The following is a 288,358-nucleotide window of genomic DNA, read 5'->3' as shown; positions in this document are numbered from 1 at the left end:
TTCTAAAATTTCTGGTTCTTCATCATACGGTTCCTCCGTGAATGAATCTGTCATCCTGGCATCTCTATTATAGAGTTCTTCAGTGTATTGCTTCCATCTTCCTTTTATTTCATCTCAGTCAGTCAGTGTGTTTCCCTGTTGATTATTCAACATCCCTAGTCGTGGTTTAAATTTCCCTTTCATTTCTCCAATCTTTTGGAACAGGGCTCTTGTTCTACCCTTTTTGTTGTCCTCTTCTATTTCTATACAGTAACTATTGTAATAGTTCTCTTTGTCCCTACGTACTAGTCGCTGTATTGTTGCATTTAGGGTTCTGACTGTGTTTCTATATACTTTTGCTTTTGCTTTCCTTCTCTCTTTAACCATTTGAAGAGTTTCTTCAGTCATCCATTGAGGTCTTTCTCTCTTTTTAACTAGAGGTATTGTCTTTTTGCATTCGTCCCTGATAACGTCTCTGACTTCATTCCATAGTTCTTCTGGTTCTCTGTCAACTAAGTTTAAAGCCTCAAACCTGTTCCTTATTTGATTTTTATATACTTCTGGAATGTTATTTAAATTGTATTTTGGCATTATAATTGCTTTGTTGTTCTTCTTAAGCTTTACTCTGATTTTCAATACGACCAGTTCATGATCTGTACCGCAGTCTGCTCCTAGTCTTGTTTTCGCAGAAAGTATGGAAGTTCTCCATCTTCTGCTACCAATTATATAATCAATTTGATTCCTATATTGACCATTTGGTGATGTCCACATGTACAGTAGTCTTTTCAGTTGTTCAAAAAATGTGTTCGCAAGAAACAAATTGTTGGCTTCACAGAATTCAGTAAGTCTTTCTCCTGCTTCATTTCTGTCTCCTAAGCCCCATTTCCCCACAATTCCTAATTCTTCTCTGTTCCCTACTTTTGCATTCCAATCCCCCATGATTATCAGCATATCTTGTTTTGGTGTGTGATCAATTTCTCCTGTACTTCTGCGTAAAATCTCTCCAATTCCTCTTCTTCTGCATAGGTACATAGGTACATGTCTGAAATTCATTTTAAATTTCTTGTTACCAGGGTCCAAAAAAGGCAACATCTGTCTATTCCATTTGTATTATTTCTATTGGTACAAATATAAAATGATTCCTTGTAGTTCTACTACCCCTTATTTCTAAGTACTTTCATTAATTGGTTCTAAGCATGTGGTACATCATGCAAACATGCAGTGAAAAAGACATTAGCTCACATGTGGATCCTATTTCCAGGCACCAATAGACACAAAATGATCCCATCCTACCTTAAGTACAGTAGTGTAGTGGCAAATTCATAGGTGCAGGTTCCCTTCATGTTAGTCATAGCCACACACCCCTTTTTTTTGCTGCTGGGTTGAGAATGCCATCCTTGTTAATGCCTTCTCCCACAATAACAGATATCCCTAGGAGCCAATCAGCATGAAAGGGGAGAGTGTGAGCTACTGAGAAGAGTCTTCTCAGTGGCTGACTCACCTCTTTTCACTCTGATTGGCTCCAATAAGCAGGAAAGGACAAGGAAACATGTTAGAAGTCTCTTCTTAGTGGCAACACACACCCATTTCATGCTGATTGCCTCATAGGATGCTGGAGACATGGGGACACTCCTGGAACCTGGCTCCCAAAAAAGTAAGGGGTCTAAGTCCCTCTGAGACCCTGGACAACTACACACCTGCTTAAGTACCTCTGCATTTTTATCACCATACATAAGAAAATCATTGTGAGTTGACCCAGTTTTACAGTAAAAATTTCTTTAGATGGGTCCTTATTATGTATTTCAAAAATACATTTACTTATTTAAAATATTTCTACTTCATCTTTCCTCAAAGATGAAGTACAGTTCAAATAGCATTGGCTTGATTATACAGCCATGAGAGTAGCTGTATACTATAGCCAGCATGGATTTTTCACATTCCTCCATGTTAAATTGAAAATACACCCCATGCCATCCTTCTGCTTCCCATAAGCTCATTTCAAAACAAAATCTTACAAAACGTATAGTCCTGAACTCAGAAACACTTACTTAAGACTCTCTAGGTTTTCAAGGTGATACACAAAACACTCAGAGAGAATTTAGAGTGCAATGTGTAAAAAGAGAGAGAGAAAATCCAGATCCCTGCTGGACTTTTTCCTGTCAGTGGTCTCATAATTTGTTGAAATTAATTAAAGTCAGCCATGTTCACAGAGTATCTGTAATCCTATTACTGACCTTGCCCCATACTCTGATCTTTATCTTCTGAAATTTAAAAGTAAAAAAATGGCTGATTTTTAATTAATTTAAGAAATTTAACATTGGAGTCTATGATAGCGGAGCCATGCTCAGCAAGAAACAACTGCCAATGTTCTAAAAGCCGGACTAACAGCTGTTTGGCTTGTCTAATCAGGGACCCCCCTGCCAGACATTTTCCCCACTTTAAACAGTCATGGCTTCCCCCAAAGAATTCTGGGAAATGTAGCTTGTGAAGGATGCTGAGAGTTGTTAGGAGACTCCTATTCCCCATACAGAGCTCTAGTGGCCAGAGTGGTTTAACAGTCAGTCCCTCTCCTGGGGATTGTAGCTCTGTGAGGGGAAAGGGGCTTTCCCTCAGCCCAGTGCCCACCCAATCTCCTCCCTCCTCTTCTGCTCCCCCTCTTTCCTCCCCTTCTCCACTCCATTTTCCTCCCTACCGTTACCCTTCTCCTCTCACTCCCCCTTTTCCCTTCCTTGACCCTCCCCCATGTCAGTTTTAGCTATTCTAAGCATGATTGCCCAGGAGTCCTACTGAACTCAATCAGCATGCAAACTATCAAACCTCCCCTCCCCTCCTCTTTCACTCCTATACCCTCCCTCCTGCCCCACCCCTCCCACTTCCTTTCCCTCTCCCCTTCCTTTCCCCTCCCCCTTCCTTTCCCCTCCACTCTCCCTCTCTCTTGTGTTATGAATGGACTTTGGACTTCCTTATGAGCATGGCTCACTAGAAATGCAAGTTCCCCTACTGCGAGGGCAGCAGGACCTTTTACTGGAATTACCCGCACGTCACCCCTAAAGTGTGTATAAATCTACCCTTAACCCAATGACACGCACAGAAAGTAAAATAAAGAGTGGTTTTATTAAGAGAAGAAACAAGGGAAAATATTGCAGTGTACAATTACAATTAATATGTAAACAGTGTCTATTACTCATTTATGCATTTTGTAGTGCTAAATAGACTAAAGCAAAGAGACTAAACTTATGCACACTTTCACATCGAGCTCACCCATACAGAGAGAAAAAGAAAAGAAAAAACAACCCCAGAAGTTGTATATACCTTTCCTGGAGAGTTGCTGGGAATCTAAGGCTGAGAGGGAGACTTTCATATCTAGCCCAATGAGCCAAGGCTTCACCCTCATGTAACCAGCGCTAGATTTGAAAGATCTCACCCAGATGCTGCACAAGCTAGAGGGAGCCCCCAGCTGACGAAGCGTCAAGGCCCCCGCTGACAAAGCGTCAAGGAGAGTTAAGCAGCAGAGCGAGAAGAGAGTAAGTAGCACCCATTTATTTCATTATTTAATTGAATTAAATCAGCACAGAGGAATAAGTAATACGGGCAGCCTAGGGTCACCCTGAGCTAGGAGCCAAATCCTGAAAGAACCTACATCTTAGGAGACAGATCCTAGGAGAAGGGAGCCTATAGAAAGCTAGTTTTCAACACCACCCTAGCAGGAAAGCTTCAGGGGACACTGTAAACAAGGTTAAATTCCTGTCAGAGAGAAGAGGAGAAAGGGAACTCCACCAATACATACAGGGAGAGAGTCAGCTCAGTCTTTGCTAAAAAGGGCAGCTTTAGCCTTCCTTAAACACAACCACAATCTCTGTTTCCCTAGGTTAAAGAAAGGTCAGGCTGTTCTAGGTGGGAAAACAACAAACAAACAAAAAAGACTTGCCTGGAAGTCGCAGCCCCTTGAGGTCCCTGTGAGAGAGGTGACCCTGGAGACTGGAATAGGGGTCCCTGTGAGAGAGGAGATCCCGGAGATTGGAACCAACGTGGAACAGGAACAAGATTTGGAGTCTATGGACTTTAGAAATAAAATCTATTGTTTGGAACTCAATGTTATCTCTGAAGAAATGAATGAAGATTCTAGAGATAAAGTTATCAATGGCATGGATAATCTTCTGGACTGGAATGATGTGATGGAGCCCAATATAGAGAAAATCTATGGAATTAACTGCAGCCATGTGACAATGGAAAAACTTTTAAGAGATGACCCAGTGTATTTTGAAAAAAAGAACAGAGATATGATTTTACAGCAGTATTTCAGCAACCTATTCAGAATGGATGGCAAGAAAATATTTGGGATAGAGGTAATCCCCATCAGACTCTTACTATATGACTATGGCTTTGACAGCAAGATTATTATGGAATACTGATAATGGAAGATTGGATATTGAAATTACTGGACTTAACAAGACTACTGAAGATGGAAGATGGAAAATGGAACTAATAGAGATAATAGAACAATGGCTACTGAAATTATTGAACCTAACAGATTCTGATGTGATGGATTAATTGAAATGTTTATTTTGACTATGGTTATGACAATAAGACTATCATAATTAGTAATGAGATGGATTAATCGATATGCTTATCTGGAAAAAAAAAATTGATAGATATATTTCTTAAAGAATTGAAACCTCTCTTTGACTTTTTGTGGAAAGAATAAAGTAATGTTTATGAGATTTGATGATTAAGTAAGATAACTACTGGAGGAAAGTGATTTTATAATATGACTTAAGAGACAGGATTGTTATATATTATAGACTTATAACTGATTTGATCTTTGACAAATGGGAAGTCAATATTTTACTCTTTATTTTTTATTTTTTATTTTTGTTTTTTTTTTTTCTTTTTTTCTTTTTGTTTAACTATTTTTGATTTTGTTTTTTGTCTTTGAATGTTTTATGATTTTGTCTTGTATGTTTTATGAAAATCTGAATAAAATTATTGAAAAAAAAAAAAGGAAGTCGCAGCCCCTTGCTTAGATTAAAAGCAGCCAAAAGATAGTCTAGTTAGTCCAGGCCAGAGTGCAAGGCACCACTTAAAACTACAGGGGAACTTGCACTAATAAAAGTGGTTGTTGTCAGCAAATAAAATAAAAATAGAGTAAAAGCTAGTTAACCTTTCTTAGTACCATTAGTCAAAGTCCTTAAACAGCCTCCCCCCCTCGCTAAGGAAGGAAGGAAGCCTGCCTTCAAAGGAAGGAAGCCTGAGATAATCCTAAGGAGTTAAGCCCCAGCTGATAGTTGAGTCATCAGCCTCAATTAACACATCATTGACTGGCAGTAGTAGCTGGGAGGGACCAGCCACACATATAAATTCAGAGCACCTTAGCGAGGGAGCCTGCTCCACGAGCTAGAGGGAGCCCCAGCTGACAAAGCATCAAGGCCCCAGCTGACAAAGCGTCAAGGCAAGTTAAGCAGCAGAGCGAGATCAGCAGCAGGGCGAGGCCAGGGCTCCGCACTCTCCCCGTCTGTTGCCTGACCTTAACTAAACCACAGTCCCCAACCCATTAACGTAATAAACCTTAAACAAAACTATGCAGGTAAGAAGCCAGCAGGGGTGTGGGGGCTTTCCAGTGTTTTGCACTGCCTGCAGCATGTACGATTATCTGCATGTTGGACAGAAGTCGTGGGTGTGCTCTCGGTGCCATGAGCTCCTGGCTCTCTGGGAATGACTTCATTTCCTTGAGGCCTAGGAGGCTGACCTGGAAAAGCTGAGAGAGGCAGAGAGATGTCTGGATGAGACCTTCAGAGACACTATAGCTACCAAGGATGATAGCTCTCCTGCTATCATGGAAAACAATGGTTTCAGGGAAGTAGAGCATCCAGCTGAGGGAGAGGGAAACAATCCCTTAGAAGGGACGCATTCCTTGGGGGATGAGCAGCTATCCTCTGGTGCTGAGGATATATCTCCAGAGGGTGGAGGGATCCTTGTAGTGGGCGATTCGATCATTAGGAATATAGACAGTGGGGTGTGTGATGGGCGTGCAGACCACAAGGTGATTTGCCTCCCTGGTGCGAAGGTTGCAGATATTGCCCATCATTTAGATAGTTTGGTAGACAGTGCTGGGGAGGAGTCAGTGGTCGTGATGCACGTTGGCACCAATGACATGGGGAAATGCAGCTGTGAGGTCCTGGAAGCAAAATTTAGGTTGCTAGGTAGGATGCTGAAAGCCAGGACCTCCAAGGTGGCTTTCTCTGAAATGCTACCGGTTCCACGCGCAGGACCAGCCAGAGCACAGAGCACAGACAGGCACAGCTTTGTAGTCTCAATGCGTGGAGGAGACGATGGTGTCAGCAGGATGGGTTTGGATTTGTTAGGCACTGGGGAACATTTTGGGATAAGCTGGGCCTGTACAAAAGGGACGGGCTCCACTTGAACCAGAATGGAACCAGGCTGCTGGCACTTAAAATTAAAAAGGTGGCAGAGCAGCTTTTAAACTGACTGAGGGGGGAAACCCGACAGGAGCTGAGGAAGGTCCTGTTCAGAATAAACCTCCCCCCTGGGATAAAGACCAAAGAAATGATGAAATTTTAAAAGGGATAGGCCTAGAAGTAGGCATTGTGAGAGCAGGGGCACAGGATATCAATTCAGAAGGGCAAAATTACCACAGGCCAAACCACAAGCGCCAAAGACACTTGAAGAGAGACACTGCTTACAAGTGCCTGTATGCTAATGCTAGGAGCCTCCGAACCAAGATGGGAGAACTGGAGTGCTTGGTCTTAGAGGAGAGCATTGATATAGTGAGCATAACGGAGACCTGGTGGAATGGAGAAAACCAGTGGGATATGGTTATCCCTGGATATAAACTATATCAGAAGGACAGGGAAGGGCGTATTGGTGGCGGTGTCGCTCTATACGTGAAAGGAGGCATTGAATCCAGGAAGCCTGAAACCCCAAAAGAGGTGGACTCCTCCACAGAATTGTTGTGGGTGGTGATACCATGCCCCAGGAGGGATTTAATACTGGGAATGATCTATCGTCCCCCTGATCAAAATGCTCAGGGAGACCTCGAGATGAGATATGAAATTGAGGAAGCATCCAAACTAGGAAATGTGGTAGTAATGGGTGACTTCAACTAGCAGGACATAGACTGGCCGCATATGTGTTCCAGTCACGACAAAGAAGCAAAATTTCTAGATATTCTAAATGACTATTCCCTAGACCAGTTGGTCATGGAACCGACCAGAGGGACGGCAACCCTGGACTTAATCCTCAGTAGGGACCGGGACCTGGTGTGAGATGTAAGTGTTGTCGAACCAATTGGGAGCAGTGACCATAGTGCTATTAAATTAAACATACATGTAAATGGCCAATTGCCAAGAAAATCTAACACGGTCACATTTGACTTCAAAAGAGGAAACTTCACAAAAATGAGGGGATTGGTAAAAAGAAAGCTGAAAAACAAAGTCCAGAGGGTCACATCACTCAAAAATGCTTGGAAGTTGTTTAAAAACACTTTATTAGAAGCTCAACTGGAGTGCATACCGCAGTTCAGAAAAGGTACCACCAGGGCCAAGAAGATGCTAGCATGGTTAATGAGCAAAGTTAAGGAAGCTCTTAGAGGCAAAAAGTCTTCCTTCAGAAAATGGAAGTCTTGTCCGAATGAGGAAAATAAAAAGGAACACAAACTCTGGCAATAGAAATGCAAGAAGACAATAAGTGATGCTAAAAAAGAATTTGAGGAGCACATTGCTAAGAACATAAAAACCAACAACAAAAAATGCTATAAATACATTCAAAGCAGGAGACCATCTAGGGAGGCGATTGGACCCTTGGATGATAAGGGAGTCAAAGGTGTACTAAAGAACGATAAGGAGATTGCAGAGAAGCTAAATGAATTCTTTGCCTCTGTCTTCACAGTGGAAGATATAGGGCAGATCCCTCAACCTGAACTAACATTTGCAGGAAGGGATTCTGAGGAACTGAGACAAATAGTGGTAACGAGAGAGGAAGTTCTAGGCTTAATGGACAATATAAAAACTGACAAATCACCGGTCCCGGATGGCATCCACCCGAGAGTTCTCAAGGAACTCAAATGTGAAATTGCTGATCTGCTAACTAAAATATGTAACTTGTCCCTCAGGTCCTCCTCCGTGCCTGAGGACTGGAAAGTGGCAAATGAGCCTTCCTATTGAAGACATTGTTTCAAAGCAGTCTGGAGACAAGGCTGAGTGGGGAAGCAGCTGTGGAGCTGGTGGAAGATATGCTCCTGGCTGAGAGCTTGCTTTGGGGTTGCTAGATGCCAGCATCGCACCAGGCCTGAGCAAGAGGCTGGGTAGCTGCTTGGCTTGCAAGAGCAGCATCTCCATGGCAACGGGCCCAATGAGGGAGTGGCTACCCTTCTTCCTTCTCTTCTTGGCAACACTGGTTTGAATGACTCAGAGGTCGGCCTTTCTGACTGTGGGGCTAACCAACCAGAATATAACTCTCCCTTGAACTGCTATCAGACATTGGAAATATCAAGCATAGATATAAAACACTACTCAAAGGATATGAATGGTTACATCTCTTTCAATGCCATTCGTAAGATCTGCCCTTGAGTGACTTTTGTTTACAGGACAGATTCATCTTATTTCTTGTCTACCTCTAAAGGATACTAATAAGGTTGTTCCAGAATGGTACAGCTGAAATCATCCCTGATGCACAAGTGCCTCAAAGTGTCTAGTACTAGTAGATTGTTGTGCAAGAGGTAAGAAAGGGAATAATTAGAGCTTAATTCAAATTAACACTAAAGGAACTTGCTTTCTGGGTTTGCTTGGAAATATTGCAATTTGAGGTTTGCTGGACTACCTGGATCAAACAACTGGGGTAATAGACAGCATCATCTCCGAATAGCGCACTAGAAAATGCCTCCACATTATGAAGGGGACAGCTTCTGACTGTATGTGGGCCCACTGTTAGCTTTAAAAAAATTATTTAGGATCAAAGCACTACTATTTCAGATTAGCTTTTCACTCCTCACCAGCAAGACTTATTGATTCTCCTCTGAATAAATGTTTGTGTGGCACGTACTCAAAGTCATCCTTTCATAAAATGAAATCTCCCCCCCCCAAAAAAAGACAACTGGTAGACACTGTGATACCCACTACCTGTGACTGAATGTTCTACACATCCACATCTTGTGGGGGATGGCTAGAGGGAAAGTATGGTCTCCTCCCTGATTTATTTGTGGGATTGTCCTTGGAAACCAAGATGCAACTATGGAGTTGAGATTCCTGATGGTTGCTGTTGTCTGGAAATAAGAGTTCTGAGAAGATAAAGATTAGCAATGTACTTCCACTCCCTCCCCCTTTGTGTTGGGTACATACAAACATGGAAAGCTGTATTATACACTCAGTCTGTTGGTCAAACTAGGGCTTCTGGGGCTTCATACACAAAATGTTTCCCTGGGACATTTTGCATGTGTAGGCAAGAAATTCAATTCAGCTTGCATTTCAAGCTGAATCTATCAAATCCCCACTTTCTGAAACAACATGAGAACTGAAACACGGCCATCTTTCAAGATTCACACTTAATCAAATTTTGCAATGCAGTTACCAACCAAACATTGTTTACAACAATGTATTTGTTAGGGGAACGTGTGCATAAAAATGAATATATGAATGAAAATAACAAATAAAAATGCATTATATGATGAGAAATTGCTTGCAAAAATGTGTACATTAGTCAAAACTGCCTATAAAATGTGTTTATTAGGAGAAATTCACACTAAAATGCTGGAGAATTTTCATGAGGATTTCTTTTTTTAAAAAAAAAATGCAAATTGCTGCAGAAATGTGGAGAACTGAATTTAAGATGGGAAAAATGAGAAACAGAGAGAACTGAAACTGAGCTATGGTGTTTGTGGTTTGGGCAAAGTACCTTATCACCAATATCCTTCATAGTTCTAAAGACCGGTGGCTGAGTGCTATAAGTTTTGATATATAATAGGGACTGGGGATCTGGGGTCCATGGGCTGAATATGGCCCTCCGGACCTCTCTATCTGGCCCTTGGGGCTTACCCCATACCACACTGCTTTTCCCCAGACCACTCTGCTCACCACCAGCCCTGCTTTCTGCCCTCTTCCGTGTCTTTGCCTGACTAGGATGTGTCCATGAACTCTGAAAATGCTTCTTGCTTGCCTGGACGGAGGCTAGAGTGTCTGCAGAAACAAGCCTATTGTACAAAGGTGAAATTAGCACACATTGTTCCATCTGCTTTTGCTTCTGGTCACACTCATCACTGGCATATGGCTCCCAGAAGGGAATATGGTAGCCCTTGGGCTGAAAAATATTCCTCACACCTGACATATAAAATCTACTTTTTCTTGTACGTCCCTGGTGCTGTGTGATTATTGGTTCCTGAATCACTTAGAATAGAGCTGTCTGCAGAAATTTAGTAACAACTAAATGGAATAATTCCACTCCAGTAACACTCTGAAGTAGATCTTGGATGCTGGAATGGCTTCTGCAATTCACTGCAAGTGTACACTGATGCAGTACCTTCTTTACATGTCAATTGGATTTCAGTTGCACTTTAATCAATGTATCTCACACTAAATCTAAAAAGAGGTTAAACGTTTTTATTTTCAATTGTTTCACTACTGCAGGGATGAGGATCCTGTGGCTCTCCATATTTTGCAGAACTACAGTTCCCATCATTCCTGACTGTTCGCCATGCTGGCTGGGGCTGATAGAAATTGAAGTCCAACAGCAGGCTCCAGAAGCCAACTTGAAGCAGGAGGAAGGGCCAAACATCATAATAGTCACGGACACTGAGATCCCAGGGACAGTGGGAGGGAGCCAGTGTTGCTGATAGGATTTACAGGTGTCAGATCATATGTTAGTGAGTTTGGCCTCTTGTCTCTAGAGTGCATAGAAGAACTGACAGTACTTCCCAGGGACAGAGAGCAGCGGGTAAAAGACATTTGGCTCTTGGTTTAGTATGGGGAAACCCAGCCATTTAAAAATGTTTGGGCACTATTCACAATTGCTTGAATGCCTGACAAATTTGATCAATAAGGGAGAAGATATTACTTGTTAGACAATGTGTGCCCCCAAGACAGTTACTGCATGAGAAGCTGCTGTCAAAGGCCTCAAAAAGCCAATTACAAAGCCAGCAGAAGGTTCAATTGCACTACTTCATAGCTTCAGTTTGCCTGAGCAATCTATGGTTGCTTTATGTTAACCATAGATTTCAAATAAAATATTCACATAGTTTTGGGGGGGCATGTATATATTTCATCACTTTTGTTCAGAAACCAACAAAATTCACCCAGACTTTCAACTTGTCTGAAGAGTCCTGTGGCCGTTTCTGGACCGGGATAGCCTGACCACTCTTGCCCTTGCACTGGTACCCTCCAGGCTGCATTATTGTAATGCACACTATGTGGGGCTACCCTTGAGGTTGGTCCAGAAGCTGCAGCTGGTGCAAAATATGGCAGTGACACTGGTCACTGGGGCAGGGTATCACCAACATGTCACCTTGCTGCTGAAAGAATTGCACTGGCTACCTATGAGCTACCAGGCTAAGTTCAAGGTTCTAGTTTTGGTGAACAAAGTCCTATACAGCTTGGGATCAGGATACTTGAAAGACCGTCTTATCCCTTGGGATCAGGATACTTGAAAGACCGTCTTATCCCTTATATACCCAGTCGATCACTGCGCTCTACAGGTGAGGGCCTCCTGCAGATACCATCTTATCAGGAGGTCCGTTCTGCACAACATAGGAAACGGACCTTTAGTGTGGCGGCACCTACCCTGTGGAATTCCCTCCCCTTGAATATTAGGCAGGCGCCATCTCTGTTATCTTTTCGGCACCTACTGAAGACCTTTCTCTTTCAACCAGCCTTTTAAGTTGAGACCTTATCCCAGTCTGCTTCTGTGTTGGAATTGCTTTTTAAACCTTTCTAAAAATGTTTTTAAAGATGCTTTGTTTTAATATATTTTAACGTTGTTTTGTTTTAATATATTTTAAAGTCTGTTTTTATGATGTTTTAAAATGTTTTTAGTGCTTTTGCTTTCTGCCCTGGGCTCCTACCAGGAGGAAGGGTGGGATATAAATCTAATCATCATCATCATCATCCTGCTTTTTCCTGGTTAGGAGAATTGCTCTTGGCATAGTCTCCAGTTATTAAATAGAACATGTATAGGTGAGCCTATAATATTTAATTGGAAGTAAGTCACACAGTGTTCCATATATTCCAATGCTATTTAGTATTGTGAGCAGCCTGCTGTAGATCATAATAAACATGCCTCTTGAAAGCTCTCAGCTCTGCTCTAGCCTCAGTGATAGTGTATACAGCACTGAGTTTCACTTTTAAAGCTCAGGCATAAGGAGTATTTGTTCAAATGACAAAATACACACACGTGGCACTGCCAAATGTGTCCATTGACACTTAACAGTGCTTGTGGGTGGTATTGATGGAGTACTTTAAAAAGTCATTATCAAGCCTAAAAATACAAAGAAAATATAATGCCAACAATTCTATCATGGAAAACCACAGAATGTAGCCACCAAAGCTTTTTTTTTAAGGATGAAATGGTTGCTAAAGAAAAATATTCTACAGAGAAGAAGCAAGGGGAGCTCTTCCCACGCATTCCTTTAAGGTGATGAGTTTTTAACTGTGTATCTGTCCAATGCAAAGGAAGAGGCTGTTCATCATATCCAGGGGAGCAGCCAAGGTTATTACAGCCCCAGGCCTACCAATTTTAATGTGGCCCCATTAAGAAGTGAAGGCTATGTCTGTAGACTCAGTGAAATATACTGTTTGAATCTGCCTTTTTGGATGGATGACATTTTTGGGGGTAGAACTGATGTTACCTAGTGGCAAAGAGGCATGCTATGATCCAAGAGAAGCAAGTAAGTTCCCTGTTTAGATCTTGCCTTAGGAACATAGGAAGCTGACTTATAGCAGTTCAGACTGTTTGTGCAACCCTGTGTAGCCTACTCTTGCCAAAGATGTAATGCAGAGCTCTTTCACATCTGATATTTTTAAGTGGACACAACAGGGACCTGGGATTTTCTGCATACAAAGCAGGTGCTGAACCACTTAGCTATGGTCCCACCCCATTAGCCATGAACTCCTAAGAAAACCACTCTCTGTTTCAGCCCCATCTCCACCAATCAAACGGGCAAATTGTACTGACTACTGTACTGGGTTGTTGTAAGGATGGCAACAAGATGATGTCTTGTGAGCATTTAAATTGACTTTTGCTGTCTCTGCTTCCCTCTCCGCCCACTCATTATGGTAGCTCCAAATGCTATTTTCCTATTTATACACCCACGAGAGTGGCTGTATACTATAGACAGCGTGATTTTTCACATTCTGCAATGTTAAATTGAAAATACCCCCATGCCATTCTGATGCTTCTCATAAGCTCATTTCAAAACAAAACCTTACAAATCCTATAGTCCTGAACCCAGAAACGCTTGCTTAACAACACTCTCAGTTTTCATGGTGATACACAAAACAGACAGAGAGGATAGAGAGTTCAAAGTCTAAAAAGAAAAAACACACACCACAGAGTCCCTTTTTGACTTTTTTCTGTCGGAGTTCTCATAATCTGTTGAAATTCATTAAAAATCAGCCATGTACACAGAGTACCTGTAATCCTATTAATTTAATTAATTTAAGAAATTTTGGCTGGAGCTCAATGATAATGTTGGGCATGCTCAGTAAGAACCAACTGTCAGTGTTCTAAAAGCCAGACTCACAGCTGCTGGGCTTGCCTAATCAGGGGGCCACACCCACACCAGACTTTCATTTCATTTAAGACAGTCATGGCTTCCCCCAAAGAATCCTGGAAAGTGTAGCTTCTGAAGGGTGCTGAGAGGTGACTCCTATTTGCAAAATTTACACTAAAAAAATCGTCCAAAAATAATTGTGGAATAATGGCACTGACTATTCTGCAGAATAGTCTCCAGTGGACATGAGGAGTGTCTCAATTTGCACAAGATAAAGTAGTGGGAGGTGAAAATTCTAGGTGTGCTCTATGTTTTTAATTGACCGTGCCCAGCTTGCCTTAAATAAACTGGTTTAAACATAGCAGGCTGAAAACATGCATCCTCTTTTTTCCAACAGCTAGAGTCATTGCTGAAGTAGCAACATATTGTAATCCGTCTGATTTTACATCAAACGGATGTTTGCAGTTTCAGATTTAACTGTTAATGCACCCAAAATAGAAATAGAGCATAATCTCCAGTTTGAAAGAAAAAAGTCTATCTTCACTATCATATGACATTGACCAATAAAAAGGCTTTGAAATTAATGAAAATAAATTTGACACAGATTTCTAGGATAAATAATGAGGGAAATAAAATTTTCTAGATTAGATTCTCTGTAGAAACATTAGTAACACAGGAAAGAAGCAAAGTAAGAAGAACACCAACAAACATACAAAATATAATTCTCTAACTTTGGAGTGTTGCCACCACTCACCATATGCTCAGAGGCACATGTTACCAAATTCTTCCAAGCTACACAGGAAGTGGATTAGACTGTGAAAGACCAACCCAAATTGTGTTTGCATTTTGCCAAATTTGTAGGGCAGTCCAATATCTCAGAGAGGAGGTCAGGTCTCCTGCTCCTCTGGTGCATTCACTATAGCTGCCCAATTTCCCTGCTTTTTAAACTTTGATAGAAATACCTGTGAGCTATAGGTACGTTCTTAAACTGCAAGGTTTTTTGTCTGTTAGTGAATTCTGCCATGTATGAGTATGACTTCTTGCTTAGAGTATGCTAGTTTTTTTTATAAGCACCATTAGACATGCTTCAGAGGCAATGACCACTTTTGAAAAGTTTGGCTTTCTTCAGTAGACTTGAAATGAGTAAAAGTAAACAAGTGTGCTGTGTCTGGTGAGTTACTCCTGATCTGTCAGCCAAACATTAATTCATTCACAATGGTCTTGAAACAAAGTTATAGATTAGAAGGCTGGAGCGGAGTTTTTAACTTTGTGTGTGAGAGACTAAAGGCTTTTTACTATGCAGGGGAGGTTTAACTTGGTGTTTAAGTAAGATTTTTACCCTGGAATTGGTTATATTTTTACATGTATAAAATACAGTGCAGAGCAACTGTGAATAAACAAGTGGAAAGTGGATTGCTTGGTAATAGTCAAAGATGATCTCTTTATGTCACTTCAATGGTAGTTTATGGATACAAGATATTTTTCCTAAATAGGCAATTTCCTCCCCTGAATGGTGAATTGACAGATATCTTGAATTTCGAACATACAGAGTGCAGAGTTTAGTGCTGTGAATTTAACTGGCCTGGAAGCATCCTGACTGGTCTATGTGGTCCACCCTAGAGATAGGGGAGAAATTTTGCTAAATTGGATTTATTACTGGATTTTGACATAATCTGACAGTCCACAATGTTTTTCGACTGCCATTGATTTCTTGTGGCAGGCAGGTCATGGCTGTCACTAGCATTGTGTTTTGGTTTTTTTTAAAAAAATCCACTGAATTTTATGCTATTATATTTGTAATTAGCTTTCCTCTAAGATGATGCATTCTTAACTCAGTAGAACAAGTGCCTACAGCGTAATCATTTTCACTGGCACTTTCGTTAGCAATTATGTTATTTTTTCACTGAAAAAAAACACACCCACGAATTGGCAGTTGTGCAAACAATTGGGAACAAAACAATGGTGGATCAGTCCTGAAAGTCAGACTGTTGGAATTCAAATGGATAGGAACCAGTTACCAAATCCCATCCCTAGTTTGAGAATTGGATGCAGACTCAGGATCAGCAGTTGTGCTGCCTGCTGAAGGTGCCTGCTTGCTTCCGTTGTACTCTACTTGTGTATTTGTGCATAACATTCATATTACAAAAACACCACAAGACTCCAGTGTTCTCTCTTATGAAAGAAGCTAAATTCTGCAGCATTGCCCCTAGACTTCTTACCACATGGAGGAGAAGGGAGCACATAATGCTATTTATAGGAGTGTCTTGAGATTCTTATACTACAGGCTACTTGGATTTTATTCTGAGTCTACTCAGAGCTTTTGAGTTGCTCACAGGCTAAATGTCCTGATACTTCACAGCTACCCTAATAGCATCTGTAGTTATGTATATGTGCTTATGCACTCTCACACACTCCACCCACAGACACAGAGACAGATTTTTTTTTATTAATGTGCAATAAGTTTCTATGTGTCTGTTGTTTCCATTTTCATTTCTCCAAAACTTTTTATGTGCATTCTTCCAGCACATTTCTCATTATTCTCTGTCTTTCCTCTGCTGGATAGCTACGCTTTCCAGACATATAACCTGAAATGTCCTGGGAGAATTTACATAAAAACAATAAAGCTAAGGAAATGGAAACCACAGAATATATACATCAGCTTTTCAACCTTTGCTACGGAGCTCCTTGGTTCTTGTTTGCTGGGGAATTCAACTTTCCATATTAACATTCATTCACTATGGGGCAAATGTACAGAGCAAGGGATGGCTGAAATCATTTGAGTTGGCAAGTGTTTCATGACTTAAGTGAATACTCTGAATTTGGTGGCAGGGCTTGTATGTTAATCTCATTAACTGTAAAAGGAATATTGTGTGCACAAATCCTCACACATCAAGAAGAGTGCTCTGTGCAAAATCATCCAAATGGTAGGATCTAATGCACAATTTGAAAAAGCTTTCATTTGTTTAAGGAAAGTTGAAAGGTGCTTGTGAAATCTAATGGTGTATTTGATCATTCAGAATTTATAATTTTTGGAAAGCAGATAGATTGTGTGAACCAATATAGCAATACGGTATTGGGATTACCACAAGCATAGTCTGCGTACACATTACTAGTTACTGGAAACCACAGGCGGGAAGAGTGTTCTTGCAATCAGGTCCTGCTTGTAGGCTTCCCATAGGCATCTGGTTGGCCACTGTGTGAACAGGATGCTGGACTAGATGAGCTACTGACCTGATCTAGCAGGCTCTTCTTATGTTATTGTGTTCTTTTTTTTTTTTTTTCAATAATTTTTATTCAAATTTTCATAAAACATACAAGACGAAATCATAAAACATTCAAAGACAAAAAACAAAATCAAAAATAGTTAAACAAAAAAAAAAAATAAAATAAAAATAAAAATAAAAATAAAAAATAAAGAGTAAAATATTGACTTCCCATTTGTCAAAGATCAGATCAGTTATAAGTCTATAATATATAACAATCCTGTCTCTTAAGTCATATTATAAAATCACTTTCCTCCAATAGTTATCTTACTTAATCATCAAATCTCATAAACATTACTTTATTCTTTCCACAAAAAGTCAAAGAGAGGTTTCAATTCTTTAAGAAATATATCTATCAATTTTTTTTTCCAGATAAGCATATCAATTAATCCATCTCATTACTAATTATGATAATCTTATTGTCATAACCATAGTCAAAATAAACATTTCAATTAATCCATCACATCAGAATCTGTTAGGTTCAGTAATTTCAGTAGCCATTGTTCTATTATCCCTATTAGTTCCATTTTCCATCTTCCATCTTCAGTAGTCTTGTTAAGTCCAGTAATTTCAGTATCCAATCTTCCATTATCAGTATTCCATAATAATCTTGCTGTCAAAGCCATAGTCATATAGTAAGAGTCTGATGGGAATTACCTCTATCCCAAATATTTTCTTGCCATCCATTCTGAATAGGTTGCTGAAATACTGCTGTAAAATCATATCTCTGTTCTTTTTTTCAAAATACACTGGGTCATCTCTTGAAAGTTTTTCCATTGTTACATGGCTGCAGTTAATTCCATAAATTTTCTCTATATTGGGCTCCATCACATCATTCCAGTCCAGAAGATTATCCATGCCATTGATAACTTTATCTCTAGAATCTTCATTAATTTCTTCAGAGATAACATTGAGTTCCAAACAATAGATTTTATTTCTAAAGTCCATAGACTCCAAATCTTTTTCCTGTTCCACGTTTGTTCCAATCTCCGGGGTCTCCTCTCTCACAGGGACCCCTGTTCCAGTCTCCAGGGTCTCCTCTCTCACAGGGACCCCTGTTCCAGTCTCCAGGGTCTCCTCTCTCACAAGGACCCCTATGTCTTTAATCTCCTGTGTCTCCAAACAATAGATTTTATTTCTAAAGTCCATAGACTCCAAATCTTTTTCCTGTTCCACGTTTGTTCCAATCTCCGGGGTCTCCTCTCTCACAGGGACCCCTTCCAGGGTCACCTCTCTCACAGGGACCCCTATATCTTTAATCTCCTGCGTCATTTTACTCAATTCAATTTTCAGCTCCTTACAACCCTGTCGCAGGTTTTGTTTCGTTATCTCAATCTCATCCATTATTTTCTGAAACATAGTTATTTCCAGATTCTCAGCCACTTTCTTAATTGCCATTTTAAAAGAAAAATATAGGAAAACCACTTCTTATTTCAGCAACAATTGGGTTAATACTCCAAACTTGGTGACATCACAGTATAAACAGAGCAGACAGCCTTATCTCTGCATAGTTAAGTAAACAAAATGCAGTTCCCAGGATCGAAACAATTAATGGCAGTCGTCAAGAAACAGATTCGTCAAAATAAAATAGACCAAAAAGAGAGTAGTCTCAGACAGTATAATATTCTTCAAAATAAAAATCTGGAATAGAAATCCCTCTTCTGTGTATATCTTTAGAATGCAAATCCAGGACAGCTTTTTGCAACAAAAACAGAGATAAGCTATTAATTAGTGCGTAGCAGAGAGAAGTTATGGCTCCCCAGTGAGATGTCAAAAACCGATCAATCTGGCAAATCTCTTTTAAACAGCAACAATTTAAGTCAAGTAAAAGAAAAATATAGAAAGAAGGGTGCTTGCCTGTTAGTGCGTTCTCTCTTAGAAGATAAGATGAACGTTCGCTTTAACAGATAGAGCTTGCTGTTGAAAATCCGTCCCACCTTCGTCGGCTGGACCTCGTCCCATAAATTAATGAGATCTGGTCGTCCCAACAAAAATAGGCTTTGAGGTTAATCTCTTCGTTTCTCCCTACCCGGGAGAAGTTTAATCAGTCAAAAAAAAAAGAAAAAACTGACTGATATATCTGAATAAGCTTCTTTTGAGGCAGGAGCCCGTCTCAAAAGCAGGCACAGGCTAAGTCACCCTTCCCGGAAGTCCCTTATGTTATTGTGTTCTTATGTTCTTACTGACTTAAAATGCAGCTAGGTAGTTCTTTTTCTCAATTCAGATTGGAACAGGTTTTGGAGAAAATGCATTAAAACACAGTATTTCATAAATGACAGGATAAATACAGGATAGATATGGATTGTGGCTAATGTCATATGTACACTGCTTCTCAAACCAGCAGGTAGTCACTTTACTGTAAAATTTGCATCTTTTGATGCAAGTCACATAATAGTATTTATTTGTTAATGACCATAAACAGGCAAAAAACACCAGTGTTTATGTTTGCAATACAGCAGACACCAACAGTTATGGACTCATCTACTATTCCTTACTCAAAGTACCCCAATGAGCAAAGAAATGCAAATTATTCCACGCACTCCTATACAGTAGATCAGAGCTGATAATCAGTATTTAAATAGAGAGTATACCTTGGAATCCAAAAAAAAGAAAAAAAGAATTCATTGGGTTTGAAGTTTAGCTTTTAAAAGGTGAGTAGCTTTTTCCTGTTTTCTTTTGTAGGGGCTGATGGGAGGCAGGTGCCAATGAAAAGCCAAAATAATGTCAGCTGCTCCAAATGCATGGCTTGAACTGGAGGGTGGAGGTCAAGGAAGAAGCTGAAGAGTGATTTAGAGTGAAGTAAGCCTCTTCAAGGGCATTGAAGTTAAGTTAAAATGCAATGGGGGGTATGAGGTAAGTGAGAAAACTCTGTCCCTGTTGCCATTCTACTCACCCTCCATGAGATGAAGAGCAGGGAGCTTCTTTTATTCATGAAAGCTTCCCACACGCTTTAGAACCCTGATTTCCACACAGCCCCCCATCACATTTTAACTTAATATTGAAGAAAACGTCAGAAGAGATTATATTGTACAATGTCTGCTGTTTACTGAGCATTCAACCTATTTGTTTGCACGGAGGTTATACAGCTTCCTGGCAATCAATTATTATCCCACACTGCCTGGCAGTGCATTTTCTATTACTTTCCTTACTGCAAAAAGTTAAGGTATTTTCCCCAAAAAAAGTGGTTTTGTTGTGCCAGAGCACTTTATTCCCATTTAATTGTACAAACCTAAATTTGCCAGTATGCAACTGAATTTATCCCATAAAATGGTGACAGTCATCCCACAAAATATTGACTCACGGTGTTGAGTAACATTGAAAAGACCCCAGTGTGTTTTGACTGTGCTTCTAACTGTTACTCACCCCAAATCTTTGTGGATAGTACAAGCGGTAAGCTAAAAATCCCAGTAGATAAACCTATCACATGTTCCAACTGAGGCTGAAGTTTAAGTTGTTGTACATTCAGAATCAAGTAGTTAGAGGGTTCCCTGGATTCTACCAATTTAGGCTGTGATGGTATTAGGGTATGTGTGCATGCTTTAATATGCCCCCATGGGAAAAAGACAACTTCCATCATGCTAGCCTGAATATTTCTCCTGACGTAGTAGTTAGGGATTTGCAGGAAACTTATTAGATGGGAACTATTAGAATCTGTAATAACTCCCCCTGCAACCTGAAGCAGAATAGCCTGGAAAAAGTAATACCACTTTATTATGTTGAATTTTAAAATTGATCCTGAATCTTAGCATTCAAAAAAAAAAAGTATGTTGAATCCTGAATTTAAAAGGAAAAAGCCAGCCATGTGGTGCAAGACATTTTCTTTCTTTCTCTATAATGAGCAATACTGAAGAAGACATTCTCTTTTCGGATCTTTCTCCTCCCCAGTACCTCCTTGATTCTATCTCTAATCATTTTTTAAAATAATAATTTTATGTTTTTTACTTCCATCACAGAATTCAGGGCAGCCCACACGGGCTTCCCAAGTAGCTGCCAATCTAGGGATTTACTAGACCCTGCCCTGCATAGCTTCAGCAAGGTGGCTGCATCATGTGCCCTCAAGAGTTAGACCATGCTCTAGGACATAGCCAAGAAAGAAGATAGACCCAAGGACTAGATAAGCACTTTCAAGTCTCATTGACTTTAGTACGAAAAATTTAAGCATGCTGAAGGCTCTAATCCTATATATTCTTTACTTGAGAGTAAGTCCTATTGAATTCAGTGGGGTTTTCTCCCGAGTAGTCACGCCTAGGATTGCACTGGTGCAGCTCAAAAATGCTCAATTTCAGTTGCATTGTGCCCATAATTGTATTGGTTTGTTTGTTTTCTTATACCCTGCCTTGCTTTTGTCATAGACCCCAAGAAGGCACAAGGTAGTCACTCATTCAGGCATTGACTAAAACCCAGACCTGCTTAGCTTTAGTGGCTTCGGGGCACCAGCTTACCTCAGCATGAAGATTTCTTGCTTTGTTGACATTACAAATTTGAAGACACAAAGTCTTAAAAGCAAGTAATAGTTTTCAATTACAGGATTTCCATGAATGTTTTCTAACGTGAGAGCATGATTTCTCATTTCCAAACCTGCCTAACAGATTCAAGTTTTAAATGAGTAGCTTGTTTTCTGTTTTGTCTTCATTACTGGCTTCTTTGGGCATCTGCTTTTAGGGTTGCTTTGAAATTTAAACCTGCTATATTCAGCAGCACATGATGTTAATGAACATTGGGTAAGCAGCATGACCATTGTTTGTAAATCAGCATATGATTAAGAGCAATAAGCAACAAAATCTCAGCCAGCAGCAAATTAGGAAAACATGCGTAAAGTGCAGGCCCTAATGTATAAAAAAACAGTCCCATTTACTAGAAAGGAAGAGAGATGGAGCATTTGGCAAAGATACTTTGCAGTCATCCCAAATAACAGCCACGCAGCCGCATCAGAATGTCTTGGGGACAGTTCATATGATTGTTATTATCTGTTCAGGACACACTATAAAAACACATGTAAACAATCAGAAATGATGGTACAACCCTCCTAGGTCTGTATGTTTCTCCATGTACAACAGAAAAAAAAACCATGGTGGTGGGATGCTAATATGTAAAGGAGAGGACAGTGCTGATATTGCAGTATTGTATCCAATAGAGTTCTTGGCAGATCCTCAATATTGATTAGTCTACTTTCAGCAAGGTACAGAGATGGTCAACATGGTACCAGCTGAATCTGGCTGCTGGTCAATATGTGATTTCAACGTGCGGTTTAGAATTCCCATGGTGGATTTCCCCTGGTTTTATTCTGAAGCAGAGTTCACCACATTAATTGGGATCATCAATACAATGAGTTTCCACACCATTTATGTGGATTGACTTCACATGAATTGGGATCATCAATACAATGAGTTTCCACACCAGCTCATGTGGTTTCTCAATACAATAGGGCTAGTGAATTATAGTGAAAGTGATATAATCACCGGCTGAGTTTCTTCTTATTCAGGATCATAGAAATGTGGTTGCTCAGTTCAGACAGACTAAGCAAGGACCTCGCAGTTCTTCATGCTGCAAATGCATCTCAGAGACCCAAGTAGCCCTTCTTCAAGGGGTAGAATTTCTCTTTGAGAACACAGATGACTCAACATGCCACCAAAGTCTTCAGCAGGGGGTCAGGGCCTAGAGGAGATGGAAATGCCAGCACGTGGTCTTGATCCTGCCAATGTACCTCAGAGACATAAGGTGCCCTTCTTCAAGGTCTGGATTTTCTCTTTGAAATGATAGGTGGCTGAACATGCTACCAAAGCCTTCAGTAGAGGCTTGGGGCCTAAAGGAGGTGGACCCGCCAGCACTCGTTAGGCTTGTAACGTGTAAATGGATGATTATTCCATCTGGTAATGGAAATGGGATCCATACTTGGAATGGGGTCAAAAAGTTGGCTCACACACGTGAGGCTAAAAAACAAAAGGAAACAACCTAAAATTAGAACCTGATGCTATCTCCTATTGAAATTAATGCACTTTTTCACTGACTTCATTAGAAGCAGATTTTTTTCATTTTAAAAGAATACGTTAGAATACTGAAAATACAAGGTCAATTTCACACAAGAGCTAGCAAACATTTGGAATATGTTATCGGGGAAGGAAACTGAAACAAAAATATTAATGAGTATATGAGAAAAATTTGTATCCTGCAAGGAAGAGACTGTATAGCAACATAAAACGCAGAAATGTGGGATTATCAATAAAGGAAGTACAGATGGGCAAGAAAACTGGGCTTTACTTTGGTTTCTCCAAGTCTTAAAAATGTGTATTATTCTGGAATGGTAGGCGTTGCAAGCTTTCTTTTCTTTGTATATCATATGCTTTTAAAGGAGTATTTTATTGCTGTTTAGAAACACAATTGATCTGGGTTTTGGATAGTGTAATGAGATTATTGTGAAACAGAGGCACACTTAGTGTTTACATGCAGCATTCTTCAAATGTTCTAAGCACTTCACATACACCATGCCACTAATTTACAGAAGAACTCTGTAAGGTCAGTAGGACTATTCCCATGTTGTGAGGGGAGAACACCTGAAAAAAGAGCTAAAAGACTGGCAAAGAGGCTGTAAATAGTTTCTCCTTTTACAAAAATGTAGCATAGGTTATAATAAATCATGCAATTGTCTTCCCAGATAGTTCCAGATTAAGAATTACATTGACTGTACTAGAGACTAGATTATCAGGGATATGAGTAGAGCCTTTTCAGTGATGGCAGCTACTCAACTCAACTCCTTTCTTAAAAACATTTACCTCAGCCTTCCCCAACCTTGTGCCCTTGTTGTTTCCAACAAGTCCCATGTTGGCTAGGGATGATGAGCGTTATACTTCAAAACATCTGGAGAGCACCAAGTTGGGGAAGGTGGTATTACCTGAATTCTTCCTCATTGCAAGCCTTTTGCAGCCAGCTGCAAAAAAAATTCCCCATCTGCTTTTGGCATGAGAATAACCTCTCATTCTTTATTCTATGATATTTTATGACTGTTCTGTTTTCTGTTTGTTTTAAAGTACTTTTAAATGAATGTCACCATAATTTGAAGGTGTGGTGTTTTGTTTGTTACTCTTTAATGGAAGCTAATAAAGTACAAATAAATGCAAGTAAAATAACACAATGCTCAGACTTTTTACTGTGTCAGCAAATAGATTCTTGGGAAGTGATTGACTGTCCATTGCATCAGTGCAATGTAACAAACCATGCAGATGTGCCACTGTTCCAGGTATGTTACATGTAAAGGTGAAGTATTTATGGGGACCCTTGTCAGCTGTCTTTGTTTGATTTCAGCTGTTTGGGTCATTACCATTCCCACTTCTTGCTCTTCTGTGTATCTCACACCCTCATAGACCTTCCAAGCATCACCCATAATGAAAATTAAGTTTTATTTAGAAAAAATCAAGATAAGGCTTTTATGAATGGGAAGTGGAAAAAGTAAGCAATTTAGTTGCAAAACAACAATAACACAAAAGAGGAAATGACAGCTATATGCAATCCTACATTGTCCTCTGCCTTAATTCTGCTGGATTTATGATGGCACCCTTCACAATTTTAGTGGCTGAGAAAATTTAAACTTTGCATTTCTTCAACTATTGGCCAGTTTCAGGACAACATCTGAGAGGTAACACAGATGACAATTTAGAACTGCACTCCATAAATTGGTTGGCAATTACCTCAAACCAGATTTTTAAAAATTATTTTAAGTTTTATTGAATTTTTCATAACATTAAAAAATGCCATCTCCATGGCAACTCACAATCTTGTCAAAACAACCAGCTTTAACCTACATGGGGATTACAAAGTCAATTCTCAAATCAATAATAGAGTTAGCTCACCTGCAAATATTCCCTGCATAGCGTGGAGTGGGTTGTTGCAGGCTGATAAAAGGTGTTATTTCCGCAAATAAAGTTGATAAATGGGAACCACATAGTGTCAAACTTGTCATGTTTAGCTGCAACTTTTATTACTCTATTGTGGAGAGTAACCTCCCACACTTTGGCCCACCACCCTTTCTTTGAGGGCTCTTCTGCTGCCTTCCACCATCTGAGCAGCTGACAACAATAGTGACACTAATTCTTTTTTTTTTTTTCAATAATTTTTATTCAGATTTTCATAAAACATACAAAACAAAATCATAAAACATTCAAAGACAAAAAACAAAATCAAAAATAGTTAAACAAAAAGAAAAAAAAAGAAAAAAAAAACAAAAATAAAAAATAAAGAGTAAAATATTGACTTCCCATTTGTCAAAGATCAAATCAGTTATAAGTCTATAATATATAACAATCCTGTCTCTTAAGTCATATTATAAAATCACTTTCCTCCAGTAGTTATCTTACTTAATCATCAAATCTCATAAACATTACTTTATTCTTTCCACAAAAAGTCAAAGAGAGGTTTCAATTCTTTAAGAAATATATCTATCAATTTTTTTTTCCAGATAAGCATATCGATTAATCCATCTCATTACTAATTATGATAATCTTATTGTCATAACCATAGTCAAAATAAACATTTCAATTAATCCATCACATCAGAATCTGTTAGGTTCAGTAATTTCAGTAGCCATTGTTCTATTATCTCTATTAGTTCCATTTTCCATCTTCCATCTTCAGTAGTCTTGTTAAGTCCAGTAATTTCAATATCCAATCTTCCATTATCAGTATTCCATAATAATCTTGCTGTCAAAGCCATAGTCATATAGTAAGAGTCTGATGGGAATTACCTCTATCCCAAATATTTTCTTGCCATCCATTCTGAATAGGTTGCTGAAATACTGCTGTAAAATCATATCTCTGTTCTTTTTTTCAAAATACACTGGGTCATCTCTTAAAAGTTTTTCCATTGTCACATGGCTGCAGTTAATTCCATAGATTTTCTCTATATTGGGCTCCATCACATCATTCCAGTCCAGAAGATAATCCATGCCATTGATAACTTTATCTCTAGAATCTTCATTAATTTCTTCAGAGATAACATTGAGTTCCAAACAATAGATTTTATTTCTAAAGTCCATAGACTCCAAATCTTGTTCCTGTTCCACGTTTGTTCCAATCTCCGGGATCTCCTCTCTCACAGGGACCCCTATTCCAGTCTCCAGGGTCTCCTCTCTCACAGGGACCCCTGTTCCAATCTCCGGGGTCTCCTCTCTCACAGGGACCCCTTCCAGGGTCACCTCTCTCACAGGGACCCTTATATCTTTAATCTCCTGCTTCATTTTACTCAATTCAATTTTCGTTATCTCAATCTCATCCATTATTTTCTGAAACATAGTTATTTCCAGATTCTCAGCCACTTTCTTAATTGCCATTTTAAAAGAAAAATATAGGAAAACCACTTCTTATTTCAGCAACAATTGGGTTAATACTCCAAACTTGGTGACATCACAGTATAAACAGAGCAGACAGCCTTATCTCTCCAATAGTTAAGTAAACAAAATGCAGTTCCCAGGATCGAAACAATTAATGGCAATCGTCAAGAAACAGATTCGTCAAAATAAAATAGACCAAAAAGAGAGTAGTCTCAAAACAGTATAATATTTTTCAAAATAAAAATCTGGAATAGAAATCCCTCTTCTGTGTATATCTTTAGAATGCAAATCCAGGACAGCTTTTTGCAACAAAAACAGAGATAAGCTATTAATTAGTGCGTAGCAGAGAGAAGTTACGGCTCCCCAGTGAGATGTCAAAAACCGATCAATCTGACAAATCTCTTTTAAACAGCAACAATTTAAGTCAAGTAAAAGAAAAATATAGAAAGAAGGGTGCTTGCCTGTTAGTGCGTTCTCTCTTAGAAGATAAGATGAACGTTCGCTTTAACAGATAGAGCTTGCTGTTGAAAATCCGTCCCACCTTCGTCGGCTGGACCTCGTCCCATAAATTAATGAGATCTGGTCGTCCCAACAAAAATAGGCTTTGAGGTTAATCTCTTCGTTTCTCCCTACCCGGGAGAAGTTTAATCAGTCAAAAAAAAAAGAAAAAACTGACTGATATATCTGAATAAGCTTCTTTTGAGGCAGGAGCCCGTCTCAAAAGCAGGCACAGGCTAAGTCACCCTTCCCGGAAGTCAGTGACACTAATTCTTTATGGCACCAAAGGATACTGTTCATTTTCAGTGGAGAGCAATGTCAGCTTGGGGTCTGGGACCAAAAGCTGGCTGGGTATACCAGAAACTAATTCAAACATCTAAACCCAGAATTGGCTTACTCTGGCACAATTCCACCTCATATGAATAAGGGTTCCTTTTCCCCACATCTGTGCCAACATAGTGGGGACAAGGTTCCACTCATACAGGAGAGGCTCACTGGTGTCCAGTGCCACCAGAGGAGCAACTTGAGAGTCAACTATTACATTCCAGTGGCAATGATCCAAACAGGATCATCTAGCTGGACCCCAAGGACCCCCTTCCACATAAGTTTCAAGTCTTCATTGCCACCCATTACTTTACCAATTAACAGTTTGTATATATTAGAGGCCACTTCTTTTAGTTGAGGATTAGCCTGGACACAGTACTGCTAATAACTGGTCTGCAAATGTAGCCCTTTTCCCCTCCTAAACAATTTGCCTGCAAATATTCTGATTTGAGTAATATGGAACCAATTATACCAGAGATAAGAACATAAGAAGAGCCTGCTGGATCAGTCCAGTGGCCCATCTAGTCCAGCATCCTGTTCTCACAGTGGCCAACCAGGTGCCTGGGGGAAGCCCGCAAGCAGGACCCGAGTGCAAGAACAATCTCCCCTCCTGAGGCTTCCAGCAACTGGTTTTCAGAAGCATGCTGCCTCTAAAGGGTTTAGATCCCCAAGTGTAGCCTCTTTCAGTAAGATCCATTAACCTGAAAAGCCCTTTATCTGCCCATCCTCATCATTGGACATATTTGTCCCAATGCCAAAATTTAGAGTGATCTAGAAAGGGAGTGAGGGGGGAGTCCCCTGGCACTAATATTTCTTGCCATCTCTTCCACACTTGCATTGTGGTTCATAAGAAAGGGTTGGAAATTTTGTTTAAAATGGCCCAAGACAAGCACAGAAAAGGCATTGCCTGCACAGATGGCACTGAGGATTGGAGATCCAATTGGACCTAGAGAATGACCTTTGAGCCTCTGACGATGTAAATTCACTGTTTGATTTGGAAGATGTCATAGTAGAATTTTAAATTGGGCATTCCCTGAGTTGGAGAGGCTCATTTAACATTGACACAAAATCAAGCCTTCAGTGGCATCAGCCCATTTCTTGGGAATGCTCTGCCAACTGAGATTCAGCAGGCACCTTCTGTTTTAAACTTCAAATGCCTGCTGAAAACCTTCCTGTTCCACTAGGCTTATGCAGGCAATTAAGGAGATATCTTTTTACAATAGGTGACCTTTTTAAAAATTGTATTTTAATGGTTTTTACTGTATAGTTTTTATTTGTTGCAAACCACTTTGATGTTTTTTGAAATGAAATAGAAATATGTTTATAAATAAATAATTCCCAGACCACCCTTCTCTCAAGGCCTATAGAACACCGGATTGTCTACCCAATTTTTCCTTTATTCGTGAATCCATTGAGAAATCTCTGCCATTTGTTGAACCATTGATCAGAAATGAAGATAGGAAGACTCTGACAGAGATATAAGAACTTAGGCAAAATGGTCATTTTGACAGCTGTGATGCGACCCAACCAACTTAAATTCAAATGCCTCCAGTTTAATAATTTACAAGTCAATGAATGCAGCCAAAGTTTTTTCAACTGGCCCAGGTCCTCGCAAATATTGACCCCACCACTCCCACCACCCCTGGCAGGGCACAAATTCAGTGTTAGAAAACAACCAATTCCACTGTGCTACAGGGAAATTTAGGGCCATAATAACCAATTTAGAGCAATTCACTTCCAACGGTCGGCCGGCAAAGAGGTTGATCTTCTGCTTGACTCCTCCCCACCCCGACACTCATACTTTAAAATGCAGTATAGGCAACAACAGAATTTTTTTCTTGTTACTTATTTCAGCCAAGGACCCAAGATGACTTACATGATTATTTTGTAAATCAACCAGACTAAAATTACTACTTGCCAGAACAAGTGGATTTTGGCTCCTCATTAAAAAAAAAAAAGTAAGGGCCTCCCTCGAAAGAGTGTTCCATAATTTAGGTGTCCAGACTAAAGAGGCCCTATTTTCAGTGCCTCCCACCATGCCAGATAGCCAGGGGAAGGTATTGGACAGAAAGCAAGGCCTCAGGTGTTTATCTAAGTCAGCGATTCCCAACATGGGCAGTAGTGCCCCCCTGGGGGGCGTTACAGCCTTTCAGAGGGGTGCTGGCATGACTACAAACTTTAGGGGGGCATTTGGGTTCATTAGGGGGCGTTGACATTTGGCAGTCTGATGCGACAGTTGAAGCATTTAAGTTTAATTTTATTTAATACACAAATCATTAATTTTTAAACTGTTTTGTCCCCAGTTAGAATGTATTTAATAGTCTCAATTCATGGAAATAACACTATAAATAGTGTGTGCTCTTTAGTAAAGAAATTCTGAATAGTGGCCAGTGTCATATCAAGGAATGGGGATATCAGCCATGCCCCAGCACTAGGTAATGTTCCGATGCTGTCTTGAGGGATGTTGGAACCAATCACGAGAGAGTGTTTGATAAGCTGGGTGTGTTGGTGGAAGGCGCATTCTTCCAATGGATGAGTGCAGTGTGCAAACGAGTGACACAGACAGTCAGTTATTCGCTGGTTTTCTTCAGGAATGGGACACACTCGCTACCCATTGTTTCTGTGATGTTTAAATGAACTTGTTTAACGAAACAATGCTGGTAAACTGAATGAGTTTGTTGTTAACTTTTTTATATTGCCTTTCCATCTTCTTTATCTCGTTGAACGAGGATTTAGTGCAGTGAATCGCATACTAGTGAAGAATCGAAACCGTTTGGATATTGTTAGTCGTGGTGACTTAAGACTATTACTTTCCAAGTATACTCCAGATATTGTGAAGTTAGCCAAAACTCATCAAGCTCAAGGATCACACTAGTATTTTATAATAAATCTCATTTTATTTACTTTTCTATAACTATGTATGTATATTAATAAATCATACTAAGAGGACTTCCGGGAAGGGTGACTTAGCCTGTGCCTGCTTTTGAGACGGGCTCCTGCCTCAAAAGAAGCTTATTCAGATATATCAGTCAGTTTTTTCTTTTTTTTTGACTGATTAAACTTCTCCCGGGTAGGGAGAAACGAAGAGATTAACCTCAAAGCCTATTTTTGTTGGGACGACCAGATCTCATTAATTTATGGGACGAGGTCCAGCCGACGAAGGTGGGACGGATTTTCAACAGCAAGCTCTATCTGATAAAGCGAACGTTCACCTTATCTTCTAAGAGAGAACGCACTAACAGGCAAGCACCCTTCTTTCTATATTTTTCTTTTACTTGACTTAAATTGTTGCTGTTTAAAAGAGATTTGCCAGATTGATCGGTTTTTGACATCTCACTGGGGAGCCATAACTTCTCTCTGCTACGCACTAATTAATAGCTTATCTCTGTTTTTGTTGCAAAAAGCTGTCCTGGATTTGCATTCTAAAGATATACACAGAAGAGGGATTTCTATTCCAGATTTTTATTTTGAAGAATATTATATTGTCTGAGACTACTCTCTTTTTGGTCTATTTTATTTTGACGAATCTGTTTTCTGACGACTGCCATTAATTGTTTCGATCCTGGGAACTGCATTTTGTTTACTTAACTATGGAGAGATAAGGCTGTCTACTCTGTTTATACTGTGATGTCACCAAGTTTGGAGTATTAACCCAATTGTTGCTGAAATAAGAAGTGGTTTTCCTATATTTTTCTTTTAAAATGGCAATTAAGAAAGTGGCTGAGAATCTGGAAATAACTATGTTTCAGAAAATAATGGATGAGATTGAGATAACGAAACAAAACCTGCGACAGGGTTGTAAGGAGCTGAAAATTGAATTGAGTAAAATGACGCAGGAGATTAAAGATATAGGGGTCCCTGTGAGAGAGGTGACCCTGGAAGGGGTCCCTGTGAGAGAGGAGACCCCGGAGATTGGAACAAACGTGGAACAGGAAAAAGATTTGGAGTCTATGGACTTTAGAAATAAAATCTATTGTTTGGAGACACAGGAGATTAAAGACATAGGGGTCCTTGTGAGAGAGGAGACCCTGGAGACTGGAACAGGGGTCCCTGTGAGAGAGGAGACCCTGGAGACTGGAACAGGGGTCCCTGTGAGAGAGGAGACCCCGGAGATTGGAACAAACGTGGAACAGGAAAAAGATTTGGAGTCTATGGACTTTAGAAATAAAATCTATTGTTTGGAACTCAATGTTATCTCTGAAGAAATTAATGAAGATTCTAGAGATAAAGTTATCAATGGCATGGATAATCTTCTGGACTGGAATGATGTGATGGAGCCCAATATAGAGGAAATCTATGGAATTAACTGCAGCCATGTGACAATGGAAAAACTTTCAAGAGATGACCCAGTGTATTTTGAAAAAAAGAACAGAGATATGATTTTACAGCAGTATTTCAGCAACCTATTCAGAATGGATGGCAAGAAAATATTTGGGATAGAGGTAATTCCCATCAGACTCTTACTATATGACTATGGCTTTGACAGCAAGATTATTATGGAATACTGATAATGGAAGATTGGATACTGAAATTACTGGACTTAACAAGACTACTGAAGATGGAAGATGGAAAATGGAACTAATAGGGATAATAGAACAATGGCTACTGAAATTACTGAACCTAACAGATTCTGATGTGATGGATTAATTGAAATGTTTATTTTGACTATGGTTATGACAATAAGATTATCATAATTAGTAATGAGATGGGTTAATCGATATGCTTATCTGGAAAAAAAAAATTGATAGATATATTTCTTAAAGAATTGAAACCTCTCTTTGACTTTTTGTGGAAAGAATAAAGTAATGTTTATGAGATTTGATGATTAAGTAAGATAACTATTGGAGGAAAGTGATTTTATAATATGACTTAAGAGACAGGATTGTTATATATTATAGACTTATAACTGATCTGATCTTTGACAAATGGGAAGTCAATATTTTACTCTTTATTTTTTATTTTTATTTTTATTTTATTTTTATTTTTTGTTTAACTATTTTTGATTTTGTTTTTTGTCTTTGAATGTTTTATGATTTTGTCTTGTATGTTTTATGAAAATTTGAATAAAAATTATTGAAAAAAAAAATAAATAAATCATACTAAGAATTCAATGTGTAATCTAAGTGCAATAAAAAGGCATGATAAAAACGATCAGTAATAATCATTGAAAATACCTTTTATGCATTACTCATATTTTAAAGGAAGAATAGGAAGCATTGGCATATACTTAATCTGAGCGGGGCGTTGGGCACAAAAAGATTTTGCAAAGGGGCGTTGGGTCGAAAAAGGTTGGGTAACGCTGCTCTAAGTGCATAAGTAGAGGGAGCCTTACAGATTGCTTGATCTCAGACTTTTTTAAAAAAGGGAGATTGCTGCATTTTAAACTTTGAAATGAAGAGGCAGCCAGTGAAGCTGATGCAAAATTATTTATTTATTTGTTCATATACCATCATTCTACAAAGGCACCCAAGGTGGTTTACAATTTTAAAATACTGAAATAAAGAAATGAAATAAAATGTAAGGGAATGGGAGAGGAGACAGTCCAACTGGAGCAGGCCCTGATGTTTCTCTTTGCCTGGTTTCCTCATTACTGTAACACACACCTGTTAACAATCTGGCCACTGCATTTTGCCCCAACTGTAGTTTACAGGTAGTCTTCAGAGGAAGCCCAGTAGAGTGCATTATAATAATCTAGTCTGGATATGACTAAGGCATGGATGGCCCTGGGTCATGGGCAATCTCCTTTCCATTCCCAAGTTCCATCTGCTCTTCAGTCTCCCTAGATGCCTCAGAATTTTCATGTCAAAGGGGTTTTTCTTCATATCCCAGCTCTGCTCCTTTATTGGTTTAGCGCAAGAGTAGGGAACAATTAGGTCCTCCAGATGTTCCTGAACTATAAATCCCATCAACCCAGAATATTGGCCTTGTTGACTTGGTTGGAGTCCAACCTCTGGAGGGCCAAAGGTTCCCTACACCTGGTTTACAGGAATGTTAGTCTACCATAGGGATAGCCAACATGGTGTCCTCTAGATGTGGACTGCAACTTCCATCATCCCTGACCATTTTCCATGCTGGCTGGAGCTGATGGGATCTGTAGTCCACAACATCAAAAAGTCACCACATTGGCTGCCCCAGTCTAGCATCTCCTGAAATGGGTTGCATATGCCACCATTGTAATCAGGTTCACTGGGCCAAAATGTTTGACCTGAGCTGCCAGAGAGATAAAGGCTGCAATTGTGCTACTAGGGGTGCATCCATATGGGCTTTCTTTAGGCCATCAGGCACATTGATTAGCCCATCTGATCCCTAAAGTTCACATGGACAAGCTGATTCAACCTTTGCTGCTTGCCTCTCTGTTCAAATGGCTGACTGGAATGAGGCAGAACTAGCCACAGCTGTGTAACATCCATGGCCAGTGAGCTTCTCACTGGAGAGTTAGTACCTGCCTTTTTCTGTGATACTTCATGTGCTCCCTGATTGAATATGACAGTCTTAAACTGAGGTCATAACAAACTTCTTGTTAGTAACATCAGTGATTACTAACCCTCATGGCTATGCTCTACCTCCACTATCGGAAGCAGTATGCTTCTGAATACCAGTTGCTGGAAACCTGAACTGTTGGGCTCAGGTCCTGCTTGCAGGCTTACCATAAGCATCTGGTTGGCCACCGTGAGAACAGGATGCTGGAGCAGATGAGCCACTGGCCTGATCCAGCAGGCTCCTCTTACGTTTGTTATGTCTGCATGGCTCACTGGCCATGGATGCTATACAGTTGTGGCTAGTTCTGCCTCATCCCAGTCAGCCATTTTGACTTATCAGGGAGGCAGCAAAGGTTGAAGCAGCTTGTCCATGTATGTTTTGGGGATCAGATGGGTTAATCAATATGCCTGATGGCCTATAGAAAGAAAAAAACCACTGCCTAAAAAAAGAAAGGAAAACTACATGAAAAGTAGTACATTATCTCAGATGCTAGGCCAATGTTATCAGTTGCTGTCTAGGACCAACCCAGTAACAACAACTTTCCCATTTTAAAAGCTTAAAATTTTGGTGTTGATCTTGAGGGACCCTGAAAATGTGGGGCAAGATGTAAGCATTTTGAGTAACATTTTTATGCTTCCTCTCCAAACCTTATTAAAGGCTGTCCTTTGAAGAGTAAGCCAAACTTGGAGGCAAAATCCCTCCATTATTTGTAACTTATAATGACTGTAGATTTCAGCTGTATGTTTGGCAGTCAGGCTGAACCAGGCCGTCTTCCATAGGGTTTGCTCTGAATTGTACAGATTTACTAGTCTTTGTTAGACTATATTTTGCAGACTGCATTAGCGTTTGATGGCTGCTCAGCAAAAGCAAGAATAAAAATTCAGTAAATGTATCACATGCAAAAAGAAAAAAAGAGTACAGACTGACTAAATATAGACACATTGGCATGTTCTTCTCCCAGCCATATGTCTTGGACCATTCATTGTTTAAGGCACACATTATCCACCATTTGAAGGGGGAGTGTGTATGTGGCTGCACAACCTTTCCAGCTTTTCCTTAAAGTGCTCTAAAGTTAAATACTCATATACATAACTGGCTAGTTTATAGCCTGGAATCTGGAATGGGTTCAGATCTTCATTCCAAATGGAGGGTTTTTCCTGAGCAAAGTATGAAGTCATGCATTTTCTGGAAAGTTCTGGATTTTCTTGATCCTGTCTACTTCAAAGTACACTGAATCAAACTTAAAAGACATTTACCAGCATGGCTGGCCTAAGTTCTTGTCCAAGCATTACCAAAAGCAGTTGCCTCCAGTTTTGCAAAGGTGTTTCTGTCCCTAAGACAGCTGTCAGTTTATCTGTATGTAGATTGTAGAGAAATGGCCTTAATCAGTCTGGTTTCACAGCCATGTCAGAGGTGAGGGGGGAGTATGTGAGCCTGCTGCAGAGGCTAGGCTCAAACTCAGAGGGCTGTTGTCAACATAGCGGCAAGGTGAACGTTCCATCAGCGCAAAGGTTTCTCCTTGTACAATGGAGTGTTCTCCCCCTCTCTTTCCCTTTCATGCCCCCTAAATCTGGCCTGGGCTCCCCCTCCAACCCTCTGGAGCAGATTTGGGGAGATGTGCATGGGCACAGGGAGAGAAGAGAGAGAAATCCCATTGAGTTAGTACTAATCCTTCTTAGCGGAAGAATTTAGTTGAATACTGCCCATAACGTCTGAATACATCCTATATGTTTAAAGCAGTAGGTTGGTTTTTTTTTTTTTTTTTGCATGGAATGTCTGCTATTAAAAACTTTGGAGCCAGCCCAATCAGCTGCAGAGGGGAGACAACTCCAAAGAAGGTAAGTGGTCTGAAGCCTGGAGGTTATGATTTATTATAAGGTGCTTAAAATGCTAAGTGCTGTACAAAGAGCTCCTGCTAAAACAGACTACAACCTAAGAGTCATGACACAAAAGGAAGAAGAAAATATGCAAAGTTATATAAAGATTACATAATGACCAGGTGGAATGGCTACTACAGAACAGCCCAAAGGCAGAAGGGCCCTTGCCTATCCTCTGATGCAGCCAGGTAGAATGGTGTTACTAGCTGGATTAGTGTTAAATTGGTTTGCAGATCAAGCTGCAAAGAGTGCATTATTACACTTAACAGCCCTAGCAGGAGGATCCACACCCAGAAATGAAGCTAAGGTGAAATATATCCAGTAGACAAGTGTTCATTCTGAACATGGAATGGCATACTTGGTGCCATGCTCTTGGTGTTGCAGCTGCATCAATATGGAATCAGCTTCCGATTGACAAGCACCTAGCATCTTTGCTTTTAGATGGCTATTGAAACTGCTCTTTTAAAGAGGGCTTTTCCTGAAGAGTGACTCGGCCATTAAATATTATATACTACACAGAATGTTGTAATTTGATGCTTTAAAAACCTGTCTTTTAGAATGTTATGTGTATCTCATCTTTTTCAATGTATGTTGCTTTTTGAAATTTTGATTGTACACCATTTCAGAAACATTTATTGGGAAGTGATTTAGAAATCAGTCCATCAGTCCACCCATCAATCAAATGCTTTAATTATTGCCAGCATGTCATGCACCTGTCCTGGCTCCCAAACAGAGAAGCAGACTCAGGACTTGCCGACTGGGTTTTTTCTGCATAAAGCTTTATTGCAGAAATCTGAACAGGGATCTACCATCTCATGCTAGGCCTAAACTGGGATTTGATCAGCAGCAGGCACAATAAATGCTGGAAGCAACAGCAGATAAGTTATCGCAATAGCAAATACCAGCAGTGCTGCTACTTATATACTGTACAGAAATACGGAGGGCACTTAACACTGTCAATTCTGGCTCTTTTCAGCAGGAGCTACAAGGCAGGGGCTATGATAGGGGGTGGGGTGGACAAAATCGAGCTACTTGTAACAGTCTCTTCTCTGTCCTCCGTGACCTTGGACACATGCCATTTTCTGACTCTGCTGAGTTGCTTTCATTTTCCTGAGAAGTGTCTATGTTTTTGTTAGCGCTTATCGCTTTTGCCATTTCGTTTGGCCTTGGTGCCTGAAGAGAGTCCTCACCAGCCGACTGAGACAAGGAAAGGTTATCTAAGCGTTCATCAATGACTCCAGCAATCAGCTTCAAGGCTTCTGGGAACACATCTTTTGTAACCCCCTCATCTCCTTCATCGGTGTTGGTAACTCCTCCATTCTCCCAGTCTTGCCAGAGATTCTCCCTGGGGCCCATGACAGCATACTTTTTAGGGGGTATAGAAGTATTTGTACACAGTGTTGCTTTTTGTATAATAAGACACAATATTTTAAGACATTATTCCTGTGATTTCTACCAAAGTGTCCCATAAATTATCTGTGTATTGAGCACCAAACTTGTTATTTGAATGGTAGCAGCTTTATAGCCCAATGAGCCTGGGGTAGTTTCAGTAACTGCAATCTAATGCATACACAACAAAAAGTGTGTAGAACCAAATGGAGGACACCATCATTTTATTGACTGAATTTTTGTTTCTGAAGAAAGAATTGGGTAATGATTGGAGCAATAATCAGATTTGTTTTGGTTACACTGGCACTCTCCTCTGCAACCCCATATGAGATATAGTTGTACCATGCAAACGTCTCTCATTACACCAGTGTCATTTCGTACTTCATTTTTTGAAATGCCTTTTCTCTGGAGAGCATGTGCATCTTAAAAAATGTCCTCAGCATTTCCAGTATTTTTAAATCACTTCATAGCAAGGCAATTCCCTCTGCAGCAAGGCTATCTCAATTTCCATTACATGAACATTGGTTATAGTCTATTGGCACTAGCTAGGCGCAGGGCAACTAAAAGAATGTTCCAGAGAACAACATTGTTTAAAATGTGCTTGGAAAGTCCTGGGTTGTTGTATAGATGCATCTGTTCTAAAGGCAAGTAGTACGTCTCAAGCAAGCTGCCAGTCAAAGCAAAGGCATAAAAAGAGTAACTAAAGGTATTTGAATAACAGTGAGATATAGGGTAATTTGGATCCCACAAATTTGCTGGTACGTACTGCAGGAATTCAGACTGGATAGTTTTAGACATGAGCAGACCTGTAGTCCCGCATTCTGTTCCCCACAGTGGCTAGGCAGATGCCAATGGGAAGCCCACATGCAGTGTGTGAGCACAATAACCCTCTCCTACTATCCTTCTCCAATGACTGGTATTTAGAGTCACTCTGATATTGCCTCTGATCCTGGAGGCAGCCTATAGCCATCATGATTAGTATCCAGTGATAGCTTAATTCTCCATGAAGTTGTCTAATTCTGTTTTAAGCTCTCTAAGTTGGTGCTCATCAGCGCATCTTAGGAAGCAAACATAGTTTAACTATGTGCTGTGTGGAAAAAGTTCTTCCTCTTGTCTATCCTGATTATCCCACCATTCAGCTCCACTGGATGACTCTGGATTTTGTATTATGAAGGAAGGAGAAAAACATCTCTGTATATTGCACTCATGTCCTGCTTCTGGGCTTCCTATAGGCATCTAGTTGGCTACTGTGAGAACAGAATCCTGGACTAGATAGTCTCATCTAGTAGGGCTTACGTACACTTTCTCCACACCATACACCTCTATCATGCCATCCCTTAGTTGCCTTTTTCAAGGCTAAAAAGGCCCAAATGTTGTTGTGATGATACCTGTGTATATATGTTTGTTAATTGCTGTTATGGTAAGTAGTGAGTGATGGGAGGGGGAGTGAGTGAGATGGAATGTGGGTGGATGCTGCATGTGATTGCCTGAGAGAACGAGGGATGGCTGTTTATATTTGGGCTCTTGGCAGTTTGACAGGTAGATAGGCAATACATTTTTGAGAAGTGCGGGTTCTGATTATAGGCTGTGTTTATGAGTGGCAGGATTTGAGGGGGATATAGAACAGGGCTTAGTGTTAGAGATAGTGAGGAACTGGGTTCATAGATAGAATAGTGTAGGAATTAAGGACATATGTTATTGTATTTATCTACTCTATTAATAAACAACTGTTTGTTTTCATCATCCCATGCCTGATGCTCGGGTACTCTACAAAGGGAGTGTATCACAATATAGCAGTAAAGTTCACACACACAGGCTCACATTCCTAAGGTGTATTTGGACTAAAGGTAAAGGTTCTGATGGCAATGAAACTAGTAGTGGTTAGAAGGTGTTGCCTGTTGGGGACAAAGGCCTGGAAAATCAGGATATTGCCTTTTAAAGAGAGCAGGGATGCCTTCAGTCTTCTGATTATTTTGGTTGCCCCCTTTCTGCATCTTTTCCAGCCAACTCTACAATATCCTTTTGGAGATGCAGCAACGCGAACTTGTACACAAGTGTCATTGCAGCACTGATTTTTTGGCAATATTGACAATTTTGTTTTGGGACCTTTCCTAATGTTCCCTAACATGGAATTTTTCACAGCTGTCACACACCATCATTTTCACTGAGTCACAAGAGGGAGAAATCCACATGCTTGGAGAAACTCTGAAATCTGTAAAAGTGTAAACATTTTTAGGATGGCCCTTCCCCCCCCATAACACATCCCAGTGAGGATTGAACATGCTTACCAGTCACAGAATGCTAATTCCCAGGAGGAGTGGAACCCTGTTTTAGTCTGTTACAGCTGACATGCAGCCTTTCCCATACTAGTGCCCTGCAGATGTTTGGAGTACAACTCCCATAAACTCCCATCAGCCCCAGCTAACACTACTGATGTAGTCCAAAGCATCTGGCGGGTGTCAGGCTGAAGAAGGCTTGCCTGTAGCATTTTGGATGGAGGCATGGCTGGCTGGAATCCTGTACAGGAACTCTCCTGTTAGAAGTGGTGGATGATACACTGCAACATTTTATTGTAGGCCCCACTTGTTTAGAATATGCATTGGTTCTCAGTAGGGGAAAAAAGCCCATCTGAAGCGGGACAGGATGATAACTGTTAGGAAACTCAACAGGGCAATGATCTACATCCATGCAAAGCTGAAACAGTCCCCAACATCTGTTTTCCCCAAGTGAAGCAATGAATGGACTTATTTGCACAATGACAAGATGACTGAGCTAACAATCAGCTGTTGGATAACACTGTGACTGGTATCATAATCAGTAAATATATGCAATAGAATTAATGTGGAGATTATATTTTTTCAAATGGATTATCCAAACACATCAATAAATGTATCTGTCAAATAAAGTCTGCCTTTCACATGACCCTAACCTAAAAACATTTCCATGGAAGTAAGTCCACTGATTTGAAGAAAACTTACTGTGAAGTAAAAGCAAATTTACATGTCAGCATTTAGGATTCTTCTTGCATGTGTGAGCTAATTGTGTGAATCAACTTCCATGGTCACAAATTATCTCAGTTCAGTGCTTGAATTACAGAAAGCCAGAGCAAAGCATCCCCCTTCTTTTTTGTTATTGTCTTTTAATCTTAAACCAGTTTATCTCTAACCAAATAAACACCAGATATTGCAGTGTGCTGTTAGTAGCTATTTAATAAAACTATAAGGACATAATCTGGCTAAAATTGAGGAAGATATGGTGGGTCTTGTGGTATTATTTAAGGGTATCCTACCTTTCCTGCTTAATTCAAGCACTGTCTCATATAATGTTAACAAATTCACACAATGGATTTGTCACATATGCATTCCATGTAGGAAAAAAATTAATGGGTGAGATCCAGATAACATTAGCACAAGAAGTAGGGGAATTGGCTTTGGCGCACAAGCTATTTTCACTGTGCACATAGTAGCACAAGTGGCAGCAGCATAACAGTACAAAACAGTATATAATAGTGTTATAGCATTGGAGGGTTGGTTTGGATTATGTCTGTGAGTACCCTCCAAGCCTGTAATTCTGTAGGAGAGAAACCTGCTGAACTGATGAAGCCAGTTTCTTTGTTACGCTGATGGGCCTGATTTACATGTCTGAAGACTCGGTTGAGAACAGATGTGTTGACATAGGAATGAGGGGAGGCCCCCCCCACATTTTAGGGCAAAGGGGTAGTTTTTGTGTGCTTTAATTTGATGTGAACCTGGGAACTGGAAAGACACAGAGATGCTTGACTGCTCTGTGTGCTGAACCTCAAGCCATGGCTCTAGGGAGTCCCCTAGAAGCCAAATGGGGAAGCAAGATGTGTTGAGGTATTACTGCTGTTTGCCCCTTCCATCTTATGCTCAGGTTGTATGTATGTGTAAACAAATGTATATATATATCCTAAATGCACCACAGTCTCCACTAACCTTCATTCTAATGAAACCAAAGCCTGGGGAAGCTCTGGAACCCCTGGAAGTCTCTCACTGCTTGGAGGTTACCGTGCGTGCAACAATAGGTTAAAATTATGCAACCCACCGACCTGTCTAAGCCACCCATTGGATTCGGCCATTGTGCTATGCTAGTAACAGGGCTTCCATTAACAACTTGGCTATTGTACTAGTGGGCTGCCACGGCTGGATCTCACTCAGTATATCTCAATGTATTGAGATTACTGTAGTCTTCAAACTAATGATGTGATTCATTTCTTAGATGAAATAACCTTTTTTAGATGGTGAGATGTGGGCTAGGTGAAGATGCTCTGTGCCCCCACCCCCCTGCTCTGACTGCCACCTCCATACCTACCAACTTTCTCAGGCATTACGATCTGTAGAGGGGGCTCTTTGGTAGTTCCACCACCTTCCAGAATGTGAGGAATGATGGCCCGGGAAAAGGCATACTCTGTGGAAACCCCTAAGCAGTGGAACTCCCTCCCCGCAGAGAGGTGTGTTTAGCACCTTCGTTCTACGGCCTTTGCCATATGCTGATGTTATGCCTCTTTATCCTAATCTTTGTCAGTTAAGGTGTTTTGTTTAGTGGGACCTCTTTTACCTCGTTTGCTGAATGTATATTGTTCAGTTCTGGTTGGAACAGTTTTACCTGTTTTTATAATTTGTAAAACTGTTTTTATACTGTATATTATGTTGTAACCTGTCCTGGGACCTGATGATGAATGGGTAAGAAAACTTATAAATATATGCATACATACATGGTGAAGTGGAATGCTTGCTTTACATCCATTCCTATTTAAGAAAACATTTCGAAGCTTTGGGAAATGATTGTTGATTTTTAAAAAGTTTGGGAAAAGTAGTAATTGTGAAAAGTCAGTTATATGGGTACATGGTGAAACAACTACACGGTCACTTCACCTACCAAAAGAAAACCACCCTGCAACCATTTCATTCATCAAACCCCCTTTTCCTCAGCTAGAAGCTGTCACTAGCATTTATTCACATACATCATCCATTATTTCCTGTTGAATGAAATATCAACTGATGACCTGCATATGCAAAGCAGAGCACATATAAGACTCCACAAACAGCTTTCATATAATCTGCAATCATCTGGAAAGAGATGTTTCAAATATTTAGCTCAGTTGTTGAGCTGCACTATCAAATGATGAGGTTCCCGAATGTGTGTGTGTGTAAATCAGTTTTGCGACTTCTCGCAAGGGAAATGACATCAGCATGAGAAATCTTCCTGGTTTCGCCAATGTAAACTGATCCAAGGGGTGAGTTGTTTATATGTGGTAGCTTGCCACACAAATCAGCCATCGCCACAAAGTTTCCAAGGTACCACAAGACATCTCTGTCAGTTTTTTGTAACAATATGGTGAACACTGTGCGCCGGAAGTCACCTCATGGAGTTGACAAACATAAGCAGATCAGTCACTTTCAGAAGCAGCATAATGATGCGATTTCAAGTGGCATTCATGCTACAGTGAAGGAGCTAGTGACACAGTTTTGTGTGAACCAGGCCATGGTCCGGGCATGAAGGGCTAGTGATACAGTTCTCTGCCTATCAGGCACTTCCATATAAGTCAGAGATGTATTTCAACAAGACCTGCAGAGGTAGCTCTACCATGAAGAAAGCTGAAGTGATGGCCTCACACAGACTGTGGATTTTCAGGGCTGGCAGTCAGACCTGAGTCAAGAAGGGAGCTATTCGCTAGGACAGGCATGAGGAACTTTTAGCCCTCCGGATGTTGTTGAACTCCAGCTTCCATCAGCCCAAGCCAGCATGGCGAATGGTAAGAGATGATGAGAGTTGTAGTCCAACCAGAGGCCCCTCCAGACATCCTTTTTATTGCACATTTGATGATTTGTGCTCATGATGGTACTGGGGCTATCACACGCGATCCAGCTTTTATTTATTTATTTATTTATTTAATTTATATCCCGCCCTTCCTCCCAGCAGCTTTCAACACTGTTTTCACCTGGAAAAGTTTTGGGATGGCCAGTCAGTGCATCTCTCATAACCTCCTGCTGAAATCCCCTAACGTTTTACACCACAAGTGTTCTGATTTACTTTTGTCCCGCTTTTGTTGTGCTACGGCCCCTCCAGACAACGATAAATGTGGCAGCACTGGGGATACATAGCAGGATAAACTAAAGCAGAATATACCTACCACTGATGCACTATTATTGTGTCAAGAACATGTTGCAAAATACACCGGAAATAAAACACCAGTCTGGAGGGGGCCCACATCTGGAGGGCCACATATTCCCCATCCTTGTTCTAGAGAGCTTTCTTGTCCAGGTCTGCTGCTTTTATTGACTCTTACACAGGAGAACTTCCTAGGAGATTGTACCATGTTAATTAGGGGAGGGGGAGTTCATACGGACATTCCATTCAGACACCAACAGGTCTTTGGCCAGCAGGGAGAAAACATATTTATATTTAGAAGTGTAAGTGGATTAATGTGGTATGATGGGGATACATCCAAGTTCGTTTAGTTTGGTAAACAAAGCTGCAAGAATCGGACGCCACCACTGTGAGAAGGTTTGATAAAGATCTGGAGGGATCATATCTTGACCGGGGGCTTTCCCCGGTCTGAGTGTCGCTATTAAATTATCAATTTCCGCACCTGTTACAGGGGGCCAAGATGGACAGTCAGTGGGTAGGGTGGCCCTAGTATAAGTGGGGAATAGGTCTTCGAAAATAGATTGAAAATGAGTTATCCATGTTTCCGGGAGTATTGGAGGGACTGTCAGCAGTGGCCTATTAAATAAATTGCCATGAATTAAATTCCAGAATTCTTTCTGGTTTCCTTGCATGGCCGCCAGGCTGAGCTGTTTCCAGATTGAGGTAATATATAGCGATTTTCTTTGTTTTAATAGATTATTATATTCTCTTTTAAGATTGTATAGCTTGGAGATGGCTACCTCAGAGAAATGGAGTCTAGTAAACCGTGTTTGGAAACATAATTGTTTCTTTTTAGCTAAACAGGTTTTATCAAACCATGGCTTAAAGTTCGGATGGGAACTAGAGTTATTCGATGTTGATTTAGTAACCAACTGTTAGAGTCTAGTGGTGATCTGTTCAAGTACACCTCCTATATCATTGGATAGAAGGGAGGCTTTGTGGCACAAGTCCATCATAACTGAGGACTCCAATAATTGGTTGACTTCCGTCATCACTGAGGCCGACCATCTTCGGCGGGAGGAGTGTTGAAAGGAATCTATATTACAGATCGTGCTATGATGAGTTGTCTGTGTAATTGGGTTGTATAATTTCAAAATCAATGGTAAGTGATCACTTTCTGATCTTTCTCGTATAGAAAGCTCATTAACATGATCTAAAATTTGCAGAGAAACCAGAATGTAATCAACCACGCTGGCCCCTCTTTTAGTAATGCAAGTGAAAAAACCTTTAGATCTATCAAAGTTCGAGCCATTTAGGCAAAAGAGATTTGCCGAGATCATACTCTTGACAAATGCCTGTCCATTTTTATTTGTTAAATTATCTCGAGACTTACGATGGTATAGGGCCAGGTCAGAGTTGAAGAAATTCTGTGGATCATGAACATGAACATATGGGGAGTTGGAGCCTATTCTGGTGTTAAAATCTCCCCCGATTATTAAATTATGGTTGGAGTATTTTTGATAAGTTGATTCAATGAAATCATCAAATTCATGGCAGGCTTGGGCCCTCAGCCCTGGAGCGAGTGGTGGAAAATAAACATTAATACAAATAAAGGGATGTAACGGAGGGCTGGTTGTTATTATTAGCGCATGGCATGTAGTTGAGGGTAAGCAAATTATTTCTGACACGGATATGTGATTCTTGGTAGATATTAAGAAAGCTAGCCCACCACTAGCATGACCTTTTTTGGCTGTGCGGTGGGCGGGTTTTGCCCAGCATTTAAATCCATCCAAGAGGGGCTTGTTTTCATCCATTAACCAAGTCTCTTGAAGACATATAATGTCAAAAGATTGGAGGAAAGAGAGAAACTCTTTATCTAAAGTCTTATTATTCCATCCCGCAATATTCCAGAATACAATACTAAGGGTAGATGGAAAAGACAAAGATGAAGGGTTAGAGTGAATTGTCTGTTCTTGTGAAGGGTTGTCATGAGGCAAGGTCAGCTAGTTCTCAGGATCCGTGAGTAGGCCAATTTGGTCAAGCTCTGGGCGCATCACGCTAACGTTAGAGATATGCAGTTTCCCCTTTTGCTGGCAGGAAGGGGAAGAATGTACGCGCTGCACCGGTGAACCGAGCTCATCTGGATAGAGATATCGTCTTTCCGTCCATGTTGGACTGGTGGTGGTTAATTCAGATCTGTACTGTGGGATTCCAGAGGCCTTAGGGTTTGCAGAAGGTCTAGTAGATGAGGAGGAGAGCAAATGTTGTTGATGCAAAAGGTCCATCTTCAAGCGATCCAATCTCTTGATTATATTAATTTGTTCATCAAGAAGAAGATCAGGAAAGGCTGCAATCAATTGTAGGTCTTCAGATTCACGTGGTCCCCATATTTAAAAAAGGGGGCCCTACAATTCCTACAAACTACAGACCGATCACTTTATTAGATGTTGCTGCTAAATTATATGGACGCTACCTTTTAAATAAACTATTAGATTGGGAAAGAGAAGAATCTATTGTAGTTGAGGCTCAGGCGGGTTTCAGGGAAGGATCTGGTACAATCGACCAAGTATATATCTTGCAACAACTCATTGGGAAAGTCAAAAAGGGGCTGCTCTCGTCGCTTTATCTAGCGTTTATTGACTTTGCGGCCGCTTTTGACTCGATGGATCGTTCCCTTCTGTGGAAGAAACTGGATAAAGCCGGTATAGATAAGAGATTTTTATGGCTTATCCAGTTACTGCATCAGAACACCTTTATAAAAATCCGTACTGGTTTAAATGGCTCACTCTCCCACAAGATCTCTGTATCGAGAGGAGTCAAACAAGGATGCATTTTGGCGCCTTTCCTTTTTAATTTTTTCATTAATGACATTTTCTCTAGTATGGCCTCACCAGCTTTCTTTCCGCCACGGATCAAAGAGAGGAAAATCCCAGTGCTCTTATATGCTGATGACCTTGTTCTGATATCTCAAAATAGGATAGGAATTAAACGCATGCTGCTCTCTCTCCTAGAATTCAGCAACCAGCACAGGTTGCACATTAACTACGCCAAATCGAAAATAATGATATGTGGTAAAAACAGCAGAACCAAATCTACCTGGTACCTTAACGGTCACCACCTAGAACAGGTAAATACTTTTAAATACCTAGGTATCCATATCAACAATAACCTGGCTTGGTCTCATCAATTAGCACATATTAAAACTCTGGCAACTAAGATCTTAGGCCAACTGAAATTTTTTTTCTATACTAGGGGAGGGCAATTAATAAGACCTCTCCTTAAGCTTTATGTTACAAAATTTATTCCGTCAATTCTATATGGTGCCGAAATTTGGGGCCCAGCTTTATGGCACGCCCTAGAACAGATTCAAAACACCTTATTCAAACAAATTCTGGGGCTACCCAAGGCTACTCCAGCAGCTCATGTTAGAGCAGAACTTAGTGTTCCCTCCTTAAAGGCTAGATCAGACTTGGTATTTCTCAGGTACCGTAAGAAACTAATTACATCTAATCCCCGACTTCTGATTAGACTCTGTAGAGAGGAACAGTCACAAAATGGAGCCTGGGAGACAAATTTTTCTAGCGTCACTAAAACTTATGATTTATCAGATAATCTCCTTACTAATCTTGATTCGAAAGCATTGCGTATCCATATCTTTGAACATGAGGCACAAAGAGACAAAGCACTTATCACTGCAGCTCCATTCTCTCTCTGGTTTCCACCCATTAAAACCACCCATGAATGGCCACTTTATTTTGATATCCTAACTAAGGCCGCTCTTCGTAGAGCGTACACGGAACTAAGATTTCAGGTCATGCCCTCTGCGTACTTATACGGCAGATACCTCGGTGCTCCATACGCAGAGCGCCTATGTCCTGCTGGGTGCAAGGCCCCCGAGGATTTAATTCATTATATGTTAGTTTGTCCCTTATTTGATGGCCCTAGAAAAAGATTTCTGGATCCGCTGATTCAAAAGAATAAAGATCTAAATGAAGCTCAGATAGTAGTATTTCTTTTATCCGCAGACCAACCTTACATAATGATGTCTACCGCTAATTTTGCTCTGGTGGCAAAGAATCTTAGAGCCAGGCATATTAAAGCCTCCAATTAACTTAGGCGCTAAGTTTATAGAATTTTTTAAACTAAATATGCATGTATAGTACTACTAAATGTTTTTTGTATTTTATTGATGTTTTTAATGACTGTGTTCCTTCTGTAACAGCCAATGGCTATGCACAGATTTAATAAACTAACATTAATATGGTATGAGCTTTCCCAGACATTTGATAAAGAAAATGAATTGCCTGTGAAAGCTAATGCTACAATAAACCAGCCACAACCCTTTATTTTTCACGTTCAGTTCAATGGGAATTTTGCCACTGACTTCAATGGGGCATGGATCTCACCTTTTAAGAAATAAAGCTAAAATTAAATCTCATCCAAAGACGAAACATTTCACAGCACACAATGCTTTCAATTATATGCCTTCAATAAATCCCAGTTGACTTATTATTATTATTTTTAAAGAATCTCTCTCCCCCCCCCATCGCCCCTCAATCAGAATATTGGAAGCAGCATAAGTAGGAGCTGGACCCTTCTCAGCCCAAAGTCCCTGCCAATAGTTTGTAATTCAATATCTCTGCGCTTCAAGGGTAAACCGGTGTCAGTTGTATTTGCCGTGTCGTCGTTTCAACCCCCCCCGTCCCCTCCCCTCCGCCAAGAAAAAGTAAGCGTTAAACTTCCGTTCAGTCTATGTGGACTGATGAAATGTAGGAAATCTGTTTCTGGCGAGGAGGGGGAAAAAGGTTTCCCAAAGAGAGCACCAAGCAGAGAGAGATCAGAAGTATGAAGAGTGGCAGTAGTGCTGCTGCCGCCGGGCTGCTCAGGCGAGGAAAGCAGGACGGGCTGCAAGAGGAGAAGAGCTGTGGGGCATTGCGCAGAGAAAGTGAGTGAGAATTGTTGCAAAGAGCAAGAGAGGCGGGTGTGAAACGCTGGCTGGCTGGCTACTAATAAATAGCCGTGGAGGGGGAGGGAGGGAGAAGAGGACTCTGGTGGCCGCCGCTGAAAAACAATAACAAACATCTGACTAGGTGGTGTTTTTTTCTTTCTTTCAGCTGATTTAAACAAGGGGAGGGTGTGTGTACGCGCGCGCCACGTTGTTTGTTTCATGGCTGCAGTTCAATTTAAAAGAGTGCGGATGAAAACAGGGGAAGAAGCCGTTCCCAGTTCCAGCCGCATCTTACAAGAGTCTTCTATTGTTGTCCGTCTCTCTCGTGGTACAGCGTGATGGCAAGCAAGCGCCTCACCTTCGCGGGGCTTTTGCAAGACGGAATACTCTCGCTGTTGCCCACGCGGCTGGCTAGGGCTCGCCTCGCCAAAGTTTACAAACAAGCGCGCGGCGAATGTCTGGGTTTCGCTCTTGCAGCCCGCCTCTTTGGGACGGCCGCGTTCGTTTCCGTGCAAAGTTTCAAAGTGCCTGGAAAGGGAGCAACATGACGGGGTGCGTGCGTATGCGCGTAGATTTCTTTGGAGAGTCATTGTTTCCACTTTCAGGAGCGTGGTCGCGTTCTGCGCCACAGCTTTTGCGCATGAACATGGGATTTGAATGCAGATAGGGAAATCCACCTCCGCCCCTATAATGAACGTTGGCATTGTCTTTTCTTAAATGAGTGAGCTAGTGGGCTCAGCATATGTAAAACAAAGCCATCACTTTAGCCTTATATGGTGTGTGGGCGTGTGAGGGGAAAAATGCCCATTTCATATTTTCTATACCTGGGACATCATGTCTGCAGTTCAAGTATTGTTTAAGGAGGTAAGTTCAGACCCTCGATTTCCTTAGGAAACAGCAGAGAGGAAGGAGGGGTGGTGGTGGATCTTGAAGATTGTCAAAAGGGCTCCATCGAAGGTGGATGGACTGCTAAGGATTTCTGCAAATTAGATTTTTGCAGCTGGTCCACAGAGCGGTAAGTAACTATGCACATCGGGTCCCTTCGCACAGCCTTCTGGACCCACTAGGTTCTAGGCCCTCATACGGTTGTAATGGAGGAAAAAGACATTACTGATTCCCTCGTTTAATTTGAGCCTAGAATCAAGATATTCATACTGAGCAAGCGACTCATTGAGGCCAACAGGTAAGTGTGTATAGGATTGCAGCGTAATCCTATGAACTCCTCGGAACTAAGTAACACTGAGTTCAAGAAGACTTGTCGCTTCCAGCCCCAGGTGTGGGTTCAGGATTGCAGCCTGAGAGTATTATCTCTCTACCCTGCTCTCTTGCACCGCTTGGATGCGTCGATTTCAGGCGGTGGTTGTTTTTTTTAGTTGTTTAGATTCATGGCCATCACATCTGGAACATTCGGATTTGGGGGAGCAGACAAGGCAAACAGATAAATACAAATAAACGCCTAATTCATGAAATAGAACTTCCGCATGAAATCTGCCTCTTCCCACAGCACTTTCTTCAGCTACATTCATTACGCTGTGCAAAAAAGAAATAAGGTGTTTTTAAAAAATGCACATTGTGATCTGGACACATCCGCAGCAAGCGTGGAAGCAAGTGTTCATGGGGTCAGCATTTCCCTCGCTTAACCGCGGAGAGGCCGGTTAACCCTGTCCAACCCCCTTGGGACGGAGCTTGAAGGCGCTGCCCTCCTGCTCTCCACTCCCGCCCCCTCCTCCATCTCCCCCGCGGTGGAGGGCGTTACAGACAAGAGAAGAGACAGGCTCGCTATTATTGGTGTTTTGCAAAGGATCGTGTTACTGCCTGGCTGCTTCAGACTGATTTCCCCCACCCCCTCGAAACGATCGAAGCCTGCTCTCCTTCCCGGGGGGAGGGGATCGGAGGAGGAGAGCTTTCCCCAACCTTCCTAGGGTTTGGAAAGTGGCTGAATGGGATGCGCAGAGAACCCGCCCCCTCCTTGCCCGTCGCATTGCAGGTTTTACCCACCTCTGACGCAGCTCCGCATACTACCGAAAGCGTAGCTTGGCTTTTGCCATATTGTCCGTGATCTGAAAGGAGGAAGGGGAGCGGCGGGGGGGAGAGGTTACCATCAGCCCTTCTCCAAACGCATTAAACCTTGGATCAAGACTTCAGCGCCGAGCTGACAGCGCGCCAAATATAATGGGCTTTGAGGCGTGGGCTGTGATTGAATGGGGAATTAGCTGACTTTCTGCAAGGCGCTTCGAGTGGCGCGAGAAGCCGTTGATCAGGGCTGTGGAGCCGCGTTTGTAAGGCAGCCTGCCTTGCCAAATGCCTCCGCCAGCTGACGAAATCCTGATCGGACGGAGAAAGAGCGGGTTGTTTGAAGTAGCGGAGCCCGCCCCCTGCAGAAGTGACTGATATGTCTATAGACTGATTGGGGAGCGACAGAAAAAACAATAGGGTGGTTGTTATTGGTGGAATGGAAACTAAACTTTCTAGCATTCGGGGAGAGGGGAATGAGGGACTCCAGCATGGCTTTTGATCATTGGGATCTATTTTCATGCTAGGGTTCACCTCTAGAACAGGTATTGCTGAACTCAAACTCACCTCTTCTCTGGCCATTGGCCATGCTTGCTGCGACTGATGGGACTTGTAGTTTAGCAACATCTGAGGGCAGGGCAAAGGTTCCCCACCCCTGTTCTAGAACATGCTGCAAAGTAAGAGAGAATGCTTAAAAGCATGTAAGAACACCAGAAGGGCCTGCTGGATCAGGCCAGTGGTCCATCTAGAACAGTATCCTGTTCTCACAGTGACCAACCAGATGCCCACGGGAAGCCCACAAGCAGGACCCGAGTGCAACATTTTTTTTTACAAATTAAACTTTGAGCATTAATGCTTCCCTTTTTATAAATAGATAACTGAATATCTATACTAGGCCCAAAACTTTGGTTTGTTTAAACGTAGTGTGCCAATGTAAAAATAAAACATCTGAACAAATGAACTGCAGGATTCAGACTGCAGATTTGTGTGTTCACTGGTGCCATTGCTGTTCCAGTATCTGTACAGTTGTATTTGCTATAGCAGCGAGGAATGCAGAACTGGTGAGACTTCACACAGTTTGACAATCCTTGGATTTGAGAAGTAGAAGAATTACTTAAGGCAGCCAGAAATATACCTGTGCCTGCAGACTGCAAACTGTATTTCTTCACATGCCATAACTAATAAAAAGCCCCACCAAGACTGAACAGACTCAAATTGCCCAGCTTAACCTGTTCTCTCCACAAGAAAGATCAGAAAAACCTCCCTACCTGAAGAGGCAATGAAAGTTCACAATCCACAGGACTCACTTGCTCTCAAACAGTTCTGGGCTGATTTCAGTGAGGCAACTGAAGAAAAAATGGATTGGAAGTTCTTAGGCTTTTAAAGATAAATATATCTGCTAATTTCATTCTGTGCTTGCTTCCAACCCACAAGACTTACATAAGAATTAGGCATGAGTATGTAGGCATGTGCCAGGTTCCTGTCCCACTGTGCTTTAAGCACACCATGCACTTTGTATCAAATGTATTCATAATACAAAGGACAAAGGCTGCTTGTGAATTAGAGTTTACTTTATCAGAATAGATCACATTTTGATGTAAGCCCTTAAAAATTGTAATTGATTAATGAGTTTCAGATGGTGGTTCCTCGTCTTCCACCCCACTCCTCTTTTCTTTTAACATGTACAGTATGCTTCTAGCTAATCTGGGAGAGTTCCAGAACTCTGGGCTAAATTGGTTGTGGTATGGTTTATATGGATCATAGAATAACGAGAGAAAAAATATTGAATTTCCTTACAAAAATATAATAGTGATTGTATACGAGTGAGCTTATGTTGTATCCAGTTATTGTTGGGGGAGGGGAATAACCATAAAGCATACTTATGATGTAATTAGGGTTAATATGAATTTCCTTTTATTTTATTCTCTGGAATATACCAAGATCGGATAATGGAAGCATTAGAATGTTAATAAGAAGCACAGTATTCTAGTCCTTCAGTGGCTGCACAGATTCACAAATGTCTTTAAACCTCAGTATAAGGTGCTGGTGATGATCTATAAGCAGTTTTTGCCCAGTGTGGAGATGAAAAAATTTGTCAGATCTCTTTAAGTTTCTCGTTTTCTCAGTTTTAAATTCAGTTCTCCACATTTCTACAGCAATTTACTTTTAAAAAAAAAGTTCAGCATTTTAGTGTGAATTTATCCTAACAAACACATTTTGTATGGTGTTTTAACTAATGTGTACATTTTGCTTGGTTGAAGAACTGCACTGCCAAATTCAGAGAAGTGTGAATTTCGAAGGATTGCTGCGTCTCAGTTGATTTGAGAAACTAATCAGGTAGTTTCTCATTAAAATGCAAACAAAATCAAACTTCTCTTCCCTGTGTACCTCCGAGAAGCATAAGCTCAACCTAGAGTACTCTCTGAAATACATCATTTATGTACCGAATAAAGTCCACAAGGGGACACAGAGGATTATTCCCAGAGGTTTCCCCTCAGCTTTAGAATTCTGAACATTTGCCTGAGCCTGAACATCTTCCTGAAGCAGTGCAAGGCACTTTTATTTTGACTATATTTCGATGGACAGGGATAGCTTTTGCCCAGTGTGGAGATGAAAAAATTTGTCAGATCTCTTTAAGTTTCTCGTTTTCTCAGTTTTAAATTCAGTTCTCCACATTTCTACAGCAATTTACTTTAAAAAAAAAAGTTCAGCATTTTAGTGTGAATTTATCCTAACAAACACATTTTGTATGGTGTTTTAACTAATGTGTACATTTTGCTTGGTTGAAGAACTGCACTGCCAAATTCAGAGAAGTGTGAATTTCGAAGGATTGCTGCGTCTCAGTTGGTTTGAGAAACTAATCAGGTAGTTTCTCATTAAAATGCAAACAAAATCAAACTTCTCTTCCCTGTGTACCTCCGAGAAGCATAAGCTCAACCTAGAGTACTCTCTGAAATACATCATTTATGTACCGAATAAAGTCCACAAGGGGACACAGAGGATTATTCCCAGAGGTTTCCCCTCAGCTTTAGAATTCTGAACATTTGCCTGAGCCTGAACATCTTCCTGAAGCAGTGCAAGGCACTTTTATTTTGACTATATTTCGATGGACAGGGATAGAGAGGGACATATGATAGAATAATTAGTATGCTGTTACCCATCCTGCATTGATAGAATGAACTCATATGCTTAGTGGAGCCATATCCCCGACTGTGTTATACCTTACTCTGAAGTACTCCAGAATGCCCACATTTAGGTCATTGCACTAGGCAGATGGAAAACTATTTTTACCCTTAAGGGCCACCTTTTCCCACTGGAATCCTCCAACCTCTCACTGAAGATCTTTAGAGGGGATTTTACTCCACATATGTTCTTGGAAGGAACAATAGCTACTGCCTGACTCTTAAGGACCCTTGCCTAAAAGCAGCCTCTTTAAATATAAGAAAAATGTGAATCTATTTGGAAAATGTGAATCTATATTAGCCGGTTCACAGCGACTGATAGCTGCCTCTGCTGTTTTGTACTTCTAGTATTATTGTTCTAGCATTTCCAGTACTATTTATTATGTCCTATTCTAATCTTATTTATTCTGATTCTGTCCTTTTGTAGTTTTCTATTTTATGGCAATGTCATAGTGTGCTTTTTGGCAGAAAACAATTACAACTGTTAGAAATAAATACATGTCTGGTTTTTATTCTGATCACTAAGAAAGTCTAACAGTTTGAGATTCTTATCTTCTATTCCCCTCTTCCTACTCCATAGGGGCTCTGAGAACTTAATATAGCATAAGGGGCTGGCCTTTACTGAGTCAATCCAATGGCCAATCTAGTCTGGTGCTGTCTTTTCTGTCTGGCAGCATCTTAGCAGGATTTTGTAGAGGGGAAGTAAATCTGTGGCCCTTCAGATGTTGTTAGACTGTAACTTCTGTCATCTCTGACCACTGGCCACTGATGGGAGTTAGTGTCTAACAACATCTGGAGGGCCACAAGTGCCAGACTTTCCAGAATTGCTCAAAACAGTTTACCTCATTGCATCATATACATAAAAGTGCCAATAAAATGGATAAAATATATCAGATCTATAAACTAAAAACATCTACTGCCACTGCTACTATCATTTAAGATTTATTAGACGCCAACTGTATATTGGGTACTGTAAAATATTATGTGTGATACAGTCCCTACTGACAGGGCTCACTGTCCATGCTTGAATCAAAATACTTTTTTTAGAACCGCTGAGGTAAGTGGAGCTAAACTGGTTGAATCCAAATACTTTGATTTACATTTTAAGTGTCGAAATGACAGATGCAACAAAATGTTGCAGTGCAGGGTGCTTCTTTTTATGATTCCGGCATGGCAGTCATGCCCTCTTCCAGGGTCCTGCATTTCATTTTCCCTCCCATTTTCTGTTCCCCCCTCCAACAGATAGAGCAGTGTGTGGCCACTGAGCATGCTCACATTACATTGGGCTGTTGGGCGGAGGGTGGGCTTTCACATCCTTTACAGGTTTTTTCTCCTAAATAATTTTTGTACTCATGCAAACTTTGAGATTCACCCAAACATGTTGATAGCTTTTTTTTAATTCTCAGTAGTCCTATTTTGACTACTATTCTGTTGGCACTCACCAGCTGCATTCACTATTAGAGGGATTGATTGTGAAATCAGGCTTTAAATTTTGAAACAAAATTGCTTTCCCCACCCAAGTCATTCTGCCTTAACAATTGAAGATAATTACCTGTACCAGGATCCTAATTTATTGAGTCAATGTAAAGCTTTGGGATTTTTTTCACACAACCCCATGCAGAAAAGAAGAACAGAGAAATGTTTTTGGTTTCTGTATGTGAAAATCGACCTGGGACTCTGCTGACATAGTTGGTGTAAGGTTCTCCTGGTTTGACCAGACCATAACATCTTCCAGATCAGGCCTGGGTAGTTGCCTGGAAAATAATCCAATTGTTGGCTTGCCTTTCAGACAGGACACATTCCCAGCCCTATCCAGTGATACTAGGGATTGAACCAGGAACCTGCATATAAAGCAGATGCTATACCACTGAGCTGCAATTACACTCTTATCTTGTTCTATATGTCTTTTCTTATCAAACTGTCTGTTCCTCTAGCCTGTCAGCTTCCTTATCTACCTGCTACTTCCCTGCCCCATCATTCCAGCCTCAGTCAGTTGGTTTTCTTGACTCAGAGTTTGGCCTGCAGTGGATTCTGTCTTTGGATCCTCACCAGTGGATATGGCCCTGTTACTCCACCCCTTTCCCCGCTCCTATCCATACTTGTATGTACTGCTTTCTGTGTGCTCAGCTACCTATGGTCAGGCTAACAGTAAGTAAATAAATCAGTCCCCATATGAATAGAAGAGAAAATGTGCACCTGCACTTTAATGCAGATAACCTGAGAAGAGCCCTGATGGATCAGGCCAAAGGCCCATCTGGTCCAACACCCAGGTTCTGCAGGGGCCTACAGAAAGCTTGCAAGCAGGCCTGAGTGCAACAGCGCTCTCCCCACTTGTGATTCCCCAGCAAGTGGTATACAGCGACACACTGCTCTGACAGTGGAGGTGGGACATAGGCATCAACCGCTAAGAGGTTTTGTTTTGTTTTTTACAATCAAAGGGTATATAATTTGTAATGAATAAAAATTCAAAAATCATGGCATGAATGTGTTTGCATCCAAGTACCTCATGCAATTGTAGCAATGAGGGTTGCTTCTCAATCTTTGGATTGAATCCAAGATGTACATATTACGTAGATGTGTAAATTGCTTTTAAAAGTGAAACCTTGGTTCATTCATCGTTAGTCGCTATTGGCAATGTGATCCTGCCTGCATAAGCCTCCATTTGTGTGTAGATTCATATCTGCTTACAACAATAATTATGTTAGCTAATCTATATACTTTGCAATCACAATGTAAGTGCTCATTTATGAATATCGGATCCCCAAGTCTCTCTCATTTCCAGCAACCTTCTTGGCAACTTTCAGTGTTAACTACAAAATGTGCAATTTTTCCTCATTCCTGTTTGAAAAGAAATCCATCAGGGTTGTGAACCAAACCAGAAGGGAGATGAAGCGTCAGTAGAGCTTTGCTCTTTTGAAATGCCTTTTCTGTGTTAATGAGAAATAGCAGGGATCACATAAACTTACGTTAGATCCTGCTGAACTCAGCTTTGGCTCCTGATCCCTCACTACTCGTTTCTTTCCAAAATGGCTGCTCTGCTTTACCGTGAAAGCCAAAGATTCTCAGCAGTTGCAGCTGGTACCCCCCTGTTTCATTAGTTTTGTTGCTGCTGCTTTCTGCCACTTTTAGTCACTTCTTGAAAGGCATCTCTTCTTGTTTTCTTCCAGTGACGTATAACTAAGGCTGGTCAGTCAGGCATCTGCTTGACGTCCAACCTTGGCAGGACTATAAAATGACCTCAAAAAACCCATGTGATATATTTTCACTTATTAAAGCAATGTTAAATCATGTATACTTTCTTCAGTTTAGAGTGATTAGAGACATGTTCAAGGTGGTCAGTGAAAAATAAAGCTCACTTGGAGGCTCATTTAGGGCCAACAGGCCAGGCAGACTTACACTGTTGCAGCTGTTGCTCACTAACATGAGCTGTGTTCATTGTAGGGAATCTCTACAGCAGAACCCTTAAAAGGCACGCAGCCGTTCTTGACTCACTCAATCATAGTCAAAATGGTTTAGAGCAAGAATAATTATGGGAGGTGTCATTGAAAGTGGCTGGAAATCTATTCCAAAAGGAATCCTGCAATCCCAAATATTGTGAATTGCATCCCGAGAATGTTGACTCTGGAAAACTACTACATGTTCACTATTTTGTGATAGACATTCCCTCCCATCACCACTTTCTGGTGCCCTATAACACAGGAAGCTGCCTAATACTAGGCTAGGCAATTTGTTCATTTAGCCCAGTATTGCCTACTGTGGCTCTCCAGAGTCTCAGCCAGAGACCTTTACTTTCACCTGTTACTTGGTCTTTTCCCTTTCAAAAACGGCAACTGGAAATGCCCGATATTGGTCCTGGGACCTGCTGCATGCAGAACATGTGCTCTTCCTCTCAGCTATGGTCCCTCCAGTGATAAAAGCTGGGAAAGGCCTCTGCAATCAACATAGAATTGACTAACCCAGGAATGTTCCACTGCTGCCAGTATATTATTTCAGTTTATGTACAAATAACAACCCAGATTAGTTGTCAGTTAATGCCTATACCATATCCTCCTTTGGTTCAGGAAGTGGATGTTGTCTGTCCCGCACTGATTGAAACTATGTATGCTTTTATGGGTTGACAAAATGGTGGAAGCTAGTGTTGCAGAGTGGTGGACAGAGCCATCCAACTTTTGGGCGGCCAGCAGGAGCAGAGTCGGAGGAGCTGGAGCTGGCAGAAGGGACCTCCACATCCAGCGGCCACTGGGAGATCTCATAGAGGGGAGGATGCTGGCTACAGCAGCAGGGCATGGCAAAAGGAAAGAAAATACATGTTTCTTGCCACCCTTTTTTCTGGCGTACTGGCTGCCACAATGGAGGGCCACAGGACATTGCTGAATGGAACCTGGATATCGCATAAGTCCCCCCTTGGCCCCTCCTATGACATGCCCAAGGAACATCCTTTGCAGGCCTTCCACTGCCTTCCACCAGCTCCCCTTATCCCAGGCTGAGCTTCCTCGGCAGACCCCTGGATGGCTTATGCCAATGTAGCCTTGCTGAGCCAGAATCCAGCTGGCTCAGCTGGAGGTCTACCATACGCAATTCACCTCAGCCTGCTGTAAATAGCAGTTGGATTGCACCCTAAGCATCTGAATGGAGAGCTAGAAAGTCTTTTGCTGAAATCTCGGTCATGAATGACGTAGGTGGCCTTGGAAAATCCATTTCAGTTTCATCTTTCCCCATTCCTGTTTTCCATATAGCGATAACAATACCAGCCTACTTTACCACATTGTTGGAAGAGTGACAATGCATAGGTAAAGCTCTGAACACTCAAGTTTTACCTAAATGCTAAGAGTTCATTGCAGATCAGTTGCTGACACAACATTCAGCTTGCTTTACTTTGTTTATCAGGAGTGATTTTGTAAGCTTGACTTTTGACACCAAAAGAAAGAGCTTGAGCAGGAGGCTTATATTTAGCTTTTGGGGCAATTAATAGTGAAATCCTATCAGTGCTTTTTTGGTAAAAAATGAGATCTCGGCACTTATATATTGATAAAAGTACTGTGGGTGCAAGCACAAAGGGCAGCAAAAAAGAGGTGTCAGTTCTCTGTACCGGTGAGTACTATCACAGAAAAAAGCCTTGAATCCCATATATGGCTATTCAGAAGAAAGTCCCATTGGATGAAAGTCAATTAATTTGCAACCTGAGGTATAGGATCATGCTGTGAGGACCCAAAGCGATGTCTGTGGTCACTGCATACCTGGGACTGAACTGAACTGATAATTTGCAAAACATTACCTGGTTTTATCAAGTCTTTGAACAAACCGGTTTCTTCCACCTTTACACAGCTGATTTTTTTTGGTTGTTGCTGATTAGTGCCAACAAAAAACAACTATCACTCAGCTTGGCTGAATGATAGCAAATGGTCATCTGACCTCCCTTGCTTACCCCTGGCAATCGCTGACAAACATCAGCAGACGGTTTAAATTACTGGGCTGGCAAGCTACTGGGCCGAGCTACAATACACAGAAGACTAAATGCACTACTGTCTAGTAACATAAAAACTTCACTGTTTGGTGGGAGTGAATGGGGTGGAATGAAACCTTCCAGCTTGTTGAAACTGTTACATGCCATTAGGTGTACTGTAAACTATCCTGCACTGAATCCTTTACATGGACAATAAGGCTAAGAATTAGAGATGCCTCATTACTATCAGAGAGGTAGGGCGGAGGGAAAGAGAGCGAGTAAACTGCATAAATAGGAGGCGCAGCTCAACTATGTGTAAATAAAGTCCTGTTCCCAGTAAAAGTACCTTGTAAGGGAAGCATGAAGAGGGCCTGTTACTGAAGTAGGACATTGAAGAGGTAAGTGTTTCAACCCTTTATCTTCCCTTGCTAGACTGAGATAGTTCATCACATGCCACGATTTCTTGAGAAACATACCAATTTCACATAAGTGTGTAATGTATGTATTTTATAGCATGTCATATTCATGTAAAAATCCAAATTCAGAACCACATGAAGGCATTGAGAAGTTTGAAATCCTTAATGCGCCTGTCAATTTCCTGAGGAGTTTCACTGAAAAATATAAGTCTTGGCCATAATAACCCAAATGAAGCATGTAAGAACTGGATGTGGACCAGAAAGTTTTGAACCCCAATCTCTGCTTAAATGACATGAATGACCTTAGGTTGCTGGGAAGATAAAGGTGAGCAAATTCACATGCATGCTATCTTGGACTCTTTTGAGAATTGTGATAATAACACAGGGAGAGCCCCGATGGATCAGATTAAAGGCCTATCTAGTCCAGCATCCCGTTTCCCACAGCGGCCAACCAGATGCCCATGGAAAGCCTGCAAGCAGAGCATGAGCACAACAGCTTTCTCCACTCTCCTGTTCCACAGCAACTGGAATTGGGCGGTATATCATAATATATCAGCGTTGGAGGTGGTAGACTGCCATAATCTCTAGTAGCCATTAATAGCCTTATCCATGAATTTGTCTAATCTTTTAAAGTCATCCAAGTTAGTGGCCATTACTACCTCTTGCAGAAACAAATTCCATAGTTCAATTATGTGTTGTGTGAAGTACTTTTTTTGTCTGTCTTGAATTTTCCACCATTCCTCCCCATTGGATGGCACTGAGTTCTAGTATTAGAGAGGAGGGAAAACCTTTCTCTATCCACTTTCTCCAGAAAGTGGATAGAGAAAGGTTTATTTCCAGAAAGAATCTTACACATCTCTATTATTCCCTCTCTTACCCATCCTTTTTTCTAAACTAAAAAAACAGAAACACAAACAAACCAAATGTTGTAACCTTTCCTCACAGGAGACTTGCTCCAGCCCCTTGATAATTTTCATTGTCCTTTTCTGAATCTTTTTCTGCACTCTAAAATATTTTCTGAGACATGGCAACCAAAAGTGTACACAGGATTTCAAGTGTGGTTGCACCATAGAAACAAAATTTGGACTGATGAACTGTACATAATTCAATAAAATAAACTTTTCTGCTAGGCTAATTGAACTTTAAATTCTCTACCACAAAACATATATTGGTAAGCAGACAATATATGAAGATTTAGATTTTCAGGCTTGAGACCTGAAGATGGAGACAAAACTACAATTAGTTGGCTCTGCCTATCCTTGGCTCTGGCATCACCTGTTGGGTTCCTGCCTTCCTCCCCACCATTCCACCCACCACTATTTGACCATAAAACAGGAAAAATTGTTCTGGTCAGAGTTTGACCACATTAAGCCCACATTTGTCTTACTTCCATTAGTAGTGCTTTCAGTTTCAAAAATGTGTGTTGGTGTGTGAGTCGAAGGCAAGTTTCTGGCAGCAACAAAAGGTTAAACAGCCAGCATATTTTCAAAAAGAAAAGAGAAACAAATAAGGGGATGATATTTGGTGCCAACAAAATTTAATGCATAGTAATTTTGTTTGTCTTACCCAGTCTAGAAATTGAATGTCTCTGAGTGGGATAATACGTCAGAATTAGTGGCCTATTTTTCAACTTATTTTAATTATTTTATTTTTTTAAATTCAGTGTGACACCTGTGATTAAATGGCCACATGATGTCCTACTCAGTTTTCCCCAGTGATGTGGTGAATGGATGAATTGTCCATAATTAACCTAGGGAAAAAAGGTGTAAAACTATACACTTTACTTCAGTGTGTACATGAAGCATTGCTGACAGCTAGTGATTCATGCATGTAACATCCAGCTAAAGCAAATGAGTCCTAGAAGTTCAGTTCTCTGCTAGCTTAAATCCAACTCCCCCAAACTATTCCAAATGAAAAAGGCTTTTGCAACATTGCAGAAAAAATGCTCCAAGGAGAAGAAATGCCACTGTTCCGGGACAGATACTTAGCACACATCTGTATGTCTTCTGCTAGCTCTTCTTATATAAAGGCACCTGGATAGTCTTGGTAAGAGGTTCCACATGATTAATTTTAAAGAGTGCATAGGGTATGATAGGGGAAGGAAACTGGTTTCCAATGTATGTGGGGCTTTATGCACCACAAGCAGCATATTGAAATCAGCAGGGCTCATTGCAGTGCTTTGTAGCTTTGGTTCATAGCAAGTGATGATCATTCAGATTCATAAAAAACTGCAGATTAGAAAAAACAAATCTTATCTTTGCATATTTAGCAATGCCACATTCATGTAGGACTTTAACCTACCAGATGTGACTAGATTAGATGTGCCGTAAAAGTACTATAAATAAGTTCTTTAAGAAAGGGGGGGGGAAACAGCTGCAAGGGTCCTGACTCAGATGATAGTTGTGGTGTTCAGCAAGGATTTTTAAAATCCATTTCCCCATGCCATTTTCCCCAGTTAGAATGAGCCACAGATTATATTTGCTCCAGTTTTGGGGGGTGGAATGGTATTCATGTACAAATATCAGCTTTGGGGGCCATTTTAACTGGGGAAGTGGCACAGGATGAAAGACACTGACTCCCTGAATTTCACACACCCCCTGCAACTTTTTTTGAATTAAAAAAAAGCCCAGCAATCCCCTGGGCTATCCTGTTCATGGATCTCCTGTGTGCCACAGATAGCTTGGCGCTGACCCTGCTACTTCTTATGATCTCTCTGCCTTCTTCCTCTGTTTCCTGGAATTTCCACTACTGTAGACAAAGCTCAAATTCCTGCCTTTTACATAACAGAGACCTTACTCTACGTAGGCATCGCAAGGCCAGCACAGTATTATCTCTGCCTTGCAATAGTTCTTTTCCCCTGGAAAAACATCCATAATCTTACCCCTACTTTTCATTTAGCCTATGAGGCTATGTTTGGGAAACCAAGTCCGTCCACCCTACATCTGATGCCACATGTCAGGACTATGCAAGCCTCCCTGTGGTTCTCACTGATAGTGGAAAAAAGCAGCATGGGGAGGCTTGCAAAGTGTAGAGCTGCTAACACCTCTTGCACTGTGGTTTTCAAGCTTGGGAACCCCACAGAACAGATTTTGACAGGTGGGCAGGACATGCTGCCATCTGTCAAAGTTGGCCGGCAGGGTGGGGCCAGGCAAAGATTTGGCCCCTGGAGCCAAAAGGTTTCCTCACCCCTGCCCTGCCATAATGACTGGCATGTGGTTTGACAAACAGCATGGATTCATATGAGAAATGAGAAAACTGCAGAGGTGTGTGTGTGTGTGTGATTTCTAAGTCTCTTCAAACATCACTTTTCCCCAAAGTGACATACAGTCAGTGTAAAAACATTTTAAAATAACTTCAAAACTGTAAAATACTAAGGGTATCAGAGTGCTTTAAAACACATCACAGCAGCCATCCCTCCAAACAATTTTGAAACAGTTTATACAAAGGACAATAAATTTAAAATCTTGCCTCCCCTTTTCTGTTATAAAATCACACTTAAGGCAGCTTACAAATTAACAATATAAATCACAGCAAATAAATACACACACGTCCTTTTCCTGCCTATTTCTGTTATAGGCAGTGTAGGTTTGCATAATAAATGAAATATGTTGATGTTCTTTAAATAACATAATTATAGACTGCCAGCAAGGAGTTGTAAAAATATCATTTCTTGCAAATGAAAAAAATCAGATCATTGTACTTAGTTAATAAATGGATGGATTTTCAGTTTATCTATATATCCATAAAGCACAGAACACACTCCTTGTTCCAGACATTCAAATTTTATAGTTCCCCTTTGTTTTTTTGTATTAGGATCTGGCTACTTAATCTTTTGGTTCAACCATCAATCCCCCTTGCCAATGAATTCAAGACACAAACACTTAAAAGACCAGCTAATGTAATCCTGTGCACACTTGTTTAGGAATAAGCATTAAACCAGTGGGACTTACTTTTGGGTATACATGAATTATATGAAGGATTTTTACCCGGCTTTTCAGATTTTTTTTTAAAGGCCCTTAGAACAACTTACCATCCCAGTCCTCAAGTTTGCAATCTAGAATACATGACACAAAAGGAAAACTGGAAGGGGGCAGGAAAACAAGTAAACTCAGATGCTACTTCTTAATTACAAAGTTCTTGAAACAACACACTGGGTTGAGAGGAAAAGCCAAAAGTTGCTGGTCTCTCAGGTGGTCCTACTTCATTCCTGGGCAGGGATGGGGAACCTGTTGCTATATGTTGTTGGACGACAACTCCCATCATCCCTGACCATTGGCCTTGCTGGCTGGGACAGATATAAGTTCATAGTGCAACAACATAAAGAGGGGGCCAGGTTTCCTACTCCTATGATAAAGGCTGATGGAATGACTATTAACAAGTGATAGCTGATGGTGATAAGAGCCTGATGGAGCTGGCTTCTCAGCAGAGCTGAGAGTGGTCCTTCTGTTCCTTGTCTGTGGTTTGATGGAATGGTTGCTGCCAGGTTACAGACAGAATTGGGTTGCATATATCAAGGTAGCTTTAGGTCTGGTAAGATGTTTTCCATGAAGGAACTGTTAATCATGCTGAATGAAAGGTGTAAGTTTCATTTTAAGAATGTGCAATTTTTGTTTTGCTGTTGTAAATATAAAAACTCTGTAATTAATAGTGTAGTCCTATGCATGCCTACTGAGAAGTAAGCCCAACTTAATTCAATGGGACTTACTACCAGGTAAGGATAATTAGGATTGCAGCCTGAGACTTTCAAATTCTCAGAAACAGACAGAATGGATGGGTCTGGAACATCAGCATAAAGAATTTTCATGCATTAACCGAACCCTTGCTCTTCACATTGCCATTCTCTTTGAGGCTGTGAAGAGCTGTGTGAGTACTGTATGCGCATCCTGCAGTTATTTGGCAATTGCACTGCCCATGCTGACGCTCACAGAGAAACTTGGAGGTGTAGGCAGAGTCACATCTTATCCTTTAAGAGAGACTGCAGGCGCCCTTTGTAAATCCATCTGCTCAGAGCTGTGTAACTTGCTAGAGTGTTGGGTTCTAAGCCTGATGCAAGCTGACAAGCCGTGCTTCTTTTCGGACCTTACCCATTGACTGGGACAACATCCAGATTCCTTGGCTTGGCTGATTCTTTAGGATTAAGCTAAAATTCTTCCTTAATTCATAATGGCAAATGCTTGTGCTTTTTTTTTTAATTCCCCACCTAGCGCTCCAAGGTGCAGTTACATTTGCCCATCTTTGATAGGATTAGCAGCCATCAGCCATGCTACTGAACTTAGAAAGATTATTTGTGGTATACACAATAGGAATGCACACTGTTTCCCTCGGGGTGTGTGTGTTACTTTTAAGGAAGAAAGGAAATGGATACAACCTTGGAGATAACAAAAGTGCTGTGATAATAGGAGCAATATCCCCCTGCCCTGGCACATGCCATCAGGATACTCCTAGGCTGCTAGGGTTGTTTTTCTGTTTCCTTCTGGCCATTTAGAGAACTTCAACACAATATTTTGACATGTGGTTTGCTATATGCTGCCTTGAGCTCTGACAGGAGGAACGGTGGGGTAAACATGCAACAAATAGTAAAATAAATAATTAGATATACCTGCATATTACGTCTGACATCTGTTTTAATTAGCAGTGGTGTGTTAGACACCATCCAGAACATGGTTGATAAGATATGTTTTCAGACTTCTTGCAATACTTGAGCCAAGTTAGATTGATATTCTTTTATTGTTTTTGTTATGTTACTGGATTCCTTTTGGAAGAAACTGTGCGGTACAACCATTGAACTGTTGGAATATGTGGTTCAACTCACAAGCTGGTGGGTTGAGGCTGCATGGGGTTATAAAGGGTAGCTAGAGAGGAGACCTTCTGGTTGCTAGGCTATACCTGTCCTTTGATCTCCTGCTGTCTCATCCTTCCTGCTAGACTGATATGCATAGGATGTTGACCACATCTCCTTCCCTCCTTCCTTCTTCTTTCTCTTGAGAGGGAGAGCAGACATATTCTCTTTGTCTCTCCCTCTCCTCCAAGCATGAGGGCAAACTCTAGGCTTAGTGTTTGCATCTCGAACTTAGCTAATTAGCTAGATGTAGAACTCTTTCCTATCAAGTATGTATTTCCAGAATAAAGTAGTTATTTCTTATTTTAAAGCTTAAAGTCTCTGTCCGACTAATTTGCAGGGAAGGTATAATCTTTAGCAAAGATTCAAACACACATAAAGGCTCACTCAGTCTCTCCATTCCCAGTTTTGCCACTCTCCAACATGAACTGGAATGAAAATGGTAGCAGTAAAACTAGATGCGAGCCATTTCATTAAACCCATGCCTGTTCCAATCACCTGGGGGAGGTCTCCCAATAATAAGAGCAAAAAAGAAGCACTTGGTTGGTTCTAAAACTGGGATGGGGAATATGTGGACCTCCAGAAGTTATTAGAGTGCCTCCTTCACACCTTTCCTTTCCTGAGGTCTCATCTGAGCTCCAATGCTAGTTGAGAAAAAGGCAGAGCTCTTCTTTTGTTCTAAAAATCAGGCACCCATCCCCTGCTTTAGCAAGCCCAGGTTTAAACAAATGAGCTTTCTGCTATCACATCTAGTTTGACCCTTTGTTAAACAGAAAAGACACAGGATTGGAATGTTGGACAAGATCCGACTCCCATCAATGAATAATGATTGATGGAATGGGGAAGCTCAACCTCCTGAATGAGAAGATAGTTTTTAGTTTTGAATAAATAAATATATAATGATATGTATTATATTCATTATTTTTTATAGTTTGTAACTCACCCTAGGGTCAAGAATGATGGAGATTTGGATACACAATTCCTAAACAAGCACCAGTAGAGATGCAGGCTAGGTTAGGTTACAATGACTCTGCAAAGGCTTTCCTAAAGAGTAAGGTTTTAAGGAAGGACCTAAAAGAGAAGCAGAAGTCATGTTCATAAAGATAAAGTATAATCTTTCATTATTTTAAAAACTAATTAAGTAATTTTTTTTTTTTGGTGGGATTAAGGAGGATTAATTTTATGATGTTTTAATTGGAAATTGGTTTTAAATTGTTTAGGACTGTGGTTTGTTTTTGTATATGTATATTATGTATAGCTTTTTGTTATTGTAAGTCGCCTAGGGTGTCCACTAACCTGGACAGATAGGCGACCAATAAATAAAATATTATTATTATTATTATTATTATTATTATTATTATTAATTAATTAATTAAAATATTTAATGGAGATTAGTACATACCGCTTAACAGAAATACATCACTGAATAGCTCCTTTTGGGCTGTTTCAGGGTCATTTTTATATATGACAATATCCCTTTTCTCCACATGTCAGCAATTAAACCTACTATGGCGAATCCCCCTATATATATATTTTTTGAGGTGAAATTTACTTCTTTGCCTAATCATAATTTTTATATGAATTTTTTAAATCTCTGCTTGCAGAGATTTTTTGTCATGTGTTCTGGGATAAGTACAAACACTCCCACCTAGCCCCTGTTCCTAGATTACCACCAGCAAACACTCCATGTAAAGAAATAAACACACAATTATCATCACGTGCCTTGTTTTCATGGAATTGTCCTCTGTCTGGCATCTTCTACTTTACACTCATATTGAAGCAGACCATTAGCAACTCTATACAATAATAAAAATGCAAGCCTTTCTGTAGCACACTCAGCTATTTTCTTTCTTTTACATCTACAAAACAGGTAGCACCACTGGTTAAAGGATGTGCACCGCCCTGAGCCCAAAGGCCCGAGGCCCTGGCCTCTCCGATATGCACCAGTATAGCCAATGGCTGGCGAGCAGGCATGAGGCTAATTTGCTACCGATGAAGGAGGATTTGGCCCTGTGGCTGACAAACCTGCTGGGTAAGGTGATTTTTTCTACACTGTAATTATTGTCGCAGCTTTCTAAGTAGCAACAGGAATTCTGGGTTTGGTTCCTGAAGTGCAAGTGGAGAGACTTGCTCTAAGTGAATGGTTACCCTACTGGAGTCTATCATTCCCCCCCCCCAAATAGGGCTGCTTAGTGAGATAATTTAAACAACTTCCCAAGCCAGGAACCCATAGCAAAATACACATATGCTTTAACCGTACGTCAGAAATGATGGTGTATTTCCCCTCCTACATGGAGATTTAGGTAGGCAATAGTAGTGTGCATGGAGGGGCAGAATGCAGAGCTTGCTTACCTGCCACTACCATGAAACTTCCCTCATGCTGCATTGCAGTGTCTGCATCAGACATCCTTGGCAATCTTCTGCCATGTCCTGGTAAACATAATAGCACCCCTCCCTCTGTTTCTTCCACATGTAGTGACCACAGCAGTATGAGGGAGAACAGACATCATGACTTTATGAAATAGCTTTCACAAGAGGGACCTGCAACATAATCTGCACCATACATTTAAAGCAGTATCATGCCACTTTTAGTCATGGCTTTCCCCCAAAGAATCCTGGGAATTTCTTAAGGGTGCTGTTAGAAGATCCCTATTCCCCAGTTTCCAGAGTGGTTTAACAGTCAGTCCTTCTTCCCAGAGAACCCTGTGAATTTTATCTCTCTGAGGGGGAATAGGGGTCTCCTATCAATTCTCAGCACCCTTAACAAACCAGTTTCCAGAATTCGTTGGGGGAAGCCATGACTCTTTAAAGTGGTATAATACTGCTTTAAATGTATAGTGCAGATGGGGTCACAATGTTGCAGTGTATCCTCTTCCTGTTCAGAATTCCAGACAGCCATTCTCTCCAAGCACAGCATTCCTTCCCCCCACTTTTCCCAGCAGACACTGAACATTCTCTGGTTACTAAGCACCTTCAGTCATAATGCTATGCTTGGTGTTCTGTTTTGTTTCTTTGCTCCTTCAGCGATTTTTTTTTAAAGTACTTCTGCAAGCTTCAGGCCTTCCTCCCTCTCATCTTTAGCTCCATTTCTGTCAGCACTCACCACCAACGTTTTATCTTAGAGGGAGCAATATTTCAGTCGTCTGTACGACTTCAAAATAGATGAAATTAGACAGTTTAATACTTAGTGTGCTGGAACCTAACAGCACGATCCTAACCATATCTACTCAAAACTAAGTCCTACTTAATTCAGTGGGGCTTACTTCAAGGAAAATGAGGATCGCAGTCTAAGTTAGTTGCTCTTAGTTCCCACTGAAATTAATGGGACTTGACCATGATTAACTTTTTACATTAACTTCAATGAGACCCAAGCGAAACTAATTTAGTATGGATCCAATTTAAGTTCATCACCTTAACTGAAATCAGTTCAGGTCTGATATATAGAATTAAAATGTTTAAAACTCAAGTTAGAACTTTTCGTGTTCTTGCCTAGATGTATCTATATGTCTTTTCATGGTCTTGTCCAGATAGACCTATATGTTTGACTATCTTCAAAGTGGCACATAATTTGAAGGGCTATTAACTGTCCAGCATGCTAAATGCATTTACTATCTCGTGGTCAGAATGTAATTTTAACTGTATGATGGGCTAGTATGAGCTCCTGCTGCTCTGCCACCTGCGAGCAGCACAGGATATTGTCAGCTTGTCCTCCTATTCTGCCTGGCACTTTTTTCTTCTTTTTCTGGTCAGATTGCTCCATCTACATCTGTTTGCTTCCAAACATCTTTCCCCTAATTTATATTCATCAGACAGTGGCTACCTTGGACAGAAAGAATATGCTTAGAACCAGGCATTTCCTGCCCCTTCCCCAAAGATGCACATCAAATGGTTTCATCTGCTATGGATGCCTGATGTAGCATAGTAGCAAGAGAACCAGGAAGGCCCAATGTTGTATTTTCCCTCTGCTATAAACTCATTAAGTGGTCCCGGGCAAGCCACTTTCTCTGAACGTCAGTTTCTCCCCCCCCCGCACTATATAGGGGATAATAATACTGACTTACCTTGCAGGGCTGTTGTAAGGATCACAACTAGAGAATGGATGTGATACACTGTGAACACCTGAAAATACTATACAGACAGATGATGATGATCTGTAAAAACACTTATATTGAAACATGCAGTGAAAACTCGACAGTTACCTTGGCACATTGGTTTTCAAACTTTGTGATGCCCTTTCCATACCAATTTCTTGGCTGAGGAAACCAATATTACAGAGGATCCCAAGGCTTTTCCTCAGCTCATGTGAACACCAGCCAGGTGACCTGAAGGTTGCTTTTGTCCCGTGAAAATGTTTGTGCCCCCTAGAACAGAGGTGGGGAACCTGTGGCGCTCCAGATGTTGCTGGACTCCCATCTTTTCTGACTCTTGGCCATGCTGCCTGGGGCTGATGAGAGTTGGCTTTCTAGTAGTTGTTGGACTCCAGCTCCCATCAGCCTCAGCCAGCATGGTCAATAGTGAGGGATGAGAGGAGCTGTAGTCCAGCAACATCTGGAAGGCCACAGGTTCCCCACCATACATACAGATCACTCAACTGTAACTACAGTGAAGTGAAAAATTTGGGGTTATTATTATTTTAATTCCTTACCTGCTCTTCACCCTGAGGTCCCAGGGTGGGTTGAAACAGTTTAAAATATATCTTTAAAAACAATTTAAAACAACTTACACTCACAAACATAGGATGGATCCTAAAAATACATGGTGTCAAAGGCTAGGGCAAAGAGGTGCATCTTCAGCATTTACTGAAAACTGTATAGTGAAGTTGCCAGGTGCACCTCTGTGGGGAGGGTGTTCTGCTCCCAGAACAGTTCAGTAACTCTTGCAAAGCCTGATCTGTGTGCTCATTGTGACGTAGATCAGGACAAGGAAAACAAAACTACCCTCTGACTTGAGTTGCAAGGGCCATTTCCTTTAAACCAGCGATAGGCGACCTGTGGTTCTCCAGATGTTGTTGGGCTCCAGTTCCCATCAGCCCTAGCCAGCATAGTCAGTGGCCAGGTTTTATGGGAGTTGGGTCCAGCAACATCTGGAGGATCACAGGTTTCCCAGCCCTGCTTTAGACAGTAATGCTTAAAGTAGCTTTGCATCCCCATTTACTAGTATACAATTATCTCTAGCCTTGGAAATAGTGTCAGAACAAGGAATTTGTGGTTTGAACATTAAACACGCAGCTTTAATATTAAATGAGAAAATCCAACTCTGAGTTGCAGAGTTAATTACTGGGTCTGTGATTTGGGGTACTGGAAGTGAGGATGTCCTCATTTGGTACATACTACATAAGCAAGAAATTATAAACTGCAAACAAACCCTTAAGCCCATTTCCCACACGATTCAAGTATATAATAATCACATGGGGGCGGGGGGGTGGCAATCCTGTGCTCTGCTGTCCCTGATGTCACATTGCTCCATCCCTATATTGTCTGTTAAATGGGATATGTGAGAAGACATCCTATGCATGTAGAGTTGTACACATTCAGGTGCTCCATGTGAATAGGATTACTGATTGTGCTGAGGTCCTGTTCAATATGTGTTCAACTGTGTGCAGGTAGACTTCCCTTTTCATATGTTCTATTCAACAGCAGATGTTGGGGAGTGGGATCAGCATGGGAAAGTTGGGGCAGAGTGGTGTCTTGCAGTGGTTAGAGTGTCAGACTAGAACCTGGGGGACCAGGATTCAAATCCCCCCTCAGCCACGACACTCACTGGGCGACCTTGGCTAGTGTCTTAGGCTAACCTACCTCGCAGGATTCTTCCGAGCATAATGTGGAGAGGGGGAGAGCCACCTTGAGCTCCTTGGAGGAAAGGAGGGATATAAACACAATAATAAATACATCAGTCCTGGGCTGCTCCACACACTTATTCTGTGTATGAAGTGTGCCTGAAGAGGACTTGAAGTATAAGGCATTCATGCATAGATATCCATAGATTTCCATGAAGCTTGCTTAGGTTTACAGTCTGATATATTCCAAGGCATCTGCTTTAGCAAAAGAAAGAAATGTTGCCTTCTGGAATCACAAACTACTTCATGAAGGACATTGTGCATAACATATTTTTCATTATATACAGATGTTGAAAGCAAAACCCATTCACTTTGCAATTAGTACTTCATCTTGATCTACAAAATGTAATAATCAAACTGTTAATGTGTGTCAAAATAATGTAAGTGGTTCTTAGAAGATGATGGTAGAAGTATTTCTCACAGCACCAGATTAACTTGTTTTTTTGTTTTTGTTTTTACATTGCTTCTGACCAAATTTATCAAATCAGCCAACAAGGTAGGACAGAACCATAAATCCTGAGATGGGATATTCATGTAGAATATTAACACTTTCACTCATACTTGAAAGTGAAAAAAAAACCCTGTTCTAAAGGAAATGTCATTTGTGACTATTACACTGGCATAAATTTATTAATCTCTATTCAAAGCATTGAGCAGATTGGGATTCTATTAAAATATTAAGTTCTGTGGAAATCAATATAAAATTGCTCTGATAAAACAAAGTGAAGAATATCGAGAATGGTGGCACAGCTACTCAACGAGGATGGCAAAATGATAACAGGTGACAAAGAAAAGGCAGAAGTGCTCAATTCCTACTTTGGCTCAGTCTTCTCCCAAAAAAGGACCTGTGACCCTCCCGGGAAACATGAAGTAGAAGGGTCAGGATTGGACCTTGAGATTGATAGACAAATGGTCAAGGAATACCTAATCACTTTGAATGAGTTCAAATGGGCAGGGCCTGATAAACTGCATCCTAGAGTATTGAAGGAACTGGCTGAAGAACTCTCAGAACTGCTCTCTATTATCTTTGCGAAATCATGGAGGACCGGTGAAGTGCCGGGTGACTGGAGGAGAGCTAATGTTGTCCCTATCTTCAAAAAGGGCAAGAAGGAGGAACCAGGGAACTACAGACCAGTCAGCCTAACATCAATCCCTGGAAAAGTTCTGAAGCAGATTATAAAGCAGTCAATCTGTAAGCAGCTTGAAAGCAATGCAGTGATTACTAGGAGCCAACATGGATTTATGAAGAACAAATTCTACCAAACTAATCTCATCTCATTTTTTGATAGGGTAACCTCCCTTGTAGACTGTGGGAATGCTGTGGACATAATATATCTTGACTTCAGCAAAGCTTTTGACAAACTGCCCCATGATATGCTGATTAGCAAGCTAGCTAAATGTGGGCTGGATGGAACAACTATCAAATGGATCTACAGTTGGCTCCAGAATCGTACTCAAAGAGTGCTTATCAATGATTCCTTCTCAAACTGGGCGGAGGTAACGAGTGGGGTACCGCAGGGCTTGGTCTTGGGCCCAGTGCTCTTTAACATTTTTATTAACGACTTGGATGAGGAGGTACAAAGCATGCTTATCAGATTTGCAGATGATGCAAAATTGGGGGGCATAGCTAATACCATGGAAGACAGAAACAAAATTCAAAGGGACCTTGATAGGCTGGAGCATTGGGCTGAAAACAACAGAATGAAATTCAACAGGGATAAATGCAAACTTCTACACTTAGGAAAAAGAAACCAAATGCGCAGTTATAAGATGGGGGATACTTGGCTCAGCAGTACGACTTGTGAGAAGGATCTTGGAATAGTCATTGATCACAAGCTGAATATGAGCTAACAGTGTGATGTGGGTGCAAAAAAGGCAAATACTATATTAGGCTGCATTAACAGAAGTAAAGTTTCCAAATCGTGTGAAGTACTAGTTCCCCTCTATTCAGCACTGGTTAGGCCTCATCTTGAATACTGCGTCCACTTCTGGACTCCGCACTTCAAGAAGGATGCCAACAAACTGGGACGGGTTCAGAGGAGGGCAACAAAGATGATCAGGGGATTGGAAACCAAGCCCTATGAGGAGAGATTGAAAGAACTGGGCATGTTTAGCCTGGAGAAGAGAAGACTAAGGGGAGATATGATAGCACTCTTCAAGTACATGAAAGGTTGTCACATAGAGGAGGGCTGGGATCTCTTCTCGATCGTCCCAGAGTGCAGGACATAGAATAATGGGCTCAAGTTGCAGGAAGCCAGATTTCGACTGGACATCAGGAAAAACTTCCTAACTGTTAGAGCCATACGACTATGGAACCAATTACCTAGAGAGGTAGTGGCTCTCCGTCACTGGAGGCATTCAAGAGGCATCCGGACAGCCATCTGTCAGGAATGCTTTGATTTGGATTCCTGCATTGAGCAGGGGGTTGGACCTGATGGCCTTGTAGGCCCCTTCGAACCCTACTATTCTATGATTCTGTGAGAAGGTAATTTTCCATGCTCTTGGTTGGTGCCTGCATACTAACCTGGCAGTCTAAGCAGTTGGCTAAGAGGTGACCTTGACAATGCACATTTCTTCCATTGCTGCACTATTCATACTATGTACGGCCCATGTGTGTCCCATGCCAATTTTCATATGTTGGCTATATCACACACTTTCCATTCTGGAAATCTATAGGTTCAATGGTCCATTGGTTATTCATACACCAACTATGTGCATGTTGTAACATGCTATGCAGCATATATGTGTATGCACATGACTAGGTGCATCCACCTGATCTCTTTCCACCTCAAAAAAGGAATGGATGGAATGCAATAATCAGGTGTAAAGACATGCATACATTTGCCCCACATCATACATTGCATTAGACATGTGATAGGGGCTGCCTACATAACCACCTTATTTATTTATTTATATCTTGCACTTCCTACCAAAGGTCCTTGGGTACAGGATTACCAGAATGAACAGTACATACACAACTCTTTAAAATGGGTGGGAGACCAGCAGGTGGTGGCATTGCTGGCATTTCATTGCTGGGGAAGGATGTGTAATAAATAGATCCCACTTCAAAATTGCTTTCTAATCCTAGCATATCTTCCCATTATTTCTGATCTAGAGCTGTACCTTTTCATCTCAGAATGAGCAACAAGGCCATTTGTGACTGCTTGCTAGAAGAAGGCCAACACCTTAACCTATTTTGTTTTGGTAACAGCAGAGACATTGTTATAGTATCTTATGTAGAGTTATGATCCTGGCCACTTTGAGAAAAAAAGTTTTACAGGAAAAAGATACCGAAGAATGATTTAAATATTAACTTTGAGAAAGCTCAGTCATCATTTGTAGAGGATCTCTGCAAAGAGAGAGGGTAAAGGGAAAGGTGGGGGATATTCCTCACCTTACACAACCTCAACCACTTTTTAATTTCTCCCCCAAAAACCTTAATCAGTCTATGGTGTATATTGATGCACATGTTTAATTGTGCATGTTGTAAGTTTTTAATATTGTAAAATGTGTAATCTTGTTTACTTTTATTTATTCCAATTGTATCACACTCTTCCTCCAAGGAGATCAGACCTAGTTATATATTATTCCCAGGTGAAATCCCATCCTGGTTGCCTAAATGGCTAGACCAATTTCACTTCAGAAATAGAACTGTATCATGTGGAACTGTTAAGTTGAGTACTGCCTTCTGTCTTTATGTTGATGGGAATTGGACCACAAGGTTTCATTACAGTTTATCTTTATTCATTTTGTTCCTATTCAGACATAAAGGAAAACTATGGTTTCCTGATATATGAATGATCTGTGTCAGGTCTGTCTTCTACATTCTCCCTCCCCCCTCCTTGCACACCTGAGGAGATCAGGCACATCATTTTCTGGTTTTAAACTAACCACGGTTCCCTTTGGTGTCTGAACTTGGGGAATTGTGGTTTGTTTGAAATATAATTATAGAGGAAGCCAGGATCTGAAACCACATTTGATCCTGGCCTGTGCTCGCTAACCAGAGTTTAAACAAACCAGTTCCCCAAGTTTGGATATCACAAGAGTCTGTGATTTGTTTAAAGTCAGAAGCAAAATTAAACTCCTCCTTGTGGGTGTAAAAGAAGAGAGAGAGTTTCAGACTCATCATGGCTCCTTCATACAGTGGGTAACCATAATTCAAGTAATTTTGTGCCTGCTCCACTTACCTATTGAGCACATGAACAGAGGTTTATTCTAATAATGGCTCCACAGTTTATTTTCAAGAACTGGTGTGTGTGTGCTTTTATAATGTGGCACCAGATTTATCTTCAAGGAGCAGCTACAATGCGATACAAACTAAAATTAAAACACAGTTATGCCTCCTCAGACTGCTGGTATTGGTCAGTGCTGATTGTTATCATTTATTTTTATTCTGTTTCAGGAAAGGAAATAACCGTTGAGACCTTCATGGAGAAATTGGATAATGGTGCTTTGCTCTGTCGGCTAGCAGAGAATTTACAGGAGAAATTTAAAGAAAACTGCATTGAGGTCAACAAGTTTGGAAAGGTAAATGTTGAGACAGCATGAAAAATTATAAGTCTGTTTTTGTTTGCTGATCTAGGTTAGTAGACTTCAATATTGCCAGCCAAAATGACCCACCTTTAATGTTTTATCATTAGTCCTTGTCTTTCTTCTCTCTTGCACCCTCAAAGGTGGTCATGGCAGCATTGGTACAAACCCAGTTTCAAGTCATGGTCTAGTGGTTAAAAATGTCATAGGTTGTTCCCACACAAAATGTTTAGTGTGGAATTGCCATGTTTTGTTCACTTCCTTTAAAGGGGATTCCTCATAACTTAGTAATCAAATCATGGTCATCCTGTGTTTCCCCTATTCTCCTTCCATCTACTTTCAAACTGGAGAAAATCCAGCTTTTTATTATTAAAAACTGGGCCACTAGCAGAATCTCTCCAGATGTGGATCACCAGGGTCCCCAGTGTGGAGCCCCTGGGCACTATGGTTTTCTCAGACAATCCCTTGGTTTCCATCAAGAGCTTCTGCCTGCCTCTCTCTCTCTCTCTCTCTGCTTTTTTGGTTGCAATGGGCAGGGTCACCTTCTTTGTCTGTGTATTTGTGGGTTTTTTTTGGGGGGGGAGGGCAGGTTCTGAGGATTACCTCTTTACCTTTGTACCAGTTGCTGGAAATCACAAGTGAGGAGAGTTGCAAGCTTCCCATAAGCATCTGGTTGGCCACTGTGAGAACAGGATGCTGTACTAGATGGGCCTTTGCTTTAATCCAGCAGGGATTTTCTTTTGTTCTGTGAGATGAGTATTTTGTGGTGCCCTGCATAGTCCAGCCTGAGCCATCCATTGACTGAAAACTGCTCCCTTCCCAAGTTTCAGATATATTTGCTTAAACACCCCAGGAACACACATACTCTGACCATGCTGAGCAGATATATTGTTTCTTGGCTTCAGGAGGGGCGAGGGAGGATGCAGGAAAATGTAAATTAATCATCCAGCAGTTTCCACAATCTTGTAGCTGACTGAAGGATTCAACTAAGAATGGGATTTACCTCTGGCTAAACATACTTAAGCATGCTGTGTTGGCAATCCTAGTTGACTAGTTTACTTTTGTCTTGCTGTGGAGATGTAGTATTGCAAAATTGCCATGAAGGTAAAACTCTTTATTAAGTGGACTCACAGTTATAATCCCACATTTGGCTTATGGTGCAAAAGCAATATCTCAGCAATACTAAAGAAGTCTAGTCTGGAAGTACTATAGAGTTGTGTTGTCCTTCCCCTTCAAAGTGAGAAATTTTTATTACCCAGCAGAGAGAATTATAGAGCTGGGCTAATATTTTCAGCAGTGTCAAAAAGGTTCTCCAAATATAATTTGTTACATAGCAATGCTGCCTTTATAGTGAAGTGGACTATGGATAATCTAGCCCAGTATGTTATACTCTGACAGATAGCAGATCTCTTAAGGATTGAGACAGACACTTTTCCAGCCCTATTGTTGGGATCCTTTTATGTGGAAATGCAAGGTGTTGAGCACAGGACCTTCTACATGCAAAGGATCTGCTCTCCCGCTGAGCGATGGTCTTTCCATAGTGGCCAATTCACTGCATGTTAAGTTATGACAAAGAGCACTTTCAAACTGTTGCCGTTTTGTGGTGGGATTCAATCATATACTGGCAAATTCAGGTTGCACTATTATAGTTGACTGGGAGGCCTTACACAACAAACCCACTTTCTCAAAACACTGGACTTTTTGCGTTAAGGAAAGTGACAGGAAAAGGCACTGGAAAGAGTGGGATAACACTGACTTGCTTGGTGTCTAATCTCCCTGCAAACAAATCAGGAAGAATACTGAATAAACAGGTGATGTGGAAATGACCTAAAACAGGAAGAAGCAACAGACTGGGTGGGGGAAGGTGCTGAGATAGAAGCAACAATGGTGAGGTGAACCAATGGGTGAATATTTCACAGAGCCAAAGGAAAACTTAAATCCCCCCATCCCTGAAATTGCTGGTTTCTACTTCATAACTGAAACTAGAGAATATTTGCTGTCTGCTTGCCCTTATTTAGGGAGGGGCAAAGACATTCAATTCAGTTCACATTTCAAGCTGAATCTATCAAATCTGCACTTTCTGAAACAAGATGAAAACCGAAACAGAGCTACTCTTCAAAATTCACACTTACACAAATTTTGTGGTACAGTTCGTCAACCAAACAATGTTTCAAAATGCATATGTTAGCGGACAGGTGTTTAAAAATGAATATATGTGTCAAAATAACATTCAGAAATGCATTAGATGATGAGAAATGGCTTACAAAAATGTGTACATTGGACAAAACCGCCTCCCAAAATGTGTTTATTTGGAGAAATGTGCACTAAAACGCTGGAGAATATTCATGAGAGATTTTTTTTTAATTGCAAATTGCTGCAGAAATGTAGGCTGCTTTGCCTTTATTTCATTATTCTGACAATTTCTTACCTGGTAATTTGCACATTATATTGGAACTTTCACATGATATACAAGCTAGTTCCGGAAATATCTCTCTCTCTCTGTCTCCACTGCTCTTCCTTCCAGGAGGAGCCCAGGGCAGTTTGAATTCAGCTCTTTTCAGTTTCCATCCCTACTCTATACATCCCTATATCTATACTCTGATGAATCCTTTGATCATAGAAATAAATTGGAATATGAAGTGAGTTGATGGGTTATACATCAAAGCCCTTAGTAGTTTAATGACTTCATCTCACCTTCCTGGGACATGGTATCCCATGCTACAATATGACATATAACAATGCTAGGTTCACATTTCCCTTTTAACTGGAGTTATTTGGGTTTTAGGAAGTCATTTTCTGTAGGAGATGTGAATGAGATTAGAAAACCTCACTCAAAAGCTATGCAGTGTGTGTGTTTGTGTGTGTGTGTGTGATTTCACATTCTGTAGCATAAGAATGCAAAGAAATGGCAACTTAATGGTATTTGTGTTGTTGCCAATTGTTATGGAGGCATTTTTCCTTTCACACTGTAATTCCCTGCTGTAAAAAGTTTCAGGCAGCAGACTCCACAACTGGAAAACGTGGGCCTCGATGCCAAGGAACGTTATATGAGAATATGAGTGCATGAAATTCAGCATAGTAAGGATTCCATAATACTCCCCTGAACCATTACCCTCTACCGCACTCATAATATATGTGCTGTCGTGGAGCCATGAGGGTGCGCAGGGACTGAGAAGCATAGTGTGGCTCTCATCCAGCTGCTACCTTAAAGATGGCTTTTGTGGCAGGCAGCTGGGCCTCTTAGACACTTCAGCTGCTATTAAAATAGATAAAGCACTCTCTCTATTTATATAGGCGCGGGCTGATACAAAAAGTGAAACAGCTGCCAGAAGAACTGTGCTGGAGACAACAGTCAGGCTGCAGCTGAGTGAGTGGGAGGCTGTTAGCATGGGAGCAGGCCAGAAAGTGAGAGGAGGGGAGAGAGAGAGAGGGTTGGGGCAGGCATCACAAGCCAGTACCTTCATAAACTTGAAAGAGGATTGGTCACTTATGCATAGTTTAACAGGGCAGATTTCTTCCTCAGAAACACATTGTCAGCCATTGGCTCATTGTTTCATTTCCCACAGCCAATGAAAGCACTACCATTGTGCCTCCTAAAAGCACTTCTTAAAAACGTAATTGAAGCGCTATGAGTTTGGCATGGTGCAAGTCACCCAACCTAGGATGCAAATGAAGAATTTATTATGCACGCACATTGAGTCTCATTGATGAGAACCCACTCATTGTTGATGACTGGGTCGAGGAATTGATTCATACAGAGATATTTTTAATTATGCAGTGCAAGAAATACAGACCATTTTTATTTAACCAACTGGGGTGAATCAAGATAGTTAGTTCCCATACTGCTGGTTAGCTGAAAGGATGTGAAAACTAGAGCTTGGAAAAAAGAGACACAAAATTGCACATTTTTGTGTGCCACACTCCCTAATTTGGGAATTGGTCACTGTCAGTGTAATAAGTTTGGGTTCAATATCTTGAGACAAGACTTAATATAGAGTTTTTATTAATTAGCTGCCGCAACAACAAAACTAGTTTTCTGCTGGAGCACCTTCAGCCAGTCAGGCTCCACCCTCTCACACCATTCTCCAGAGATCATCTCTAAACTCCCACCCCGATATTTCTTTTAAGATGTCTCCAAATTACTACAATCACTGCAGTCAGTGAACCAAAGAGTTCTCCAATCTGCTGTTTCAACTAGCTGGAATCACAATAGGGAACAGTACAGTTCTCATACATCTAGAGGGAACTGTTATGATGAATCAGGGCACCTAGTGTCCCAAAGCCTTTCCATCTGAAATCAATACAGTGATCATTTAAGTGGCACTTTAGTGCTGTAGTAATCAAGAAAGGTGGTAATGATATACACCTGAAAAATTCTGCATTAGGAAGCAACTCAGTGGTGAGTCAAAGCAGCATGGCTGCTGCAAAATAATTAGCAGGAGACCAATATAGCTGCAGTAACATTTGTTTCTTGCGTTACTTTCTGATGTAGATTGAGTGGATCCTTTGGTAAGTTTGTGGAACGGCTATAGCTCAGTGGAAGAGCATCTGCTTTGCATGCAGAACCTCCCAGCCTGAATCCCCAGCATCTCCAGATAAGACTGGGAGAGACCCTTGTCTGAAATCCTGGAGAGCCTTTGCTAGTCAGTGTAGACAATTTTGCGCTAGATGGACCAATGGTCTGACTCATTGTATTGCCGTTTCCTATGTTCTTTGTTATCTGTGTCACCACTCTCCGGAGACAAGTATTGCCAACAAGGCAAAGAAGACATACTTTGCTGCTTCCATTGCGTCCTCACTGTATCGTCCAGTGGAGCTTTTCTGGTTAGTGCGGGGCCGTTTACAATCTGGCCTGAAGGAGGTGGTGTAACTGATGGTGGCTCACTGTGACTTGTTTGCAAAACACTTTGAGGATAAAATTGCGTGCATCTGCCGGGACCTTTACTCCACTGTTATAGCAGATTAATCCCAAGAAGTGTCCAGAACACTGTCTAGTCCTGTTGTGTTGGATGAGTTTCAGTTAGCAGGACGTGGACAAGGTGCTTGGTTCAGTCCAGCAGATCCTTATCCCCCGTGGTTGATAAAAATTAGCAAAGAGGGGACTGCCGGCTGTGCCAGGGAGGTGATTAATGTCTCCTCGAGATGGGGGGTAGTCCCTGCCTTCTTAAAGGAGTAAGTGGTAAGACCACTCCTTAAGAAACCCTCCCCGGATTCAGAAAATCTAAATAATTACTGACCAGTGGCTAATCTTCCCTTTTGGGGCAAGGTCCTTGACTGTATGGATGCAGGCCAGATCTAGGCTGTCTTGGATGAAACTAATTTTCTAGATCCATTTCAATTGATGTTTAGGCCTGGTTTTGCCACAGAAACTGCCCTGGTCACCCTGTAGGATGATCTCTGTTGGGAGAGAGATAGGGGTAGTGCATCCCTAGTAATCCTCAGTGATCTCTGAGTGGCTTTTGATACCATTCATGGTATTCTTCTGGAACAACTGTCCAAGTTGGGGGTGGGTGGCACTGCTCTGCTGGTTTTGATCTATGAAGAGTTATGTGGCTCTGGATCCCAATACCTCAAGGACTCCCTCTCCCTGCATGAACCAACCTGGACCCGGAGTTCTTCATTTGAGGCCCTTCTCCACGAGCTCTCTCCGAGGGAGGTGTGGAGGATGGCAACATGAGAATGAACCTTTTCAGTGGTGGCTCCCCAATTGTGGAATGGTCTCCTTAGGGAGATACACCTGGCACCATCATTATCTATTTTTAGGCATCAGGCAAAAACCTTCCCTTTTACCCAGGCTTCTGGCCCTTAATTTGAAGGGCTTTAGGTATCAATGACCTCTTTAATGTGGCAGGCCTTGCAAGACCTGTCTTTATTTGTGCTGATTTGTTTTTAGGTTGTTTGTATTTGTTGTTTTATTCCCTTGAAAATAAAGCAAAAAGTATTGTTACAAAAGGAGCCAGGCCTGTATGGAGGCCAGACCGATAAGAGCTCTGAATTCCTTGAGATGCCAATAAGGAATAGAGACGAGACCAGACTACTGCAAATACTTGCCTTTATTAGAACCTTTGCAAAGGGAGGGCCACCATCAAGTGACTCTCCAGAATTGCTGACAGTCATCATATTTATAGGCTATAGATGCGTCACATACATAATATCAGAAATGCATAGCTAATCAAGAATACATCATTGTTTAATTTCTCAGCATCTGTCTATTCTGGTCCACTTCTCTGTTCTCATCCCAAACTTCCTCTATCCTTGACCTTTGGTCCGATAAGCTGGGAATAACATTTTTAATTGCTAAAGAAGCAGATAAGCGGAAAACTCCCATACTTTTCACAAGGGAGGCAAGCATATGTTTCACTTAGCATTGTTTGATTTTATTTCAGTACAACATTTTAATTTTAACTCATTGCAACATTTGCCCCTTAGATACTTTCTTAATTTCAAAAGTAAGAAAGTATCTTCTTAATTGTCAATGGTGGCATAAATATTTCCTTCTCCAGTAACAACTGATTGGGGAGCATAAACAGTATGGTTCCATACCTCTTCATGAGATGGTGCCATTTCAGTATAATCTCCCTGTATCTCATGCAAGGCTAGTTGCTGATACATCATCAGTTGGGCCTTTCTTTTCATGACCCGAATAAGCATGCCAGATACACAGGATATGATACATGGTAATAAAATAAATAAATAAATAAATAAATAATACAGCCAATAACAAAGAGATGTTTCAGCCAGGCCCAGTTTGGCAGCCAGCTTGTAAGCCAGTCCCAATTTAGGCCCTTCTACTGCTGATTGCCCACATACGCTGTTATTTCTGCATGGTCTACTAATTGATTAATTACCTGTGATTCATCTCCAATTTCAACACAGCACTCACCGCTAGTGTTTAAGGTGGCGCAGAGCCCACCTGAGCTGGCGAGGAGTAGGTCAAGACCCTGTTGGTGAATGATCAATCTTTTACGTATTTGCTCAGTTTCCTGCGTTAAGGTGCGTATTTCTTCACCGGTAGCATTAGTAACCACTTCTACTACAGCTTGCAACCTTAACAGGCCATTGGTCATGGACCTAGCTCCAACAATCCCAATAGAGCTCCATGTCAATGGTTTGTATTCATCAATCAAATCTTGGGGAGTCCAAACCTTACTCCCCCAGTTGTGGTTTCCAGCATCTAAAGCATGCCTTTTGTCTCTGGTATTGGTGTATAAGGGTCTGAAGATGTGTTGTCCTTTGGGTTTAATATTAATATTAGGTATTAAGTAGGCCACATAACAGCTTCCTCTCCAGTCGGGGGGCAAGCATGTATATGCAGTGGTTCCACAAACAAACCAATGATGTTTAAGTGCACATTTACCCAAGGGCCATATCTGTGAATGATGGGCTTGCATGGTCCCATTCAAATGAGACTGAAAACCATGCTGTGGGGTAAAGTACCAGCTCATGAATAATGGCTCAGTATATATAGGGCCACTAGCATTGCATCTAGTTACCCCTGGGGTTGTAGGGGTGCAGGTTTCTATCCCTTTTCCCATCCGAGCTCTGGCATACCAAGAGTCGGAAGCTATATACACTTCAGACCAAGCTTGGGGCTGATCCCCTTTGTACCATCTAAGCATAGTGGTTTGGTCTGGAATGTTGGTGGTCCAGCTGTTAGCACGACATAAGGTTAACCCATACCATTGCCAATAGTCATCAAATCCTGTATGGCCACAATGACAAGGGGGATTTTTCCGGAACGTGTACTTCATGCCTTGTGGTGTGCAATTGCATCTGGTCTTATTGATATGGGTATCATTATAGTGTAAATCAAGGCAAGGGATTCCCCCTGGCCACTTTTGCCATGGGCCTCTTTTGTGTGTGTAAAAACAAGAGGAATGCCCCAACAGGGGCCCTGTTCCATCATAGTTTTCCCAACACCACAAGCCTTTCCTTCTCTTGACTTGCACCTGATCCCTTTGTGGCCAAGTCTGGTTGTGTGCAGGACGATCCACAGCCAATTCCAGTATGGTAAGTGGAAGAGGATATAGTGGAATTTGGCCATGTTGTACCTGCAAGGGGGAACACACCCAACAGCTGGTGAGTTTAAACTGGGTAACTACTTCCTGTACCAACTTGAGGAAGGTGTTAGTTTGTGACAAAGACCCATTTCTGTTCAAGGGGCGTGTCCATGCCGGAAATAGAATGCAAGATAAAGCAACATAATAAAAACCATACATGCTATAATTATGGCTATGCATATGTAATATGGATTAACTATATCCTGAGCTGCGGGGCTAATAAGTAAGGCTGGGGCACTTTGCGGAGATGTAGCTTCAGGCTCAGACCGGGGACCGTCTGCGAAAGCCACTTTTCTTCAGGGGTCTTCTTCCGTCCCTCACCTGTTGGGGAATCCTTGGCTATTCCCGTCTCTGGCTCCTGCACCTGGATAGGTGCTGACGCTTTCTTGACTCTGGTGTGGTGGATCCACTTGGCCTTGCCGTCAATCTTTAGCGCTGCGTCCGTTGTTAACAGCACCTGGACCGGTTGGCTCCACTCAGGCTGAAGCGTTTCCTTCTTCCACGTCTTGATCCGGACCCAATCTCCTGGTCTAAAAGGGTGAATGGCGGCGTCCAGTGGCAATCTCTGGAACTCTTGAGAGTATCTATAGAGTTTGGAAAGAACAGACTGCAGGGTAATAACATATTCTTTGATCACAGCATCTCCCACTATTTGATTTATTTCAAGAGGCTGGGTCTTGAGAGCTGCCAGTACTGGCGGTCTCCCAAATAAAACTTCAAATGGGGTCAACTTAGTCTGTCCTCTGGGAGTGCAACGAAAAATTGTCAATGCCATGGGTAGGGCGTTTACCCAATTTTGTCCAGTCTCTTGGCAAAGCTTGGTTAACGTGGCCTTCAAGGACCTGTTAGCCCTCTCTACCTGCCCAGCTGATTGCGGCCTCCACGCCGTATGAAGGCGCCATTTAAATCCGAGGGGCCTTTGGAGCTGTTGAACCACTTCCGAAATAAAGTGTGTTCCCCTGTCAGAGTCTATTGTTTCAGGAAGGGAATATCGGGGGGAAATTTCTTTCATCAGTATCTTAGCCACTACCGCCGCAGTAGCTTGCCTTGTGGGGTAGGCCTCTATCCATCCAGACAGTTGGTCTACTATTACAAGGAGGTATTTGTATCCATTTTTCCTGGGAAGCTCTGAAAAGTCAATCTGGAGTCTCTGGAATGGGTAATACGCCCAAGGGCGGCCTCCCATTGGCGCGGGTGCAGTTGGCACCTTTTGATTAGTGGCTGCACATATGGTACATTGCGCTGCCGCCCATGCAGTTTCAACATAAAGTCCTGGTGCCATTATTTGCCTGACCAATAAATCTCCTAAGGCGCTCCCCCCTAGGTGCGTATTCTGATGTGCTGCCAGTACAACTTGTTTTAGAAGGGGCCGTGGCACTATAATTTGTCCCGTTAGCAACTTCCACCACCCTTCCGGTGTCAGAGATGCTCCTTTGGCGGCAGCATCCTCTGTTTCAGCGGGTGAATAATGAGGCTTTAAAGCATCCAAAGGGATGAGCTGGAGAGCAACTGTGGGGCTTCTTTCAGAGAGAGCTGCTTCCTTTGCCACTTGATCGGCCAAATTATTCCCTTCTCTTAATCTCTTTTCCTTTTCTCTGCCGTGTGCCAAAATGTGTATTACAGCTACTTTTTGAGGGAGGGTAACTGCTTTTAAAAGTCTCTTAATAATGTCCAAGTGTTCAATGGTTTTTCCCACACTATTTATGAAACCCCTCTCTTTCCATATCATCGCGAAAGCGTGAATCACATTGAAACCATATTTACTGTCTGTGTATATATTGACCCTCTGCCCCTCAAACAGAGAGAGAGCTTTCTCGAGTGCAGTCAATTCAGCTTGTTGAGCAGAATAGCTGTCTGGCAATCTTCCACTGGATAATATTTGGCTCCCTTCTATTATGGCAAATCCGGTTCTTCTGCGGCCTTCCACTATCCTGCTACTGCCATCAATAAAAACTTCATGGGCATCGGGAAGTGGCAAATCAGAGAGGTCATCCCGGGGCTTTGTGGCAATTTCAAGGGCATGTTCACAATTGTGCAACAATTGTTCTGGTTGGGGCATCAGGGTTGCAGGGTTTAACGTATTGCAGGTGCTAAGAGTTATTCCCTGTCTTCCGAGAAGTTGTTGTTCAAACATGGTTAATCGGCTAGGGCTTAAAACTCTGGCTGCATCAGCTCCCATTATCTTCCTCAGGTCATGGGGTCCTAGGACTTCAACTGGGCTTCCGACCATAATTTTATCAGCCTTTTTAAGCAAGATGGAAGCGGCTGCCAAGATTCTTAAGCAAGCAGGCCATCCTTGGGCTACAGGATCTAATTTTGAGGAATAATATCCCACAGGTCTCTGTTTGGGCCCCCACTTCTGTGTTAACACTCCAGCCGCCACTCCTTTATTTTCTGAGATATAAAGGCAGTATGGCTTGTTGCCATCTGGCAATGCAAGCACAGGTGCTTGAGTTAACAAAGTCTTAAGTGTTTGGAAAGCATGCTGTTGCTCTTTGGTCCAATGCCAAGTCTCTTTTAATTGTTCAGTTTCCAATGCTTTATAAAGAGGCTGCACTATTCTGGCGTACTCGGGAATCCATGGCCTGCAGAAGCCAAATAGTCCTAATATTGTGCGTAACTCTTTCACATTTCTGGGAGGGTCCAGGCTACAAATTGCTTCTTTTCGCTTGGGAGACAGCATTCTGCCATGGTGGGATATTTTATATCCTAGGTATTTAACTTCATTTTGGCACCACTGTATTTTCTGATGGCTAGCACGATACCCTTTTTTAGCCAAGTGGTTGAGCAAGGAGACGGAGTCTCGCTCACAGGAGGGCCTATCTTGGCTACATATCAAAAGGTCATCAACGTAAACCAAAAGGACAGTCTCCTTTGGCTGCTGGTGCCATTCCTCTAGGTCTTTTCGCAAGGCCTTAGTAAATTCTGAGGGGCTACCCACATATCCTTGGGGCAGAACTTGCCAGGTCATTTGGGAGGTTTGACCTGTTCGGGGGTTTTCCCATGTAAAAGCAAACAAATCTTGGCTCTCAGGGTGTATGGGAATGCTGAAAAAGGCATCTTTTAAGTCTATCACAGTGAATACTGTTGCCTCAGCTGGAACTCCAGAGAGAAGTGTATGTGGATTAGGAACTACAGGGACGTCCTCTTGTACTTGCTTGTTGATAATGCGCAAGTCTTGTAGGAACCTGTATTTGCCTGGCTGGCCTGGCTTCTTAATTCCAAATATTGGAGTGTTATGGGGAGATGTGGCCGGGCGTATCCATTTGTCTTTAAGGAACTGCTGTATGAGCACAGTGAGACCTTCCCACACATCTCTTCTTAATGGAAATTGTTTAACAGGGGTGGGCTTTGCTCCTGGTTTTAGTCGGACCTTCACAGGCTCAGCAAATTTAGCTCTGGCTGGGTTCCCTTCTGCAGCCCACACTGTAGGGTTTATATTCTTATTTCTTTTTACATCCTCATCATAAATGGGGCGCTCATCTCTCCGGTATAAGGTTGCCATCTGGTATGCAGCTTCCATCTCCTTAGGGATGGTAACAACAAGACAATGTTTCTTAAAGGAGATGGTGGCTTGCAACTTTGCCAAGACGTCTCTGCCTAAGATGGGTAGGGGGCATTGTTCCAAAACAAGGAAGCGATGTTTAAAGGCTTGCCTTCCAGCTTGTATTCCTATTGCTTTTGTTAGGGGCAATCTTTGCTTATCCCCCGTTACTCTTAAAATGGTTCTGTAATTGGGGCTCAAGTGGTGGGGTGCCGCCCCGGGAAGCATAGAATAGGTAGCTCCAGTGTCAACAAGGGCTTTTACCTTTTGATTGGCCACTATTATGGGAATAAGTGGCTCTCCCGGATCACTACCTTGTATGCCCGGCCACCTTCATTCAGAATCTTCTTCAGCAAAAGCTGGAAGGAGGGGGGCTATGGGTTTCTGTCTTTCTTCACTTTTGCAATCCTTGGCCCAGTGTCCCTTTTTAAGACACTTGGCGCACTGATCCTTATCCAGCCTTCTCCTGGGGCGTTGTCCTCTACCTTCTTCTCCTCTTCCTCCTCTCTTATTCCCGTCTCCTTGTAAGGCAGCGGCCATTACTGCACACTGTCTTTTAAACGTACGCTGCTCCTCCCTCTTCTCTCTCTCATCTCTATTCACAAACACTTTGTAAGCAATGTCCATTAATTGACTCATGTTCATTCCCATTGCTCCCTCAACCTTCTGCAGTTTCCTTCTAATATCTTGGGCGCTTTGTCCTATGAAGAGTGTGACTAAAAGTCTCTGGTTGTCAGCAGCAGCTGGGTCAAGGGGGGTGTATTTCCGCATGGTGTCCTGCAGTCGCACAAGAAAGGAAGAAGGGTCTTCCTCTTTGCCTTGTCTAACCTCATACAATTTGGCCATGTTGGTAGGCTTGGGTATGGCGTTCCGTAGCCCATAAAGAATGAGGCGGCGGTAATTTTCAAGTTCAGTGCTGCCACCAGGTGCAGCATCCCAACCCAAGTCTCTTTCTGGCATTATGAGAGCCATGGGCTGTGCGGCTACTCCTGCTGCTGCTCTTTCTGTCTCAGCAAGTCTACGGGCCTGCCCCATAACTAAACTTTTTTCCTCAGAAGTTAGCAAAATGTTCATCAGTGTTTGGATATCCGCCCAGCTGGGATGGTGGCTGACAAATATAGATTGCCACAAGTCATACGCTTTCCCCGGGTCTTCTCTCAAAGGGGGTGTTTGGTTTTTCCAATTAAACAGATCAGAGGTTGTGAAAGGGACATAAACGTACGCTGTACCCCCTTGTCCATCAAGGACCTCTCGCATGGGAGCCTGGAGGTAGCTATTGCCACTCCTATGTTCTCTATGGTCTTCTCTCTGGCCAGCAACTTCTTTTGCAACCTCTTCTAGAATTCGGATTCTCTTCTGTTTATGGGCCTTTTCCTCAGGGGTATTTGCTGGACTATTGCGGATTTCATGTACATATTTATGGACAATGGTTGGGCTGTGTCCCGTTAGACACAGAGAACATTCCAGATTATTTTTGAAGGGGGGTGTAGTCGGAGCGGCTGGGCTTGAGATGCACATTTCTTGTGGAAGTAGCAGGGTACTGCAAGCTTCTAGTGGCTGGGGAGGATCTGGTAAGGTCTTTATGGGGGTCTGAGATAGAAAGGGATTGTTTAGGCGTGGTGGGGTTGTCTCTGCAAGGCTGTGTTGTAATGGTGCTGGTAAGCCTGGCAACGTACCGAGAGGCCTATCCAGATCTATAAGTTGTGGAGGTGGGCTGGTGGGCCTTGATCTGTCCTCATCCAGCGGCCGCCTATACGGTGGCGGTTGTCTATACGGTGGGGCACTGGGTGAAAGTTCATCTTCTGTTTGCGGCAGTACTGGTTGGACTGGCTTGGAGATGGGGCCTCTTTGCATCATGATTCTCATTACAATTGGAGAGGGCGGATCTCAGTCCAATTCTTGCCACATTAAGGCATACTGAATGGAATCATGCTGTTTTTGGTCTGTGAGCTCTTTTAGGACTTTAACTGTTGCTTGGAAGTTAAAGGTGCCCTCTGGGGGCCATCCGGTCCCCAAAGTGGGCCACAGTTTCTGGCAATAGAATATTAATTTGTCTCTTTCTAGTGGATATTGAGTCTCTGCCTGTATAATATCGAACCTTTTGAGGACAAGCTGTAGTGGGGTGTCTTGTTGTTGACTCTTCCCTAACCTCTTGTTCCTGGCCTTGGAACCTGCTCCTCCCATCCCGGGGGCTCTAAAGAGGTCTGTTAGGGCACAACAACACTCACGGCTTTCGCTTCGTTCGTTTCCCGGCCTTTTCCCTCGCGGGAGAAAGAAAACGCGGTACTAGAACTCCGCTTTTGCTTCGAGGTAATTACCACTGAGGATACGCCTCGTCTCAGCCACACCCACACACTTAGCACTCCCCTCCAAGGTTCGATTTATCCTCACCTGTCTTCTGGTGTCCTGCCTGATCTGCTTGCGCTGACAATCAGAAGATTCTGGTCTCGATTTACTGGAGGTTCGCTGACGATGCTCTGCTGTCTCGGCTGGCCCGGCGCAGGCCCGGATGCAGGCCAAACAACTTGGACCTGGAGCGCTCTCATCCAACTGTCTGCTGCTCCGTACGAGACAGCAGAGGTCGTCTGAGGGGGAGACTCCTGGCTTGGCTACGCCAGTTTTGTTACAAAAGGAGCCAGGCCTGTATGGAGGCCAGACCGATAAGAGCTCTGAATTCCTTGAGATGCCAATAAGGAATAGAGACGAGACCAGACTACTGCAAATACTTGCCTTTATTAGAACCTTTGCAAAGGGAGGGCCACCATCAAGTGACTCTCCAGAATTGCTGACAGTCATCATATTTATAGGCTATAGATGCGTCACATACATAATATCAGAAACGCATAGCTAATCAAGAATACATCATTGTTTAATTTCTCAGCATCTGTCTATTCTGGTCCACTTCTCTGTTCTCATCCCAAACTTCCTCTATCCTTGACCTTTGGTCTGATAAGCTGGGAATAACATTTTTAATTGCTAAAGAAGCAGATAAGCGGAAAACTCCCATACTTTTCACAAGGGAGGCAAGCATATGTTTCACTTAGCATTGTTTGATTTTATTTCAGTACAACATTTTAATTTTAACTCATTGCAACAGTATTTTAGCAAAATATAGGATTGATTCCTTTTCTTTTCCTCATTTCTTCTTTTGGGTTCCTGTGCTTTTTAACTGCCACAGTAGATTGAGCTTTTCTCATAATTACATCTGGTGAATTTCTGCCCATCCTAGAACTATTTAAAAGTACAGTAATAACTATTAAAAGTGGCAAATCTAGTGAAACAGAGGATTCATTTTGCAAGTGTCAGATCCTTATTGGTGATGCCCCCTAGGGATCAGAGGACCTGGTATTTTGCCACTTGGAACAAAGTGTTATCTTTCAAAGTTGTGGAGGGCTTTAATGACACTCATCTTTCATCTTCACAGTGACTCATTTGGAGTGACTAATGCTATAAGGTACAGTTGATGTTAGTAAGATAAGCACCATCTGGAACTAAGTGTGGTCTTGTGTGGTTCTACCTCTGACTGCAAAATAAGAGAGAGAGAAATAGACTTCCTTTGCATATTTCCTTTCTCACTGACAGACTTTTAGAGGCCACATCAGCAGAGGGGTGCATCATTATCCCCTTCTCAAACTGATGGAATGCAAGAAAGTGAACTGGATCTGTCAAAATCAATTTGAACACTGTTGTCTTCATATTATAAAGCACTGAGAATAGTCTCCATAGAAGCAGGAGTATGCAGAGTCCCTGACAGCAAGACTATAAGAGCCCTATTGTGAACAATCTGGGGCAACAACTGGGGAACTGGGAGTTCACATCAAGGGCATGAAATTTGCATGGGTCATGTGGCATACATTTGGTTTCCCCTGCAGAAATGCCTGGAGCTGCTTCTCTGGATAGGCATTATGGAATATTTTAGAAACACAAGCTACACTGTTAACTATATTCATACAAAGTTGTGTTTCTTTATGTCACTGGTGTCCAAAGTTTTTATTCCGGCCACCACAATGCCTTTTTGTCTTAACTTGGAGTTCTCTTGTTGTTCTGCTTTTGGACTGGGAAGCATCAGTTCCTAATGCCTCACGTAAGGCTTCTGAACATCGAGTTTCCCCCCACTACACTGTTTGGAAATCACTGCCATGTGCCTATGATGTTTTTCTTTGTGGACAATCTACATATTAGAAGTTCCATATAGAATCTTTATGAGAGCCAGTGTGGCGTAGTGGTTAGAGTGTTGGACTATGACCTGGGAGACCAGGGTTTGAATCCCCACACAGCCATGAAGCTCACTGGGTGATCTTGGGCCAGTCACTGCCTCTCAGCCTCAGAGGAAGGCAATGGTAAAAACACCTCTGAATACTGTTTACCATGAAAACCCTATTCATAGGGTCAACATAAGTCGGGATCGACTTAAAGGCAACCCATTTCATTTTTCATAGAATGTTTAATTTGTTGAATGTGGATATTTATTTATTTATTTATTAATCATTTCATCATAATCATCAGTCATATAACATCCACTCTATATATTTAAAGCACTATGATGCCACTTTAACAGTCATGGTTTTCCTCCAGTAATCCTGGGAACTGTAGTCTGTTGAAGGTGCTGAGACTTTTAGCAGACCCCCTATTTCCCTCACAGAGCTACAATTCCCAGAGTCTCCTAGAAAGGGGGATTGATTGTTACACCACTCTGAGAATTGTAGCTCTGTGAGGGGAACAGGGGTCTCCTCACAACTCTCAGCATCCTTAACAAGCTACAGTTTATTTTATTATTTATTTATTTGATTTATATCCCGCCCTTCCTCCCAGTAGGAGCCCAGAGCAGCAAACAAAAGCGCTAAAACCTCTAAAACATCATAAAAACAGACTTTAAAATACGTTGCATCCTTAAAAATTTATTAAAACCATCTTTAAAACCATCTTTTTAAAAACAGCTTTAAAAACAGCTTTAAAAACATATTAAAAAGCAATTCCAACACAAACGCAGAATAGGATCAGGTCTCTACTTAAGGTCTCTACAGTTCCCAACATTCTTTGGCGAAAGGCATGACTGTAAAGTGGCATCATAGCACTTTAAATGTATAGTGCAGATCTGATGTGGATGCAGGGATTCATCATACAGTCTGGCAAATTTCCTGTATACTGTCTTTTCTTTTTTGCTAACTTGCAGTGGTGTGTACAAATTGCCCTAACCACACAGCAAGCTAATGCACACAAGTATAATAATCACTAGGTGGGGTGGTTTAAAGCACCTTCCACATGGGCCATATTTTAGGGGGAAGTATAGCTCTGAGGTAGAGCATATATTTTATAAGTAGAAGGTCCCAGGTTCAATCCTTGGTTTCTCCCATTTCTTTTTTTTAAAAAGAATCAGGTATGAGGTGATGTGGAAGACACAGGAACATAAGAAGAGCCTGCTGGATCAGGCCAGTGGCCCATCTAGTCCAGCATCCTGTTCTCACAGTGGCCAACCAAGTGCCTGGGGGAAGCCCGCAAGCAGGACCCAAGTGCAAGAACACTCTCCTCTCCTGAGGCTTCCGGCAACTGGTTTTCAGAAGCATGCCGCCTCTGACTAGGGTGGCACAGCACAGCCATCACGGCTAGTAGCCATTGATAGCCCTGTCCTCCATGAATTTGTCTAATCTTCTTTTAAAGCCATCCAAGCTGGTGGCCATTACTGCATCCTGTGGGAGCAAATTCCATAGTTTAACTATGTGCTGAGTAAAGAAGTACTTCCATTTGTCTGTCCTGAACCTTCCAACATTCGGCTTCTTTGAATGTCCACGAGTTCTAGTATTATGAGAGAGGGAGAAGAACTTTTCTGTATCCGCTTTCTCAGTGCCATGCATAATTTTATACACTTCTATCATGTCTCCTCGGACCCCCCTTTTCTCTAAACTAAAAAGCCCCAAATGCTGCAACCTTTCCTCGTAAGGGAGTCGCTCCATCCCCTTGATCATTCTGGTTGCCCTCTTCTGAACCTTTTCCAACTCTATCATATCCTTTTTGAGATGAGGCGACCAGAACTGTACACAGTATTCCAAATGCGGCCGCACCATAGATTTATACAACGGCATTATGATATCGGCTGTTTTATTTTCAATACCTTTCCTAATTATCGCTAGCATGGAATTTGCCTTTTTCACAGCTGCCGCACACTGGGTCGACATTTTCATCGTGCTGTCCACTACAACCCTGAGGTCTCTCTCCTGGTCGGTCACCGCCAGTTCAGACCCCATGAGCGTATATGTGAAATTCAGATTTTTTGCTCCAATATGCATAATTTTACACTTGTTTATATTGAATTGCATTTGCCATTTTTCCGCCCATTCACTCAGTTTGGAGAGGTCTTTTTGGAGCTCTTCACAATCCCTTTTTGTTTTAACAACCCTGAACAATTTAGTGTCGTCAGCAAACTTGGCCACTTCACTGCTCACTCCTAATTCTAGGTCATTAATGAACAAGTTGAAAAGTACAGGTCCCAATACGGATCCTTGAGGGACTCCACTTTCTACAGCCCTCCATTGGGAGAACTGTCCGTTTATTCCTACTCTCTGCTTTCTGCTTCTTAACCAATTCCTTATCCACAAGAGGACCTCTCCTCTTATTCCATGCCTGCTAAGCTTCCTCAGAAGTCTTTGGTGAGGTACCTTGTCAAACACTTTTTGAAAGTCTAAGTACACTGTGTCCACTGGATCACCTCTATCTATATGCTTGTTGACACTCTCAAAGAATTCTAATAGGTTACTGAGACATGGCTTTCCCCTGCAGAAGCCATGCTGGCTCTGCTTCAGCAAGGCTTGTTCTTCTATGTGCTTAGTTAATCTAGCTTTAATAATACTTTCTACCAGTTTTCCAGGGACAGAGGTTAAGCTAACTGGCCTGTAATTTCTGGGATCCCCTCTGGATCCCTTTTTGAAGATTGGCATTACATTTGCCACTTTCCAGTCCTCAGGCACAAAGGAGGACCCGAGGGACAAGTTACATATTTTAGTTAGCAGATCAGCAATTTCACATTTGAGTTCTTTGAGAACTCTCGGGTGGATGCCATCCGGGCCCGGTGATTTGTCAGTTTTTATATTGTCCATTAAGCCTAGAACTTCCTCTCTTGTTACCACTATTTGTCTGAGTTCCTCAGAATCCCTTCCTGCAAATGTTAGTTCAGGTTGAGGGATCTGCCCTATATCTTCCACTGTGAAGACAGACGCAAAGAATTCATTTAGCTTCTCTGCAATCTCCTTATCGTTCTTTAGTACACCTTTGACTCCCTTATCATCCAAGGGTCCAATCGTCTCCCTAGATGGTCTCCTGCTTTGAATGTATTTATAGAATTTTTTGTTGTTGGTTTTTATGTTCTTAGCAATGTGCTCCTCAAATTCTTTTTTAGCATCCCTTATTGTCTTCTTGCATTTCTTTTGCCAGAGTTTGTGTTCTTTTTTATTTTCTTCATTCGGACAAGACTTCCATTTTCTGAAGGAAGACTTTTTGCCTCTAAGAGCTTCCTTGACTTTGCTCGTTAACCATGCTGGCATCTTCTTGGCCCTGGTGGTACCTTTTCTGTGCCTGAGCCCCTTTAAAGGCACTATCAGTCAGTGTAGATAGCAATGAGCTAGATAGGCAGATAGTCCGACCTGATAAAAAGCCCTATGGTGGCTGAACCAGTAACCACAGACTGACCCTTAAAGGTTTGATTGTTCACTGTTTCTAAAACCATGATACTTAAGGCAGTCCTAAATATCTCTAAATATCTCAGGAGCAGGCTACTGGGAAGATGTTATCCTTTGTTGAAAGAGCTGCACTGGCCGATGATTTGCTACCAGGCCAGGTTGAAGGTTCTTGTGTTAATTCATAAAGTCTGAAATAACTTGGGCCCAAAGTACAACGCGATTCCATATGCTCCATCTCCATCACTGTGCTCTTCTGATGGGGCACTGTTGGTAGTCTCCAATTCTCCTGAGGTTTGGTTGGCCTTTACCAAGGACTGAGTCTTTAGTGTGGCAAACCTTGCCCTGTGGAACACCTTGCCAACTGAAGTTGCCAGTCAGGGCCGGCTCCAGGAATGTGGGGGCCCTTGGGCATTAGCCTGCCCCGGGCCCCTCTGCTTCCCTTATGCGATCCCACAATCGCAAGATGAGCTTCCGAACTGCCCGCCATCCCCCGCCATCCCCAGCACTTCACCTACCTTTCTCTGCTGTTTGTGCAGGGTTGCCATCAATAAAGATGGCGGCTGAGGTTTCCGTGCGCATTGCTGCCATCAACCAAGATGGCGGCAGAGGCTTCAGTCCCTTACGGAAACCTCAGCCGCCATCTTTATTGATGGCAACCCTGCGCAAACAGCAGAGAAAGGTAGGTGAAGCGTGGGGGATGGCAGGCGGCTTGGAAGCTCGTCTTGCGATCCACGAGATCACGGAAGGGGAGTGGAGGGCCCCTCAGGGGCTCCTAGAGCTGCGGGGCCTTCGGGCCAGTGCCCAACCTGGCCGCCCTTTGGAACTGGCCCTGTTGCCAGTAGTCATCTCTGCCTTCTTTTAGATGGCTTTTACAAATGATACTGTTCAGACATGCTGTTGGAACTTGAATTTTTTTTTACTAACCAGTTTATTAGCATGACGTTTTTATTGATGTTGTTATTGTAGTGCTGTGTTTTTATATTTTACATTGCTTTGTTACATTCCTTATGAAAGTGCGTTAAAAGAAACTCGAGGCTGCCACAGAAAACGGCAGCACTGTGTCTGGTTTCTCTTTTCCCTTCTGGATCATCCAGTCAAACTTATCTAGTGGCCTGAAAACATTATGCTGTGTGTTTTCCCAATCTCCATTCCATGTTATCAGGTGTTGTGGGAAAACACAGTGTAGACATTGGGCACAGTGTAAGTTGTAGTAGTCATTACAGAGAGGGGTAGCAGAGATAGGACTCCTACTTTCAGGAGTGTCCCTAAAAACACTTGTTTGGAGAAAGGCTCCAAACTTTCATGGGACTTGTTACTAACTAAAATGGAGTTGGGATGGAAGACGTGGGATATTTAGGAGGCTGGCTCTTAAAGTTCTTACTGACTTTGAAACTGAAGGAAAACGCACTTTGTTGTTTATCTCTTTCTTTGCTTATTACATTTCAGTCTAGCCTTTCAACTCTTAAAATATTTTCAAAATACAACCAAAGATTTACCTAGTGCTTCTTGACACTATGAAAACAACAGCAACCAAGTAACACCCCTGTGTCTGATTCTTTGTAACCATTAAATAGCATGAAGAAAATGTAATCATTCAAATCTGGGCGAAGGTTTAACAGCAGAGTGGAATATAGGGATCGTTTCTGAAAGGTCTGATTCCATTTTTCGGCCTGTGAGTCTACTTGTGGGACACTGTGTGGTATTTGCATTATGACTAAATTTATATTCCAGCAGATTTAAGAGACAGGGAAATTCAGTGACAGTTATGTTAATAAATGCTGGGGATTTGTATCGTAGTAAATGACTGGAACTATCCATGTTATGGCCAATGACCCGCTGCCCCCAAAACTGCAGGTTTATTATTATAGCAAGTGTGATTCTGTAAAAAAAAAGTGATTCATATTGCAGGAGTCCATTTTGTAATTTTCTCCCAGTGGCTTGGATTTCATCTCCTTGCTCTCCAAGCCATATTTTACTTCTTCTGACAGATAGATAATTTGAGAATTTTGCAGCTGTACAAACAAATTTAAAGCGCTGAGGCATGTGTGGCATGCACAGAGCCCACGTTAGCTTGGGATTATTAAAGAAACTTTTTTTTAGATTTAAAGTAAATGCCAATAACACGTGTGCTAATAATTATCAGGACAATATTCAGGGAATTATTCCAACTCTACCTGAATATGAATTGCCTTTATGCTGTTACTACTAATGGATAGCACTAGCCTCTGAAATAAAAGCATATAAACAGAAGATAGAATGGATTTGTATCTCTCAAAATGGCTATCTAAGAGTGATGTTTGCATGTGGAGATAAGATCATGGTCATGGTGGCAACATGGGAAGGGGAAGCCAAATGTGCTCTGAATGAGGGCAGCAGACTGGGCAGACTGACTACTGGGTGGCCCTGTGTATACAGTCTTAACACAGTAAAGCACATTCAACCAATAAATACTGCTAGGAGAGGAGCAGGGATGGAAATATCTATCAATTTTGGTTCTCACAGTTTCTCATTTTTCCAGTCTTAAACTCAGTTCTCCATGTCTCTGAAGCAATTTGAGATTTTGTTTAAATGCTCATGAAAATTCTTCCACGTTTTAGTGCAGATTTCTCCTACTAAACACATTTTTGTATGTGATTTTGATGAACGTATATGTTTTTGCAAGGAATGTCTCCTAACAGAATTCATTTTTGTATGTTATATACACTCATATATTCATTGTTATGCACATTTCCCCCTAACATATACATTGTTGTACACATTGGTTGGTTGGAGAACTGCATTGCAAAGTTCAGATAACTATGCGTTCTGAAGGATGGCTGTGATTTGGTCCTCATATTGTTTTGGAAAGTTTTGATGAATTTGGCTTTACATGAGAACCAAAACAAATTTCTCCCCCATGCCTAGAGAGGGGGGCTACAATGGAGTCAGGTGACATTGGACTGTGGTTGATATCAGCAATACCTTTAGAGGCCCACAATTATTTTTTTAACTAGTTGTGGCGTCAATTTCCATGGAGAGACAAAAGAGCATAAATTTGCAGGCTGTTCCAGGAATAGAAATTAAGTTACAACCCTTAAGTATGCATTTGTTTTTTAATTTGCCCTCACATCAAAATCTGCCTCCAAATAATAAACTGATGCTATAAAGAACAAGCCAAGCCAGAACCCTTCTAACTTCAGATGGAGGGAGATTTTAATGATGTTATGATTTCAAACAGGTCACCTGCCACATACATTCTGGGCTGGTTTAGTCACTGAAAAGAGCTGCTACCATGTGAATCTCTGCAAGTTTGAATTGGTTCTCTATTGTCAGTTTGAATTCAGTTTAGATTGTACTTAATAATGGGCTGCAACATATGCTGTTGACCAACATACAGATTTTCCATTGGAAAGTTTCAGATACACATTTCATATGTATCATTGAAAGAGGCTGTACCATACTATTTGATATCACCTTTATATAACAGGAACTAAGAAGGCCTCAATGAAGATTCAGTGTGTGGCTCAGATCTGATATATACATAGAGAAAATAGTGCATGTGATCATGTGCACCATGCTTTCTTGCACCACTGAGTAACAATTAGCCCCTTCACAAGGATTTGCTGATGCAGTTGCACATCTGGATATGGATGCACATTATTATTATTTATCAGATTTATATCCCACCCTTCCTCCCAGTAGAAGCCCAGGGCGGCAAACAAAAGCACAAAAAAACCTCTAAAACATCATAAAGACAGACTTTAAAATATATTACAACAAAAGATACTTAAAAACATATTAAAACAAAACATCTTTTTTAAAAAAGCTTTAAAAATACCTTAAAAAGCAATTCCAACACAGACACAGACAAGGATAAGGTCTCTACTTAAAAGGCTTGTGGAAAGAGGAAGGTCTTCAGTAGGTGCCAAAAAGATAACAGAGATGGCGCCTGTCTAATATTTAAGGGGAGGGAATTCCAAAGGGTAGATGCCACTACACTAACAGTTCGCTTCCTATATTGTGCGGAACAGATCTCCTGATAAGATGGTATGTGCAGGAGGCCCTCACTTGCAGAGCATAGTGATCGACTGGGTATATAAGGGGTAAGACAGTCTTTCAGGTATCCTGGTCCCAAGCTGTATAGGGCTTTGTACACTAAAACCAGAACCTTGAACTTAGCCTGGTAGCTCATAGGTAGCCAGTGCAATTCTTTCAGCAGCAGAGTGACATGTTGGCAATACCCTGCCCCAGTGAGCAGTCTCACCACCACATTTTGCATCAGCTGTAGCTTCTGGACCAACCTCAAGGGCAGCCCCACATAGAGCACATTACAGTAATCCAGCCTGGAGGTTATCAATGCATGGATGACAGTGGCCAGGCTATCCCATTGAAGAAACGGCTGCAGCTGTCTTACCAGCCAAAGGTGGTAAAAGGCACTCCTAGCCACTGAGGTCACCTGGGCCTCTTCTGACAAAGACAAAGATCCAGGAGCACCTGCAGACTACATATTTGCTCTTCCAGAGGGAGTATGAACCCATCCAAAGCAGGCAACTGACCTATTATCCAAACTCAAGAACCACCAATCCACAGCACCTGCATCTTGCTAGGATTCAGTCTCAGTTTATTGGGTCGCACTTCCCCTGTCCTTCTCAGGACAACCAAGGCTGATTCAGTCCCATAATCAGATCTGAGCCCAGACTGGAATGGGTCAAGTTAATCTGTTTTATCCAAGAGTAGTTGCAATTGTTGTGCCATAACCCTCTCAATCAACTTCCCTAAAAAGGGGATATTTGCGACCGGGCAGTAGCTGTCACAAACCAATGGGTCCAGGGTGGACGTTTTCAGGAGCGGTCAGATCACCGCCTCTTTCAGGGTGGCTGGAACCACTCCCTTCTGCAATGATGCATTGACAACACCCTGGATCCTCTCGATCAAACTCCCTTAGCAAGCTTTAATAAGCCAAGAAGGGAAAGGGTTGACAGGACATGTTGCTGGCTGCATTGTCATAAGCACCTTGTCTATGTCATCAGGCCGTATCAACTGAAATCAATCCCAAGAAGTTGCAGCAGACGTTGCACTAGACACCTGACTGGAGACTACAATAGATGTGGATTGAGCATCAAGATTGCTATGGAGGCAAGCAACGTTACCCTCTAAGTGCTTTGCAAACAATCCACAGAGGATACAATGGTAGCAGAGAAGTGAGCCTTCTTTGCCGCCCCCACTGCCACACAGTAGGCAAGGTTATGATGTTTTACTCGTGCCAATCAGACTCACAGCATGTCTTTCGCCACTTGCACTCTAGCCATTGTCCAGCCTGTATTAGTTCACTGGTGTGCCAAGGTGTAAATTGGGCTCCACAATGCCAGAGAGGGTACTCAGGGGCAACCATGTTAAGAGCCCAACACCCCTTGCTGTTCCACAGCATGACAAGGGCTTCAACAGCATCATCTGCTTTATCTACAGGGAATTTCCCCAGCGTATTCAGGAATCCAGTGGATTCCATTAGTCTCCAGGGGTGGACCATCATAATCTGTCCACCATCCCTGCAGGGGAGGATCAGAGCCATAAGTCTAAACTTCATCAGGAAGTGGTCTGATCATGACAGTGGGGTGACATCCACCTCCCCCATCTCCAGACCACCCCTTCCTCCATCTGGAGCAAAAACCAAGTCTAGGGTGTGCCCTGCCCTATGTGTCCGGCCGGTGACAACTTGAGACAACCTCAGGGTCATCGTGGAGGCCATGAAGTCCTGAGCCGGAAGACTAGAGGCAGCCTCAGCATGGACATTGAAATCACCTATCATTCTGGGCTCCTCCAATACCACAGCAGAGACAGCCTCTGCCAGCTCAGTTGGAGAAGCTGCCAGGCAGCAGGGTGGACAGTACATCAGCAGCAACCCTAGTTTACTGTCTCCTCGGCCCAACACCAGGTGCAGGCCCTCACAGTCAGCTCCATGGCAGAGTGGTTTCCTGGTGACGGAGATAGAAGTTCTGTAGACCACAGCAATTCCTCCCCCCCCCGTTCCTGCAGCCTGTGCTGGTATTGCATTGAGTATCCAGGTGGGCAAAGCTGGGTCAGATCAACTCCTCCGAGCTCACCCACCCAGGTCTCATTGCTGCACACCAAATTGGCACCTTCTTCCATGATAAAATCATGGATGAGTGTGGTCCTATTGTGTACCAATCTGGTATTAAACAACAGCACACGCAGGCCTGTGGGCACAGCAGATGAGCAACGAGGAATCTGCCCATGAGAGGAGTGGGAGCAAGGAACATTCTATTGCCTTAATAGATGCATCTGATATAGTTTGGATCTGTATCACAAACACAGCTTAACTGGACCTGGATCAAGGCCAATATTTACATATTGGTTCATACTGTCTGAGAAAGTATAACCATGCTTCAGTTACCTCCAGACTGTATTAATGTACTTTATGTGGAGCTGCCTTTGAAGACAGTCCAGAAACTTTAATGGGTCCAGAATGTGGTGGCCAGACTTTTGTCTGGTGCTCACAGGTTGTGTAACTTATATTTTATATGAGGTCTATTGGCTTCCTGTTTGCTCCCTGGCTGAATTCAAAGTGTTGTTTCTACCCTTTAAGACTTAAATGGCTTAAGATAAGAACATGAAAAGAGCTGTCCTAGATCAAGCCGAAGGTCCATCTTTACCCATGCTGCTGTTAGGTTTTTGTTTTTTATTATGTTTAAGGGGTTGATTAGATTATTTATTTTATTTATTATTAAATTTATATCTCACCCTTCCTCCCAAAGGGAGTCCAGAGTGGCACAATACTAAAAGACATATTTTTAAAAAGCATCTCAAAAACAAAACATCTTTAAAACAATTACAATACAGATGCACACTGGGATAAGGTCTTAACTTAAAAGGCTTATTGAAAGAAGAAGGTCTTCAGTAGGCACTAGAAGGATAACAGAGATGATGCCTGTTTAAGGGGAGGGAATTCCAAAGGGGAGGGAATTCCAAAGGGCAGGTGCCATAACACTAAGCGTCTGCTTTCAGTTTTGTGTAAAATGGACCTCCTGATGAAATGGTATCTGCAAGAGGCCCTCACCTGCAGAGCTCAGTGACTGACTGTGTACAGGGCCGGCTCTAAAGGGTGGCCAGGTGGAGCCCTGGCCGAGGTCCACACCGATCACAGGGGCCCCTGAAGGCCCCTTGTTATGGTGGGGGAGTAGCCTGCAACAGATCACATGAAGGGAGTTGCCCACTTGCTCGCTCTTCCCCCTCTCGCTCGCTTGCCTGCCATCCCAAGGGTCCCTCATTATGGTGGGAGAGTAGCACTCTCCTTCTGCGGCAGGTTGCTGCAGATCGCAGGGAGGGAGCTGCCCACTAGCCCACCCACTCACCGGCCCACCCGCACCCACTCGCTTGCCCTCCGTCCCTGCTGACTCCCTCACTCACCCTCCATCCGGCCGCTCGCCCGCCCACCCACCATCCCGAGGGCCCCTCGTTATGGTGAGGGAGTAGCACTCCCTTTCAGTGGCAGGCTCCCTGTTGCTGATCGCAGGGAGGGAGCTGCTTGCCCACCCATTCCCTCCCTCCTTTGCTCGCCCTTCTGCCCGATCTCCCACTCCTCCGCCTGCCTAGTAGGTAGGTAGGTAGGTGGGGCGTGCGTGCGTGCGTGCGTGCATGTACCAGGGCCCAGGGCAGGCTGGTGCCCAAGGGCCCCTGCATGCCTGGGGCCAGCCTTGACTGTGTGTATAAGGGTTGATACAATCTTTCAGGTATATTGTATGTTACTGCTTAATAGCATTATACATGACAAAAATATCAAACTGTACATTCTTGAACTTTTTTTGCTCTTATTAGTACCACACAAACTTTGTTTCTTTTGTGTTTCTCAAAAGTGTTCAGCCTAAGCATGGTAGACCATTTATTTATTTATTTACTTTTAATTTTATCGCTTTGAGCAAAGATATTGCAAATGTATGCAATGTAATGCATTGATGTAATGCTGTGTTAACATGTGTTAATCCATCTGGACAGAATTATTTTCACATGACTATAAAGTTACTTGGGAGAGGATCACTTGTATTTTTGTCTGAGCTGTCAACAATGTCTTACATCCATGTTCCAGATACCCTGAAAGATCAGTAGCTAATTTAGAGCAAGCAAAATGAAATAGACCTCCGTTTGCTGTAGCTACTAGGTCTTGCGTCCAAGTAACCAGCTATAGTGAGTTGCAGAAACCTGGTAAGTCAAGTGAAAAGAAATTAACAAGGAAGTGCAGGGAAAGTGCTTTAAGTTTAGCATCAAACCTAGCTCAGTGGTACAGAACACACTAAGACAGGAGCTGTAGCTAGGTGGTAAAAAAATGTTTTATATGGAAAAGGATCCCAATTTAATCCCTGGTATCTCCAGATAAGGCCAAGAAAGACCCTTGCCTGAGATCCTGGAGAATTGTTGCTGGTCAGTATAGACTGGGGTAGCCAATGTAACACCCTCCAGATGTTTCTGGACTACATTTCCCATCATTCCTGACCATTGACCGCATTGGTCGGGGCTGATGGGAATTGTAGTGGAGTGTACTACAATTGGCTACCCCTGGTGTAGACAGCACTGAGCTATATGGATTAATGGTCTGACATGGTATAAAGCATGGTATATGACTTCCGCTCTGAGCTTTTCTTCAAAGAAATGTAGCGGAATATGCTTCACTAAAATGCCCAACGTCAGTGTCCTCCATCCCATCTTTTTAACTGTGTGCATTTCTGACTTAGTGCCAAAGCAGGAGGAGTACAAAACCCCCCTGCACAGATGAGCTCTCACAGTGGGTTCACATGTTATCCTTGTGTTTGTTCTTTTACAGTTCTATATTCTGTTCCTTGAGAACTTTCCCAGCGTGGTTCACACAACATAAAATACACATAAGAACAGCCATTGGAAATGGATAAGCAAAAGTGAAATGTGTTCCCAGTGCCTTGTCTAAAGGGGGATTGGACAAATTATGGAGAATAATGGCTACTGGTCATGATGGCTATATTCTTCCTCCAGGATTGGAGATAACATGCCTCTAAATACCAGTGGCCAGGGGAAAAACAGAGGGAGAGAGCAATATTGTTCATCCTGCTTGTTGACTTCCCATAGGCAACTGCTGGGAAACATGTTACCGGATTAGCTAGGCCTTTGATCTGATCCAATAGTCTTGCGCCTGTATTCTGAACTAAATTGCAGATTCTGAGCATTCTTCAAATATAGCCTGATGTATAATGTTTTACAGTACTCTAACCTGGAGGTTACCAGAGCATGGATAAAACAGGCTAAGCTATCTCTGTGAAGAAAGAAACACAAGGCACATTAGACAAAGCTTCTGGAAAGCCCCATGGAGGGAACACGTACCTCCTGTAACCAATCAATCCTCTCGATCTCCCTCCCAAACTGTAAACTCGCTTCTTGTGGATGCTTCCCATTGAGAATAGTGTCAACTCCATTTTCTACACTGTATTTGGCTTCAATGCATGTAGTTCTTTTCAATATTTCATAAACCTATAAGAAAAAAGGTGCTGCTTCAGCACTTCCACCACCTCATCTGAATCAGATGAAAAAAGAGAAGCATGTATCATGTGTGTATTGGTGACTCATCACTTCAGATCTCCAGATGGCTCCAGTCAGTAGTTTCATACAGATGTTGAGCAGCATGGGGTACAAAATGGAACCCTGTGGGTCCCCATGGGATAAATGCCTTGGGGCAAGATGGAAGTCCCCCCCTCGCCTTTTGGAATTCGCTGGCCAGGATTGCATGGGAGAAGAATCGTGCTTATCCCATCTCCCTGATCTGGTCTCTGATGGTCACACAGTCCTTTACATGATTCTTCCCTTCCCAAGTTTTGAGAGCTGGGTGTTACCATTTCAGCCATGGGCATGTATCTATGGTGTGAATTGTTAGTTTGTGGTGGTGATGGGCAAGTGTTACTTGGCCACAGCCTATACTTTTTACCAATTCCGTTAATTATTTCAAGGCTATTATGACTTTTCTATAATGCATAAGTAATATTGCCCCATGAAATACTAGAAGTACTTACTTTTTTACATGATTTACCACCACTCCATCCCAGACACTTGCATAGTGGAATGGTCTGTCATACATGAAGATGGAAAGGGAGATATAATGTTTTAATTGTTGACAGAAGGAGTTTGCATTCCCATTTATACTAGAGACCTAATACATCACTGTCATATTATTTCTTAAAAGTGCTTTAAAAATCACTTGGATAGCTTTATAACTGCTTAGTGTGTTGTAAGGAGAGACTGCATGTGAGCAATGGGAGCCTACATTATTGGATGATGTTACAGCTTCTGGGTGTAAATGCATGAGTATGCTTTGGATATGGACATTTCTTTGAAATTAGATTTGCAATTAAACAATTGATTGGCAGGAATAGGATGTATTCTAGCTACATCAGCTCTGATGAGCTAGTACAATTTTGAATTTTAATTAGAACATCAGATATTGGAAAGAACACCTGCTATAGGTTTCTGAAATGTTATCTTGGTGAAGTTCAGTTTCCTAGTTTTGTGTTTATTCAGGGCCAGCCCTCCTATTAGGCTAAGTGAGACAATTACCTCAGATGGTGGATGCCGAGTGTAGTGCTGGCTCCCCACCCCCAGCAATTCATACTGAGCCATTCCGCTGTGTTGGAGATCAGGACAGTGTGTGTCACAGGACTGCCATGCACCCCTGAATCCCTTGGGTAAAGTGCAGGATGCTACCCCATTGCCAGTTATGAAGTCATTCAACTGCCAGTCCTGTCATGGAATGAGAGTACATGGAATTTGAGTACATGGAATGAGAAGGAGACCTTTTTGTCCTTTGCCTCAAACAGCAAAATGTCTGGATATATTATAGAAAGGTGGTATTATTATCATCATCATCAATCATCAGTCATCATCATTATTGCTTGGTTTCTGTCTGCTGGCTTGGAAGATTTTTCATCATCCTTGCTTGTATGAACCATCTGAACTTACCAATTTTTAAAGAACTATAGCCCTTTAGTATAATTTGCAAAATGCTTTAGCTTTACTTTACCTGCACATCACGCCTGTGAGGTAGGTCATCCATATTCCTTGACTGCTTGGCCTCGGGGAAACTGAGCCTGAGAGATGGTAGCTTGCCCAAGGTGACTCATCACATGCACAGGCAGGGATATAAATAGTTGTGTCCCTCTTTAACTAACATACGGACCCTCCAGATTTGGTATGGCATACTCTGAAAATGTCAGGAAACTCTAACATTGTGCAACCTTCCATGTGGCCCATACTAATCTGACTGATACTGTATGTGCTAATCCATTGTATGTTTGGGGAAAATAGCTGAGTCTATGGGCCAAACTAAATGCGATATCAGAAGATTCATGATCACTCTGTGTGTACAAGTTCATGCTATCACCCTTTGCTGTTTTTCTGTGAAAATCATCCCACCTCTGAAGGTGCTCTTTGTACCACTGGAGAAAACCTAATGGTACCACATAGGTGCCTTCCCCAACACAGCAGTCTCAGATTAGCAGTAGAAATCTACAACAGTATCTATATAATCTGAACTGGCCAGACAAAGGGAGAGGGAGAAAGGAAGTGGTTTGTAGCATATGTGTGTGTGTATTTGTGTTTGCAATGACAAAAAATCACAGCTCTGTTAGCAAAATGAGTGTGCACAGGAAAGCTGGGCTTCAGAATTTCAGACACTGAGTTAAGGCCAGTTTAGAAATTTGGCTCTATCTGTTAACATTCCAACATGTTTTTCAAATCATTGAGCCACTTAAAAAAAAAAAATCTTTGTCCAGCATTGAATTCCCAAAATCTCAGCAGCTTCTTTGTGGTTTCTGATTGGAAGAGTTACAGAAAAAAAATTAGAATCTTTATCACAGAGGCAAAAATGAAAGATTTTTAGAGGAATGTCAAACTTAACTTCAGAAATTCATGAATGAAATCCCTTGTGAACATTTTGGGTGACAGCATCAGCATCGCTGAACATCTGTCAGTCTGAAAAATGACAGCAAAAGCAATAGTGATTTTTTAAAAAAGGGAATTCTTTCTTTAGATTATCTAAATTGCTATCCTGGGGTATTTCCTTGACACTTGGCTCATAAAAGGTAAAGCACCATTTGGAACTTATTTTGCAGAAGAGTTAAGGGGGAAATGGTACATTTTGGAGAATTGCATAGCATGAGGCTGTCCATTAAGAAACAGGGAGAAACAAAAGGAGATGAGATAAGTTGAATATGACAACAAATTCCATGTGGTCCTGACTGCTTCTTGGAATTTGCACAGCATTTTACATTTATTACTCATATTGCAGTGTGGGGCTATCTGCATTTCAAAAAATAAATGCTGATTCTTTGCAAAGAATGGCCATAGTTCATAAGACCTGGGGAAGTGTCTTAACTTGCAGTAGTTCTCTGCCATGAACACAAGTTATCTTTCAAACTTTTCAGATCCAAGTCCCACCTTTAACCCCAGCCTGCAACACAAGATCTGATCCTATTAATATCTTCTCTCTTCCTCTATTGTCTTTTCTCATGTTTATGGAAAAACATCTTCAAATATTCAAATATCTTGAACAACTACAAAGCAAAACCCTGGTACAATGCACCAAAGCCCAGGGCGTGACCCAGTTGAAGATCATAGCCCATCAGTTCAAGACCAATGGTCTACATCAGGGGTGGGAAATCTTTGGCCCTCCAGATGTTGTTGGATTGCTTCTGCCACCATCCAGGGCCAGCTCCAAAGGGCAGCCAGGTGGGCCCCTGGCTGAGGGCCCCTGGGGCTGCAGGGGCCTCTAAGGGGCCCCTCCGCTCCCCTTCTGCGATTCGTGGCAGGATAGCTGCCATGGATTGCACACCAAGAGCTCCGGAGCCCCCTCCATTCCCTTGCTGCAACCTACCTTTCTCAGCGGTTGCGCACACAGTGCTGCCCTTAACCAAGATGACGGCCGAGGTTTCCCTACGGGGCTGAAGCCTCTGCCGCCATCTTGGCTCATGGCAGGAATTGCAGAAGGGAAGCACCGGGGCTCGGGGCAGGCTTGTGCCCAAGGGCCTCGGCATGTCTGGGGCTGGCCCTGCCACCTTCCGTGACCATTGGCCATGCTGGCTGGGACTGATGAGAGTTGGGATCCAACATCATATGGAGGGTCACAGGTTTGCCACCCTGGCCTACAGTAATTAGTTTTAGGATCGTTGGTGTTGTATGAAAGGTATGTACACACACAGTACTTTCAAGGCTGCACTTGGTGATACAGAGCAGCATTCTTGTTGAAGAGAAAGAGGGACGTTTTGCTCAATTTGTTAGCTCACACACCATTATGGAGACTTTTGGTAATGTGCTTGGGGTTCAAACTAGGGACCCCAGTAGCAGGACAGAGGCATCTTTTTTCCTGTGCCATCCTGGCAGTTTGCTAGAGAAGGAAGCTACTATCTGAGAGGTCGCTAAGAGGCCATGACACCCACAAAGGGCTTCAGTTGTGCCCTTAGCAGGTAGCCCAGAATATGATTTTTCTTTCTTCTTTTTAAAAAAGTGAATCTCTAGCCCTCCTAGAAAGAAAGGTATGGAGCAAAATGTGCAGATGCCCTTCTAAGTGATTTATGTGAAATGAGCCAGCCTGGCTGCTGTTGCCTATCAGTGTTATTAGCCAATCCATGTAATAAAGAGCTGCTGTTTTGGTCTTCCGTTTAGTGTACATTTCCTGCTTCTGCCTTTTTTTCCGAGTCCTTAAAATCTCCATAGTTTGCCCTTCCTTTTTTCCTTTCCAACCAGGATGCATCTTTTCTGTGCTAGGTTTGCCTGAGATCAGGTAGAGCATAGAAGTTATTTTCTGCAAATAACATTACACAATAAGTGTGAGTGAATGTTAAAGAATTTCCACCTACCCGCCCAAAGGCAAATGTGAAAACTTTGCAAAGAAGCTAAGGCATGTCTCCTAGTGTGCAAAAGCTAAAGACCAGGGGCTCATGAAGAATTCACTCTATAGTTAACTTAGAGTACAATGGTGTACCTGTCTACTCACAAGAAAGTCTCTTTGTGTTTAATGGGGCTTACTTTCAGGTAAGTGGGTACAGGATGGCAGCCTAGGCTTTGTTCACAGTTTGCAATTCAATAGATCAAACCTTTTCTAGCATGGAAATACACTTATGGGACAAGCTTCATCATGACTACTCTCTAATTTTGTGCTATGCCACACACCCCATGGCAACCATTTTGTGACTGGTGCTCCCAGAACACTCTCAACATTTGAAATCTGCCCTCTGGTCCAAAAAGGTTGGCGACCCATCCTAGCTGTTCTCTATTGTGCTGAAGTCTCTGCAACCACAGATGGTCAGGGGGTGGTCCTGTGGCCACTAACTCATCAGTGTGATCAGGTGACAGGAGGGATCAGTTGGGTACTGCAGGGCCTTATAAAAATTCTGTCTCTGTTCTTGGTCCTCAGTCTAAGCAGCTTGTTGTTTAAGTACAAACTGACCTGTTCTTGGAACACCCATCCCTACTTGATTATCTACCTGCTTCCAGACCCGCCACCTTTTGTTTTGTTTTATGCATGCACTCATTAATGTTTTGATACTGTGTGCTCTCTCTTTTGTGCTGAAGGCCTGAAGCACATATCTAGCTGGATTTTTTAAAAACAAATGTTGTATAAATATGATTTTTTTTAAGTTCTACTGTTATTTCAATAGCTCTGGATAATTGGACATATTTATAATTCTGAGTCATTTTTATTTTTTAATTGTTGCACACTTCTGTGAGTGGTGGGAATAACAAACTTAATAATAAATAAGCAAAGCAATTATCTTCACTGCTGCACGACTGCTGCTCATCCCGCCTATTATATGCCTATAGAATACAGTATTACAACATTGTCATTGAAAACAGACAGATTGGTTTGTCATACAAAGCACCCTGCTATATCAGGCCAAAGGCCCATTCCAGGATCTTTTCACCCAGAAACCTATGCGGAGCCTGACAAGGAATCAGATGCTTTATGGGAAGATTAAAATGCAGTTGAGACATGTTTTAGGGTAGAGAGACACTTGCGATTGTGCTGGCTTCGGTGTGTCTCCATGTCAGTTTTCTGAAGACAGAGACACACAGGACTAGTCAAACTCCACCCCTTTTTATCCCCAAACTTGGGGAAATGCAGCTCCAGTGCGTTTCTCTGTGAAATCAGCTTCACACAGAAATCAAAACTGTTTGGTAGATCAACTCGTTGCCACTCCATGGTGTGTCCAATTAAAACACTTTGCTGTAGGTTGGGCAGAGATAGTGATTGGTCCAACGTTTTGCTGTGGATGGTCCAAAAAGGTCTGAGATCAGCAGCGGGGAAGGGAGATGCGTCCAGCCATAGGCAAACATGTTTTAAACCAACGCGAGATATAATGGTCTGGCTGCTTTTGAAGCAGTTAGTGTGCCTGCAGCCTTAGCTAGGCAGAAAACCCCTTAGGGCATGTCTGTTCAAGATTTTTTTGTCCAGGTCCAATGTTATTTGTTTTTTTCTTTCATTTATTCTTAAAATGTATTAACTGCCTTTCCAAACAACGTGCTGCTGACGATGACTCACAATGAAAAAATAGTAAAGTAAAAAATATATAGAAATATGTAATGCTAAGCATAAAGCACTACAATTAAAGCTACTAAGGGCAGTAAAAGATCATTTATCCCAAATGCAAGATAATAAAAATGTTTTTTACCAGATGCCTAAAAGTTTAAAAAAGGGGGCTTAGACAAGCCCCACTTATGGGAGCTGCTCCAAAACTGAAGTGTCACAAGGATGAAAGTTCAATTTCAGGTCCTGTCTACAATGTACTCTCACAGACAGATGGAACTTTGAGCCAGTTTAATGGTGCAGTACTTGTAGTATGAATGAGCTTTGCAGATAAACCAGGAGATGTATTATCTCAAAGAGGTATAAAATGCCCAAAGTGGCCACTTGTGGATCACCAAAAAAGAGGACTAAAGGGGATATGGATTTGCATACAATTTGCATGAGCTAATTTATGTATATAGTAGTACACTGATAAATAAATACTGTGCTTTAAATATAAATGCATCTCATTGTAGTGGGAAAGACTCTGACAAGGTGACCTGTGTGCCTGCTCAGCCTGCATCCCAGCTTCAGTGCTCTCCCTTCTATGGCTCTTTATCTTTAAATCTGTCTTGACCCAGACAACCCTTCAAATAACAGGCTCCATCAAACAGAGCAGTGATGGGGAACATGCAGACCTTCAGATATTGTTGGCCTGTAACTCCCATCATCCATGACCATTGACAATGCTGATGGGAACTGGAGTCCAACAATATTTAAGAACTTAAGAAGAGCCTGCTGGATCAGGCCAATGACCCATCTAGTCCAGCATCCATCTGGGTGGTCATTTGTTCCCAATCCCTGAAATAGAGAACTGCCTTCTTTAAAGTAGGACAGATGGCTACTCTGTCAGAGATGGGGCTAGAAAGGCCTCCATTGGCAAGGAGTTCACAAGCCTGAGAACAGCCACCAAGAAGGCCCTCTCATGAGTTCCTGCCAAGCGTGCATCAGAAGTTGCCAGTACAGAAAGAAGGGTCTCTCCCAACGATCTTAAAATTCAGGCTTATATGGGAGAATATAACCTTTCACATAATCTGGGCCCAAATTATGTCAGACTTTATAGATCATAAGCTAAAATTTGAATTGTGCCCAGAAATGGACTGATAGCCAGTGAAGTTGCTATAACATGGGACTCACATTCTCTCTATAACCATCTCCAGTTAATAGTCTGGCTGAAACATTCTGAACCAGCTGAAGCTTCTGAATGCTCTTCCAAGGCAGCACTACATAGAACATGTTACAGTAGTCCTAACCAGATGTAACAAAGGCATGTGTCACTATGGCCAAATCTGAAGTCATATACATGTATATGTATGTCTTTAATGACCCATGCATGTTTGCTGGAGAGTTCTCTCTCAATTAAGAGTGACATCACTCCTTTAAAAGGTTTTTCATTCTGGTCTTTCAGCACAGACAATAAATAAGTTTCTAACTTTTTGACATACTCTTGATCTAGATCAGGGATAGACAATGTGGTGCCCTCCAGATGTTGTTGGATTTCAACTCCCATCAGCCCCTAGCCAACATGGCCAACAGTCAGGGATGATGGGGGTTGTAGTCTTGCAACATCTGGGGGGCACCACTTGGGCTATCCCTGATCTAGATGACAAGAAGGATACAATAGCTGAAGTGATTCTCCTCCCCCCCTTCTGTGTTTGGAACAGATCAGAGACATTCTTGTGGATTAGACAGGGGCTCAAGTGTTTTGAAAGGTTGCTAAAGAATATTTGTACATGCATAAGACAAGACCAGTTTGCTGTAGCTTTGTACTGCTTTAAAAACATGCCAAGCCATACTGTAGCAGGTCAGCTGCGTAATATAAAAAAGCTACATATACAATATATATGCGCATAATGTATTTTATGTATTTTAATAGTATTTTATACATTTTAATTTACTGTAATTTTTAATGTTTTATTGTATATTTTATTGTGTGTTTTATTATATATGTGTGCGATTTTATTGTAGCCTCCCTGAGTGCCCTATTGTAGGGTAGAAGGGCAGGATAGAAATATTTTAAATAAATATATATATGCAATGGGTGGTGATGGTTCTTTTCCTGTGGCACTCTAGTCACCAAGACCAACATGAAGTCAGGTTTGAATGTCATTTGGTATGGTTGTTTGATAGGCCTGGATCCTGGTACTTCTCTCTTTACAGATTAATCACTGTTTTCTTGACGGTAGCAATGGGTGAGTTTTGGGAGCACTGTGTCACAAAATTGCTTCAATGGGTGAGTTGCGAGTGAAGGGGCAAAATAAGACAAGGACACATCAGCTTGGGCTAAACAAGGGCCACTTTATTAAACTATACAAAAACACCTTTTAAAGTGACCTGCAGAGGGAAACCTAGGTGCGGAACTATCTATAAGCAAGCATCTTGCCATACAGCTCATGGGCGACCAGCCCCTGCTTGGGACAAGGGCAAGCCCCATCTGCTTACCCCTTCTGCCAGCCACACCCAGTAGGTGAGTAGGGGGGCCTTCTCAGGTCACCACCCCCTGGGGCCGCACAACCCTCAGGTGGATGAGTTAAGTTGGCCCCAAAAGCAGCCCATATCCTGCCCTCAAGCCGCAAAGCTCTGACAGACAGGCCTCTGGAACCACCAATCACCTCCAAAGGTGCCTAAGGGGGCCACCGAGCTGTCCTTACCTATTTCCCTTTCCACACCTTCCTGCCACAAAAAGGGGACAAATCTCTATTTAGTCCCCTTTTACCCACTGCTGAGAAGCACCTCTTGCAGACACCTCTGCAGGTCTGCCAAAAAGACATTACCTGCGTCAGACAGGTGAACGCCATCGGCCCTGTACAGTTCACCCATCCAATGCTGAATGCAGGGTGTGAAATAGCCAACCCCCCCTGCCCCAGAATAACCAACCGAATTTGCCGGTTGACCTTCTTTCGCGCTTGGTCCATCCCTATCGGGCTCCAGACACCACGCCAAACCCTTCGTGGGAGTATGTGTGACCAAAGCAGACGTACCCAAGGCCGACATTGCCTTATTAACTGCATGCCATGAATGCCTGCCAAACTGAGGGCCATGCCCTTTCGTTGCAACTGAGGGCCATGCCCTTAAGTAACCGAGGCCATCGTTGCCTCCTGAACTGCATGTCCACACATGCCTGCTAAACTGAGGGCCATGCCCTTCTGTTGCCTCCTGAACTGCATGTCCGCACATGCCTGCCAAACTGAGGGCCATGCCCTTCCGTTGCCTCGCCAACTGCATGTCCGCACATGCCTGCCAAACTGAGGGCCATGCTCTTAAGTAACCAAGGCCATTGTTGCCTCCTGAACGGCATGTCCGCACATGCCTGCCAAACTGAGGGCCATGCCCTTAAGTAACCAAGGCCATCATTGCCTCCTGAACTGCATGTCCGCACATGCCTGCCAAACTGAGGGCCATGCCCTTCCGTTGCCTCCTGAACTGCATGTCCGCACATGCCTGCCAAACTGAGGGCCATGCCCTTCCGTTGCCTCGCCAACTGCATGTCCGCACATGCCTGCCAAACTGAGGGCCATGCCCTTAAGTAACCGAGGCCATCGTTGCCTCCTGAACGGCATGTCCGCACATGCCTGCCAAACTGAGGGCCATGCCCTTCCGTTGCCTCCTGAACTGCATGTCCGCATATGCCTGCCAAACTGAGGGCCATGCCCTTCCATTGGCTCCTGAACTGCATGTCCGCACATACCTGCCAAACTGAGGACCATGCCCTTAGGTAACCGAGGCCATCGCTGCGTCCCGAACTGCATGTCTGCACATGCCCGCCACCTGAGGGCCTTGCCTCAAATACTGAGGTCATTCCCAACTCAGGGAATGACCACCACATGCGGAGATGTCTGCACTGAACCAAGCTGGAACAAAGTGGGTAGGAGCCCGTCCCAAAGTATTCCTCACCAGCCAAGCCACCACACTGCAGCCCAGTGATTGAGGCCTAACTGTAAGCCCAGGATAGGGTGCGCAGCTGCTCCATCTCTGTCCAGCAACATTGCCAGTCCATCAATGTTATACAGATACAACTCCCTTCCATGGAGACATCTGATTGCTGGAGGGCCCATCGAGACAAATCTCCCTTGGATCCGGCCACCACCTCACCTATCAAAAAAGCTCCAAAAACCAGCATAAGGGCTGCCGCCTGGAATAGTCTGGCTTCATAGCTTGAGGAGCATACTGTTTTTCACTGGCCCACCATACTCAATAAAATGTCCCATGAGAAAGGGCAACGGGGATCGAGGGTGGCAGGGTGTTCTCTAGCCCACCCAGCTAACATATGGTGGACTCTAAAGTCCCTGGAATAAGTGGGAAAATCATCAGCCTTTACCTCGAAGTGCTTGGACTGAGAGGCCCAGTCTCCAGCCATTCACTAGGCAATCCCAGCAGGTGACTCACTGAATAGGCCACTCTGGTGCATAGCCCTTGCCGGCCCAGAAGTCCTGGGAAAAACCCCTCCTGCATTCTGATAGCTGTTGAGCATGCTGGGGCGACAGACCGGCTTATGGCCATCTTTGACTCTGCTCCCCAATCTCCCAATGTGCGGTCGCACAGCACAGCTGAACCGCTCCACCTAAGTCTACCTTACCATGCCCCAAAAGAAAACATTAAAATCTGGGCACTAAAGAACAAAGGAACAGACAAGGGCCATAACCCTACCTAAAATGGACAGGAGAGTTCCCAAGCCTCACTGCCTATAAGTCCAAGCCTGCAGCCAGCACAAAAACCCCGATGCATCCACGGACTTCCAGTTCTACCTCCCAGCCCTACCTAGAGATGCTATGGACCTTCAGCCTGCAGTTCAGAGGCTCTAGCCCTGAGCTATGTAATGTAATTCTACAGCAAGTTAGTTAGTTCTTCCCCAGGAGTGTGGGAAAACTAGACCAAATGATTTGGGCAAGAATATAAAATGTAACCTGCAGTTTGGCTCTAATTTCTTGATCAATATTTGATCACAACAAGCATTAAATTATTATACAGCCACAAACCTGAACCTGTAGTAAGGCTGTGGAAGCCCTGCTACGACCTCATAAACCACCGGAAAAGACCTCTAATACCTGGAGGGCAGACAAGAAACACTTTCTTGGCCTAACTGTCATGAAACCCTTACTGACTGACCACATGAGTATGATTGGTGGTGAATTAGGTGGTATGCCCAGGAAGGTTAACACCGGGCAGGATGGTCCATTGACACAGCCATTAAGATGAACCAGTTACATAGCCATTCCATAATCTGTGACATCAGGTGTTAACATGCATCCAAATTTTATTTTATTTTATTTTTTTACCCTCTCATCCCGACAGGCCCTTCAAGGAAGGAGCTGAAGTGCTCCATGCGAGAATAGAGCAGCCTATATGTAATGCTCTACCTCATAGAATTGACTGAAAAGGCAAAAACCCAGCAGCTATAAATCCCCTTGTATCCCCACAGTAGATGAAAAAACAGATTAGATGTCATACTTTCCCATAGGCAGTGCATTAACTAACTGGTAGGAAGCCATTACTGATTGCCATTGCGTCTATGCCCAAGACAAATTTAAGAGTGCAATCCCTTAAGGCAAGCCCTGAGACTACAATATGGGATCCAGAAACTGAAAGAAAACCCCATAACAAAACAAACCTCCCCAGGAACTGGGCAGTCTGCAAGCAAGGTCCCAGTACCTCGAGCTTAACAGGGGAGGGACGCTTTCCTTGAGCAGCTACTGCTGGGTGCTTCTCCTCACTGCTGTGAGGGCCACTGGCCTCATATTTCCCTGTTTCACATAAAGAAAGGAAATAATTTATGAGTAAGCTCACTTTCCCAGCCACCATTTTAGTGCAGCTAACCCAGTTCCCCAAAGCACAGATACTGGAGATATGGCGCTGCCACCCATATTTGGCCCACTGCAGCGGCCTCCCCCTTGTAGGCTTCCAAACTGCTATCATAATAGATGTCCAAAATGCAAAATTAACATCCTATATCCCTTTCTAGTAAATGATATCATAAATCCAAGAGCAGCAGATGCTGAGGATGTGTTGCTGTCACCAATATGTGGCTGCACTATAGCAGGTTTTCCAACACATATCAAAATAGATGAGCCAATGCAACAGTTGCACGCTATATGTAATTCCAGGTAATGATATCAGAAGTCCTAACTAAAATGTAATTTCAGGTAATGATGTTTCGTTGTTGGTGCCACAATCCTCAGTAAAGGGGGGGAAGAGTCTGCCTGGACCTTAAAAGGCAGCCCATGTCAGTAAGAGTCTAAGATCCTGTAATATGAGGGATCTCTATTAGGCAAATCCGGCTTTCCTCTTTATTCCTATTCCCCAATCAATATGATTACCATCTGCTAAACTTCCATTCCTAACTAAATTCAGGTAAATGCCTCTTCTGTCTCAGAGTGAACAAATAGCCTGAAATTAACACTTGGAATGCAAAAGGACCGCTCACTTAAGATACAGCGATTTAGACATTTTCTGGCAAACTGTTATCTCCGCCCTTATTATCATATAACTATGAAAGGCCCAAAGGCTAAAAAGACTCACTAGGCCCCACCAATATACTAGTATGTAGTATAATAATCATATAATTAAGTACTTCAAACCTCATACATGCCTGGGCCTAGCAAGAAGTTGTACCTATGCCTGGGCCTAGCAAGAAGTCATAAGCCTCACAAAAGGGCTCTGCCATCACATCATGCATCCACCCTGTAATAATATAATAAAGAACCAACCTGTGTATATCATCGGGGGGGCTAAGCTGAACCTGTTGGGGGCAGAGTGCTCAGAGGGAACTTAAACTAGAAGGATTAGATACAATTTCTTTTGTTCGTCCCTTTTATTCTGATTTATTTTTAATTTCCCTTTATGTGCATGAGTCTATCTTTAACCAGTGTATTAGCATGACTATATTTAATTTTGTTTGTATATCCAGTATAGTCTCATTTATTTTTAAACTTCCTGTGTCTTTCTTTTAACCAGCAGCAGCACTAACATCGTGCTGCTCAATAAAAAGCCTCAATCAACCCCTCCACAACTGCTAGGTGGGTGGGGTATCGGACGTGCCGCTGCTAGGCCCCACTACGAGGCTCACTGGTCAGGCCCCTTTACGAGGCCTGCCCCAGTCGCAGCCACGCCGCAACGCTACCACCCACAGCTGTTGGGGCTCCCAAAACCCCCTCTGGGGGTAACCAATTAGGCCTAATAGGCCCAACCAACGCTGACTGTCCTGCAGCTTTCTCTGCTATGTCCCTCATCGTCCTCTCATTGCTCGTTGAAAGAGGAGGTAGGAGGGGCGGCCTGGCCTTAAATAGGCCCATGGCCCCTCCCCTCTCTGCCGCACGTCATGCACACATAGCGCTGTGACACACGACATTGCCCTTAACGAAGATGGCCGCGGCAGCATCGCTCCCTCCTCGCAACTATGCCCCACTTATCCATGCTGCGCAGGTAAGTGGGGCTTCATTTGTGGGAGCACTGTGTCACAAAATCGCTTCTCATCAGCAGCTGTAGTTACCTGGCTGATTCTGAGGCAGAGTACAAGACAGCAAAATTTCACTCGTTGGAGCCAACTACCGTTTTGGCTCTTCCTGGTCCAAAGCTGTTTCCTCAGCAGCCATTCCAGCTAGTTCCTACATCAATTTTGTAACTTAATGGTACCTGAATTTGCTTATTTTCCCCACATCCTTTTCCTGTTGTATCATGTCCTTGCCTGTAGGTTTGCAATCTATCTTGTTCTTTAGTCTCTGTGCCACACTTAGTCTTCATCATTTTAGATGATGATGATGATAGTTTACATTGGATTTGGGACATGCCTATCAAAGACAAATATGGTTCAACGCTGAAATCCATCTCTTCAAATCTGATGGATCTGTATTGCTTAATCTGCCAGGGTGCTTATTGTTCTTAATCCCACTGGTGGGTTCATCCCATTCAGATTCAAAGGTCGCTAAAAGGTAAACAGGTTTCCAGGTGGACTTGCATTATGACCAGGGTCAGTGCAAGACACTGTGCCATTTGAGGCCAGCAGACATACTGCTGCCTCCTCTTAGGTTTTGTTGTTGTTGCCATTTTTTGTCCCTGTATTAGTATATTCCAAAACATTAGAAAAATGAAAGGGAAATTTAAACCACGACTAGGGATGTTGAATAATCAACAGGGGAACACACTGACTGACGGAGATGAAATAAAAGGAAGATGGAAGCAATACACTGAAGAACTCTATAAAAGAGATGCCAGGATGGCAGATTCATTCATGGAGGAACTGTATGATGAAGAACAAGACATTTTAGAATGTGAGGTGAAAGCTGCTCTTAAATACTCGGAAAGGGTGTGAGACAAGGATGTATTTTATCACCCTATTTGTTTAATCTATACGCAGAACATATACGGAAAGCGGGATTGGACCAAGATGAAAGAGGTGTGAAAATTGGAGGGAGAAATATCAATAATTTAAGATATGCAGACGATACCATACTACTAGCAGAAACCAGTAATGATTTGAAACAAATGCTGATGAAAGTTAAAGAGGAAAGCACAAAAGCAAGACTACAGCTGAATGTCAAAAAGACAAAAGTAATGACAACAGAAGATTTATGTAACTTTACAGTTGACAATGAGGACATTGAACTTGTCAAGGATTATCAGTACCTCGGCACAGTCATTAACCAAAATGGAGACAATAGTCAAGAAATCAGAAGAAGGCTAGGACTGGGGAGGGCAGCTATGAGAGAACTAGAAAAGGTCCTCAAATGCAAAGATGTATCACTGAACACTAAAGTCAGGATCATTCAGACCGTGGTATTCCCGCTGTCTATGTATGGATGTGAAAGTTGGACAGTGAAAACAGCGGATAAGAGAAAAATCAACTCATTTGAAATGTGGTGTTGAAGGAGAGCTTTGCGCCTACCATAGACTGTGAAAAAGACAAATAATTAAACCAGAACTATCACTAGAAGCTAAAATGATGAAATTGAGGTTATCCTACTTTGGACACATCATGAGAAGACATGATTCACTAGAAAAGACAATAATGCTGGGAAAAACAGAAGGGAGTAGAGAAAGAGGAAGTTCAAACAAGAGATGGATTGATTCCATAAAGGAAACCACAGACCTGAATTTACAAGATCTGAACAGGGTGGTTCATGACAGATGCTCTTGGAGGTCACTGATTCATAGGATCACCATAAGTTGTAATCGACGTGAAGGCACATAACAACAACAATTAGTGTGGCAGCACAGGCATTCCAGACTCTCTTGCCCCACAATGTCTCTCTGAAGGTTCTTTCTAAGAACAAGGCATTGTGTGTGAGGCAGCCCCAGCAATATTTGCTGCAGCAACAGCAAATATTGTTCAAAATTTCACAGTAGAGACTTTGAACAGACACTCTTCTGGGGCCATCTTGCCCACAATACCTCACTCTGAGGAAAGATCCTTCCTCAGACTGAGGCATAGGCAGCATTTGAGGGGTGCTGCAACCACTTTGCCACAGCGACAAAAAGACGGCAGCTTTCCCAGAGACCATGTCACAGGGGAAGGCGGTATAGCAGCAGGCAAACAGTGTACCAGCTACAGCTGTATGTATCTGGATTGGGATAACTTGGCCACTATAGTCCATGCATTGGTAGCCTTGAGACTGGATTACTGCAATGCTCTCTAAGTGGGGTTGCCCTTGGATCTGGTCTGGAAGCTCCAGCTGGTTCATTATGCAAGGGCTAGACTGCTGATGGGGGCAGACAGCTCACAGCATGTGACACTACTGCTAAAAATTCTGCACTGACCTGCCAATATTCTCTTGGGCCGGGTTCAAGCTTCTTGTGTTGATGTACAAAACCCTAAACAACTTGGGTCCAGGATACCTTAAGGACTACCTTATATCCCATCCTGATCATTAAGACCATCCGGAGGACTTCCGGGAAGGGTGGCTTCGCCTGTGCCTGCTTTTGAGATGAGCTCTCGTCTCAGAAGAAGCTTTTTCAGTTTTAAAATCAGTCAGAACGTTCTTTTTGACTGGTAAAGATTTTCTCCCGGGCAGGGAGAAACGTAGAGATTAACCACAAAAGCCTGTGTTAGTTGGGAGGACTGGATTTCATTAATTTATGAGAGAAGGTTCAGCCAGCAATGCCGGACGGATTTTCAAATAAGCTCTAACTGAATAAGCGACACGTTTATCTTTTCTTCAAAGAAAAATGGATTCTAACAGGCAAGCACTCTTCTTTCTATTTTTTTCATCTGGTTTAAATTGTTGCAGCAAATAGAGATTTGTCGATGAATCAGCTATAAAGAATTTCTGGGTGAGTTATAACTCTTCTCTTTCATTCACGAAATTAAGGAGGAAAGAAATTGAAAAAGCTTATCTTTGTTTTGATTGCAAAAAGATGACCTGGAATTGTGAATTTTAAAGATACAAACGGATGAGGGATTTCTATTCCGAGGAGATAAATAAATAAATTTGATTTATGAACTTTGGAGTATTATATGTCTGGGACTATTTTTTTTTGGTCTATTTCATTTTGACGAATCTGCTTGTTCACGACGCCACTAACTGTTCTGAAGCTGTGAACTAAATTTGTTTTGCATTCCTGAACATATAAGAGATAAGGCAGGCTGTGTTGTCTACACTGTGATGTCATCAGGCCTGAAATATTAACCCAATTGTTGCTGAAATAAGAAGTGGTTTTTCTTTTTTCTTCATGGTTTTAAGAATGGCAATCAAAAAAGTGGCTGAGAATCTGGAAGTAATTATGTTTCAGAAAATAATGGATGAGATTGAGATAACGAAACAAACCCTGAGACAGGGTAGAATGGAGATGAAAATTGAATTTGGCAAAATGAACCAGGAGCTTAAAGAAATAGGGGATCTTGTGAGAGAGGAGATTGATGAGATCAGAGATGAGAAAAGAAAAATTAAAGAGAAGATGCAAGCCCTGGAGATTGGAACAAATGTGGAATCGGAAAAAGACCTGGATTTTATGGATATTAGAGATAAAGTTTACTGTTTGGAATTCAACGTTGTCTCTGAAGAAATTAATGAATATATTAGAGATATTAATGTCTTGGATAAATTTTTGGACTGGAATGATGTGATGGAGCTTGACATAGAAAATATCTATGGAATTAACTACAGACATGTGACAATGGACAAACTCTCAAGAGATGTGCCAGTGCATTATGTAAAAAAAAAGAACAGAGATATGACTTTACAACAATATTTCAGCAACATATTCAGAATTGATGGCAAGGAAATATTTGTGAGAAAGGAAATTCCCATTAGACTCTTATTATATGACTATGGCTATGACAGCAAGATTATTATGGGATACTGACAATGGAAGAATGGCTACTGAAATTACTGGATTTAACAGGATTATTGAAGATGGAAGATGGAATTATTTATTTATTTATTTATTTTATTTTATTTAATTACATTTCTAGACCGCCCTATAGCAGAAAGCTCTCAGGGCGGTGTACAACAAATAAAATCACAATTAAAATATGAGCAAGTGTGGAAAAAATATATATATATAGTACAATTATAAAACATTAATAAAATTGCCATTGAGATTTAAATTAAGATCATATTAAGTTTAAAATGTTAAATTAAAATATTTAAAAATTTACAAAATTTAAAAAGCCTGGGCGAAAAGGTAAGTTTTTACCTGGCGCCGAAAAGATAACAGAGAAGGCGCCAGGCGTATCTCGTCTGGGAGGGCATTCCATAGTTCGGGGGCCACCACCGAGAAGGCCCTAGATCTAGTTGTTGATCTCCGGGCCTCTTTATGGGTTGGGACCCGGAGAAGGGCCTTCGACGTCGAGCGTAGTGAACGGGTAGGTACATAGCGAGAGAGGCGCTCCATCAGGTATTGCGGTCCGATGCCGTTTAGGGCTTTATAGGTAAGAACCAACACTTTGAATCTGGCCCGGAAACATATCGGTAGCCAGTGCAGCTGCGCCAGGACAGGTGTTATATGGTCAAATTTCTTTGTCCCAGTGAGAACTCTGGCCGCAGCATTTTGCACTAGCTGAAGTTTCCGAACCGTCTTCATAGGTAGCCCCACGTAGAGTGCATTACAGTAGTCCAATCTAGAGGTTACCATAGCATGGATAACTGAGGCAAGATGCTCCTTGCTCAAATAGGGTCGTAGTTGGGCTACCAGCCGGAGCTGGTAGAATGCATTCCGTGCCACCGAGGCTACCTGAGCCTCAAGTGACAGAAGCGGATCTAATAAGACCCCCAAACTACGTACCTGTTCCTTTAGGGGGAGTGTAACCCCATCTAGGACAGGTCGAACGTCAACCATCTGGGCAGAGGGTCCTCCCACCAACAGCATCTCAGTCTTGTTAGGATTGAGTTTCAGTTTATTAGCTCTCATCCAGCCCATTATCGCGGCCAGGCAGCGGTCTAGTACATCAACAGCCTCACCTGAGGAAGATGAAAAGGAGTAGTAGAGCTGCGTATCATCAGCATATTGCTGGAAACGCACTCCAAAACTCCTGATGACCTCACCCAGCGGCTTCATATAGATATTAAAAAGCATGGGGGACAGAACTGAACCCTGCGGGACCCCATATTGGAGTACCCAGGGACTCGAGTAATGTTCCCCCAGCATCACCTTCTGGAGACGATTCCCGAGATAGGAGCAGAGCCACCGCCAAGCAGTGCCTCCCACTCCTAAATCCGTAAGTCGCTCCAGAAGGATACCATGGTCGATGGTATCAAACGCCGCTGAGAGATCAAGGAGAACCAACAGAGTTACACTCCCTCTGTCTTTCTCCCGACAGAGGTCATCATACAGGGCGACCAAGGCCGTTTCTGTACCAAACCCCGGCCGAAAGCCCGATTGAAATGGGTCTAGATAATCAGTTTCATCCAAGAGAGCCTGGAGTTGGCGAGCGACCACACGCTCTAGAACCTTGCCCAGGAATGGGACATTTGCTACTGGCCTATAGTTGTCCAAATTATCAGGGTCCAAGGAGGATTTTTTTAGGAGCGGTCTCACCACCGCCTGTTTCAGGCAGGGTGGGACCACTCCCTCTCGTAAAGAGGCATTAATCACCTCCTTGGCCCAGCCGGCTGTTCCATTCCTGCTAGCTTTTATTAGCCATGAGGGGCAAGGATCCAGAGCAGAAGTGGTCGCCCGCACCTGTCCAAGCACCTTGTCCACATCCTCGAGCTGTACCAACTGAAACTCATCCAATAAAACAGGACAAGACTGTGCTCTGGATACCTCATTAGGATCAACTGCTACAATAATGGAGTCAAGGTCCCGGCGGATGTTCATGATCTTATCACGAAAGTGTCGCGCAAACTCATTACAGCGGGCAATTGATGGTGTTATTGCTTCCTGGGGACCAGAGTGTAAAAGTCCCTGGACAACTTTATAAAGTTCCGCTGGGCGGTTAAGGGATGACTGAATAGAGACAGCAAAGTATTGCTTCTTTGCTGCTCTCACTGCCTTCACATAGAGTTTGGTAGAGAGCTTCACAAGTGCATGATTACAGCCGTCGGGAGTTCGCCTCCATTTGCACTCAAGCCGTCTCCTTTCTTGCTTCATCACTCTTAGCTCCGGAGTAAACCAGGGAGCCAATTGAGCTCTGCAACGGAGAGGGCGCACCGGGGCGATCGTGTCAACTGCCCGGGCCATTTCCGTATTCCACAGCATGGCCAGGGTTTCGACAGGACCGTCAATTCTATCAGCCGGAAAATTCCCTAGAGCCATCAGAAAACCCTCAGGATTCATTAGTCTCCGGGGACGGACCATCTTAATTGGTCCTCCACCCTTGCAGAGGGGAGAAAACAGTGTAAGTCTAAACCTTAATAGGTGGAAGAATGGCTATTGAAATTATTGGATTTAACAGATTTGATGAGATGGATTAAATATTTGTGAGAAAGGAAATTCCCATTAGACTCATATTATATGACTATGGCTATGACAGCAAGATTATTATGGGATACTGATAATGGAAGAATGGCTACTGAAATTATTGGACTTAACAGGATTATTGAAGATGGAAGATGGAATTAACATTGATAATGGAAGAATGGCTATTGAAATTATTGGACCTAACAAATTTGATGAGATGGATTAATCAATATGTTTATTTGGAGAAAAATTGATAGATATATTTCTCAAGGAAGTGAAACCTCTCTTTGACTTTTTGTGGAAAGAATAAAGTAATGTTTATGAGATTTGATGATTAACTAAGATAACTACTGGAGAAAAGTGATTTTGTAATATAATTTAAGAGACAGGATTGTTATATATTGTAGACCTATAACTGATCTGCGACAAATCGGAAGTCAACATTTTATTTTATTGTTTAATTATTTTTGTTTTGTTTTGTTTTTGAAAATTTGAATAAAAATTAATGATAAAAAAAAAGATCATCCGGAGTTATTCCCCTTGTTACAGAGGCTCGAATGGTCTCAATCAGACATTGGACATTTAGTGTTGCAGGTCCCATGCTGTGGAACATTCTTCCGGATTCGGCATGCATCCTCACTTTTGACTTTCAGGCATTTCTTGAAGCAGGCCTCTGCAGCTGTTTAAAATGTTTCTTGAGTATTATTTTAAAATGTTTTTATGTTGTACACTGCCCTGATGTTTTGCAAGAGGGTGGTGTGTGTGTGTGTGTGTGTGTATATGTAGATATACCTTTATAAATAAATAAATAAATAAATAAGCAAACAAGCCACTGGTAACTGGCAGTTGGGTGGGTGGTGGCAGCAGTGGATGGGCTGGAGGGGCACTGATCTGCCACCTCTCCCAGTCCACTCCCTGAGGCAAGAGACTCACCTTGCCTAATGGGAGGGCCAACCCTACTTAAAAGGAGTGGTTTCTATATAAGATCCCTGCTGTGTTTCCTTGTGGGAGCTTCAGGAGAAAGGGCAGAAAGGTGCCAGTTGAAGGCTACAAACATATTTATTTACCTGGGCAAGTAAGTCCTATTGACCTAAATGGGCTTAGTAGTTCTGAAGTGACATGTATAGGATTGCACTGGGTGCCTCAATAGTAATTTAGAATAGAAACATCCTTTTAGACAGGATTCTTTTGGGACAGCATTATATCAGGCATGGCCAAATTTCCTGTGACTATTTTCTCAACCTCTCTAGGAAACTGTGCCTTTCCCCATCTAGTCACTGCAACCTAGTAGGTTCATCCATCCTTCACCTCACTATATTTTGCCCTCTCTTTTATACATTTCCTTTTATCTCCTTAAGTCACAAGCAATAATACTAGAGTCCCAAAACTAGACATGATGCAGTTTTTCCTGAGCTGCATTGCTGCTACCTGTAGATCTTACGTCTGACAAACTCCTCTCTGTGTAGGAAGAACTATGTATGAAGAACAGGCCCTGCCATGTTAAGATTTCTAAGTCCAGGGCTTCCCTCCAACCCCACATTGAGATTTTGGCACCTGCAATCTGAAGTGGAATGGCCCAAGAAAAGCTTCTCTACCTGGTCCTGCTGTATGTCGTGCAAAAGGAGAATGGAAATGATAGTTCCATCAGACATAGGAAGTTGGGAGGGGGTTGAGACACCGAAACTCTTTTCAGTGAATGATATTAGGTATAAATGATTACTGCTACACTGGGAAAAGATTAACTATCATATTCTGATATTCAAGGTGAGTCAGACTGTAAGGGTCCTTTTCAGATGAGCTGTTGACTGCAACTCATACTGTTTTAGGGCTTACTTATAGTCCTCTCCCAGGGCTACGACCTGGGAGACCAGGGTTCGAATCCATGAAGCTCGTGACCTTGGGGCAGTCACTGCCTCTCAGCCTCAGAGGGAGGCAACGGTAAACCACCTTTGAATATCGCTTACCATGAAAACCCTATTCATAGGGTCGCTATAAGTCGGGATTGACTTGAAGGCAGTCCATTTTCCAGTTTTTTATTCAGAGGAATTTGTAGTGAAATAAAGGATCGTGCCTCTTTTCAAGATATTTTAAAATATGCTTCGAGTCTCCCCAAAGCAAACATTTTAAAAAGAAAATCATGGAGCCTCTTTTGGAAAAATTATATCAATCTATTTCTTTTTCCATGTGATTTCATAGAGCCAGAGCCCCTCTTGGAGTGCTGAAGCGAACCTGACCACATTTTTGCAGGCTGACATCATCTGTTTCACTCACACTTTCACATCCTGCATTAAACCTCCTGCATGCACATCAACAAGACAGGATTGTAAAAGGAGTGGAACTGGGGAACTGTTGGGCTTTTTTAGTGATATTTCATAGGAGCAATTGTGTGCACTGCTGCTTTAGAGTAACGGTGGCTATACTCTACTATGTCATTAAAAATCGCTTTTACCATATGGAAACCTAATTACGTCAGGATGAACTGTTCCAAAACACTTTGGAGAAATTCAAGTCATTTAAACAAAAAATAAATCAGTTTAAAAAAGCATTTCAGAATCTAACTTTCCTTAAATAACATTGTTCGTATTTCAGAGTTTACAGTTTTACAGTTTTAAATTTACAGTTAACAGATTTGAGAATAATAAAAAGGACTTTTTAGTTATTTTTAGGTGGTTGAAAATTTATTAGGTGAGAAGAAAACATAGCTACTTCCCTGCAGTCCTTCAGTATAAGTTTAATATTACTTTTATTTAAGGCACAGAGTAACATTCTGGCTCTATTGATATAAATAGCAATATGCTCTTTAGCCCCCCCCTTCAGTGCAAATAGGCATTTTTAAGAAAAACTGTAGTACCGTGGTATTTTGGGCTTTTGTACATATTTGGCCCCATTAATGGAAATCACTTTTCTATGTGCTCCATTGAAGTGAGTTGAGTCTGCATAAGGGTAATTCCCATTAATTTCAATAGAGCCTTGCAAAGCAGAAGTTCCTGATGAATTGTACCCATAGGTTACTTCTACCCTAGTGTCCTTTTAGCACTGCTGGAGCATCGGTCTTCTGCAAACACCTGGAAGTGGAATTAAAATAGTGCTTCCACGTCACACTAAACATACTGCTGTATTACTGATAATATCCTTGCAGTTAGCATGTCCATGGGAAGATCCTAATGTATGTTTATTCAGAAGGTAGCCCCATTTAGCAAAGACCCTGCTTCATCCTGTTTTTGGTATTTTATTTAGTGCTCTCTAGGCCTGTGCCCCTCCAAATGTTGCTGGACTCCCAACTCCTACCAGCCCCAGGCAAGATGGTCAGGGATGGTGGGAACTGTAGTCAAAAAACAGCTGGAAAGCCACAGGTTCCCATCACCGACTTAGATCAAAGTGAGGACCTAGTGGGCATCCATGGGGAAACTCATGGTGGTACCATTAGTGAAGAAGAAAAAGAATGACTCCAAGTGCCATACAACCGTACATCAGAAAAAGAGGGCACCCAGATTGTTGATCCCCAGTCATGTGGAACTTATCACAGGAAAAGGTGTTTTACAAAACTTATTTATTTATTTATTGCGCTTGTATACTGCCCCATAGCCGAAGCTCTCTGGGCAGTTTACAGCAATTAAAAACATTAAAACAAATATACAATTTAAAACACATATTTTAAAAACAATTTAAAACACAATTTTAAAATTTAAAACAATATAAAAACAATGTAAAACACATGCTAAAATGCTTGGGAGAACAGGAAAGTCTTGATCTGGCGCTGAAAAGATAACAGTGTTGGTGCCAGGCACACCTCATCAGAGAGATCATTCCATTATTTGGGGGCCACCACTGAGAAGGCCCTCTCCTTTGTTGCCACCCTCCGAGCTTCCCTTGGAGTAGGCACCCGGAGGAGGGCCTTTGATCTTGAACGTAGTGTACGGGTGGGTTCTTATCGGGAGAGGTGTTCCATCAGGTATTGTGGTCCCAAGCCGTGTAAGGTTTTATAGGTCAAAACCAGCACCTTGAATCGAGCTCGGAAACATACAGGCATAATTATTATTATGAATAAATGAGTGATATTCATTGTGAAGAAAGCAGTTGGTGTGCAAGCAGCCGTAGTAGATGGGTTATATTTTTCTTATGATACATTTGTTTTATCTGCAGCAGCTGCGATTTGTCCCAGTGTTATGCTGAAACCGTGATTCTTGTACTGTAGCCATTTCTATCTCATCCTTCTTCCAAGAAGCTCAAGACAGTTTGCATCTGGATCTACTATTTTACCCTTCCACACAACAATCCTGTGAAGCAGGGTAAAATGAGGTAATGACTAGCCAAGGTTTACCCAGTGAGCTTCATAGCTGAGCAGTCCTTACAATCTTCTACAATCTTCTTTGCCAGCTCATTTTTACTTTGGTTTGTCTCTGCTGGGGTGGCTCAAATCATTCTGATCTGTAGAGGCTTTCTAATTGCCATGTTTTCTGGATCTTTCTAGAAGTAGGACTGCAATTGCTCCTGATAGGTTCTTGCATTCCTCTAATGAATTATTCTAGCTTTTGCTTAGAACAGGGGTAGTCAATGTGGTAGCCTCCAGATGTTGTTTGACTAAAACTCCCATCAGCCCCAAACTGGCCAATGATTAGGGATGATGGGAAATGTAGTCCAACAATATCCGGAGGGCACCATGTTGGCTATCCTTGGCTTTAAAGACTATCAGCTGACTGCACTAGCTACCTAATGGTAAAGCTACTCTAAGCAAATAACTGTTATTTTGTTGATTTCCAGGTGGTAAAATGAGAAGAATCCTCCTATGGTTTGTTGTGTAAATCTTGTAAATTCAGTGCCCGCCTGTAAGCCAAGGTTGGGGGCAGGGGCTGTGGCTTCCAGTTGCTGTCAACTCCAGCTCCCATTAGCCTCAGGCAGCATAGCTGCTGGTATGAGATGAAGGGAGTCCAGTAAAATCTGATGGGCCATAAGTTCCCCATCCCTGCTGTAAGAAGGCAATTATGTTACTGAAACAACAAAAGAGACAATGTGGATAACATTTTGGCCAGAAGACTGGACCAGCAGGTGGATCCCAAACAAAAGTAGTATTCTCTTAGTAGATTTTCATGGTCAATATCTGTGGCTAAAACATACTGGGTTTTCAGACTTTCTTCCTTTTAAAGAACACTTTACGTTGTTCACCAATGAACCCCTAAGCATCAATCACAGAAGTTATGGAACTCATGTGTATTCTGGAGGATTCCAGGGAGCATGCCCAGTTCACTTGGGGCATTAGCCAGGCCTTTGAGGCTCACCAGTGTGTACTAAGATTTCATCCTACAAGATGTGCAACACAATCCTATGGTCACACAATACAGGAAGATATGGAACATAGGAAGTCAGATTATTGGTCCACCTGGCTCAGTATTGTCTACACTGACTGGCAGTGGCTCTCCAGGGTTTCAGACCAGGGTCTATCTGAGCCCTATCTGGAGATGGTGGGGACTGAAACTGCATGCAAAGCAGGTGCTCTTATCACTGAGCCATGTCCCTTCCCCACAGAAAGGGAAAAATGGATAGTGGTGAATATAAGCCGCAGTCCAGAGATGCCTGACATCCATTACTGGTCCTCTCACTGAAGAATAAGATGGCCAAATGGGAAACAGGCTAGCACTACTGGACCTTCAATACTTGTGTCAAAGAGAAAATTTTAGCAGATGTAGTTTGTCATGAAACTATATCTGCTGAAATTCCCTCTTCTATGGAACTGTTAAAGGTGTATGAGTCCCATCACATTTGCATCTGGCCACCCTATTGAGGAACCCTTGATAAGCTTCCAAAGAAACGCAGGGGTTCCTGGAGCAGAGTTTGAAACCACTTTAACTATGTGGTTGACTTACATTTAAAAAATCAGTTCTGGTATTTGGCCTAAATCCAAACAGAAGACAAAAGGGAAATGGACGAAAGAAAAGAAGTGTCTTTCCTTCTGCCTCAATTATGTTCCAGCGATATCGCTGTCATATGATGTTGACTCCCTGCTCCTTTTGCGTGGTGGTTGCTTCAAGCATTGTGTGACTTAAGTGGTTTGCAAATCACTTTCAGGTTTGTCTACAGGCTGCCATTTGGAGAGTTTGGTGGTAACAGTGGCTTAACCATGTGGTTTTAGCCTTGTGGCACCAGTTTTCTGGAAACTTCTTCTCTTCAAAGTGAATCAGGCCCCAGCATGGTTGTTTCTGAAGTTTGTTAAAACCTTTCCCTGTCCCCCAAATTAGTCTAATTTATTTCTGCAGCTTTGAATTCTTGTCGGGCTTTATGTGTTAATATTGTTTTATGATTGGTATTATGTTTTATAGTCTATTTCTGTACATCATGCAGGTATTTTCGGAACGTAGAGCTATTTATAAATCCTGATAAAATGTGCGGGGAGAAAACTATGTTGTACACAATGACTCCACTATTGTTTGTCAGTAAAGTATAGGGATGGGGCCTGCTGTCTAGTTCTGATAGTCTGTCATTTAATCCCAATCTGCCCTGTTGTTGTTTCCGCTTGCTTTTGCACTTGCCGATTTGATTCGCTGTTTGTTTTTGTTGGTGAAAAAAAATGTGTAATTTTTAACGTAAATACTTATGTAAATGCTCACAGTGTTCCACTTGTTATTTTCCTATTTACATATCAATGAGGCAGATAATTCCTTTTGAGTCTGTCTCTTGCCTTGGATTAATGGATGTTAATAGTGATAGTTATCACACCTACACAGCCAATACGAATGCATCAACTTAGAGGAAATACAATTACAAAGATAATTACATAAAATCAAGATTTTTTTTAAAAAAAATCCATGGCCTGCCACAAGAAATCAGTGCCAGTTTGAAAAGACAGCGGACTGTCAGATTCAGTCAAAATCCGGTACTAAGGTTGATTTAGTAGATATTCTCCCCCATTCCTAGTAAAGTGTTATGAACTTGCTTGGCTTAATATAACCATTAGCTTCTATAGCAGCACCCTGCCGTTCCCAAAACTATTGCAACACTACAAGTGGTCCTTTCAACTTGGATGGTATATCAACTGTGATTCAGTTGCAGTAGCTGAGGCGACATGAAACCCATTCAATTCCATGTTGTTTTGCTTTCTTCTCTCCCCCTCTCTCTCCTTCCCTCCCCATCCTGCCTTTCCTCCCAGTGTTTTGTGATGCTTCCAAGAATTATTTGGGACTGGGTTTTTTTCTTTTTCTTTTCACAAGTAAACTATGTCTTGACATGGAACTAGAAGCTTTTGCAGACATCGTTTGTGCTTCTCAGAATCTCGAATTTAATAACGAGCTCCAGAACAGAAGCAGATACCCCATAAATCATTTTAATTGCCAAGCTGCACATTTTAACTATTTATTTTTAGTCTCACTTGCTCCAGGATGAGAAAACTCTGAATGTGCTTTGCACTGTCACACATAAGTATTCCAACTAGCAGATCCACCCCTTGTTCCAAAAAGTCGATGTAATACAAAAAATGGGCTATTTTTAGAAGTAAGGCTTGGGAAAGGATATTTATCTTTAGCCCTCTTAAAATATCAATCTTATGCAAGTTTACACATAGGTAACTCCCACTTTTTTCACTGAGGCTACTCCCAGTTAATAGGAGGCAGAGGCCGGCAGGGCTGGCCAGAGGAACACTTCCATCCAATCCACACACACCCCCAGCATAGAGGGGGTTTGGATGGCAGCCTAAATCTCCAGGACCCCAAGAGAGGTCTACAATAAATAATATATTTGTCTTTAGTCAGGTGGGCAGAAGTTGGATTTTATTTTTATGTAGTTTGAGTATTTTATGATCTTATTTTTGTTTCTGTATTTGTTTTTAATGTATGTCACGTTGAGTTTTCAGTTAAGAAAGAAAAGTGTATTATTATTATTATTATTATCATTATTATTATCATTATTATTATCATTATTATTATCATTATCATTATTATCATCATCATCATTACTGGGCTGCAAAGGGTTGCTAGGTGAAAAAGAGATCAGGGTTCCTGTGCCTTTTAACAGAGTGTAGAAGAGAGAATTTTAGCAAGTGTAGCTTATCATGCAAACTAAACCTACTGAAATTCTCTCCTCTATTGTATTGTTACTAACAAACCTGTTGAAATCGTCCTCTAAAAGTGCACATCACAGAGCCCAGTACTGTCTTCATCTATCCACCTACAACTGCAATGCATAGGGTTTCTGACAGATCCATATGTGCATGAATTGAAGTCTTTGTACAATCCTTTGGGATCCATATGCTCACATAATCACATGCAATCAGTGTAAAAAAACTAGTAATGCTAAATTACTATATATATATATATATATAATAACCATCCAGTGTATTTTTACTTTTTGTTTCTATTACAGATAATGCCCGTGAGGAAAATTCCATGCAAAGCCAATGCACCATCTGGATCTTTTTTTGCACGAGACAATACAGCAAATTTCTTATCCTGGTGCAGAGATGTGGGAGTGGATGATACTTGTCTATTTGAATCTGAAGGTTTGGGTGTGTATCAACTCTTACACATTATATTTTTTGTTGTACTATATTGTAGTATCGGTCATGTTCTTAGTAATTTTCACTGGGGGAGAATCAACTCAAGCTGTTTTTAAAACTATGATACATGATTATTTACAGAATGCGGTAATCATAGCTGCTTATTTATTTTAAAATACTACACTCAAAATACTACAAATACTACATTCTATTAAATGCAGCATTACTCTGTTTTGAGGAAAATTTAAATGGAGGATATTTTTACAGACTTTAACATGAAAAAGCATGAGTCTATTCTGGTTTAATTTTGACCACTGTCAGTTGGTTTTGGGCTGCAATCCCATGCACACTTCCCTGGCAGTAAGTTTCATCGGCCTTTTGGCTAAGATCAAGTGTAGTAACTTGTGTTCTGAAGAAGCATTCTTGTATGTCAGAAAAACAGCACAGTACCTGCAATTTTTAGACTGTACCACTTCAAAATGCAGGTGACTGAAAGGTCCTCCATGTCAATAATTCATTGAAAGATAACGTATTAGGGGGAAGGATTCTAGCCCAGCATCATTTTATAAAACTCTTTAAGTTATTTATGTGCAACAGTTTTGTGTGTGTGCATGTGTGTGCGTCTTTGCATATGCAACCATTCAAAGACACAACCCTTTACCTATATTTTAAAGTTGTAGAGTCCCAAGACAACATTATCATATATATTCCTCCTCCCCATGAATGCTTAGATGTATAGATTGAATCTCATTTCAAATAACAGAAGAGCTCAAGAGCTAGCAAAATTTGTCTCATTTATTGATGTGCTGGTGCTGCAGCTAACTCACTTCAGTACTTAAAAGCATGCAGTGCAGTGTGTCCAGTGTTTCTGTATTGTTTCCTGTCATTTCCCTAATCGTACCTCACCCTATGCCATATTGATGGCTGCAGGTCATTTATAGCTATTTGTATGGACTAGTAACTGCCAAGAGTCACTAATCTGGGTATTAAGGAATAAGCATAATTCCACCATAAAATGGGCCGAGGGGCCTTAGGAAGCATCATAAGTTGGTGGAGACAGAAGCAAGTCAGTGAGAGAATGCTTATGCTGCCCAAAATTATCTGGTATGAAAGCTCCACCAGTGTAGATGTTCCACTGACAACACTGCACAAGCACAGCAGGAGAAAGCAGGAGATGTTTTGGTGGAGGGTGGGAGTGGAGGCAGCACATCTATAGCCTCTTTGTTTCCCTGACAAATGGCACAGCTCTGCTTCAGCCCTGGGCCTGGTGTACAGAGAAAGAAAAAAACCTGTCTCATCCATACCTCCCACCCTACTCACAGTGAAACAGTATGGTAAGGGATGTGGCAGTTGCTCTATAAGTGGATCTTCTCTTCCCTCTGGCTTAAATGTGGGTTAGGTTTCCTCTGTTAGTAGCTACTGTAGAACCTAAAAGATGACTCATTGGGGGGGTGAGGCTGGACCTCAGTTGGATTGCATATAACATTTTACTTGTATACTGTGAAGCTGCATTTTACAGAAAAAAATGAAATCTGAAACAATGTGTAAAAATAGGAACTATCATTTCAGTGTGCATAGTTATTAATCTTTAAATTGTTGACTCTTGAAAAAGGAATTCTATTTACATAGTTGCTCACTGGATCACTATTATCTGCCTAATTCTGACATCCTCAAAAGATTTCAGTGTGCATAGTAAATGACACCTTCAACTAGCTGCATAATTACTATTCACTAACATATCATGCATATACAAATACACTCTGGGGTACATGATGATGCTAGAGAAGTGTGAAGAGGAATATTCAGTGGTGGCTGGTAGCCACTGGGGCTGTTAGGATGGAAGGAATGGAGGCCAATGACAGGTGGAGCCAGAGTCAATGATAGGTGGAGGCAACTAATTCTGGTTTTGTCCCCATGCTGAGTTCTACAAGGGGCAACACTGAGCCTTAGGAGGAGGAAGCTGGCAGGCAGTACCAGACTCTGTTGAAAGGTGGAAGGCAGGCTGGTGAGGTTGGTTGAAGCCAGAGTAAGGTTGGTGGGGCAGTGCCCCATGTGCTTTAATGGACCAGCTGCCACTGGGAGTATTGCAACATCATCCTGGAGCTAGGTGCTATACGTTCTAACAATGGACCAAATTTCCCATGCCAAGCATGGAAAAAATGATTTAACCAGGTAAATTGGATCGGAATAGAAACGTCTGGGAACAAATGAATATTATAAATGTATGATGATAAGAACATAAGAAGAGCTTGCTGGGTCAGACCAAAAGCCCATCTAGTCCAGTTGCTCATGGGAAGCAAAACCTGAGTGCAAGAGTAATGTTAAATAGCAAGTAAAGACTAGTGAGTTTTAGTGACCCAATCTGTCAGTAGGGAATATCAGCGAATGGTGTGGACTATATGTTGATACAGAGGAATAGTAATAGATACTATCCTGCTGTTAGCATATGAATAAGGTTAAGTATGGGGTGCAGTATTTAAATATCAAAGCTCAATAAGTTGTGTGATAGTTGTTTTTCATGTGCGAATGTGCATTATTTGTATGATACATAGATGTCCTTGTTTTATGGTTTTATATCATGTGGTTTTGTTAGAATTACATAATTGCACAATAAATATGATGATAGAGACTTACATGGCAGGATCAATAGTTCAGCCATTTCTTCTGTGAATACCTTCTGCTACTGATGACTGGCTAACATTTAAGCTATTAATTTACTTTCAGATATAAGGATTTCAACTACTACTCATTCTTCATATTTTTCAGCAGGGAAAAAAGGGACACATTTCTTTATCTATAAACATATTTGTATACTGCTATTTCATTTCAAACAACATCAGCCTGCTACTTATAAAAACAATACAGTAAAAACCATTAAAGATACAGTAAAAACAAAGGTCAACTACTGCAAAAAGTCATCTTCTTAATTGCCTGCCTTAGGCTGGTGGAACAGAAAGGTTTTCAGCAGGCGTTTAAAGGTTAAAACAGAAGGCACCTGCTGAGTCTCTGTTGGCAGAGCATTCCAGAGAACTGGGCCAATGACCCTGAACCTAAGTTGCTCAGGGCTTTGTAAATTAATAACAAGGACCTTGAACTTGGCTCAGTAGCAGGTGGGCCACCAGTGCAAAAGTTTTATCATTGGTGTCACATGTTGTTAGCCATGTGCCCCCATCAGCAATCTGGCCATTGAATTTTGCACCAGCTGATCCCAGGTCCAAGGGCAGCCCCTTATAGAGTACATTGCAATAATCCAGCCTTAAGGTTACCAATGCATGCACTACAGTGGTCAGACTATCCCTGTCCAAGAATATCCATAGCTGATGAACCAGACAAAGCTTGTAAAAGGCACTCCTAGCCACAGAGGGTACTTGGGTCTCTCATGAAAAAAGATGAGTCCAGGAGTACCCCTAAGCTACAGACCTCCTTCAAAGGGAGCACAACCCCATCCAGAACAGGTAACTTGGGTATCTCCTGGACCTGGGAACCTCCTACTCAAATAGCATCCGTCTTCCCTCATCCAGTCCTAAACAGCACTCAGACACCAATCCAGAGCATTCACAGCCTCTCCTGAGTCAGCTGTTACGGAGAAACAGAGCTGCATGTCATCAGTATTGATAACACCTTGCTGCAAAACTCCTAATGAGCACTCCCAATAGCTTCATATAGGTGTTAAACAGCACTGGAGAGAGAATAGTATCCTGCGTAACCCCACTGCACAAATGCTGGGGAGTGAGGAAGAGTCACCCAGTGCTACTCTCTGGGTGCGACCTTGAAAGTAAAAGCAAAACCACCATAATACGGTGCCTCCGATACCTATCCCACTGGAGAATACCATAAGGCCTCTGTGAGATCGAGCAGTAGTAACAGGGTCACACTCCCCCGTTTCTCTCACAATAAAGGTCATTCATCAGGGCAACTAGGCTGATTCTGTTCCAAAACCAGGTCTGAATCCAGATAGTAATGGATCTAGACCAGTGTTTCCCAAAGTGTGGTACTCGTACCCCTGGTGGTACACGAAAGGGTTTCAAGGGGTACGTGGCTGAATGTGTTTTTTTGTACCTTATCATTGGGTTTTAGCAGCAAAAAAGTGTGTGTGTGTTCTTTTAAGAGAAAATACAGTTCTTGTGATTTCTCCAGTTTCTCACACAATCATGTGAATAACAGTGGTTTATCCCGATGTTATTCAACGCGTAGTCTATTTCAACTTTGGCCACCAAAAAACGCTTCTACAAACAGACAGATGGCGCCACAAAGATATTTATGTGTATGCTCGACTACAAAAATGTTCACACCGGGAAGCGGGGAAGTGGGGTTTTTTCTCTATCTTCAGCCCTGCAGTGGCCATCTCGCCAGCCACTTCCCTCTTGGGGAATCTCCCACTCTTTGGCTGCAGAGCGGTTCCCCCCCCCATCCTGTCTGGCCTGCCCTCTCATCAGCTGTGAATTTTAGGCGGGAGGTTTGAATCCCCTGCCTGCTCTTGGGCTGCGTGCTTGAGTGGCTTCCCAGGAAGGATGGGGAAAAACCGCTCTGCAGCCAAAGAGTGGGAGATTCAAACCTCCAGCCCAGGCAAGCGCTGCCTCTGTAAACCCGCTGCATGCTACATGATTTTCGGCTGGAGTTTCAGGTTTTGGGGGATCCCCTCTGGGTCTTTATTTCTAGAATGGTTTTTTTGTTTGAATAATAGTTATTTTAATTATTAGTATATGAATTATTTCTATATTTTTGAATATATATTTTTGTTTTATAAATATTTCTATTATTAAAATGTTTATTACTTACTTTGTATTTATTTTTTTTACAAACATTTCATATAAAATTATAGGAATTACGAATGTGTTATAATACCTTACCCCTCTCCCAATTATTTTTGTGAAAGTTGGGTACGCCGGTAAAATCAATGTCTCAAAAGGGGTACGCGCATGTTGAACTGATCTAGACAATCAGTGTCATCTGGGAATACCTGTAATTGCTCTGCAACCACCTTCTCCACCATCTTTGTCATGATAGGTGACTGTCTGGTGACTAGTCTATAGCTGTATACAAAAAAGGGGTCAAAGACCAAGATGCTGGAAAATAGGAATTTTTTAATTTTTGATAAAACCCAACGCGTTTCAGCCTGTTATCTATCATTGAGACATTTGATATTGGCACAGTACAGAAAGCGATTTGCTTGTCTTATAATCTTATAAGCTATAACCCCCTGATGAAGGCCTGTAGATAACAGGCTGAAACGCGTTGGGTTTTATCAAAAATTAAAAAGTTCCTATTTTCCAGCATCTTGGTCTTTGACCCCTTTTTTGTATTCTCTTTTGGATGCTAGCCACCCTCTGCTTATAGTCTATAGTTGTTACACTTTATTGGGTCCAGAGTGGGCTTTTAGTGATGCACCACCGTCTCTTTTAAGGGCAGCGAGCATCACACCATCATGCAAAACTGTGTTTACCACACCTGTGACCCATTCAGTCATCCCACTCGGGCTAGCTTTAATAAGCCAGGATAGACAAGGATCTAATGAGCAGGTGGTTGAGCACATCACTGCAAGCATCCTGTCCACATCATCAGGCTGCTTTAACTAGAATTGATCCTACAACACTGGATTCGATGTTGCATTCGGCACCTCAGCTGGAGCTGCCCCAACAGCAGCATCTAAGTCACTCCAGTTGATATCTCCAATAAGCTAATTCTGGATTTTAAATTTATATTTAGGCCAAAAACAAACCCTGAACAAACTAATAATAAAGCAGCAACACCAAAATTTCTACAGCTCTGTAGTAACTGTAGCTTACTGTTTTTCAATCTGTGCTAAAAACTAACTGAAATAGTGACGATATTACTATTCAGCTGGATCCATAGTTGCCCTGCATGAGTGGAAAGGCACCTTTGCTCACACAAGGTCCTCCTCTTAAATTTTGTAGATCTCTCCTCCCCACAATCCCATGAAACCATCCCACACTGTTCATGTTCGGGAAGGTCCTCCCTGCTGTCAAGGGTAGTTTTTGCATAGAGTTGTAGTGAGGAAAGCCTTGCTGCATGAGTGGAACTCTGCTCTTGCTTATCTGGATCCAACCCTTTCTTTCTTTGGATGGCACTCATAATCTATTTACTCCAGGGGTGTAGTCATCCAGGTTCTCAGGGGGTCTTAGACCCCTTACTTTTTTAGGAGCAGGGTCCCAGCAGGGTCTCTATATCTGCAGCATCCTGTGAGCCAATCAGCATGAAAAGGGAGAGTGTTAGCCCCTATCATGCTTCCTTGTCCATTCATGCTGATTGGAGCCAATCAGAGTGAAAGGAGGTGAGTCAGCCACTGAGAAGACTTTTTCCAGTAGCTAACACACTCGTATTTCATGCTCATTGGCTCTTAGGGACATCTGTTGTGGTGGGAAAAGACATTAACAAGGATCTCATTCTCAACCCAGCAGCAAAAAAAGGAGTAGGGGATGGGAGGGGGTGTGGCTGTGACTATCATGAAGGGACCTTGCACTTCTGAATTTGCCATTACACTACTGATTTTCTCTTAAATTACATGTATGTTTTACCTTTCTACTGCTATGCATACGTATACATTTTTATGTATAGCTCTTTGCCATGTTGTGTGATTGCAAATGTTTAGTTTCATTTTGAAGTCATGCGGTTGCTTCCAAAATTTAAAAAAATCCCCAGCAATTGCTACTTATGCTATTATTGTTTCATCACTTTTTAATACTGAAGTGTCTGAAAGTGACTTACGTTGTAAAAACAGAAATAAGAAGAAACATTAAGTCCAAATATAAAAAGAACAATAAAACAAGACCTAAAGTACTCATTCAAATATATATATACGTAATTCTATCCACCCAAATTTTAATTGCCAAGTAATAAAGGCCAATAGTGCTCATGCCCTTGAATTCATACCTGCTCACAGCTGAAGGATTAGATACTGAGATACAATAGTTTGGAAAAAGAGAGAAGACTATAGTGACTTTTTGTATCATCCACTGACTTTTTCCCCAGTTGATTCATCCAGAGAGCTGAGGGAGAGACTGAGAGTGACAGCATTTACTTGACCACCTCTGCATTCAAGAAACAGCTATTTCAGCCAAGTCATAATTTTGATAGTATCATTTTCCCCCTTTTATATTTATGATAAATCTCTTTTGATGCAAAATTTAGGACAACCTTTTGCCTCAAGATTGCATTTCAGCTGAAGATGAACAGAATCAATTGTTTGGTTGGAATTGGAATTCAAATAAAAGTGAAAAGCTGTTGTGATGGAAGACAGGTCTGTTGGAGCACTAAATGAATTCACTGTACTATCATCAAGAGGCTTCTGTTTTCCCCTGCTCAAAAGGTTTTTGAATGTGTGTAGCTCTTTCCTAGATTGCAACTGATCTGTTTCCCTTCCTTTTCTACATTCTTTTCCTTCCATTTTTTTTATTTGTGAGAAGATCATGCTATCCTCATTCTATCCTGTGCTTCTACAATTACTCATCATCATCATTATATTTATGTATGTATTTTAGGCATTTATGTAGTATCTTATTAACCATGTCCTCCATTAAAAAAATAAAATCAATAAAATACCGTACCATCAGTTAGCAGCTGAAACAGTACAAGAGTTGTATCAACATCTAAATTCATTTATTACTAGTCACAGCTACCACAGGAACATAGGCAACTGTCTCATACCGAGTCTGACCACTGGTCCATTTGGCTTAGTACTGTCCATACTTGAAGATGCTGGGAATTTTAACCTGGGGCCTTCTGCATGCAAAGTAAAGCAGACGCGCTACCATTGAGCTATGTCCTTCCCTAAGCAAATTTATTAGTAAAAGTATTGAACTGACTTTGATAGGCAAAATGTCCTTCATACAATGATACTGATGGGCAAAAAAAGAAAATTAATACTATAATATTTATAATATTTATTTATTTACTTATTATTTGATTTATATTCCGCCCTTCCTTCCAGTAGGAGCCCATATATTATAAATTGGCACGTTGGTCCTTTAGGTGAAAATAAAAATGCAAAAGACACAATATAGTAATATCTTAATTAGGATCAACCGAAATATCACTAAGTTAGGAGCAAGGTTTTGAGTTCTCACAAAATCTTCACCAGGCTAGATGTTAAACAAAACAGTAAAAGTGAAGCAGACAAGTTTTAGCTCTCCTTCCATTAATAATGTTACTAAGATGGACTGTAGAATGAACTGTGCAGACATAACTGGGTTGCCTTTAGGCAGAGTGAGGTGGCTGCCTGAGGCAGCTGATTTGGGGCATTTTGAAATGGCAGCACATAGTTACTTCCCCCCCCCCTCTAGGATGCACATCTTAACATGGTGAGGGGGTTTGAGAGTGTTGAAGAAGCTGAGAGCAATGCCATCAGGAGTCTAGACCAAGAGGATAGACTCCTAGCAGGGGCACCCAAGGAGGAATGGTCAAAACTGAGACACCAGACTAAGATGCATCCAAACTCAGAGGAAGGCAATGGTAAACCACCTCTGAATACCTCTTACCACGAAAACCCTATGAACAGAGTATCCAAAATGCAACACAAGATAGTGCTGGAAGATGGGACCTCCAGGTCAGAAGGCACTCATCGAGCTACTGGGAAAGAACAAAGGACAAGTATGAGTAGTGCTGTGACTAATGACGCAGCTGGGGCAAAGCCGAAAGGAAGTCCAGAGGCTGATGTGCACAGATGCGAAAGGAGAGTCCGGAGTTGTGCAACGCACACAATGGGAACATCGAATGTGAGAAGCATGAACCAGGGAAAGTTAGAAATTGTCAAGCAAGGAATGGAACATATCAACATTACAATACTTGGTGTGAGTGAATTAAAATGGACAGGAATGGGACATTTTCAATCAGACAACTACAAAATATTTTATGCAGGAAATAAGAAATTAAGAAGAAACGGGGTTGCTTTAATAGAAGTGATGTAGCAAAAACAATTAAGAGCTATAACTCAGGGTGTGAGTGAGCTATGTCAATGAGATTGAAGAAGATTTAACAAGATTTAACATAACCATCATCCAAGTCCACTCCAACGGCAAACGCAGAAGAGGAATTGGAGAGAAAGTACAGGAAGAAATTGATCACACACCAAAACAAGATATGCTGATAATCATGGGGAACTGGAATGCAAAAGTAGGGAACAGAGAAGAACTAGGAATTGTGGGAAAATGGGGCTTAGAAGATAGAAATGAAGCAGGAGAAAGACTTATCGAAATTAAATATCAATAATTTGAGATATGCAGACGATACCATACTACTAGCAGAAACCAGTAATGATTTGAAATGAATGCTGATGAAAGTTAAAGAGGAAAGCACAAAAGCAGGACTACAGCTGAACGTCAAGAAGACTAAAGTAAGGACAACAGAATATTTACGTAACTTTAAAGTTGACAACGAGGACATTGAACTTGTCAGGGATTATCAATACCTTGGCAGTCATTAACCAAAATGAAGGTAATAGTCAAGAAATCAGAAGAAGGCTAGGACAGGGGAGGGCAGCTATGAGAGAACTAGAAAAGGTTCTCAAATGCAAAGATGTATCACTGAACACTTAAGTCAGGATCATTCAGACCATGGTATTCCCAATCTCTATATGGATGTGAAAGTTGGACAGTGAAAAAAGTGGATAAGAGAAAAATCAACTCATTTGAAATGTGGTGCTGGAGGAGAGCTTTGTGCATACCATGGACTGCAAAAAAGACAAATAATTGGGTGTTAGAACAAATTAAACCAGAATTATCACTAGAAGCTAAAATGATGAAACGGGGGTTATCCTACTTTGGACACATAATGAGAAGAAATGATTCACTAGAAAAGACAATCGTGCTAGGAAAAACAGAAAGAAGTAGAAAAAGAGGAAGGCCAAACAAGAGATGGATTGATTCCATAAAGGAAGTCACAGACCTGAACTTACAAGATCTGAACATGGTGGTTCACGACAGATGCTCTTGGAGGTCGCTGATTCATAGGGTCACCATAAGTCACGATTAACTTGAAGGCACATAACAATAAACAACACAGTTACTTTTTAGTATATTATTACTTGTATGTTTGCTGCTAGGAAAGGACCTTTTGGGATTTTCTGTCTTGGGCACGAAAATAACCTGGCCTGCCTTAGCTGTTGTGCGCTTTGTCTAGGAGGGAAGGGCAAACATTTTCTGTTCCACCTCAGGCAGCAAAATGCCTCGGGCCAGACCTGCTCTCTAGGTGCAAGGCAGATCACAGGATGGACCCTGCAATTTACTTGTCACACTTTTATTTCCCTCTTACAAGGTAGTCCCAGGGGTCTTTTATCCAGAGGATTGCCCAAGTCCATATCCATTTAGCATTCAGAGGAAGATAAAAACCCTGCAAACTCAGATCAATGGCATATCTTGTCCACTATTTTATCTCCCACCAGATGCTTAAGCAAAGACCACAAGCAGTACAGGAAGAGTATAGCCCTCTCCCACTATTATTCCCCAACCACTGGTAATCAAAGGTCTAATGCCTCTGATCCTGAAGGTAGCATATGACTTGGATAGACATAACTGCCAATTTGGACTAATAGACATAATAGCAAACTGTTCCACCAGATATTCTGATACCATGACCATTCAGTGGGCTCACAGTGGTTAGATTATAGAAGCACAGCCGTTCTAGTGTAATGGTTTTATTTGGAGCAGATAAATGCCGGTTCTGGTGTTGGTTGGACTCCATGCTTTGGTTGTATGCAAATTTCATTATCAATTGAAATGTTGTATAAACATCCCTACTGACAGCACTGAACCCCATTCCAGCATATCAGCATATTCACTTATTAGGATATTTGTACACTCTCTTCATATAATTATTTCATCTCAGAGAGTTTGAAGTACAGTTTAAATATAACATGAAAGCACAGCGACCATAGAGTGATTTCCAACGTAACATCCAAACATACCATATAATACTAATGAGATAAAAATCCAGTAAGAAACATTGCAAGTAGACAGCAGCAGATAAAACAAAGCTAGGACCTTCAATACCAGTAAGACCCATAATTACAACTGAAATTCCTGCAAAGAATAGGTGTGTTTTAAGCAATCCTGGCCATCTGTAACTCCAAGGGGAGTGAATTCCCCAGCTGGAGTGTCACTACAGAGAAGTCTCTGTTCTGCATCACTGCACAGTGAACCATACACAATGGCAGGACAACAAACAGTCTCCCTGCCAATCACAGGGCTTGGGCAGTGAACAGAGAGAAAGGCAAATATCTGGGTCAAGACATTCAGGGTTTTATAAGTCAAAGCTAATGCCTTAATTGGGCCCAGTAACATTTGTTGTTGTTTAGATTTATTGCCCACCCTTCACTGAAAGGTCCCAGGGCAAGTCACAACAGTTTTAAAATACATAATTGAAGAGTTAAAAACAACCTAAAATCACAACATCACACACAAAAAATAGGGTGGGTCCTAAAAATATACATCTCAGGTGTCAAAGGCCAGGGTAAAAAGGTGCATCGTTAGCATTCGCCGAATACTTTACAGTGAAGTTGCCAGATGCACCTCTGTGGGGAGGGAGTTCCAAAACTTAGGGGCTACCACAGAAAATTCCCTCTGTTGGGCCACCATCCCCTGAGCTTCTGAGGGTGGCAGAACTACCAAAGGGCCCCCTCTGCTGACTGCAACATCAGAGAGGGTCTGTAGGGAAGGAGATTGATAGGTCTGCAGAATGGGTATTACATAACTAAATGCAGAAGAACCTGGCAGCATTCTAATGGCAGCATTCTGCATTACCTGCAATTTCTGGACCATCTTTAAGAGAAGCCCTCTGTAGAGCATATTAAAGTAATCAAGGCGTGATATTACTGAAGTATGTATTACTGTGGCACTGTTGAGGAGCAGCCATAGCTGGAGTTAGATAATCCACATCACAGAAGCTACTTGGACCTCTAGTAACATGTTAGATCCAGGAGTACTCCCCAGATTACAAACTTGCTCATTCGGAAGAAGTTTGAAGGTTATACACCCAGTTCCCAGATATGGAGATTACTCACCAACAGTGCCTCCATCTCATCAGGATTCAGGTTCAGTTTACTTATGAAGCCTATTAATGTCTCTAGGAACCACATCAGCCCTGCAACAGCTACATCTAGTGTAGATGGTACAGAGAGGTAAAGCTGGATGTCATCTGCATATTGATGATACTAATCCCGAAACATCCTGATGACCACACCCAATAGTTTCATAGATTTTAAGTAGCACCAAGGACAGAATAGAACCTTGTAAGATCTCACAGCACAACTGCCAAGGGAGTGAAGTCTTTCAATGCCACTCTCTGAAACTGGCCCTGAAAGTAGAAGGGGAACCACATTTTCTTGAGGATCTTGCCCAAGAAGAGGATATTGGTGATTGGGTGGTAGTTAAAACAGATCTCAGAGAAGGCTTCTTGAGGGTGTGGGTACAGCATGTATCTTTCAAGGTAGCCAACACAACCCCTTCCCACACTGAAGCATTTACCACATTTATACTCCCTGGACCTGGCCAATCAATCTTCTCCGGGTAGATTTTAAAAGCCGAGATGATCAAGGATTGAGACAGCAAGTAGTAGGCCACATTCTGTCAAGCAACTTATCTGTATCCTCAGGCCCAAATAACTGAAACTGATCCCAAGCAACATGACCAAATGGGACTCTGGAACCCCATCTGAGATTACACCAATAGTGCATCAAGGTCAGAATAAAAACTTGCCACGGAAGACCTCAGGGTGACAACCGCTCTAAATAGCTTTGTTGGATTGGCTATTTGAGGACGCAATGGTAATAGGGAAGTAAACTTCACACACTGCCATCAGCACCACCTGGTAAATATGCCTGTGTGCTCTAAACTATGTTTGAACTGGCTTTGTTGTGAGACTTGAGCCACTTGTGCTCCAGGTATCATCCAACCTTCTTCATTGTCCAAAGCTCCCCAGAAAACCAAGATGTGCTTTGGGCTTCACAATGCCAGAGAGGGCACCTGGGAGTGATTGTGCCAATGGCCCATTTCATCTCACCATTCTACAGTGAGACCAGAGCTTTGGCTATGGGGCAGTATATAAATGTAATAAATAAATAAATAACAGGAGTGACAGCCATGCCATCCGGAAAGTCCCCCAGAGCATTGAGGAATCCTTCAGATTTCATGTATCTCCAGAGGTAGATCATCTTAATTGGTTCCCTCACTCCTGTGAGGGGAACTGTCACAATCAACTCAAACTTCGCCAGAAATACTCCCATTTTGAAACTTAGCACATACTTTATTCTCCTGTCGTCATTGGGTAACAACATTTTCTATTTCCTCAAGTTTTTAGATATAATAATCTTGCTGGCAATGTTTTTATGCTGCACTTATGATTTTGTGGTTTTTAATTTAATTTTGTTGTGTGTGTTTACATTTCTAATTGCTATATTTAGTAATATAAACTAATTTTTGTAAATCATCCTGGGAATGTGATTTGAAGGGTGAATCATTTTTTAAAAAATTTAGGATTGATAAACAGAGAAAGAATAAATCTTCCCCTTTGGGAGGTTCAGCTCATTCGTATGCAAGATTTATTTATTTAGAGTAGTATATTTAAAAGCATTTATATACCATTTAATAGTTTTAGAAAATCTCTTGAGTGTAGAGTTGCCAGGTCAGAAGCAGCCCAAAACCAGAGATTTCAGGGGCGGGCCCTTGTGATGTCAGGGGGGTGGGCCTGAGTGATGTCACGGGGCAGTCCCAAGTGAAGTCACAGGGTGGGCCTGAGTGAAGTCATTAAGCATGATACATTAAACATCAATCACAGTTGCTTGGAGCATACAATTAAAAAAAATTATCCTATTGGAAATTAAGATAGAAATCTTAGCTAAAAGATGGAGCCTGGGTAGGGAACATTTAATTTAGCCTACTTGCTTTCGGCAAGAAGGGTTTAAGGGCCTTCAGGCCAGGCCAGTCACCAGAAGGCCACTGTAGGAAGAAAGGAGCCTAGTGTTGTGGAGATGTTAGATGGGAGCACTCAGGAGTAAAGATGGATGCCCCTGAAGGCTGCAATTCTAAACACACTAAGGGACTAAGCTCCATAGAACTCAACAGGACTTACTTCTGAGTAGATATAGTTTGGATTGTGCTTTTGGTAAACCGTGACTAGGGATCCTCTGCAAAAAACATCCGTATTCAAGCAGGGTTGGCAACCCCCTGCCTGGAATACCCTGCCCCTGTCGTTTAACATCGCTGCTCCAAACCTTTGATTTGACCCTTCACTTCAGAAAGAGGTCTGAGAAATGAGTAAGAGTAAGAAGATTCTCTACCCTTTCTGTCTACCCTGTGGGCTGCTATAAACTCACTTTGACAGCCAACATAATTCCAGTGAGTAATAATTGACAGAGAGAAAAAAACACATGGTTTGGTCTACCTTCACAGGCAGCAGCTTGGGAACAACAACTGCAGCCACACTTTCAAATATGTAAATTCTCTTTTACCACTATTGGGCAAGAAACAAACAGAGCTTGGAAAAGTTACTTTTTTGAACTACAACTCCCATCAGCCCCAGCCAGCATGGCCACTGGATTGGGCTGATGGGAGTTGTAGTTCAAAAAAGTAACTTTTCCAAGCTCTGCAAACTGCCATGCAACCAACAATGGGTTTTAAGGGGTTGAGCTGAGCACATGCAACCACTACTGTTGCTTCTATAGATGTAAGGGAGTGAGGTTAAAGATAAATGAAATGCCAACAGAAAATGAAAAACAAAAGACAGTGATGCTTTCCTAAATGCAGTACCATACCAACTACAGCAAGATTCCTATGAGTAAGGCAGACAGCTCACCATCCCACAACCAGTCAGGATTCATAAATGAAAACCAAAACTAAAAAAATCCTTGCAGCCAGTCAGTTAATGCAGAATGCTGCAACACGATTGCTAACATGAGTGAGATCCTATCAGCACATAATACCTCTGCTCTGAAATCTGCATTGGTTGCTGATTTGCTACCAGGCCAAGTTCAAGCTGTGCTTTCCATGTTATGGATGCCACATAGTACTTCTTCTGCTCTTGTAAGAAATCAGTCCTGTAATGTGGCAGCGCCTACGCTTTCAAACTCCTTGCCTATTGACATTAGGCAGACACCTTTTTTCAGCACCTGCTAAAATAATTTTTGTTTAGGCAATTCTATCCCGGCATGTAGAAGCTGTTGTGTTTTTAAATCTTTTTAACTCATTGTTGGTTTTATTATTTTGAATGTTTTAAAATACATGTCTTTAACTGTTTTTGCCAATAAGTTTATTGTTTTAATTCTTTCTGTAAACTGCTTTCAGATTTTTTACAATAAAGTGGTATATAAGTGTTGTAAATAAAATACATGAATAAATTTTGGAGTCACTGTGGCCCTTGAGTCTCTTCCTGCTTTTAGGAACAAAGGAATCTGCCTTATACTGACTCAGGCCATTTGGTACCACATAGCTCAGTACTGATGACATGGACTAGCATTGGCTTACCAGGATTCCAGGCAATAGTTTTTTTCCAGAAATTGAATTTTGGACCTTTGCATGCAAAACATATGCCCTAGCAATGAGCTACAACCCTTCCTCTGTATAAAAAAGTATCTTGTAAAATTGTTCTTTTCAGTTCACTCTTGAATGCACATCATACCTAGGGCAGATGCACACCATTCATTTAAAGCACATTCAACACCCATAAAGCACATGAATCCCACCACAGAATCATGGGAACTGCAGTTTGTTAAGGGTGGTGAGAACTATAACTGTGAGGGGGAAATTACACTTCCCAGGATTCTTTAGGGGAAGTCATGTGCTTTAAATGCGAGTTGGATGTGCTTTAAATGTATTGAGTGGATCTACTTAATAAATTTTGCCTGCATGTAAATTGTTTTAACTAATTTTTCAAAATGGAAATGAGCTATAAAGTGTAGTAGGTGACCATGGACTACTCACCATCTCTCAGCCTATCTGCCCCTCAGGATGAAAACAATGGAGAACCATGACCACCCCAAGGAAGAAGGGCACACTTAACATATAGAGGAAGTATTGTACATGCATAGTGTGAAATTGGATACTTATTGGGTCACAGTATAAAGAAATATTTATATAAGTATGACTATCAAATATGTTTATTATTTACACAACCTGTAAAGATATTTAATAGTGCAACTGCAACCCTATGTTTGTTTACTCAGAAGCAAGTCCCAATGTCTTCAATGGGGTTTACCAATCAGGGAAATGACCAGAGACTGGCAGCCTCAAGTGATAAGGAACTTGTTCTTTTAACAAGCCTTTTAAGTTGAGACCCTATCCCAGTCTGTGTCTGTGTTGGATTGCTTTTAATATGTTTTTAAACCTTTTCTTTTTTTAAAAAAAGATGTTTTTGAAGCTTTTAAAAAATGTTTTTAAAGATGTTTTGTTGTAATATATTTTAAAGTCTGTTTTTATTATTTTTAAAGTGTTTTTAGTACTTTTGTTTGCTGCCCTGGCTCCTACTAGGAGGAATGGCGGGATATAAATAAATAAATAAATAAACTTCATTCACCCAACCCAAAATGCCACTTTAAGCTGTTTTGCAACTGTTTATACTATTTTTATGGTTATCTGTTTTAAAGGGATTTATTTCGTATTGTGAGCTGCCTTACAGCACAATCCTAACCATGTCTACTCAAAAGTAAGTCCTATTGAATTCACTGAGGTTTACTCCAGGTAAGCACTGGCCTGTTCAACAGCCCAGGGTCTGACTCTTGCACACAAGGGAAAAAACCCTGAAAGCCATGTACTTACTAAAACTGAAAATCTCATAACCACCATTTTCTGATGTTGCAATGAAGTCTAGGCATGCCTGGGTCAACAAATCACAACCCTGGCTTCACTTATTGGCTACAATCCCAAAAGGGTGAAGTTAAAGTTACGAGCTGCTATAACAGATCTGTTAAACAGATTTAACAGTCGTGGGGGACGGCTGACATTTTGGTGAATATCCTGGGAACCAGACCACCTAGAAACGTTTTTTAAAAAATTGAAGCTGAGAGTCTGGAGATTAAGGTGAGTCACCTGGAGACCCAGAGGGGACCCCCAAAAGCCAGAGTGTCTGGCTGAAAACCAGACACCTGGTAACCCTACTTGAGTGGAGTACAACATAAAAATAATCATTAAAATAAAAATCTAAAGCCAGTAAAACAGTAGTACAAAAGCTTACAAAGGTATATAAAAATAGGAATTCAGAGAAAACAAATAAAAACAGGGTCTGATCTTATGGATCAGAGAAAGTCTGGGCAGAAAGCTATGTCTTTATAAGACATCTGAACCAGCTGTGCAGCCCATAGTCCTTTATCCAGCTTTTTTTTTTTTGCTTTTTTTTTTTGCTTTTCAGTGCCCCTTATTTGGGGAACTAATATATCAATGACAGCTTAATCAACTATGAAGTATCAAACATTGTTTACCATTTGTGAATTTTGTAGCAGAGGGTCAGTTGGGTTGGATTCTAGTGTAATTATCTGTCTGCTAAGTGCAAATGGCAGGATGGGAGGTAGAGTTAACCCTTCATAATTTTGTTGGGTCTTTCACACGGCAAAAATGAGGCACAGCACATTTCAACATACTGCATTATAAAACCATTTACTTGGATAGCAAGTCAGGGCAAGAGTGTGATGGGAAACAAATGAATTCATTTCCTGAAATTAGTTAAATTATCCATTTACTATATATTTTTAGAGAAGAAGACTAAGCAGTTTCCTTCCATTTCACCATACTTTACACTGAACATTTGTTAAAAGGAGGGCTTGGGTGCTAATACTATTAACTGAAGATAAATAATAATTGCAATTAGAAACTTTTCTATTCACCACTACTAAGCATTGTACTTCCCACTAACGGAGCAAATAAAAGTCAGTGAAGGACAACATTTAAAAAATGACTCTTTTCAATAGTGCCATAAAATATGTCCACAACATGACATATTTGAAATACTGGTATTTACAGTGCTTTATGGAAGACCTCTGTAGTTTTGTAGTTCTGGCACATTGCTGTTGCCAAGGCAATTCAGTTTTCTCATGAATAGTAAGACAAATAAGTGTGAAAAATCTGTGTTAATAGTCTGGGGCATAGCAAATGTTTGTTCTCTCTTCCTTCTTGAGGTCCTGTACTTGCTAAGCACCTTGGCCTGCCTGATTTTTCTATGCTTGTTCCCCTTAACTTTTATATTTTCTTATTCATTTTTCAAACAATATCCTGTCCCTGCTACTTTGGAAACAACTAGCCTCTAATAATCTTTTTTTTTCCTGTTTTGACTTTTTGTCAAAATGAGCTTCACCTTCTGATTTACTTTTTACTGTAGAAACACCAGAAAACATTACAGTTTCATAAAATAATATAAAACAGGCAAAAATGAGATACAGGCTCAACAAAAATCATCAAAACTTTGGATTGCCTTCAGCTAAGTCTTACTTTGGAGTACACCCACTGAAATTAATGAACATAAGTTAGTCATTTCTATTACCTTCAATGGGTCTACTCTGAGTAGGACTGACATTGAATACCTCCCATATTCTGTCAGATAAAATAAAAAGTATGCTGGAATAAATAAAAGTCTTCAGTAACCAATAAAAATACATGAGGAAGGTGGCCAACTGCACTTTGGGGGGGTAAAGTGTTACCTAAGTTGGTGCAAACACTGAGAAGGTCCTGAATACACAAAACTGGGCTTAAGGATTCTACCACTGAGGTAGCCACAGAGCATTTAGTAATGGGGCAGTTGTGGGTCAGCCCAATTGTCACTGCAGTAGCAGCTGTTAGTGTTGAGAGCTGTTCCCCCACCTCAATCCAGTACAAAAGTACACTGATTTTGTATCAGTGGGGGTGAAGACTACATGAGGGCACACCCAATCTGGCATACTGAGGGCCTTTTTGTCTTATAACAGATTGGTAGGTCTCTGTGACTTTCTATTAGCAAGAAGGGATTTGGCAAATCTGCCAGGCCGTTGATGTCATTGCAGCTACTTGTGCCACAGTTGGAGCACAGGATCAATGCTGTTTGATGGTTTTGTGCATAGTTAAAAGCAATGTTGACTGTTATTTGCTATAATATTGTAGCAAATGAGAGGGGGCAGAAATTGTATAGTAAGATTTGATAGCAGTAAAAGTGATTTGCACATATGTGTCTGTGCACAGAAAGTAAAAGTGATTAATGGCCTGATACTTAACTCAGTGTGATTGTCAAATCAACCTTGTTGCACGTAGGAAATGTGATCTGCTGTTTCACAATGGTCTGGTTGAAAAGCCAAACTATGGCTTATTGAGACCATATGGGGTCCCAGACAGGAGCCACTTTGCTCCTTCCCAGTCCTTTTTACTGCCACACTGTGCTGAGCAAAACCAAGATTTGGCTTAGTGTGTCATCTGAACCAGGACTCCTTGTTTAGCTGTCTCACTAACTGCAAGCTGCAGGTGTGGCAGCAAAGAAAACCAGGGAGCAAGGCATTTTTAAAAGTAATAGTTGTGTGTCCAAATGGACACCTCATCCTAGCTTTTGGACACCCAGTGGACACATAAAATTTAATCAACGGACCAAATTCAGATTGGAAGCCACTGAAACACTGACTAGAGAGGTATGAAATTTTAATGAAATTGAACAGAAACAGTAGAACATGGGAGCACATTGCACAATAATTCTTAAGGTTAGTACAAACCACCAGTCTTTCTGAAAAAACGTCTTAACAAAATCTCTCTCTCTCTGCACTGTGATGGCTGGTTCTCAGTATCGTTGTTCTTTTTCATACGAATTCTATTACGATAGGGCATGGATCTTAAGCAGTAGTTTTTAATATTAATTTGCTTTTTAATCCATGCATTTACTGGTGGGTGGGCAGGCTAGTAAGACTTTTTGCTAGGCTAGTAAATGCATTTGCAAGGCTGCATTCACTGCCTGATCCCCCCCCCCAGTCATAACCACTTTCACCTCAATTCAAATGTCAGGGTTTGTACATGGTGCAAGCCATTTGAATGAAATAATGGACACCCAGCAACAACTCCTTTGAAGATGTCCTGTCAGAGAGAAGCTGGGAGCTCCTCGTGGGGAGCCCACATGTTTGTGCAGTCTCAGTAAGCCATCATTTGGCTTACTGTGTTTTGCAAACCAGCTCAATATATTTCCCAGTTAGATGGAGAATGATGCCCTTACTAGATGATGCAACCAGAAGAACTTATTTCTCAAGCAGGTTCTAGGCTTGTTTACAAGGTAAGACACACCAAATGTGCTTTCCAAGTTGTTTCTTTGGAGGTTCGTCCCATCTGTTTGTTTTAACTGGTAGAAGGTGGTTTAGATGCACCTCCTTTGCTCAGTACATGGGGTTATTGTCAGGTCACACTAGGAAAGCTGCCTGTTGTGTAATGAGTCAGAGAAGAAGCAGGAGCTCCTTTTTATCCAGTCTGCTTTTTAAATTAAATTGCACCTCCAGTGTCCAAAGAAAGTGAAGTCTGAAGCAAGTTCAAGAGGCATCTTGGGAACAGTGATACTGTAAACAAACTCGGTGAACAAGGTCAATTTTCTTGTGGGTATAGTAAATGTGTTCCTTGCAAGCCTCTCTCTGGAAATGGGCCTCACAGCATTTGATTTTCATTATGCTGAAAAAAACTTCAATTCACATTATTTTAAAACATTATAGCATGCCCTGTGGGACTTTTTCATTTGTTTCCTTTGACAGCAGCCTGCTCCCATGGTTTTTACCTCCCCTCAGTTTGAAAAGACACTTGCCATGCTACCTGGGCAGCTTCTCTTTCAAACACACAAACACCAAGCCTTCTTGGGCACAAGAAACTAGTCACAACATTTTTGGGATCCTCTTTTTTTCCTGTCGGGAAAAAATAATCAAAATGTGCCATTGGTCTTTTGGGATGAGGGACAGAACTGAAGTTCTGAGTCCCTGGATAGACAATTGGTTTATTGCAAACCTAAGTTCACAACTTTGTTTATAATAATTTATGGGGTAGGGAACTTCCACTTCACAAATGGGCCCCAAAGAGAGAACTCTGTGCCTGTGGAAGTTTCGTAGTGCCGTTTGCCCAATAACAATGTGTAGTTACTGAAAATAATCCAAGGTTTATATAAGGCTGTGAAGACAAAGCTGTTGGAGTGTTGTTGTCTTGTACAGTGAAAGCAACAAAAGGAAAAATGCAGGGGAAAATTAGGCACAGTAAACTTTCTGATATGTTGTAATGCTCAAACCACAAGCGGTATGACACATATATCACATAATCTGTGCACAACAGTGGAGTCACACTGGCAGTTGTTTTTACTACAGCAAACTCTGTCACCAGTATCTGTGAGTCAGGTGCTAATTCAGATGGCCTAAGTGAAGGAGTAGGCAGGTGAAGAGTATATAACATTGGCAAAGATCCAAAGCCAAGTTCTCTGTCCATATGACTGAAGGAACAGCATGATATAGCTGGACTAGGTATGAAAGACCAGGTAATTATACAGCCATGAGAGTGGCTGTATACTATAGCCAGCATGGATAATTCACATTCCATCTCAGTCATCTCTGTTATCTTTTCGGTGCCTTTTGAAGACTTTCCCCTTTCAACAAGCCTTTTAAGTTGAGACCTATCCTAGTGTGTGTCTGTGTTAGAATTGCTTGTTAATATGTTTTTTTTAATAATGTTTTTAACCCTTTTAAAAAATATGTTTTTAAAGCTTTTTAAAAAATGTTTTTAACGTTTTGTTTTAATGTATTTTAAGGTCTGTTTTTATGATGTTTTAAAGTGTTTTTAGCCCTTCTGTTTGCCCTCCTGGGCTCCTACTGGGACGAAGGGCGGGATATAAATCAAATAATAAATAAATAAATAAATTCCACAGTGTTAAATTGAAAATACCCCCATGCCATTCTGCTGCTTCCCGTAAGTTCATTTCAAAACAAAACCTTACAAAACCTATTGTCCTGAACTCAGAAACGCTTGCTTAACAGCCTTCTAAGTTTTCATGGCATTAGGAACACAAAACACTCAGAGACAATAGAGAATTCAAAGTGTAAAACCAGAAGAAAAAAATCCAGATCCCTGTTGGACTTTTTTTCTGTCACCGGTCTCATAATTTGTTGAAATTAATTAAAAATCAGCCATGTTCACAGAGTGCCTGCAATCCTGTTACTGACCTTGCCCAATACTCTGATCTTCATCTTATTCAGTTTAAAAGTTTTTTAAAAATTGCATGGCTGATTTCTAATTAATTTAAGAAATGTAAAATTGGATTCTATGATAGCACAAGCATGCTCAGTAAGAACCAACTGTCAGTGTTCTGAACGCCAGACTCACAGCTGTTTGGCTTGGCTAATCAGGTGGCCACACCCACTCTAGACATTTATTCCACTTTAAACAGTCATGGTTTCCCCCAAATAATTCTGGAAACGTAGTTTGTGAAGGTTGCTGAGAGTTGTTAGGAAACTCCTATTCCCCTGACAGAGCTCCAGTAGCCAAGGTGGTTTAACAGTCAGCCCCTCTTCTAGGGATTGTATCTCTGTGAGGGGAATATGGCATCACCTAGCAACTCTCAGCATCCTTCACAAACTACACTTCCCAGGATTCTTTGGGGGATGCCATGACTGTTTAAAGTGGAATAAATGTCTGGTGTGGATGTGGCCAGTGACAGCTTTGGTTTAAATTTGGGTGGGAGGCTACATGTGCTTGCTGTAGAATGAAAAGGTGGGGGAAACCCTGAAAATCAATGATACTGTTCACAATGTTTTCCTTTTGGAAAGAAAGGGGCTTTCCCTCTGCCCAGTGTCCACCAGCCCACAGATTGCACTGTAAATGACCAATCCAAATTGTGTTTGCATTTTTACAAATTTGTAGGGCAATACAATATCTCAGAGAGGAGGTCAGGTCTCCTGCTGTCCTGGTGCATTCACTATGGCTGCCCAATTTCCCTGCTTTTTAAAGTTTGATAGAAATATCTGTGGGCTATAGGTACATTCTTAAACTGCAAGGGATTTTTTTGCCTATTAGTGAATGAACATTAGGGGTGTGCAATTACTCTGTCCTGGGGACTGGGGCCAAATAACAAAGTATATTGGGAAGATTTTATCTTTCACCGCTGAATTGCAATGTCAACAAAGCAGCCCAAGTTGGATCAGGGTCCCCACAAAGCTTTGTGTGACTCTATTGCTCTATTTTTCTGTGCAGTCTACTTTTGTCTATTTTCCTATGTCTCTATATATTTTTACACTAGGTCTGTGGGCTTTGCAAGAAATGAGACTGTCTAAACGCTGCCAGCAGGGCACTGAAGAGCTCTTGATTCTTTTTGTTGCTGTTAAAGCAGAGCAGCAGATGACTTTAAAAAAAAAAAGTTAAAAGCTTCATTTTTTAAAAAATCATCTGCTGTTCTGCTTGGGGAAAAAAAATCATCCAGAGCTCTTCAGCATTAAAGGCAGCCTCACTTGGGAGGATGTACCCTCCCAATACAAAGAAGTGCTGGAAAGCCAAACCAGCCAGTGTGAAGCTTCTAATGATTTTTAAAAAGTACAAGCAGGAAAACACACTGCTCAGCCGCCTTTTAATTATATTAAGGTAAGAAAAATCAAGAGACACACCCTGTCCCCCACAATATGAAACTAGCATGGATTTTTTTAGTTAATTGGCCTAATCAAGGAATTGGCTTGATATAGATTATAGAGGAAAGTGAATCCTAAGAACATAAGAAGAGCCTACTGGATCAGACCAGTGACCCATCTAGTCCAGCATCCACTTCTCACAATGGCCAATCAGATGCCCATAGGAAGCCCTCAAGCAAGACCTGAGAGCACTCTCCCCTCCTGCGGTTTCCAGTATCCCCTTTGCTTCCCCCACAAATGCCTCTGGACTGGCAATTTGTCAGGCTTATTCCACTCTGGAAGGGCTCCTTTGCCTGCAAATCTTAGCGGCTGCTGCCAAAAGGGGGAAAGGTTATAGCTGTTTTTAGATTCCCCGTAAGAGTGCATGGGGAACACTGAGTGACTCAGAAACAGATTGGAATTTTTTAGAAGTGAGTTGAATCATGGAGCCCATGCACAGCCCTAGTAAATATGGCAATAGCTACTACAACACCCATCAAGTTTGGCCATTGCCAATATTGGCAGGGGCTGATAGCAATCAAACAACTTAAGGGAACCAAGTTGATGACTCCTGGCCAGGACTGAGGGTGTGCCCATAGGTCTTGAATCTATTTAACAGAAAGTAGAGTGGATTGGCTATCCTTCATCACATGGTAACAGGCTCGGGAGATTTCTGTCTGGCAGTGTTAGTTGCTTGGCCTGGAATCCATGCAGTTTTCTTCTCCAATGAGTGGCCCTGTTGGCACATGCAACAGGCAACCAGAGCCCAACCTAAAGGGTTCCCAGTTGAAACATTTCAGTTTCTGTGCACAAAAGAGAATTTGATAATTCACAACACTGAGGCATCATCCTTTTCTGCAAACTTTTCTGCAAAATCCGGTCTGAGGATTATGAGAACTACACAAGTCAGTTTCAAAAATGTATTATCTACTAGTGAAGTGCATTTGGGTCTCTGGAGATTTGCTCCCTTGGTTCCTAGGTATGCATTGTGGGAGGTTGCTTGTCCAGAATGCAAGATCTGTCCCACACTGAGGAGGATGGGTTGTGTTTACTTTATTAGTAGCTTCTGCACTTGCTGAGGACAACTTCCCCAGATATGAATCAGACATCTGATTGAGAGAGCTTAGCGTAATGCAAAATGCTAACAGTAGTGTGACTATTTATTATAGTTGTCAGTGGACTGCTGCATTCAGCCAAAAACTCCTGTTAACCTCAGTGGAAGTGTTTTGATAGAGAACAAATGGGTCTTTCGCTTCCTTGTTCTATATACCTATGATCTTCTAAGCAATTCATCTCCCCTACTGCTATTATCAAGATATGTACACAAGCAGATTTATTTTATTTATTTATTAATTAGATTTTTATACCGCCCGACTAGCAATAGCTCTCTGGGCGTTGTACAACAGAAAATACAAAATACATCTCATAAAAAGTGCATAATAAATATTACAAAAACGTATAAAGTGCAAAAATCAGATTACATTTTTTAAAAAAATTTAAATTAAAACGCCATAGAAAAGAGGCAGGTCTCAAGCTGGTGCCGAAAAGACAGCAGCGTCGGCACCGTACGCACCTCAATGGGGAGACTATTCCAGAGTTCGGGGGCCACCACTGAGAAGGCCCTAGTTCTTGTCACCACCCTCCGAGCCTCTCTATGAGTCGGGACTTGGAGGAGGGCCTTCGATGTAGAGCGCAGTGTCCGGGCAGGTTCATATCGGGAGAGGCATTCCGACAGGTATTGTGGTCCTGCGCCATATAGGGCTTTATAGGTTAAAACCAACACTTTGAATCTGGCCCGGAAGCATATTGGCAGCCAATGCAAGTGAGACAGAACAGGTGTTATGTGTTCCGACCGCTTGGTCCTCGTTATTAATCTGGCCGCCGCATTTTGGACAAGCTGTAGCTTCCGAACTGTCTTCAAAGGCAGCCCAACGTAGAGCGCATTGCAGTAGTCTAATCGCGAGGTTACCAGAGCATGTACAACTGATGTAAGGTCCCCTCTGCTCAGGTAGGGACGTAGCTGGGCTACCAACCGAAGTTGGTAGAACGCGTTCCGAGCCACCGAGGCCACTTGAGCCTCAAGTGACAGGGATCTAAGAAAACTCCCAGACTACGAACCCGCTCCTTTAGGGGGAGTGTAACCCCATCCAGGACAGGGTAAATATCCACCACCTGGTCAGAGAAACCATCCACGAGCAGCATCTCAGTCTTGTCTGGATTGAGCCTCAGTTTGTTAGCTCCCATCCAGTCCATTATCGAGGCCAGGCAGCGGTTCAGCATCTATCTAGTTAACATCCTAATTATACTACCTGTTACTATCTGTAATTCAAACATTACATTTCACAGGCATCTGGAGAGACAATTAAACAAAGACAATTATAGAATACCAGTAATCAGCATATTATAACCATTGCTTAGATTAAGTGATACAACTAATTTGTCTTACAAAGTTCCTAATAAAGAATATGGGCTGACATTATTTTGAATTTTGTTGTTCCAATACATAATATAAAAGATCTATTTTTCAATAAATCAGTTGTTGGATTGTATTCCGTTAAGGCCCACTCAGAGTAGGCCCATTGAAATTAATGAACCTACGTTAGTTATGTCTATTAACTTCAATGGGCCTACTCTGAATAGCACTAAAATCGAATATCATCCATTGCCTTCTCTTGTTCTGACTAGTTCTGTCAGTTTTATCATATGGACTATCTCTCATACTTCAATCATCCCTTCATCAAGCTAAGGAGACTTAGGTTCTCCCCCCCCCATTACTAATTAGCCCACAGACAGCTGTTAATCCGTGTATGACCATTTTTCTATCCTCTGGTAGAACCAAATCCTTAACATAACAATTCATTTAAAAAAAAATTCTTTTATTGCAAAAAAGGATAACAAAAGAGGAAAAGAAACCAGAGTAGAACATATCAAACAAATCCCCAACAAGTGTCATGTGTTTTACATAACACATATCAACATTATGATGGAGCCTTCCAGCCAATGGCTCCAGGGAGAGGGCAAACAGCGATGGCAACAATGGACAACCTTGGTGGTGCCCTGTTCAGTATTAATGAGGGATGAATCCATAGAACAGTGGCTGTATTTTAAAGTACATTTAGAAATTGCAGAAAGAAGGTTCGTACCAGATAGAGATTGCTTAAGGACTTCCTTTAAATACCCACATTCCAGGCAATTAAATGCTTTATAAACATCCAGTGACAAAAGAGGCAAAGACCATTTGGACTGTATTGCACTATGAATGACATTCAGTACTCTACATATCAGATCAGATATATGCCTTATAGGCACAAATCCTGTTTGATCCAAGTAGATCAGTCCCGAAATAACATTGTTTATCTGGACAACTAAAATAGATGTGAATAGTTTTTGGTCCTGATTCAATAATGTGATGGGTCAGTATGAGCCTACCATATTCCTTTCTGTCTGGTTTTGGGAGCAGAATAATACAGGATGAACGCCACCTATCTGGCATTTGGCTGCCAGACCATATCACACTGAACAGTTGAATGAGGTGTGGAGCCAACAATTCCTTAACATTTTTATGAAAAGAGTTGTTGAACCCATCAGGGCCTAGGGGTCTGTTGGGTTTGAGCCATTGTATGGCCTATATGAGGCCATACCCTAGTGCCTCCACTGGTCCTCAGATAGTGGTGTCGGGTGGAAATGAGATAGGTAAGATTTGATATCAGGGATCAGCAGGCTTTTAGATGTGTACAGGTCCTTATAAAAATCTGCAAATGAATTAATAGTTCCCATATTATGAGTTAAGGTTTCATCTTTCTGATACAGTGAGCCAATCCTAGAAGATGCCTGCTGTTTCTTCAAGGCATGAGCCATAAGTTTGGATCCCCAGCTCCCTGATGCATAATACTTACATTGAACATAAATTAGAGATTTAGCATTTATTCACCTCAAAGGCGGGGGTGGCAGTGATATGGTGGCATTTCCACCATCACCACCAAGGGCTTAAATAGGTCTTGCCATGTTAGCACACTGCACATGCATGCCTACTATCACCTACTTCCACCACAGCATGGACTGACAACATCCTTGGGAGAACGTCAGCTCGCGCCAGGTCTAGACCCAAGGGGCAGAGACTAGAACATAGTCCATTCTGGAGGAAGCTTAGAATCTTGGACTGAAATATGAATAATCTCTGACCCCCCGGTTCATATGACACCAAGAATCCACCAAGCGAAAGTGATTTAATAGTCAAACAATGTTATTACTTCCCTGATAGATCATGATACACCTTTCATGAGCTTATCTAGTGTCTCATTACGGATGTCTCCCCCCAACACCACGTCCCCAGTAGCAAAACATGACAGTTTTGACAGGGTCCTAGCCAAGAAAGTATGTTGACTACGATTTGGGGCATAAAGGAAGGCAAAAGTAAGCTCATGACTCACCATGGTGCCAGAAAGAAAGATAAACTGACCCTTCCCATTACATTTTATTTTGGACATCTTAAAATCCAAGGATTTAGCTAATAAGATCCCCACGCCGCATGAGTGGGAATTGCCTGGGGTCATGTACCACACTAATAAAAAGTAGGGTGTTTGAATATGCATTTTCCTTCCCCAGCCTTGTGTGTCTCTTGCAGGACAACAACAGAGTGCCTCCAGGCACGCAAGTAGTTGGGGATCCTCTACCACTCCACAGTATCCGCAGGCCTTGTGCATTAAAAGTTAAGAAACAGAGTTCAGACATTGCTGACCTGCTTTAGGAATAAGATATGTCATGCTGCAGAAAGCAAGCAAAGGCTGAAACATGCTTATCTAGAGAAAAGAATTAGCAAGGCTGCTTGAAGCGAAAAAAGCAACTGCAAAACCAATTGGTGTATCTTCTTCTGTGACTCAACAAATCCAACCCCAACCCTCCCTTAACATTCATGAGCAATTCATTTTTTATGAATATGACTGTTCTCTGTTATTGAATGGTTATAGGATCTGGAGGCAACGAACACTCTTCATCTCTTTCTTCAGAGACTCTACGTGGCAAGAAAGGGTTTGCCTTCAGTTATGCTAGCATGCTAATATGTGTGATTTGTTTTTGGAGTGTTTTGACTTTTTTCCCCATCCTCATTTCTTGTGACATATGTATGACACTGACTTTTTTGATGCAACACCTAGAAATGTGGTTACCTTTAAAGTAAAGCTGGTCCTAAAAATGTAATGTACTTTATTTAAAACAAATACACTTTTGTTTTTAGCATTAGAATATAGGGAAAATAAAATAGTTTTAAGTTTGTTGTACATTAATTGTTAAAACTGTGACTCATTGTTAACCCATTAAACCCACCAGCCATGTATGGTGGCTTAGTGTGGGCTTGATAAGAAAAATATTTTTGTAAGTACCTTGTCAGGACACTATGTGTGGCTGATAAGTTTTATTTGGCATATGGGTCACATGTTTTCGGGACTGTATTATATTTATCCTTTGAATATTTTGAAGTTTTCTGCATATTCAGTCTCTTAATTTCTATTGCTTTGAAAATTAAACAAAACCAAATTAATATAATTCTATTATTCTTTTATGTCAAAAGACACAAAGGGCCCAGTCCAGCTAAAGGTATTCCTGAATGAAGCTGCAATCTATACACTCCTATATGGGAGTAAGTCTCATTGAACTCAAGTGAGCCTTACTTCTGAATAAACATGTATAAGATAGCATGGTGTCCCATATTGAAGCCAACTGAACAAATTATTTGTGTAGGTTAAGTTTCACTGCTGTTATGATTTAGTTGGAATAAGGGGGAAATGCATGTGAAACATTTTCAGACTAGATATTTGACTGCATTACATTTCCCCTCTTTTCTGTTGCATCAGGAAAAGTTTTTTCTGTCTTTTTCACACAGTTCGTTTAAACTACATTTGTGTATGACTTGTCACACAGAGTTATAAAAGCATTTTTGATCATTCTGTTATAGCATAAATAGTTTTGGTTTTGATAACAGTTATATATGAAAACCAATTATTAAAAATTGTTCTATAATTCTTATTGTGCTTACTTCACTTCCAGAGAAAACTAGACATTCTGTGAGAGTCAAATATCCATGCTTAAGTATACCTCACTGGATCTTCTCATTCAAATCCATGTAGGATCAGGTGGTTAGGATTTTATTTTATTTTTTAAAAAGGGGGGGTGGAATAATGGAGACCAAATCATATTTAATGATTTACATTCAATAAAATATCCTAAAAGGTGGATAAAAAGGAGCTAAAAACAAAATGATACTACATATATCACAAGTGAAACTGAGCAGTGTACAAAATTAAAAATTAAGAGTCAGAGTCCAAGAAGCTTTATATGTTTTTAAAGAGGTGTTTAAAAGTAATTACTGTTTCTATCTCATGAGTAAGCCGAAGGAGGGCATTCCAGATGGTAGGTGTTATCACTGACAAAGCCCGCTTCTGTGTTGTCATCAAGTGATAATCCTCTGGTCATGGAATGGCCAGCAAGATCTCACTGGAGGATCTTTAAAGATCAGCTTGATCTGTACCAGGGGAGGTGATCTGCTAGGTATCCTGGTCTCAAAATGATTTGGCCCTTAAATGTCAATAACAAAACCTTGAACTTTGCTCAGTAGGTAATAGGCAAAAAGTACAGAACTTCCAACACTAAGCACCCTATTGCAACTGGTGTGATGTGTTGCACTGGTGTTTTACTAAGTACCCTAGCAACTGCATTTTGCATGAGCTGCAGCTTCTAAACCAGACACAAGGGTAGCTCCACATGCAGTGCACAACAGTAGTCTATAAATGAGGTTACCAGTGTATGGATCACTGTGGAAAGGCTATCCCTGCCATATGGTCATAGTTAGTTCACCAACCAATGTTGGTATTGGGCACTCTGAACCATTGAAGTTGTGTCTCTAGTGATCTCGGAGCACCCTCAAAAAAATCAACTGCTGTTTCAGATGAAGCGCAGTCCCATCCAGATCTGGCACACATCCCAATATCTGGACCTGCAAACTGCCCATCCACAGGGTCTTCATCTTGTCAGGATTCAGTTGCAGTTTATTAGTCCTCATCCAGCCCATGATTGGTTTAGCATATGTGCAACTTCTCCTGACTCAGGTATTATAGAGAAACCGAGCTGGGTGTTATCAGCATACTGATGACACCTTGCCCCAAATCTCCTAATGACCTCATTCAGTAGCTTCATATTGATATCAAATAGCATTGGGGACAAAATTGTGCTCTATGGCATTTTCCAGATCAACTGTTAGAGGGCTGAGATAGCCACACAGTTCTACTTTCTGGAATTGACTCTGTCAGTAGGAGTAAAACTGCTATAAAACAATGCCTCTTAAGTCACAGAGATGGTCCAGAAGGATACCATGGTCGACAGTATCCAAAGCCATTAAGAGATCCAGGAGGATCAATAGCCTAACACTCTGCCAATCCCTCTCCTGAAGAAGGCTATCTAATGGGGCAACAGGACTTTCTCATAAGTAAAAAATGAGAGAATAAACAATCTTATTATGGTATTATGTTCACAATTAAGGGCCACTGTTTTTTAATTAGTTTAGCATACATGTTTAAACCTCCTGAAAATGAAAGTAAATTACATGGAGTGATATTATAATAAATACACGTGCCATGAATCAGATTGATTTTACTGAAAAATATATTTCTATTTATTTGGAGTAATTCAAATGGCTTTGTCTCTTGGATTTCGAAAGGACTCTATTAGTGTAAACAGTGACTAAATGACTATAGTACAAAATAGTTAATCCAGATAGTATACTAATTTAGGGAGAAATTATTCTAGCCCTTAAGTGTATGCTAGTGGCACCGATGTGCATGTCAATGGCGGGCAGTCATCTATATAATGAACTCTTAAGAAGATGCAGTGCTTTGGTTAGTGCCGTATATACTTCCTCTATACACATTGCTATGGAGCTAACAGCAGTGCTACAGCCCCATGACGATTTTGACACTTTTGTGTGTAACTATTTGTAATTCTATTTAATCAAAAGAAGTCAGTTATATGATGTAGCATATACTGCAACACATAGAACTCTTCCTCCCAATGTTCAAATGCATACCTGTGCTGGTATAGACCTCAAGAATGCTAACAACTTTGCTTTTAGCATATCACCATACTCATCACTTCACCAGATACTTTTTTTCATAGTTTACTAGCGCCTGTTTTGTTTGTCATGCTCTAACAATGATTTTACTCAGTTACATTGTTCATCATGAACTATATGAAATGTGTTTAGAATATGTGGACCAGCTGCACAGAAGCACATTCCTTTTCTGCAGAGAAGCAACGCTTGGGTAGAAAGTTTCTCTCTCTGGTTCAAATGGTCTTATCATTTTGTACTCTATCATAGCCTGAAGTGCTGCATTGTTTAAGAAATTAACAACGTGTCTGAAACTCTGTAAGATATACTGTGTATTTCAGAACTTCTATAAACTGACTTTAAAGAATATTTCAACATAGGGTGGTGGGGAGGGTATTAATTTTCAAGTGATTCCATCTTACCTTTGTGGTGTGATTGCACCAGGATATCAAATCATGTGGAGTCCAAACTGCATAGGTAACCATACCTGTATATCAACTCTTAGGTTTTTGGCTTTAACCTCAAAAGTGGAATATATAATTTTGGGAAGAAATGACCCAATTTGTACCTTACTGTTTTGGCATGGAAGCCAGTTAACTTCATCATAGTCATGTATCACATCAGAGAAAGAATACCTGTAAAGAGGAACACTGTTTTTTGGGGAAATTTTGTGGTTTCTTTCTCACAATATTGTTCCTCCCAGGGAGTGAGTCACCTACATATCAGGTTGTGCTGTTAGTTTCCAAACTGCAGACATATAAGACTATGAACAGTCACACATTACATTGAGGCCAAATAGGGTCACTCACTGAATTGTCTACTTCAGAAGCAAGCAAAATAATGTATGAGCTGATGACTCACATATCTCAGACACAAGACCCTTTCATGTAGTACACACTCAGAATGTGTGAAGGGGCTATAGTTGCTTCCAAGGTCACTGATGCTCCAAAATGAACCTGGGTTTGTTGGAAACAGAATGCAAATGTGCTAAAGGTCCTGACCCAGAGTCATTTTGGGGGTTACTTCATGATGAGAAATCATATTGATGCACATTTCATGTTCAGTTCTCCCTTTATCTTTTACCAAGTCTAAAACTGATAGAAAAATACATTAAAAACACAATATTCTCTCTTGCTAGGACATTTTGATTGAACTATACAGTGGAGATATGAAATATTTTTGGTATATTGCTATGTGATGATTTAAAAATCATCATATAGCAAGATATCAAAAATATTTCATATCTCCACTGTATAGTCCAAATACCATCACTTAGTGAAGACACTAGTAATGAGCTTTTCCCTTGAAATCTGAATTTGGTGAATTACCTTAAGGATATGCATGCAATCAATTTTGCATATTTCAAAAGGTCACTACCACATTATAGAAAGACCAGATTCTCTCTCATTTCTAATTGTTTGGTTCTTGCAAATATTAATTTCTTCTCCATGGGCCAGGAAAAAAACTCTGAAGATGATACGATATCAGCTATTTATATCAGGTGTTAATTAAGAGTTGTATCCAATGTTAGTCCTACTCAGAGAAAATCCATTGAAAATAATAGACATTACTTACTTGGGTCCATTAATTTCAGTGGGTCTTCTGTGAGTATAACATAGCTGGATACCACCCTAAATAAACAAAAATAATTATTCCTTTAATACCTCTGGTGAAAAGAGCCTACCTATAATAGGTTTCCTCTCTAGTTTAATGCTCCCACCATGTAAAAAACTGGCCTGCAAGTGGTAAATCATAAATTTGAGGTAAGGATATTGTAAGTATGGGAAATCTGTGCCCTCAAGATATTGCTGAACTCCAATTTCCTATAATAGGTTTCCTCTCTAGTTTAATGTTCCCACCATGTAAAAAACTGGCTTGCATGTGGTAAATCATAAATTTGAGGTAAGGATATTGTAAGTATGGGAAATCTGTGCCCTCAAGATATTGCTGAACTCCAATTTCCATCATTCCTGATCGCTGGTCATGCTATCTAGGACTGATAAGAGTTTGAATCCAACCACATCTGGAGGGCCACCATCATCCCTGCTGTAAACATTTATCTCTGATTTGCTAGACTGGTTTATTTCATGCAGATGATAGGCTTACTTTTTATTTGTGTGATCATTACATAAAGACATCTCCCACACTTCTAGGTACAATCCAGAATTTTACCACCTCATTCAATGTAAGATGTAATATTCAAAGATATATATCTCATAGAATAAATATAATGTTGTTTCACGCAGGAAAAATAATTCTGGTGAGCGCCCAAAGCATCCACTAATATTCAGTAAGGTTTTACTAGGTACTTCTGAACGGCAAACAAAACATTGCATGCACATGTATGTGACTGTGTTGCAATGGAATTTTCTGTTGAGAAAAGCAACCATGAGACTGTTATTTTGAGTGGAGAAGTGCAGAAAGGAAGTGGCTTAATCCTTTCTCTTCTAGATATTTTCCTGCTCCAAGCCATTGTATGTCACTGCAACCAGAACCCAAATGCATGCTTGCAAGACTAACCATGCATCTGGAATCCTGTGTGTGAAGCAATGGGGGGGGGGAATTGGAACAAAAATGTAGTCCACAGGAAAAGGGTCAACAATTTCTTTACTTAAGACCAAAGCCTTCTGAATATGTTTTTCTTAAAATGGCCATTACATGCGATATGTAGTTTGCTCCCAAAGGCCTGTTCTTTCTTACAATACAGGTTAAGTTGCTATGGAGAACCAAAATGATCAGTGGGATGGAACAACTCCCCTAAGAGGAAAGGTTACAACATTTGGGGATTTTTAGTTCAGAGAAAAAGCAAGTAAGAGATGATATGATAGAAGTGCTTCTGTATACCAGTTGCTGGAAACCATAGTAGGGGAGAGTGCTCTTGTGCTCATGTCCTGCTTGTGTCTTTCCATGGGCATCTGGTTGGTCACTGTGAGAACAGGATGCTAGACTAGATGGGCCATTGGCCTGATCCAGCAGGCTCTTCTTATGTTTTTATGGTCCATCTGGTAGTTTAAGCATGGTGTGTGTTTCTAAAGTGGCCAGCCATGGCTTTGGATGTACACATGTAGGATATGAAGATACAGGTCTCAAAAAATGTTGGGTATTAATTCTTTTAATCCTGCTCATGCTCCCAATCTTTAATTCTGTTAAGTCCTTGTGAAAATATTGCTCTAAAAGCTTTTGTTTATTTGGGAGTATCTTAATAGCTTATTTAAGGAGTCATCCAGTTTTGAAAAAAACCTTAATCATATGACTTGTTTAGTTTAACCATGACGGGCAGGCCTATACCCACCTACCTGGGTGTAAGCCTAATTAATCCTGGTGGAATTTAGTTCTGAGTAGACATGTATAGGATTGCACTGTTAATCACCTGCAAAAATATGGCATATGAATAAACATTAGCAGCTGTATCCAGTGCTGCAAAGCCCCTGGTGCAATCCTCTCTTGTCCCCTCCAGTCCCCTGTGTACCCTCAAAATCAGCTCCAAATGCTAGGGGGACCCTTCACTGCAGATTGGGGGGCATGTAGGGAGTAGAGGAAAGGAAAGTCCTGTTACACAAGTGGAACTTGTTACATGGGGCATTGTATCCTGGCTCCTGCCCTAAGACACAATAAGCCTCATTGGGAAGTGGAGTGGAAGCCGGGGGGGGCGGAGAATGCTGGTTACACAGGAGAACCTGGCGCTGGCTACATCGATGGGAACAGATGCACCCTCCCTGGAGAAGCACATGTCTGCAAGTATACCATTCCGCTCAGGGGAGAGACTCTCACAAGTAAGTGTGCCCCGCCTCAATATTAAAAGCTTGATGGGTGTGACAGCTTGTAAAAACATATTTGTTGGTTCTGTCTATTTGTTGGTTCTGATCAAGTTGTTGAATTCTTGTATTGTGTTCCCTGTATCCAGTGGCTGCTGCTGTACTTGTAATGTTGTTCGCATGAATAAAGCTTTCTCTCTTACTTTCAAGTAAGAGTCTCTGTCATTGTGCCTTGAGACGAGAGCTAGGACACATTGGATACAACCCTGGGTCTAGAGGAAAAAGAGTACTTTCTAGATGATACCCTCCATGTGTCTCATCAGGTGTCATCTTAGAAGAGCCATTCCCACTCCTTTATGAGAGCAGAAGTATTACTTCTTCTAAAATGGCAACTGAGTAATTATTAAACAAATGGTTGCAGCTATCCTTTATTTCACAGTGTGTCTGTGTTGACAATGTGTCTATGTCAGGAGTTCAGCGCCGAGGTCTTGAGGTTCAGGACTAGCAAACAAATTGGTAGATCACTCAGATACTTAAAATATCTCGGCTGTAAATACTTTCTGTCTCTTCTGCTTTTTTCAGTCCTTCACAAGCAACCGAGAGAAGTATGCCTTTGTTTGCTCGAACTTGGAAGGATTGCTGCCAGGTAGGCAAAAATATTTAAAGAATTGAGCAATATTTGCATTCTCAACAGCAGCAGCTATTGAGAGAATGACTGGTTCAACACATTTTCAAGTTAACATTTACACTGATCAGGGCCAAAACAGAGGTCCAACTGTGGCTACACAGGAGCTTATGGTGGCAGTTGATCATACAAAAACAATCAAGCACCCCTTAATATACTGATGGTTGTCTGCCATCTTCAAACAAAGGCAAGAAAGCCAACCTGAAAACAAATTAAAATTAAAGTAGGTCTTTCTAAATCAGATTATGTTCCTCTGCAAATTGAAACATTTACAGCAATAACTGAGGGCCCTTTTGCTATATAAGGCAGTTAGTTCGAATTCCATTGGGATGATTGGGCTGTTGATGTGAATGTAGTGACATAATAATATATTTAGGACATTAACATTGGTTCCTCCACCCCACCCCCCATCCATTCCAGTATAAGCAAAATAAGAATCATGACTGTGCCATGATTAAGAATATGCCTCTTAATGATTTGAAAGGGAAAACAGCAATTATTGTTACCACTTGTAGAACCAAAGCACAATCTGTGAGGAAGATCTGCTGTCCAAATCTGATTAAAATGTACAAGACCTGCCCAAGAACACACCTGCATCCAAGTCATTCCAAAGGGGATGATCTTAGTGGATAGTAGCCATGAAAGGCCACATTAAAATTGACTCTAATATCTTACATTCATGTTTGCTCAAGCAAATAAGGCGATACATGTTGAGATTCATGGTTTCACCTTGACTGCAGCTTCAAATAGAACATTGGGTTGTATCTAATCCTGTGCAAGTGGAGTTCCACGTGTGTAACAAGACTTCTATTTCCTCTCCTCCCCCGTGTGCTCCTAAAATCTGCTCCAGAGGGTCCCCCACCCCTCCAGAGTTGATTTTAAGGGTGTGCAAGGCACTGGAGGGGACAGGAGAGGAAGAGGAAGTTCTGCTGTGCAAGTGGACCTGCAGTGTTGGATACAATCCATTGCCCATTATAAAGTGTGGTTTTAGTATGTTAATCTAATAACCTATAAAGATCACATAGGGTCAAATTGGAAGAGAGAATTTTACCTACTGCAACAATTCCTAGTGCAAGGGTGGGGAACCTCAGGCAGGGGCCGAATGTGGCCCCCAGACCTCTGTATCTGGCCCTCCAGACTCTCCTGGGACCACATCCCCTCTTCCAATGCCACCCTCTTCACTTGCCCTGCTTTGCATCCCTTCTTGAGTGTTTTTGCCTGGCTGGAATGGGTCCTTTGATGATGCTTTTGGCTTGTCTGGAGTGGGATTCTCTGCCCAATTTCGCCTCTGTCCCTCCCCACCCACTGCTGACATGTAGCATTTGGAAGATTGCCCAGAAAGGAATGTGACCCTTGACTTGAAATGACATGTTATATGCTAGCATGTGTAATAGTGCCCCAGCACCATTTCGTGTGATCTCTTGTAGTTGTTGTTTAAAAAGCTGCTTTGTGAAGAGTCGTAGTGGTGATGGTGAATTTCTCTCCTCTTCAATTGCCATTTATTGGCTCCCCAACCCCATCCCTGGCTGGGTTCAGAATATGTATTTGCAAAGGCAAACACACATTTGAAATCCCATTGTGGGGAGCCAGAGCCACCTCTGAATGATATGGGCCTACGCAAGAACAGGCAAGGCAAGGTTTATCCCTGCCCTAATACTGTTCTGCTCTAAATCTGACTGGAAGTAACCTCACTTTTTTTTTTAGAAAGGTGTCAGGCATTGTTACATCCATTAGCATACAACATCTCTTTATACTCTAATATACAGTTTGTGAGTGCTTGCTAAACAGCACCATGTAGGAAGCTACATAAAATCCTTTTACATTAAAACAAAGACAAAAACAGCTGTACTGAATGGACCATTTGTGCCTCACATTGTAGGCCTGATTATGCTGGTGTTGGGGAAATGTAGGGAGTTTTCATTACTAGCCATTCTGCCTGTGACCATATCACTCCCATAATGGAGTATGGAGTAGTCTCTGCCATCTTCAAGGTTCCTCATGGCAGACTGCAGTGAGCCCTCTGGTAGAGTGGAAATTCAAAGGAATGGAAGTGTCATTATTTGTGGCCAGCCAGTGACTCCAGTGACATATGCAGAGTCCCCAGGGGATGGGGAAGGCCTGTCTCTCGTTTCATGCTGCATTTCATGCTGCAAGAATCTTGCTGCTTCTGAGAGTCTGAAAGCCTGGCTTGAAGGGAAAGGCTGCCCACCACCCCTTTCCCCTATATTCTCTTGAGCACACAGGGTAATTTACAAAATGACACTGTGATGATCAGCAGTTGGAAGCAGTGAAGAATTGACTGAGCTAACTGTGTGAGATGAGTAGATGGATTTTACATTGTCAGTTCATCTTCTAAATTACATTTCATTTTAGTACTCTACCCAAATATAACCATATGTGGATTTAGTCCTACTGAGTGAAAGAAGCTGGAAAAGTTTGTCTTTTGTTTCTTTGAACTCAGAAGGTAGGATTACAGCTGGACAGGAGAAAATATGTAAATCCATTCACTCTGAAGTTAAAAAAAATGTGGTAGGTTAGATGGTGAAAGGATGCAAAAAGGAGGTGCATTCTTCAGAAGAGCACAAGAGCTACATCTAATGAGTAAGGTTGCATGCAGGTGTAGACTAGAGCCAGGTCCCATTGGGAATGGAATGATTTACAGTCTGTCAGCATCTGCAGACAGACAGGAAGTCAATGGATTATATATAGCTGTTCGTTCCAACTTTGGCTGATATTTCATTAAACAGAAGGGACCAGTTAGCCACTACTACAACCAACCAAGATTTCACTCTTAGTTTTCTATATATTTATTTCAAGGGTTAAAAAAAAGTTTATAAAATTTGAACCGTAGTGACGACAAGCCTTTCTTCAAATTGAATCTTTGCTTTTTATACCACAGAAAGATTTTTATGTCCCAACAAAATATATCTATTTTCACTGTTTGAGTAGTTTATTAAAAATCTTGGGAGAGGGGAGGGCTGAAATTTTAAAAAGGGCCAAAGAGACAGCATGTTAGATATGGACTAGGAGACCCAAGCTCAAAAGCCTCAGTCGTGTCACTGTTGCACAGCTTAGCATCACAGGGTTGCTGCTAAGGTTATAAAATGCTACCAAGGGAAAAGTGGAATGCAAACAGAACAAATAAATAACAGTACAATAACAGTTTCCATTGGGAAAGACCTCTGCCTGAGAGCCTGGAGATCCAGGTTTCTGCCAGCCAGAGTAGACAATCCTGGGCTTCTATGTTCTGCTGGTGGCTACCGATGGAGCACAGGTGTTCACTGTGGGTTTTTTTTTCTTAACTGGTCATGTTTCTGACATGAAGAGCTTCCCTCACAGAAGCTGCTCTTTCCTTTCTTTGCCTTCCAAATGTTGTTTTCTACTGCTGTCATAGATTTTCATTGGTTTTCCAGAAAAGTTAACCTACTTTCCTCAAGTATAGTGGTGCATGCTGTCCCACCACCAGTGCTGTAGTAAGACTCAACTGCCAGTCTAGTTGGGTTCAATACATGAAATGGTGATGGGGAGGGGTATCAACTTCCTTGCCTCAGGCAGCAAAATGTCCTGGCTGGATCTGATCCTGGTTTCCATGGCTAGCACCAGGCAAGAGGGGCCCCTCAGGCACCAACACTCTCCCATGCTGTCACATCAGTGCATTAGTGAGCTATGTGTGTACACCTTCACATGCACTGATGTGGCAACATGGGAGGTGGGCTGGCTGGGCCTACTGAAACCCATACCAGCTGTATCAGGGTGTGCGTGTTGTCTGGAAGAGTGGAGGTCCTGGTGTCAGGCCGTATACTGTGATCTGTGGCCTAGGGTAAGTGGTTAACATGTGCTGCAAATCACACCCTATAACCTGAAGCCAGTGTGGATCGGGAAGTGAGAGCTCCATCCTCCCAGGAGCCCTTCTGAGCCCCAGAAGCCCTTGGGCCTGTGTCCTACCTTGCTGTCTGCTGGTGCTGTGCCTGCTGCTCTCAAATCATCTAATGTTTTAAAGGTTATAGCCAGCATATTGAACTGAGTCCAGAAACAGTCAGAAATTGGAACAGGAAAGAAATTACATGATCTCCAGCATAGTAGCTCTGGTCACAACTTTCACTGTGGTATTCAGTACCAGCCAAAGTAGTAAAGTCCATTGAGAGGTCCAGCAGAACCAACATGAACATGTTCTCCCTATCAAGTTCCCACCATAGATCACTCATCCACTCCCAAACCAGGCAGAAAAAGAGACTGAAGAGGCTCTAGATAATCAGGTTCATCCAGAAAACTCTGGAGCTGGTGCTTGAATACCTTGAGTGGCAAATTACAGACTTGCAATTGTTCAACACAATGGGGTATCACAAGTACTTTTTCAGTAAAGGTCTCACCACATCCTCCAGAATGGTTAGTACAATGCTCTTAAGGAAGCATTTCCAGGACACTTAGCCTCTGGCTGCTGCTTTAACTACCCAAGAAGGGAAAACATCAAGTGAACAGGAGGTCAACCTCACATCTCCAAGGATTCATAGGAACATAGGAATCTGCCTTATACTGAGTCAGACCGTTGGTCCATCTAGCTCAGTATTTACACTGATTGGCAGCAAATCTCTAGGATTTCAGGCAGGAGTCTCTCCCAGACCTACCTGGAGATGCTAGGGATTGAACCAGAGACCTCCTGCATGCAAGGCAGATACTCTGCCACTGAGCTATGGCCCTTCCCCACATTAAGAATTCTGTCCACATCTTTAGGCTTCACAAACTAAACATTATCCACAGCTATAATTATGTACCACTGATGATACTAATGAATAGCAGAATCATGGTTCAGAAACAGATATAAGTGATTTAATAGTCAAAGTGTCTCACAATCTGGTCACAGGAGGCTGTTGATGGATTATCCTCTCCACATTGAAGGGCAGAGTACTGCAGGCCTTGCATCAGCTCTGCTGGAAAATTCTGAGAGGATGCAATGCTGGTTGAATAATATGGTTTATTTGCTACCATCACTGCATTTGAGTAGGCCCTAACCTGTATTCTGTTGGGCTAAATTCTTTTCCTCCACTTTTGCACTAGATGCCTTCCTTGCTGTTTCACTGTCCCAAGGAAACCAAGGAGCTGATTGGGCTCTTACAAGCAGGGAAGGGCTTTCAGGTGCAATCATGTGTCCCCTAACGTGGGGCTTTTCTCCATTCCAGACTTTGGTTGGGGGCACTGATAGTACTACCAGTAAAGGAGACAGGAATCATGTATCACATGCTTACTTAAAAAAAAAAAGTACTCTGCCTCTAATGTTGGGTGCTATATTAATAAACTATTGTGCTGCTGCTGAAGTCCTTGATGTTTGAAAAGGGGTGGACAGAACTTAGGCTTGTGGGGTGTACTTTGTTTTTTAGTGGAAACCTGAGATCCACTCACCACAGCCAGGTGCAAAATGATATTCATTATTTAAAATTAAAGAATTTGTAGTCCAGAAATTTGTTCTGAGTGCCAAAACTGAACTGAGCTCACAGTCCTTCCACACAAAAATCTACTCCACATACCAACCCCCAGCTTTCTGAATTTCAGAAGTATAATTTAGAGGGGTGATTCTTTTTTGTTGTTACCAGTTGGGACTCATACTCATATATGCTTGCTGATCACCCAGAGATCTACCACTATATCCCAATCTACCTTCTGCCCACCCCTCAGATAGATAGCAATGTTGGTTAGTTTTGCAGCTACCATATTAGAGTGAAGAATATGCCTCAAAAGTCTTGCTCAGTTCTAATACCAGTGCTAAAGTATGAAATCCAGTACTATTGATTTTTTTGACCCTTTTCATCAGGCAATGTAACTATTATTTTTAACCTGTTGGAACTGGTTTGTAATCACCTTATGCATTCAAAGGTTTGGCGTGGAGCCTCCTGGATTAATCAAACTGGAGAAAGAGATTGAACAAGAAGAAACACTTTCAGCCCCTCTTCCATCCCCTTCACCCTCCCCATCAAAGTCGCCTGGCAAAAAGAGCACAGGAAAACTCCTGGATGATGCGGTAAGTGTGCCTTGGCAGACCTCAAGGGATCTTTTTTTGACATGGAAACACATCTTTTACAATAGATAATGGGCAGTCTCTATCCTGAACACTCCTGATCTCATCTGATCTCAGAAGCTAAGCAGGGTCAAGCCTGGTTAGTACTTGGATGGGAGACTACCTGGGAATACCGGGTGCCATAGGCTTAGAGGAAGGCAATGGTAAGCCGCCTCTGAATACCTCTTACCATTAAAACCCTATGAATATATCCAAAAAAGTTTCATAGGGTCTCCATAAGTCATAATTGACTTGAAGGCATATAATAACAACGTATTGCTGCACTGGATAAAAGAAGGATAGCCATTAACTATCCTCAGTTTGAAGTAATATCCACTCTCCAAAAAGTCAGTTGATAGTGCTTGTTAGGAAATGGGATATAGATAACTAGTTTGGAAGGATCATGGTGCCAACTTAGGCTGCAATCCAATACACACTTACCTGGGAGTAAGTCCCATTGAACCCGATGGACCTTACTTCTGAGTAGACTTGTATTGGATAGCATTGTTGGTGTCTGAATGGCAGCACACTTTTTGACCTAGGCTTCTTCAAAGTAAGTGCCAATACTTAGTATTCCTTGCTTCAATTCTTCACCGAGGAAATTCAAATTCTATGTGCAACATAATGTTATTCAGAAAAGTAGCATTTGTACAATTTTGCATAGTGCTGGTAGACAGCTGTATTTTTTTCAGATTTGTAGTTTTGTGCAAGAAAATGAGTGAGTGAAGGGAACTGGTGAAAATGGTAAAGAAAAAAAATAAAGCAAGTGACAATGAAGAGCCAATTGATCAGGGAAATAATATGGGATGAGGGATAGGGAACATGACTGTAAGCCTTTTGATAATAGCTTGAAGCAGACAGATGCAGTACCCTGTGAACACTGAAATGTCTGGAAGATGCTGCACACAGTGGGTGGTATTCCATGCTAGTCCTTCTCAGAGCAGACCCATTGAAGTTTAAAGAGTCTACTCTGAGTAGAACTTAGCCGAATACAACCTAGTGGTTTGCCTCTAACTGTTATACTTAAAACAGACTCTCTGAAATCAATGGACTTAACTTAGCTATGTGACTAACTTATTGCAGCCCATAGCCGGGAAATGAACAGGCAAGACAAAATGAAGTGTGGTTAAATCAAGGGCCACATTCATTGAAATAAAGCCAATTAAGTGCTTAATTGTATAACAAATGATCTGCAGAGAGAAGTGCGGGACCAAACTCTTACCCAATCAGGCAAGGACACCCTGCTGTGGAAAAGGAGGTGGTTCAAGCCCAGTCCCAGTCCCTGGGCCCCATCTCCGCAGGGTGGTTAGGGAGGCCTTCCTGCCCCATCCCACCCCACCACTCTGAGTGGGTGTTACAAGTTAGCCCCAAAGGTGAGCCTTATCCTGCCAACAGTCCTCACAACCTGAAAGGCAAGCCTCAAATCCCACCTATCACCTTAAAAGGTGCCTAAGAGTGCTCACCAATCTCTACCATGTGAAATTCCCACACATATCCACCACAGAAGAGGACAAGCTTCAGCTTAGTCCCTCTTCCCCCACCTGTGGCAAATAATTTCACACAGACACAGGGCCCTCTGCAGATCCATCAGAAACAGATCATTACCCAAGTCAGACATATGGACACCGTCTGGTTGGTAAAGATCAGCCCTTCCACAATTCACCTCCGGATGATGTATTACCTCACCCTGCCAATCAGCTAGAGTGAGCCGGACCTCCCTATTTACCTTCTTACGAGCTGTGTTCAGGCTCCTGGAGTCAATTCCTGCCCTCCAAATCCTCCTGGGGAGGATATCGGACCAAACAATCATGGTCCCAGGCTACCTTCTACATATGGTCTCAAAGCCCAGGCAAGCCTGAATAATAAGGGCTTTCCGCTGCAACATTCCCAGATTGTTGTCTCCCAAATGAATAACTAAAACCTATGGAGGGTGCTGCACCAATGAAGCATCAAAGAGCGTTGGTAGGAGGCATTCCCACAGCATGCCACGTCTACCCAGCCACTGGACCGAAGTGCAATGGCTGAGCCCCAACTGGGTTCCGTGCCTGGTGTGCGATGCCCTCCTCTTGACCCAGAACACCATGCTGTGGCCACAAATGAGTACCTTGACTCTTTCCAGCACCCTCCAACCTGTCAAAACAGAAACAACGATTAACAATACGCTCATTAGTGCCACAGTCAATGTGGTCCCTTGATTGGCCTAACATAAGCCCGGAAAGCACCCAATCGCCAGCGGCCCACTGCCTGAATCGCTGTGCTCCCAAATACCAATGTAGCTGCCATGGAAGCCACACTAATCCTGAAAGAGCGCGTACCAAACAGCCCAGGATGCAGACCCAAACATGACAAGGCCCGCCTGGTGATGGACCAAAACTTGAACTTAGTCAAATGCTGACATCCTGGTGACAAAATAGGAAGCCTCCAAAATAGGAAATACCCTTAAGTCCCCAAAATGAACCTAAGGCCCGGATTGGACACAATCCATCAACAGGGGAAAAGGACAAGGTAATCATGGCTCCACATCCCCTCTGGTTGGTCTTTGACTTGCACAGCCAAATCCGTACACTGCTGCCATCCACCATCACATCACCTACCTCCAAAGCCTGACCAGACATGTCATTTCTAGAAAAAGCAAGCAACTCTCCCATGCAAAAAGCCCTTGAAAATGCTATAACTGCGGACTTCCGGGAAGGGTGACTTAGCCTGTGCCTGCTTTTGAGACGGGCTCCTGCCTCAAAAGAAGCTTATTCAGATATATCAGTCAGTTTTTTTTTTTTTTTGACTGATTAAACTTCTCCCGGGTAGGGAGAAACGAAGAGATTAACCTCAAAGCCTATTTTTGTTGGGACGACCAGATCTCATTAATTTATGGGACGAGGTCCAGCCGACGAAGGTGGGACGGATTTTCAACAACAAGCTCTATCTGATAAAGCGAACGTTCATCTTATCTTCTAAGAGAGAACGCACTAACAGGCAAGCACCCTTCTTTCTATATTTTTCTTTTACTTGACTTAAATTGTTGCTGTTTAAAAGAGATTTGCCAGATTGATCGGTTTTTGACATCTCACTGGGGAGCCATAACTTCTCTCTGCTACTCACTAATTAATAGCTTATCTCTGTTTTTGTTGCAAAAAGCTGTCCTGGATTTGCATTCTAAAGATATACACAGAAGAGGGATTTCTATTCCAGATTTTTATTTTGAAGAATATTATATTGTCTGAGACTACTCTCTTTTTGGTCTATTTTATTTTGACGAATCTGTTTCCTGACGACCGCCATTAATTGTTTCGATCCTGGGAACTGCATTTTGTTTACTTAAGCATGGAGAGATAAGGCTGTCTGCTCTGTTTATACTGTGATGTCACCAAGTTTGGAGTATTAACCCAATTGTTGCTGAAATAAGAAGTGGTTTTCCTATATTTTTCTTTTAAAATGGCAATTAAGAAAGTGGCTGAGAATCTGGAAATAACTATGTTTCAGAAAATAATGGATGAGATTGAGATAACGAAACAAAACCTGCGACAGGGTTGTAAGGAGCTGAAAATTGAATTGAGTAAAATGAAGCAGGAGATTAAAGATATAGGGGTCCCTGTGAGAGAGGTGACCCTGGAAGGGGTCCCTGTGAGAGAGGAGACCCCGGAGATTGGAACAAACGTGGAACAGGAAAAAGATTTGGAGTCTATGGACTTTAGAAACAAAATCTATTGTTTGGAGACACAGGAGATTAAAGACATAGGGGTCCTTGTGAGAGAGGAGACCCTGGAGACTGGAACAGGGGTCCCTGTGAGAGAGGAGACCCTGGAGACTGGAACAGGGGTCCCTGTGAGAGAGGAGACCCTGGAGACTGGAACAGGGGTCCCTGTGAGAGAGGAGATCCCGGAGATTGGAACAAACGTGGAACAGGAACAAGATTTGGAGTCTATGGACTTTAGAAATAAAATCTATTGTTTGGAACTCAATGTTATCTCTGAAGAAATTAATGAAGATTCTAGAGATAAAGTTATCAATGGCATGGATAATCTTCTGGACTGGAATGATGTGATGGAGCCCAATATAGAGAAAATCTATGGAATTAACTGCAGCCATGTGACAATGGAAAAACTTTCAAGAGATGACCCAGTGTATTTTGAAAAAAAGAACAGAGATATGATTTTACAGCAGTATTTCAGCAACCTATTCAGAATGGATGGCAAGAAAATATTTGGGATAGAGGTAATTCCCATCAGACTCTTACTATATGACTATGGCTTTGACAGCAAGATTATTATGGAATACTGATAATGGAAGATTGGATACTGAAATTACTGGACTTAACAAGACTACTGAAGATGGAAGATGGAAAATGGAACTAATAGGGATAATAGAACAATGGCTACTGAAATTACTGAACCTAACAGATTCTGATGTGATGGATTAATTGAAATGTTTATTTTGACTATGGTTATGACAATAAGATTATCATAATTAGTAATGAGATGGATTAATCGATATGCTTATCTGGGGAAAAAAATTGATAGATATATTTCTTAAAGAATTGAAACCTCTCTTTGACTTTTTGTGGAAAGAATAAAGTAATGTTTATGAGATTTGATGATTAAGTAAGATAACTACTGGAGGAAAGTGATTTTATAATATGACTTAAGAGACAGGATTGTTATATATTATAGACTTATAACTGATTTGATCTTTGACAAATGGGAAGTCAATATTTTACTCTTTATTTTTTATTTTTGTTTTTTTTTTTCTTTTTTTCTTTTTGTTTAACTATTTTTGATTTTGTTTTTTGTCTTTGAATGTTTTATGATTTCGTCTTGTATGTTTTATGAAAATCTGAATAAAAATTATTGAAAAAAAAAAAAAAAAGAAAATGCTATAACTGCAACTGCATGAAATAAAACTGCCTCGTAGCTGGAACTATATAGAGATATCCAAAGCCCATGAAACCCCAACAAAATCTCTGGTGAGATAGGGCAACGAGTGTCTGGTGCAGGAAGATGTGCCCTAGTCCACACTTTGAGCATCTTCCTTATCCTAAAATCACTGGACGAGTCAGGGACAACCCTAACATTGGCCAGAAATCCAATCCCCACTAACTTGCCCCTAATGGTCTTCACCGAAAGCCCCTGCTGGTGAAGAACCACCAAAATTCCACCAACCAATCCACTGGGATAGACCAGAGGAAAGAATACCCCCTCCTCAAACAAAACCTGTCAAATTCCCTACCTGCTCTTAAATAGGAGATTTGTGTGCTGGTGGCAAGGAACAACAGTATGGCCTTCTCAGCTTCAAACTGCCAAGATCCCACAATGCCACCGGCATCAGCTCTGGTTGAGACCTGGCCAAAGGGACCAACTCCAGAAAATGGGACATCTGATGGTGAGAGAGGGCATCAGCCATGCCGTTGTCCAGACAAGGAACATGACGAGCAAGAAAAAGAATATTAAATTTAAGGCACTGCATTACAAAATCATGTACCAAAACCATCACTCTAGCATTCCTAGAAGTAAGAGAGTTGATAATGTGCACCATGGCCTGGTTATCGCACCAAAAATGCACCATGGTTAGCCAAATTAGCTGCCCACAGATATACCGCAACCAATATGGGAAAAAACTCCAAAAAAGTCAGATCCCTAGTGATGCCAGCCTCAGCCCAGGCCACGGGCCAAGCCTCTGCACACCAGCTATCCTGAAAGATAACCCCAAAACCTAAAGCCCCAGAGGCATCAGAGTGAACTTGCAACTCCGCCTCCAATAACAAATCCACATGCCAAAAAGAAACCCCATTAAACTGATCTAAAAATTGTGACCAAACTAGCGAATCATTCCTCATGTCTCTGGTAATTCTAACCCAATGATGAGGCCTGCTGAGGCCTTTCATCAGGTCACAAATCCTGCGCAGAAACGCTCTGCCAGGTGCTATGACGCTGCATGCAAAATTTAAATGCCCTACCACTTCCTGAAGCTCCCTGAGGGTCACCTTCCTAGCATCCCTCATGCTATCAACTCTGCATTTCAACTCCCCTAATTTGACTACCAGTAAACGGCAAGCCTGTGCTACTAAGTCAACTCAATACCCAAAAAGGTGAGCACAGGCGAAGGGCCCTTGGTTTTTCCCCTGGCCAAAGGCACCCCAACTCCTCTTCCAGTTGCCCAAATGCAGCCATAAGCTGACTACACTACTGTGAGCCAGCAGGACCAGCAAAAAGGAAAACCATCCAGGTAATGCCCTACTGCATTAGAGCCAGCTCGCCTACTGAGAGCCCACTCAAGGAATGTACTAAAGTGTTCAAAAGCTAAACATGAAATAGAACATCCCATGGGTAAAGCTCGATCTACATAAAACAAACCCTTAAATGAAAACCCCAACAGATCAAAGTCCAAAGGGTAGACGGGCAGGAGGTGAAAAGCCGACTTGATATCACACTTATCCATGACAGCCCCTGGGCTGAAACGCTGAACCATAACTGCGCTGTCAGAGGAAGTGTAAAGTACTGAACACGAATGCTCAGGAATAGCATCATTCACTGACTGCCCCCTAGGGTAAGACAGGTGATGAATGAGGCGATATTGTTCAGGATATTTCTTAGGAACGATGCCCAAAGGAGATGCCCTTAAAGTGGGCATAGGAGGGTAATCAAATGGACCCAAGACCCATCCCTCAGCTACCTCCTTATCTATTTTCTCCTGCACCACTGTCTCCATTCCAACTACCAACTTCAGAATCCCTGACCTATATGTAGGGCCTATGTTCCCAAACAACTGGAATCCTAAACCAAAATGAAAACCTTACTCCAAGTAAATTGCATCCGCCTGCTTAGGATATTGATGGAGCAAATGGAAAAGCCACTGAATATTAATTGGGGTGGGACCCCTTACCTGAAGGCTGCCCTCCAGATCCGGGCTTTCTCCCCTTCTGAAAAGCCTTAAACTCCCGAGCTCTAGAGCAGCTGGTAAAAGGATGGGAGCCAGCGCAGATGGAACACTCATGTCTAACTTCACACAGATTCCTGTTGCAAAAGCTCTTAGCACTGAACTCCCAGCACAGCAGGCAGGGTTGAACCCCCTGGCCCGTGGACCCACAGGAAGGCGACACAGTGGCAGACTTACCCAGTAAATGCCCACTATCTGACCTATCCCCTTGAACAGGTCGAGCTACAGTCATGAACTGCAACCACAACTCCTGGTCCTTTTTGTCCCACTGTAGGTTCACATCCACTGCTGCTCTCATCCTAAAAGGTTCATCATAGGCCAGCCAGGCTGACCCCATGAATTCCATAGGCACCCTAAATATTATGTCTAGGTATTTCACCAAAGCTGCTGCCTGCATCGGCTGGCGCTGAACCCCCCGCATATCATAGAATCATAGAATAGTAGAGTTGGAAGGGGCCTATAAGGCCATCAAGTCCAACCCCCTGCTCAATGCAGGAATCCAAATCAAAGCATTCCCGACAGATGGCTGTCCAGATGCCTCTTGAATGCCTCCAGTGTCAGAGAGCCCACTACCTCTCTAGGTAATTGATTCCATTGTCGTATGGCTCTAACAGTTGGAGGTTTTTCCTGATGTCCAGTCGAAATCTGGCTTCCTGCAACTTGAGCCCATTATTCCGTGTCCTGCATTCTGGGACGATTGAGAAGAGATCCTGGCTCTCCTCTATGTGACAACCTTTCATGTACTTCAAAAGTGCTAATATATCTCCCCTCAGTCTTCTCCAAGCTAAACATGCCCAGTTCTTTCAGTCTTTCCTCATAAGACTTTGTTTCCAGTCCCCTGATCATCCTTGTTGCCTTCCTCTGAACCTGTTCCAGTTTGTCGGCATCCTTCTTGAAGTGTGGAGACCAGATCTGGACACAGTACTCAAGATGAGGCCTAACCAGTGCTGAATAGAGGGAAACTAAAACTTCACGCGATTTGGAAACTATTCTTCTGTTAATGCAGCCTAACATAGCATTTGCCTTTTTTGCAGCCACATTTATTTATTTATTCAACTTATTAGTCGCTTATCTGGCTGAATTGTCAGCCACTCTAAGCGACGTACAAAGCAGAACATGCAAACATCAAAACATTAAGAGACTAACAATAAAAACTAACAATAACAGAAAAGCTAAAAATACAGGAACAGCAAACCAAAAACATTCATCTTCCTGGTAAAGGACAGTCCCCAACCAAATGTCACTAAGAGCAGGGGGGGGCAAGGCAGGTGGAAATGCTTGCCCCTTGATGGTCCCAGCACAGTCTCATCCCTGCAGCAGCACGACTCAACCTGCAGCTCCTCCTGATAAAGCCCAGGCAGAGGGGTGGGGCAAGGCAGGTGGAAATGCTTGCCCCTTGATGGTCCCAGCACAGTCTCATCCCTGCAGCAGCAAGACTCAGCCTGCAGCTCTTCCTGATAAGGCCCAGGCAGAGGGGTGGGGCAAGGCAGGTGGAAATGCTTGCCCCTTGATGGTCCCAGCACAGTCTCATCCCTGCAGCAGCATGACTCAGCCTGCAGCTCCTCCTGATAAGGCCCAGGCAGAGGGGTAGGGCAAGGCAGGTGGAAATGCTTGCTCCTTGATGGTCCCAGCACAGTCTCATCCCTGCAGCAGCACGACTCAGCCTGCAGCTCCGCCTGATAAGGCCCAGGCAGAGGGGTGGGGCAAGGCAGGTGGAAATGCTTGCCCCTTGATGGTCCCAGCACAGTCTCATCCCTGCAGCAGCAAGACTCAGCCTGCAGCTCCTCCTGATAAGGCCCAGGCAGAGGGGTGGGGCAAGGCAGGTGGAAATGCTTGCCCCTTGATGGTCCCAGCACAGTCTCATCCCTGCAGCAGCACGACTCAGCCTGCAGCTCCTCCTGATAAGGCCCAGGCAGAGGGGTGGGGCAAGGCAGGTGGAAATGTTTGCCCCTTGATGGTCCCAGCACAGTCTCTTCCCTGCAGCACACTGTTAGCTCATATTCAGCTTTTTGATCAATGACAATTCTAAGATCCTTCTTACATGTCGTATTGCTGAGCCAAGTATCCCCCATTTTATAACTGTGCATTTGGTTTCTTTTTCCTAAATGTAGAACTTCGCATTTATCCCTGTTGAATTTCATTCTGTTGTTTTCAGCCGAATGCTCCAGCCTATGAAGGTCCTTTTGAACTTTGTTTCTGTCTTCCATGGTATTAGCTATGCCCCCCAATTTTGTATCATCTGCAAATTTGATAAACATGCTTTGTACCTCCTCATCCAAGTGGTTAATAAAAATGTTGAAGAGCACTGGGCCCAGGACCGAGCCCTGTGGTACCCCACTCGTTACTTCCACCCAGTTTGAGAAGGAGCCATTGATAAGCACTCTTTGAGTACAATTCTGTAGCCAACTGTGGATCCACCTGATAGTTGTTCAATCTAGCCCACATTTAGCTAGTTTGCTAATCAGAATATCATGGGGCACTTATTGCTGAAGTCGAGATATATTATGTCCACAGCATTCCCACAGTCTACAAGGGAGGTTACCCGGTCAAAAAATGAGATAAGGTTAGTTTGGCAGGATTTGTTCTTCATAAATCCATGTTGGCTCCAAGTAATCACTGCATTGTTTTCAAGGTGCTTACAGATTGTTTGCTTTATAATCTGCTCCTGAGTTTTTCCAGGGATTGATGTCAGGCTGACTGGTCTGTAGTTCCTGGGTTCCTCCTTTTTGCCTTTTTTGAAGATAGGGACAACATTAACCCTTCTCCAGTCATCTGGCACTTCACCCATCCTCCAAGGTTTCACAAAGATAATATACAGAGGTTCTGAGAGTTCTTCAGCCAGTTCCTGCAATACTCTAAGATGCAGTTTATCGGGCCCTGCTGATTTGAACTCATTCAAAGTGATTAGGTATTCCTTGACCATTTGTCTATCAATCTCAAGCTCCAATCCTGACCCTTCTACTTTATGTTTTCCGGGAGGGTCGCAGATCCTTTTTTGGGAGAAGACTGAGCCAAAGTAGGAATTGAGCACTTCTGCCTTTGTCATCTGTTATCATTTTGCCATCCTCATTGAGTAGCTGTGCCACCATTTCTTTTCTCTGTCTTTTACTATGGACATACCTAAAGAAATCTTTTTTGTTGCTTTTAGCATCCCTCGCTAAACTCAGCTCATTCTCAGCTTTAGCCTTCCTGACACCATCCCTGCAATTCCGTGATACCTGCCTGTACTCTTCTTTTCTGGCCTGGCCTTCTTTCCACTTCCTGTATGTGTCCTTTTTTGTTTTCAGTTCCTCTCTAAGCTTTTTGTGAAGCCACATTGGCTTCTTCTGTTGTTTCCCCCCTTTTTTCCTTGTTGGAATTGCTTGCCATTGTGCGTTTAGAATTTCTTTTTTTAGAAACTCCCACCCATCTTGGACTCCTTTTCTCATTAGGGTGGCTTGCCATGGAACTGCACTTACAATTGTTCTGAGTTTATTAAAATCAGCTTTCCTGAAGTCCAGGGTGTGAGTATGGCTACTCTCAGCTTTTGCTTCTGTTAAAATCAAGAATTCAAGTATGGTGTGGTAACTTTCCCCCAGAGTTCCCGTAACTGCCACTTCATCCACCAAATCTTCTCTGTTGGTTAGAATCAAGTCCAGGATAGCTGATCCTCTGGTTGCTTCCTCCACTTTCTGTAGGAGAAAGTTATCTTCAGCACAAGTCAGAAATTTCTTGTAGGGGCCGTGTTTGGCAGAATTTGTCTCCCAACAGATGTCGGGATAATTGAAATCCCCCATTACTATTACATCATGTCTCCTCGAAACATTGGCAATTTACTTTTCAAAAGTTACATTCTTGTCTTCTCCTTAATTGGGTTGTCGGTAATAGACTCCAAGCACCACATTCCTTTTATTACTTGCCCCATTAATTTTAATCCATACTCTTGGTGGAACTACCAAGCTCACCTTCCTGTATTTCTGTGCAGGGATATATATATTTTTAAAATATAGTGCAACTCCACCTTCCGTTTTATTCCTTCTGTTCTTTTTGAACAAGTTATATCCTTCAATTGCCGTATTCCAGTCATGGGAGTCATCCCACCAAGTTTCAGTTATACCTATCAAGTTGTAATTGCCCTCCTGTATTAAGAGTTCAAGTTCATCCTGCTTGTTTCCCATGCTCTGCTCATTAGAATACAGGCATCGAAGACCATGTGATATATGGCTTGGCTTCCTTACTACATTTTTCTGAGGACTGTCACTGGTCCCTATTACAGCCGATCTCTCTGTTCCTGTTACTGTGCACAAGCCTTTATCAGTCATTACCACCAAGTTTACGTTTCCCTCCCCCTTAGGATTCAGTTTAAAGCCCTCTTGATGAACTTCTCCATGCTGTGGCCAAACACATTCTTCCCAGTCCTTGTGAGATGCAACCTATCACTTGCCAGCAATCCATCTTCCAGGAAGCATAGCCCATGGTCCCAGAATCCAAATCTCTCACATCAGCACCACCTTCGTAGCCATTCATTCACACGGAGTATTTTTCTTTCCCTTTCTGCTCCTCTTCTAAGTACTGGAAGGATGGATGAAAAAACTATCTGGGCCCCAAAGTCCTTGAGTTTCCTTCCGAGAGCTTCAAAGTCTGATGTGAGTTCTTCATAGCTCCGTTTGGCAGTATCATTTGTTCCCACATGGAGGAGAAAGGGATACCTGTCGGTGGGCTTGATGAGTGATGGCAACTCTTCCGTCACATCTCTAATCCATCCTCCTGGTAGACAGCATACCTGGCGAGTCCACGGATCTTCTCTGCATACTTGGGTTTCGATCCCACGCAGTAGGGAGTCCCCACTACTAGTACTCTTCTCTTCTTCCTGTTGTGGGGCGAGGTTTCATTGGCCCCGCTTGATTGAGCTTCAGCCTCTTGCTCATTGTTGCACGGGGTCTCCTGTAATTCATCCACCACAGACTGTGCTCCAGTCTCATCCTCGAGTGGTTGAAAGCGGTTCCATAGTTCCACTGGTGAAGGGTGTCTTCTAGCTCTTCTGCTCCTAACTGTCACCCTTTCCCACGGAGTTTCCTCCACTTCGTTGTTCCTCTCCAAAGCAGTCTCCTCTTCTGCTACCACATGCTGTTGCTCCTCTACCTCCACATCTCTTTGCTGCTGTTGTTCCAGCGTTCTGTCTAAGAACTCTTCATCTTCTCTTATAGTTCTCAGTGTGGCCACCCGTCATTCCAGGCCTCTCACTTTTTCTTCCAACAGTGCCACGAGCTTGCACTTTCACTATAAATTAAAAATCCTGCCACCCAATTACTCCAGGTCCTATCCACCTTCTTCTTTTTAAATTTCTCACTGTCTCTCTCCTCCTGCTTATCCTTGTCCTTCTGCTTGCGCTCTCGGTATAACAGGGAAAACACATCTATGTATTCTCCCTTCCAAATACCTTCCCTTGTTGCCAACAACAAGTGAGCCCCCAGAGGAGCTGATGTCTTCCCAAATGGAACCGCACCAGCCTGGGCAGAAGACGAAGGATCAGCAGTGAGATGGGCTGCCCCTGCAGCAGGAGTGCCTGTGGGGGTCCAAACCTGTCTGCAAGAGTCACTCATAGGCTGCTGCTGGGCAGAAGGAGAAACACCCTGTCCATATTCAGCAGGTACTGCCCCTGAATATGCCATGCAAGGCCACCCCTGAGCAATTCCCCATGGACTCACTGAAACTCGGATGAGCTACAGCAGCCTCCACATCAGGACTCTCTACAGCCACTGACTCCACCGCAGGTGCCGAATACATAGGTGTAAACTGGCCTGTTGAGCCCTCCAGTGCAGCTAAGTGGTCTAAAACAGAATTCCAATTGTTACCATATTGACCATTCTTATCCGATTTACCACTAGGCACCTTAGCGTTCTTCCCCATAGTCTCCTGAGGTTGCTTGCTCAATATGATTCAGTATGGGCTAACACATCAGGCCCCTCATCCTTGGAGGATGAGGACCCCCGGGGGGGGGAGGTAGCTGCTGAGCTGACCGCTTCAGGGCCTTCCCCTTCCTCTTAGAACCACCTATGCTTTTCTTAGGAGGCATGATAACACCAACCTGACTTACCTGTAAGGAAAAAAGGGGGAGAGCCTCCTTCAGATACACCTTCAAAAATGGCCACCTAGAAAATGGCCCTGCAAAACAGCCATGCTCTGAACAACCTTCCCAAGGTGGCCACCTTCAGACAACCTTCCCAAAATGGCCACTAATAAAATTGGCAGCAAGGCACAAAATAGTGCCCCATATGAGGCCGCCAAACTGGCAGCCCCACATGAGGCTTCCTGCCGGCCTAGGCCAGCCAGTCCCAGCCTGCCATCCCCGTTCCACACCGAGGCCCACCAATCACCCTCAACTCCAAACCTCGCCGGCACTCAAAGTCTGCTAATGGTGCAAGCTGCGCCACTGTGAGATCCGCGCCATGCAGCCTCTCTTCTCAAGATCTGCACTGCCACCACCGAGATCCATACCATGTAGCCTCTCTCCTCCACCCTGCATGCAACGAAACAGGCTGTCGGCCAGCTAAGGCTCAGCCAGGCACCCAAGGTGACCCGTGACCTGCTCCATGTCACGCAAGGCCAGAAAGAGGCCAAGGGAAGGCGGCTCAGGGCAATCGGGTGTGTGTGTGTGAAGCCAAGCCAGGGTCTTCCCTGGCATGGCTGCAAAGGCCCGCCATCAACAGAGCCCTCTGGGTCTGTCGATGGGCGGGAATTCCTATGATTTCAGTGGGTCTCTAGTGTATGAATTGGTCAGATACAACCCAGTATATTTATAGTCTTAAAACATATACACACATTGTTATAAAGGAACCATATCTACATAGTGCAATCCCAGACAAGTGTGTGAAGGGGGTGGAAAAACAGGACCAAAGTTCACAAGCGCGGATGTATTTTGATATAAGAGCAAAGAGATTTGGAGGAGGCAAGGCCACAGAGGATTTTAAACGTAAGGACAAGGAGCCCGTGCTTGATCTGGGAACAGAGAGGAAGCCAGTGTGGGGATTTAAGAAGGGGTGTCAAATGATCAGAGATCAGATCCACATTATGAAGCTGATTAGCCAAAGCTTCAAAATCTCAGGCAAAGATCTTTTTAACCCTGCTACCTTAAAGGCTTTTAACTGGAGATGCCCAGGATTAAACCTGAGCATTTCTGAATGTAATTGACTGATGTATTTAACCTGCAAAGTAATGCTCACTTTTTGGTTCATATGTAAAACTACAACTAGCCTAAATAGGCCGTGTTCTGAACAAGTAAGGGTTAAACAGGAAAATAACAAATGTATTCTAAAAAAAGAACCTGTTACTATGGCAACTCCTATATCACATGGTAGATGTGCCCCCTGTGAGTTACAAAGTGCTCCTTGAAAACCCCTGTGCCACTCCTGAGCTACAATGAACAGATGGAATTTTGTGTATTTAAGAGTGCTGTGAAATATAATTTCTTGAAATGCAGACTTGGTTAGGTTTAGCATTTTTCCCCTTCCTGTATCTTTAACTTTTCATACTCTCACTGCAGCTGCCAGAGAAGGATTGATGCAAAGTTTATGTGTTGCATTGAAAAGGTGACTTCTGTGGGTGAAGAAAAGAGGAGAAAGAGAATATGACAGATTATTTAGGTGACCTTTAATTTACAGAACATCTCTCTCTCTCACACACACACAAAACACATACATCATTCCAACACAGAGGTCTCTGATCTTCCCTATCCCTTGGCACACAGATTGTAAACTTAACAGCAGTTTTCAGCATTAACCCAGAATGAATCCCAACCTTGAAAACACATTTTCCTTCTAGATTTCAGCACAGCAATATTGCTGTGGGGTTTGGGAAATAACAATGACAAGATCAGAGTGAAAGGTTTCATAACATGTTTGGTCTATGCTAATGAGATGGCTTTCTGTTGCTCTTCTAAGGCCAAAGAGCAATATGCAAGCTGGAAAACACACACACCTCAAGAATGATTAAGGCAAATCTTAGCTCCAGTTCATATATTCAGCCATGATGGTGCTGCAATAGCAGAGTGGAAGAGCCCCCACCCCCATCAAACAGCCTCCAGTGTATAGCAGACCTTTGTTGGAATGGCTGATCGTACAGAGGCCCAGTTCATTGTTTTCCATTCTTTTGAGGTAGCGAAATCAAGTGATGTGGGAATAGGTAGGATTGGCTGTTCGCTTGGAGGGTTTGGTTGGCAATGGAGGTTATTTGAACAGAAATGACAGGTGGGAGGGGGGTCATGCTACTTCTCACAAAACTATTGCACTGATACCCCAGCAGAATATATCAAAGATCCTAGTGATGTGGCTGTTTAAATATTTGTTTTATTTATTTTATTTTTATTTATTTAACTTGTTAATTGCATCATACCTTGTGATCTCTAGGCGACGTACAACACCTTTTAAAAAATACAATATAAAACAAATTTAAAAGTATACAATATACAAAGTGTAACCCCTTCCCCCAAAAAGGACTAAGACATCATACCAAAATCCTAAATGAAAAGGCCAGTGTTTGTCTGGTGCCTCAAGATGGATAGAGAAGGGCCAGGCGTGCCTCCGTGCAGTGAGCATTCCACAGCCAGGGGCCACCACTGAAAAGGCCCTTTTTCATGTTGCTACCCTCCAAGCCTCCCATGGAGGGGGCACACAAAGAAGGGCCTTAGATGAACACAGGGTCCAAGTCAGTTCATATGAGGAGAGTTGGTCCTTGAATATTGAAATATTTCCCATCCACTTGCTTTTATGTGCTCTGGGGAAAATATTTCCAGGCAACATATTTGCTTGGCTTTTGTGTCTTATTTGTTTATTAAAAATATTTATAGCTTGACAGTTCTGGGTCATTAGAATATCCCCTTGATCAGATAATAACACTATGAGCCTCACAATTTGACTTGCAAAACCATTCCTGCTTTTCCCCTGGACCACTGGTTTGTATGCCAGGACTGAAAAGTTATATTGGAGATGACGGACATGATAAGAGGAGAGTTTTACAGTGCCAAGCACAGAGAAAGGGTGTGGAAGAAATCCAAAGTTTGAATAAAACAAGGCAGATTTTTAAATGTCTATAAACATTTTATTTGGCCCTAAAACAAAAATTCCTGAGAAATAATATTTGGAGCTATTGTTTCAGATGAAGAATATATGTTGATGGTTTGTGATGTTCCCTATGATTATTTGTGAATCTTAGGAATAATTTCTCTAGTCTCTAAATATCTAAATATCAAAGTTTTCATTTTTTTCAATTCAACCTATTTTAAAATGCAGTTGAACTTCATTACAGATCTTTTCTCTGTTGACAGAGGCCATTGACAGGGGAGATTTTGCTCACCCCCTCCGCTCACTCACACCAATATTTCAAAGAATGCCATTGCTGAGTGTCCAATATCATTTGCTTTTGAAAGTATGTCGAATTTACATGTCTAACTTGATTTGGTATCACTGAGAAAGTCCTCAGATTGATTGCAAGTTGGAACCTAGGCTACAGACTGAAGAATACATCCCCCCCTTTTGGGTGCCAGATGGATGAACGTGCCCATTAGAGTTCTAGAACTGGAACATTTAGGTGAATGATTTTCTTCATTGTCTGGCTATAAAGGAATTATCAAGCCAGGCTCAAATTTACAAGTGTCAAAAGTTCTTTGTTCAGGCCAATACAAGGAGTCCAATATAGCACTGGCTGCATGGTTTCTAGCATGGCCATGAGCATCACTTTACAGAGGACAATTTTCTCTGTTGAAGGGCTATCAGAGGACATTCCTATAATTGAAGGTGTCCTCTATTTGAAGGTTCCCAAGTCTATTTTAAAGGTAAGGAACCATAAAAAAGGAAATCAAGAGCCTTGAAGTTGCCCATCCACTGTAAGTAGCATCTGGTCAGCAGACTGAGCAGGCACACAAATACCTGGTGTCTTCCACCCTATGGTAGGATGTATTTTTTATTTAAATTATAATTAGTTTTCAGTTTGTATCTATACATATAAATGGCCCTATGCAATTTGACAGTGCATAGATGGCCTTTTTTGGCGATGCAACTGGCCTTCCTACTAAACTCTCAATGTTCTTCAACAGCCCATCTGTCTCCTATGATGTTATGAGGTTCAATTCAACAGAGAGAAAGAGCCACTAACCCTTTTTGTAAAAGATAAACTCTCTGACTTTGGAACAGGGTAATACCTTCCCACTTGCAGAACCCCAAGCTAGCTAAAGCCATGGTTAGTTAAAGCTAAGTTATGAATGACATCACACACTATAGCCGAGTATCTAGATTTCAGCTAGCTAACAAAACTGATTAACATTTAATCTGAAAACCTCAGAAGTGAGAGACAAATAGGATTAAGCAAAAGAAATGTAGCAAACCTGTCGATCCAATAAGATTGAGTGAATTTGCTGGATTCCATAATGGAGTTTGGGCCCTCCCCAATCATATATGACTAGTGAGCTTCTGGTGCCAGTTGAAAGCCTACTTGTTCTAGCAGGCTTTGATGGTGATCTACTTACGTGATCAGTTTTCTTTTTAATGTTTTGTTGCTATTAACTTTGTTGTGATTGATGGTGGGTAGGTTAAAATATTTTAAATAAATAAAAATAAGATGAAAAGGCAATAGCAATGTCAAACACATTTCCTATATACACATTATTTCTATATTACAGGAAGGATAAACACACTTCCTGTATACACAGTATTTCTACATTAAAAACATATAAATAATGATAATGTATCATTGTAATTACATAATAATTATGATTATATCCAACTAAATTATACTCAGAGGAGATCAACTGAAATAAATAGACCTATGTTATAATGTGATGCTCATTGATTCCAATGGGTTCATTGTAAGTATGGCTAGTGATGGATATAACCCTATGTAATGATACATCATCATCCTATTTCAGTCTGCATCTGTGTTCAAATTGCTTTTTAATATGTTCTTAAACCTTCTTTTTAAAAAATGTTTTTGATCTTAGATGATGTTTTAAAAACTTTTTTTAAGAAACGTGTTAAAGATGTTTTGTTTTAATGTGTTTTAAAGTTTGTTTTTATGATGTTTTAAAGTTTTTAGTGCTTTTGTTTGCCGCCCTGGGCTCCTGCCGGGAGGAAGGGCGGGATATAAATCAAAGAATAAATAAATAAATCATCGTATACAGAAAGGAAAAGCTTGATTCTGTTCTCTGGTCTTTGTGTTAGAAATCTTTCCTGACTTTTGACAAACTATTAAAGTAACATCCTAATATGATCTCCTTGTCTTGCTTGTAGACTTCCCAGAGACATATGGTTGGACATTGTTTGAAGCAAGATGCTGGACTAGTAGTCCTTCTGTCTGATCAGCAAGGGTTTCCTTATAGAGTACTGTGATCCGTGATGTTAAAAAGAACCCTTCCTAAGAACATGTAAAAGTCAGTCTTTCATCAATGGTTATTCTAATGACATATTTCCCCTGCTCTCAGTATCGCTTCACAGATCGTTTGTTTCTGATCTAGATCTCCAAAGGTCTCTGAAGTTGATAACATCTTTAGAATGAGTGTCTTGTATTTTGCTTAATTTGACATCAACACATTAGGTCAACTTTCTTCCTAAAGAACTATGTTGTGTGGAAATTATTGTATCCGTGTACCTGTCAGTGTTGTTTATATATAAAATAGCAGTAGTACCTGAATATCAAATTAGAGTTCTCTCAACCAGATCTGCTCTTTGACAGAGATGGCTGTGCTTCTTTCAGTTCCTCGACATGTTCAAGATACTCTAAAGTTAATGCGCCTTAACAGTATCTCATGTAGTAGTGGTTGTCAGAATGGTGGTCCTCAATTTTACCTTGCATTGATTGGATTGCTGTGGACGGATCATTTTTCCATCAACAGCAAAGGGATAATTTAAGCAGTTAGGGAAGAATGCAGTTGGCAGCTTTCACTATCTCTCACCATTGCTTTACAGAGATTGTTTTAGTTTATAATTCAAGACCATTTATTATCAGGAGATTTAAATCTGGGGTTATACCAAAGCAGCTTTGTGTTATGTCACATCCAATTTCTTATGAGTTCATTAGGTTAGATCTGATTTTAAACATGAAGCTGGTCACGTGAAAAACACTTTTCCATGCAATATTCCACACAGCTGGCTTTCTATCTAAAATGAGTTGCCAACTCCTGCATCTGTAGCACTACCACACTAACACAGGACTCATCATAGGAAGAATGCAACACAAAGGGATAATTTAAGCAGTAAAGGGAGAATGCAATTAGCAGCTTTCACTCTCTCACATTACCACACCAACATAGAACTCATCACTTCCATGGGAACTTAACATGGTATATATCAGGACAGCAACTCAGTTTAAACTCAACACATATAAATGATTTTACCCTGACAAGAGTCACATTCAAATTGTGCCTTATTGAACAACTGAGGAGCATAAAATGAGTATAGCTCATAGATTTTGTTAATTGTCTGCATTAATGTGCTGATATGCTTTAAATTGGATTTTTACATTGAGCAGGGATTGGAGTCTATGGCCTTATAGGCCCCTTCCAACTCTACTATTCTATGGGCACACCCCCACCCCACTCCATGGGAGATGCCTGGAGAGGAATTAGCAATTTTGCATGCATTGGTAGTTACACAAGTCAAGGCTCACGGTTTCCTCAGTGAGGTGAGGTCACTGGAAGGAAGAAATGAGGCCTGCAATCTCTGATTGTTGCATGCCGAATTCCTCAGGGTGCAGGTGAAATGGTGGCAGAAGAGGCTATGTCTAGGAGGTGGAGGGGAAGTGGCAGTGCTCAAATTATGGGGCGGTACTGGAAGAAGTCTTACTCCTTTACCTTTTGTGACAGCCCTCTTGGTTACTATTTGTTGAAATGATGGGGGTAAAGATTTGGGTAAATCTGGAGTGAGTAAGGGTTGTGGATTTCATCAAGAGGATCAGTGGAGGCTGGTGCCCATTGTGACTGGTAGGGAGGAAGGTAGAGAGGACGACAGTTGATGAAGCCAGAGCAATTATTTGGTGGAGCTAGCGTGAATGATAGGCAGAGTTAGCTAGTTCTGGTTTTGTCCCCATCCTCCTCCCTGCTGAGTTCTACAAGAGCTACAGTGACAATAAGGAGGTTGACAGGCAGAGCCACCCCCTAGACTGGCTGTAAGTAAGGAGGTAGTCAGGTGGGGCTGGCTAAGGGCAAATTGAGCATGGTGGGATAGTGCTGCAGTTGCCCTAATAGACCAGCCTCCAATGAAGAGCACCTACATTTCCCCCCTAATTTGGGCGTTGCAGAATAGTGTTGTGTTGGATATAAAAAACTAAGTAAATGGGAAAGAGCTGGTGCATGGTTTAGGTGCTGGTGGATACACTGAGTTAGATTTCTATGTGGTAGTGGGATAGAGAAAAAAGATCTATTAAGTTTAGTAGGAAAAGTTTATTCAATAATTTAAAGAGATGGTTGGATATAACTTGTCATAATGGTACTGTAGTGCACTAAACACAAAAATGGTAATCCTTTCCCCTCCCTCTTTTTTTTTAAGGTCAAACATATTTCTGAAGATCCTCCTTGTAAATGCCCTAGTAAATTTTGTGTGGAGCGTCTTTCACAAGGGAGATACAGAGTTGGAGAGAAGATCCTTTTCATCAGGGTAAGAAAGATTTACTGTTCAGCTTGTAGAGTGGCTTCTGGTAAGCACTTTTCTATGAGAAGGTACAATTAAGGAGTATTATCTTAGCATATACATGCCATCATTACTGAACAGAGTCATGCAGGGGCAGATGTCTATATTCATATCAACATCTGGCTGGAATATATAGTTCCTGCAAATTACATAGTTGAAGTGATTTTTAAAATGCTGTCGTTGTGTCTCCTTCTATAGTCATTGTCCACACCCTCCCAAACAATTGTTTATTGCATAATAATATGCATTCATTACTGATTTGTTGCAGGCAACACAAATGTCATTTTCATGGGTACCACTTTAACTGTGGACAATAACAATTTCACCACACTCAAACTGTAAAATGGTATTTTCTCCAAGTGAAATTGTGGGAAAATATACTGAACATTGCATGGAATCTAGTTCTGTGAGCGCCACAGGCAGCACTTGGAAAGCACCTGAGATGTCATTAATGACATTCTTCCCATGCCCATGATCTTCTGAGAACTTCTTTCAAGATGTATATGCTTACTATTATCACAGCTGAGTGTTTCTGCTGTACAATGCTCAGCCCAATCCTATGCATGGAATTAAGTCCCATTTAATTAAATGTGGTTTGCTCCAGTCTCACGTATCTGTGTATACTGCAAAACACTATAATCCTAAGTGCAGAAGTGAACATGTAGTTTCCTCCACAGCAACACCCATCATTTTGTGAACATTTTGCTTTTATTGCCTATTTGTTGTATTTTAGTCTTTGAAAGTTGCCGGCCTAACCTCTTCAGAGCTGAAGTGCTTGTTGTTTGTAAAACAAAGAAAAGACATGATGATGGTGATAGTGATGATGATGCAGCAAACAGCTATCCCACTGCAGCAAAACTCTCCCATTATATGGGAACAACACTGAACTGCGACTGTTCCCAAAAACTTTGGAGCTTTTTTGGTGCCAGTGCCAATGGGAGCTTTTATTCTAAGGCCAATTGTGGCACGTTTGGGGTGATTTTTGTCACAATCTGGCTGGAGTGGGACGAGTTAAACCCAGAAGCAGTTTGCCGGGTGGGGCAAAGCCACTACATTAGCTAAATGGCAAGTCGCTCACTGTTTCTTACAGGGAGGGAAGGAGGGAGGATGAAACCACACAAGCAGAGCCAATCCAGCACTGCCTGCTATGTTTGCACCATGCTGAGATCCCTGCCACTATGCAACAGCAACCTATTTCCAGGTATATATATATTATATATATATATACATTATATATATATATATATACATTATATATATATATATATATACATTATTTATATATATATATATATATATATATATATTATTTGATTTATATCTCACCCTTCCTCCCAGCAGGAGCCCAGGGCGGCAAACAGAAATGCTAAAAACACTTCAGAACATAATAAAAAACAGATCTTAAGATACATTAAAACAAAGCGTTAAAAACATTTTAAAAACCTTTGAAAACATCTTTTAAAAAGGGTTAAAAACATATTAATAAAAAACATATTAACATGTAATTGTAACACAGATGCAGACTGGGATAGGTCTCAATTTAAAAGGCTTGTTGAAAGAGGAAAGTCTTCAAAAGGTGTCAGAAAGATAGCAGAGATGGCGCCTGCCTAATATTTAAGGGGAGGGAATTCCACAGGGTAGGTGCCGCAACACTAAAGGTCCGTTTCCTATATTGTGCAGAACGAACCTCCTGATAAGATGGTATCTGCAGGAGGCCCTCACCTGCAGAGTACAGTGATTGACTGGGCATATAAGGGGTAAGACGGTCTTTCGGGTATCCTGGTCCCGAGCTGTATAGGGCTTTGTACACCAAAATTAGAACTTTGAACTTGGCCTGGTAGCAAATGGGCATCTAGTGCAATTCTTTCAGCAGCGGGATGACATGTTGGCGATACCCTGCCCCAGTGAGCAGTCTCGCCACCACATTTTGCACCAGCTGCAGCTTCCGGACCAACCTCAAGGCCAGTCCCAGATATAATGCATTACAGTAATCCAGCCTGGAGTTGGAGGTGCTGAACATGTTTCAGGGCTGATTTTGTGCACTGAAGATTGGTTCTGGGGATGCAGCCAGGTAATTGGAAAAATTAGGTGCTGCCTGTTTCCATTTTGGTTATATGATTAAACCACTGATTTTAGCATGGTTACATGCAACTGATTTGTAGAAATCATTTAACAGCACATTATCTGAGATGTCATTTCAGATAAGCTAAAACATGTTTCACAAGTACCTGTGAGTAATGAGGGTAAAGCCTAAGCCTTTGATTGATGATGTGTAATTTATGCACGTCTTGTACAAAAAGTGGTTGCATATACATTCGATCTTGAATAGAGAAGTAGTTCTATGATCTTTGTTAAGCTTCATAACAAAGGAACAGTTCATCTAATGCAGGTTTACCCTATTGAGTTCAAGGTGACTTACTCCCATGTGAGTTTGAATAGGATTGCAACCTTAGTGTGCAACGGCAGTGCTGAAGTGATGAGGATGGTTATAAATAAATGAACAACATCATTATAGGCAAGATGCAATAACAAACTAATTTTTTATTTTTTTTAAATCTATTAGAGTTGTTTGCTGCAGTGCAGATCCACATGTGCTTCAATGCACAATTAGAACCAGTAGTTCCTAAGCCATTTGTGTGTGTACTTATTTCACTGGGGAGAACTAATGGCAATCTAGGGAGCTGCCTTATACTGAGTCAGATCATTGGTCTATCTAGCTCAGTATTGTCTATACCTACTGGCAGTGGCTCTCCGAGATTTTAGACAGGGGTATCTCCCAGCTCTCCTTGGAGATGCCAGGGATTAAATCTGGGACCTACACTCCTTCCACACAACACAATGATTTGGAACATGAGAACCATGAGCAGAAGGAAGCCCTTGGAAGAGGACTTTCCCACCCTCTGCTCCCCACTGCAGCATCCTACAACGCTTAAAAGCCACTCCTGAGAATTTGAGGACCCTCTAGAATGGGGTGTGATGAGGGGTGGAGACTGCTAGAGTGTGGAAGAAGGTCTGCTAATACAAGGTGCCTCTGCCCCCTTTTGGCCTATTCTGCCTGCTCCATCAATCCCTTGAATGCTTCCCCCCTTCTTCCAGAGGGTCCCCACCCTTAAGAGTGGCTTTTTTATGGGATTCAGGGGACAAAAGTGGGGAGGAAGGGGCAGGAAAGTTGTCTTCTGAGTGCTTAAATTGGCTAACAATTTTTAGAATCCAACCCAATGTTGAAGGTTCCTTCCATTTGACATGTATGGAAAAGCATTTGTGGATCATACATATATAGGATCTCACAGTTCCTGGCTTAGAAAGTGTACTGGTAAGTCTCCGTTTGTGATGAGCTGAACATTGCCATGCTGCTACTCTTTATATAGCCTGACCACTGTTGTCCATGCACTGGTAAACTTTAGGCTGGATTACTGTAATGCGAGAGAGAGAGCGCGAGCGCGCGAGAGAGCGTGCGCGCGCGCGCGCGAGAGAGAGAGAATGAATGGCTTGGGGGCTAGATCAGGACTCAAATTGGAGGTGAGCTATATGTCTGAGCATCTTTAGCATTCTTCTCCATCAGTAAAACTAAAGGCATTATCTAGATGCTAACTCACACAGTCCTAACTTTAGCATGGAAAGGCAGTGCTGTTGCTAAGGAAACAGAGCTAGGGCATTTCTTTGGGGATTTATCATATTAAAAGGGCTTGCTTACCTTTCTGTTTCTCCAGGAAGGTTTATATAATGCGACGAAGACTGACAGCATCAAAATCCAATAAATAATAAAATTGAATTTACTGCACAAATGAGTAGGCATTATAATAATTCTGAAGTGTCCCATTATGTAGGTAAAATAAGAAAGTATAATCAAAACACAATATTGATTCATGTTTTTGCTGTTGTTTATTATGTATATAGCACTAACAGTGCACATGGCACTTTAAAATGGGACAGAAAAAAGACAGGATCAAAAGATGAGAAATTTACATCCTAAATTTCTACAGAGGGGGACCAGGGGGAAATAAAGGATGGTAGGAAAAGAAAGGGCAGGTGTATCAATAGAGAAATATGAGCAAGTGCTGGTGTGTGTGTGAGAGAGTGTGTGTGCATGCTCATATGCACACACAAACACACATAGAGCAAACTTTAACCTGGCCCAGAGGATGCTCACAGTAATGGAGCCATTGCCACATCTGAAGCTGTGCTGTCTTCTGCTGGTCAGAGGAAAAAGTGGTGGTGGGAGAGATTGGGCACCTCTACAGGAGCTGATCAGGCTTTGAATCCAGTTAAATGTTTGCCGGCCCAGCTCTGCCCCTGCCCTGCCCCAACAATGCCCCATTGCAGGGCCTTCTGCCAGCAGTAGCCTCCTACCTGCTTGGATGTCTTACCTCTGCTGCAGTAGAGTCCCACCATCAGCAGTACTTCTCTCTGCTGATAGAGGCTAGAGGAGATGGGCCTGCAATTTTTCTAACTCCCCAGCTATCAACATCACGGGGGGGGGGGATTAGAATTTATTTTGGAAAATTTTGGAAATGGCTGTGGTGGTGGTAAAAAGGTTTGAAAGTTCAGTATAGTTTTCAAAACATTCCAGTTTCGGGGAGGAAGCCTTATGAGGCATCACTCACCGCGTAGCTGATGGGTGGGGCCTAATTGCAGCCGGAGGTGAAGCTGCTGCCTCCATCTGCCGCACGGGCAGAGTCGCGCGTCGCATCTATTACGCATGCGCAACGTGCAGCGTGAAGGGGCGGGGTTTAAGGGGCCTATTTAACCCCAGCCGCCCCTTCCTACCTCCTCTTTGCTCGCGCAATGCCCACCCTGCCCTCCCTCTTTCATGGTGTGCCTAGGGGTCGCTTCGGGGCAGAGTAGGAATTTTTATCCTGCCCACCCTCGTTGGCGGGCAGGTTTTTTGCCTGCTCCACACTATGGGAGTGGGAGGGGATCGGGTTAGGGGGCGTTGTGATCAATAGGTGGTTTTGGCTAATTTGGCTAATTTGCATTGGAGGTTAATTCCCTGCCAGGCAGATCATTTTAACACTGGTGCGGGAAGGGAAATAGGTAAGGACAGCTAGGTGGCCCCCTTAGGCACCTTTGGAGGTGATTGGCGGTTTCGGAGGCCTGTCTGTCAGAGCTTTCCAGCTTGAGGGCAGGATATGAGCTGCCTCTGGGGCCAACTTATCTCATCTACCCAGGGGTTATCCAGCCCCCGGTGGGGATGACGTAGGAAGGCCCCCCTACTCACCTACAAGGTGTGGCCTGGGTAAAGGTAAGCACATGGGCTTGCCCTTCCTCCGGCAGGGGCTGGTCGCCCGAGAGCTGTATGGCAAGATACTTGCTTAGAGACAGTTCCCGCACCTAGGTTCTCCTTCTGCAGGTCACTTTAAATTGGGTTTATGTTTAATGTAATTTAATAAAGTGGCCCTTGTTCAACCCAAGCTGACGTCTCTGTGTTTTATTTCACCCCTCGACTGCAATTGAAAATGATCCAAAGTTTCTGCTTGGTGGTTTGAAGTTTAGTTACCATATTTTCAGTGCATTTTATTGTTATTCTCCCTTTCATCAAATAGTTGATCTCATATGTATGATATTCTGTGTATGGTGCTAGTATTCATTTTGAATAAAAACGATTTCTTAGAAACTGATTCTATCACTACATAATATATACAACTAAAGAGTCTATTATCAGCTTTTTGCGATATACTGTTTTACTTCAAACCAACTAAATATTAATATACATTCCATTGAAACCAGTAGTACTTCAATTGGTCATGACTAATTTGTTCCATTGGTCTCTAAGGGTCTTATATGATTATGGTTTCATAATTCATTTTAGCTACATCAGGCCTCTTTTGCATGCATTTTATTTTTCTGATTTGGTTTGGCTTCCTTTTATCTCATTAGAAAGTTATTTAGGCTGCTTTCACACTGCACTTTATTCCACATTCTGACAATTTCTTACCTGGTAATTTGCGCATTATATTTGATCTTTCACATGACATACAAGCTGGAATTCTAATGGAATAAATAAATATCAGAAATAGTCCATTTGCAAGCTTGGGAACCTGGGAAATCATGGGAGTTTTTCATTAGCTGCAGCCGCTCCCTTGGCAGGCATCCCATCATGCAGTGCGTTCCTGTCCTTTAGGTGCCTGACGAAAATTGTACCAGTATTCTGGCATAAGCATGGGTAGCAGCAGCATTTCCCACACACTTCCTGGTGTCTATACACCTAAATATGTGTGTGTGTGTGTGTGTGTGGTGCTAAAGGGAGAGGGGTTGCATGATGATGGGACAAGATCTTAGACTTCCTACGCATTAGAGAACTACAGTGTGCATGTGCATAATGGGTGAGGGACAAAAGTACGACATTGTTCATTGCAGCCATGTGAAAGACATAGCGCGAAAAAGCTACTATTCCTTCACGCAACATGTACTGCAGTATGAAATTTTAGAAATTGGAGCAGAAGCGCTACCATTTTAATCTGTTAAACTAACGCAATAAGCCCAATGTCTGAAAGCAGCCTTAATGTATGGCTTCTTTGCACTGTAATTGTAATATAAACGTCTTTTCATTGAGAGGTAATGGGTTACCTATCAGTTTCACTGTTGTAGCCATAATTTATAAAGGATATGGACAACTTGGAATAACTTGGAGCAGTGGCGTACCTAGCGTATTTGACACCTGGAGTGATCATTTTTTAACACCACCCTCCTCTATACAACCTTGCGTGGGGCCCTAGTGAGGTGGGACCAACTGCTTCCTATAGACATCTTTTGCCTCCATGTCTTCTCGCGTGGCAGTTGCTGTGTCAATGGGGGGAAATGAGAACTTGTCTCTGTCTCTCTGGCAGGCGAGCGGGGGAGGCCAGAAAAGCAAAAACAAAACCCTGCATGTTGTATGATCCCCTCACAGCCACAACAGTCTGATCTACCACCACCGCCACCTCGACTAAGACGGTGGACGGCAGAGAGAAAGAGCCTCGGTGGATGAGTAGGATCCGCCGCTCAACCGTCTTTCTTGGCACAAGTGAGGGAAGCAGTGAGGGGAAGGAGGGGAAAAGGGACTGCTGAGGGAGCTTGGCCACTCCCCCCATGGGCTCCGCACTGCGCACTCTCAGGCTGAGAGGGAACCAGGCAGAGCCGCCATACACCAACGGCGCAGCCTGCCAACTCAGTGGGGCTTGAGGGTTTTTTTTAATTAAGGTGGAGGAGGGGCATAGAGGTAAAATGGAATTGGGCAAATAGGTGTGGAGAGAAAAGAGGCTGAGGGAGAAAAGTGAGGGGAGACGCAAAATGGGGGAAGATGAGGCGAGGCTGAGATAAAAAGTGGAGGAGGTGGCTAGCAAGAGTGTATAAATGGGTGGAGGCTGAGGTAAAAAAAGTGAAGGAGAGAGTGGCTTAATGGAGGGAGAGGCTGAACCAATACAAACAATAAGAATCCCGGCACTACTGACAGAACTTACTTTTTGAGTAAAACTGCTTGGGGATTGGATTGCTAGGATGTAATCCTAAACATGTTGACTTGGAAATAAGTAGGATTCACTTCCACTGGCCTTGTTTGGGATCCGGCTGTAGAAGATTTTTTGCTTTTGCAAGGGAGTTGCAGTTCTAAAACAGCCATTTCGGGAACATTCAGAAACATATTCCCTGTTCTGTCAGTTCCAGTGTGTCTCCACCTCTCTTTTCTGAAAATGGGGGCACACAATGTGAGTCAAACGCTGCCCCTTTTTACTGTTAAACCTCCTGGGAATAGCATGACCGTGTTTTGTGTTTAGTTTTTTTTTTTAAAAAAAATAACTTCAAAGAGATTTTGCAGGTGATCGGTAGATCAATCTATTCCCCCTTCAGGTGTGGTGAATGGAAATGTTCCTCTGCCGGTAGGCTAAAATGCTACTATGAATTCTGTAGGAAAAGGATGGCATTAAAAGGTGATGAATAAATTTAAAACTCTGTGGTTAGCAGGTTACACTTAGCAGATTGCTAAGTGCCAGAGGTCTGAACCGATCACTTGCATAGAACTTTCCCGCTCCCTCCTCCTTCCATCACTCCATCCACTCAGCTTTACCACCTCCAGCTCTTACTCTCTCTCCCTCTCCAAGCTTTCCCCACCTGCAATAAATAACAAGTCCCACATGCTGCCCAACCCTGCTCTAAAGGCTCTATGGCAGGCAAGAATGAAGCTCTTTTTCCAACATCAATGACAGGGAAAGCATCGCCTGTGTTTAAAAAGAAGACAGCAGAACTATAAAGCAGGAATGGCCCTCCAGGTACTGCTGGACTACAGCTCCCATCATTCCTGACCATTGGCTATGTTGACTGGGAATAATGGGAGTTGGCGTCCAACAGCGTCTAGAGGATGACATGGCCCCTATCTCTGCAATAGAGAATTCTTTGTTGCAGAGGCCACTGCTGGAGGTTCTCTTCCCTTTCTCTAAGGCAGGGGTGGGGAATCTTTTTCAGCCCAAGGGACTCATTATCCCTGGGGACCACTTTATTTACTTATTATATTCTACCCCACCTTTTCTCCAACAAGCTCAAGGAGGCATACAAACATGGTTCTCCCCCCAATTTTATCCTTGCAACACCCCTGTGGGGTAGGTTAGGATGAGAAACAGCTGATGGTCCAAGATCAAGTGAGCTTTATGGCCAAGTGGGGATTCAACCCTGGTCTCCTAGGTCCGAGTCCAACACTCTAATTACTACACTATTATTACTTTTATTACTTTTATTACTTTTATTATTATTATTATTATTATTATTATTATTAATTTCAAACAGTAGTGTAGAGGCAAATGTAGAAGGGCAGGGTCCCTCCATGAGTCATGGCATGCCCCCTTACAGCTTCTCTCTCTCTCTCTCTCTCTCTCTCTCTCTCTCTCTCTCTCTCTCTCTCTCTCTCTCACACACACACACACACACACACACACACACACACACACACACACACACACACACACACACACACACACACACACTACTTGAGCAACCCCCCTTCAGTAAGTAAGCACACCTGCATACATACCTCTCCCCCCCCCTCTACTTGAGCACACACTCTCTTCAGCAAAGATGCTCCCTGGGGCAAGGATGCACCTGCCACCAGCTCCACCTTGCTAGCAACGAACAGCATTCTGAGCATGCAGGGACCCACCCGTTGCTCCATCCTTCCCTCCATAACTTTTTTTAAAAGCAAGCAAAGCCCCCATCTCACCAAAAGTTTGCTGCTGGCTGCTAGCCTGAGCTTGCAGTGATATCCCTTCCCACTGTCCCAGCTGGCCCCAACCCCCAGAACACTTTTTTAAAAGTAATTCCAAGTCACAGGGCAAAGGAGGCGAAGGCCACAGTTTGAGAACCTCTGCCTAAAGAATTAAAGTAAATACCTGGGCTTGACTGTCCACCCTCCTTGCCTCTCTTTAAACCTCTTACTGTAACTCTTACTCTTACTCATGACTCTCTCCTTCCTGACTCTCTCCTTCCCACAACAGATGGTGGGAGCCAATCAGCATGCAAGGGGATTTCAGAGCTTGGAAAAGTTATTTTTTTGAACTACAGCTCCCATCAGCCCAATCCAGTGGCCATGCTGGCTGGGGCTGATGGGAGTTGTAGTTTAAAAAAGTAACTTTGCCAAGCTCTGGGGATGAGATCGGCAGCTGCTATGGATTTGCTGCCAATCTGCCACCGCCACCATAGAGAAGAAGGAGGCAGAAGAGGAGCCCCCTCCCAACCAAACAATAGAGCGGAAGCCTTGGCAATAGCTTTCCCAACAGAGCCATACTGTGGAGGAGAAAGAGAAACAAGGAGAGGAGGCGCCACACAGTGGGGCAAGACACAGGCTACCTGCTTGGGTGGGCAAATACCTACTTAATTCCACCCCTCCCCAGTTTTTTGCACATCCCAGCCTGCAGCCTGTCTCTGTCCCCACAGCTCCTCTTCCTCTTCTGTGATCTGGCCCTGCTTGGGGAGGCTGTTGCTGAGGCCTCTGCTCCAGTCATTTAGCCCAGGAGATCCTCCTCTCCTGCATTCTGGCAGCTACCCCAGGCAGGGGGCGGCAACATGGCGGAGTGAGTGGCGGCTGTAGCGGCACCCCCTTATTGCCTGCACCTGGGGTGGCCCGTCCCCCCACTCTGCCCTTGGTACACCACTTACTTAGAGGAGAGTATGAAAGTAGTAGTACCAAATGAAAGTCATACAAACAGATGTTGAGCATTGAATGTGCTGAAGGGTTTTGCCCACTTAAGTATCTCAAAAATAGACAACTGTTCTTCTCTACCATCAAAGAAAAGTCAGAAAGGATTATGTCAGAATCTGATCATCTCTTCCGCTGATCACATCTTGTGTTCTTTCATAGAAGGCATGTTTGAGGTCGCTTCAGTATGCTGGAAAGTCTTGCTGTTGACATCTACGTATAATTTTAACATGCATCTATGATTGCAAATCCTTGCACTGTCAGAATGCAATGACTTTTTAAAGTGAACGTATGAGACCTTATCTGGCCTTATGATACTTGCAGTTCTGTGCATGAACATAGTAGCTTATAGGATCAGGCAGCCAAATCCATGCAAGGGCCAACATATTGCCACTACACTAGGTCTGCAATCCAACACAGTCCTTTCAGACAGAGGAATGTACATTTTTCTCCTTCTTCTGTACTGTGTAGGAACATCCTGAGGGCTATCAGAGTTGCTGTGATAAAACTCTGAGAGTAGGATTTGTGAAAACAAATCAGTTCTAAGCAATCAGTGAAGGTTACTTTTAATTAACCATAGTTAGGTTTGATATTATGGGTTTTAACACTAAGAAGGACACAGCAGTGTGGTTCTAACAAATCAGCCATGTAATAATAATAATAATAATAATAATAATAATAATAATAATAATAATAATAATAATAATAATAATAATAATAAATTTTATTTATTGGTCGCCTATCTGTCCAGGTTAATGGACACTCTAGGCGACTTACAATAATAAAACAATACATAATATACAGTATACAAAACAGAACACAGTCATAATCAATTTAAAATCAGTTTCCAATTAAAACATCGTAGAACTAACCCTCCCCAATCCCATAGGCCTGCCTGAATAGCCAGGTTTTTAAGGCTCGGCGAAAACCTATCAGGGATGTAGCATGTCGAAGATCAAGAGGAAGGGAGTTCCAGAGGGTGGGGGCCACAATCAAGAAAGCCCTCTCTCTGGTCCGCACCAGCCTAGCTGTTTTAACCGGTGGGACCGAGAGAAGGTCTTGTGAGGCTGATCTTGTCAGGCGGCATAATTGGTGACTCTGGAGGCGCTCCTTCAGATAAACTGGGCCGAAACCGTTTAGGGTTTTAAAGGTCAACACCAATTAATTAATTAATTAATTAGGATGCCACATTAAATATTGCAGTGCTAGTTTCTTTTTGGACCGCTGCAGCTAAAATGATTTGTTAGGATAAGAATCCCCAATTAAACCCCTCATAATTGTGTGATCTCTATGTACTGAAGGCTTCTCTACATCAAATTTTAACATCAACCTTTGGTTCCATTGTATTTCCCACCTCTTTTTCTTCTTTCTTTCTTTTCCCTTATACATTCTTTTTGGGTAACATCTACAACTGTACTGTGTTTGGGGCTTTACAGTGCAGTGGCCATTTCATGTCATACTGTTTATCTGTGTATTTTAATTTACACGTATCTCCTATTTGTCCACTTGTCTTGAAAAAAAAAGAATACTGGATTAGTATTCCATCTCACAACTGTGTGGTGTTTCTTGTTGTTAGAGTTTTACATCTCAACATGTCTCAGCATAGTTTGCTAATGAAAATTTCAAGGAATTATTAATCTATTGTGGCAAAACCCTGAGTTCAAATGGGAAAGATGATGATGATGATGTATCCTTCTTTTTCACCTATAGTGCAATCAAAACAGCTTATTGCAAAATAGGGATGGAAAGATCTGTCAGTTTCAGTTGTCTTGGTTTTTCATTTTTCCAATCTTAAATTAAACTCTCCACATTTCTGCAGCAATGTCTTTTTTAAAAAATCCTCATGAAAATTCTCCAGCATTTTAGTGTGAATTACTCCTAATAAATGCATTTTTGTAGGCAGTTTTGACTAATGTACACATTTTTGCAACCAATTTCTTTTAATATAATGCATTTTTGCATGTTATTTTCACTCAGATATTCATTTTTATGCACTCTTTCCCCAAATATATGCCTTTTTGTAAACAAGGTTTGGTTGGCGAACTGCATTGTGAAATTCAAATAAGTGCAAATTTCAAAGGATGACTCATATTGTTTCGGAAAGTGTGGATTTGATAAATTTGGCTTTAAATGAGAACTCATTCAAAACTTTTGCCCATCTCTACTGCAAAACCATAAAACGATATTATAAAATTAATCAACAAGGTATAGGCATTACACGTCAAAACAGCAACAGTATACCAAAGATAAAGTTATGGGCTATAAGAGAAATCATATGCCAGGACCAAGCCTGGCCAGGGGCCCAGACTCTGAGCTTTCACTTTAAGAAGGAAGTCTGTAGCCTGTTTAGAATGAACATTATGAAGCAACATGTACAAGCACCATTCAAAGCAATGGAGTTGTGGTCTGCTTTTGCCTTTCAGGGTTATTAGCCAATGAGTGAAATCAGAGCTGTGATTAATGAGTGCCAGAGAGAAACTAGAGTCATACAAGCTTAGGGGAAGAAACAAAACAATGGAGAAGGTACTCTATGATCCATTTTAAAGCCTCCCTCTTTTATTTATTTATTTATTATTTGATTTATATCCTGCCGTTCCTCTCAGCAGGAGCCCAGGGCAGCAAACAAAAGCACTAAAAACACTTCAAAATATCATAAAATCAGACTTTAAAATACATGAAAACAAAACATCTTTAAAAACATTTTTTAAAAAACTTTCAAGACATCTTTTTAAAAAAGGTTAAAATATATTTGGGGTTTTAAAAAAAAAGGTTTAAAAACATATTAAAAAGCAATTCCAACACAGAAGCAAACTGGGATAAGGTCTCAACTTAAAAGGCTTGTTGAAAGAGGCAGTTTTTAATAGGCGCCGAAAAGATAACAGAGATAGCACCTGTCTAATATTTAAGAGGAGGGAATTCCACAGGGTAGGTGTCGCCACAATAAAGGTCCATTTCCTATGTTGTGCGGACAATATGGTATCTGCAGGAGGCCCTCACCTGCAGAGTGCAGTGATTGATTTGGTATATAAGGGGTCTTTAAGGTATCCTGGTCCCAAGCTGTATAGGGCTTTGTAAACTTGATATTGGCCCAGTAGCAAATGGGCAGCCAGTACCATTCTTTCAGCAGTGAGGTGACATATTGGTGATACCCTGTCCCAGTGAGCAGTCTCGCTGCTGCATTTTGCACCAGCTGCAGTTTCTGGACCAACCTCAAGGGCAGCCCCACATAGAGAGCATTACAGTAATCCAACCTGGAGGTTACCAGTGCATGGACAACAGTGGTCAGGCTATCCTGGTCCAGAAAAGGCCGCAGCTGTCTTACCAGACAAAGCTGATAAAAGGCCCTCCTAGCCACTGGGACGAAGCGACAAAGAAGACAAAAAAGAGAGAAAGGGCAGGTGTAGTTATTATGAGGTATAAATAATAAAAGATAGCCCTAACCAATGCTCTTAGAAAACAAAGCTTGCTTTTTAATAATTTAATCTTGAATTAATCCAAGCACGGGCATCAAAACTTTGGTTGGTGTAAATCTTAAATCCCTTTTGACATGCATCCTATCCCCACCATCAGAAATGTGTCTGGACTTGCCTTGAATGTAGAATTATCAGTCTAAGATCAATTGATGAAAGACCTACATAACTGGTTTAAATCTCATGATGCTTGAGGTCTTTACATAGTTTAGGGTTGGTACTGGGGGAAAGTGGGGTTCTTGGGCTTTTAAAATTTGAGTGGCAAGTACAAGTGATTCTGCAAGTTAAGCATTTTTAGTATGGAAATACAATTGTGGAAAAGTTTCACTTGTTGACATTCTGTCTGCCAAACATTTGCATTTGACACAAATTATATGTACATTTAAGTTCTCTTTTGTGGGTGAGGTGGCATCCAATGCATTCATTTTGTTCGCTCATTTATTTATTTATTTATTAGATTTATGTCCTGCCCTTCCTCCCTGTAGGAGCCCAGGGTGGCAAACAAAAACACTAAAAACACTCTAAAACATCATGAAAGACTTTGCAATACATTACAACAAAACATCTTAAAAAATATATTACAACAAATAATCTTTAAAAATGTCTTTTTAAAAAACTTTAAAAACATATTAAAAGCAATTCCAACACAGACACAGACTGGGATAAGGTCTCTACTTAAAAGGCTTGTTGAAAAAGGAAGGTCTTCTATAGGTGTTAAAAAGATAACAGATGGCACCTGTCTAATATTTAAAGGGAGAGAATTCCAAATGTTAGGTGCCATTACACTAAAGTTCCACTTCCTATGTTGTGTGGAACACACCTCCTGATAAGATGGTATCTGCAGGAGGCCCTCACCTACAGAGTGGAGAGATCGACTGTGTATATAAGGGGTAAGACAATCTTTCAGGTATCCTGGTTCCAAGCTGTATAGGGCTTTGAATACCAAAACCAGAACCTTGAACTTAGCCCGGTAGCTAATAGGCAGCTAGTGCAATTTTTTCAGCAGCAGGGTGACATGTTGATGATATCCTGTCCCAGTGAGCAGTCATGCCGCTACATTTTGCACCAACCTCAAGGGCAGCCCCACATAGAACACATTACAGTAATCCAGACTGGAGGTTACCAGTGCATGGACATCAGTGGTCAGGTTATCCCAGTCCAGAAAAGGCCACAGCTGTCTTACCAAATGAAGCTGATAAAGGCCCTCCTAGCCACTGGGGTAAACTGGGCCTCTAGCAACAAAGATGGATCCAGGAGCACCCCCAGACTATGAACCTGCTCTTTCAGAGCTAGTATGACCCCATCCTAAGCAGGCAACCGACCAATTATCTGAATTCAGGAACCACCAACCCACAGTGCCTCCATCTTGCTAGGATTCAGACTCAATTTATTGGCCCTCATCCAGCCCAACACTGAGTCCAGGCAGCTATCCGGGGCTTGCACGGCCTCTCCCAATTCAGGTGTTACAGAGAAATAGAGCTGAATCTCATCAGCATACTCCTGACACCTCACCCCATATCTCCTGATGACCATTTCCAAGGGATTCATATAGATTTTAAACAGCATGAGGGACAAGATGGTACCCTGTGGCACCCCACAGTACAACTGCCAGGGAGCCGAAAGACAATCACCCAGTGCTATTCTCTGAAAATGACCCTGGGGATAAGATCGGAACCACTGTAAAACAGTGCCTCCAATGCCCATCTCATTAAGTCAGCCCAGAAGGATACCATGGTCAATAGTATCAAGAGATCAAGTAAGAGTAACAGGCTCATACTCCCCCTGTCCTTTTCCTGATAAAGGTTATCCATCAGGGCGACCAAGGCCGATTCAGTCCTATAACCAGGCCTGAACCCAGACTGGAATGGGTCAAGATAATCTGTTTCATCCAAGAGTACTTGCAATTGCTGTGCCACAACCCTCTCAATCACCTTCCCTACAAAGGGGTATTTGTGACCAGGCAGTAATTGTCACAAACCAATGGGTCCAGGGTGGCTTTTTTCAGGAGCGGTCAGATGACAGCCTCTTTTATGGTGACTGAAACAACTCCCTCCTGCAGCGACACATTGACCACAGCCTGAATCCACTCAGTCAACCCCTCAGCAAGCTTTAATGAGCCAAGAAGGGCAAGGGTCAAGAAGACATGTTGCTGATGCATTGTGATTTCATTGGCTCAAGGGTTTATGTTTGTACAATGGAACTCCTCCCTTTCCTCCCTCCACATGCCCCATGCCATCCCCAAATCTCTTCTTGAGGGTGGGTAAAAACTCCATAACAAATTTAAGGGGCATGCAGAGGGAGGAGAGGGGGAGGTTGTTATTTAGTTACTTAGTGCTACATAGTTACAGCAGGGCCCTGCTTTTCGGCGCCCCGCTTTTTGGCACCCCGCTAATATGGTGCCAGCCCCGTCCTCCACCCCTTCTTCTCCTCATCTGGTGCAATCAGCTGTAGCACGGAGAGCTTCAGGGACAGGACCTCTTTAAAAAAAGAAGACAACTATGACAGTTCCCTGTCTCTCCTCCCCACCCCAGTCTGAACCTCCAGCACACTATGCCAGCGACATAGGAGCTGATCGCCTTTCTTTTACCATTATGAGAGAGGTGAGGAAAAAGAGAGAGAAACGGACAGACAGACAGGCCCTCACTCTGCCAGGCAAGCAGGGAGCAGCAGCCTATGTGGGACAAGTGGCAGCGGGAATGTGCCTAGAGGGCAAGGGGAGGGACTACCAAGCGGCAGACTTTGGGACCGGGCATTTGCTTACCTCCTTTCTGCCTGGGTGCCTGCGCTAGGGGAGGCGAGTGCCAGTCACCCTTCATTCCTCCCCCCCACCTGTTCTCCCCCATGTGCCCGGCATGAAGCTTCTTCCTCCCTCCCTCCCACCCGTTTTCCTTCCTTCAGTCTTCGCCCCCTTTACGCACACACACACACACACACTTCTCGTCTTTCTGTCCCTTCCACCGCCGCCGCGGCACTGACCTTGGTGTCTCTATTGCAATCGCTCTGGCGCAGCAGCAGGCTTCGGGCTATGTTCCATTTTCTGGCAATTTTTGCTTTTCGGCAGGAGTCTGGAACCTAACCCATAAGCAGAAACTATTATTTTAAGCCATTATTTAAGCCATTATTTTAAGCAGTGTAGGCAGATATACGTGCAAGTATTTAAGAGTAGGCTTCCAGTCTTTACACAGACTTAGTCCTATTTGCAGACACAGCTGCATTGAAATTGACAGGGTTTGCTTTCAATAAATGTATTAAGGATTGAAATTTATGCCACCCTTAGTACAAATTACATCAGTTAAATTAGTTTGGTGATCACACTGTCACTGGCTGTTGTCTTCCCACCCTTTAAAAAAATATATGTATACCAACGGTGCCAACCTGGCATTTATTTGGTTTCACTGTCACACCAGCTTTAAAGTCAGGAGCCATTTTTATTACTTGCATTATTATGGATAATAATAAAATTAATTATTATATAATGTTATGATGTATAGTCCAGGAACACAGCCTCATTAATCTTGACAAAACTGTTGCTGTTTAAACATGAGGAATGATTTCATTCCAATATTTAGTATTGTGAAAATTGACCAGAGACTTTTTAAAAAATTAGGATCACAGCCAAGTTTTTTTCTTTACATTTATAACACATATATTTACTTACAGTTATCTAATGCATGCAAATACACTGAACATTTTTGTGTACCTGAACTATTTCTGTGGGAACCTTAATTTTTTTGTTGAATCAGTGAGAAATATAGCTGATTTTTTTAAAAAAATGTTTGAAACCATTTAAATGTCCTTAAACTATCAAACAAATCTGAACTTGTCCTTTTAACCTAGAATTGATAGCTAGACAAAATGGTAAATCAATATATCCATCAGGTACAACAGAATGTTATGCTTGGGGAAACACTGTCCAAATAGGTTCCCTTGTATACAGTGAGTTGGACTTGACACAGACTGACACAGCTTTAAAAAACATGTCTAAAAGTCTCCAAAGAAGGTTAAACAAGCCAGCTCTCTGATGGTCTCTCTTTATTCTGCTGTAAAAATACATATTTATAGCAATATGCAGCTGTCTTGTAATCAAGGGGTTTTTTTAAAGTGAATTTTCCTTTTTGGGAAAGATACACCTGGCATCTGGTTTGAATTTTAGATCAGCCACAAATCACAGACCAGTCACTTAAACTCTATGCACTTTTGATGCCAACCTTATTAGTGTATAATGAATCTTAATTCAGAACATTTAGATATTCTTGAGTGGAATCTGCATTAGAAAAGCAAAGCAGCTATCAAAAGAATTATTATTGTAGGACAACTCTCTTAATTAAGAAAATGTCTTATTACAATCTCCCTCTCACCCTCCTAGTTTTGAGTGCATCATGTGCATATTGTGCACCGAACGTGTAATTGAGAGCTACAGATATAATTCTAGCCACAATTTGCCCAATGTTTTGTTTTTCTGCTCACTGTCCTCATCTTCTGGTTGTAGTCCTGTGCATGTTATCTTGGACATAAGCCTCATTTAATTCAGAAGATCTTACTTCTGAGTAGGCATACCTAGGTTTAGGCTACAAATCCTATTAACATGTTTATAAATCAGGTTGCCCATCCATCTTTTTCATTTTCTTATGTATTTATTTCTGTGGTTGAATTCTGACCATCAGTTGTAGCTTAAAGGAACTGCTAGAGACATACTGTGCCAAATTTTCATCAGGTTGAATTTTTGATGGAACAATAGCTGTTGGGAGAGGGAAAAAAAGCTATGCACCAGTCTTTTATTATTTTCTGTGGTTGTTTGCAGCCATTGTTTCCCAGCTTAGGTACTTTACCAAAAATTTCTGAAAGTGATTAATCACTACATGATCCCAGTCAATCTGAGGTTATCCAGTGAGCAGGACGACATCATGGTAGAGACGGGGGAGAATTTCAATTCAGTTCACATTTCAAGCCAAATCTATCAAATGTGCAGTTACTGAAACAATATGAGCTGAACCACAGGCATCCTTCAAAATTCACACTTATTCAAATTTTGCAATCCAGTTCACCAACCAAACTTTGTTTACAAAAATGCATATATTAGGGGTAAGTGTGCATAAAAATGAATATATGAGTGAAAATAACATGCAAAAATGCATTGTAAGTTGAGAAATGGCTTGCAAAAACATGTACATAATCAAAACTGCCTACAAATGTGCTTATTTGGAGAAATTTGCAATAAGATGCTGGAGAATTTTCATGAGGCTTTTTTTAAAAAAAATTGCAAATTGCTGCAAAGTGTGAAGAACTGAATTTAAGACTGGAAATATAAGAAACTGAAAGAACTGAAATTGACCAATCTTTCCATCCCTACATCATGATACTATGAAGTCAATCAAATCGACTATGTGACAGTATCACTGAGGCCAAGTAAAACTCTTCCTCATTCTAAATGTAAGAATTGGCCAAGGAAGTGCTTCATGCTTGGGAAGACACTTGCAGACAACTAGCTGTAATGATAGGTAGTTATTCAACATTATTAGTTGGAGCAGCTATAGATGAGAATGCATATCCTAAAGAAAGTAATGCAATACAGATGGACAACATCTGCCTTTGGATGTGCATCTAAATGCACATCCTCATTCATATTCTGGACCAACTAGTCAATTGCATGCATCAAGAGCTGGTCAAGGGAGAGTCAGCCTGGTTCCTTTGCCAATAGGAGAACGTTAGTCCTTGAACAGTTTTGCACCCTTTTGTAAACAGATGTGAAATATTGCTAAAGAGGGGGTAGATGTTTTTAAAGAAGGTGAATGTTTGCATGTTTGGCTCAGCATAACTACAGAAGACAAAGTTAGCTTTCCTTGGCAGATGAGAATCACGTAAACAGTAATTATTCTTCTCTCACCTTCTGTCAAGGTACATGACATAATGTTTCATTTTTTTGTTTTGCATTCTAAAAGATTAGTGCTACAGGTAGTGCAATCTGACAGCTGTATACCAATAAAACAGGAATAATGTGAATCTGCATTCACTGTGCATCATTTTCTGGATTCTTCTTTAAACCAGAAAACTTGAGAAAGCTCTGTGAATGAATCATATGGAAGCTGCAGGTAGGGTTGTCAGCATTTTATGGACCTGGGTTTCTATGTCTTTAACAGCAACCTGACCCACAGAAATTAAGTGGGTGAGGCTTTCTGAAGATAAAGTGATAGGGAAAGCTTCACCCGCAATTTTCTGTATACCATTTTCTGTTGCGAATACAGGTAACACTGACAGCTGTACTCAGTACTGTAGTGGCAAATTCAGAAGTGCATGCCATGTTCTTTTTTAAGATTATAGAATAATCTGGCCAGGTTTGAATATTGCTTTCTGTTTCTCTATCACTGTCACCATTTGACTGTTCATTCTCACTATCAGAGGAAGCACAAGGAAGCAAATTAGAATATCTTTCTCAGTGGCTAACATACTCCCCTTTCATGCTGGTTGGCTCATAGGATGCTGGGGTAACAGGGAACCTGCTCGGACCTAGCTCCCAAAAAAGTAAGGGGTCTAAGACCCTCTGAGACCATGGACGACTACACCCTTGGCTGTAATGTTATCATTTATGAATTTTGACATTGAATTATACATAACCCTTAGTACAATTCAATGTCAAAATTCATAAATGATAACATTATACATAATGCCAGAGTTATGTCATTCTTGGGCCCTGCTCATTCTGACTTTCAAAAAGGTTTCAAAGTCCTCTTTGTTTCAGACAGCTTCAATTAAGATGATTTTCAAAGTCTGCTACTAGATTTTAAGATGATTGATTTGATTACTGTTGTTTATTGTTTGAACTTTATTGCTACATTGTTGGAATTTTGATTTTTATGTTCTTCTAAGATTCTGTAAGCTGCCTTGAGAGAACTCTGTCCAGATGGATGACATAACATATTTTAGATAAAATACTAGTTTACATCAAGAGTAGCCAACATGATGGCCTTCAGATGTTTTTAGATTCCAGCTCCCTGACCATTGGCCATGCTGACTGGCGCTGATGAGAGTTGGAGTCCAAGAACACTTGGAGGGCAACATGTTTTTACCCTTGAATAAATATCTGAATAAATAGGATGAGTGTTGAAATTCTCACGTTGTATTTAAGAGTTGGTGTTGATGGCCTTCTTACCAAATAGAACAGGGATGGGGAAACTGTAGCCCTCCAGTAGTGTGGAGGCAAACTCAGAAGTGCATGGTCCCTCTGTAATAGTTGCAGCCATGCCTCCTTCTAAGATTATACATCCTTCTAAGATTATAGAATAATCTGACCAGGCTTGAATTATACTTCTGCTTCTTTATCACTGTCGCCATTTGACTGTCCTTTCTCACTGTCAGAGATATTGCTTGAATTACTGAATTCAGTGTCTACATATTTATCTCCTGCTGCTACCAAGCTGCTTGATGATGTAGATGGAATGCTGTCATCAGCATTCACTGTCTCTTCTTCTTCGACTACAGAATTCTCACTCTCCACAACTTGGCTTTTTGAAGTAGGAACTAATAGGAACTCCTTTCACTCTGATTGGCCCCAATCAGTAGGGAACAACAAGGAAGCAAGTTAGAAGACTCTTCTCAATGACTAGCACATTCCCCTTTCTTGCTGATTAGCTCATAGGATGATGCTGGACCTGGTTCCCAAAAAAGTAAGAGTCTAAGATCCCCAAAGACCCTGGACAACTGCACCCCTGTCTACAGCTACAACTCTCATTAACCCATTTGCCATGGCCAATATTTAGGGATGATGGAAGTAGACTACTGATTTTCCACCCTCAAAGCAGAGGGAAAGGGAAATTGCATCTTCCTGCCCCACCCACTACTAGATTGTGGGCATTATGAAGGCATAGGTCCTACAATAAGCATATGTCTAGGCCACCCATACAATCCAGGAATTGACCACCTTATTTGGGGCCTATACTATCATTATTGTTGTTATTTGATTTATATCCCGCCCTTCCTCCCACCAGGAGCCCAGGGCAGCTAACAAAAGCACTAAAAACATTAAAACATCATAAAAACAAACTTTAAAATACATAAAGACAAAACATCTTCAAAAAGTTACTTTTAAAAAGCTACCAAAACATCTTCTAAGATTAAAAACATTTTTAAAAAGAAAGTTTAAGAACATATTAAAAAGCAATTCCAACACAGACGCAGACTGGGATAGGTCTCAACTTAAAAGGCATGTTGAAAGAGGAAAGTCTTCAATAGGCACCAAAAAGATAACAGTCATGGTGCCTGACTAATATTTAAGGGAAGGGAATTCCACAGGGTAGGTGCCTCCACACTAAAGGTCCATTTCCTATGTTGTGCAGAACAGACCTCCTGATAAGATGGTAGATAAGACCAGGTATTCTGGTCCCAAGCTGTATAGAGCTTTGTACACCAAAACTAGAACTTTGAACTTGGCCTAGTAGCAAATGTGCAGCCGGTGCAATTCTTTTAGCAGCAGGGTAACATGTTGGCGATACCCTGTCCCAGTGAGCAGTCTCACTGCTCCATTTTGCACCAGCTGCAACTTCCAGACCAACCTCAAGGGCAGACCCACATAGAGCGCATTACAGTAATCCAGCCTGGAAGTTACCAGTACATGGACAACAGTGGTCAGGCTATCCCGGTCCAGAAATGGCAACAGCTGTCTTAACAGCCGAAGGTGGTAAAAGGCACTCCTAGCCACTGAGGTCATCTGGGCCTATAGTGACAAAGATGGATCCAGGAGCACCCCTAGACTATGAACCTGCTCTTTCAGAGGGAGTACAACCCCATCCAAAGCAAGCAACTGACCAATTATCCAAACTCAGGAACCACCAACCCACAGTGCCTCCATATTGCTACGATTCAGACTCATTGGCCCTCATCCAGCCCACCACCGAGTCCAGGCAGTGATCAAGGGCTTGCAAGGCTTCTCCCGATTCAGATGTTACAGAGAAATAGAGCTGGGTATTGTCAGCATACTGCTGACACCTCACCCCAAATCTCCTGACGACTGCTCCCAAGGGCTTCATATAGATGTTAAATAGTATGGGGGACAAGATGGTACCCCGCGGCACCCCACAGCACAACTGCCAGGGGGGCGAAAGACAGTCACCCTATGCTATTCTCTGAGAAAGACTTTGAAGATAGGATTGGGACCATTGTAAAACAGTGCCTCCAATACCCATCTCACCAAGTCGGCCCAGAAGGATACCATGGTCGATCGTATCAAAAGCCGCTGAGAGATCAAGTAAGAATAACAGGGTCGCGCTCCCCCTGTCCTTCTCCCGATAAAGGTCATCCATCAAGGTGACCAAGGCAGATTCAGTCCCATAACCAGGCCTGAAATAAACTGGGATGGGTCAAGATAATCTGTTTCATCCAAGAGTACTTGCAATTGCTGCGCCACAACCCTCTCAATTACTTTCCCTAAAAAGGGGGTATTTGTGACCAGTCGGTAGTTGTCACAAACCATTGGGTCCAGGGTGGGCTTTTTCAGGAGTGGTCGGATCACCACCTCTTGCAAGGCAGCTGGAACCACTCCCTCTCATAATGATGCATTGACCACACCCTGGATCCACTTGGTCAAACCCCCTTGGCAAGCTTTAATAAGCCAAGAAGGGCAAGGGTCGAGAGGACATGTTCCTGGCCGCATCAACACAAGCACCTTGTCTACGTTATTAGGCCTCATCAACTGAAACCGTTCCCAAGAAGCTGCAGCACATGTTGCACTGGACACCTCATTGGGAGTATAGTAGATGTGGATGGGGCATCAAGATTGCTATGGAGGCGAGCAAGTTTACCCTCAAAGTGCCTTGCAAACAATTCACAGTGGGCCTCCGAAGGGTCTAAAACTCCATTTCCTGGAGTTGATGTCAACAGACCCCTGACCGATCTGGCGTTAAACAACAACACACAGGCATGTGGGCTCATCAAGTTTTATGCATCAAGTTTTACAAGGATAGGCCCTATACAAACATTATGTCCACTTGTGGACATTCAGCAGGTGTATGTAGAAGCAGAAAAAATGTACCTGGTGGGCAGGAGCATAATCTAACTCTCATACTGCGTAAGCCATCCCTAAGACCATGGGTGCCACTGAGTCAGAGTAGTAGTAAAACACTGAATTTACACAGACATTCAAAAATGCTTCTAATATTTTGATAAACACTTTTGCTTATACATGATATCTGACCAAGGCTGCAGTATGCTCCCCACTTATTTGGGAGTATGCATGCCTCAGTAAACATGCATATAATTGGAGAGAAAAACAAATACACTGCAGAGCCTTCACAATCCATATGCTATTAGATTCATTTCCAGATCATGAAATGAGAACATAAGGAACTATTCTTCAATCAGTAAGAACAAAGTAGGTGTGTGGGGACGAGGAAGGAATGGGGATAGGAGATGCTAAGTTGAGAGTTGGCAGTAGAAACATGATCTCTGGCAAATGCAAAATTATGGTACTGCTGTGAATTTTGGAGGAATCACAAACTTGTTGCACTGAGGCTATGCTGTAGTTTGAATCAAACCTGGGTGGTTTGAGTATCTCTTGGCTTCTTAATGGGTGACCAAAAACCTTAAAAAAAAAAAAAGTGCATGCATTCACATACCTATGTAAGTGCAGTAGTCATGCACTGTCTTTTAAAATAATGCTTAGAGATCTCAAAGCAATAATAAAATAGCCATATGGTGTATTCCCCCAGAAATCAAGAACGAATGCTTATCCAAGCCACATGTTATAGACTTACCATTAAGAAAAGCAATGACATTCTATGGGTAGCGATACGCAGGAAAGAATATGATATTTCTGAAATATTTCATTTTGCAATTCACAACCATTCTCTTAATATCTTAACATTTCCCCATGCCAGCCAATTTAAGACAGGAGTGAGCTGATTTCATTGAGTAGTCTACTTAGAATGGGCCACCAGTATATTTTAAATTTACAAAGCAAGAGTGCATGCTCAGCATCTCTTAACAATTAAGACATAGATCTGTGAGTGATTCTGAGTTTTCTGAGTTAGCACTCTTGCTTAAGAACACAATACATAGCCTTGCTAGCTCAGACCAAGCATTCATTGTAAGAATCCCATAACCAGTAGGTGTTACGCAATGCACTAGGAATTGTCCAATAGTGCACCAAAATCTACCATCTCCGCTCCCTGATCAAAAACCATTTAGTATTTAATATTTCAGTATTCTAACCCTTGGATGAAATACTGAAGCTTCGTTTTGCTCACTTTTACAAAAATCATAGTGGAGTAAAAACTGATCAGGCTACAATGCTCTTTGTTATTTGGAAAATACCTTTTGGCTTTCTAAACAGATCAATATTTGATTTGTGTAATCCTAGTAGCTATTTCATATGTAGCAGAATTATGTGCTACAAAACTGAAACATGTAATTAGACTTCGGGTGGTGAATGTTTTCATGTATAGATTTGAAAAGAGCTTTGCACAACATTCTTAAACCACAAGAAAATCTTTCTTTAAAAACTTTGCAGCAGAGCATGTGCAAAAAAGTGGAACACATTCTTGAGCCATGTTGACATCATAGAGCCTAGGGCAATTTGGCTTGTCTTCTTATTAGGGTTTCTTTTTCAACAGAGATGTCCTAACTTATAATTATATACATCAGAAGTTTTAAACACTGGAGCATTCATAAGGAGATGGAACTGATCTTTCAAAATATGTTGCTTTAAGGGATCAATGATTTATAGGATTGCTTCTAACAGAAATGTTTGAACATATAAATGAGAAGGCATTGCATAGAGAGACTTTGAAAGAATGTAATTATATGACCACCCTCTGAAAGTATTTCAACAGAAGTGCCATCTTAAAATCATGTGTGGTCTTTCCTGAGTATTCCAGGGCAGCAAGAAAGGAGGGTTGGTATTCATCCGTAAATCAATTACTCCATATCCTCCATCATTCTGTCACTGTATATGTCTTTCCTCTCCTCAGAGTATAGGTCAGTATCTGCTCAGATAAAACATCTTATTTTTTAAAGGACACTAAGTTTAAAAAAAAGAACAATCCTGCTGCCAGTGTCTCAGACATTGCCTATATTTACTGCCTACTATGATTTTATTTTTTATACTTTCCCAACATTTTCCATCATTAATTTCAAAGTGATGCACAATGCCTGTATGCTGCTACAAATTGTTCAAAGCTTTCCTGATTCCTCGAAGAGTTCTAAAGAAAAAGTAGATCAGTGATAATGAAATAACTCTATAACCCCCAAAAGAGTGTAAAGAGCTATATCAGCCCACCCCAACCTGGTACCCTCTAGATATTTTGGACTACAACTCCCATCAGCCCAAGCCAGCACAACTGTGCTGAAGATAATGCGAGCTGTAGTTAAAAACATCTAGAGGGCACCATGTTGGAAAAGGCCAGGCTAGGTTGAATGACCACAACAGCCAATATCTACCCGATAGGGAAATGTACTGAGTCAGTTAGTTTAAGCTTCCTCTATGGGGCACCAAGGGATATGTAAAAGTGATTCCAGGTGTCATATTCCATAGTGATTGTGGTGCTAAATAAGGAAGTAAAAACAGGAACTAACTCAAAGAAGTAGTAGTTATCATGGAGGGGAACCTACTGCTCCTGGTTTTGCATTACTGTGCTGCTTGTGCAGGTCTTGCTTATCTGTCTGTGTTTGGACTAACATGGGCAAAAGTACTGCCCATGTATAATTTGTGAAGGTCAGGTGCATGGATTCAGCAGGCCTCTCACACACAAAAGCTACCATTTCAGAGAGAGGTAATATCTAGGAAGAACCTGAAACAAATAGTCTTGCTATTAAATAATTGATTCCAAGAACTCCCTCAACTGTTTCCAAGAGCAGCCAACCAGATGCTTATGGGAAATCCACAAGAGAGACATGAGTACAAGAGCATTCTTCCTGTTTGTGATTGTGGTATTCAAAGGCATCACTGCCTGTGATGATGATAATATACAGTCATCATGACTAGTTGATATTTATCTTCCATGAATTTCCTTTTAAAGCCATCTGAGTTGGTGACCATCATGAGGGGTTTCTAAAATACATCATTATATTCATTTAAATTATATTCATTTTGGAATTTAATTCCAAATTGCAAAGTCACATAATGTGAACTGAAGTCCCTTTCTCCAAATCCTACATTTGTTAAGATTAGTTTGTACATTTACTCAGTTGTAAAAGAAAGGCGGTCTGTATAAAGGAAGAAGTACTCAGCTTAAATTCCAGGATTAAGCCCATGCATTGAAAACAGGACTCTGAGGTTACACTCTGAGAAGATCTTGATGTCTCCAGGTAATTCTTGCTAACTAACAGAATTTCTAGGCAGATAAACATTCGGCATCACCGTTAAAGTACAGGGGTTTTTTATGGGAACCCATAAAAGAGATACAAACATGTTTTGCAGCTCATGACCCCCGACTTTAAAGTATTTTTTAACCAGTGTATCCATCAACAGAGGGAGTTGTGGCAGAACTCACACAATAAATTCGCATGCCAGGCCTCTTTTGTATCCGTGTCTTTGCAATAAAAGGAAAATGGTATGAACTGAAGCTGTATTCTGTCGATTTCTTATGTTTAGGTCTGAGTGCCACTGTTTTATGTAGTCAAAACAGTACCACCCTTGCACCAAGAGGGAGGTATCAGCAACCCTGGGGGATCCCTATGTTTTGCAGAAGCATAAACAATCGTAGGGGGGATTCAAAGTTGGGGGGACACAACAGCCCGTTGAGAACTGAGCATACTCAGTGAGCAGTGAATGCTGACTGACTAATGGAGAGAGGGGATTGAACATTAGCAGGAGGGGGAATGGAATAGAATGGAGAAGGGCATGGCTGACTGGCTGGCTGGAATAGTCCGTGTTGCAATATTTTGTTGTAAAACTGTTTTTCTTACAGGGTAATTTAGATAGAAAGGAATTGATATAGCATAAGAACCTAAACACATGTGAATGGTTTTTTTTAATCAAAACACTGTGCAATTAACAGGAGAGAGGAAGACATCATATAATTCAGCAAAAATTTCTTTTGATTTATGCTATTTGAACATTATCAGCGGCATCACTAGGGGGGTGCGGGGTGTGTGGACCACACTGGGTGACACCATCAGAGGGGGTGACACCAGCGGTGTGCTGGAGCCGGCCCGTACGGGCTCGCGAGAGCCGATTGTTAAAGTTTTGAGAATTTTGCGAGCCGTTTGTTAACAGAGGGAGCAGGGGAAGTCTTCTGCTCCTCTGATTGGTGGACGAAAGACATGTGCCAGAAGCATGGGCTTCTGGGCAGAGCTTAGAAAAGTTACTTGTTTGAACTGCAACTTCCATCAGCCCAATCCAGTGGCCATGCTGGCTGGGGCTGATGGGAGTTGTAGTTAGGGTTGCCATATCGCCCGGTTAGCTGGGTTTTACCCAGATTCTTTGCATGCCACCCAAGACCCATTTAGTCCTTTAGGTGGCCTGGATTCTCAGCTTTAATTTAAAAAAAGAATTAAGTTTCTAGGTGGTCTGGTTCTCGAGATATACATAAAAACATCAGCCACCCCCCGACTGTTAAATCTTTTTTAAAAACAAATCTGTACTTTATAGCACTTCGTAGCTCAGTCTAACCCCGCCGGTTCAGGATTGCAGCCAATCAGTGTGAAGCCAGTTTGGTTGACCTGGACAGTGTCTAGAAAACCTCATTGCAATGCCAGAAAATGGCGGTTTCCCCCCCCCCCCGTTTATCTGAAAATATCATAAATTGGGTAAGTATATACATTTCAGTTTTTTTCCCTCTTGTATGCAGGAGTCAGATCCTGGGTAGTGTTTTCAAAACCTTCCCAATACTTGCTTTTGTGGGGGTAAAAGCATGCTAATCCCATATGCCCAGAGTAAATCCCATTGAATTCAATAGGATTTACTTTTGAGTAGACATGGTTATGAATGTGCTGAAAATCAATGGGACTTTGGAGTGAATGTAAAAAAGAATTGTGTTTGTGTTCTAACTCTTTCTGTCCCCCTCCAGTCTCTTTCTGTCCTTCCCCAGTCCTATTTTAAAGCAAGTAGGCAGGTATTATAGTTTTTATTCTGTAGGAAACTAATACTGATTTTTTTAAATCTAATACTGATTTTTCTGCAATGACCAACTGGTTTGACAATAAACTGTTATATGGGCTGTATGTATTTATACATCTGCAGTGTGTGTATGGAGTCTTTCCAACAACCCTGTGAGGTAGGGTTGGGAAACCAAGGCAACTCACAATAAGAAATAAATCCCTTTAAAATCCAATAACCATAAAGCAAGGATAAACAGTTGGAAAACAGCCTAAAGAGGCATGATTCTGAATTTTGGGTTGGGTGAATGAAGTTTATTTATTTATTATTTGATTTATATCCCACCCTTCCTCCCAGTAGGAGCCCAGGGCAGCAAACAAAAGCACTAAAAGCACTTTAAAACATCATAAAAAACAGACTTTAAAATATATTAAAACATCTTTGAAAATATTTTTAAAAGCTTTAAAAAAATCTTTAAAAAAAAGTCTTAAAAACATATTAAAAAGCAATTCCAACACAGACTCAGACTTGGATAAGGTCTCAACTTAAAAGAACAAGTTGAAAGAAAAAGTTCCTTATCACTTGAGGCTGTAGCTCTCTGCACACTTCCCAGTTTGAGTAAGCTCCATTGAATACATTGGGACTTGATTCTGAGTAAACAAACATCGGATTGCACTATAAATATATTTACAGATTGTGTAATTCATAAACATATTTGATAGTCATGTTTATATAAATATTTCTTCATACTGTGTCCCAATAAGTATTTGATTTCACACTATGGTTGTAGATTATTTTTTCCTCTACATTTTAAGTGTGCCCTTCTTCCTGGGGGTGGTCATGGTTCTCCATTGTTTTCATCCTGAGGAGAGGATAGGCTGAGAGATGGTGAGTAGCACATTTAAGGCCTCTTCACCTCCCCCCCCCCACTTTTTTATTTGTATTTATTTTATATTTCTCCAATATGTTCCCCTGGCTGTTTTTATGTATTTTAAATATTTTCAGATTAAATAAATAGGAAATCATAATTGTGAACCTCCCTAAAAGCAATTTACCTATCCTTATGTTTTGGCAAAGTGATGGTGTGAAGGCATGCTGGTAGAACAAGAGACCATGTTTGAGGCATGTTATAAGGTGTTTGAGGACTTTGTCACACATTACTTTTTGAGACCTGTAGATTCATGTTGGAAAGAACACGTGCACGTATTGAATGGTGGCTTGGGTGCTGTTTTTTCAGTCTACGCTGCATGCGTAGGGAAGGTGATACATCATCTGGCAGCTAGCTTCATAACGTGAGAATGAAAAACATTTGGATCACCATTCACTTGTTTACTTTTCTCACTATTGAGACCACTTCATATATTACTTTTTCATACACAGAAATTTAATCTTTGTATAAGAAAAAGTATTTTCTATATAGGAAAAAGTATTTTGTAAAATATGAAGGACAGTGGCTGTCCAGTCAGTATAACCACTGTACAAGATCTACTCAGCCACTGTAATTACCTTTTTGTTTTGAGTGCCCTGTTGTCTGGGTCTTGGTTCAGGTGTGAATCCAACTTTGATGTGCTTATGGGAGGGGTGTGCAAGTAGTGCCCCCCCCAAGTGTGGAGGCTTGGACAAACATTGTGTTATGGAAAACCAAAGTCTGTGTGAAAGTACATATTTGGGAATGCCATCAGTGTAATCCTAAACACACTTAATAAATAATATTGACCTTGCACATCACAAAATATATTACGGTCATGTCCATAAGCACCAGGAGAGTAGTCGCCCAGGGGGTCTTAGTCCCTTTGCTTTTTTGGGAGCAGAGTCCATATGTCTCCAAACATCCTACAGTCAGCATGAAAAGGGAGTGTGTTAGTCACTGAGAAGAGTCTTCTACTATGCTTCCTTGCCTTTTCTGCTGATTGGAGCCAATCAGAGTGAAAGGAGGTGAGTCAGCCACTGAGAAGACTCTTCTCAGTTGCTAAGGCTCTCCACTTACATGCTGATTGGCTCCTAGAGATGTTTGTTGTTGTGAGAGAGTGCATTAACAAAGATCTCATTCTTAATCCAGGAGCAAAAAAGGGTGTATGTGGCTGCAACTATCATGAAGAGACTCTGCACTTCTGAATTTTCTACTAAACAACTGATAAATACCTATGTAACTTTGTGTCTGGAGACTTATTATTAAGAATCACTTTCCATAATTGTAAGGAGGTATGTCCACACGCATGCATCCCAGGCACCTAAATGAGGGGTGAGAGCAGCATAGGGACATAAGCAGATGTCTTATACCAGGGGTTCCCAAACTTCTCTTCTACATAGACCACTTGAAAATTGCTGAGGGTCTGAAAGTATCTGAAAATTTACTGTGGGTATATGCAAGATAATTAACTCCCATTAGTGATAAGAGTAAGAATTTATAATTATTATTTTAATTAAAACAAGAGGCTTATCAGTACTTTGAAGAGGTTGTTGTTGTTATGTGCCTCCAAGTCGACTATGACTTATGGCGACCCTATGAATCAGTGACCTCCAAGAGCATCTGTCATGTACCACCCTGTTCAGATCTTGTAAGTTCAGGTCTGTGGCTTCCTTTATGGAATCAATCCATCTCTTTTTTGGTCTTCCTCTCTTTCTACTCCCTTCTGTTTTCCCCAGCATTATTGTCTTTTCTAGTAAATCATGTCTTCTCATTATGTGTCCAAAGTATGACAACCTCAGTTTCATCATTTTAGCTTCTAGTGACAGTTCTGGTTTAATTTGTTCTAACACCCAATTATTCATCTTTTTTGCAGTCCATGGTATGCACAAAGCACTCCTCGAACACCACATTTCAAAGGAGTTGATTTTTCTCTTATTTGCTTTTTTCACTGTCCAACTTTCACATCCACACATAGAGATTGGGAATACCACGGTCTGAATGATCCTGACTTTAGTGTTCAGTGATACATCTTTGCATTTGAGGACCTTTTCTAGTTCTCTCATAACTGCCCTCCCCAGTCCTAGCCTTCTTCTCATTTCTTGACTATTGTCTCCATTTTGGTTAATGACTGTGCCAAGGTATTGATAATCCTTGACAAGTTCAATGTCCTCATTATCAACTTTGAAGTTACATAAATCTTCTGTTATCATTACTTTAGTCTTCTTGACATTCAGCTGTAGTCCTGCTTTTGTGCTTTCCTCTTTAACTTTCATCGCATTCGTTTCAGATCATTACTGGTTTCTGCTAAGAGTATGGTATCATCTACATATCTTAAATTACTGATATTTCTCCCTCAATTTTCACACCTCCTCATCTTGGGCCAATCTCGCTTTCCATATGGTGTGTTCTGCATATAGGTTAAACAATTAGGATGATAAAATACACCCCTGTCTCACACCCTTTCCGATGGGGAACCAATTGGTTTCTCCATTTTCTGTCCTTACACTAGCCTCTTGTCCAGAGTATAGGTTGTGCATCAAAACAGTCAGATACTGTGGTACCCCCATTTCTTTTAAAACCGTTCCATAGTTTTTCATGATCTACACAATCAAAGACTTTGCTATAATCTGTAAAGCACAGGGTGATTTTCTTCTGAAATGCCTTGGTCCATTCCATTATTCAGCGTATGCTTGCAATATGATCTCTGGTGCCTCTTCCCTTTCTAAATCCAGCTTGGATTTTTTTTCCGGAGAGCCAGTTGTTAAATATTTACCAGCACACCACTGGGTGACACCCAGAGCCACCCCTAGGCATCGGGAAGCGGGGCAGTTGCCCTGGGCTCTGTGCTTTGGAGGGCCCTGTGCTTGTCGATATAGAGAAGCTGGGCTGCGGTGGGGTTTTTTCTCTATCTTCCACCCTGTAGCGGCCATCTTGCCAGCCACTTCCCTCTTGGGGAATCTCCCACTCTTCGGCTGCAGAGTGGTTTTTCCCCCCATGCTGCCTGGCCTGCCTGCTCATCAGCTGTGAATTTTAGGCGGGAGGTTTGAATCCCCTGCCTGCTCTTGGGCTGCATGCCTGAGTGGCTTCCCAGGCAGGATGGGGGAAAAACCGCTCTGCAGCCCAAGAGTGGGAGATTCAAACCTCCAGCCCAGGCAAACGCTGCCTCTGTAAACCCGCTGCATGCAGCGGGTTTACAGAGGCAGCGCCAGTGGCGTACCAAGGGGGGGTTGGGGTGCAGTCAATCAGGGGGTGCAAGATGGAGTAGGGTTACCAGGTGTCTGATTTTTGGCTGGAGTTTCCAGTTTTGGGGGGTCCCCTCTGGGTCTCCAGCTAACTTACGTACCTTAATCTTCGGACTCTCAGCTTCAATTTAAAAAAAAACTAAATTTCTAGGTCGTCTGGTTCCCGAGATATACACCAAAACGTCAGCCCCCCCGTGACTGTTTAATCTGTTTCTTAACCGATCTGTATAACAGCTTTTAGCCAGAGCTTGGAAAAGTTATTTTAAACTACAGCTCCCATCAGCCCCAGCCAGCATGGCCACTGGATTGGGCTGATGGGAGTTATAGTTAAAAAAAATAACTTTTCCAAGCTCTGGCCTCTAATCCCGCCCTTTCAGGATTGTAGCCAATAAGGGGAGCCAGGCTTGTGTTGTTGACCCAGGCAGTGCTTAGGCTTCATTACAACGTCAAAATGGTGGTTTTGAGGTCTTCAGTTTGAGTAAGTAAGAATATGGGTTAAAGTTTTTTTTCTCTTCTGTGTAGCATGCAGTCAGACCCTGGGCTGTTGGAGAGGGCAGTGCTTTGAAAAACTTTCCAATATGAAAGCTTTAATCCAATTCTTGCTTTTCTGGGAGTAAAGGAATGCTGATCCCATGTACCTGGAGTAAACTCCAGGTCCTAATTCATTAGGACTTACTTTTGAGTAGACATGGTTAGGATTGTGCTGTAAATTAATGGGACTTCTGAGTAAACATAACAAAGAATTGTGTTTGTGTTGTAAATCTTTCCCTCCTCCAATACTATTTTTAAAACAATTAGGCAGTATGTATAAATGTAAATACATTTAGGCTGTGTGTATGATATTGTAATTTAAAGGTGTAATTTTAATTTTGCTAGTTGTTTATGTCACTACTATTGCCATTACATTCAGTGATATACAGGAACTACGATTTACAAGTAACATTAGTACAAAAAACATTACTAAGGATTCTGTATTGTGTGGTACGGGAGGAGGTCCATGGGGGTGACACCATGAGTTACTGCACTGGGTGACACCAACCCTAGTGATGCCACTGCATTAGGTGAGATTCACTCATCAGCACTTAACTGCTAGAAAGAGCCCTAGGAAATATAATTATGTGGATATAAAAGGTTCTGCCACCTAATGTTCTCCTGTGCTTTTAACTTTCATGTTGCTTGATGATCCAGTCAAAACAAGCATATTGCCACTGTGCATCTTTGAGCATAGCCAGCTTTGATACTAAAAAAAGTACTTGCATTGCTATGTCCAACTCCACCATAGTCTTCCATTCCTTTACCAGGCCACATTCACACCATACATTTATGTCACTATTATTCCACTTTAAACAGTCATAAGCTTATTCCAAAAAATCATGGGAAGTGTAGTTTGTGAAGGGTGCTGAGAGTTGTTAGGAGATCCCTATTCCCCTCATAGAGCTACAATTCCCAGAGTTCTCTGGGAAGCGGGACTGACAGTTAAACCACTCTGTCATCTATAGCTCTGTGAGAGGAACAGGAGTCTCCTAACAACTCTCAGTGCCCTTCACAAGCTACCCTTCTCAATTCTTTGGGGGAAGCCATGACTGTTTAAAATGGTATAATAGTGGAATTTATGTATGGTGTGAATGTGGCCTACCTTGTTTATGCCTATAATAGCTCCAATGAATAAGTCAAGCTTTTAAAAATCATTTTATAGATGGAAAAATGGCTGCTGCATTAATGATCCCGGGGAAGAAAAGTGATATCAGTGACATGGGGGGCTAAATCCAAAGGTAGTTCAACTGCCACATTTAATGCCCTACCAAGCTCTGGGTCACAGCCACACCATACAATTAAAGCACATATAAAACACATGGGCTCCTGAGAACTGTAGTTTGTTAAGGGGCCTGGGAACTGTAGCTCCACGAGGGGTAAACAACAGTTCCCAGGATTATTTGGAGGAATCCATGATTCTTAAATGTATGGTGTTGATGGCAGCTTAGTTTCTGGCTGGTGGGCTTCCCACCGGCATCTGGTTGGTCACTGTGAGAACAAGATGGCCTGATCCAGCAGGCTCATACTATTTAATGGAGAAACAGAGATGGAGAGTTTTAGACACTCTCAGAAGCATATCTAAATTTCTTCTTAGTTTGGGGGTATGCCAAAGGACTGGGGCAGCTTTGGATCCTTCCCGGTCTGCCCCCAAACTGGCCCAGTATGAGCATTTCCCCTTTTGGCTCTACCAATGTTGGAAATATGATATTGGTTGGGCCAAGACATTGGAGGCTTCAGTGGCATGGGGAGAGGGGACATCTGACATCAGACCTCCTTCTCTAACCTCACAGCTCTGTCTCTGATGTCAGAGAAGGATATTCAATGAATCCTATGGTCCCTGGCACATCCTTCTGAAGGATCGATAGGTTTGAACCCTAAATGATAAAAATGAATTAAAGAACCAGGGAGGCCTTTTAGGTCCACTCTATTCTCTTTCTGAGATTGTCTTTCACTCAAACTAGCACTCAAATTCTTCTTCATGAATAAGTCCACAGATCAGTTTGTGTGTAATAACTTAGGTCACATCTATACCACACATTTAAAGAACATGGCTTCCTCCCAAGAATCCTGGGCATGGCAGTTTGCATCTCACAGAACTACATTTCCCAGCGCCCTTAACAAACTACATTTCCCAGGATTCTGTAGGGGAAGCCTTGTGCTTGAAATGTGCTTTAAATATATGATGCAGATGTAACTGTAGATGTGCCAGGCCACCATGGTAGGGAACACACCCTTTTAAAAAATCACTTTTTTTCTTTCAAATGCAAAAGTCAAATTAGTTGGAAGTTCAAAAGAATAATTACATGACCACTAATTCTGTACATTGTGATATTTCTTGTCCTATTACTACCAGTTACAATCATTTTGCATGTCAACATGATATTAATTAATTAGGCTAACCTGGATTTGTAGTCTTTGGTGGCACTACTACTACTGTGAAGAGTGGTGATTTCAGGTGTCAGAAGCATTAATGGTTTGCAGAGCGATATGAGCATGTCACGGTTTCTCATTGTAAATAGGTTCACTTCTTTAGAGTGGTATGACTTGATTGGTGTGAATTTTAGTGGACGAGATGCAAAATTATCTTACAGAGATGAATCCAGACACACTGTATTTATGTTTGGATAAAAATTATATGGGGCTTGTAAGCTATTGTTTTGTGCGCAACTTGGACCTCATCCAGACAACTTTGTCTTACCTTTGTTGATTTTTAAACTTGTTTTTCAGAAACAAGGCTGTTTCGAGCCAATTTCTTGGTTCATATTACAAAACAGTTGCTTGTTATGTCATGTTGCTCACTGTGGTTTGCTAAAAGGAAAGGAAGAAAGTCATATAACATTTTGAGACATGTAAAAAGAGACCTGTTTTTAACTTTCCTTTCCCCCCTCCTTCCCCAAGGTATATGACTGTAGCAAGCCAAGAAAGTGATGTCATGCCCATTTCATGCTGAAAGTGTGCATTGTTCCATAGTCCTACTCCTCTCTAGAGCATGCACTGACATCTTTCCATTTTTGTGGCAGTGGTTTAGTAAATTTAGAATTAATGAAAAGTACCCACAAACAGATCTGAACAGTGAAATCCTCCAGAAAACAGGGTACAACCATGATTTCTGACTTGCTGGAAACATGGCCTAAAGACTGTACAGCTCTCCAGTGGCTATTCATATGTGCTACGAGTATATGTATTGGTTTTGGATCAGAGAAGCACACTTGTGTTTCCTTGTATAGCACATACATCTTCGCCCCTTTCACCCATATTCAAGTCAGACGGAAAGAAAACAGGCAAAGCACAGACTGCCTAATCAAACCAATGATGAAAACATTTGAAACAGAAGTGAAGGTCCCCAAGAGACAAATGTTAGCACTAAAACCTAAAGTTTAGATTGAGGTTTAGTTGTTATTATGCTGTAATTCTGAAAAATGTTTCTTTTTAAATTTTAATTGAGGAAGGAATCAGGAAAACTCTGGGGTTAGGCATAAACTTAACCAGCCTTACTAAGTAATGGGGAATGTCTTTGGAATATTGGCAGGAGCACCTAAAGACAGCACTTTTTCTTGAAGCAGACTACTAAGGACTTCATTTCTGTTTGTTTCAGAAGTTCTTAATCTGGGTACAAGTAGGTGGATATACATTTTGTTCTTGTAAAGTACTTTCATTTGGTTTGTTGGTTATGAATGAAGTCATCTTGGCATAGCCTATAGCCCCATTTGGGTGTTCTTCTTGGTCATCATGGGAGTGACGATGTGCTGAATAGCCCCAACCCCCTAGCCTTTGCACGAATAGCACAACCATCTGTAGCAATGGAACCTTCATGCATGCAGATGTTCCTTTTTAACCTCTGCAATCAGGATGACAGGTCACAAAGAAGCCTTGAGGCATACAGCTGTGAACCTGAAGGCTAGGGGACAAGGCTGCATGGCATGTCCCCACTCCTGTATTAACCAGTATGGGAGCAAAAACACATGTATAGGGCTTACATCAGTTGACTTTCTTTCAAAAATCGACATGGAACCAATCAAGCCATGATGTGATAGGATCCTTACAAATCAAGCATTTAAGGAGAGAGATGATTCTACAGAAATTAGTCCTGAAAACTGAACATATAATTCCAAATGAAGCCATACCAGGAGAGCAGTCATGTTAAGTCTATGAAAGCATAAAGAATGAACCATTCTTATTATTTAGATTTATACCCTACCCTTCAAATATATTATCAGGAAGGCTTAAAATATAATATTAAAACACCATAAAATAACAACTATATTAAAAAAACCTAACTAAAAAGAAGCCCAGCATCTCTGTAAAGGCAGCATTCAATTAAAACAGATTATAGTTTTAAAAGCTTGGGAAAATGTGGAGTCTTTGCTCATGCTAGAAAGATAGGAAAATGCGTACCAGCTGAGGCTCTCTGGTCAGCTAACACCAAAGCCAAGGTAAAAAGGACCTCTCCTTGGTACCCACCCACCACACCTCAGATGGATGAAGAACCCAGAGAAAGCTTCTGGTGAGCTTCTTGATTCCAGGCAGCACATATGGAGGATGAGACCAGTGGTCCCTTGGCCTACTTCATCATATTCAGCCTACTTTAGCATCTTAAAATACTAGCATTTATTCTGTGTATTTTGTAGGCAATAACCTATTTTACTGAATTCCACTTCATATAACAGATAAAGCACACACTTAGCTACAAACACTCTTGCCATAATAATGTATTAGTCTTTAAGATGCAACAAGTGTCTGTGTTGAATCTCATCCGCCTCCAGTGAAGAAGCCCAAAATGGAAGCTGTGCCACATTTCTTAGAGATGCCATTGGAGTTTGCTCAGCTCAGTGGAGGCTGGTCCATTGGGGCAAATGGGGCACTGCTCCACCCAACAGCAGCCTGCTCTCAGCCAGCCCCCATCTGCCAGCCTGGCTTCTTTCTTACAAGCAGTCCAGGGAGTAGTATTGAATATCAGCTTCCTCTGCTTTAGCCTTAGTGTTGCCCTTTTAGAATTCAGTAAGAGAAGGAGGAGTAGAAAACTAGAATTCATTTGGTTCTGCCTATTGTTGGCTCTACCTCCACCTCCTGATGGTCTCCCTGCTTCCCACCCCACCAGTCCCAATGGGCACCAGTCACCGCTGGCTGGGCTTAGACCTGAAAATGAGTTTCAGGATTTGATAATGCTTGGCCCATAGAAAAGGTGCACAATTAGAAGCTCCTGAATTCTTCTCCAGCTTGGATTAAAATCCGAATGAGAGAAGACTTCTTGGCTACACATACACACACCAGCTTGCTCAGATGCCTTTCCTCAAAGCGGTCCTCATTTGCAAATCATCAGACATGTTTTTTCACTGTTTTGCTTAGGGGGGTTGATTTGAAGAACTGACCCTGGTCAAACTGTGGATGGGAGCAAAAGCCTTCCCTCCCTGTGCAAGATCCTTGTTCTTGCATAGGGGTATTTTTTCAGGGGATAATTTTTCTGAACCTTGCATTGGCTCAATAAATTATCCACATTCTTCCCGTTTTAAAATAAATAAATAAATAAATAAATAATTTCCAAGTTGATCTAAGGTAAATGAAGGAGAGTGTACCTCTTTCTTCTTTTTCAGGAGCATATATTTGCCTAAAAAGCACATTCTCTTATGAAGTGCCCTCCAGTTGTATAACTCTAGGGCACATCTCCTTCAAAGCCTCTGGGATATTATATGCATTTAAATGGGTGTCTGTGAATGCTGATCCACTCCACAGGGACTAACAAGGCATCAGAATACAAAGACAGATGATGAGGCTGCCCCATAAGAAAACTACTAACTGCTTATTTGTGAGGAAACACCTTCTTGTCACAAGGCCAGATTCTACACCAGAATCCAGTTGTTCATGCTGAAAGGAAATAGGAGGATAAAAGCTCCCGGATACTCTGTTTCAGCAATCAGTATTTTTTTTCTTTTTTTGGCATTTAGAGTACATTTCTAGTCCAAGACCTTAGCCAGAGTCTGTAAAGGTTTTTTAAAAAAATGTTTTGGTCTTCTAGCGTAAAGGGAAAGATATAAAACTGATGAATGTAAAGACATCCAACGTTCTCAAATTTCTTACATTAGGGGATTTCATCGGGCCTCTGCCTAAATATCTCCATGTTGCATTTGGCAGTGAACAGCACTCTGGATGGCTAATGCTAAACTCAGATCATTTATCTTCATATCACAAAGAAAAAACTAATAATATCAGAGCTGTAAGGCTATCAAGTACCTCCATAGTTAGGAAATATGGTGTACAGGGAATACACTGAATCTCCATTGGAACCATGGGTTTGATATAAAAAATTCCATCCGTGAAAAGTGACCTCTCTCTAGCAATTTAATTAGTTGGATGGATTTCAGAATTAAGTGCCTTGCTGCTTACTCATCAAGTGCCACAAGGATGAAATAGAATAAGGCTCCTCCTTCTCGTCTCCTCTCCATCCAGAGGCAAAACCCCCCAAATTTCCCATAACCTAGGAAATAATTACATCCTATCTCCCTGCTTTACCTGGAAAAATAGTTAGTTGCAGAGTTTAATCTGGCATATAAGAAAACCAGACGTATCTATTATTCTCTTTTGTCATTGGTATAGATTTTGCTCACTTTCCAGCAACAATTCAGTCCTTCAATTCACATGGATTTGCATTCACTTTCTTTTCAGTTTAATCTTAAGACTGAAAATCAAACACATTTGCACTTAAGGTTCAACTTCCTTTACCATCTGGGTCTCCATCTCATATCTGACCTGTTAAGTTCTGTTCGTCTCACCCAGTTTTTCTGCCTTGCTTGCACTGATGTTCTATTCATACTATATTTTGCTTTCAGATACAATACAAATGTTTTTACAAATGTTTCCTGTTAATTCTGAAGTGTGCGGATGGAAAATTGGGTGCACGATTCCTTAAACCTAGAACTAGCCAGAAAACCTTGAGTGCAGTATAAACCCTGGCCACTGGATCCCATTTTAGAATATAGGTGATTGTTTTCAAATACAGCATGAGGGCAACATTTGAAGCATCATTTGATCATTTTAGTATCATCTTAAAACATGCATCTTACATGCATTCGCCCATTCAAATGATCAACTGATCTGTTGTCACTTGAAAAAGGTGGCAACCATATCTGCTGCTAAAAGTGAATTTGTGATAGACACAATAGTCAGTTGTATATAGAACAAAAAGATCTTTCAAGGCCTGAAGGAAATGGGAAGATGGTCCATAATACTTGCCCATACACTGGTTTACTTGCTTTTCATCTAGTTTATTAATTCCACCAGTTTTAGCACAACTAGGCTAGTTTCATGACTTGCTAATTAATCTTTTCATTTAACTTCTCTCAGGAAGCTCCTTTTAGTAGCTATATAGGCAAACCTTTATCCCACTGGTATTTATGATTCAATGCAGTCAGATTGGCCTAAATAGTCTATGAATCTCTATATGGGTAATGCTTTCTTATGCAGTTGGAAGAGTTACCAAAAACAATCTTTTTAAAATGCTATATGCATCCTAACAAAAAAAGCCCTTTTTTTTGCTGGAAGAATGGAAAGAGTGACCCTGTGTTTTTCTCATTAACGTTTTACATTTTCAAGGATTTTTTTTTATGTGGGGAGCTTTAGTGATTCACCAAAAACACTAAAGACAAGTACAACATAACCCTCATCAAGAGAATGTAGCACAAAGGCCCAATAGGCTCTTTTTTCATTATTCTAGCATTGCTAAGCAACCAAGGACATATTGCTTTTTATTCTATGTGGCATATTCTCTCATTTTTAAAGCTGCCCCCTCCGTTTTAAAAGCAGTCTTATTATTTGGGACTAGGATGAATAGATTCAAGGATATTATGACTTTCTTAAATCATTTCGGTTCTCTGGCATGTCTTCTTTACCAGGTCAGAGCAGCTACACAGCTGAGGCTCAGTGAGCTTCAGACTTCTCACTTACAGGTTTAATTAAAATTTCTAGCCAGTTCAATATGTCATTCCTGTTTTCGAAGCTGCTCGTGCTGCAGAGAGGGAGTTCCAGGGTGCATTTGCAATGTTAAATTACATCTTCTTCATAGTTGCCTTGATATGTGTAACCCTAAGTGACAGTGAAAGTACATGTCTGCAAAATGTTCAGGTCAATTTTAATTGGAAGTATTCAGTGAAATAGAATCATTGTGCTTCCATAAGGTTGTTCCTCTTGCTAACATAGCTTTGGAAACTACGTTGAAAGGCATCCTGGTGCAGTAGTGGGAATGGGGCTGACACACCCATGGCTGTAGGGTATTCCTTTTCCTTAAACAGAAAGCCAGCTCCTTGCACTGAAGCAGATTCATATGTGCTTTCCCAGCTTTTTGACATTATTTTTAGTCAGGGCAAGTGGAACTGTACACAGTGTCCCAAATTTTGCACACTATAGCTTTATATAATGGTGTTATAATACTGGCCATTTTATTTACAATCCCTTTCCTAATGATCTCAAACCAGGAATTTTTCTCTGAACTACCACTGCAAACAGAGTTAACATTTTTCTGGAGCTGCCCACCACAAGTACAATAGTACTTTATTTGGGAGTCACAGTCAGGTCAGACTGTATCAGAGCATATATAATGCTGGGATAGTTTGCCCAAATGTTCTTCACTTCACACTTGCCCTGGATCATATTTGCCATTTGTTGCCCATTTTTTACCACCTCAAATAATTCGGTGGTGTTTGCAGTCGTAGCTACCGCACTGCTTATCCCTGAGTCCAGTTTATATATGGGTAAGCATCAGTAACTCCAACAGAGATCCTTAGGGGACCCCAGTGCTTACTTACTTTCATACTTCCTTACCTGTGTAACATCTCTATTTCTTTCTGCCCTCTGCCTCCCATCCTTTAACCAGCTACTGATCCATAAGAGGATCTGTCATCATGCCACAACCACTAAGATAAATCAGGGGTATTTGGAGGAGAACTTTATTAAATGCCTTGTGGAAGCAGAAGTTTACAGGGTTTATAACAATCATCCAAAAAGCATCAAATACCTTCTGCTATTATACAAAATAGGAAACTACCATTTTACAAGCCTTTATCATAACCCTTATCTACGGTCGCATCCTAGGCTCTAATTTGAGCATCCAAGGAGTTGTGTATGTACAGTGGGACTTAGTGGGACATGAATACCATCATGTGTCAGGGTTCAGCTCTGTCAAGACCTTGAACCTGAGGTCTCCTCAGATGAGGATCAAGGGGAGCAAGACCCTCCAGAAGATTTCCACATTGCCAATGATCCTGAGGAGCCATAGAATCTGGACATCCCTGTCCCACGACTGGAGGGCCCCATAATAGCTGGCCTGCTCTCAGATCCTCCCCTAAATCTTCCCAAAGGTCACAGGAGCAGAGAATTCAGGTGCATGGAGTCAGTTACATAAGATTTGATCCAGACTGTTAGTTGCCCTTAGTCCCAATTGAAATCAGTAGGACTTAAGTTTTCAATGAACCCAAGTTCAACTTACTTAGTCTGGATCTAACCCATAGTTCTCTGGACTCTAACCCTTAATGTGTTGTGCTGGATCCTAACTTCCCTAATATGAAAATTGCAGACTTCACATTTACATAATGGAGCTTTCCCGCCTCTCTCTCTGTAGTACCCTGTCCCCACAAAATGGAGAGGGGAGTCAGCGGAAATCACCCACCTTTAACATTGTGTTTGCATTTGTGACATCAGGAGCACAGGGAGACAGATTCCCTAAAAGAGGACAACTTCACAACAATATGGCAAGAATTTCTCAATTTCTATGTAAACTGACATGAAAATGAAGGTGCTCCTTATGAGAGTATACTGCAGAAACATGCGTACTAATCATATCTATTAGGTGGAAATTTGGATCTTTCTCACCTTTTGCCACCTTTTCTTCCTCCTTTTATCTTTTCCTTTTTTTATACTGTCATCTTTTTGGTTTTGTCCTGGTACAGCTTATCCTTTCTCCTAGTTAGCTTCTTGGCTGGAAGTTTGCATACTTAGTCTGAAAGGAATAAAAGAAGGCACGGGGGATCAGTTAAGGTGGATAGGCCTGGGGATGAAGGGAGGGCATGGTAACTTTGGAACAGTTGTCATTTATTGAATTTCTGCACAACATTGGAAAGTTCCAAAATGATATAGGCAGGGTGGAAGATGGGGAACTGGGAAGTGTGTGTATATAAGAATACAGCATGGTCACCACCAGATGCCAAAATGGCAAATTGTTCTTGTGCACTAACAGGTCAGAGTGGCCCAGATGGCTGGCTTGTGTCCATAAACATTTGAAAAGTGGATGATTGTTATATTGCTTTGAGTTTTGTTAAGGTATGACCCAACCTCTCCCACGTGTGCAGAGTCACACATCATTGAGAGACAACTGTGCTTCACTGCTGTATATTGGCAACCTGGAGCAGATGGGTTTCTAGGTACCTATGTGTGAAGCACAGACAGGGTAGATGCTCATGGTAAGAATTACTAGGTGTGGTAATGAGAATATTCAATAGGCTCAATAGACCCTCCCCCCCCAAGCTTCTACAGACCTGTGTGTACAGAAGGGGATAAACTATGTTGTTTGTTTACTTTATATGCATTGTCTCTTTAAAAAAAAAAATCCCTCTAGGACTGCAGTTCTATATTTACAAGGGAGTTAGCTCCACTAAAATCAGTGTGATTTACTTCTGAGTAAACATGCATAGGTTGTGCTTTAAGTGACTATCAAAAGGTTAAAACTGAAATCCATATTTACAGAATAAAACAACACTTCATAAAATATCTTAGGCTGCAATCCTGTATCCATTTACCTGGGAATAAGCCCTGATGAACTCAGTGGGACTTACTTAGACATGTAAAGGGTTGCACTGTTAAAAACAGACAACGCTTTGCCCTCCAACACCAATCGCATATCTTAGAAAGATATGTAGACAGGCTGCCCCAGGCAGCTGATACCGGGGATTTGGAGTACACTCTCAAGAGGTCTTGCTCTGCATTCCCACCTGTCTCTCTGGTGAAAGGTGTGCCACAGGAAGATTTAAAAGGCACGCTGGTTCTGTTATGGTTTCTCCTTTGAATACAACATGATACATCATGGTAACAAATGTTTTGAAGCCTATGCAACCCAAACCTCTGGGTATTTCCCCAGCTCTACAGAATGCAGTCTTCCTGTGGTATGCAATAAAAGGATATGCTTTGTTGGCACAATTGGACTGAGAATAACATACTATTTCTCACAATACTGGCTGGTATGAAATTGTCAGATTTCATCTGGCCCCCTGCAATTTGTGCACAGAGCATGTCTGCCATCCAGAGGCAGTTTTCATGTTTGCAAGTCACTCTTTCATCAGATTAAGTTAAAAATGGTCTCTGATAAAATGTCCAGCAATATTTTTAGGAAGATATACCTTGCTTTTCAGAAATATGTAAGACTGAATGATTTGGAAAGCTCCATTCTGCAGCTTTTGTTAAAGAGGCACTGGGTATGCATTGTATCTTGTCATTGTTTATCTAATCTTTGGCAATGTGTTGACAGAAAGCAGAACCCTTTATCATCCCATTGTTGAATAGCTTTATACAGTAATGCTGCCAGTCAGCATACCACACCCACCATCTGTAAGAGCTTTACATCTGGCAAGGGAATGCCTGCTTTCTATAATACTCTATTACTATAATACTTCATTACAAGGCTCCATTTAACTATGAGCAAGCTCAGCGAAGCTCTGTAGTCTTGTGAACAAGGAGCTACATAATCCCTGATCTTGCCTGGCTAAACTCTGGAAAACCACCAAACCTGAATAACTCAGGGCACCTCCGGACTGTCAGTATTTGGGGGGAATGATTTGACCACATCCCAGAATGTTAGGTTTGCACAATTAAAGTGAATGAAAGCACTCTGTTATCTTAGCACAACACAGCCACTTTTTTAAACAAAGTCTTTTTGTGGTTAAGAAAGTGATGGGGAAATGCACTGAAATGTGTGGGATGAACAAATGACTAATGAGAAGATGTATAAACACCCCATAAGCAAATCAGGATGAATGCAGCAGGCTCATTGTTGTATCACTGCCTCACAAACAAATCAGAACAAATGTTTAATAAATATTGGATGTAATCTAACCTCCATGTAAGCTTTGTGCGAGCAAATCAGTATGAATGCTCAACAAATAGGTCATCTAGAGGAGCCCTTAGAAGCTTATCCAGAGGTTCTTTAAACAGCAACTGAGAATGTTCAAAAGTAATTTACATACTTTACCTTTTCCAATCCTTGCAACATTCCTGTAAGATAGATCAGTATTACTACTACTACTATTACTATTATTATCATCAACAACAATCAACAACAGCACCATCATACTGCAGATAACTAAGACTTTCCTAGGTGAGTTCATGATCTAAATCAGGAACTGCTCAATTTTTAACTTAGCCTGTATGCTAAATTATAATGTTTATTTATTTATTTAAGATTGGTGTTGTGCCTTATGGAGAAGTACAGTGCTTAGCCTGTTAGCCATTATGTAGTAGGCTTTGTCCATTAATTACCTACCATTAAAGATCACACAGCAGACATTTCTCAGGTAACAAAAGGAAGATGGAAAAAGGAAAGAAGGAAACAGAGACTGTGTGAATGGCACTTGACAATAAAAGAACAAAATGAGGCCTCTGATGGGGCCTTATATATGTTCTTGCATTAGGATTAAAATAGGACAGTTTCTCCATTTGCCCATGGTGTTAAACCAAACTATATCAAACATTCAGACATCATTATGCAGCATTTGTATACTTAGCATTCTACTTTCCAAGCATTTGCTTTTCCAGTTAATCTGTTGAACACCTGTTATATTCTTCACCATTCAACATAAAACACATTCCCTCAATCATCAGCAACCATATGTTGGTATGGTGCAATCTGAGAATATTATTACATATAAAACAGCACATAAAGATGTGTGCTCACCCATAAAGGAGGCAAACAGTCTCTGTGTAACCATTGGAAGGCTGTGGGGAGAAAGGGGGAAATGTCTCACTTAATAAATAAATAGCCTGCAAAGGTAACTTGGAAATGGAAAATCTAAGGACATGCTTGAAAACGCACACTATAGTATTCCCCAGGAGTCAAAGGTGTTCCAAATTCTAGATCCAGTTTCTTTTCAGCTCCTGGTGTGGGAATCTGACTCATTCATACATTTTATTAATTAATTTATTTATTAGATTTATATCCTGCCCTTCCTCCCAGTATTAAGATTCGTGCCTGAAAACAGTAATTTACAATTTGCAAAATGGGCAGTGATCTGAATCTGAAATGGAAGAATAAGCAAACTAATATGAAAATATTAATTAAATTAGTTATAATGCTGTAATGTATTTTCACTCTTGTGCCCTATTTTATATTAGTAGACAGTACATCCTACAATGAGCATAACACGAATATGAGTGTGTGGATTGATATATTTTGGCTTCTTTTTTCAGCATGATTGGATCCAGGCTATTCCCACAGAATGCTTCACTGAAGGGGGGGGAGAGATTATTTTTACTGATTCCTTCTTCCACTTGTGACCCAAGGGACTCTACAAAACAGCATGGTGCCATGGGCTGCAGGGAGAATCCACAAAAATTGATATTACCCTTTCTTCTGGTAGGGGTCTCAGCTGAAGCTCAGCCCCTTCCACAAACAGGATACCTTCCATTCATGGAAGAGGTAGTTTGGATCAGGGTTCCCAGGAGGGAAGCATCCCAAACCCTGAGATTTCAGGTGCATGCTCTAGTGATGTCATGGGGGCATGCCCTAGTGATGACATAGGGGCAGACTCTAGTGATGTCATTAAGCATCAACCACATTGCTTGACGCATACCACTCAAACAAAAACAGTTCTCTGATTGGGAATTAAAATACAAATCTTAGCTAAATGAGGGTGTTTCCAGGTCCAGCTGAAGTGACAGAATCATTCCTTCTCACCTGCTTAGACAGCCTGGGTAAAACACATTTAATCTAGCCTACTTGCTTTCGGCAAGAAGGGTTTAAGTGCCTTCAGGCCAGGCCAGTTACCAGAAGGCCATTTTAGGAAGAAAGCCTAGTGTTGTGGAGATGTTAGATGGGAGCACTCAGGAGTAAAGATGGATGCCCTGAAGACTGCAGTTCTAAACACACTTACTAAGGGAGTAAGCCCCATAGAACTCAACAGGACTTCCTTCTGAGTACATGTTATTAGGATTGTGTTGTTGGTAAGGTTTGACTTGGGATTCTGTACAAAGATATCCATATCAAAGCAAGGTTGGCAATCCCCTGCCTGGAATGCCCTGCTCTGCCTTTTAACATGGCTGCTCCAAACTTCTTTACAGACTTGACTCTTCACTGCAGAGAGAGGTTTAAGAAATAAGTAAGAGTTAAAAAGATTCTCTACTGTTTCCTGCTTACTCTGTGGACTGCTATAAATTCACTTTGACAGCCAACCCAATTCCAGTGAGTAATAATTGACAGAGAGAAAACGCCAATGGTTTGGTCTACCTTCACACTCAGTAGATTGGGATCAACAGCAATTGAAGCCACACTTCCCAGTATGTGAATTCTCTTTTACCATGACTGGGCAAGAAACAAACTATCATGCAAATAACAAGTTGCATCATGAGTGGGTTTAAGGGGGTTGAGTTTACCACATGAAACCACATTGTTGCTTCTATGGATGTAAGGGAGTAAGGTTAAAAGTAAATGAAATCCAAATAGAAAAAGAAGTGATGATTTCCTAAATGTAATATCATGCCAACCACAATAAGATTCCTATGAGCAAGGCAGAAACTCAGAATCCCACAACCAGTCAGGATTCCTAACCAAAAAACCAAAACTGAAAAAATTCTGGCAGCCAGTCAGCCAAGCTCATAGAAATCCCCATGCAGCACAACCTGACCCAGGGGCTGCAATTAGCGCAGAATGCTGTGGTGTGATTGCTGACATGAGTGAGACCCTCTGAGCACATAATACCTCTGCTCTGAAATCTGCACTGGTTGCTGATTTGCTACCAGGTCAACTTCAAGGTGTGCTTTCCATGTTAAGAGTTCTACATACTACTGGTTTTGTAAGAAATTGATCCTTTAGTGTGGCAGTACCTACGTTTTGGAATTCTCTGCCTATTTACATTAGGCAGACACCTTCATTGTACTCCTTTCGGCATCAGCTAAAAACATTTTTGCCTAGGTAAGTCTACCCAGGCATGTAGAAGCTATTTTTTAATCTGTTTTTAACTCATTGTTGGTTTTATTATTTTGAATGTTTTTAAATACCTGTCTTTAACTGTTTTTGCCAATAATTTTATTGTTTTAATTCCTTCTATAAACTGCTTTGAGGGTTTTTTTTTACAATAAAGTGGTATATAAATGTTGTAAATAAAATACATAAATAAATTTTGGAGTCACTGTGGCCCTTCAGTCTCTTTCCACTTTCAGGCACAAAGAAATCTGTCTTTTACTGACTCAGACAATTTGGTACCATCTAGCTCAGTACAGATGACATGGACTAGCATTGGCTGTCCAGGATTCCAGGGAATAGTCTCTTCCAGAGATTGAATTTTGGACCTTTGCATGCAAAGCATGTGCCCTACCACTGAGCTACAGCCTTGTTTAAAAAAGTATCTTTCAAAATAGTTCTTTTCAATTCACTAATGAATTCACAGCATACAAGGGCAGATCCACACCGTGCATTTAAAGCACATTCAGCATACATTTAAAGCACATGAATCCCATCACAGAATCATGGGAACTGTAGTTTGTTAAGGGTGGTGGGAACTATAATTGTGAGGGGGAAACTACACTTCCCAGGATTCTTTGGGGGAAGTCATGTGCTTTCAATGTGAGTTGGATGTGTTTTAAATGTATTATGTGGATCTGCATTACTTCATAAACCTTGCCTGCATATAAATCATTTTAATTAAATTTTAAAATGGAAATAAGCTACAAAGTTTACTGGGTGACCATGGGCTACCCACCATCTCTAAGCCTAATCTGCCCCTCAGGGTGAAAACAACAGAAGGGGATCATGACCACCCCAAGTAAGAAGGGCACACTTAAAATGTAGAGGAAATAATAATTTGTAAATAAAAATTTACAACCATAGTTACATATCAAGACATAGCATGAAGAAATATTTATGTAAGTATGAATGTCAAAGATGTTTATTATTTACTCACTATAAAGATATTTATAGTGCAACCCTATGCATGTTTACTCAAAAGCAAGTCCCAATATATTCAAAGGGGCTTAGGCAGGGAAGCATGCACAGGACTGCAATTCAGTGATAAGGAACTTCACTCACCCAATCCAAAATTCAGCTTCATGCCACTTTAAGCTGTTTTACAACTGTTTTATAATTGTTTTATGGTTATTGGATTTTAAATTGATTTATTTCTTGTTGTAAGCTGCCTTGGTTTCCAACCCTACCTCACAGGGTTGTTGGAAATATTCCATATACACACACACCAGAGATGTAAAAATGCATACACCCCATATAGTAGTTTGTTGTCAAAACCAGTTGGCCACTGTAGAACATTTTTTTTAAAAAAATAAGTATTAGTTTCCTGCTAAATAAAAGCAGTGACACCTATGTAAGCCTACCTAACCGCTTTTTTGAGAAAAGGATCAGAGGGGGAGAGAAAGATTTACAATACAATCATTTTCTATGTTCACTCAAAAGTCCCATTGATTTTCAGCACAATCTGAACCATGTCTGCTCAAACGTAAGTCCTACTGAATTCAGTAGGGTTAACTCCCAGGTATGTGGAATTAGCACTGCAGTTTTACTGCAAGAAAAGCTTCATATTGGGAAGGCTTTCAAAACAGGTTATCAATAAGACAAATAAACTGTCCTCTTCAACAGTCCAGTAAAATTCAAACTAGTTTGAATCCTTAATTACACAAGTATAACACTACAGCATGTACACTTTTTAAAACTTCTGTTCAAATATTATTTGAAAGATAAAATGTATAATATGCCATTTTTGCAAGTAATTAACCCCCCCTGCATGCACACTGTTATTATAATTATAACTAAAATTGTTTACTGTGTATGCCCACCAAGATCCTGCTGTGATCTTCTGTTGTAGTGCAATCCTATGCGTGTTTACTCAGAAGCAAGTCCCAATCCTGTACAGAGAAAGTACTCTTTATGCTGCTGAAAGCTATATATTTACTGAATTCCTGATGTGAGACAAGCAGGAAAAGGAAATTGTTCCCAGAACGTGAAATGGGGTTTAGGTATTGGCTGGGGGTCAACAAATCTTGTCAATCACAACCCTGACTTAACTTATTGGCTAAAAACCTGAAAGGGCAAGGATTAGGGCAGCTGGTACTAACAGAAGTTGCGGGGGGCGGGGCGGCTCACATTTTGGTTTATATCTTTTGAACCAGACCACCTAGAAACTTAATTTTTTAAAAAATGAAAGCTAAGAGACTGGAGTGTAAGGTGACTCACCCAGAGAGGACCCCCAAAAACTGGAGTCTCCAGGCGAAAACCAGACACCTGGCAACCATACTCTCCATATGTATAGGTTATTTGTGTGTGTGTGAGAGAGAGAAGGAGAAATCCAGCAACTTATTGGAGTTGCTGAATTTATTTATTTATTTTCAGTATTTCTAGGCCACTCTATAATAAAAAGTTACAGGATACAAATCTTCTGCATATTGCTGTATGCACATTTTAAAGTGGGGTGGAGAATTTACACTATGTTTAGCCCATAAATATGCATTTTTTATGAAATGCAATAAGTACATGAATAGTTATTCCTGACTTGATTATCAAGGCTCCTAAAAGGTCCAATAAAGAACCAACCCACTGCTGAAATACAGCTGGGAGTATTCAAATATGGAATCAAATGGATATACCATTTAGGTGTCTGTTAAACAAGTTTTCATACTACGAGTGACCTCACTTAGATAATTTCTGTAGATGTAGTGGATTGGATCCTGAAACACCCTTCTTTGATAGGAAGGCATCTACTAAGTGTAGATGGGCGTAATCTGATTTCCTGTCAATATCCTTGTGTGAGAAACGTTCATTGAAAATAAGCTCAGAACATACAAATGAAAGTACTTTTTTAAATTCAGTATATAGTTAATATATGGAGTTTATTGCCACAGGATGTGGTTATGATTGCTAGCTTAGATGGCTTATAAAAGAATTAGACAAATTCATGAAAGAAAGATCTAGGGTTGTATTCAGTGCTGTGCGAGCATGTTCTGGTTGCGCACTGGGACTTTCCCTTCTCTCCCTGTGTGCCCCTCATCAACCCCCATGGCGTAGATTTTGAGGGTGTGCAGAGAACTGCAGGGGAGAGGAGGAGGAAATTCCATTGTGAAAGGAGAACAGCAGTGTTGGATACAACTCCTAGACTCTAGCACAACAGCTAAAAGCAAAACACTGTATTTGTAGGCAGTATCTGATTACTAGATAAGAATATAAGAACAGCCTTGCTAGATCATGAACGTTGTTAACACAGTTGATGCCTAAAACTTTTTTATTTTATTTTAGCAAGCCTATCTGGACAAATAATTTAGCTATACATACTTGCTTTTACATTGATTTGTATATTATTTATAATTATGCTATTATTTGATACGCACTACTTAGAGAGGTTTTGATTAAGCAGTTTATAAATGTTCTTAGATAAATAAATAACTCCAAAGGCCTATCTATTCCAGCGTCCTGTTTTCCACAGAGGCCAACCAGATGCCTATGGGATGCCCATGAGCAGCACATGAGGGCAACAGCCCACTCCCACTGTTGTTCCCCAGTGACTGGTATGCAGAGGCAAAGTGCCTCTGATTCCAGAGTAGCATATCACTAGTAGCAAGATTGCCTCGTCCTCCATGAATTTGCCTCAATCTCTTTTAAGGTGGATAAGAGAAAAATCAACTCATTTGAAATGTGGTGATGGAGGAGAACTTTGCGCATACCATGGACTGCGAAAAAGACAAATAATTGGGTGTTAGAACAAATTAAACCAGAACTGTCACTAGAAGCTAAAATGATGAAACTGAGGTTATCATACTTTGGACACATTATGAGAAGACATGATTCACTAGAAAAGACAATAATGCTGGGAAAAACAGAAGGGAGTAGAAAAAGTGGAAGGCCAAACAAGAGATGGATTGATTCTATAAAGGAAGCCACAGACCTGAACTTACAAGATCTGAGCAGGGTGGTTCATGACAGATGCTCTTGGAGGTCGCTGATTCATAGGGTCACCTTAAGTCGTAACTGACTTGAAGGCACATAACAACAACAAAGTTAGTGGCCGTCACCGCATCTGCTGGTAGCTAATTCCATAGTTGAACTAATTACCATGTAAAGAAATACTTCTTGTCTGCCCTGAATCTTCTATCATTCAGTTTCTTTGGATGACCCCAGGTCCTAGTATTATCAGCAGGGCTTTTTATGTGACAGTTCTCACTGGTACAGAGTACCAACATCTCTTTTTTTCTTTCTGCCTGTGGCAGCCACTTTGTACCGGCACCTACAGCACTTTTATTAATATATGAGTACCGGCACCTCATTTCGTACCAAAAATTATGAGAGAAGGCCCTTTCTACCCACTTTCTCCACCATGCATAATTTAATGCACACCTTGGTGGCTGGCCCTTTTCTTCCTCGCCTATAAGACCAAAAAGTTGTAACTTTTCCTCAGATGGGAACCACTCCGGTCCCCTGATCTTTTTGGTTACCGTTTTCCAGCTCCACAATAGCCCTTTGAGGTGTGGCGAACAGAACTGTACATGGTGGATGTTGAGGATAAAAAAGAAGGCACATTCTTGCTTATTAATTCCACAGAGGTAGCTTGCCAACTGCTGTTGGAGTCAAAATGCTGGATTAGACGGGCTTCCGAACTGATCCAACCAGGCACCTCTTATGATCTTATGTGATCTTGGACTTCCCTTGATTTTTATTGTTATTTGTTTTGTTGGGAAGAAGGTGTGGTATAGGAAGGAACACACTTGGCAAAGGAAAGGAACCATTTTATTGACATTGTTGGAAATGCTTTTAAAGAGTAAAACTGGGGAGATCAGTGGGTTTTCTGTTACTGTTTGTGTTAGCTTTCTGACAGGGCATTTGTGTGCAGACAGCAGGGTGGGTGGGGCTTTTCTCTCTTTTTGGGGGGTGGGGATGGCACTCTTCTAAACAACATAAATATTTCCATTTTCTCTTCAACCATAAAATCTGTTAAAAAGCTTTCGTATATGAAATAGCAACAGCTTGCCTCAGGTACTGAACTCCTGAATATCCAAACTTAAGCTGAACTATGTAAGAATCTCAAAATTATTAGATATGCTTGTGTAGCTAAAATGAGTGACATGATTGGCCAAGCAGGGGGTGGGAATGCCTTCAACGTATAGCTGTATCACATTTCAAAAGTCCAAGCATTTGTTCCCTGGGTAGAAGGGTGACCTCTAAAGGTTTGCATTGATTGATCTATCCCAGAGCTTATGAATCTTTTATTCAGTGCTAACTTGGCAGGAGAGAAATGACATTTCCTGCAGGCTATGAGACTTCTTTGAAGTCAAGGAATCTTCTGCATGTTGTGCTTGTAACCTTGCTTAATTATTATTTTTATTATTCCAATTTATTTTATTATTATTCTGTTGTTCCTCTGACTGAAGATTAAAGGCAGAGCAGAAACTAGCAAAGTGTTCTCAATCTTTGAATTAAATACTCCTTGTAAAACCCTTTGGCTGCAATGTTCCACCTGCTTAGGTTTCTCAAATCCTTTGGTTTGAGTTGTAACTATTGCACCTTTTATAAATTTGGCTACATTTCCCTCTCCTAAACCTTTTATTTTATAAAACATTAAAGCATTTTTTTAAAGGGCGGTAGGGCATGCCAAGCTGAAGTCTTATTTATGTATTTTACATAGAATACTGATGTAATATGTCTTGCAACCTGGAATATCCTACCAAGCACCCACAGACAGCTTTTCACCACATTCATTTTTTTGTTCTTTGTCATGATGTATGTTGCAGTTATGTATGATGATGTAGCTTTTTGGCACTATATGTTTCATGGCATTTATTTCATTGTCATGTGTGTCATCACCACATTTTGGATGATCAAAGCAAACCTATATTATCATAATCATTAACCTTCTCAGCTGTTAAGATCTGTACAGGAGGCTGTCTTGAGAGTTCCGCCACAAAAAATATGAGGAATAGCACCCCAGGAGAGGGATTTCTCTGTGGGAGCCTTCAAATTCTAAGAAATTCAATAAATAAATAAATTGTAGAACTCCCTCTCCACAGAGGAGTTGTCATGCATCTTTTTGTACAGCTTTCACCATATGCTGAAGATGCACATATACCTTAGCCTTTAAGTATTTTGTTTTGTGGGACCCACCTCTTCGCTGAAGTGATATTGTTCTGTTCCATTTGGAACAATTTTACAGGGTTTATTATTGTAATGATTTTATCTGTTTTTATCATTGAATATTCTATTGTTGTAACTCACCCTCCCACCTTATGGTGAAGGGCAACTGAGAAATCAAATACATAAATAAACAGGCTGAAGCTCAATCCTGATAAGACCGAGGTGCTACTTGTGGGTGACAGGGGAAAGTTGGGTGTTGCTGACCTGAATCTTAATGGGGTAAGATTACCCCTGAGAGATCAGGTCCGCAGCCTCGGGGTTGTTCTTGATTCCAAGCTGTCCATGGAGGCTCAGATTTCGGCAGTGAGCCGGACAGCTTGGTATCAACTACACCTCATACGGAGGTTGCAACCCTACCTCCCTATTCATCAGCTCCCACTGGTGGTACATGCCCTGGTCACCTCTCGATTAGACTACTGCAATGCGCTCTACGTGGGGTTACCCTTGAAAATGGTCCAGAAACTACAACTGGTGCAGAATGCGGCTGCACGCCTGCTTACAAACAGCCGCCGCCGTGATCACATCACGCCGGTGTTAATTCATCTACATTGGCTTCCAGTTGTATTCCGGGCCCAATTCAAGGTGTTGGTCTTAACCTTTAAATCCCTATACGGTCTCGGCCCAGTTTACCTGAAGGAGCACCTCCAGTACCACCAACTAAGCCACCCAACCAGATCAGCCACACAGGGCCTTCTCTCCGTCCCACCAACGAAAACAGCTAGGTTGGTGGGGACTAGAGAGAGGGCATTCTCAGTGGCGGCCCCCACTCTCTGGAACTCCCTCCCGTTCGATCTTCGCCATGCCCCTTCCCTAGATACATTTCGCCGAGCCTTGAAAACATGGCTCTTTGGACAGGCCTTTGGGATCCCCGGGGTGGGCTAATTTCTTTATGTTGTTTTAAAACTGTCTATTGATGGCCCTAAACTGTTCTGTACTGCTGCTTTTAAAATGATTATTGTTGACTGCACTGTATTTTATTATGTATTTATATTGTATTTGAACTTTAATGTTGTACGTCGCCTAGAGTGGTTTCGGCCAGATAGGCGACACAAAAATTAAATTTATTATTATTATTATTATTATTATTATTATTATTTCAAAAGCAAAAAAAAATCTCCCAATGGAGTCAAAATTCACAATAAAATATGTTTTTATTTCCAAAGCATCAGGTACAGACATTCCTCCTCACTGAATTGTGTTTTTGCAGTAGTTGAGGCCATGTTTACATGAGCTACTCCTCATTTGATATTTTAGCATTATAGGGGAAAAACACAAGTTGTCCATGTAACAGAAGGTGGAGATGTGTCAAGACCCTACAAGTGGGACTCGTTTGCTTAGAAACTTCTTAATGATAAAAAATTATTATTATTATCTTTATTTATACCCCGCCCTTTTTCCAAACTGGAACTCAAGGCGGCTTCCAGATAAAAACAAGTACACATCATTAAGAACCTATAAAAATATAAAACATATAAACATATAAAATCAGCATTAAAACATTTGACAAGGGGAAAGGCTGCCTCAGGAGGTGCTGGGCTCTTTGTCACTGGGGGTATTTAAGTAGAAGCTGGGTGGCCATCTGTCAGAGATGCTGTAGTTTCAAGGTTCCTGAACTGAGCGGAGGGTTGGACTAGATAGCTGAAGGTTGTATCCAAGACAGTACCAAGTTAAAATCATTTAACAGTATACCTTTTTGGCTGGTGGAATGTTGTTGTGTATGGGAAAACCCAAGCATATTCCCAGAGATTGTTGTGCAACAGATTGCACAAGAAATCTCCTCCTGCCCTTAGCAATGGGTATGCATGTGCTTCATGCACTGTCAAGAGAAGGAGCCAGTTGGGCTTGTGATGGATCTTGAGTGGGGCCACTTCTAGGCCTCAGCCCAGTGGCTGATGCCAGGGCTGGCCACCACCCACCTAGGTCTTTGGCCAAGGGCTTACCTAAAAATAGCCTGCGTCAGGGTGGGGCCCTGCTACCCAACAACTCCTATGTGCATTCCCCAGACGGTAGGCTGGGGAGGGAGGCATCATGCTGCAGGTGGGCTGCCTGATCACATGATCCTTACCCTATGCCTTGCCAATCTTAACTATGGCTGTAATCAGTGGAACCATAAAGCTGTGGCCTTGATTTCCCCAGTCTTGTCTTTATGGCTTTTGCTCCTGGATTCTTGTTTCATGTGTATTGAGCACAATTGGCTGTTCTGCAACAAGCTTTCTCTAGTGCAACTGTTGCATTGGATTCCTTTGTGGAGCAGCCTTTAAACTCTACCAAAGGGCTCTTGAACTAGTGGACTGAGAATGTTGGATATGGCCCTATCATCTCTTTCCATGCTTCTGTGTCATATGCAAAGCTCTCCAGTATCCCCCTACCTTCCCAAAGTATGTTGGAGAGCCACTCAGCAGTTCATACAGCCCTGACTCTGATGTTATACTGTCTCTTCAACTGACATAAATACAGTAACCCAACCTTGCATTATTTATTTTTATTTTCCTTATATACTGCCACCCATTGTGTCCACTATCTCCATTTTAATCACATCATTGATTTCCCTATACAAAAACAAAGGTAGATCTTGGAAGGAAAGGGCCGTCTTGTAGCAGCTTCCTTCAGAGTATAGGACCAACAATAAAGATTTATATTATTCATTAAGTGTCTCCTGGAAGCATTACATAGTTAAACATTTTCTTGCTTTGTTTTAGTGCACTTGGTAGCAAAATCAGATGTGTGCATGTCTGGAATTTATTTCATAATGAAACACAATGGCTAAGCTGTCAATTTGCTAGTTTATTCCCACCCTTCTGGTTTTTTAACTTTTCCTTTAGGAGCGTAAATGGAGCGATTAAACAGTAGTATTGCAGAAGGCATAATAGCCAGGCCTGTTGCGGAAATATTTCAGAAGAAAGTGTGCTTGTTTTCAAATTAGAGAAATGAAGCATACCATTTTTTTATTATAGTTTCATCAAATTGCCCAGCTCTGGACCCATTTAAAAACATAAATCTGGCAGTGCAATGAAACTAGCAATTTCTCCCCTGTTCCAAATTGCCAGAGGAGATACCCATGATGTAATGAGAACTTTTTTTGTGGTGGTACACACTGGTATGGAGTATCAGCTCCTCTTTATTGGCTGCCCATGGCAACCATTTTATGCTGACTCCTACAGCACCATTTCATTTTGTTTTTTTTACCACTGAATGTAGTTATCAGTTTACTTGTTTTCAAAAGCTGTCTCTCTAGAGAAAATGGTAGAAGAATTATAACTGAAAATTTTATTATGTTCACCAAGGATTTCCAAAGCATGGTAGGAAGGCTCAGATGAGCTAGTTTCCAGGAAAGATGTTATTTCTTATCTGCTACCTCATATGTGTTCTCTCTCCCATACCTCATGTACACTGCCTGTTCTGGGTGACTGTGTTTCTATTTATGAAAGTGATGTTGCTTTCCTGTGGCCGCTTAAGGTACCTTCATACTCTGCTCTTTTCCTTTGATCTCTGAGCAAAGGCAGCTATAGGTTCTGTCCATGAGCCATCTGCTATTCAGCATAAGGAATTTTGGAGAGCTTTTAATTTATTTTTACTCACTGTGCTAAAGTCTGGGAACCCCCAATCTAGATTTTTTAAATATCCTATTTATTATGATGGTGCTAATGGGGTCAGTTTCAACATTGTCAAGGGACCACACTGAACATTTCTGCCACCTCCACCTGTGCTGGATCATTCTTTGTCAGCACTTGTAAAGAAAATTCTACTTTGTGATGAAGAAAGCCAACAGAGAAGAAGAGTGCGGTATTCACTTAGGCCTTCTGTGTTTTCCATTTGGAATGGCAAAAACAGAGGCAGCATCAAAGGTACCCAGGATTGCTGCACCATATAAGAAGCAAGATACAATTTTAGCAACACAATTGTCATTTGTCGGTTTTAACAATGACACTTAGTATAACATATCTTTATAGCCCTCAAGAAACAGGCAACTTGTGTTGTTATCCCCATAATGCTAAAATATCAAACGAGGGGTAGAGGAAATTGTAATTGCTTCAAAATGAGAATACCTAGAGTATTTTCACAAAAATGAAGCCCCAAGTACTGGAATGAATGACATGACCATCCAGAACCCATTTGCCTTTTGGCAACCCCACCACTTTGGTCTTACTGTAATTCAGGGCTCATTTTTGTAAAGTGACACCCACAAAACGTACACCGAATGTCATACATGAGGTCAAGTGTACAACAGGTAAGGGAAGGGCTTCAAAGGAACAATTGGGAGGTTAAAATGAACTCCTGATTGTTCCTTTGCTGGAGCAAGGCACAGTCCACCCACTCATCAGCTGATGGGGAGTGGGAGTTTGCTTTGCTGAAGAAGGGGGAAGTGGTTTCCATTCAATGGAAATTGCTTCTCCCTCCTAGCGTCATTCTTTAAAAGAGCAGTGTGAGGATCTTTTTAAACATCCCTGCACTGCTCTTTGAGCCTCTGAAACTTGAAGGCTTAAAGAGGATGTTCACAAAGGGCTGTTTGGAAGCCACACACTGTGTTTCGAAGTCCCAACATTCCAGGCTTCAAAGTACAGCATCAGCTGACATCACGATGCTGTCAGGTGATTGACAGGTGGACGTCCCAGGCTATCTCTCAGATTTGGCCCATCAGGGGCCGGGGAGATGAAGATTTAGTTCCCTGCCCCTGTTATAATTAACAGATAAGCCTTCCTCCTTACAATATTTTCCAAATTTGGAAAATGATCTTCTCGTATGTCTGCATGCAGGAGCACTGGGATTTTTTTGATTATCATTTTTTGAGGGGGGAGCAGGCAGAGAGATATATGCAGACGTATGCCTCACTTATGTAGATATTAAACAATAGTGGGGCCAACATACAACCTTGTGTTAGACCCCTGAGCAGATGTATGCTATGGCAAAACATGGATTGTCTCCCCTGGCCATTTCTTGAATGGTTCTTATTGCTAGCCCTGAAAGTGTTAAGGACTGAGCCATTACTCTCAAGGATTTCAACAAGATTACAGTGAACTGGGTTTTTAGTGTTATCAGGAATAAATGGTCATTTGCATGAATGCTGCCCTTCAAGTCTTTCAGGATCTCCCCTCTCCCTCTTCTCTTTTGCAAATATAGATGCTCCACAACAAACATGTGATGGTTCGTGTAGGAGGAGGATGGGAGACATTTGCAGGGTACTTGCTGAAACATGACCCTTGCCGAATGCTGCAAATCTCTCGAGTGGATGGGAAAACCTCCCCGATCCAGAACAAGTCTCCAACCATCAAGGAGATGAATCCAGACAGCTACTTGGTTGTTTCTGCCCATTACAAAACCAAAAAGGAGATTAAGTGAAATTTTCATTCAGGACTCTGTATATGTAGGCCTACGTTATCTTCTTCAGTGTAATCAAATTAGTTGGTGCTTTAAAAGGACTTCTGAAAATTACATGCAGACTGGAAATGGCAAGCCATTTTGTGGGTTGTTGAACTGTAGAACTATTTATTTCTAGTACTGTTCCTTTTTATAGCAAGTTACCCTTGATAGGTTTAATTACTTCAATCTGATTTTAAAAAATAGACATATATTTTTACCCAAATTATTACTCTATGAATGTATTCTTAGAATGACTTAAACACTGATTCACATTAAAGTAATAAAATGTGATCTATTTGTATGAGAAAATTTCTGATTCTCAATCATTTGCCCCAGTCCAGAATTCTGTGTCGCTCTGTGGCAGAGCACATGATTGGCATTCAGAAGGTTCCCAGTTCACCTCCAGCTGAAAAATAAAATAAAAATAAAAACTGGGGAGCGGATAATGGGAAATATCTCTGTCTGAGACCTTGCAGAGATGCTGCCAGTCAGAGTAGACAATGCTAGGCCAGATAAATAATTTGACCTGGTATAAGAGTTTTCTCTGTTCTTCTGACACGCACTGTGAACTCCTGTGTTTATAGCTGCCTCATTCATGGATGAGACCTGAATTTTTTAAATGTATTCTTCTGTGTACTCTCATCTAATCTCTCCTCTGAAGTTAAAGGGATACTCTTATAGTCAGGAGAATTTCATACTCGCATCAGATAGCCCTGTGCCTATCAGCAGTTGCTGTAACAGAATGTTCATTACAGAAGAACGACATACATATCGATTGTGTGCAAACCGATGGAAAATACCTGCTGTTCTTAACATCTGTGTATTGTCTTAATATGCAGCCTTTTCCATTTTGGCAATATATGTGTGGCAGTATAGTCTGCATATAATATTTTGGTTACCAAGTTGCACATTATGGAAGGAGTAGACAATATTTGCATCTTCCAGCTGTTATTGGACACCCGTTCCCATTGGCCTCAACCTGCATGACCAATGGTTAGAGATGATAGGAGCTGCAGTCCAACAAAATCTGGAGGGTATCAGGTTGATCACTCCTGCAATTACACCAAGAACACCATGACTTTCCTTATCCTCTCTCTTTTCCCCTCTAAATGCTGCCGCGGGATATGGGCTGCTAGTTTGATCTGGGAAACAGCACATTGGGTAGGTGCAGTTAACCCTTTACCTTCAAGCCATTTTTTTTAACTGTTGAAAAATCTTCCCACGTTATTTGCTCTGTGAAGAAAAAATTGGTACAATTATCATGGCTATTTTTTCCTCTCACAGAGCAGACAGCAGCTTAAAGGGAGGACAAATTATATCAGTTAAATGGTGGATATGGGGAACAAGGTTAAGCATTCTTTTTCCTTGTGCTGCTTCACCAATCAGATTCAGTCCATCTCACTTAGGAGTCTGCATTTTGTTAAAAACAGTATCAGGAAATCAGTAACAGATTACCAGTCTAATGTGTAACTTAGCCCTTAGTTCAACCCACAATGGAGGGATGGGACTTGGGCCTCTATGCCGTGTTCATAGCAAATGTTATCTGGTGTGAATATAGATCTACATGTTTATTGGTTAATCTAATGGTTTAGCTAGCCTCATTTTGCTTTTGGAGGAGAACAAAGACCATCACACTGAACGCCTTGCTTTGGGCAGCAGATTCTGGTTCAAATATAAGGGGAGGGGAAGTTTGTACTGACACCACAGCTGCCCATATCTGCTGCCCTGCACACACCCCTCAGGTGTCAGCAGTAGCAATGGTGAGAAAAGACGTATGTCATGTGTGGTATTTCCAAGATGGCACTGCATGGTCATCAAAGTTGTATTAGGACAGCACCCATTTGGAGCCACCATCCATCCTCCAATCATGGACAATTTCTTAAGTGGCAGGTGTATGGGGATCTCACAGTCCCCTCACACAGTACTCCTAACACCACTGACACTATTGAAAAGCAAGCTGTCTAAAGTAGAATCAGCAGAGGGGGGAGAGGCATGCATTAGGTGGGTCAGAAGACATTAATTACATTTCCATTTGGGCAAGACACAAGCTAAAGTTGGCTCTGACATGAATAGGGAGAAGAGTGCCTTGAATGTATAACAGGGGTGTAGACCTCTAGAGGTTGGTGGGACTACCAATCCCATCATCCCTAGGCCATTTTGGATGGGAGTGATGGAAATTGGATTCCAACAACATCTGGGGGGCCACATGCCTGAAGTACAGAGTGTAGGAGCTTGAGACAGGCCAACATTGTGGAGTTATAAACATTCCCAGTCTCACAAACATGTTTCGTTGCTTTAAGTTACAGTTATAAGCCCAAGGTGGTTCATGGCTGTTTTTCACATTAGGATCTATAGATACTGATCAAGCCATTCCTGTGTCCAAAAAGGGATAGAAACAATTTATCAGTGAGTAACACATTCATCTGACAGTGGCTCCAGGCCACACCTCTGAAAATAGTTGCTGAATTGCTATTATTCATATGCCAGGGTAACTTAATTGCTATACATCTTTTTGACAAAGGAGTGCCTCCTGACAATCATTCTACACCAAGGATGGGAAACCTGTAGCCCTCCTGTTGCTGTTGAACTACAACTCCCATAATCTTTCCCCACTCGGTCTGATAGGAATTGGAAACCCAACATATGAAGGGCCAGAGCTTCCCAATCCCTTTCTGAAACTTTCAAACTTAACATGAGAATGCAATCACCTTTAGTAATAACTCATGTACCTGTTATTTGGGTGCTTGGTATTTGCCTTTAGAGTACCCCTTCCTGTCTGTCGTGCATGGAGGACACAGTATAGTCTAAGGCACTGATAAGACACATATAGGCAGTTATAGACAGTTATGTGATTGTGGAATATTCTTTGCCTCTGGATTTAGTTATGTTTTTGAGCATAATGAATAAGATATGAAAATACTACGTGCATTCTCTGTAGACAAATGGTGGGGAGTGGTTAGGTTACACATCTCCATGATATATAGGAATGCTAAGGTTTGGTGTACTGGTTTTGCTAATTTTCTTTGTCTATACTTGATAACTTTTGTGCCTTTCCTAGAGAAATCATTGTTCAAGGATTATTTGAATGATGACTGTTTAAATTTGATCTGAAATCACATGGTACATTAGAAATAAACAAATAGTTTTAAAAAAATTACAAACTCATTTGTTCTTTGCAACATATTGTCTTCTTTTGATATTAACTTACATATCTGAAGTGGATGTAAGATCTTTATTTTATTTATTAAATTTTTATCCCGCCATTCCTCCCCGGAGCTCAGCGTTGCACGATCTTCATACACCTTACTTGTAAATCCCATAGATTTTAGTGAAACTTGCTCCCATGAATATGCACATTTCTGAAGGATATGGAAAGGGCATGATTTATCCACAGCTTATGTGTTGCATTTTTTTTTTACTATGAACTCAAATTCTCAGGACAATGGAAGCAATATCCTCACTTGCAGAATGCTTCTGAATACGATCCATCTACTCAGAAAGTGCTGGTCACCAGTTTGTTGGGAAAGGTGGAGGAGACAGAGACCTGGATCAGCTTACTGGGCTGCACCCAGACCAGAAGATGTCTTTATCTTGGCCCCAAAAGAGCATTTGGGGGAAGTAGGGCTGCATCTATTGTTAAAAAGCTGTGTACCCAAGTAACCTTTAAGGGAAGAGTGATCAGAGCAAATATGTTTAATAATGGGATATAAAGTTGTAATTCATAGTCTTGCTCTTACTGAAATTAGATATACTTGCTCCTGAAAATGTGTTTGAATGGGGCATAATTCAGCATTAAATCCCTTTGTACATAAGTAACAGCACAACTAGTACCACATATACACTTCCAAGACTTCTCTACAATACTGTGACTTGTTACATAAAGCCACTCACTTCTTTCTTCAAACACAAAGTCCACATTATTTAAGGCTCTGAAAATCAAAAGTAATCAGGCTTTTGTAGTATGACAACCATAATATTATGAGAACCATAAAAAGTTCATTCAATGAATGCCCAAGAGCTTGTATACCCATGTACCAAAAGAACACAGTGATGCTGTTATGCAGTTCATGTAAAATGTCCTTACAAACAATTCTCAATCCAACACAAATCCCCTTCTTAGAAGGTGGATAGCAGTAATAAAAGAACAGAAGCACATGCAACTTAATCCCCAAATTGGTTGGCACTTTAATAACAACTTCTCTTAGCACCATCCTCTTGAAGGATGCTACCTAGATATGCCAAGTGTTATTCCAATTTACTGGTACATTGGTATTCCATCAGGAAAAGCAGTAAGTATGGTATGAATGCAGCCAGCAACACAAACGCCCATAATCATAATGTTTGAGGTATCGGTATTTCACATGACCAGACTTTTTGCACTACATTTATTTAAACAACGGAAACACAATGAACAAAAATGAAGGCAGACACTAGACCCTCTCTTGGAAGATACAACATTAGACAGCATGTACTGCTAATGAGTGAAAGGGAGGTGGTCATAACCCAATAACTTTTCTCTTCAAAGCTGGGCCAAATGCATCACTGCCAACCTAAACACGTGTTATTTTTTGGCAACAAAGAGAAAACATCCCATTCCTAGTAAAGGTCCTAAGCATTTGGGCAGTTTTAGTTGTAAATACAGCATAGCTTACATAAATCAATGCACAGTTTGACCTATAGAGAAAAGGCTGTGGACATTTATTACATCACTGCACTTCTGTAGGCTAGAAAACAAAACACACTTCATTTAGAAGGTTAACTCAGCAGAATGTTGAGAGGTTTTAAAACTGCACATTACTCCCAACTAAATGGGATATTTTATTGTTGGGAATTGTGTGCTCTTTTAAAATGATTACTACCTATCACAATGCCCTCAGATGGGAAAAGTCAAGCAACCCATTTAAGTAAGACAAAGTTCAATTATTTATGCACAAACACATCCTCCCTCAGCGCCACTACAATTTGCATATAGTTTGGATTTCTTTTGAACTTTTTTATTGAGGTAATTTTTTAAAAAAGCAGCAGCAGCAAAGCATGCCACCTTGAGGACACCTAAGAAACCACAAACTATTTTAAACACAAAGAGTAAAGGCAAAACCATCTTCACATCTCCTCTTATGAGGTGATTTAATGCCTTTAGTTATCTTTAAAGTGGTTGCATGAATACTCCATATATTTGTTTGGGACTACTAATTAAAATAAATATATAAATCAAGTTCCCAAATGCATTGGTCAGAAAGCAGAACATGTTAAGACACTTCATCTATCTACCCAATTCCCATGGCTGGCATCATCCAATAATACCAACACAAAGAGAATTACATCAGGCAAGTCTATTTTGCCTAACTGTATTTTAAGTGAGTCACAATCACACACCCTCCATGCTATAAATAGGACATATGAGAAATGGCAAAATAAGTCACATAAATATATTTATCACAGTTTAAGTAACCATCATGTTTTAAAGCATTTTTTAAATGCTGGATGAATGTTAAGAAATCAGTTTTCTTCAAGCATTTACTAGGACTTACCAGAAAAAGTTTGCATGTTCATTTTTAGAGAGAAATCTCACCACAAGATAGCAAAATATCTTTAGCTGCTGTCTTCTGGTTCGTTCTTACAAAATATAAACCAAAGTGGAAAATCAGACACATGACTGTGTCTGTCTGTGTGTTTCCTATTACAAAATGAACAGTACTTCAATACTTGAATTTCTGTATTACCCTCACAGAGATAGCATTTATAGGAATTACACAAGGAATTTCTTACTTTATGGTGACATTTCTCTTAAAACATATGAATTCACCCTTAAAAGGCACAAAAGCTTCCATCCCTAAAATACTTACTCTCAGATAAGCCAAGGACTTCAGCAAGTTTAGGCCAGAGCAAGGGATTCGAAGACTGGTTTGAATCTTACAAGCGTGGCATTTGGGGGGGGGGACTACACAGTTAAGTATCTAGGGATATTTTTAAAAGTAGAGTTGATTTCCCTAACAATCAAGGCAGGAAAATTTCATTTACTACATATGTATCTCTTTCACTATCAGGGCCCCCAAATATGTTAAGACATGCAAAGCTATACAATGTGGCAACAGAACTAGTAAGTGGCTGGTTTTGGCCATCTCTGCTGTGCATTGTGAGGTTTTGTCTTGAAAATATCCTTAGTGCACATCTTTCACCTGCCCTACTACAAAGGCAAAGTCCTGCTTCGTAGGCAAACAACGCCAAAAGCCAAACCATAAACAAGTGCCACTCAGCCACGAGAACTGGCAAGGGATTGGCCACAGGATGTCTTCTTCCCTCCAGGAGGTGCATGTGAAGTTATCCAACTTGCCACTAGGAGGAAAGAACACAAAAAGGTCAAGAGCCCATAGCCTTGCTTCATTCAAGAGATCTTTATCAAGACCAAGAGCTTAATTTAGTTCCTCCTCACAAAACACAAATCTATTCCTTCCTATCCAGTTCATCAGCTCTTGAAGGACCACTTTTAGATTATGCAAACTCTATGATAGGGGACCTTTAAACTGACACAAAAGAAATAAAAGTACTTGGGTTTTATTGGACACCATAATAATTTTGGACCATCAGGATATGCATAAGAAACTCCTGAATATCTTTTTAAAAACTTAATATCTCTCAGATTATCCTGCTCAAACTCTTAGGTCAGGGGTTCCCAAACTGTGGTCCACAAGCTTCACTTAGGTGTCTGCAGCATATCTGAGGTTGAAGATGGGAGACTGCACATCCATCGCATTAAATATTCATATTTATTTGTAACTGTATGTGTAGTGCTTCTTTTTCTTGTATTTTATTGTATTACAAATTGTAAAATAAAGCACAAAATGTCATATAATAAAAGAAGCAATACAAATACAATTAAAAACCATACAGCATCTAGCACAGAATACTACAATCACTGCAACAGGCAGAAAAACCATTAAGTGGTTTGCCAAGACCCTCAGCAATTTTCAAGTGGTCTGTGGGGAAAAAAGTTTGGGAACCACTACCTTCGGTCATTCAGTGAGGCCCTCTTGTGGGTGCCACACACTCCAACAGTTAATGAGTATCTGGGGCCCGGCTTGAAGTGTGGTGGCACCCACACGGAGGAATATACTTCCCTGGAAATTAGAATGATGCCAACAATTGGTTCTTTTAGGGGCCTCCTTCAGACTTTTTTTATTATTCAGCCAGTTTTTTTCAGCGTATCATTGTTGGATGTTGTTCCTGCTGATTTTACAGATGCATTTAATGTATTCATATTGTTTCAACTCTGTATTTATTCTTTTTTTGTACACCCCATATTTTCAAGTAGTGAGAAGTTTATAAAGTCTTTAAATAACTATTTTCTCATTGTAACAACTGCAGCTACCATATTTTATTTATTTATTATTTGATTTATATCCCGCCCTTCCTCCCAGGAGGAGCCCAGGGTGGCAAACAGAAGTGCTAAAAACACTTTAAAACATCATAAAAACAGACCTTAAAATACATTAAAACAAAATAACGTTGAAAACATTTTTTAAAAAAAGTTTAAAAATATATTTTAAAAAAGGGTTAAAAACATTATTAAAAAAAACATAACAAGCAATTCTAACACAGACACAGACTGGGATAGGTTTCAACTTAAAAGGCTTGTTGAAAGAGGAAAGTCTTCAAAAGACACCAAAAAGATAGCAGAGATAGCGACTGTCTAATACTGAAGGAGAGGGAATCCCACAGGGTAGGTGCCGCCACACTAAAGGTCCATTTCCTATATTGTACAGAGCGAACCTCCTGATAAGATGGTATCCGCAGGAGGCCCTCACCTGCAGAGTGCAATGATCAACTGAGTATATAAGACGTAAGACGGTCTTTCAGGTATCCTGGTCCCAAGCTGTATAGGGCTTTGTACACCAAAACTAAAACCTTGAACTTGGCAAATGGGCAGCCAGTGCAATTCTTTCAGCAGCAGGGTGACATGTTGGCGATACCCTGCCCCAGTGAGCAGTCTCGCCACTGCGTTTTGCACCAGCTGCAGCTTCTGAACCAACCTCAAGGGCAGCCCCACACAGAGCACATTATAGTAATCCAGCCTGGAGGTTACCAGTGCATGGACAAGAGTGGTCAGGCTATCCCAGGCTATTTATTGACTGATTGGAAATGTCACATGGCTCCATCTCACTCCTAGCCTGACTGCAGTTTTTCAGATCTGAAATGAAATTGCTATGCAAGAAGGAAAGCATCAAAAGAGATGTGCGTTCCTTGTGCTAAATTCCTACACAAAAGCACTTGACAAGATACAGTTGTTTCTAAAAAGAAAGGCAGGTCATTCAATGCAATCCCATGGATTACTTTAAAAATTCAATGCAATCCCATGGGTTACTTTAAAAAGCGGGATGGGGGAGGGGAGAGAGAGTACTGCTTATTTTATGCATACTGACTCTTAGTCCACCTCCTTCAGGTCCAGGTCCTGCAGATTCAAGACGTTTCTCCATTTCTTCCTGTTTCCTTCTCTTCTCCTCGATAGAAGTTAGATTCTTAATACCGCGAGATGCAGCCTTTAGAAAGCAGATGGGACACAACAACCCCATGACAATTTATTTTTTCTACAGTAATGCAATGATTACAGTATTGCAACAAACTGCTTTTTAATATATTTTAAATGTTCATTTTTAATGTTTTTAAATCTTTTCAAAAATGTTTTTAAAGATGTTTTGTATTAATATTTTTTTAATGGTTATTGTGTTTTAATATATTTTGAAGTCTGTTTTTATGGTGTTTTAAAGTGTTTTTAGTGCAAATACAGCAAATACCTTTTCCATTCTGCTTTAAAAAAATTAAGTACAGGTATGTACAAGACTGCTCTTATTCATAAATCTCAATTAAACTCATGTAATTATATATCCGCTAAATTCATGTGTACAGCTGGGGTATCCCATATGGCACCCCACAGGACATCCCCTTTGATGCTCGCCATGTAATTATATTTCCATTAAATTCATGTATACAACTTGGGTACCCAATATGGCACCCCACAGGCAACATGGCATCTCCTTTGGTGGCCTCCAATGCCCCTTGACACTTACCTTGCACACTGGCTGGAAACAAAGTGTAGGCCTCAAGCTACCCCACCCACTTCCTTTCCTTGACTCAGAATCCTCTGAGGCCCTTGTTGGCCCAAAGGCATTCTTCATAGGAAAGGAAAGAAAGAGGGCAGGACAGCTGCCTTTGCAAGACAAATCACCTTTCAGATAAGGAACCCTGTGGTTACCTGGTAAGTTTGTGGGAGAGGAGACTGACGTGTGTCTGTCTGTCTGCTTTGCCAGTTTTAATACCTTTTTTATTTGTTGGGGGGGGGGTTAGCCAGCTTGTTTGTTAGCTTGGGTGGATGTAAAATGTATGTTTTGCGTACTTTGGGATCACAGAATCATAGAATAGTAGAGTTGGAAGGGGCCTATAAGGCCATCAAGTCCAACTCCCTGCACAATGCAGGAATCCAAATCAAACAAAGCATTCCTGACAGATGGCTGGACAGCTGCCTCTTGAAGGCCTCCAGTGTCGGAGAGCCCACTACCTCTCTAGGTAATTGATTCCATTGTCGTACGGCTCTAACAGTTAGGAAGTTTTTCCTGATGTCCAGTCGAAATCTGGCTTCCTGCAACTTGAGCCCATTATTCCATGTCCTGCACTCTGGGATGATCGAGAAGAGATCCCGGCCCTCCTCTGTATGACAACCTTTCATGTACTTTAAGAGTGCTATATCTCCCCTCAGTCTTCTCCTCTCCAGGCTAAACATGCCCAGTTCTTTCAGTCTCTCTTCATAGGGCTTTGTTTCCAGTCCCCTGATCATCCTTGTTGCCCTCCACTGAACCTGTTCCAGTTTGTCTGCATCCTTCTTGAAGTGCGGAGACCAGAACTGGATGTGCAGAGACCAGAACTGGATACACATGTGTGTGCATTTCTCTGAGCATCATCAATTGTCCTTGCTGTGAAAGGGGTATTTCGTGGTACCCAGGACATCTTCTCAGTTTTTCAACTGTGCTCCTGACCCTCAAAAGTTTGGGAATCACTGGTGTACAACAAAGAACTGTAATAGCATCTCTGTGTGAAAACATTATGCATTACCTTTTCCAAACTATAAACAACCCAACCACCCTCAAACTGCCAGTAGTAGACCTGGAATGTATGGAGGAGAAAACCTGGCAAAAACAAATTGTATTTTGTGACCTAGAAGGCTGGGACTCTCTGACCTGATCATTAAGGGAAATGATGGTAAGAACAACATTCAGGGGCTGAAAATACCATAATAAAAAATGAGGACTTAGACAGGTCTAAAGGGGAAGGGGGAAAGCAGGGAGGGCTTTGCCAGGTCAATATTTGTTTTATTTTAAAGGAGTGATTCCAAGAGGGAGGAATGTGGTTTGAGGAGGGCAAAGAAAAGGGGCCCATTGAAAGTCTGTGCCCAAGGACCTCCAGAAACCGGGAGCCAGGCCTGAATATACTACACCATGCTCTCCCACTACATTTACCACTGAATACCTTTAAGGTGGAAAAGAGAGATTAGTTACCAACTATTTCCAGCAAAATGTAATCCTGCTATGAAATTAGCGATTATCAGGAGTGATGACTTAATACCTTTATGGCAGGTTAGTGGTCACAATTTTAGTGGGTCTGAAAGTTACTGGGAGAGGGAGCAATCCTGGAGATTGAGAGGGGTATGGGTTTCCCAGGCTAAAACTGAACCGGTGCCCCAAGGTTTGAAGCAGTGCTATGGGGAAGAGTCTTAAGTCAGTGATAGAGCATCTGCTTTATATGCAGAAGGTCCCAGGTTCAATCCTTAGCATCTCCAGATAGGGCTGGTAGAGACCCCCTGTGTGAAACCCCAAAGAGGTGCTGCCAGTCTGAGCGAGATGGACCAGGACCAGTGCTCTGACTCAGTATAAGGCAGCTTCCTATGTTCCTATATCAAGAGCTTTAATGTTTGGAAATGCTAAATGGAAACTTAACATTGCAAATTCACTCTCCACCCAAGTGCCATCTTGAGGACAGCTAGAATTAGAACAGGGCATCTGCTATGGCCTCTTCTAGGAAGGGCTCCAAGAGTGGATCACAGCTTGTTTGATATTTTGCGTAGCAATGCAACTCTTTTATAGTGACATAAACAGTGAAAAAGTAAATGTGACACATGAAGACTAGCAACTGGATCTCCAGCATTCCCAGGATGGCTCGGCAGCTCCCCACCTCCAGAGCATCCTGTTTTGGGATGTTCTGCTGGCATCCCACCAGTGACATCCCTACCCATCCATTCAGTGGGCAGAAGAGGGAACCCCACACTGAAAGTGATGCATCTCTCCATTGGCAGTGGTTAATGAGAGACCAGCTTACCAGGAGAGCTGAATAAAGGGTTACCTTTGCCCAATCCAACACACACACACCCCAAGCCTGGCACAAGGGTGGTGGTAGATTGCTCTGCCCAGCTCTAGATTTCCAGCATTATAGAATCACAGAATCGTAGAGTTGGAAGGAACCATCAAGTCCAACCCCTTGCTCAATGCAGGAATCAAATTAAAGCATTGCCACCTCCTACTTTCACACCACGTAGAATCATGAAAACTAACCAGCCATGAAGGCCTTCAGGTAAGAACTTGCAGAGTGCTTGTTCCATCACCACAGTTTTTGCTATCTTTTGTTCCTCAAAGAAGAGTGTTGTGGAGTGACAACAGTCGAGCACCTCCCACAACCCAAATCTACTGAAACTGGTCTGTAGGCCAAAGCTCCACTTGCAACTGTATGAAGTCCTTTTTCCTTTCTCTCTCTTTTGCTACTTCCATCCTACCCACAGCCTTTTTATTATGTGTATGGTACCTAGAAACTATTACTGGATATTAATGCAAGTTGGGTGCCTAATTCCATAAATATTAACTTTAAACCCCAGTCTCCACACAGGGCAACCCAGGAAAAGCCAATTGTACCAGCTTTGATGTAACTGCCAGAAAAGATCAATTTATCTATTATTCACGTTCACCAAGGAAGGAAGGATTCTAGTAAATCTGTGTCCAACTCCAGGTTACCTCCATTTGCCTTTTTTCTGCAGCTTCTGCAAGTTGTCTTCTTTTCATTTCCTACAGAAAATATGAGAAGAGAGCCATTGAAGAAGTTATTTCACATCACCTTTACCGGGGGGGGGGGAGAAAAGGCCTTGCCAACGGTTTTGCAACACAGTACATTATTTCAAATTGTTGAGAGCTGGAATCAAAGTGTCATGCCACAGTTCTGCCTATGACTAACTCTTTCCTAGTTGTTAATGAGAGATCTAAGTGTGCTACCAGCCCAACCATTAGGCAAAGGCAGGCAACAAAATGAGGCAATTTGTGAGCTTCAGGGGCACATTTCAGGGTAGAAGATTACTGGAATTCTCTTCATCCCAGTATCTGACTGTGCATTGGTGGGAAGAAAGAGGAAGACATTTAACAAAGGGACGGGGAACCTGACTGCATGCCAATCTAGGATTGTGATGTGGCACTACAAATTCTCTAATAGTGGCTGCATGACGACACTCTTACATTTTGATTATATGTAATGATTATCATGTTTTTAACCCTGCCTTCTTCCAAGGAGCTCAGTGTGCTTTCAAGAATCTTCCCCATCCCCATGTTACTTCCACAACCACCCTTAGGCTCAAGGTCACCCTCCATGGCTGAGTGGGAATTTGAACTAGGGTCTCCTCAATCCGAGACTCACTCTTTAACAACAATGTTACACTGGCTGTTATTTCAGAATTTTAAAAATTAAATAATTCCTAGCATCAATCTAAGCCCCGCCATTCAAAATCCTGGTCGGGTGAGGTACATTTGATATTTTCAACCAGCCATAAAGCATACACCTCTTCATATTCATTGTCAGATTACAAATACAGCACACATTAAACCAAGGCTGTGGAGTCGGTACGTCAAACCTTCGACTCCGACTCCTCTATTTTTCTACTGTCCGACTCCTTCATAAATGGCAAATGTATATTAATTTTTCTGTCTGACTCTGACTCCTTCATAAATGGCAAATGTATATTAATGTATTAATATTAATATTTTAATATTAATATTAAAATATTAATTTTATTTTGAAGTTGGAGTCAGTACATTTCTACCGACTCCGACTCCACCCAAAATTGCTTCCGACTCCACGACTCTGACTCCACGGCCCTGCATTAAACCAGACGTATCATAACTGAAATTTTCCCCAACTTTAAAATATACAACGATCATCATTATTACCTACATTATCACCAGTGTCATAATTATCGACTGCCATTATGTATTTCTTCAGATAAACTTCAGCTATTAATTATGAAAGGCTATCAGCTGGATGTTATGCTCAATATTTTAGGGAGATTTGATACAAGTGATCTGTGGAATCTTTTTTCCTTGACAGCTGCCATCTGTTGATGTGCACTAGATGCCATGGTGTGACTTCTTTTGATATTTAGCACACCTCTTTAAGTAGCACTTTCTGCTTTCAGGCCTGTGCACACATTTATTTTTCTGTTTATCAGAAAAAGATGTTTAATTATTAATGCAGATGTCTTATATGTATATAGCTACAAGCTATCTGTCAGCATCTAACCAGACACAGTTTAATTCAAAGCAAGGAGAAATCTAATCAATTAACTGTACAATCCTAACTATGTATACATAGGTCCTATGAATTCAATGGGTTTTATTCCCAGGTAAGTGGGGTGAATTCTAGGTTTATCTTAGCTGCAAGGTAATACAAGGAAAAGATACAATTCTATGTACAATGACTGCGAAGTATAGCTCTCTCAAGGTGTTAAAAAAGACACAAGGGTAAAAAGTGTTGAGGTGGCGCACGGTTGCACCCAAGTGTCAGCTGAACATGCTTTGCTCCCTGGTACACCAGGAATTTGTGATTAAACACACTGGATGAAAACTGGAGTGAACTGGCAGAAATCTTGCACTGATCAAACACTGGTTAGGGCACATAACTGCGCAACTATGTGGCGGTGAAGGTGATGAAGTAGATCTGCTTCTTCTTTACTAACCATCCAATTGAGCTCTTCAGACTAGTTCACAGGTTACTGGACCTCAGAGAGTTTCCCTGGACCTCTTCAAGACCTGCTGTGATGGGGTTTTAAGACATTTTGAGGGTAAAATTGCTCAGCTTCATAGCAATCTTTATGCCATAGTCCAGTGATTCTCAATCGGTGTACCCAGGCACACTGGTGCGCCCTAAGAGGTGGCTAGGTGTGCCTCAAATATTATGAAAGTATATTTTAAAAATGAGAAGAAACCCATCTTTATAGGGTAAGTAATAGTTTTCTATAGTTTATTTTTATTCATAGTTTAAAATATATTAATATATTTTTAATTTTGTACACAAAGTGCGCCAGAAAATTTTTATATGTTTTACAGTGCGCCGCGAACCAAAGACGTTTGAGAACCACTGCCATAGTCAATGCAGAACCATGTGAGGTGTCTAATGCAACATCTGACCAGATGTTATGGGATCAATTTCAATGTATGCAACTAGAGGCATCTTCAGATGCAGCTCTGCATCTGCACACATGCCTCCTTGATCTCCATCCCTCATAGTTAAAAAAATCTAGCTGGCAGGGCACAGCTGGGTGGGTCCAGAGTGTGGTGAAAAGTCATTATGCTATGGAATGGTGCCCACTGCTTTGAAAGAGGTCATGATGCACCCACCCCTAAAAAAGCACACCCTGCACCATCTAGTTTGTGATACTTATCAACCTCTTTACCCTGGCCTTTGACACCTGAGATGTATTATACAGCCATGAGAGTGGCTGTATGCTGTAGTCAGCATGGATTTTTCATATTCTGCAATGTTAAATTGAAAATACCCCCATGCCATTCTGCTGCTTCCCATAAGCACATTTCAACACAAAACCTTACAAAACTCAGAAATCCTTGCTTAACAACCCTCTCAGTTTTCATGGCGATACACAAAACACTGAGAGAGAATTGAGAGTTCAAAGTGTAAAACAAGAGGAAAAAAATCCAGACCCGTTGGACTTTTTTCTATCAGTGGTCTCATAATTTGTTGAGATTAATTAAAAATCAGCCATGTTCACAGGGTACCTGCAATCCTATTTCTAATCTTGACACATACTTTGACCTTCATCTTCTGCAGTTTAAAAGTAAAAAAAAAATGCATGACTGATTAATTTAAGAAATTTAACACTGATGTTTATTATAGCGCCAGGCATGCTCAGTAAAAACAGTCAGTGTTCTAACAGCCAGACTCACAGCTGTTTGGCTTGGCTAATCAGGTGGCCACACCCACGCCAGCCAATTATCTCACTTTAGACACTCATGGTTTCCCCCAAAGAATCCTGGGAAGTGTAGTTTGTGAAGGGTGCTGAGAGGAGAATCCTATTCCCCTGACAGAGCTTCAGTGGCCAGACTGGTTTAACAGTCAGCCTTTCTTCTAGGGATTCTGGGGGTTGTGAGGAGAATAGGGCCTCTTCTGCCAACTCTCAACAACTTACACTTACACTTCCCAGGATTCTTTGGGGGAAGCCATGACTGTCTAAAGTGAAATAAATATCTGGTGTGGATGTGGCCAGGGATGGCTTTGGTTTAAATTTGGGTGGGAGACTACATGCACCTGCTGTAGAATAAAAAGGTGGGGGAAACCCTGAAAAAGAATGATACTGTTCACAATGTTTTCCTTTTGGAAAGGGGTTTTCCCCTTGCCCTGTGCCTGCCTACCCAATCTTCTCCCCTTCCCCTTCCACCCTACCCCTACCCTCCTCCTCTTCTCTCCCCCTTCCCCCTCCTCCCCCTCCCTGCCCTTCCCACAGGTCAGCTTCACCTAAGCATAATTGTACAGGAGTAAATCCCACTGAACTCAAGAAGCAGGCAAATGATATCTGCCTTTTCCCTCTCCCTCTCTTTCCCCCTCTCCCTCTCTTTCCCCCTCTCCCTCTCTCCTCCTCCTCCCTTTTTCCTCCCCTCCCCCTCTTCCTTCTTCCTCCCCTACCCACTCCAGCCCTCCCTCCCTCTTCACCTCCTCCCCAATGGTCACCTATCCTAAGCAAGACTGTACAGGAGTAAATCCCACTGAACTCAATAAGCATGCAAACGACCAAACCTTCCCTCCTCCCCTTCCCTGTGGTCGGTTTCACCTATCCTAAGCATGATTGCAGGAGAGTAAATCCCGTTGAACTCAATAAGCATGCAAATGATCAGTCCATCCTCAGCAAACTTGCACAGGTTCCCATTTCTTACCTCCCTGGTTAAAAAGCAGAGTAATTCACTAATAGACAAAAAAACTTACGATTTAACGATACCTACAGCCAACAGATAATTCTATCAAACATTAAAAAAGGAGAGAAATTGGGTGGCTATAGTGAATGCACCAGGGGAGCAGGAGACCTGAACTCCTCTCTGAGATATTGGACTGCCCTACAAATTTGTCAAAATGCAAGAACAATTTGGGTTGGTCTTTCACAGTCCAATCCACTTCCTGTGTCGCTTGGAAGAATTTGGTAACATATGCCTCTGAGCATATGGTGACTGGTGGCAACACCTGCAGTCAGCTCAAACAACAGAAATAAGACATGTGCTGTCTGATCTTGTTTTAGCAGAGAGGAAGCAACAATATTGATATTAAGACAGTTGATACTGTTCAGATAGTCACTTTAAATATGTTTCATTTAGTTTGCAATTTTAGTCAAGTTTCCTATAGTAAATTATTTTCTTTTGCTTCTGTTTGTGTGAATATGTGAAGTACAGCAATACTTGGCAAAATTTACACTAAAGAAACTCTAAACTCTGTTTATAGCTTCAGCATTGGCCCAATCTAAACTGCACACAGAATTTCTACTAGCCAAGTAAAATAGCTTGGCTGTCTTGATTCATCTATACATGTTAATAGTGGAGACTGAATGTGCCTAGAAGAGGACAGATATACTGGCTTATTGCAGGGGTCAGTAACCTTTTTGGATCAGAGGGCACATTTTGAATGTTGAGAATCATCTGGGTGCAAGTCACAAAATGGCTGCCATGGGGGGCATGATATAACACAAAAATAGAGAAAGTACAATCATGGTGAAGTTTTTTCATGATTGCATTTCCATACTAGGAAAAGCTTAACCTGCTGAATTTCTGCCTGCCATACTAGAACCACAGCTGCTCTTGCTGAGTTCTGGTCATATATATCAATCTTCACCCATCACTGCTAACAAGCATATAGTTCTGGATCCTAGAGGACTACAGGCATACCCCGCTTAACGTCGCCTCGCTATAACGTAGCTCCATATGCCTGTATTTCTCCAGAAACGCAGCAGAGGCTTTAGCGCGTGGGGGTGGAAATAGATGCGATCGTGCCACCGCAAATCAACTGGGAGGCGTGATCGCGATCAGCTGGGAGGCGCGGCAGCACAGCAGCAGAGGCTTTGGAGCGCGGGGGTGGAAGTAGACGCGATCGCGCTACCGCAAATCAGCTTGGAGGCGCGATCGCGATCAGCTGAGAGACACGGCAGCGCAGCAGCAGAGGCTTTAGTGCGGGGCTTTGAGGCTCCACATGAAAGAGAGGTAAAAAAAGTTTTAAAAGGTAGTGCTTCACTTTAAGGACATTTTCAGTTTACGTACTCGCTCTGGTCCCATTGAGTACGTTAATGCGAGGTATTACTGTACTTTATTATACTGCTTGGTCATTCACTTTCAAGCCATGCTCAGGCATTTGCCTAAAGGTAGGGAAAGAGGCACGGGCAATCACTTGAACATGAATAGAACTACTCACACAATGAAGGACCCTGCTTGATCAGAGTTTCTGTCTCTCTGGAGGGCTCTACTCATCTTCATGCAAATGCAAGCAGAAGCCCCCTCCATACATTTCCTGTCAACATGGGAAGGTCAGGGACTGAACGCGAGGAGCTGACATGCTTGGGGGATGTTGAAGGCAGAATTTGCAGGTGCACCAATGCTCCCATTGTCACAGTTAAACATGTTATGTTCAGAAAAACACCTGGACATAGCTTTACTTACAAATACATCAAAAAATAAGGCATATCTATAAAGACATATCCAGCACACAGTTTTGCTACTTTAGCAATAAACTAGAGGTATAACATACAGTAGGGCCCCGCTTTACAGCGCTTTGCTTTACAGAGTTTTGCTAATACAGCAGTCTCAATTAGACGCAATTAGACTAAAGCCCCACTCATATGGCGCTTGTTCCACTTTTACGGTGGTTTTCGAGCATCGCGCACCATTCTATTCAATGGGTTCCGCTTTACAGCGGTTTTCGCTTTACAGCGGGGGTCCAGAACGTAACCCGCTGTATGAATGGGGCCCTACTGTATAATACCTAGGCAGAAAGGCCATTTATGAAATTGGGTTTTGCACAGCAGGAATGTTCTTTTTCCTGTATGGACTGTGCACAAATCCCATTCTCTCACATCTACAATACCAATTCCCAAGGAATGGCTCTGGAGCTTGCAAAAGAGCAAGTGAGTTGAATTAATGTGGTCAAACTTATCAATATACACATCTGTACATATCATTAAAGGGACTCAAACTGCATCAAACTACTCATGGGAAAGAAAACATTCCTTTAAAATCAATTTGAGTGTACCATGCAGCTTGACTGGAAGAGAGGTATCAAGTGCTGCTCCATGGGTTTGGAGAGCCAGTCTTGCTAGTAATTCTGGGGAAGCAGATCACTGTATCTGGAGACAAATGATATTTTCTTCACATCTACTGTGCTGGTGTCTCTTGGGATTTTATGAAATGAAGCAAACTCACTTGGAGTGAGAATACAGAGAATGATCATCAGGGCTGTGGAGTCGGAGTCATGGAGTCAGAAGCAATTTTGGGTGGAGTCGGAGTTGGGATAAATGCACCGACTCTGACTTCAAAATAAAAACTTATAACATTATAACAATATATGGTAAATATATCATTTAATACTTATATTTTATACTTTTAAAAAATATATATAAATTCACAATGTCAAAGAAGCTTCCCATGAAGTCAGCTGTATTTGAGCCAGGGCTGTGGAGTCGGAGTCGTGGAGTCGGAAGAATTTTTGGGTGGAGTTGGAGTCAGACAGTAGAAAAATAGAGGAGTCGGAGTCGAAGGTTTGGCGTACCGACGCCACAGCCCTGATGATCATGCTTGCAAAGGTGACAGCTAAGCTACTGGCAACTGGGAGCAACTGGCAGCTTGTTTTAAATTTGGGGGCCACTGTAAAATAAGCTGATGGTCTGGGAATGATTTCTTCAAGAAAAGGTGTCCCTTACCAAGACAGCTACTGTGCTGCTTATAAAGTGGCTGCCTGCTATTCAACTATACAAAGAGTTCAAGTAAAGCAACAGTAGCGACTTTCATCCTCTAAATCTTCTGCCCCAGACTGAAAGGGGAATCTCCATTCCAATTGTGGTGAGGACATGAAAGGATAAGCCTGCCTTCCATGTGCGTTGCCTACCTAGTAAGAATTGGACTTAAGTGAACAGAACAAAAGACTTCCACTTTTTGAAGAAAGTGTTTCCTTACCAAGTGGTACAGAAAAATGCCAGAGCCTGGTCCAACACAAATGCCAAGCAGAACTTGGGAAGGGGAAGAAAGAAGAGTCCATGTCCATCTTTCCTTGCACATCATGTAAAAATAGGACCAAACTCTCAATTTGATATTCTGGAGGGAAGCTACTACCATTGCAATAATATCAAGAAATCAATTGATCTAGATGTAATCCCAGCAAATCCAGTTGCACAACTGCCAGTGATAACAACAGGTCTCTGAATATGAATTGTATGTATTTTACTGTTCTACAGAACATCCAGTTTGCCAGTAGCTGGTGTTCTGTTAAAATAAATATACACTCAGGATGTAATACTATGCATACTTACATAGGAGTAAGCCCCACTGAACACCATACATTTAAATCATATTTCCTCCCTGCCCCACCCCCAAGAATCCTGGAAACAGTTTGTTAAGTGTTATTAGCGTGCTAGGAATTGTAGCTCTCGGTGGGTGGGGGTAAATTACAGTTTCTAGGATTCTTTGGCTGGGCGGTGAGTGCTTTAAATATATGGTGTGTAGGCATCCACTGTGGGGCTTACTTCCAAGCAACCATGCTTAGGATTGTGCCTTTGGTTAGCTATCCATTACACACGCCCCAGAGTGTTCTCATACCAGCACAAGCACAAGCATTTTCAAAGCAATTATAAATGCATTTAATGAATTATAAATAATTTAAACACCCCAGAACTACACATCTGGTCAAACAGCTCACTCATACCTATAATAACAGCCTTAACCTACGAAAAAGGTCTTTCCCCAGCAGGAGTTGTACACTCCATGCTTTGTTCTCCCTTTGAAAAGAATTTTTAAAACTCACCACTCCTAGCGTGCCCTCTCTGTGTAGGTACCTGGGAAGGCTGGTGTATGCAACTTCATGAAACTTTGGGTACATTTATAGTTCAGACTCTTCTAGTGCATAAAGGCGAATAATCACAAAACAAGCACATTTGCCTAGATGTGAATTCTATTGAACACAATGGGATTTACTTCCAAGGAAACATCACACTGGCTGGCTGCTAAACATTTAGGGGGTCTCTTAAATGTTTTTAAAGGCTGCCATACTATAGCCATTTACCTAGAGCAAGCTCTGCTCAACTCGAGAGGATTTACTGCTGAGTATACACGTATAAGATTGTGCTGCCACTTTAAAAGTTCTGCTTTCCGTATTTTCTTGTTCTGGTTTGTCATTTTATCCAAAATGAACGGGGAAGAAGGGAGATCGCCCGAATAAGCAAAACACAGTTTGACAGTATTAAGGTGAGCACGATGAACGTTTTGTTTTCATCCCTGAGGGATAAAAAATAGTTTCAACACTGTTGAAGACTTGGTATAGGAATGGCGAAACTTGATGCCTGGGGACGGCAGGCAAAAGTTGGGGCGTAGATCTCCAAAAGGTGAGCGAACAACTACAACTGGAATGGCCTTAATACAATGGAGCCGGAAAGGCAGGGGAAGATGGAGGAGAGCCGGGAGTGCGAGGTGGGGCAGTCGCTCGAAAGCCAGGCGGAATGTCCACGCTTACCGGGTCGGGCGTCTCCACCACATCGTCGGCGGCTCCCCCCATACAAGGCAAGCAGAGCCCCATCCCAGCCGTTCCGCCAGCCCTGGCCGGGTAGGGTCGACGCCGGAAAAGCAGCAACAGCAACAACCCCGCCCCCGTGTCCCTTGATCACCGAGTCTCTCTCCGACGCTCCCACAATCAGGGCTGGCTTCCGCTGCAGGGCAAGGCGGAGACGGCGCCACCTGCCGCTTCGGAGTCGGAAAAAAAGGCAGCCCGTCGGCGGAGATGGATACTGTGGAAAGGGAGAAATAGTACGTGTGATGATGATGATACCTCTGGATGAAGTCCGAACGCCAGACGTAGCAGAAGGGAAAGCAAACTTTCTCACTGGGGAGATAAATCCATCAATCCCTGGAGTCAGTCTGCATGTTGTAAACACATGGCTGAGCATGGAAGGGGCTCTATTCTCTATAGCATTGGTCAGAGAGAAATAGACACACTTCTGACTAAGGCTGCAATGCAATACACACTTACCAGTAAGTCCCACTGAACCCAGTGGAGCTTACTTTTGAGTAGACACCTATTGGATTGAAGCCCAACAGCACAGTCCTAACCATGTCTACTCAGATGTTAGTCCTATTGAATTCAAGCTAAGGTTGCCAGGTTCAGGGCCTGAGACTGATCCTTTATCTTTAGGAAAAGAGAAAGTCAGCCAAGTGCAGGAGTTCTTGCAATATTGTAATGGGAAAAACCACAAGGTGGAATTCTCACTTTCCCCTGCAGAACTTTTAAAGATACAGAAGACCTCTTGGAGGCCAGGCCTGTTTCACATGCTGTGCAGATTTTTTTCTGTTTAGATCATTTGCAAGCTCTTGCATAATGATTTCTTTTGCCACAGCTTCTGCAAATAGTTCCAAATGCTAGGCATTTGCTGCTACCTATTATAACCATATACCATTTAATATAAAGCTAGTTCCAGTAATCTTCTCATATACCAACCCATCCTGAGGGCCAGTGTGGCATAGTGGTTAAGGTGTTGGACTACAGCCTGGGAGACCTGGGTTCGAATCCCCATACAGCCATGAAACTCACTGGGTGACCTTGGGCTAGTCACTGCCTCTTACCTCAGAGGAAGGCAGTGGTAAACCGCCTCTGAACACCGCTTACCATGAAAACCCTATTCATAGGGTCGCCATAAGTCGGGATCGACTTGAAGGCAGTCCATTTCCATTTTTACCAACCCATCCTAATAAGGAATACTTTATAAACATGCAGATGGATACGATCCATTCCTATAAAATGCACTGTATAACCATTACTGTATTATTTATAGTAAGTTGATATACAGTTGTAGTATATTTTCAAGAGAACATTGACAGGAAAGAGCAGCATGTGGAAACATGCAGTGGTCTAATCCAGTTGGGAGTGTGAGTGAGGTCAAAAAGTGTGGAGAGCTTCTGACGCTAAATTTGTCTTCCTCCCATCCCTGCATTATTTAAGCTGTAATGGAGACTGCCTCTTGAATGATGCCAAATTAGTAGTCATCCTCTTTTTCAGGACACTATTCCATTCCCCCTCTGGTTTTTAGCTACTCCCTCCCAAAAGAGTCAGTCAGTAGCATTCCATGGCCACAGATCATACTTGGTCCTGCTTGAGCTGTTTTTGGTGCCCCCCAAGATGGTGGTTTCTTAAGGGTTTTTTTGTACTTCTGAAAACCTTGGGGTTTTCCCAAGCTGCTGGTATCTCTCTCTTGTGTGGGGATAGTGCTGTTTTGGATATATAGGGATCCACATTCTGAACTTTGGAAATAGAAAGAAGGATGCTTCCATAGAGGCCAGTACTCCCCCCCCTTCACCTATGCCATATGACACACACACACACACACACACACCTTTCATCCATGGATTCAGACTTTTAACTAATCCTACAAATTGATATATCTTTCGGCTATAGGTGAATTTTTTTTGGTGCCTTCAGTATTTTGTATGCAAGATTCTGCTGCAACCATATATAATGCCAATTCAAAGTGGACTGTGTATTACAGAGTAACTTTATTAATTAACTTTATATTAGATCCCCCACCTTCCCTCCCCCCACAATCATCTAGGAAGTCTTCTAATCAGGTACCAATCTGACCTCCTTCACTTCAGCAAAGTTGCTGTATCACATGTGACTTCACATCATATCCTGAAATCTGAGCAAAGGGGAGGAATTCAATTCCATTCCTTGTGTCATTTCAACTGAAGAGAGTCAGGGAAGGCTTTCTTTCTCTAGCAAGGTCTCTGCACCGCTGGTTACCCTCTTCCCCTTTTCAAACATAAGGGTTTCTTTGTTGCTGCTGCTGCTGCTGCTGGTTGGTGGCATGAATAAGCCCCAACACAGCAGTATCCAAATTTGGAGAGGTCTTGGTCCAGCTCAAGCTGGGATGAAGCTTTTTGAACTGAGAAGAGTTCATATTTCAAATTCCTCTAATTCCAAATTTGTCACCATCATTAATTTGGAAATGTATTCCCTGTTGAACAGTCTATGAATGCTGAGACAATACTCCTGGAGTGGAAAGGATGCTTTTGTTTTGTTTGACTTTCTTTCTTGTCCTGGCAGTTTTATTTTTGCCCAGGTAACAGCCAGGAGTGGTCCTGCCCTGGTTCCAGTAAATGCTTCACCTTGTTATACAGCAGTTAGGGAATCTTTTTTCAACCTGAGGGGCACATTCCCTCATGAGGAACCTTCCGGGGGCCATATGCCAGTGGTGGGTGGGGCTAGAGGTAAAAGTGGGTGGGGCAATGGATGCGACTCTTACGTTTTGTACAGTACACTGCAGCCATGCAAAACTGAGAGCTTAATGCACGTACATACATGATTGCACAAACAAGATATTGTCACAGTTTCAGACAGGCAAAAGGACTCAAGGAAGGTACAGAGTAGAGCTAATTAGGGATGCAGATGTGTAGTGGTCCAGGGTCTCAGGGGGTCTTAGACCCCTTTTTGGGGATCAGGGTCCCAGCAAGGTCTCTATGTCTCTAGCATCCTATGAGCCAATCGGTGTGAAAGGGTAGTGTGTTAGTCACTAACAAGAATCTTCTTACATTGTTTCTTGTCCTCTCCTGCTGATTCGTATCAATCAGAGTGAAAGGAGGTGAGCCAGCCATTGAGAAGACTCTTTGCAGTAGCTAATACACTCCTCTTGCATGATGATTGACTCCTGTGGACATCTGTTGTTCTGGGAGAAGGTGCATGTGGGAAGGATTGGAAAGTATGGAGATGACAATCCAGAGCAAGTGAATGATGGGATGTGGCCATGAGGGGGCATGGCATGACTATGATGAAGGAACCCTGCACTTCAGAAGTTGTCACTATGCTACTGGAGGGGTGTGGTCAAGGAAGAGTCCCAAGGGCCAAACAGAGAAGACTGGAAGTTCACATTTGCCTCCTGGATCTGAGGTTCCCCACCCCTGTGATACAGGGTTTCTGTGGAATTGTTACTACTATATGATGACAGTGAATTATTTTTATCCTCCCCCTTATTATGGAGATTGGCTTCCAGGCGGATACTGGTACCCGCTTGTCCTTTATTCCTGATGATATTTACAGGCTACACTTCAGGAAGAGTCTACATTATTATTATTGTTATTAATTATTATTAATAATAATTGAATTTATATCCCACACTTCCTCCCAAAGGAGCCCAGAGTGGCAAACATAAACAAAACAATTTGACAAGAAACTGAAAAACATACTAAAAACAGTTAAAAATATTCCAAAACACAATTACAATTAAAAATAATCTAAACCACAGTTAAAAATACTGTAAAACAGAGTACAAATATTTTAAAACACAGCTTAAAAACATTCTTTCATCAGTGATCTTTAGGTTGCCCAAAATAATCCCCTTCAGCCATCAAATGTCTGGGTAAACGGAATGTTGTCAAGTTCCTCCTGAAAGTTAATAGTGATGCAGACAGGCACATCTCATTGGGGAGGGCACTGCAAAAAAAAAAAGGGCTCCCCATGAAAAGGTCCTGTCATGGGTCAGCGTCAACTGGGCAACGCTCAATGGTGGTACCAACAGGACCTCATCTGCCGACTGTAGGGTCTGAGAAGGTTGATACTAGGGAAGGTGCTCTTTTAGATACTTGGGTCCCAAACCATTAAGGGCTTTATATGCTAGTACTAATACCTTGAATTGGGTGTGGTAGCTCACACTCACTGGTAGCCAGTACAGCTCTTTCAGGACCGATGACTCAGTTCCATTGGACTGACCCACACCAGCCTAACAGCCACATTCTACACTAATTGCAGCCTTTGGGCTGTCTTCAAGGATAGCCCCACAGGCAGTGCGTTATGGTAGTCCAGGCAGGAAGTCAACACAGCATGGACAACTAAGGCCAGGCTATGCCAGTCCAGGAACAGATGTAGCTGGTGAATCAGCCTCAACTGGGCATAAGGACTCCTAGCCACAGAAGCCACTTGGGTTTTTAGTGTTAAATTGGAATCCAGGAATACTCCCAGGCTACGAACCTGGAAAGTAATATTGATACCTTTCACCTTTAGGGTTTTCTTCACCCATCAGTTGTTATTTATATTGATATAAAAACAGTAACATTAATGAGAAAGTTGCAGGAAAGTGAGAAGCTGCCAAGGTTTGGGGCCCATCAATAAGAAATGCTCTCAAAGAGATTAGTGCAGTCTCTTGAGATAATCCTGTGAGGTTATAACCTGCACTATTTCCAAGGATGGGCTAAATAACGAGATAAATCGGGGTGATTTGGGATTCTTTTCCCCTTCCCTAAATGAAAGGAAAGGTTGTCATGAAGCTGTGCAGTGTTAAACTATGCGGAAGCAAGAGTGCACAAAATTTGGCCACCTCTAATTATTTTAAGGAAAGAAAGAGTGAGATACAAATCCCCACTCCCCTCCACCAGTAAGGGAATATGGAGGAAAGGGAATTTATTTTGCTTCTTCCAGAAAGAGTCCCTGGACCTATTGGCAATTTGGCAGGCTGAATCCACTTGGGGAGTGGTGAGACGGCTCCTGTGCCTGTAAATTTCACCCACTTTGGGAAAGTTATAGCCATTTAGATTCTCCGTGATAGTGAATGGGAAACACAGAACTTCATTTTATACAGAGCTATTGGGGATCTGAAACCCAGATTGAAATGCGGAGAGCTCAGAGCAATTCAGAAGCAGATCAGATTTTTTTTAAAAATATGCAGATGTTGGGGCCTATGCATACCCCTAGTACATGCAGTGCAGGCACTCCTAATAGCCCCGGAGAATGTGTAAAGAGTGCTGAGTAACCATCTATCACTGGTTATGATGTTTGGTTCATAACCTTCTCAGATATTCTGTCAATGCAATTTAAAATATCATCAGCAACAAAACTCTTAAACTTAACTGAAACAACATTAAACTCATACAATAAATTATAAATGCAGTATGCTTTTTTTAAAAAAAAACCTCAGCTAGTAATGCAATATTTTAAAATAACCTAGCTACTACTGGTATTTACTAAATAAGTATATCTAAGGGTACAATCTATGCTCCAGATATGTTAGCTAGGCATTTTAGGATTTAGTGGATGTCCATTGGTATATCTCAGCAAAAATGTACTGGCATACTGTCAGGGCTACACTGGTTTAATGCTATGCCGTCATATCCAGCTCTATTACTGGAGGGCCCAGAGTTATTTCTGTGGTCCATTGTGGTAGAATGGGAGGTGGGTAGGGATGGCATTTTTTTCTTTCTGTTGGTATAACATAATGCAGGTCGTAGGGGTCAGGAGAAGGTTCTAAAGGAGCCTGGGTGTTTGCTTGTTATATATACTGTCCCCTGATGTATTTTCCTTCCCTGTGTGTTAAGCAGCCAGAAAGGTGCAGTGTATGAATGGTTTAAGGGGGTCTGCTGGTAACTCTGTTTTTGGCATCCTCTTTCTGCTAGTGTCATATTGGTACAAGCCACTAGAGAGTGCTGTGGAGACTTGTGCCTCATAGGTTGTGCCTGGTAGATTGTTAGTGGTGTATGTAATGGGATAGAGTGATTCAGGAGCCATATGCCCATCACTATGTGTGGATTGGCTCTTTCCATGGCTAGCTCACATGGAGGTGTTATTGGCATGCCTACCTCTGATTAGAGAGAGTTGTTGGTGTTGCAGTAGATGCTGGCAGTGTTGCTCTCCAACGTTTTTGGAATGGTGTTTTCTTCTCCTGAACTTTTATGCCTGAGTGCATAAGATCCCAGCGGCTTTGGTCACCTATGCACACTCAGTGCTTCTGCAGAATTATTACTTTCTATGAATCAGTATTACTTTCTCTTGCTCCCAGTTCCCCAGCACTTCCTCTTTTCCATTAACGTCTATCAATCATATGTGAACTCTACCATCTTGCTTCCAGGTGTCTGTCAAAGATATGTTGAAGAACAGTCTCTCCAGTGTTACTTTGTGTCCTTGGTAATTCTGAAAAGCAGATCGTACAAGCCTGGTAGTTTACTAGAGAAGTGTTATATAAGTCAATACGTGTTATGGCTTCATCATAATACATATGCAAAGTTCTGAGAATGTGTAGGTGAGGCTTGTGACATCTATAAAGCCACAATAGATACACCTCTGATCAGTTCTTTTTCAGAATGTAATTGCTGACTGCATTCAGCCATGATGATAAAGAATGGAGCCTCAGGCTTGTGGGTTGCCTCATTTCCTCTCCTCCTTCTGTGTGGCTGTTAGAAGATTGAAGACTTTTGCTTCTATTTTCACTTAACCACAGTTCAGCATTGCATCCAAATCCTAAATTGTGGGCTTCACTGTGGTTTATTGAAACAAGCCAACTTCACAAACAAAGGTTTGAAGTTGGATTGTTTTAGTAAACAATACTTTTTCCATAACAGAAATCATAGTTTGGCCACTTTGGATATAACAGTGAAACAAAGTTTGTTAAAAAATGGGAGCAAAAGCTTTCCATCTCCTCCTTGTGGTCATGCCAAAGGAGGAGAAGGAAGGGAGGCACTGATGAGCTGCATACATAAGGACCCAGCAGCTTTGGTCACCTATGTGGGCTTAGTGCTTCTGCAGAATTACTACTTTCTCTGCGTCATTTTTCCTTCCTCCAGAGTGCCCCAACATTTGTTTCTGAAAAGTACTATGAATTTATTTTTAGATACATGATAATTCTGCCAAGCCTATGTCATATGAAAGGTTGCTCCTAGCAATCTAAACACTGATTTGTTCAAATAAATTCTTTCCCTTGTTCTGTGATTTTTAATTTTTATTTTTTTTCCATGGAACCAATGCTGCTACTAAGATTTTGCTACTACAGGTCTACAACTAAAGATCTGGCTGGTTATTTCTGTTCAACATGTGTGTGCTCCAGCTGTCTTTGTCTCTGACCTCCTGTCTATTTTCTCTCTTGAGTCCCTTCCAGATGACCTGTTCATTGAGCATTCATGTTGATTTGTCTGCAGGGAGATTAGGCTATTTCATGAGCATCCATTTTGATCTGTTTGTGGTGAGGTTAGATAACATTGCAAGTGTTATCCTGCCCTTTTCAGTGCATTATTGCAAAAGATCACGTTTTTGGGGAAGTGGGTTTGTTGCATAAAAGCACTAGTCAATTTTAATTGTGAAACCTGAATTTGCTGGTACATGTTGGAATGCCACAGGAAAATAGCAATGGTCTGGAAGCACCCTTGGCATTCCCTCTCCTCTTGGACTCTTCCCTTTGGATTTCTTCTCTTCGTTCCTTTGGATCATGCCTTTCCTAGGACCTTCCTCAGCTTCCCATGACTCTCTGCATCTTCTTTTCTTCCAGCTGCTTTTATTTATTTATTTATTTATTTCCCTCTCTTTTCCAAGCCTTACACCTGTCCTAGGATCAGAGTAGCCTCAAACTGATGTTTCGACAGATAATGACTTTTTTGCTCATATTTTTTAACAGCAGTAGAAATGGATAGTGAACAGAGTTGCAATCTTGATTACTATAACTGATGGATGATCAGAGAAGGAAGGGGACGTGAGATGGATCAGCTGATAGATTTGTCACATTGAGAAGTGATGAATGGAGATGAAAGCACAGAAACCGGATAAATAGGAAAACCAGGTAGGAATAGAAGAACTGTCCTACAATTAAAGTTTCAAGGTTGGGCTCATGGCACGGACAATAAAAAGAGGACTGAAACAATAATTGTGCTTCAAGACAGTCACATATATAGGATGCAATCAATGTTTATATACAGTGGAAGTATTATTTGTCCAATATGCATTGCTTTGCACTTTCAAGTCGTCATGGAAGATACCTCTTCTTAATGGCTCCTGCATTTATTTTGATGAAGGAAGTATTACACATATGTTTTTGGCATGTGTTGGTCTGATCCCACAGTTGAAATTAATGGGGTAGGCTTCATGCTTAAGAGCAGTTTGGCACATCATCATCATTATTATTATTATCTTTATTTATACCCCACCCTTTTTCCAAACTGGAACTCAAGGCGGCTTCCAGATAAAAATAAGTACATATCATTAAGAACCTATAAAAATATAAAACATATAAACATATAAAATCAGCATTAAAACAGGATTAAACTATTAAGATGTTAAAACCAATTAGATATACACTTAAAATACTGCAACCCATTTTAGGAGCATACAAGTAAAACAATAACATACAGCATCCTCTTCAGTCACTACCCTTAAAACCTTCAGTTCCAAAGGCCTGCCGGAAGAAAAAAGTCTTTAGCTGTCGGCGGAAAGACTGCAAAGAGGAGGCCATTCTTGCCTCCCTAGGGAGGGAGTTTCAGAGGCTAGGGGCAGCCACCAAAAAGGCCCTATCTCGTGTCCCCACCAGTCGCACTTGTGAAGGTGTTGGGATCGTGAGAAGGGTCTCTCCTGAAGATCTCAGGGCCCGGGCAGGCTCATATAGGGAGATATAGGAGTGCAAAGTGCTCTGGACTGGAGTGAATGAATTTTATATGAAGCAAAACAGTTTTTGTTGTTGTTTTGCTTCTGGGCAAATGTAACTTTTTCAGACCACAAAGTTGTATTTATCTTAGCTCTTATGTAATACAGTTAAATAATACAGCTATATCATTTTTGTATGTTTTGATTTCAACTGATCACTTCTAAAATAAATAGAAGATACAGCATGCCTTGCTGTTTATTACTGAACCATTTATTGATATATGACATATACCTCATTTGTAAGTTTGCAGATGTTTGGAAGATGAAAGGTTTTTGTTCAGGACTTACGAAAGAAGCAGCACAAGATGAATTTAGGATGCTAGGGATCTCAGAAGTAGCTTTGACATTCAGCTCTTGGGAGCACGTGCGTGTGTGTGTGTGTATTAATCGTTTATTGCTCAGAGGTGATTTCATGTTTTCGGGTTTTGGGTGCCTTTGTGTTCCTAGGAGCAAATCCAAAATCTAACAAAAATCTAAATAAAACAAACAAAATTTACAGAATAAAGATGATCCTGGGCTGGTCAAAAATACTCAACAAATGTGGATTTATTTTCTAATTGAAATTGGCACAAAAAGCTACATTTTTTTTTTTGCAAGTGTAAGTGAGTACTTAAACTTTTATAGTGACATTTCAATACTATTTTAAAATTGAAGGGGGGATCATGAAAGATGCCTGAATGTATCTAATCCATTCCAAATCGCACCAATCAAAAGTACGGACTACTCTCTGATGTGCAAAATTCTTGGGCCTGAATTCTGTCTCATGAATTTTAATTGAAAGAACAGATCTGCCCTTTCAAAACATGAATAGACAATCAAAACTCAAGACTCTCTTGAACAATAACCCTTCTATGTCAAATAACAATCCTATTCTAAAAGGTTGGAAATTTCAGTCCCCTGTTTCACAAGCCAAGATTTCAAGATGTATGAGGCTATAGTCCTATAAAGTCCTATACGTGTTCAGAAGCAAGTTCTGTTGGGTTCAATTACACTTACACCCCAATAGATATCAGCCTCAGACACATATCCCTGCTTCTGGTCATCAGTCATTCATGATATCTGTTTTTCTATTTTTTGTTATGCAGTTTTTTCATAATTATTTACCTTGGAATGAAAGAGAAATCTCTTGAAAGCTTCTGATATTTAATATTGGCTGGCTCTCTTCCAACGTCCTTCAACTGCTGTTTCCCTTTTGATGTGCAAACATACTGGGAGTGGTGGTTCAGGTTACCTCCCCTCCTCCGCATGCCCACATGTTGAAAGAATGCCTAAAAGAAGTTGCAGGGAATGGCGCTGACACTTGCACTGGTCAATCACCTCTTACAGTCAGAGCTTTTAGCCAATGTGTGAAGGAACTTTACATTTGGGGAGACCCTGGCCTAGTCAGTCTTCCCCTTGTACAGAATTGCTCTATGTACATATATCAGTACCTGCATACAGCCCCTTCACACGTTAGCTGATTCTTCAGGGTATGTTAGGTGCTCTACACATCAGTGGGGGAATCATCTGACCACTCCCCCCACACACACACGTATCTTAAGTTCAGGTGTTGCTAGTCTAACCAAGATAATTGTGTATGGAAGGGTGCAATTAAGACCCCTTGAAAAATCTGCATTATGGTGGAATCTAATCCTACAAATTCACATTAGCTCACCCCATAGGTGAAATCTGGCTTGCCAGACCACCCCATTTGGTCCACAAGGCCATTTTGGCAAGCTACACCCAGCCATACATGACATCAAGTGTGCAGCAGGTAAGGGCAAAGCTTCAAAGGAACAATTACGAGTTTAAAATAAGCTCTGGATTGTTCCTTTGCTGGTGCAATGCATGCTCTCTGACCAACAGATGATGGGTGGTGTGTCCCCAGCTCCAGGAGAGGGAAGCAATTTCCATTAAAAGCACTGCTACAATAGAGACTAGCAATGGTTTCAATGGAAATTGCTTCTTTCTTCTAGCATTGCTTTTTAAACATCTGGATTTTGCAGGTTCAAAGATCAGTGTGAGGCTGTTTATTATTAATAATAAATTTATTTATTATCCATCCTTCACCACCAGGGTGGTTACCAGGAGGGTAGCAAGTCAATTTTCTTTGGGAGGCCAGAGACAAAAATGGGGGGGGGGGCAGAATGGTTCGGGCATTGGTCACTACAAAAGAGTTTCCGGGGGGGGGAGTTTTCTTAGGTAATGACAAAAATAACCCCCAATTTATGTGTTTTAATTAGGAACTATGATTTGTGAAGTTTCCAAAAATCAAAGCAACTTAAAATACAATGTTTTCCACATTCAAAATAGTAATGTAAACTAAATAACAGTGATTAGGAAGTAGGTGTATGTTGAGCTAGTCATCCTACCATAATGAACTGAACTGTTAATAACGTCTAATGCACTGTGATTTCTCAGCAAACTTGCAGAAGAACTGTTTAAATTCCTTCAAATATGTTACTTTCAAAAGCCAAGATTACTAAGTCTGCTGCCTGAAGACAGCAGAAGAAGCCAATGTGGCTTCACAAAAAGCTTAGAGATGACCTGAAAACAAAAAAGAATGTATACAGGAAGTAGAAGGAAGTGGAAGGAAGGCCAGACCACAAAGGAAGAGTACAGACAGGTAGCACGGAATTGCCATCAGGAAGGCTAAAGCTGAGAAGGAGCTGAGGATAGCGAGAGATGCCAAAAGCAAAAAAAAACTTTCTTCAGGTACATTCATAGTAAAAGACAGAGAAAAGAAACGGTGATACAGCTGTTCAATGAGGATGGCAAAATGGTAACAGATGACAAAAAAAGGCAGAAGTGTTCAATTCTTACTTTGGCTCAGTCTTCTTCCAACAGAGAGTCTATGATCCTCCTGGCAAACGTGAAGTGGAAGGGAAGGATCGCAGCTTGAGATTGTTAGACAAATGGTCAAGGAATACCTAATCACTTTGACCCAGCTGAAATCTGCTGGGCTCAATGAACTGCATCCTAGAGTATTGAAGGAACTGGCTTAAGAACTCTCGGAACCACTGCTATTATCTGCTAATACCGTGGAAGACAGAAAGAAAATTCAAAGGGACCTTGATAGGCTGGAGCATTGGGCTGAAAGCAACAGAATGAAATTCAACAGGGATAAATGCAAAGTTCTACACTTAGGAAAAAGAAACCAAATGCACAGTTATAAGACGGAGATACTTGGCTCAGCAATACTGCATGTGAGAAGGATCTTGGGATTGTCGTTGATCACAAGCTGAATATGAGCCAACACTGCAATGCAGCTGCAAAAAAAGCAAATGG

General features: G+C 41.6%; 2 protein-coding genes and 1 pseudogene across 4 annotated transcripts; 2 read left to right on the top strand and 1 right to left on the bottom strand.

The window, feature by feature from the left end:
• The first annotated feature begins 47,727 nt into the window (after positions 1-47,727).
• On the top strand, positions 47,728-256,325 carry GAS2 (growth arrest specific 2). 2 transcript variants are annotated; one of them, XM_061610615.1, is made up of 8 exons: positions 47,728-47,896; positions 66,663-66,824; positions 75,031-75,155; positions 132,183-132,324; positions 168,305-168,368; positions 174,276-174,420; positions 194,898-195,005; positions 254,867-256,325. In XM_061610615.1, the coding sequence occupies exons 2-8, from the start codon at positions 66,683-66,685 to the stop codon at positions 255,083-255,085; spliced, it is 945 nt and encodes a 314-aa protein (XP_061466599.1). In that variant the 5' UTR covers positions 47,728-47,896; positions 66,663-66,682; the 3' UTR covers positions 255,086-256,325. The 2 variants fall into 2 exon arrangements, with proteins under 2 accessions (XP_061466599.1, XP_061466600.1); XM_061610616.1 differs by lacking the exon at positions 47,728-47,896 and adding an exon at positions 48,598-48,763.
• Positions 174,485-174,605, top strand: LOC133378563 (5S ribosomal RNA; annotated as a pseudogene).
• Positions 256,326-259,267: 2,942 nt separating the features above from the next.
• Positions 259,268-276,420, bottom strand: SVIP (small VCP interacting protein). Of its 2 annotated transcripts, none has more exons than XM_061610618.1 (4): positions 276,170-276,420; positions 267,157-267,207; positions 263,527-263,643; positions 259,268-261,442 (listed from the first exon to the last, which is right to left on the bottom strand). In XM_061610618.1, the coding sequence occupies exons 1-4, from the start codon at positions 276,230-276,232 to the stop codon at positions 261,428-261,430; spliced, it is 246 nt and encodes an 81-aa protein (XP_061466602.1). In that variant the 5' UTR covers positions 276,233-276,420; the 3' UTR covers positions 259,268-261,427. The 2 variants fall into 2 exon arrangements, with proteins under 2 accessions (XP_061466602.1, XP_061466601.1); XM_061610617.1 differs by lacking the exon at positions 276,170-276,420 and adding an exon at positions 275,465-275,643.
• Between the last annotated feature and the right edge of the window lie 11,938 nt (positions 276,421-288,358).

Source organism: Rhineura floridana, chromosome 2 (genome assembly GCF_030035675.1).
Source record: "Rhineura floridana isolate rRhiFlo1 chromosome 2, rRhiFlo1.hap2, whole genome shotgun sequence".
In the NCBI taxonomy this organism is placed as follows: Eukaryota; Metazoa; Chordata; class Lepidosauria; order Squamata; family Rhineuridae; genus Rhineura; species Rhineura floridana.
The sequence above is the reverse complement of the archived record's forward strand: the minus strand, read 5'-3'. Positions and strand labels throughout refer to the sequence as shown.

Coding starts and splice junctions, on each gene's coding strand:
- GAS2 (XM_061610615.1), top strand. CDS start 66,683: ATGTGCACCGCCCTGAGCCCAAAGGCCCGAGGCCCTGGCCTCTCCGAT. Junction 132,325..168,304: donor ATTTGAATCTGAAGGTTTGG/GTGTGTATCAAC, acceptor TGCTTTTTTCAG/TCCTTCACAAGCAACCGAGA. Junction 174,421..194,897: donor GAAAACTCCTGGATGATGCG/GTAAGTGTGCCT, acceptor TTTTTTTTTAAG/GTCAAACATATTTCTGAAGA.
- SVIP (XM_061610617.1), bottom strand. CDS start 275,539: ATGTACCCAAAGTTTCATGAAGTTGCATACACCAGCCTTCCCAGGTAC. Junction 267,208..275,464: donor GAGAGGGCACGCTAGGAGTG/GTGAGTTTTAAA, acceptor TATTTTCTGTAG/GAAATGAAAAGAAGACAACT. Junction 263,644..267,156: donor CAGAAAAAAGGCAAATGGAG/GTAACCTGGAGT, acceptor TGCTTTCTAAAG/GCTGCATCTCGCGGTATTAA.